The following is a 288,358-nucleotide window of genomic DNA, read 5'->3' as shown; positions in this document are numbered from 1 at the left end:
AAGGGCCGCAAACTGCCAGGAAATGATGTCAGTCTGCATCCTGTTCCATGGAGGAGTACTGTACACTTTTGCTTTCTCTTTCAACCAAACTATTAGTGTCTTTTGTGAGTTGTGGAGGTGTTAGAAGGTGTCTGCTGGTTTTTGGGTTTTGAAGAGAGTTCTGTGTGTAGTGTACTACCCAAACTGTCCTTGTTGAGTCCTGTGTCTCTGTCCCTTTTAGTCTTTTGTGTCTGTCTGATTGTTTTGTCGGTATGCATCTCAGGGGTATCTTTGTAATTTTCCATAGTTATTAGGGGTTATTTGTGGATATTTTTTGGTTTGCCTGGGCTCAACAGTGTATTTGGAGATGTTGGGTCAGGGTAGGGAGGGTAAGAAGTCAGAGGGGGCATTGGGAGGATTCCCCTGGCTGGTAAAATGTTACTTGACCAAGATGTTGGAGGCTTGGGAATGTATCCTACAGGGATACAAAGTCTAAGTACCAAAAGTGAGTTGGGAGCACATCCGGGAGAAAATGCTCACATTTTTTGATGTGGACTGGACTGTCCAGCAGTGGACACACCAGTGGCAGGATTGCGTGGGCCATTAGGGGGACCTCATGGATCACCTTAGACTCAACATTGGAAGACAATGTGGTAAGTACATGACCAACTTTGTATCACATCAGAGGATGAATTCACAGGACACTAATTAGGCTGAGCACAACATACTGGAACCCCTCATGGAATTTACCATATGGCAAAAATACATGCCTGTCATGATATACTGTGTCACCCTTACATGTTTTGATATTGGTACACTTCACATGATCAACTCGCTGTCTATCTCAGTGAGATACACAATATGGGTCACCAACATGTCAAAGGTCGTGATACACCTATGTGTAGTGGAAAATCAGATTTGACCTACAAACGTCACGTCTATTGAGGTTTGAGATAAAAATCAATAATCATGAAGCTGTGGAACAAGTTATAGTATGTTACGTTACTCAGAGTGTGGCAGGGATGTCCATGAGGCCACCAGGGTGAAATTGGTATGTGTTGTGGGCAAGACAGGCTAAGCAGATTGTAACAAGTATTTAACGTGGCACCACACCTGACTATTGCTGTGAATGAAATTGTATCATGAAGCCAGCAATAATGTTTGTGAGCCTTGTAAAATGTGATGTCAATTACATTTATCGTACTTTCCATGCATTTTCCATGGCTGGAAGACACTTGATCACATAAGACGTGGATGCATGGACCCACACGCCACTGGTGAGTGCGTTGCCCCTGCCTTTGGATTGTATGTTTTGACATATTCAAGTCATGTCACAGGCCCTGTATGTCATTGTACACAGTCTGGATGTGCATCACATGAATCTCACTTATGGTGTGATGATGCTGCATCAAGTCAAGAGTTATGCACATCAGCATTATGTGATGCTGGAGGACAGTATTGCCCTTCCTGACTTGATGTGACAACTCCTCATATGATTCACAACTCACTAGCTATGTACAAGCAATTGCCATGTCACAGAGCTGATCACGCAGCATCACAAACATCTATGCGACCTGACATGATTGTGCAAGGGTGCCAGATATGCTGCTGTCAATTTCAATTGTAGACTGTACACAATGATACGTTGGGGCCACTGAATATGTCACATCTGTTGTTGATTATCATTTGCAAAGTTATGTGGCATTCTGACATGAACTAGTGACAAAAACAAACATACAAACTTATTGTAAACTAAATAAAATGTACTACCATCACCAAATTATGTTCGTCCCCATGGTATCAACTCTGTCATCAAAAATCAATGATTTTACGCAAGCTGTGTCTGTGGGTACTCACAACACGTTCAATTTGATATGTCATTTAGGACAATGGACAGACACATATGTGATGTATTCTGCATGACCTGATTTCAAAACTCAAAATGATCATGGCTCCTTGACATGGTATATTGTGTACAGGTCAGCTTGTGGACATGTTGCATTTCCACTGCAACATCAAGTTAAATATGCTTCCTGAGCATGGAATAATTTGTCACATGAATATAGTACAGTTTGAGCTACTGAATTATGAAAAAACAAATGATGGACGGAATGCTGACAATGCATACATTCTCCCCCAGTCAAGAGATCTGGGTTAAATCCATCGTTCTTTTGCCCACTACACCACCCCAGTTTAGACATGGCCATATGCAAATCAGTCTTGACCCTGTGCCTCATGGGAACAGTCCAGCCCGAACTGCCAAGCCATGTCTTCCCTGGACCGGAATCAAGCATCCTAGGACCGGTTTCTGGCTATCAGCCGTCATCAGCCAGGATAGCTTGACTCCAGTGGCGTAGTGAGCACGGGTCCCACGTCTGGGAATACCCATCCCACTTAGGGCCAAAAGCGTTACAAAAAACAAATGATGGACGGAATGCTGACAATGCATACATTCTCCCCCAGTCAAGAGATCTGGGTTAAATCCATCGTTCTTTTGCCCACTACACCACCCCAGTTTAGACATGGCCATATGCAAATCAGTCTTGACTCTGTGCCTCATGGGAACAGTCCAGCCCGAACTGCCAAGCCATGTCTTCCCTGGACCGGAATCAAGCATCCTAGGACCGGTTTCTGGCTATCAGCCGTCATCAGCCAGGATAGCTTGACTCCAGTGGCGTAGTGAGCACGGGTCCCACGTCTGGGAATACCCATCCCACTTAGGGCCAAAAGCGTTACAAAAAACAAATGATGGACGGAATGCTGACAATGCATACATTCTTCCCCAGTCAAGAGATCTGGGTTAAATCCATCGTTCTTTTGCCCACTACACCACCCCAGTTTAGACATGGCCATATGCAAATCAGTCTTGACCCTGTGCCTCATGGGAACAGTCCAGCCCGAACTGCCAAGCCATGTCTTCCCTGGACCGGAATCAAGCATCCTAGGACCGGTTTCTGGCTATCAGCCGTCATCAGCCAGGATAGCTTGACTCCAGTGGCGTAGTGAGCACGGGTCCCACGTCTGGGAATACCCATCCCACTTAGGGCCAAAAGCGTTACAAAAAACAAATGATGGACGGAATGCTGACAATGCATACATTCTCCCCCAGTCAAGAGATCTGGGTTAAATCCATCGTTCTTTTGCCCACTACACCACCCCAGTTTAGACATGGCCATATGCAAATCAGTCTTGACCCTGTGCCTCATGGGAACAGTCCAGCCCGAACTGCCAAGCCATGTCTTCCCTGGACCGGAATCAAGCATCCTAGGACCGGTTTCTGGCTATCAGCCGTCATCAGCCAGGATAGCTTGACTCCAGTGGCGTAGTGAGCACGGGTCCCACGTCTGGGAATACCCATCCCACTTAGGGCCAAAAGCGTTACAAAAAACAAATGATGGACGGAATGCTGACAATGCATACATTCTCCCCCAGTCAAGAGATCTGGGTTAAATCCATCGTTCTTTTGCCCACTACACCACCCTAGTTTAGACATGGCCATATGCAAATCAGTCTTGACCCTGTGCCTCATGGGAACAGTCCAGCCCGAACTGCCAAGCCATGTCTTCCCTGGACCGGAATCAAGCATCCTAGGACCGGTTTCTGGCTATCAGCCGTCATCAGCCAGGATAGCTTGACTCCAGTGGCGTAGTGAGCACGGGTCCCACGTCTGGGAATACCCATCCCACTTAGGGCCAAAAGCGTTACAAAAAACAAATGATGGACGGAATGCTGACAATGCATACATTCTCCCCCAGTCAAGAGATCTGGGTTAAATCCATCGTTCTTTTGCCCACTACACCACCCCAGTTTAGACATGGCCATATGCAAATCAGTCTTGACCCTGTGCCTCATGGGAACAGTCCAGCCCGAACTGCCAAGCCATGTCTTCCCTGGACCGGAATCAAGCATCCTAGGACCGGTTTCTGGCTATCAGCCGTCATCAGCCAGGATAGCTTGACTCCAGTGGCGTAGTGAGCACGGGTCCCACGTCTGGGAATACCCATCCCACATAGGGCCAAAAGCGTTACAAAAAACAAATGATGGACGGAATGCTGACAATGCATACATTCTCCCCCAGTCAAGAGATCTGGGTTAAATCCGTCGTTCTTTTGCCCACTACACCACCCCAGTTTAGACATGGCCATATGCAAATCAGTCTTGACCCTGTGCCTCATGGGAACAGTCTAGCCCGAACTGCCAAGCCATGTCTTCCCTGGACCGGAATCAAGCATCCTAGGACCGGTTTCTGGCTATCAGCCGTCATCAGCCAGGATAGCTTGACTCCAGTGGCGTAGTGAGCACAGGTCCCACGTCTGGGAATACCCATTCCACTTAGGGCCAAAAGCGTTACAAAAAAAACAAATGATGGACGGAATGCTGACAATGCATACATTCTCCCCCAGTCAAGAGATCTGGGTTAAATCCATCGTTCTTTTGCCCACTTCACCACCCCAGTTTAGACATGGCCATATGCAAATCAGTCTTGACCCTGTGCCTCATGGGAACAGTCCAGCCCGAACTGCCAAGCCATGTCTTCCCTGGACCGGAATCAAGCATCCTAGGACCGGTTTCTGGCTATCAGCCGTCATCAGCCAGGATAGCTTGACTCCAGTGGCGTAGTGAGCACGGGTCCCACGTCTGGGAAAACCCATCCCACTTAGGGCCAAAAGCGTTACAAAAAACAAATGATGGACGGAATGCTGACAATGCATACATTCTCCCCCAGTCAAGAGATCTGGGTTAAATCCATCGTTCTTTTGCCCACTACACCACCCCAGTTTAGACATGGCCATATGCAAATCAGTCTTGACCCTGTGCCTCATGGGAACAGTCCAGCCCGAACTGCCAAGCCATGTCTTCCCTGGACCGGAATCAAGCATCCTAGGACCGGTTTCTGGCTATCAGCCGTCATCAGCCAGGATAGCTTGACTCCAGTGGCGTAGTGAGCACGGGTCCCACGTCTGGGAATACCCATCCCACTTAGGGCCAAAAGCGTTACAAAAAACAAATGATGGACGGAATGCTGACAATGCATACATTCTCCCCCAGTCAAGAGATCTGGGTTAAATCCATCGTTCTTTTGCCCACTACACCACCCCAGTTTAGACATGGCCATATGCAAATCAGTCTTGACCCTGTGCCTCATGGGAACAGTCCAGCCCGAACTGCCAAGCCATGTCTTCCCTGGACCGGAATCAAGCATCCTAGGACCGGTTTCTGGCTATCAGCCGTCATCAGCCAGGATAGCTTGACTCCAGTGGCGTAGTGAGCACGGGTCCCACGTCTGGGAATACCCATCCCACTTAGGGCCAAAAGCGTTACAAAAAACAAATGATGGACGGAATGCTGACAATGCATACATTCTCCCCCAGTCAAGAGATCTGGGTTAAATCCATCGTTCTTTTGCCCACTACACCACCCCAGTTTAGACATGCCCATATGCAAATCAGTCTTGACCCTGTGCCTCATGGGAACAGTCCAGCCCGAACTGCCAAGCCATGTCTTCCCTGGACCGGAATCAAGCATCCTAGGACCGGTTTCTGGCTATCAGCCGTCATCAGCCAGGATAGCTTGACTCCAGTGGCGTAGTGAGCACGGGTCCCACGTCTGGGAATACCCATCCCACTTAGGGCCAAAAGCGTTACAAAAAACAAATGATGGACGGAATGCTGACAATGCATACATTCTCCCCCAGTCAAGAGATCTGGGTTAAATCCATCGTTCTTTTGCCCACTACACCACCCCAGTTTAGACATGGCCATATGCAAATCAGTCTTGACCCTGTGCCTCATGGGAACAGTCCAGCCCGAACTGCCAAGCCATGTCTTCCCTGGACCGGAATCAAGCATCCTAGGACCGGTTTCTGGCTATTAGCCGTCATCAGCCAGGATAGCTTGACTCCAGTGGCGTAGTGAGCACGGGTCCCACGTCTGGGAATACCCATCCCACTTAGGGCCAAAAGCGTTACAAAAAACAAATGATGGACGGAATGCTGACAATGCATACATTCTCCCCCAGTCAAGAAATCTGGGTTAAATCCATCGTTCTTTTGCCCACTACACCACCCCAGTTTAGACATGGCCATATGCAAATCAGTCTTGACCCTGTGCCTCATGGGAACAGTCCAGCCCGAACTGCCAAGCCATGTCTTCCCTGGACCGGAATCAAGCATCCTAGGACCGGTTTCTGGCTATCAGCCGTCATCAGCCAGGATAGCTTGACTCCAGTGGCGTAGTGAGCACGGGTCCCACGTCTGGGAATACCCATCCCACTTAGGGCCAAAAGCGTTACAAAAAACAAATGATGGACGGAATGCTGACAATGCATACATTCTCCCCCAGTCAAGAGATCTGGGTTAAATCCATCGTTCTTTTGCCCACTACACCACCCCAGTTTAGTCATGGCCATATGCAAATCAGTCTTGACCCTGTGCCTCATGGGAACAGTCCAGCCCGAACTGCCAAGCCATGTCTTCCCTGGACCGGAATCAAGCATCCTAGGACCGGTTTCTGGCTATCAGCCGTCATCAGCCAGGATAGCTTGACTCCAGTGGCGTAGTGAGCACGGGTCCCACGTCTGGGAATACCCATCCCACTTAGGGCCAAAAGCGTTACAAAAAACGAATGATGGACGGAATGCTGACAATGCATACATTCTCCCCCAGTCAAGAGATCTGGGTTAAATCCATCGTTCTTTTGCCCACTACACCACCCCAGTTTAGACATGGCCATATGCAAATCAGTCTTGACCCTGTGCCTCATGGGAACAGTCCAGCCCGAACTGCCAAGCCATGTCTTCCCTGGACCGGAATCAAGCATCCTAGGACCGGTTTCTGGCTATCAGCCGTCATCAGCCAGGATAGCTTGACTCCAGTGGCGTAGTGAGCACGGGTCCCACGTCTGGGAATACCCATCCCACTTAGGGCCAAAAGCGTTACAAAAAACAAATGATGGACGGAATGCTGACAATGCATACATTCTCCCCCAGTCAAGAGATCTGGGTTAAATCCATCGTTCTTTTGCCCACTACACCACCCCAGTTTAGACATGGCCATATGCAAATCAGTCTTGACCCTGTGCCTCATGGGAACAGTCCAGCCCGAACTACCAAGCCATGTCTTCCCTGGACCGGAATCAAGCATCCTAGGACCGGTTTCTGGCTATCAGCCGTCATCAGCCAGGATAGCTTGACTCCAGTGGCGTAGTGAGCACGGGTCCCACGTCTGGGAATACCCATCCCACTTAGGGCCAAAAGCGTTACAAAAAACAAATGATGGACGGAATGCTGACAATGCATACATTCTCCCCCAGTCAAGAGATCTGGGTTAAATCCATCGTTCTTTTGCCCACTACACCACCCCAGTTTAGACATGGCCATATGCAAATCAGTCTTGACCCTGTGCCTCATGGGAACAGTCCAGCCCGAACTGCCAAGCCATGTCTTCCCTGGACCGGAATCAAGCATCCTAGGACCGGTTTCTGGCTATCAGCCGTCATCAGCCAGGATAGCTTGACTCCAGTGGCGTAGTGAGCACGGGTCCCACGTCTGGGAATACCCATCCCACATAGGGCCAAAAGCGTTACAAAAAACAAATGATGGACGGAATGCTGACAATGCATACATTCTCCCCCAGTCAAGAGATCTGGGTTAAATCCATCGTTCTTTTGCCCACTACACCACCCCAGTTTAGACATGGCCATATGCAAATCAGTCTTGACCCTGTGCCTCATGGGAACAGTCCAGCCCGAACTGCCAAGCCATGTCTTCCCTGGACCGGAATCAAGCATCCTAGGACCGGTTTCTGGCTATCAGCCGTCATCAGCCAGGATAGCTTGACTCCAGTGGCGTAGTGAGCACGGGTCCCACGTCTGGGAATACCCATTCCACTTAGGGCCAAAAGCGTTACAAAAAAAACAAATGATGGACGGAATGCTGACAATGCATACATTCTCCCCCAGTCAAGAGATCTGGGTTAAATCCATCGTTCTTTTGCCCACTACACCACCCCAGTTTAGACATGGCCATATGCAAATCAGTCTTGACCCTGTGCCTCATGGGAACAGTCCAGCCCGAACTGCCAAGCCATGTCTTCCCTGGACCGGAATCAAGCATCCTAGGACCGGTTTCTGGCTATCAGCCGTCATCAGCCAGGATAGCTTGACTCCAGTGGCGTAGTGAGCACGGGTCCCACGTCTGGGAATACCCATCCCACAAGGGGCCAAAAGCGTTACAAAAAACAAATGATGGACGGAATGCTGACAATGCATACATTCTCCCCCAGTCAAGAGATCTGGGTTAAATCCATCGTTCTTTTGCCCACTACACCACCCCAGTTTAGACATGGCCATATGCAAATCAGTCTTGACCCTGTGCCTCATGGGAACAGTCCAGCCCGAACTGCCAAGCCATGTCTTCCCTGGACCGGAATCAAGCATCCTAGGACCGGTTTCTGGCTATCAGCCGTCATCAGCCAGGATAGCTTGACTCCAGTGGCGTAGTGAGCACGGGTCCCACGTCTGGGAATACCCATCCCACTTAGGGCCAAAAGCGTTACAAAAAACAAATGATGGACGGAATGCTGACAATGCATACATTCTCCCCCAGTCAAGAGATCTGGGTTAAATCCATCGTTCTTTTGCCCACTACACCACCCCAGTTTAGACATGGCCATATGCAAATCAGTCTTGACCCTGTGCCTCATGGGAACAGTCCAGCCCGAACTGCCAAGCCATGTCTTCCCTGGACCGGAATCAAGCATCCTAGGACCGGTTTCTGGCTATCAGCCGTCATCAGCCAGGATAGCTTGACTCCAGTGGCGTAGTGAGCACGGGTCCCACGTCTGGGAATACCCATCCCACTTAGGGCCAAAAGCGTTACAAAAAACAAATGATGGACGGAATGCTGACCATGCATTCATTCTCCCCCAGTCAAGAGATCTGGGTTAAATCCATCGTTCTTTTGCCCACTACACCACCCCAGTTTAGACATGCCCATATGCAAATCAGTCTTGACCCTGTGCCTCATGGGAACAGTCCAGCCCGAACTGCCAAGCCATGTCTTCCCTGGACCGGAATCAAGCATCCTAGGACCGGTTTCTGGCTATCAGCCGTCATCAGCCAGGATAGCTTGACTCCAGTGGCGTAGTGAGCACGGGTCCCACGTCTGGGAATACCCATCCCACTTAGGGCCAAAAGCGTTACAAAAAACAAATGATGGACGGAATGCTGACAATGCATACATTCTCCCCCAGTCAAGAGATCTGGGTTAAATCCATCGTTCTTTTGCCCACTACACCACCCCAGTTTAGACATGGCCATATGCAAATCAGTCTTGACCCTGTGCCTCATGGGAACAGTCCAGCCCGAACTGCCAAGCCATGTCTTCCCTGGACCCGAATCAAGCATCCTAGGACCGGTTTCTGGCTATCAGCCGTCATCAGCCAGGATAGCTTGACTCCAGTGGCGTAGTGAGCACGGGTCCCACGTCTGGGAATACCCATCCCACTTAGGGCCAAAAGCGTTACAAAAAACAAATGATGGACGGAATGCTGACAATGCATACATTCTCCCCCAGTCAAGAGATCTGGGTTAAATCCATCGTTCTTTTGCCCACTACACCACCCCAGTTTAGACATGGCCATATGCAAATCAGTCTTGACCCTGTGCCTCATGGGAACAGTCCAGCCCGAACTGCCAAGCCATGTCTTCCCTGGACCGGAATCAAGCATCCTAGGACCGGTTTCTGGCTATCAGCCGTCATCAGCCAGGATAGCTTGACTCCAGTGGCGTAGTGAGCACGGGTCCCACGTCTGGGAATACCCATCCCACTTAGGGCCAAAAGCGTTACAAAAAACAAATGATGGACGGAATGCTGACAATGCATACATTCTCCCCCAGTCAAGAGATCTGGGTTAAATCCATCGTTCTTTTGCCCACTACACCACCCCAGTTTAGACATGGCCATATGCAAATCAGTCTTGACCCTGTGCCTCATGGGAACAGTCCAGCCCGAACTGCCAAGCCATGTCTTCCCTGGACCGGAATCAAGCATCCTAGGACCGGTTTCTGGCTATCAGCCGTCATCAGCCAGGATAGCTTGACTCCAGTGGCGTAGTGAGCACGGGTCCCACGTCTGGGAATACCCATCCCACTTAGGGCCAAAAGCGTTACAAAAAACAAATGATGGACGGAATGCTGACAATGCATACATTCTCCCCCAGTCAAGAGATCTGGGTTAAATCCATCGTTCTTTTGCCCACTACACCACCCTAGTTTAGACATGGCCATATGCAAATCAGTCTTGACCCTGTGCCTCATGGGAACAGTCCAGCCCGAACTGCCAAGCCATGTCTTCCCTGGACCGGAATCAAGCATCCTAGGACCGGTTTCTGGCTATCAGCCGTCATCAGCCAGGATAGCTTGACTCCAGTGGAGTAGTGAGCACGGGTCCCACGTCTGGGAATACCCATCCCACTTAGGGCCAAAAGCGTTACAAAAAACAAATGATGGACGGAATGCTGACAATGCATACATTCTCCCCCAGTCAAGAGATCTGGGTTAAATCCATCGTTCTTTTGCCCACTACACCACCCCAGTTTAGACATGGCCATATGCAAATCAGTCTTGACCCTGTGCCTCATGGGAACAGTCCAGCCCGAACTGCCAAGCCATGTCTTCCCTGGACCGGAATCAAGCATCCTAGGACCGGTTTCTGGCTATCAGCCGTCATCAGCCAGGATAGCTTGACTCCAGTGGCGTAGTGAGCACGGGTCCCACGTCTGGGAATACCCATCCCACATAGGGCCAAAAGCGTTACAAAAAACAAATGATGGACGGAATGCTGACAATGCATACATTCTCCCCCAGTCAAGAGATCTGGGTTAAATCCATCGTTCTTTTGCCCACTACACCACCCCAGTTTAGACATGGCCATATGCAAATCAGTCTTGACCCTGTGCCTCATGGGAACAGTCCAGCCCGAACTGCCAAGCCATGTCTTCCCTGGACCGGAATCAAGCATCCTAGGACCGGTTTCTGGCTATCAGCCGTCATCAGCCAGGATAGCTTGACTCCAGTGGCGTAGTGAGCACGGGTCCCACGTCTGGGAATACCCATTCCACTTAGGGCCAAAAGCGTTACAAAAAAAACAAATGATGGACGGAATGCTGACAATGCATACATTCTCCCCCAGTCAAGAGATCTGGGTTAAATCCATCGTTCTTTTGCCCACTACACCACCCCAGTTTAGACATGGCCATATGCAAATCAGTCTTGACCCTGTGCCTCATGGGAACAGTCCAGCCCGAACTGCCAAGCCATGTCTTCCCTGGACCGGAATCAAGCATCCTAGGACCGGTTTCTGGCTATCAGCCGTCATCAGCCAGGATAGCTTGACTCCAGTGGCGTAGTGAGCACGGGTCCCACATCTGGGAATACCCATCCCACTTAGGGCCAAAAGCGTTACAAAAAACAAATGATGGACGGAATGCTGACAATGCATACATTCTCCCCCAGTCAAGAGATCTGGGTTAAATCCATCGTTCTTTTGCCCACTACACCACCCCAGTTTAGACATGGCCATATGCAAATCAGTCTTGACCCTGTGCCTCATGGGAACAGTCCAGCCCGAACTGCCAAGCCATGTCTTCCCTGGACCGGAATCAAGCATCCTAGGACCGGTTTCTGGCTATCAGCCGTCATCAGCCAGGATAGCTTGACTCCAGTGGCGTAGTGAGCACGAGTCCCACGTCTGGGAATACCCATCCCACTTAGGGCCAAAAGCGTTACAAAAAACAAATGATGGACGGAATGCTGACAATGCATACATTCTCCCCCAGTCAAGAGATCTGGGTTAAATCCATCGTTCTTTTGCCCACTACACCACCCCAGTTTAGACATGGCCATATGCAAATCAGTCTTGACCCTGTGCCTCATGGGAACAGTCCAGCCCGAACTGCCAAGCCATGTCTTCCCTGGACCGGAATCAAGCATCCTAGGACCGGTTTCTGGCTATCAGCCGTCATCAGCCAGGATAGCTTGACTCCAGTGGCGTAGTGAGCACGGGTCCCACGTCTGGGAATACCCATCCCACTTAGGGCCAAAAGCGTTACAAAAAACAAATGATGGACGGAATGCTGACAATGCATACATTCTCCCCCAGTCAAGAGATCTGGGTTAAATCCATCGTTCTTTTGCCCACTACACCACCCCAGTTTAGACATGCCCATATGCAAATCAGTCTTGACCCTGTGCCTCATGGGAACAGTCCAGCCCGAACTGCCAAGCCATGTCTTCCCTGGACCGGAATCAAGCATCCTAGGACCGGTTTCTGGCTATCAGCCGTCATCAGCCAGGATAGCTTGACTCCAGTGGCGTAGTGAGCACGGGTCCCACGTCTGGGAATACCCATCCCACTTAGGGCCAAAAGCGTTACAAAAAACAAATGATGGACGGAATGCTGACAATGCATACATTCTCCCCCAGTCAAGAGATCTGGGTTAAATCCATCGTTCTTTTGCCCACTACACCACCCCAGTTTAGACATGGCCATATGCAAATCAGTCTTGACCCTGTGCCTCATGGGAACAGTCCAGCCCGAACTGCCAAGCCATGTCTTCCCTGGACCGGAATCAAGCATCCTAGGACCGGTTTCTGGCTATCAGCCGTCATCAGCCAGGATAGCTTGACTCCAGTGGCGTAGTGAGCACGGGTCCCACGTCTGGGAATACCCATCCCACTTAGGGCCAAAAGCGTTACAAAAAACAAATGATGGACGGAATGCTGACAATGCATACATTCTCCCCCAGTCAAGAGATCTGGGTTAAATCCATCGTTCTTTTGCCCACTACACCACCCCAGTTTAGACATGGCCATATGCAAATCAGTCTTGACCCTGTGCCTCATGGGAACAGTCCAGCCCGAACTGCCAAGCCATGTCTTCCCTGGACCGGAATCAAGCATCCTAGGACCGGTTTCTGGCTATCAGCCGTCATCAGCCAGGATAGCTTGACTCCAGTGGCGTAGTGAGCACGGGTCCCACGTCTGGGAATACCCATCCCACTTAGGGCCAAAAGCGTTACAAAAAACAAATGATGGACGGAATGCTGACAATGCATACATTCTCCCCCAGTCAAGAGATCTGGGTTAAATCCATCGTTCTTTTGCCCACTACACCACCCCAGTTTAGACATGGCCATATGCAAATCAGTCTTGACCCTGTGCCTCATGGGAACAGTCCAGCCCGAACTGCCAAGCCATGTCTTCCCTGGACCGGAATCAAGCATCCTAGGACTGGTTTCTGGCTATCAGCCGTCATCAGCCAGGATAGCTTGACTCCAGTGGCGTAGTGAGCACGGGTCCCACGTCTGGGAATACCCATCCCACTTAGGGCCAAAAGCGTTACAAAAAACGAATGATGGACGGAATGCTGACAATGCATACATTCTCCCCCAGTCAAGAGATCTGGGTTAAATCCATCGTTCTTTTGCCCACTACACCACCCCAGTTTAGACATGGCCATATGCAAATCAGTCTTGACCCTGTGCCTCATGGGAACAGTCCAGCCCGAACTGCCAAGCCATGTCTTCCCTGGACCGGAATCAAGCATCCTAGGACCGGTTTCTGGCTATCAGCCGTCATCAGCCAGGATAGCTTGACTCCAGTGGCGTAGTGAGCACGGGTCCCACGTCTGGGAATACCCATCCCACTTAGGGCCAAAAGCGTTACAAAAAACAAATGATGGACGGAATGCTGACAATGCATACATTCTCCCCCAGTCAAGAGATCTGGGTTAAATCCATCGTTCTTTTGCCCACTACACCACCCCAGTTTAGACATGGCCATATGCAAATCAGTCTTGACCCTGTGCCTCATGGGAACAGTCCAGCCCGAACTACCAAGCCATGTCTTCCCTGGACCGGAATCAAGCATCCTAGGACCGGTTTCTGGCTATCAGCCGTCATCAGCCAGGATAGCTTGACTCCAGTGGCGTAGTGAGCACGGGTCCCACGTCTGGGAATACCCATCCCACTTAGGGCCAAAAGCGTTACAAAAAACAAATGATGGACGGAATGCTGACAATGCATACATTCTCCCCCAGTCAAGAGATCTGGGTTAAATCCATCGTTCTTTTGCCCACTACACCACCCCAGTTTAGACATGGCCATATGCAAATCAGTCTTGACCCTGTGCCTCATGGGAACAGTCCAGCCCGAACTACCAAGCCATGTCTTCCCTGGACCGGAATCAAGCATCCTAGGACCGGTTTCTGGCTATCAGCCGTCATCAGCCAGGATAGCTTGACTCCAGTGGCGTAGTGAGCACGGGTCCCACGTCTGGGAATACCCATCCCACTTAGGGCCAAAAGCGTTACAAAAAACAAATGATGGACGGAATGCTGACAATGCATACATTCTCCCCCAGTCAAGAGATCTGGGTTAAATCCATCGTTCTTTTGCCCACTACACCACCCCAGTTTAGACATGGCCATATGCAAATCAGTCTTGACCCTGTGCCTCATGGGAACAGTCCAGCCCGAACTGCCAAGCCATGTCTTCCCTGGACCGGAATCAAGCATCCTAGGACCGGTTTCTGGCTATCAGCCGTCATCAGCCAGGATAGCTTGACTCCAGTGGCGTAGTGAGCACGGGTCCCACGTCTGGGAATACCCATCCCACATAGGGCCAAAAGCGTTACAAAAAACAAATGATGGACGGAATGCTGACAATGCATACATTCTCCCCCAGTCAAGAGATTTGGCATACTGGTAAACTGTAAAAAAAAAATTACAACTCAAATCTCACATCAGTGATGTAGTACGAGGATTTACTATCCTACATGTAATAGGCGTAGTTGTCTTAAAATAGTTATTGGACATCGTCTACCTGTAGAAAGCCAATTTGGGCTCCTCACCCACCTGTCATATCCTCTTAAATGTCCCCGTTCCACCAAGCTGTCTTTTCCTGGCCTGCCAACCTGTTGCTTACCAGCCATTTTCTGGCACTTGTCAATCTAGACTATGCCACATGTCATAAGCAGGGCTGGGTAATCCTCTGTTGCGATCAGATTCAGGCCTTGGCAGCTTTTAACAGCAACGATCCAATATGTTAGACAGGAAACACAGACTATATTACACATCAAAACCTATAATGAACAAACTGATGACTAAATCCCTTCTCCCCTCTCCTTCAAAATAAGTCACAGTTAAAAAACACACAAATGCGATAGGAGAGCAAGGGAGAACATAAAAGTATAAATGTTACTGATGCTTATTTACCAATATGCGCAAACATTGATATGTGTTTTCTTAAGATAACAGTGAGTTTACGCAAGCGAATAGGTGTTTTTTGGGATTTGAAAATAATTGGTGGCGCCTTCCTCTTAAAACATGTTTGAATGAGCCTGAATGAAAAGCTTATATGCACTCCTGAGGAATAGTGCAAGGTTATTTTGAACAAAGAACAGGTATTTTGTCTCTCTACTACATATTTGCATTGCATTTTTATTTAAGACTAATGCTTCTAAGTATAGCATATGAAGGTTACTTAGTGTAACGTTCATACTTTTTTTTTATATTCGTTTTTGAAAATATCTTTGCACATCACTGAACTATATTAGCACTTTTAAAAATGGGACTATGAATGTTTATTATGCCTATTCTGTAACATGGTGTCTCACGAACTCATTGGAATTGAGGGGCAACAATTTGTAGGTCTTTTTTATCACTCATGTTTATGGATGTGTCTATAGAAATAATAAAAATAAATAAATGCTTCTCCTCAATAATTTATGCTTTTTTTTGTCTGCCAAGGCTATGTGTGGATGCTGTTAAAATAATACATTTTATTCAAATAAAGCTTCTTTGCCGTTTAGATTGTTCACTAACAAACATTACTGAGCATAAAACTTCAAATTTAGCACCATTAGGCAAATCATATGAACTTGATTTCATTGAGGCTATTTTTCTCCTAAATCTGTTATTTGGTAGATATATAATTAACGTGTGAGTTGATAGGTTTTACAACTGTTTTATCTTTGTTGGCAGAGATAGTATCATCGCAGTTTCAGTTGGAGGAAAAACCCATTTCAACTAGTTTGTGCACAGAGCTGTATATTTCTCAGAGCACTTGACAAATGTGCTAAATACTTGTCCCAGAGTTGTAAACATGAGTTTAATTTTGATTTTGATTGGTAAAGTTGTTAATGTGTAAAAAGATCAGAAAAGTGGTGTTTTTCGAGGGTTATACAAGCAGCAATCATGCATGAATGGAGCATGTCTGAATTTTAGGATTAAGGGCTAGCATTGGGGTTTTGAGACACCTATCTCTTGGGGTTATTTAGTCTGTGGCTGACTACAGCAGTAAAATCAGCGATTCTCTCATTCAGCCAAACTTCCCCGACCCATTTATATATCGGGAATCTCAGGGTTTCCACCTCTGAGCCTCTTCTATGCATGGCAGCAAAAACATGTGATCTGATGGCAAATCCTCTACCGGGCAATCTGGCTAAAGTGACAGTCACCCTGACCTACTTAGAGCAGGATGGCTCTGACTGGCTGTGGTGCAGAACAAACAGCTCCTTGAATGCTGAGTTACCTTTGTGGGACTATTTTAGATAAAAAAGCATACTGAGCAGAGTCAAAAAACAAACATGCTTCTTCACTTGTTTATTTGCCTGCAGTTCACCTACCATATCTGGTATATAAGATGGAGCTTGCCATCAATCAGAGGTGAATATTCAGTTGCTGAGAGGGGGAAAAGCATAATGAGATTGGTGCCCTCTATGTGTTCCTGACCGGAGTGCTAAATATGATTCCAGAAACACCTGAAGCCAAACAAAATGTAAAGTATAATGTTATACACTTGTTAAGTATGCTTACTTTTCAATGATAAGTTTTTTTTGTTAAATATTTTTCATTGAAGAATGAGAAAAAAGACTAACAATAGTACTACACAATAAAATCTAACAATATTTAAAATTACACAATAATAGGATTATTAAGAATACAAAAATACTAAAATGAGTCTAACAATATAAATCAGATGTATCTTTTTATATAAAAAGACATAAGAAAGAAGTGGAGAGAATGGATAAGAGGGAGAAAGAGATAGAAAAGAAGAAAGAGAGGAAAAAATAATAAAGAAGAAAATTGAAAAAATGAAACACCAAAGGGTATAAAGAGAATATGAAATAAAAAGAATATACTAGTTAAGATAAAGGTGCGTGAGATGAGTGATATGTAGTGAAAGGTAACCAATATAAATCAGATTTAATTTTCTGATGTATAGATAATGAAATAGCTATTAAATGCTCATCACAAAGAAAATTACATCAGGTTGATATAGACAATTCAGAAGTATCTTTCCAAGGATAACCTTAAAAACAAAAAGAGCAATAAAAATATAAAATAACAGGGGGTTAGGAGAAAGTCAATTGATATAATCCCAAACAAAACATTTTGAATTGTTAATTGAGTGTTATATTGAAAACTTTGTGAACATTTTGACCAAATTGTTTCCCAAAATTAAACATGTGAGAACACTACTAGAATAAATGAATTAAAGTATTGGTAGATGCAGAACAAGACCAGCATAATGGTGATTAAGTTGGAGCAAATTTAGAAATACCTTCAGGTGTGAGAACAGCTCTATTGCGTGCAGAATATAGAGATTGTATGATAAGTGCAGCTTTTGATGTTTTGAATATTTTAAGCCATATTTGGTACCAAGCGTGAATCGGGAATGAGAGGTTAGAGTCCCTTAGTAATTCAGTAGACTCATTGGACCTTATAAGTAAAGTAAATACTTTATTGTATAGTTAATAAAAACCATTACAAAGTATAAATACGACAATATGTTAAAACACAAAAAGTTTACACTACTGTGAAGGTTAAAACAGATGTCATTCTGCTGTAAGGAATAACATGTTCCAAATTCAACAATTTGCTAATGTTTTTTGCTTTTTCTCAAAATGTTCAATGAATTTAATTGTCCTGCAAATAAATTGTGGGTCTACTGTACATAAGATTTGTATGACAGCGGACCAACATGTACGTATTCCATGCTCCTTGAACTTGGTTTTCAACCAATTCCGACGTTCCTGTGCTAGAGCCGGGCAAATACAAATTAGGTGGATAAAGTCTTGTCTTGCTGCGCCACATAACCCGCACCCTTCACTTTCTTGGGACTTCCACTTTAGATGCTCGGCATTAGTTGGCAAATTACCCAACCTTATATTAAGGTATTTGCGCTTAATAAAAGGCAAAAATGCAAGGTCCAAAAAGAGCGCCGGCACTAGTTTTATGTAAGAATGAATTGTCATCCAGGCATGTGACCGGTGGCTAAAAGCTATTTTGTCGTCCAACAATGAGTGTCTAATGGCTGCCTTCCTAACCAACTGTTTGAATGAAGGTACTGGGAGCTTAGTTTCCCAGAGGCCAGCCAAATTTGTTGACTCTATTGACGTTTTAAGATACTTGGCGTGATTTGAGTTTGGATTTTTGGTGATTGTTTCCCACATGGCTCGATAGAGCATGATCTCTTGGTTCATCCAGACATCGTACCAGAATTTTATGGTCTCGTACTTTCTCAACAGCACTTGAGATTTCAGGCCGAATTCCAGTCTTACTTGGGCCGGTGATGCGTTATTTGGTAGCGCGAAGACATACTTATAGATTTTCATTTGCACTTTATCCAAAAGTTGTGCACTCTTGCCATGATGCAGTATGCTCCCGTAAGCTATCGTTGGGATTAATTTAGCTTTCATTATTGTTAGCAGAGGCGAAACCAAGGGACAGTTCAGTTCAGTTGCTAGGCTCATAAAGGCATGCATTATGGCCATGCCCTTCTTTTCCATGCAGGTGAATTGTGCCTGGAAATTAAGACGCTTGTCCAACAGTATCCCAAGATACTTGTAGCTTCCAACCGCTTCCAGTTTTATGTTTTCTATTAAAAAGGTTGGTGGTAATTTATGGCGTCGGGTTATGACCATGGTTTTTGTTTTGGTGCTATTTATTTCTAGCAAGTTCTGCTTTGTGTAGCGTGTCAACTCCTGTAGAAGGTGTTGCAGGCCTATTCTTGTCTGGCTTAGCAGGACCACATCGTCGACATAGGATAGGTGTGTTACACGAAGCATGCCCAGCCGGGGAGGATGTGCGTTGATCAGGTCAAGGCTTACTGTTAGGTCGGCCATGAGTAGGTTGAAGAGAAGGGGAGCCAACAAACAGCCTTGCTTTAATCCGTCAAAGGTGTGGATCTTCCTAGTTAGCCTTTGCCCATTGTTGATTTTTACCCGCATCCAGGTGTTACTATACAGGTCGATAATCGGCATTAGGATTGACTCTGGTAGACCCTGCTGCTTCAATTTGGCCCATAGTAAATTCCTATTAACACGGTCGAAGGCCGCCTTAAAATCGACGAAACAGGTATATAGTTCCCGATGGTTATGTAAACTATTCTCGCCCATCAGGCACAGCGCCATTGCATTAGCCATTGTACCTGTTCCGCGACGAAACCCTGTCTGGTTTAGCGGGATCTTACAGTTCGTGTCCGACCATTGTGCTAAATCAGCTAGTACCAGGGAAGCAAAATATTTTGCCTCTGCATCGATCAGGGCAATTAAGCAATAGTTTGTTGGATTTTTGCGGCCTCCGCCTTTATAGATTGGGTTTATGATGGCACCCCTCCAACTTTCCGGGGCCCGACCTGAGTTGCTGATTGTCCGGAACAGGAAGTTGAATTTGACTGCCCAGAACTCGGGGTCCTCTTTATAGATCGCCTGCGGGATGCCATTTGGCCCTGGTGCGCTCTCTTGTTTGCCTTTCTTAATTATAGATGATATTCGTCGATCGTCAACTGACCACATCGATTGATCCAGGCTCTCCTGGCTGTTGGACATGCCATTAGGGCTGAGAGCAGGCTTGCTTTCCTGTACCACATCTTTTGAGAATTCGGATACCGTTGTAGCCATCGTGACCTGATACTCCACTGGCTTTACCGAGAATGTGTCGACTATGTGCTGAGCCCAAACATTTTCAGGGATGCATGTCATGCTTAAGGGTTGTGCTGCTCTATTGATGGAGTTGACTTGCATCCAGAACGCCCTGGAGTCTGCTTTTTTTGTGTTATACACCAGTTTAGCCCAAAAGTCATTGGTTTTGTTCCTTTTTTCCATCCATACTAGCTTTTTATATTGTTTCCTTATCAACTGAACTTCTTGCCAGATGCCTTGGTTCGTCCTTGAGCCCTGTATCTGTCTTGTGAGCTTTTGAAGATGTTTCTTCATAGCTAGTGTGGTTATTGAGAGTTTGGTTTTGGTCGTAGGACTGCTCTGCCTCTTTGTCTTACTGCTGGATCTTGGTAATGTTTCCAGGAAATTAGCACAGGTTTTTGGACATAAATCCTTCTCTGCCATGACTGTTTGTAGTAAGTTCTTAGCATCCAATGCTATTTGAGGTAATGTGATGCTTGTCCACTGTAACCGCTTCAGATTAATTGTTGCCTTTTGTGAATAAAGAAAGTTGTAAAATTATGATTTTGTCTCAGTTTAGGAGTAGTAAAGTTAAGAATCCTAATCATGTCACAAGGAGTTACCGATATGTCAGTATTTCTGACGCATCTGTGGGCGCAAAAGTGACGCATTGCTGGGTGTGTCTGAAAACAGATGCGACTCCACCAATGTGTCCCATGTGAAAGGGCTTGAGTCAGTCTTACGCCTGCTGTGAGGCAGACGTAAGATATTGATGCAGTAGTGTCCTAGAAGTGATGCACTGAACTCTTATAGAATTCAATGCACCACTTCTACAAGGCTTTTGAGGGGTAACGCACAGGTATAATGTGGTGCAGGGGTTTTCAAAGTGATGCATCTACCTAGATGGTTCACTTTTTAAATAGGGCACAACATGGCACAATTATTTTGCCAGTATGTCACAGAAAATGACGCAATGGATGCACAAAAGCGTCTCAAGCCTCATAAGTAAGGACCAAAGTTTATGACCAGAGATATTAGAATATAATTAGATTTTTTGTAAAAAAAAGGAGTAAAGAGGAGAGAGGGTTAGGCATATTTATTAAAATATCATCAGTATAGGCTGATACCTTGGTTTCAAGAGAGTTATGTTTGAAACCTGATATGTGTGATACAACAAATACACTCAAGAAAAGGTTCTAGACAAAGATGAAAAAGCAAGGGGGAGAGGGTATAGCCTTGTCTCGTGCCTCTATGTAAATTAAAGTAAAGGGAAAAATGTCCATTAATAAAAATGCTGTCACAAGGATCCGAGTACAATTTTTTTTATAAGTGAAATAAAATTAGGGCCAAAGCCAAAGCAACAGAGAGTGATAAACATAAATTGCCAATTGATGCGGTCAAAAGCTTTTTCAGCATCAAGAGACAATGTCGCAAGGGGAGAATTATATTTCTTACCAATTGCAAGAATGTTTGAGAACATTCCAGCATTGTCTGCAGCAAGTCCACCCTTCATAAAACCAGGTTGATCAGATTTGACATGTAAGGAAACAATATGTTCAAGGTGGGATGCTAACATTTTGACAGATATTTTGCAATCATAATTAATTAATACAGTAGGTCGATAGTTTTAGTAAGGGTATGATTTTTATCAGGTTAGGAAATAAGTATTAGGTCACACAGATTTCCTTTCTGTCAAGAAATTTGCCAATGATGATAGAATGGGCAAACTGGTGAGTGCCAACCAGCAGCTCCATGGACGGTGCTTACGTGTAGGCACTTTTTACTTTTTTCACACTTTTTTTGTTTTTTTCCCCTTGGTGGGGTAAGATTAGTTGGGGATTGTTGATAATTTTTAAATGAGGAACCCTTAGAGGTAGGCATGATTAGATAATTTAGCATAGCCATAACTTGGAGTATATAAATGCACCTTATATATAACTTATAAAGTCTATGATGTGTTCTGCAAAACCAGGTTATTTGTGTATGAATTGGGAATAATGACAATCAATGCTTCTAAAAAATATCCAGTATGATAGAAGTGGTCCCAGCATACACAATCATTCAAAGCAAAACATTACAAAACAATTAACCAAAAAATTCAAAGAAGTTCAAATGCCATTTTAATCACATTGAACAATTACGATTATTTTCCGAAGTCCATAGTTAAAGTAACAATTTGAAAGTCATAAAAGTGCCCAGAAAAGGAGGAGTAGGAGGGTAAGTGATTGAGTGTGGGATTTAAGAAGGAAGTGACCACAATATTCAGAACACAATCAAATTGATCGGCATCATTAAATCTCTGCCGCGTATTTCATCCAATTCAAATCATGATTAGAATATCAACAGTTCTGAGAAAAACCATATATATAGAAGATCACAGTGCATCATGTACTAGTGATAATATTGGCAATGGTGTTGTGTCGACGTTTCGACCCCTTGTGTGATGTAGGTATTCTTTGCGACCTTACGAGGTGGGGTCTTCATCAGGACTGGGGTGCGTGTGGAAGGGGGGTGTGTGGGCACCTAAAAAAACACAAAATTAAACACGTGTAAGGCTAATCCGTCTCAAATCGAGGGAAAAATGAATTGAATTTTTATAAAAAAGTTACCCTATCTGTCAAAGGACAGAACTCCAAGACGTCACAAAATCGTCAAAGGAAGAAGGTGTCAACCTCCTGGTTGGTAACAAAAGGGGGCGAGAGGAGTGGTAGCCACCTAAAATCAAAGGGGTGAATTAGTGGACAAAATCGAATTAAATTGACAAAAGAACAGCGCTCCCATTATAAGCGCATGACTTACTCAACCGCAGAAGGACTTTACTGTCGAGTTAGGTCCAGAGGCTCTCATTAATCAGCACTACCGGAGCCGTGATCAAATCCTGAAGGATAGACGGTATGGGATTAATCGCCACTAATTCACCGTCATGGAATCAATCTGAAATAAGGGGAGAGGGAGGGGGAGAGGAGAATAAATAACCGGGAGTCAGGGAGGAATACCTGCATTATTATGAGTCAGAGTTCTTGAATGAACGTAAAAAGGTGTCCCAGGTATTACCCAACTAGGTTGCGCTAGGAGAAAAGGTCTACGAGGTAAACCGAGAATCCAGAGCTAAGCCTGTCAAATAAATGTGTCCATTAGGATCACGAAAGCATTAGACTGCGGAGAATTGAATAATGGATGCGTGTCCGAGGGCAACGCAGCAAACCGGGGAACGGGTCAGTGTAGTCACTTAAAGCATTTAATTTAACGAAGGGCCACACGGAGCAATGCAAGAACTCACGGACAATTAGTTAGAAGTTCTAAGGATGTGCTTACCCTAGGTCTCAGGTCCATCTTGAGAAGTGAATGGGGATGCGCGCCGTTTGTCCGTAGTATAAATCAGAAAACGCGAGATCATCACGTGATCTCCGTTACCGTGCTGGCGCTAGATGCCGGTTGTCAAACGTAATGGAGAAAAGACTATGGTGGGATCCTTAACGGGGGTAAAAAATGTTCAGTGATTTGATATGCCCTATATGTGATAAAGAAGCATTAGCCGACTGCAACTAAAAAGGCCACTCAGGCGCTTGCTAAGTGTATGTATGTGTGAATTTGTATATCACAACCCAGCACACGGCAGCGATACCGTACATTTTATCATACCACATTGCAAAACAATTAAATGCAGGAAAATACATGAGAAGAGATCCGCATGTCGTTGATGTTGTGTCGGTTTAAATGAGTTTCCACATGGAAAGAAATATTGCAATTGTCTGCACATATACCGCATTAAGGTTAGAGGGAGGGGTAAGTGCACATCCTAGCATGGAATTTATTAAAATGAGGCATAATGTTACACTAAAAATAACTGCACAATAGTGTATATCGACAAACACTGATTTGAGAGGAAAACATCCTGTAACTAGAGAGAAATGTACCATATAGGGAAGGAGTACATAGAAGTTAAATTCGAAGGACCGCTAACTGTGCGTTGCTGCCATCGAGTTCGTTCAATCCATTAGCTACAGTGTCCATCCGTGTCATCCATTTGGATTCTCTCACATTAAGAATTGCTGACAAATTGCCTCCTCTAGGGCCCAATTTCACCTTTTCCAGTACTACCCATTTGAGATCATCCGGTTTGTGATTTTTTAAAACACAGTGTTCAACGAGGGGAGCACCAGCCACATTGCACCGGATTCGACTGTGGTGTTGCAGAATTCTTGACTTGACCTTCTGTTGTGTCTGCCCGATATAAAGTAGGCCACACGGGCAGCTAATACCATAGATTACATTTACAGAATTGCAATTAGTGAATGAACTAAGGGTGATCAAATGTTCTCTGTAGGAGAAAGTTTTAGTCGTGTCAGTTGTTTCACAGGCCTTACAATGACCACACTTAAAATGTCCAATCACTGGAGGCAGACTCCATAGTTCTTGGATGGTCGGTGCCGTAGCTGTTTCCAGGAAAGACTGGACGACAAAGTCCTTCACACTTCTGGCTTTCTTGAAGGAGTGCATCGGCGGGTTGGGTTGGTCTATGTCATCAGCCACCAGTTTCCAATGCTGGTTGATCACTTTTTTAATTGCGTTGCTCCGTGTTGAGAAAGTAGTGACACAGATCATTCTCTGCAAAGGCGCATCTTGTTTATCCTTGGGTGTCAGAAGAGTTTCTCTCGGATTGAACCATGCCCTCTTGCGTGCTTTCTTGACCAACCTCCTCGGGTAGCCCCTTGCTAGTAGTCGGTTACTGAGATCATCAGATTCTTTAAGGTAGTCATCTTTTTTCGTGCAGTATCTGCGGATCCTCAAAAACTGGCCAAAAGGTAAATTATCCCTTAAGCCACGTGGATGGTGGCTATTGTATCTGAGTAAGGAGTTGCGTTCAGCAGGTTTCCGATACAATGTTGTATGCAATTTGTTATCTTCACTGTAGATCTTGATATCCAGGAAAGCCAGTTCTTTGGCATCAGAGTGTATTGTGAACTGAATGTTATTATTGCATTGATTGAGCCATTCATGAAAGACCGTCAACTCCGCAGCGTCACCATTCCAAATCATGAGAATATCGTCGATGTAGCGTCTCCACAAATTGATCTTGCCAGAGAATGGATTATTGTTGAAGATGAATAGCCGTTCAAAATGGTCCATGTAGATTATTGCTAGATCAGGAGCAAAGGCTGCTCCCATGGCTACACCTTTGGTCTGGACATAGTAATCTCCTTGGAAGACAAAGAAGTTCTTCTTCATGGCAATCGTCAGAAGAGAAATTATGAACTCAGTCGGAACTCTCATAGGTGATGGTCGGGTATCCAGAACTTCACTCATCACAGACAGGGCAGGTATCTGGGGAATGCTGGTATATAAGGACACGATGTCACAGGTACGTGGCTTAAGGGATAATTTACCTTTTGGCCAGTTTTTGAGGATCCGCAGAAACTGCACGAAAAAAGATGACTACCTTAAAGAATCTGATGATCTCAGTAACCGACTACTAGCAAGGGGCTACCCGAGGAGGTTGGTCAAGAAAGCACGCAAGAGGGCATGGTTCAATCCGAGAGAAACTCTTCTGACACCCAAGGATAAACAAGATGCGCCTTTGCAGAGAATGATCTGTGTCACTACTTTCTCAACACGGAGCAACGCAATTAAAAAAGTGATCAACCAGCATTGGAAACTGGTGGCTGATGACATAGACCAACCCAACCCGCCGATGCACTCCTTCAAGAAAGCCAGAAGTGTGAAGGACTTTGTCGTCCAGTCTTTCCTGGAAACAGCTACGGCACCGACCATCCAAGAACTATGGAGTCTGCCTCCAGTGATTGGACATTTTAAGTGTGGTCATTGTAAGGCCTGTGAAACAACTGACACGACTAAAACTTTCTCCTACAGAGAACATTTGATCACCCTTAGTTCATTCACTAATTGCAATTCTGTAAATGTAATCTATGGTATTAGCTGCCCGTGTGGCCTACTTTATATCGGGCAGACACAACAGAAGGTCAAGTCAAGAATTCTGCAACACCACAGTCGAATCCGGTGCAATGTGGCTGGTGCTCCCCTCGTTGAACACTGTGTTTTAAAAAATCACAAACCGGATGATCTCAAATGGGTAGTACTGGAAAAGGTGAAATTGGGCCCTAGAGGAGGCAATTTGTCAGCAATTCTTAATGTGAGAGAATCCAAATGGATGACACGGATGGACACTGTAGCTAATGGATTGAACGAACTCGATGGCAGCAACGCACAGTTAGCGGTCCTTCGAATTTAACTTCTATGTACTCCTTCCCTATATGGTACATTTCTCTCTAGTTACAGGATGTTTTCCTCTCAAATCAGTGTTTGTCGATATACACTATTGTGCAGTTATTTTTAGTGTAACATTATGCCTCATTTTAATAAATTCCATGCTAGGATGTGCACTTACCCCTCCCTCTAACCTTAATGCGGTATATGTGCAGACAATTGCAATATTTCTTTCCATGTGGAAACTCATTTAAACCGACACAACATCAACGACATGCGGATCTCTTCTCATGTATTTTCCTGCATTTAATTGTTTTGCAATGTGGTATGATAAAATGTACGGTATCGCTGCCGTGTGCTGGGTTGTGATATACAAATTCACACATACATACACTTAGCAAGCGCCTGAGTGGCCTTTTTAGTTGCAGTCGGCTAATGCTTCTTTATCACATATAGGGCATATCAAATCACTGAACATTTTTTACCCCCGTTAAGGATCCCACCATAGTCTTTTCTCCATTACGTTTGACAACCGGCATCTAGCGCCAGCACGGTAACGGAGATCACGTGATGATCTCGCGTTTTCTGATTTATACTACGGACAAACGGCGCGCATCCCCATTCACTTCTCAAGATGGACCTGAGACCTAGGGTAAGCACATCCTTAGAACTTCTAACTAATTGTCCGTGAGTTCTTGCATTGCTCCGTGTGGCCCTTCGTTAAATTAAATGCTTTAAGTGACTACACTGACCCGTTCCCCGGTTTGCTGCGTTGCCCTCGGACACGCATCCATTATTCAATTCTCCGCAGTCTAATGCTTTCGTGATCCTAATGGACACATTTATTTGACAGGCTTAGCTCTGGATTCTCGGTTTACCTCGTAGACCTTTTCTCCTAGCGCAACCTAGTTGGGTAATACCTGGGACACCTTTTTACGTTCATTCAAGAACTCTGACTCATAATAATGCAGGTATTCCTCCCTGACTCCCGGTTATTTATTCTCCTCTCCCCCTCCCTCTCCCCTTATTTCAGATTGATTCCATGACGGTGAATTAGTGGCGATTAATCCCATACCGTCTATCCTTCAGGATTTGATCACGGCTCCGGTAGTGCTGATTAATGAGAGCCTCTGGACCTAACTCGACAGTAAAGTCCTTCTGCGGTTGAGTAAGTCATGCGCTTATAATGGGAGCGCTGTTCTTTTGTCAATTTAATTCGATTTTGTCCACTAATTCACCCCTTTGATTTTAGGTGGCTACCACTCCTCTCGCCCCCTTTTGTTACCAACCAGGAGGTTGACACCTTCTTCCTTTGACGATTTTGTGACGTCTTGGAGTTCTGTCCTTTGACAGATAGGGTAACTTTTTTATAAAAATTCAATTCATTTTTCCCTCGATTTGAGACGGATTAGCCTTACACGTGTTTAATTTTGTGTTTTTTTAGGTGCCCACACACCCCCCTTCCACACGCACCCCAGTCCTGATGAAGACCCCACCTCGTAAGGTCGCAAAGAATACCTACATCACACAAGGGGTCGAAACGTCGACACAACACCATTGCCAATATTATCACTAGTACATGATGCACTGTGATCTTCTATATATATGGTTTTTCTCAGAACTGTTGATATTCTAATCATGATTTGATTTGGATGAAATACGCGGCAGAGATTTAATGATGCCGATCAATTTGATTGTGTTCTGAATATTGTGGTCACTTCCTTCCTAAATCCCACACTCAATCACTTACCCTCCTACTCCTCCTTTTCTGGGCACTTTTATGACTTTCAAATTGTTACTTTAACTATGGACTTCGGAAAATAATCGTAATTGTTCAATGTGATTAAAATGGCATTTGAACTTCTTTGAATTTTTTGGTTAATTGTTTTGTAATGTTTTGCTTTGAATGATTGTGTATGCTGGGACCACTTCTATCATACTGCTCAATACCCAGGTCCCAGTGACTTTGTATGGGTTTACCCTTTCTTTAACCTCTAAAAAATATCCAGCGGATTTGAATCCAAAATACATTTTATTTAAAGTTCAAGTAATTTAGGGGGACAAATAGAAGGAAAATAAGACAATAATTTGTAGTGAATAAATGATGGTCCAATTCCATGTAGTTTCTCCAAGTAGATTTATTCAAGATAAGATGGTAAGATGTTAAGCAGAGCCCCACGAGGAGCAGCCTTCCTGCTGCTCAGCCCAACCACCAACTGACTCACACACTCAACAATATTCCATTCACCAACATTCTGTCACCACAGTCACACTGGCTGAGCAGCAGGTATAACACATCTCCTTTCTTTATATTAAATACAAAAGAACTCTAAATGGAATGACAATGAAGTCTGATGTAAACAAAGGATGACAATGGAACAATAGCATTCAACGGAATGATATCAGAGCCATTGTCACAAATAAGCAACGTAGCAACGATCTGAAATGTCAGCATGAAGAGAAAAGGTGGAAAATTTCATGCACATGAAATAAATGAGAGAGGAAAAAGAAACACAATTACTATAAGAAGAATACACTGACGCACCATCTCCATTTCTACCACAACAAAACCCATGCACTACCATACCACAGACCACAAACAAACCCCAATACCTAAAACATGCCAGCTGGCCAGGCAAACATGAGAAAAGCAAATAGGGTGCCAACCACAAGGTGTAGAAGAGAACCATCTGATAACAACAACTAAAAAAAACAATAAGAAAATGTGAAAGACCTCCCCACATGGAACAAACGACATCACAGCTGCCTTTCACCCAAGCCTGAAATATGGGTGGAAAGTGTGGAATAAAAAATCCACACAAACATAAACGGGAACAACAAAGTTCCACAGCCAACCTCGTAGTAAAATGAACAATAATCACTAGAGAACAAGGGACATAAAAGCTACCCTTCACCCAAGCCCAAAGTATGGGTGGAAAGTGTGGAATAAAAGTCGACACAAACCCAGAAAAAAACACCAATCACTAGCACAAAGCTACATCCAAACAAGTAGTGATGGAAAACAGCCCACACTAGCAAAAACACACACTCTCTGCAAATCTGCCCTCAACACAACCCTTCACCCAAACCCGAAGTTGGGGTGGTATGTGTGGAAAAACTCTCCACACAAAACATTAAAAAAAAAGAATCTTCAAGCAAACATCAGGGGCTAGCACAACCTATAACCCTAAAGAAAATAAGGGAGACACAACTCCTCACCAACATCATTTGGCTTCAACCTTGCCCTGAATTACCTCTCTGAAAAGTACAACCTGGCGCTCACACATCGCAAAACACACAAGATGATGGACGGAATGCTGCACATTGGCAAAACATTCACCCCCAGTCACAGATCTGGGTTTAATTCATCGTTATTTTGCTCACTAGGCCACCCCAGTTCAGACATGGCCATATGCAAATCAGTCTTGACCCTGTGCCTCATGGAAACAGTCCAGCCCGAACTGCCAAGCCATGTCGTCCCTGGACCGGAATCAAGCATCCTAGGATCGGTTTTGAGGTTTCACCCCTCTTCAGCCAGGATACACATCGCAAACATTGACATGTCAGGGAAGAAAGTGTAAAGCACACAAACATTACAAGCGTTGGAACAAGAAAATGAAGTAAGTGCCACCACATAGTAATATACACCATATGTCACAACAAACACATGCAGGCCACAGAAAATTCAAAAAATGCATCTCATAAGTGAGAAAATAGTCTAACAACACAATACACCACTGTAAGGGTGAAATAATAATTAAAACTCAAATGTCAATTAAAGTAGAAAGTACAGCACAGGAACACACTTCCGCCGGTGAGCAATAACTCACTCGAGACCATGCTTGAAAAACGAAAAATTTCTGTTTTAAGAAAACAAAACAAATGACAGACTGTAGCAATAAGGAACCTACAATGCCATGAGAACATCTGCTGCCGTTAGAATAAAAACCCCACATCAATTTTGAACAATATTTCCTCCAAACATAAATGGTAGTCATCAGGACTGAGAGTGTCTAAAGTCTTGAATGTAGTGACAACAGGAAACATCTCACCAGCTTCACCACAAGGTATGGGTGTGTGAACAATTCTTGGACACTGATCCAGAAATACGATGTGTAACAAGCACCGGAAACTGAGAATCGAAAACATTACTGGTCCTGAGACTCCCCGCCGCATCTCAACAAAAGGTGACATCGATGACCTGGATGGATGTCCTCTCAGAACAGGACTACCGCTCTCCACGGCAACAAAAGTTACAAAGAAAATGGCGGCACGCAGATTAAAGTAGGGCTGGGTGGTTACACACATGTCCGTGCAGGACTGCTTGAAAGCTGCAGGACGCTGTGTGAAGTGAAGAGAGGCTCGCGCTGGCACCAACGAACTAGAAGTGGCCATTGCAGGTAGGTGACGGTTGCCAATTGTCATTTTTTTTAAAAAGTAAGGAGCAGCGATTAAGGGTCCAGCCAAAGAAAAAGGCACACGTGAAAGTCACAAAGAAGCACTAAACACTGCTCTCTTTGCACTACAAAGTCAGCACTGCGAAAACAAATGGCAGGTTAACCTTCCAATGCCCTAGATGCAGATCATACACAGAGAGAGGTAACTCCACTACCATGCCGTCTAACTCCTCCCTTTTGATGCAGCTCCGAGTGGCTCAACCTTACACGAGCTTTAAGGACTCCATTTCTCAGATGACTTTTACCTCCCACAGGTTGCTCCTCACCAGGTCACCAAACAGGTAGTGCAGGTCTCGCAGTGAAAGACTACTTCACGAAACAACATCAACTCCTTAGTAATCGGTAATGGGTCTTACCAGCACAATGTAGTTCAATGCCAAAAGTTGAGCCTTCTTAATCCTTTATTCCCCTTCTAAGAGACAGCGTGCGTGTAGACACCCAATACAAATATCTTTGCTCACCACTACTTCTGAGTATGTAACTGACCATCTAGCAAATTTAGTTGCTCACATTTCCTCGGTAGCTCACATTTCCTCAGCTTCTGAAGCATTACATTTGGTGCATCTTCTATCACATTGGCATGAAAAGACATTGCTGATGAAAGTGTTTTGAATTCCAGCATGCCCTGAGAGTTAGGCTGTCAATAGGTCCACTCCAACAAGTCCATGAAGAAACACAGCTAGATCTGGCACACCCGAGTTGGGGCCAACCGGTCTCTTGGTCACTGGTGGACAGAGCCGGCTTTAGAACTGGTGACGCCCTGTGCTAAAATGCTAGCTGGTGCCCCCCTCCTCCCAATGACCACCTCGCCACGGATTCCCTCACTACCACCATTTGACATGCCTCCCAAGTCTCCATAACCGCTTTCTCTTAGATTCATTAAGTTTTATGGGGCCACTCATAACAGTTTAAGGTGTCAGAACAGTTTATGTCCCACATACGTTGCACGGTGACAATCATACATGTATAAATCAGTGTATAGGATATGTTGCATATCCTATACACTGATGCATACATTGATTGCATACAAGGTGTAGAAGTCACATGGCATCCACACTGGTAGGTGCTATAGTTTAAGAGTCCTTGGTCTGAAAAAGCACAAATTCAGAATTTCAAATGTAACACCATTGTTAGGGGTTTTCTTTAATAATAAGAATTGATTTCTACCCAAATGAACCCTTTTTGGATAAGGAAAGACTGGGCAAATAAATGTAGCTGTAATATATTCCTTGCAGTTGACAGTTAATAGCTCATTGATCTATATTAAGATTTTAACTTTTAAACTGCAAGTAACATAAGGATCTCTCTGACGAAAGCGATAACCCATTGACCTATTTATATTGTATGCACTTTGTGATGTGAATGGGCCACATTCTTTGCAGCAGGCATATTAACCTTCTGAGCTATGATGAGTCAAAACTTCCACTACCAGACAAAGCTCTGGGCTGTCTCCACCACGAAGAACATTAATCACCAGAGCTATGGTGTCAATTTTATTGATGCTTGAAAACTGCTGGGACAAGGAACGTGACATCCCGTGTTTTTAAAACAATAAACATGATGCCCCACCCCATGTCAGCGCCCAGTATGGGGGCACTGATTACACCGCACTAGAGCCGGCCATGCTGGTGGGGCTCAGGAATGCCAGACTCACAGTTTCAGTTTCAGTTCGTAGTATTAAAGAAGGTCCTTCTTACTGTGGTGCCTTTAGATTTTGATTTCTTGAAGATCTTCTTTGTATAAAGTTGTCAGACAAGCAGTTCCAACACGCAGGTTATTTATTTTTCCAATTGTCACCAAAATATGTAGTGACTAAATGATGGTCCAATTCCATGTAGTTTCTCCAAGTAGATTTATTCAGGATAAGATGGTAAGATGTTAAGCAGAGCCCCACCAGGAGCAGCCTTCCTGTTGCTCAGCCCATCCACCAACTGACTCACACACTCACCAACATTCCACTCACCAACATTCTGTCACCACAGTCACACTGGCCGAGCAGCAGGTGTAATAAGTTTAATAAAATTCCATCCGGGTCAGGAAACTTAGCTTTTTTATAGATTTAATGGCTTATATAATCTCCTGAAGAGTTATGCCAACTTCTAATAATTTAAATTCATCATGTATGGAAGGAGGCTTAGGAAGACCATTAAAAAAAGAATGTACCTTGTTGTTGAGGATTAGTATCGTCTGAACATAATGATTTGTAATGTTCTTGGAAAGTGTTAGAAATATCAACATCTGAGGATGCAATTTTTTGGATAAATTAATTCCAAATGGGTGCAATATTTTTAAGTTCAGATTTATTTTTAAATAATTACCCAACATCTTGTCTGCTTTATTTTGACCTCGATTTATCTTTTAGGAGGACATTACAAGCATCAATGGTGGTAAGTTTATTAAAGGCAAACTTGAATTTAATAAATTCAAGTAAGATATAAGAAGATTTAGAGATAAAATAAGTGTGTTCTAATGTTTTAATTTGCTTTAGAATTATAGTATATTGGGCATCTGTTGCTTTTTTTATTTAACCCGAGTAAGCTGTAGTGAAGGTTTGGAAAGAGACTTTAAAAGCATCCCAATTTTAGGAATAGATGTTTCAAGGGGTTAGTTGAATTTAAAGAATTAATTATTGAAAGCAATAGCTTCTATGAGGAAATTATTGCCCAATAACATAAAACATGAGCATGAACTGAGATAACAATGGAGCCAATTTCTGAGGACTGAGTGGTGGGAAGTAGGGGCTTAGAAACCAAAATATATTCAATTGTGGAACTTGTGTGATGCATATTAGAGAAAAATGCAAATTAATAGGTATCAGGATTACGTTTTCCAAACATCAGATATTGGACTGGTGGCAATGGTGGATTGAAATGCTTTATGGGATTTATCAGGATTAAATGTACTTTTAGATTTCCTATCAGTGAAAGGATCTAACCATTAATTGAAGTCTCCTGCTACAATAATATTAGGATTATCAATGGAAGCCAATTTTATTTTAATGCTGTTCCCAAAATCAGGATCAGGTTTAACCCCTTCAGCGCTGGGCGAATTCCGCCGCGGTGCTGAAGGGTTCGAGCGCGGGCGGGCTCATGACGGAACGGTTCCGTCATGAGCACAGCTCAACCGTGGCTCATGACGGAACCGTTCCGTCATGAGCATGGAAGGGGTTAACAGGACCATAAATAAACAGATCCATATATTATGAATTACAACGGTAATCAATACCCATCATCCATTAGTGTTACACTGAGTCAATATAATGACTCAGTGTGCAAAAGTGTTTACGTGAGTGAAGTAAAGAGCAGTAATCTCCAAGGTATAAATATATGATGAAAGTATTTAGTTCAGTGTATAAGTGTAGCACCAAGAGCCCAGAAGACACTTAGTAACTTTAATGCAGTATGTAGAAGTGGTTAAAATGCAGGTGAAAAGGTTAAAAATAAACCACATTTGAAAAAAATGCTTTGAGGACATCACAACATGTTGACTTATTAGCTGGCATTAGTTAAAGAAGATTGAGTTAATAAAATGGTAAAGTAAATATAGGAAAAATCCCTGTAATACTTTTTTAGAACAAGGGCATCTGTAGCACTACTTCAGAGCTTTAGAAGGGCAATATTATAGCATATGTTAAGTAGTACGCAGGTGTGAGCCAGCAAGGAGCCAGAGAATGCAAGCATCACATTGATAAGATGGCAGCCACTTACTTTGGAGGAATACTCATCCCTACTGCTCCGGAATGCAAGGGATTCACTGTAAATCAGCATAAATTGCCTCATGGAATTGTGAGGCATTCTGAAGAGTTTCTGTGAGGCCAGGCCCCCTTCAATTATAAGCTATGACATGAGATCTGTAACTAGGCTGAGTTTGAAAACATTGCTGCAAGGACGCACGGGTAAAAGTGATTATATTTCAACATAAATGATTTAAGGGTGTTGTGAAATATGAATCTCAGAAAAGCTGCTCTTAAAAGAACTCAAATCTAGCTTAAGAGTATGTGTCTCATAGGCTTAGGAGAAATATGTTTTAAAATAGAGGGCATAATTAGACTCTTTTTGAAAAGAGGAAAAAGAATCATTCAAAGATTGATGTGTTCATCAATTTCCAGCATCTACCAGGCATCTGCTTTTAACACAATAGTAACACCACAAGTCTCAGAATGTCAATCACTGTCTCTAGACCTTAGGTCCCAGGACTATTCATATTAAAAGACACTTGCCCATTTCTTTGGTTGGGTGACTTCAGCCCACCTTTTTTTCTTGTTGCCAACTGTCCCAGAGTAGACAACTGTTACACTCTCAATGATGCTATTTGCTCTATCTATGAGATAGTCTATGTCTATGATAGTTCACATTGTCAATTTTTAGAGGCTGGTAGGGCTGTTATCAAGAACAAGTTGAATAATGTATACAAATGAGGAGATGAATGTGAGAAAAGAAAGAGTAAAGAAGTAATTTCAAAATCTTTCACCTGATTATGACTTAGGCGGTGTTGCTGCCATATCCTGCCACCAAGCTGGTGACATTCCGACTGGCATAATACGAGTTTCCTGTGGGGCTGGTGGTTTGTGGGCGGTGGAGTGATTGCGACGGTATGCATTGATTCTGGAAAGGAGCCAGAAGCCAATGCCGGCCATACTGCGGTACCTCTAGCTAGTCAGGTGCACTGTTTCCTTTAATTCATTTGCACAAGTCAAACATTGCATGTACCAGACCTGGAGGCTTAGGAAGGCACTACATGAGCACCAGCTACATAACACTTGGGCACTTTTGCCCTCAAGCCATTACTTCGGCTCATTGCCTGCCTTTCTTAAGACTCTCGCATGGCGGTGTCCCTCCAGGAATTGGTCGGCGGAAAGACAGGTCATAATGTGACTGGCAAGGAGCTGCATGGGACTGCCTCCATGGGCTGCCTCTGTCACCGTGGTAGCAGAAATGGCCCCAGAGTCAACAGTCTTGAGGCAGTGTTCCTTCTCCCCTACTGATCAGGCGGTTACACCACTAAGTGGGTGGGAGTACTGCCTAAACGCAACGGCACTTCCCAGACAGCCGTCATCGTAATCAGGCCCTTTGTCTTCTGAGGTGGACTTTAGTAACTTTTGGAACACGCTACCAATGTTTATATCAGTGGCTGGGCATTTGGTGTGGATCTGAGCCATTCAGTAGTTTTACTACAACAAAACATTGGTGGTGACAATGATGTTATGAGGTTTTTCTCCACCAATACACCACATCATAAGAGAAGTCCCATTGGCTATTCCATGTTGGGTATTAACCACTATCATTTAGTCAGAAGATCAAGTTAGTGAGTGATCCTGACTGCATTGTAATTTGGTTTACTTACCTTATCAGTGAAATTATGTACCTTTTGCAGGGCTTGAAGAGTGAATTTGTTAAATTCTTTAGAGGGTCTGTTGACAGGAACTTCTTATTTGCTATTCATGCCTTACCACTGCTTTTCAAATTTGAACCTTCGTGAATTACCCATAATCCTCCGAAAGGGTATCTCAGCTTACTACCTTCTTTAAGCATGTTGACAGCACATAGTAGGGCTAATTTCTTATCTATGCTAAGCTCAATACTAGGACTGGACGGTAAATTCTGTTCCGCTCGCGGAATTTGGGTAATTTTTTTCGTTCCACGGAGAACGCGGAATTGCCAAAAATTCTGCGATTCGCGGCTTTGCGGAATTTTTTATTTGTTTGCGCTTTCAAAATGCGTATTCATGAGATATTTCCCCCCAAGCATGCAAACAGCGTTCACAAACAAGAAAAAAGCATCGCGAACGGGCCGAACAAGCAAGTGCGCGTGTTCGCGGAACTCTGCGTTCTCGCAGAGATTTTTTACCGTTTCGCAGAGCTTTCCGTAGTGTGACTACACAAATTCCACCCACCCCGACCCAATACATTAAGGGAAACAAATAATGTTGCACAAAGGAGCTGAGTAAATCTGTGTTTAGAACTGTAGACTGACTAAACATTAATTCTGAGTATGAGCAAAGCAAAGGATACAAATGAGATATGCAAACTCAGGGCCCAAGCAGAAAGAAAATTAAAAGCGTATAAAGTATAGTTTTCCCACAGAAATTGGGAGAACCTTTTGACATCACTGGAAAAATAAGATTCACTTTGTTTCTGAATCATTGTTTCATGCAACAGACCCTCTGCTCGCATGTCAGATATGTTAACCTTGGTTGCAGTGTGATATTAACACAGGCTTTTATAAAACAATTAACCACGAGATGTGTGTACCCTGACAACAACTGATCTATTTACAATTGCTTGTGATTGCTCTTGCTCAGAATATATCATAATGAACCAGTCTTGTGGATTTTCTCTATTGTGACAGCAAGAGTTGTTGTTGTGTTAACTGGGCAGGTCCCACCTTTGTGGCGTTTAGACTTTATTTTTCATTTTATAAGAAATGGTCTAAAGATGAATTAATGGAACTGTTGTCCAATTTTAATCTTAGATACAATTAGGATGGTATTTTCCATTCTTATTCTAACCATGTTTGAAAGATTGGCTTACTAGGTAAGGGAAAGTGGTTTGCAAACAGGGTTACTATAGACAGAAGGCACAACAGATCAAGCATTTGTACTATAAAGCACATTTGCGAAATATGTCAATTTAAACAGACTTCCAATATATCTGACATCCGTGTTCTGATGAATTCATCCAATTGAGTGGATAGGGCTTAGATTTGAAATGTGTTATTTACTGACAAAGTTATTACAAACTACAGATTGGAACAGGTTTTTCAATTGGTCTTGCCCCTACCCTATTGAAAATGTTAATTAATGTCCATACTTCAAAATTAGTTACCCTTTCAATTAGAGGTTTTCCAACTGCATTATTATTTTATACTAATGATGCAGTCATTTGCAAACAGACAAGGAATAGTTGCTCTGCAAGCTGGAAGATTTGAGACTTTATGCATTGAAACTAAAATAATGTTCTTCTATCCGAATGTTATTCCTTTGAAGCAAGGTAGCACTTCTGATTATTTGACTTTGTGTTTTTCATGAGGGAGGCTCAGATGTCACCAAATTTAAAAAAAGCCCAACTTGACCTGATATTCTTTTGTGCTATTCAGAAATAGTACTCTACATCGGTCACAGTTGTAGAGTTTTCAATACTAAAAATCTAAAAATAATAAGTAAATGCTTCACTTCATAAATCCACCCACCCCAGCTGCTCTTCTGTTTGAGATGTCAGGTTTCCAGAGGATTACCAGTCGAGCAAAGATTGCTGAGCTCTGGTCAAAATGAGGATGGTTTTTTATATCCCCTTGACATGGACAGATTAATCACCCTAGTTTGTGTTAGCTATGTAAAGAAAATGCTATAAGCAGTAGGCCTTCTTTTCTTATGGTACACACTGGCTAAACCAGTATTTAGTAATACAATATCTCAGAAAGAGTGGGGGTCTTAGGGATAAGTTTAAAGACATAAACAGTTTCTAATCCCCAAATCAACGTATAATATATATATAAAATAAACTGTAAGTCTAGTATTCTGTGTGACCTTTGAGCTACCACAAAATATGAACTAAATGGTCAGTAGAGTCTGACTAAATACGTATATATATCTATATATATACATATACGTGTATGAAAAAAGATCCCATCACCCACTGAAAGTGGCTCGCTTCATCATCTGGGAACCAGGAACTAACAGAGAACCATCTTCTTCTAAAGTTATGTAGATATTGGTTCAGTGTATGTCCCAGATATATATAACAGTGTATTTCTCAGTGAAGGAGGCAATTTATGTTGTAGTTTGGGGTGATGGTTGCAGTGCAAATGATGAAGAAGAAAGGGTGCTGTTTAAAATTGACTAACCAGGCACAGAATCAATTTAATAAGGCGCTGCCCTGATGCCAATGAAATAAAAACAGTGCTTTTACAGCTTTAACAAATAACTGTATGGAAAAACTGGTCTACATGTTTCAACCTGCGGATATTTGAATCCAGGCTTTCGTCAGGACCAAAGAAAAGCTACTGCAAAAAACTAGTGTTATTGTGCAAACACAACGAGAAAAAATTGGTAACAATACAACCTGAACCCTTCTGTGAGTCCAAAATGATTTACAGATAGTGGTTCTGGAAAGTTTACCTAGAAAAATCAAAAACAAGACAGACTCACCGAGAAAGTAATGTAGATTTTGTAGCGTCTGAAATAGGTCAAGCACGCATATAGATAAAGTGTATCATTTATGCAAATACTTTATATGTATCTTGACATCTTAAAGTCTGTCATATCATACTGAAAAAGGTTTAGGCACTTACCTGATTTGTTATGGGTGTATACCTCGCCTCACCTGGCAACCGCTCAGGCTGTGAGGCACCGCTCTAAAATATAAAACAAGTGTAAAACATTTCACACACCTCGAGTTGGTTTGTATAATATTATACACTTGACTCATGAAGTTATTTAAGCACACATTTAAAAAACCACGGCAGAACAATCACAGGAGCCCCTGTATTGATCAGTTTTTTTTTTAAACTGTGTAAACAGCATGTGTATTTGTGTCAGAATTCAGAAGGAAATTCTTGAATACCTCAATGACAAAAGAAACCCCTTAGAAAGACCTCTTGTTGTTGCACAGGGTCAAATCAAAATAGTCATACCGATAAACAAAAGCTAGATCTTGAAACGCGGTCCATTAAACCATAGTCAGGGTATGCATTTACAAAATACAGAGTCTGTGCCTGTAAGCGCCTAGAGAAGGATAAGTTCTACATAGGGCGATTACCAAGACCACCTTGAATATCAAGTAATGTACGCATTGTTGCAAATCCGGTTATCGATATGGAGCCACACTCACCTCTCCGTCGGTACCCCTCTCTAGTGCTGAGCTGGAAGGGGAGGTAACCGGCATCAGTGAGGATCCATTTTTTAATAGACGGCTGAGACGTCTCAATCACAGCGTCCCTTGCGTGGTGTGCGTCAGTGCACTGGACGCAAAAAGATGACGTCATCGCGTCTAACGTAAAAAACCCGCTTTTTCTGGGAATTGTAGTATTTATCAAACACGCATTGTTTATGAAAGCGTGAAGTTGCAAAAAGTACCATTTAGAAGCACACCTATGTTGTAAGCTACCCAGTATCGGGACCATGAGTATGGATGAGACGAATGATCTAATACCTTTGTGCTTGCTCTAAAAATAGAGGAGTTGTGTAAACTAACTCCTACACAATGTATTAAAGATGAGTGATTGCTGAGGCACTGAAAATGTTTCAAAACACAAGGCACACCCAAAAGATAAAGCACTTCAGTGGAAGCCCTTGTGGTGTAAGTATTAGCGTGAGTAATTGAATAATGAGCTCGCACTGAAAAATTCTCTTTACATAAGCCACACCTCAGAGATAGTATTATGAGGTAAAAGCCCTTTTAGTATGTACACTCTCATTATTAATTAACAAAATTACGCAATAAGCTTGCTGAGGCTAGTTAGAAACAATGGCAAGATACCCCTAAAATCCAGGTTCATCCGTCATAGTGATGTCCATGGTATTTCGTCATTCAACCCACGGCAGTCACTTTGAAGTTTACATACCCATTTCTGTTCCTTCACAAACAGAAATTTTGTAATGTCTGTGATGTGCGGTGCAATGAAAGGTTGTTCCAAAATGAGCCATCTGAGATCTTCTGGTTTGTGTTTAGATGTCAAAAAATGGTTAGTCAATCTAGTAGCTTGTTTATTTCGCCTGATAGTGCTTTTGTGTTCACTGATACGTACTTTGATCTTACGTGTTGTCATTCCTACGTATCTGAGTGAACAGGGACACGTAATCAGGTAGATGACTTTCTCTGAATTACAATTTGTATGTTTGCGTAAAATCCATGGTTTATCAGACCCGATGTCTACTGTTTCAGTTGGTTGGGTTTGGGGACGCACGGAGCACGAACCACATGGGTAGTGGCCTTGTATGGGTGGTAAATCCCTTAATGTCGATGCTTTCATGCCTGATTTGGCTCTAGGTCTCGTATGTACGAGATTGTCTCGCAAACTGGTCCCTCTTTTAAAAGAAAAAAGCGGGATTGGGATGTTCTCATTGCCCACATTGAGAATGCGCCAATGTTTGCGGACAGATTTCTGCACACTATTAGATAATGTGCTGAAGGTATTCACAAAGGTTATTCTTGTGAGGGGTGATTTAGGTACAGGAGGCTCCAAAAGAGCGTCCCGGTTGTTGTTGGATGCTCTTTTACAGGCCTGTCTGACCAGATGTTTCGGGTATTTTCTGTGCTTTAGTTGTCTCAAAAGCTCTTCAGCATGAAAATCAAAACTGTCCTTGGTGGAATAGTTCCTCCGAATACGTAGGAACTGTCCGACAGGTAAGTTTTCTCGAAGAGACTTCGGATGATGACTCTGAAAACTGAGTAATGAATTCCTGGATTGGGGTTTTTTATACAATTCACTCCCAAGTGTGCCTAATGTGGGGTAGATCGAAATGTCCAGAAAAGGTAATTTGATTTTATCATATGTTACTGTAAATCTCAAGAACCTGTTTTGAGAGTTCAGCCAGGAATGAAATTCTAACAGTGTAGCAACAGTCCCATGCCAGACCACAAAGATATCATCTATATATCTCTTCCAAATTGCAATTTGTTCTAGAAATGGGTTGGAACAATTAAGCACACTATTTTGTTCAAAAAGATGGACATACAGGTTGGCCAGGCTGGGCGCAAAAATACTGCCCATTGATGTACCTGAGGTTTGGAGATATATGGTTTCTTCAAATTTGAAGAAATTCTCCATCATAGCCAGCCTGGTAGTGTTTCTTCTTGAGGAATGCATGTATAGTGACTCGACATCGAAACTGACCAAAAGGTCAGTATCGGTGTTAAAGGCAATCTCTGGTAGTAATCTCAGGACATCTTTTGTGTCCTGCAGAAATGTGGGCATTTCTTTAACCAAAGGTCGTAGAAAAAAATCAACAAATGTAGTTAAAGGTTCCAAAAGAGAACCAATGCCTGATATGATAGGGCGACCAGGCGGGGGCCTGGTTATTTTTGGTATTTTTGGAAGAATATAGAAATAAGGCATAACAGGATGTTTGGTAATTAGAAAATCAGATTCTTGCGATGTAATCCAACCTGCTTCTTTGCACACTTTGCACACTTTGCACAAAGGGGCGTGGCCTCGGACCACCTTTCTGCAACGCAGCCCTATGGCCCCTACTGGAGGTACCTGGTGGGCTAGTTGGCCCCCAAGGACCCTCAGGATTCAAGGGGAATTAATCCCCCAACTTGAAACCTGCCAGGGGGCGCATTTGCACATTGGTGAAGGGAGGGGGCGGGACTGATGTGACATGTGTGTACTTATCCAATCACTCCGACAAAACCCAAGCACTGAGGAAATAAAAATTATGAGACCCATGTGTCCCCTATGTGCCCCCCAACGCTTTATGTACACATGCATGTATCCCATGCATTTCCCCTCCATGGCCTGTCTATCATGATGCTTATGCTATAACGTGGCCTGCCATCATCCAGTCTCCCATGAGAGAAACGACAACTCTGCATTGAGGCCTACACGTTTTGCATCATATTTTCCTGCACTCGTGTCATTTCATGAAAGCCCATTATTGTGGCTCAGCCAGAGCCGAAAAGAGGTTTCAGGCCTCAGACGCTCTGAGAGCTGCAGCTGCGTATCCTTGGCCTCGCACACTTGGGCCTCAGCCAAAGGGGCCCAGTCCGGGGTGCCGAGACAGTATTGAGCACGGTTATCTGCTTACTCCTACTGAACCACATTCCTGCCTGGAGAAGGAGGAATAAACACCACCCGTCTGCAAAGGAGAGAGCCTAGCCTTTCTGTCTCTTTTTGTGTGATTGCAAACTCACGTCAGTGAAAAACCCATAGCCCACATGTAAGGCCTACGCAGTGAATGAAGAAATAGGTGCCACATCGGCTCTTGGTGATGGGCAACCTATGTCACAGACCAGTCCCTGCTCCGGACTTCAGATATCAGATAATACAAGATGTGCTTGTCGTCCTAACACTGAAGGCCTCTCTTCCAGACTCCCCGACTGCACAAGCAGCCTTCCCCCAGTCACACGTCAATTACACGTCATGCTTGAGTTGAGCACAAGTAAGGCAAAGTTCCAGTAAAGTTCCAGCTGATCACGCAACCCCCTCCAGGTATCCACCCACCTATGACATTCACCAATGATCATCACGTGGACGCCCACATGGACGCCCACCTTCACGCCTACTTACACGCCCACATGCTCTTATCTCATTCTCTCTTGCTCTGCCTGAAGCACTCCTGCTTACGTATAATATTGAATGTATATATACTGTACTCTGTGAATAAAGTTTGAGAATATTTTGAGAATATTTCAGGAGAATATTCTGAGCAGAAGACCCTTCCTGATCCCTTGTGGTGATGGAACCATTCTCCCTATAACTCGAGTTATTGGAATAAAAGCCCTTTTGAACCTGATACCACGGACTCAGCCTCTTGCTTTATGCATGATCATATTGATACATATAGAAATTCTGAGTGCGTAATACTTTATTTACGACATTTAATGGCGCCTGAATAGGGACAAATCTCTTTCCCCACGCGCCGGAGATGAAGGTCCAGTTTTGCCCCCTTCCACAACCGTGACGGACTTCAAGTGCGCACGTCGCGGGTTTTCCTGCCAACTCCCTCAGGCCAACGAAGGAGACGGACTGCGACCAGGCATCCATACGAGGCGGTGAGGATTGCGGATCGTCCCGACCCAGAGCCCACCCTGCGAGAGAGCTGTGTCCGAGGTTTCTAGAGATCCACCAAAGATACGCCATTCCCTGCGCAGCGTCAAGTGTCCGAGGCCTTCAAGTTCTGCTTCCCGGTGAGTTTTTCATGGGGGTTGCATAAAGACGGGTTCATTTAATGAACACGGTAAAGACGTGTCTCACTTCTGAGACCGGTATGTTTTCAAGTATTCAAGAGCATGCATCAAGTATTCAAGTCAAGTATTCAGGTGCACCGATTTAACTGTATGAATGTTATTGTCTTAGTCAGGTTCAGTTAGGTTTGAATGTGTCAGGTTTTTATGTAAGTTTGTTTCATTGTGATTTTTGTTTTTGGGTCATTGTGATTTTTGTTTTCGGTTACATTCCAACATGCCGTTGTTTTCGAAACTGCGTAAGATATGTACCAGAAAAGGTGTACTAGAGGAACCAGTTAACATTCCGCCTAGAGACACACCTGGACATTTCATGTACAGTAAGCATGGTTTAGATGTCGTGTTGTTTTTAGAACTATGGGTGGATTACACGAAGGATTTAGAGACAAAGTATAGATGGCCTATCACGGGAACGTGGGATGCGGAATGCATCATGAAGGTAGAGGAAGAGCTATGGAAGAGAAAATGTAGACCTGCTCAGAAGGATGCCATTGAATTATGGCGCAAGGAGTCACATAGAAGAACAGAGAAAGAGTTCCACAAAGCAGAGAGAAGTAGACAAGAGTCTGAAAAAGCCAAAGAAAAGAAGTTACAGGAGGAAGGGGAACGGGTAAAAAGAGAGCAGACTGAAAGAGAAAGAAATACTGTCGTTGCTGGTATTTATCCCGTCCTTTCAGAGGAACTAGCAAAAGTGGCCCCAGTAGAAAGACCCATTAGAGTGCCACCGCAAGTACCCCGAAAAATAAAACCAACAGCATCCGAAACGTTTATTAACACCTACCTAGAGGAATCCCCACCAGCATACGTGGACGGATCTTTCCCTGCACCCCCAACACAAGCCCAGCTTCAGGAGCTCGAGGATGACGGGGAGGGATCCGGGACAGCATCAGGAGGGGGGCCGACAGTAAAAGTAGACATCTCCGAATGTATATATGATCCAGATCCAGGAAAGGGCAGAATGCTCGTGTTTTCACTAAGGCTTAGACGAGCAGTCACAGATTTGGAAAAATTACCAGATATGGATAAACACCTAAAGAAAATGTACACATTCATAAGAACAGGGGAAGGTCCTGAGTGCATAGCAGAAGCCATACAAAATAGAAAAGTAATTATTAAGAACTATATCCTTCGCTTCCTAATTAACTGTCTGATCAGGGAAAAAGACGAAGGTGACGGGGACATAGACCGTTGTTATATTGGTTGGAGTGATCGCATAGATGCTGGTCAGCATGATAAATCAGGACAGACAGACAACATGTTGACCAAAATCCAAAAGGCAATAATAGCCTCACACAAAGCAGGACCGGACGAAAAGGCTGAGTCATCCTCTGATGACGAAGCAGGGGACAAAGACAGAGTACTATACGTGGGCCATGCCCGACGGTTCGAGAGGCCTAAGGGCCTCAATCACCGTAAACAGGGAACGGCTATAAAAGAAAGATATTCCCTTGAAAGTTTATTCCAAATTACCGAAAAAGCGGTGAATAAATGGTTAGGTAACGATCAGCCCCTCACCCCGACCGAAAATGAATTAGCACGGTCAGCCACCCTGTGGGTATCCCAATATGATACATATAATAATGATATCGTAGCACAAACGGTCTTGAGCCTCCCACCAAACGAACAGCGCATAGCTAAACCTATAGTGCTGGGCCACCCCCTGACAGTACAAGTACCACACGCAGTGGAGGTTCTCTTGAACTGAACACAAACCCAACACCTGACTGTAGCGAGACTGACAGGTTATGAGCTGAAGTTATTTCAACCACACATAGAGATCAGATGATGCAACAGATTGAATCCTGCTACTCTTTTGCCCTCCAATACAGAAAACGTTTCCCCACATGACTATGTTGAAGTAATACATACCGTGACTAAGCCAAGACAAGACTTGACAGACGTTGCACTCCCAGACCCTGACCTAACACTCTATGTTGACGGCTCATGCATGAGGACGGGGGCGGGAGAATTAGTGGCAGCATATGCAGTGACCACTGCTACTGAAATCATAGAGACTAAAAGAATAGACATACTGTCAGCACAAGCAGCAGAGCTCATCGCCCTGACACAAGCGTGCATAAGAGCTAAGCACTTGAGGGTAAACATTTACACCGATTCACAATACGCATTCGGGGTAGTTCATGATTTCGGAGTACTGTGGAGAGAAAGAGGTTTCTTGACCTCTCACGGGGCCAAGATACAGCATGGCCCCCTTATACAAGCCCTTCTGGAAGCGATACATTTGCCGACAGCCATAGCTATCCTGAAATGCAAAGCACATACTAAAGCCACAGATACCATTTCTCAAGGCAATGATCTGGCAGACCGAACTGCTAAACAGACAGCTCAGACTCCACTAGACATGACGAACTCACAGATACCATCAATGACCAAAGCCATGACAGTCAGGGATCCTTCCAGGGATGTACAAGACATACAGACACATGCTACTCTAGACGAATTAAAGAAATGGTCGGAACAAGGAGGGGTACTGACTGATCAGGGTTGGATGACTAAGGGCAAAGCAACATGGTTTCTTCCTGATTCGATGGTACAAGTGATCATAAATACCGCACATAGTCCTGCACACTTAGGAGAGAAAGCAATGCTAGACAGCTTGCAGAATATATGGTTCAACAAGCACCTGCGTGCAGCAACGAAACAAAAGGTCAGAACATGTATGATCTGTTGCCAATTCAATCCAGGTAAAGGCATTCCGATGGAACAAGGTGGATTCCATCCACCTGACCACCCTTTTGAAGTCCTCCAGATGGATTATATCCAAATGGACAGATGTAGAGGTTACAAATATGTCCTGGTAGTAGTATGTTCACTGACAAGGTGGACAGAAGCTTATCCAGTCCCTGATTATACTGCTGTAACTACCGCCAGACAATTAGTGCGAGAGTTTTTCCCACGTTATGGATTACCGCGTGTCGTATATTCCGACAACGGTCAGCCTTTCTCCTCTGAACTCATGAAACAGGTGTCCCTTCTGTTAGGGTATACCTGGAAGTTCCACTGCGTACGACATCCTGAGGCAGCAGGCCTTGTAGAAAGACACAATCAGACCTTAAAGATAAAACTAGCAAAGATTTGCGCAGACAAAGGTGTAGATTGGATGGTAGCCCTGCCGGTTGCCCTCTTTTACATGCGAATGGTAGCCCATTCTAGAACAGGCTTATCTCCCTATGAAGTGGTCTTTGGTAGACCACCGAATATGTGGGGCACTCCGATGCCTAAAAAGATTACTGATGTTAATAGTAACATGCTGACAGATTACCTGGCTTCCTTGATGTCTGCACTACTCTCTTGTCGTTCGCAGGTTGCTGCCGTCTTCCCTGACAACACCCAGGTCAAGGAACACTCCATCGCTCCTGGGGATTATGTCCTAATAAGGAACTTTGATAGATCGAGCCCTCTTGAGCCGAGGTGGAAGGCGCCGAAGTTAGTGTTATTAACAACGAGGACAGCCGTTAAAGTCGAAGGACGGAAAGGATGGGTTCATCTTCATCATTGTAAACGCTACTTCGGGGATAACGATTCTTTTAAAAAGGACACAAACTTTTCAGACTTTGAGCCCCCTTTACTAGAGGAGACTCCCCAGCAGGAGTACAAAGCTAAACTTAGATATAAAAAGTCAGAACCCGTTTGATCAATTAAGTCCACTAGGTGGTGAAGCGGTTGAACATGTATTCTGGTTTGCATAAGATCTTGGACAAAGATAATGATAAAAAGAGCAAAATGAAAAGAAAATACTGTAAAATATTACGTAGTAGATGTATAGTGACCTTGATTTTTCTATCTCTTCTATGCATCACGATAATATGTATCAGCTTAATACTACATGCTATTTTTCCTCCTATTGCCTCACTCTTACACTCCTCCACTAATGATACCATAAAGCACACATTTAGTGATCTGCCATCCTATAAGCTATCATATCGACTTGCCTTACGCAACAATACCTTTATTCAGATGCTGCACCATTCACATCAGACTAGCAATGCTACAGACTGCTGGGTCTGTGGCCGACTTCCCCCGTATCAGAAGGTGAAGGGAGTGTTGCCTCTTTTCCCTTTTCCGTTCTCCCATAATGGTTCTTGCGGAGCATGGTTTGCCTTAATGACATCCATCAACGGTGATGCCAAAGAATGTCAAGACAAGGAGTGTAGGGGTGACTGGGTATGGGGTAACTTGAATAAAGTCATGAATGAAGCATGTTTCCCAGATGAAGAAGGTCTTCCCCAAAGGAAAGGTACAGATCTAGAAAATGAAGAGTATCTGCAAGGAAATGCGACCCTCGACTTTATAGTGTTGAATGTTAAGCCCATACACAATTTAGGTCCATCCTCAATTACAGTCCTGCCAGTAAAAGGGAACTTGTGTGTCAGAAAAGAAGGCTCAGTACATTTGGGGCACAGCGAGTGTAATACTATAATAGTGTTTAAAGACATAGGAAAGTCCTATTTCAGAGCATCACGACACACCTACTTTATTTGTGGCCAGACAGCCTATGTGCAACTGCCCTTAGACTGGGGTGGGACGTGCTACATATCATTTCTTTTACCACCCGTTTTCTTGGCCCCATCGAACTATCATCAAGATCTCCAACTAGCACTTATCAGACACAGACGAGGGCTCGATGCCTCCGGCATTGACCAGACTGAGACAGCTTGGGAGCAATATACAGATTTCAACAAAGGATTCTTTTTCTTCATAGGTCCCGTCCAGAATAGTAAACTTATCCGCAGGTTAACAAGGATTCTAGAAACAGTTGCAAATGAGACTGCATCAGCCCTGGGGAACTTGACCCAGGAACAGTCTGCTATGAGAATGGTCGTTCTTCAGAATCGTCTTGTTCTTGACGTCATCCTGGCGGATAGGGGCGGGGCTTGTAGGATCATCGGCTCCAGCTGTTGCGTTTTCATCCCTAATAACGCACCGTCTGTATACAAAGCAATAACAAGGCTCCACAAGATTGCCCAAAGCATACACCAAGACCCAGGCACGTGGACTTGGTCAGGTTGGCTCTGGGGAATAATATCGGCATGGGGATGGAAAGTGTTGACCGTCTGTGGGTTAATACTACTGATGATATTCAGTTGTTGTCTATGTCTGCAGTGTGGCCCGGCCGTTTGCGGCCTGTGTGCTACTGCATGTGTTCCACATCCCCATTTACAGAGCATTGAAAATGGAAAAATAATGCTGCAAGAACAGATCGACTGTCTCATGAGAATAGATGTGACATGAAGGGTCCACTAAGGGACAAGGAGGGAATGAGGAAATAAAAATTATGAGACCCATGTGTCCCCTATGTGCCCCCCAACGCTTTATGTACACATGCATGTATCCCATGCATTTCCCCTCCATGGCCTGTCTATCATGATGCTTATGCTATAACGTGGCCTGCCATCATCCAGTCTCCCATGAGAGAAACGACAACTCTGCATTGAGGCCTACACGTTTTGCATCATATTTTCCTGCACTTGTGTCATTTCATGAAAGCCCATTATTGTGGCTCAGCCAGAGCCGAAAAGAGGTTTCAGGCCTCAGACGCTCTGAGAGCTGCAGCTGCGTATCCTTGGCCTCGCACACTTGGGCCTCAGCCAAAGGGGCCCAGTCCGGGGTGCCGAGACAGTATTGAGCACGGTTATCTGCTTACTCCTACTGAACCACATTCCTGCCTGGAGAAGGAGGAATAAACACCACACGTCTGCAAAGGAGAGAGCCTAGCCTTTCTGTCTCTTTTTGTGTGATTGCAAAGCTCACGTCAGTGAAAAACCCATAGCCCCCATGTAAGGCCTACGCAGTGAATGAAGAAATAGGTGCCACATCGGCTCTTGGTGATGGGCAACCTATGTCACAGACCAGTCCCTGCTCCGGACTTCAGATATCAGATAATACAAGATGTGCTGGTCGTCCTGACACTGAAGGCCTCTCTTCCAGACTCCCCGACTGCACAAGCAGCCTTCCCCCAGTCACACGTCAATTACACGTCATGCTCGAGTTGAGCACAAGTAAGGCAAAGTTCCAGTAAAGTTCCAGCTGATCACGCAACCCCCTCCAGGTATCCACCCACCTATGACATTCACCAATGATCATCACGTGGACGCCCACATGGACGCCCACCTTCACGCCTACTTACACGCCCACATGCTCTTATCTCATTCTCTCTTGCTCTGCCTGAAGCACTCCTGCTTACGTATAATATTGAATGTATATATACTGTACTCTGTGAATAAAGTTTGAGAATATTTTGAGAATATTTCAGGAGAATATTCTGAGCAGAACACCCTTCCTGATCCCTGGTGGTGATGGAACCATTCTCCCTATAACTCGAGTTATTGGAATAAAAGCCCTTTTGAACCTGATACCACGGACTCAGCCTCTTGCTTTATGCATGATCATATTGATACATATAGAAATTCTGAGTGCGTAATACTTTATTTACGACAGCACTTCTACATTCACCATGTACTCTCCTTGCAGTACTCTAAACATCCAGTCAGTACCCATGCACTCATGCAATGACCCATGCACTAATACATGCACTGCTACAATACCCTGAGCACTACCCATGCAGTCCAGCCATCGCGCTGCCAATCACTCCGCCAATGTGCAAACGCGCCCCCTGGCAGGTTTCAAGTTGGGGGATTAATTTCCCTTGAATCCTGAGGGTCATTTGAGATGTCATCAGTGATGTCACTGACCATGTCATGAATGATGTGATGTCATCAGCAGTGCATTGTGGGCGCGCGAGTTCTATGGTTTTTAATGAGTGAAATGTCCAGCTAACTATAATGTCTCTGAAACCTATGGTTTTTTCAGTGAATTTCAAAAGTTTTTTAAATGCTAACTTTTAAGTGTAATAGTAGTTATACTTTTTTTTGTACTGATATTCTACAGTTTTGTAACTATTTATTTATAAATATTTTATTCATTAAATAACATTATAAATTTTTCTGAAAATTGCAAAAAAAATGATAAAAAAATTACAACTGAAATATTGTTTACATTTTTTGTTTTATTTTTATATTTTAATATATTGATATTATTTTCTTTTTTAATTTTTGTTTTCCAATTTTTTTCGGAGTCGTGCACTCAAAGCGTACACATCACGGTGGGTGCACGGATTCTAGCCGCCATTTTAGAAACGTCATGAAGGATCCGCATACGGTGTGCGACGTCTGCGTTTTTTTCAGTTACATCATAGAAATTTAATATTACGTGATGTGCGCGATTGGTATGCGACCAGTCCATAACTCCTGCTCCCGTGCATTCGCGACACATGCACATTACGGTACGCGACACTTGCGCGGTGGTGGGCCCAGCGTGACGTCATATATGTGCAGGGCGCGCTGACTGCGCGACTCCCGCAAAAAAAATGTATGTTCTAAACTGAGATGTATGTGTGTTTAATATACATATTAGGGCAAGAGACTATCTAAGATATTCATAAAAATAATATATTTGTACTTATAATAAACTTATATTATTTTTAAATATATTTTCGCGAAGTCGCATCAGGTGCGTGCTTCGTGAGCGCAGAGTGCGCGGATCCCATGTGACCTAAAAAAAAAAGATTTAATTGGTTCATAACATTTCCCAGTGTAACTAATGAAGGACCCCACCCATTTTAATCATTTTTCTTGGAGCACCTTTAGAGAGACATCTCTTTTCCTACAAGAACCCTTTTTTTTTTTTGGTGTTTTTTTAAAAAAAATCAAACAAAATGGCATCTGGACAGCAGCAGCAGGAGCAAGTATCTGCGTGAAGTGTAAGAAACTTGTATGCTTCGATGAGCAGTCGGTGGATGCTGTTTGTGCTGCGCAACGCAACCATCATTGTTAATTATTTTGTTTTTTTGATTTTTGAATGATAAGTAATTCCAAATGTTTCCTGTTTTATTCGTTCTTTTTTTGTTCATTTTTTGAAAAAACACCAAAAAAAATACAAAATTGTTCCAAAAAAAAATACAAAGGAAAAAAGAAGAAAATAAAAGTTCTTATAAGAACTACCTTATCTGGTTAAAGAAAGAACTATAATTGCAAGGTAATGTGTGAAAGTTTGTTTGAATATATGCATACAGCATGATTGACTGAATGAATGCATTAGTGTTGTAAGGTGAATTTGTAGGTGAAGATTTATGAGGAAGTACTGCAGCGTGACACTGCAAGCTCTTTAGCTGCATTGCACTGTGGCACTTCTGAAGCACAGAGATGTGACATATGTACATGAATATGTTGCAACTCTGTGCTTCCCTCTGCACTGCTGCACAAACTGCAGCCATGCGGTGACACAGACACCCTTGCACCATGGTGCAAGGATGTCTTTGTCGTGCGGAGATTGTTTTTGTGCAGGAAGGGGCACCTTCCTGCACAAAATCAATCGGTAAAGGCATTTTCCTCTTTCAATGTATGCTGTGGAATGCAGCATGCATGGAAAGAGGAAAAAATGAGGAGAAATGAAAACAATTCTCCTCGTTGCGACTAGCTACACCAAGTCTAGGATTGCTCAGCATTCACACACATCTCCACATTTACGATTTCTCATAAATCTGGAGATGTGTCTTGTTCTATGGGTGTTGCGTGGGAACACCCACAGCAACACCTATGGGACGCCCCTTCAACGCAAAGTTCTTTGTATGAAGGGGTCGTATTTACAAGGAGAAGAAAAAACACGCAGGGTGGCTTTTCCTCTCCTCATACGTTACAAAAAGTGACGTACTGGTGGCACAGGGTGCTTGTAAATCTGCCCCATAAGTGCTTAGGTATTGGCAGATTGATACAATAAGAACATAGTGCTGGATGGGTGATTGAAGAATTACATGAGACTGACAGGAGGTATCCTACGCTGCATGGGTACTACTTCAGTATTTAATGGAGTTGACCAATAGTATGTATCTGCTTAGAGATGTGTAGGGATTATGCACAGAATATTTTATGTGTACTTGTGTTGGTGCCTAGGTCATTTTATAAGACTACCACTAGTAACTGGAATGATGACAGTGCTGCAAACAGAGTGAACACTTTATAAGTGCTTACGTATTGGTGGAGTGATAGGATATGTAGATAGTGGTAGATAAGTGATTAAAGAAGTGCATGGGACAGACTGGACGATTCCTACACTGCATGAGTACTCACTGGGTATTTAGAAGAGTTTATCAATAGTATATAGCTAGTTAGAGGTCTGCTTGGATAGTGCACAAATTATGGATGCACTTGTGTTAGTAGCTAGGCCATTCCTTAAGTTCATGACTAGTAACTAGAATAATTACAGTATTACAAACAGAGTGTATAGTAAATTTATTAGTGCTTAGGTATTGGTGGAGTAATAGGATAAGTAGATAGTGCTGGATGGTGATTGGAGAAATGCATGGGACAGACAGGAGGATTCCAACACTGCATAGGTACTAACTGGGTATTTAGAAGTGCGTATCAATAGTTTGTAGCTGGTTAGATGTGTGCATGCATAGTGTACAAAATATTGTACCTGCACTTGTGTTTTTGACTACGCCATTCCTTAAGTATATGACTAATAACTGGAGTAATTTCAGTGTTGCAAAGAAAGTGTGTGCTGAATTTATAAGTGCTTAGGTATTAGTGGAGTGATAGGATACGTAGATAGTGCTGGATGGGTGAATGGAGAAGTGCATGGGACACACAGATGGATTCCTAGACTACATAGGTACTAACTGGGTATTTAGATGAGCGTATCAATAGAATGTAGCTGGTTAGAGGTCTGCACGTATAGTGTACAAAATATTGTACCTGCACTTGTGTTAGTGGCTAGGCCATTCCTTAAGTATATGACTAATAACTGGAGTAATTTCAGTGCTGCAAAGAGAGTGCATGCTAAATGTATTAGTGCTTAGGTATTGGCAGAGTGATAGGATAAGTAGATAGTGCTGGATAGTTGAATGGAGAAGTGCATGGGACAGACAGAAGGATTCCTAGACTACATAGTCTGTCCATTATGGTCAGCTAGCTACCATTGCCTCTTCCCCTCTGCTCTCTGTTGTCCATGTGCATGGTCCTGTCCCTTCCCTATTGCTTTCTATGGATTGTTGTGCTGCACTCCCGTCCCGCATGCCCTGTGTGGTGTATTGTGCTGCTGCAAACCCTGATGCCTGCCCTGTAGGGTCAGTTTGGTGCACCTCTCCATGTCCCTCCTGTCCTCTGTTATCCGAGTTCATGTCCCTACCCCAATTCCTCCTGCCTTCCATGATCCAATGTACCACAATTGCTAACATTTTGAACTTGGTAAGAGGGAGATTTTGAGAAAAAACTGGGGTATTGATTTTCCCCTTTGACTTACACGGAAAAAGAGGAGATTGTAGACAGGAGACGGATCAAATAAAGCCCATTTGGGCTTAAAAACATTGGACGTTTCCTGGCTGAATTGGGTCTGTTGGTATGTATGGTTGTACTACCACTGCCTCTTCCTTCTGCCCACAATGGTCTATTATATTGCCACAGCCTCTCTTGCCAGTCCTGTATTGTTCGTTTGTTGCCCCTGCCCCCCTTTCCACTGCCCTCCATAGTCTGTTGTGCTGCCACTGCCCTTCCTGCCTGCCCAGTGTGGACAAATTGTTGCCTCTGCACTCTCCTACCTGCCTTCAATTTACTGAGTCCTTGCCCCTGGCCTCTGCCTCTCAACAGTATACTAATGAACAACTAGATTTTTAACATTCTATATTTGTTACAAAAGTGTAAAACGCCTGACGTCATCTTCATGTAATCAAAACTGTAATACCTAGAGCATTTCCTTTAGAAATTACATATATCGCCAAAGAACAATGTGGTTTTATCAAAGGACGTCATCTATCTGATAATACCCGTCTTTTCTTTAATGTCTTAAGTAAATCTCTTTCTCACAAGACGTCATTGGCAGCTATTGCATTGGACGCTGAGAAAGCTTTTGACAGAGTCAACTGGCAATTTATTTTTTCTTCCCTTTCTTGGTTCAGTTTTGGCCCTAAGTTTCTTTCATATGTCTCAATGCTCTACTCTTCTCCTAGGGCCTTTATTTTGGCCAATGGCCTTGTCTCTTCCTCTTTTCCTCTTCTTCATGGTGTCCGGCAGGGTTGTCCGCTTTCTCCGCTCCTATTTATTTTAGCATTAGAACCTTTCTTAACTAAGATTCGTACGAACGTTGAAATTTCTGGTTTCCCTTATGGTTCTACACAGTTAAAGATCTCTGCGTACGCGGATGATATTCTTTTATTTATCTCGAACCCTCATACATCTCTCCCATCATTTTTATTAGAGGCTTCGAACTATGCATCAGTGTCTGGCTATAAGCTTAATGTAGACAAATGCGAAATCCTTCCTCTCAATAAATTTTGTTTTCATGCTGATTTCTTAGCTTCTTCCTTCCACTGGAGCCCAAATAAAATCAAATATCTTGGTCTTTGCTTTACACCTTCTATTAAGGATACTGTGGCTTTGAACCTTAAAAATTTACTATCAGCTCTTACTGCCTCTACGAAACAATGGCATCCCTTGTTTTTATCTTGGTGGGGTAGATTAGATTCTATCAAAATGATGGTGGTTCCGGTAATCTTATTTCTCTTGTCGAATCTTCCAGTTAACATCCCAAAATTTTATTACAAGAATATTTATTCCATATTATCTAAATTTTTATGGCAAAACAAAACTGCCAGAATGTCTTTTTCTAAACTTAAATCTCCTAAACATCTAGGTGGTGTTAATTTTCCTGACTTTTCCTCATATCATACTTCCTTTTTTCTCACTCACTCTACCTCTTTCCTTTCTGATCATACTCCTGATCCCTTTTCCCGCCCTTTGTGGGTAGAGGTTGAAACTTCCTTTTTTCATCCCTTTGCGTTTGAAGAGTTTGTCTCATTGTCGCAAGCTCCAAAGAAATTCTCTCTTCCCATCCTTCAACATGTTCGCAAGACCTTTCAACCTATTATTTTGCACAACTTGGATGATCGTGCTCGTTTTTTACAATCTCCTATTTGGTATAATTTTCTCATCAAAATTAAAAATAGATCTATTTTTTGGAGTGACTGGTTTTCTCTTGGTCTTAAATGGATTCATCAGCTTTTTCAGGATGGTTCTTTTATCCCCTTTTCTGTTCTTCAAGACCGTTTCTCTCTCCCTCTCTCTTCTTATCCCAAATATACTCTATTAAGAACGGCGGCTCAAGCTACTTTTGATGCTCTTACGGGTACTTCCATTCAATACAATTCTTCTCTCATTTCCTTACCATTTTTACATTCTTCCCCATCTGCTTCTCAAATTTACAAAAAATTGCGAGATTCGTCTGCTCATCGAGTGAAATCTGCTGTGGAATGTGCTTGGGAATCAGATTTAGCTGACTGTTTTCCTCTTTCTACCTGGGATAACATTTGGATCAAAATAAGGAAATCATCTAGAGCGGCAAATACAACCCAAACTCTATTTTTTATATACAATAGACTTTTAATTACTCCATGCAAACTACATCACATTGACTATTCTATCCCGTCTATCTGTTGGTCCTGTTCGGCTTTGATGGCTGATCTTAAACATATGTTGTTTACTTGTCCTGCTGTTCACCTTTTCTGGTGCAAAGTATGGCAACAAATTAATTCAATTTTCTCCACCAATTTCCCCTTTTCTCTTTCTCATATTTTTCTTGGTAGTCTTTCACAAATATGGTCCTCCTCCAGTGCTCATACCTCCATTGTTGAGCATTCCAACAGATCACAAAAAACTGGAAGGATACCTCCCTTATTTCTTATCAAGCCTGGTGGAATGGGGTTTGTTATAATCATAGACTAGATAGAGCTTATGTTCACCCTATTTCCCTTGCGATTAAAAGGGACTTATTATGGTTACCCATTACCTCCTTTCTGAACTTGTCTACCCAACCCCTTCCTTTGCATAATCCTCGCAGGGAGGAAGTATCTAAACCTCCTTGATCTTTTTGTTATTATTAATGAATCTGATATTATCCATGTACAAAGTTTACCAATTTTGTTCTATCTCTTGTTGAATTATTAATTCCTGTATTATGAAGTTGTATTTTTTCTTTATTCTGCCATTTATTTATTATTATATATTGTTGTAATATGTTTTTGATGATATCCCTTTTTCTTTTCTTCCTTTTTCTTCTCTCTTTTTTTCTCTCTATCCCTTTTTATTTCTCTGAAATGTCTTGCAATTTATTCTTTCCTACAAAATGTATATTATTACTGTACTGGACCTTTTTTGTTCTTCAATAAAATCTTCTTTAAACTTAAAAAAAGAAATTACATATATGAGAGGGTCTTATTTGCATCAAAATTATGGTTAGTGCTCTAAAAAACTAAAATGAGGACATATTTTCTGAGTTTTCAAATAGCGACAATGCACTTTTAAATTATTTGTTATCCTTATGCTTTTTTATCCAGTTGACCACTTGATTAAATGTTGCACTTAGGGGAGAGGATGTGGTGTTACTTCCAGAGCTGCAGACTTTGCAACTGGGGAACCAGGTTGGCGTTTCTGCTTCAGCTCGACATTCTGTGATTCTGGTCAAATCACTTAATCTCCCCATGCCTACAACCAAAATGAATTTGTTCTTGTGTGATGTAACCAATGCTCATGTAAAGCACTCCAATACCTGACAAGTCTGCACTATATAAAACTGCAAAAAACACAAAAAATAAAAAGTGTTTTGCACACTTCTGTCATTGGGCTACATGTGGGCTACATCTGGGTGATATGTGTGCTACATTTGGGCTCTTTTGTCTCTGGTGGCCATCTTGGGAGATTTATTTGTTATGAAGTTTCCTAATTTCCTCATTTACTGCAGTCTCCTCAGAAGGAAATGCTTTCAGTTTTTTACTTTGATTCCGTCAAAAAGGTATTCAGATATGTCACACATTTGCCATAAATTCTGAATGTTAGCACTCTAGTTGCTCATTAGATCACTGTAGTAAAGCTACTGCTCACCAGGGAAGTGTGCTGCTGGTATTGAAAGTGCATGTTTCAGTCTGCATGTCCGAATTTTTTTATGAAATAGAAGAGGATTTGAGAAGTCACTCAAAATGTTCCCAACATTTTCTTTCTGCAGCACTAATCATACTTTCTATGGCAAAATGAGCTCCCTCATGTTGTTCCTTTTTAAATTAAATGTTACCACTTTATTCCAATCAAGATGGCTTCAGGTGTGCAATACGTTTGTCATAAGGACTGTTAGCGCTCTAGTTGTTCTTTAGAACACTCTGGGAAGCTGCAGAAGAATACAAAGGAATCAACTGACAGTCTCTGCCCTTGTTGGATGTACATGTTTTACTGAGAATGTCAGACTTCATTCTCACATGACTGAGAAAGATAATGTGAATTTACAGAAAATATGCTCTCAGTTTAGCTTATAGATCACCTTCCAAACCTCTGTGGGAAAAGCATGAGAAAATAGCTTTCTCTCAAACATGATTCATGATATCCCAGCAGAAGGCTTTTTCACATGGTAAAATCACCTTAGAACACACCACAGTTCCTAAAATGAGTATGGTACCATCAACAAATGATTTATAATGTAACTAAAGTCTTAAAACCTTCTATTAACTGCAATGCTTTTTAATGAGGTGCTATCATGTATATTGGTCCCAAGATGGCTGCCAACACTTCTTGGATGAAGTGCTGACAGCCAATCAGATCTCACGATGAGATGTGTGGTTAGGCTCTGCCCAGATATATATATTTATTTATTTACATTAATATTTTAAAAACTAGTCAATGGATTTACACCATTTAACCAAACGGCACAACTCTGAACCAAGGACTACCTTTTTGCCAAATTTGGTGTAATTCCGTTCCGCAGTTCGAGCTGTAGCTACGACTAAATGTTCCTATGGAGAATTGCATGGGGAAAACATGTTTTGGGATCCCCTTTTTTCTCAGCCCCTGCTTGACGTATCACCCCAAGACTTTTAGGAGAGGAGCGGACCGGAGCTGGCCAAAAGTTTTAAAAATGTTGCGAAGATTTGTCAACCGGCGCCAAAGTTATTGAGAATAGAATGTTGCGGATTTCCTATGGAAAATAGGTCCTGACTATAACTACCTCCTGGCGACTATATATATATATATATATATATATATATATATATATATATATATATATATTCACTTAAAAAACCATAGGTTTCACACATGTGATAGTTAGGTGGATATTTCACTCGTAAAAAACCAATGAAATTCCCCCGTTATAGTTAGTTCAGATAACTATAACTCGCGCGCCCGCAATCCACTGCCCATGACGTCACATATTACATCACTCATGACATGGTCAGTGGCATCACTCATGACATCACTCATGACATCATCCTTGTGATAGAGTGGCGGTCGCGCGAGTTATAGTTATCTGAACTAACTATAACAGGGGAATTTCATTGTTTTTTTACGAGTGAAATATCCACCTAACTATCACATGTGTGAAACCTATGGTTTTTTAAGTGAATTTGCAAGGTTTTTTTAAATGCTAATTCCTAACTAGAACGTGTGTGAAACCTATGGTTTTTTCAGTGAATTTGTACGGTTTTTTAAATGCTAATTTATTTATGTATTTTACAATAAACTACAATAAACCGCGATTTAAAAAAAAAAAAAAAAAAATTTGGGGGGAGTTTTTCAGGGTGCGTGCACCCCCGCGATTTAAAAAAAAAAAATTTTGGGGCCTTCGGGGTCCTTCAGGGACCCCCTGACCAAGGCTAGGGGGTCAGGTACTCTCTATCCTGCCTCCTTTTCACGTTCGCCACCTTCCTTTTTCACTCTCGCACTGAAAACAAACAAAATGGCGGCCGACACTTCCTGATTTCGACCGATTCGAACGTTGACTAACATGTAACCACCAATCAGAATTACGCTCGCGCACGTTAGGGTGCTCGCACGGTGCTAGCACGGTGCGCGCACCCTGCGCGCGTACAGATATATGTATTGATTTAAATGCTATTTTCTTTGGAAATACTGAACAGATTTACACCAAACCTGCAAAAGGCACTTCATGGACCTTATGGCTACCTCTCTGCCAAATTTCACATAATTCTGTTTAGCCGTTCGGGCTGTAGCTGCGACTAAAGTCCCTATGGAAAAATCCATGGGGAAAACGTGTTTTGGGACCCCCCTTTTTCTCAGCCCCCACTTGACGAATCACCCTGAGACTTTCAGGGTAGGAGCTGAACGGAGCGCCCCATTAATTTTGAAAATTTCGCGAGGATTCGCCAATCGGCGCCAAAGTTATTCAAAATAGAATTTTGAGATTTCCTATGGAAACACGATCCTAACTATAACTATCTACTGGCGACCGCCAGTAGATAATATATATATATATATTTATATATATATATATATATATATATTCACTGAAAAAACCATAGGTTTCAGGCACGTTATAGTTAGAAATTAGCATTTAAAAAAGCTGTGAAATTCACAGAAAAACCAAAGGTTTCAGGGATGTTATAGTTAGTTGAACATTTCACTCATAGAAAACCATAGAAATTTCCCTGTTATAGTTAGTTGAGCTAACTATAACTCGCGCCCCCACAATGCACTGCTGATGACGTCACATATTACATCATTCATGACATGGTCAGTGACATTACTGATGACATCACTGATGACATCTCAAATGACATCACTGATGACATCACTGATGACATCATCCAGTGAATGTGTGTTTCTATAAAATGTAAATATGTTTTATATATATATACCAAGGTGTATTAAAAAATGAATGGGTGTGTAAGAGTCAGGGTGGATGTTTAAGTAGGTGCTTAATTCATGTGTTAGCGACTGATACAGACATTCACACAGTTTAGGTTGTCAGTTGGTGTGTAAGCAGTTCCATGGTTTGGTTAGCAACTAAATGAGGATCTATATGAGCTATTGATTGCTTGTCTGACTACCTGTATGGGTGTCTGAGTGTCTGTGTAGGTGGCTGGGGGTATTACTCTGTGCATAAATGTGTGAGTGGATAATTCACTGGGTATATGTGTTCAAGTCTATATCTGTGAAGGGCTGTATGGCTTGGTGAGTGTGTGTATGAGTGTCTTGGTGAGTAAATGGATGCCTCAGTGGTACTTGTGTGAGTAACTCCATATGTGAAAGGAAGTATATATGAGTGTTGGACTGTATAAATGACTATATGTGAGAGTGAGTGATTGTGAGAGTGCCTGTATGCATCAGTGTGTGCTTGTATTAGTTATTGTATTAGAGTGTAAGTATGTGTTAGTATATGTTTAAACAAGTGACGTGGTATGTCTATAACTGTACAGGTGAGTAAATGAAAGTATGATTGATTATTTCCATTACTGAATGGGTGTGTGAATAACTCTATGAATGAGAGGCGGTGTGTGATGGTCTGTATAGATATGTGACTAGATATGATAATGTTGTATTGATGGCTGGCTGTATGTATGAGTGACTGTATGGGTGAATGAAGGGATGTGTGTAGACCTAGGCATTAGTGAGTGGATATGTACTAACTGGTATTGGTGTGTTCATGGTTTCGAATATTATAGTCTGTATTTTAGAGTGGGTGTATCAAAGGTTATATTCAGGTGTGAGGAGGTGCATCAGATATTCACATGGATGATGTCATCAGTGATGTCATTAGTGGTGTCATCAGCGATGTCACTGACCATGTCATGAATGACGTAATATGTAACGTCATCAGCAGTGCATTGCGGGGGCACGAGTTATAGTTAGCTCAACTAACTATAACAGGGGAATTTCTATGGTTTTCTATGAGTGAAATGTACAACTAACTATTACATCCCTGAAACCTATGTTTTTTTCACTGAAATTCAAAGGGTTTTTAAATGCTAATTTCTAACTATAACGTGCCTGAAACCTATGGTTTTGTCAGTGAATTTCAAAGGTTTTTTTAAATGCTAATTTCTAACTATAACGTGCCTGAAACCTATGTTTTTTTCTGTGAATTTCTAAGGGTTTTTAAATGCTAATTTCTAATTATAATGTTCATTAAACCTATCTTTTTTTCTGTGTTTTTTAATCATCAACCCATTTTCAACTTGGTGAAGATGTACCAGATTCCCTAGGTTCGACCCGGAGGAGGGGCTAGCGGAGTGCGGTCCATTGCGATTTTTTCTAAAAATTGGCTCCCTCGAGCTTTGAGCTGACGAGCGCCTGGACGACGCACCTGCGTGCCTGTGCGGGCACTGAGGCCTTTGACAGTTGCTTGGCGGCCCTCTCTTCCACCCCTAACTTTTTTCTCTACTGATGAGGGAAGTTATCCCGAAACCCGAGCCATGTCTTGGGCGATATTCTAAAACCTTGGACATGTATCGGGTCTAGAGATCATCAGTTTAGCAAGTACTTACTTGCACCCACTGGGGAGAACCACTCAAGAACTCCATGTACCAGATTCCCTAGGGGCGACCCGGAGGAGGGGCTAGCGGAGTGCGGTCCATTGCGATTGTTTCTAAAAATTGGCTCCCTCGAGCTTTGAGCTGACGAGCTCCTGGATGACGCACCTGCGTGCCTGTGCGGGCACTGAGGCCTTTGACGGTTGCTTGGCGGCCCTCTCTTCCACCCCTAACTATTTTCTCTACTGATGAGGGAAGTTATCCCGAAACCCGAGCCATGTCTCGGGCGATATTCTAAAACCTGGGACATGTATCGGGTCTAGAGATCATCAGTTTAACAAGTACTTACTTGCACCCACTGGGGTGAACCACTCAAGAACTCCATGTACCAGATTCCCTAGGGGCGACCCGGAGGAGGGGCTAGCGGAGTGCGGTCCATTGCGATTGTTTCTAAAAATTGGCTCCCTCGAGCTTTGAGCTGACGAGCTCCTGGACGACGCACCTGCGTGCCTGTGCGGGCACTGAGGCCTTTGACGGTTGCTTGGCGGCCCTCTCTTCCACCCCTAACTATTTTCTCTACTGATGAGGGAAGTTATCCCGAAACCCGAGCCATGTCTCGGGCGAAATTCTAAAACCTGGGACATGTATCGGGTCTAGAGTTCTTCAGTTTAACAAGTACTTACTTGCATCCACTGGGGTGAACCACTCAAGAACTCCATGTACCAGATTCCCTAGGGGCGACCCGGAGGAGGGGCTAGCGGAGTGCGGTCCATTGCGATTGTTTCTAAAAATTGGCTCCCTCGAGCTTTGAGCTGATGAGCTCCTGGACGACGCACCTGCGTGCCTGTGCGGGCACTGAGGCCTTTGACGGTTGCTTGGCGGCCCTCTCTTCCACCCCTAACTATTTTCTCTACTGATGAGGGAAGTTATCCCGAAACCCGAGCCATGTCTCGGGCGATATTCTAAAACCTGGGACATGTATCGGGTCTAGAGATCATCAGTTTAACAAGTACTTACTTGCACCCACTGGGGTGAACCACTCAAGAACTCCATGTACCAGATTCCCTAGGGGCGACCCGGAGGAGGGGCTAGCGGAGTGCGGTCCATTGCGATTGTTTCTAAAAATTGGCTCCCTCGAGCTTTGAGCTGATGAGCTCCTGGACGACGCACCTGCGTGCCTGTGCGGGCACTGAGGCCTTTGACAGTTGCTTGGCGGCCCTCTCTTCCACCCCTAACTTTTTTCTCTACTGATGAGGGAAGTTATCCCGAAACCCGAGCCATGTCTCGGGCGATATTCTAAAACCTGGGACATGTATCGGGTCTAGAGATCATCAGTTTAACAAGTACTTACTTGCACCCACTGGGGTGAACCACTCAAGAACTCCATGTACCAGATTCCCTAGGGGCGACCCGGAGGAGGGGCTAGCGGAGTGCGGTCCATTGCGATTGTTTCTAAAAATTGGCTCCCTCGAGCTTTGAGCTGATGAGCTCCTGGACGACGCACCTGCGTGCCTGTGCGGGCACTGAGGCCTTTGACAGTTGCTTGGCGGCCCTCTCTTCCACCCCTAACTTTTTTCTCTACTGATGAGGGAAGTTATCCCGAAACCCGAGCCATGTCTCGGGCGATATTCTAAAACCTGGGACATGTATCGGGTCTAGAGATCATCAGTTTAACAAGTACTTACTTGCACCCACTGGGGTGAACCACTCAAGAACTCCATGTACCAGATTCCCTAGGGGCGACCCGGAGGAGGGGCTAGCGGAGTGCAGTCCATTGCGATTGTTTCTAAAAATTGGCTCCCTCGAGCTTTGAGCTGACGAGCTCCTGGACGACGCACCTGCATGCCTGTGCGGGCACTGAGGCCTTTGACGATTGCTTGGCGGCCCTCTCTTCCACCCCTAACTTTTTTCTCTACTGATGAGGGAAGTTATCCCGAAACCCGAGCCATGTCTTGGGCGATATTCTAAAACCTTGGACATGTATCGGGTCTAGAGATCATCAGTTTAGCAAGTACTTACTTGCACCCACTGGGGAGAACCACTCAAGAACTCCATGTACCAGATTCCCTAGGGGCGACCCGGAGGAGGGGCTAGCGGAGTGCGGTCCATTGCGATTTTTTCTAAAAATTGGCTCCCTCGAGCTTTGAGCTGACGAGCTCCTGGACGACGCACCTGCGTGCCTGTGCGGGCACTGAGGCCTTTGACGGTTGCTTGGCGGCCCTCTCTTCCACCCCTAACTATTTTCTCTACTGATGAGGGAAGTTATCCCGAAACCCGAGCCATGTCTCGGGCGATATTCTAAAACCTGGGACATGTATCGGGTCTAGAGATCATCAGTTTAACAAGTACTTACTTGCACCCACTGGGGTGCACCACTCAAGAACTCCACGTACCAGATTACCTAGGGGTGACCCGGAGGAGGGGCTAGCGGAGTGCGGTCCATTGCGATTGTTTCTATAACGTGCCTGAAACCTATGGTTTTGTCAGTGAATTTCAAAGGTTTTTTTAAATGCTAATTTCTAACTATAACGTGCCTGAAACCTAAGTTTTTTTCTGTGAATTTCTAAGTGTTTTTAAATGCTAATTTCTAATTATAATTTTCATTAAACCTATCTTTTTTTCTGTGTTATTTAATCATCAACCCATTTTCAACTTGGTGAAAACTGCAAATCTCACCACTCTTCCATCGATACCTTACGTCAACAAAATCGCCACAAACGAGAGCCACAACTCACGCTAATGAAATGCAAAGTAGGCATTCCCGTGCAAAAAAAACCCAAAAACACCACTTCCCCATATTTTCAACGACCAGCCAAATCTGTAATGCGATCCAAAAAGCAGGCAATAAGCCGAGTTAGCAGTAACAAATTAACATCAACCTTTAACTGGTGTAAGGAGGTCGACTATCTACTCCGTGAATTGGACCCAACTTGCAGCCACATCTAAAGACCAACACGTGATAGAGCTACTGATCATGCAGGTCCGACATGCAAAAAGACCAAAACACCCACCCCACCACCACCAGAACCTCCCCCCGCACCACCCCCCCTACTACCACCAAGGCAGCGCAAAACAGGACAATGGACCTTCCCAAAACACCATGCCCCTCAGCCACACAATAGCTGAATGTTGGGAGATGTGGCAACCAACTATATATGAAAGAGGCAAGTCACCCTACCCTTCAACAATAAAGCACACAATGCCAAGTGTAATGCAGATGTGCTGCACAGACCTCACTATGCAAAGCACAAACCTCTCCATGTGGAGATATACTGTTGATACTTGTAGTGTAGTACCTCAGGCAGTGGGGAAGATCTTGGTTATGTAGCTGTGTTTTCCCCCCCTGCAAGCGGAAGCGGAGTGGGCTGCTCCAACGTTCGCCACTCCAGCGTAGCACTATGAATAAATAGGCCAGGCCCTAGGCGTGGTTCACTTGAGGGAAGACCAACGAGTCTGTCACAGCGGCAGCCCTCACCCTGGCACGTGGCTGTCGCCATAACCGTGGTCCTCATCGACACAGGCCCCCTGTGAACCCAGCGGCACAGCACCGCAGACTTATGTCTGTACCGACTACTGCCTTCGATCTACACTGCGGACAGCAGCGCTCACAATTCAGATGCAGTGGCGATTGCAGATGTCGCAGTCCAGTTTGCAAGACACTTTGCTTCCAGTGCGGCCCGCCCAGACCACGCATCATCGCACGGTGCGCACAAGCTGTGTGCTTCAGGTACTACTAACTCACTGCACCATAAATCATCGCCACGTAGCTGTGCGCCCATCCTGACCGCTGCCTCCGCCCTACACTGGGGTTACACGGTTCACAATTCGAGACGACGCAAATTGTGTAAGACACAATAATGGGTTAAGAAGACCACATGCTCCCAATCTGTGCAACTCAAGTCAATGCCACCTGCCTGTGGGCCTTTGCTAACCGCTGCCTCCGGCCTACACTGTGGAAGACCGACGACATGTGGTGCCAACTAACCCTGTTCAACACAAGCCGATCCCTCATGTGTAAGTGTGTCCTGAGTCCTGAATTGCAGCGACCACAGCACCAGACTCCCTTAGATCAGTGAGGGGTATTTCAATATGGAAGGCCGGCGACACGTGGTGCCACCGACCCTGCACTACGCAGGCTGGTGGGGGCCACCAACGTATGCATGTGGCTGTGGGTCCTTGCTCACCGCTACCTCTGGCCTACACTGTGGAAGACCGGTGACAAATTGTGCCACTAACCGTCTTCAACACAAGCCAATCCCATATGTAGAACTGTGTCCTAAGTCCTGAATGGTAGTGACCCTAACTCCATGAGACAACCACAGCACCAGACTCCCTTCGATCAGTGAGGCATATTTCCATATGCAACGGCGGCGACACGTGGTGCCAATAACTCTGTTCAACACAAGCCGAACAAGTCTCTGTTGTATGGAAATTCTTCACATATGCACCAGGACAGAAGAAAGTGAATGCAACCAAGGTCACATGCAAAATTTGTGACCGAGTCCTGTCTAGAGGCAGTGACAAGAATAATTCTTGTAAAAACAACAATTGATGGACAGAATGTAGAACAATGTCATACATTCACCCCAGTACAGAGATCTGGGCCTAAATCCATCGTTTTTTTTGCTCACCATGCCGTTCCAGTTTGAACCCAGCCATATGCAAATCAGTCTTGACCCTGTGCCTCATGGGAACAGTCCAGACCGAACTGCCAAGCCAGGTCCTCCCTGGACTGGAAACAAGCATCCTAGACCGGTTTTTGGCATTTCAGCCGTCTTCAGCCAGGCTTGCTTGATTTTCAGTGGCATGGAGAGCAAGGGACCCACGTCTGGGCATACCCTTTCCACTCGGGGTGACAAATGCAAAAACAACAATTGATGGACAGAATGTAGAACAATGTCATACATTGACCCCAGTACAGAGATCTGGGCCTAAATCCATCGTTTTTTTTGCTCACCATGCCGTTCCAGTTTGAACCCAGCCATATGCAAATCAGTCTTGACCCTGTGCCTCATGGGAACAGTCCAGACCGAACTGCCAAGCCAGGTCCTCCCTGGACTGGAAACAAGCATCCTAGACCGGTTTCTGGCATTTCAGCTGTCTTCAGCCAGGCTTGCTTTATTTTCAGTGGCATGGAGAGCAAGGGACCCACGTCTGGGCATACCCTTTCCACTCGGGGTGACAAATGCAAAAACAGCAATTGATGGACAGAATGTAGAACAATGTCATACATTCACCCCAGTACAGAGATCTGGGCCTAAATCCATCGTTCTTTTTGCTCACCATGCCGTTCCAGTTTGAACCCAGCCATATGCAAATCAGTCTTGACCCTGTGCCTCATGGGAACAGTCCAGACCGAACTGCCAAGCCAGGTCCTCCCTGGACTGGAAACAAGCATCCTAGACCGGTTTCTGGCATTTCAGCCGTCTTCAGCCAGGCTTGCTTGATTTTCAGTGGCATGGAGAGCAAGGGACCCACGTCTGGGCATTCCCTTTCCACTCGGGGTGACAAATGCAAAAACAACAATTGATGGACAGAATGTAGAACAATGTCATACATTCACCCCAGTACAGAGATCTGGGCCTAAATCCATCGGTTTTTTTGCTCACCATGCCGTTCCAGTTTGAACCCAGCCATATGCAAATCAGTCTTGACCCTGTGCCTCATGTGAACAGTCCAGACCGAACTGCCAAGCCAGGTCCTCCCTGGACTGGAAACAAGCATCCTAGACCGGTATCTGGCATTTCAGCCGTCTTCAGCCAGGCTTGCTTGATTTTCAGTGGCATGGAGAGCAAGGGACCCACGTCTGGGCATACCCTTTCCACTCGGGGTGACAAATGCAAAAACAACAAGTGATGGACAGAATGTAGAACAATGTCATACATTCACCCCAGTACAGAGATCTGGGCCTAAAGCCATCGTTTTCTTTTGCTCACCATGCCGTTCCAGTTTGAACCCAGCCATATGCAAATCAGTCTTGACCCTGTGCCTCATGGGAACAGTCCAGACCGAACTGCCAAGCCAGGTCCTCCCTGGACTGGAAACAAGCATCCTAGACCGGTTTCTGGCATTTCAGCCGTCTTCAGCCAGGCTTGCTTGATTTTCAGTGGCATGGAGAGCAAGGGACCCACGTCTGGGCATACCCTTTCCACTCGGGGTGACAAATGCAAAAACAACAATTGATGGACAGAATGTAGAACAATGTCATACATTCACCCCAGTACAGAGATCTGGGCCTAAATCCATCGTTTTTTTTGCTCACCATGCCGTTCCAGTTTGAACCCAGCCATATGCAAATCAGTCTTGACCCTGTGCCTCGTGGGAACAGTCCAGACCGAACTGCCAAGCCAGGTCCTCCCTGGACTGGAAACAAGCATCCTAGACCGGTTTCTGGCTGATGACGGCTGATAGCCAGAAACCGGTCCTAGGATGCTTGATTCCGGTCCAGGGAAGACATGGCTTGGCCATAATTTGTTGGTTGTAACGCTTTTCGCCCTAAGTGGGATGGGTATTCCCAGACGTGGGACCCGTGCTCACTACGCCACTGGAGTCAAGCTATCCTGGCTGATGACGGCTGATAGCCAGAAACCGGTCCTAGGATGCTTGATTCCGGTCCAGGGAAGACATGGCTTGGCAGTTCGGGCTGGACTGTTCCCATGAGGCACAGGGTCAAGACTGATTTGCATATGGCCATGTCTGAACTGGGGTGGCGTAGTGGGCAAAAGAACGATGGATTTTACCCAGATCTCTTGACTGGGGGAGAATGTCTGCATTGTCAGCATTCCGTCCATCATTTGTTGGTTGTAACGCTTTTCGCCCTAAGTGGGATGGGTATTCCCAGACGTGGGACCCGTGCTCACTACGCCACTGGAGTCAAGCTATCCTGGCTAATGACGGCTGATAGCCAGAAACCGGTCCTAGGATGCTTGATTCCGGTCCAGGGAAGACATGGCTTGGCAGTTCGGGCTGGACTGTTCCCATGAGGCACAGGGTCAAGACTGATTTGCATATGGCCATGTCTGAACTGGGGTGGCGTAGTGGGCAAAAGAACGATGGATTTTACCCAGATCTCTTGACTGGGGGAGAATGTCTGCATTGTCAGCATTCCGTCCATCATTTGTTGGTTGTAAAGAATAATTCTTGTGGCACTGCCTCAATGTATAAACATCTAAGGACCATACATCCTCTGAACCTGGCTCGGGAGGAATCGAGGCGAGCAGCTATGAACCCCTCATCTGCTGCAGCATCTACATCTGGAGCGTCCTCAGCAACACCTGCACCGGACATTAGGCCAGAATTCGCGTTTCTTGAACAACATTGTGTGAAGTGCAAGAAAGTAATATTCTTCTGTGAGCAGTCAGTAAATGCAGTTTGTGCTGCGCAATGGAATCATCATTGTTATGTTTTATTTTTTATTGAAATGATACATAATTCCAAAAGTTTCCTGTTTTATTTGTTCTTTTTTTTGTTCATTTTTTGACAAAAGCACCAAAACTAATACAAAACTATTCAAAAAAATAAAAATAAAATATAAAAGAAAAAAAAGTTCTTATCAGAACTACCTTATCTGGTTAACCCCTTCGCTGTGGCGCGAATTCCGCCGCAGCGCTGGGGGGGTTTGGAGGGGTTGACGGCGCCGCTGTGCTCATGACGGAACCACGCCGTCATGAGTCACGGGTGAGCTGTGCTCATGACGGCGTGGTTCCGTCATGACTCCACCCACTGCGCTAATCGCCCGCACAGGCGGGGAATTAGCGCCGCGTGGAAGGAGCGGCCGCCAACGGCCGCAGCATGACGGAACCCCTCCGTCATGAGCACAGCGCACCCATGGCTCATGACGGAGTGGTTCCGTCATGAGCGGGGAAGGGGTTAAAGAAAGAACTATAATTGCATGGTAATGTGTGAAAGTTTAGTTGAATATATGTGCAGAGTATAATTGAGTGAACAAATGCATTAGTAGTGTATGGTGAATGTATGAGTGCAGATCTATAAGGAAGTACTGCAGCATGACACTGCAAGCTCTTTAGCACCGCGCTGCTGCATTTCCGAAGCACAGGGATGTGACATATGTACATAAATATGTCGCAACTCTGTGCTTCTTCCTGCACTGGCTCACAAACAGCTGCCAAGTGCTACTGCAGGCACCCTTACATCATGGTGCAAGGATGTTTGTGTCGTGGAGAGATTGTTTTTGTGTAGGAAGGGTCACCTTCCTGCACAAAAATAATCACTAAAGGCATTTTTGTCTTTCACTGTGTGCTGTGGAATGCAGCATGCATTGAAAGACAAAAAACGAGGTGTACTTGTATTAGTAGCTAAGCCACTCTATAAATACATAACTAGTAACTGGAATGAATACAGTGCTGCAAGTACAATAAATAGTCAAATTATGAATGCTGAGGTATTTGCGGAGTGATAGAATAAGAAGATACTGTTGGTATTGACAGAGTAAATGGATATGTATAGTGGTGGATACGTGATGGAGAAGTATATGGAATAGACATGAGGATACCTAGACTGTATAATTAGAGTGCTGGTAGTTAACAGTAGGGTAAGTTTATAAGTTGTTGTATTTTGGCACAGAGATTAAAGAAAGATATGGTTCTGTCAGGATAATTGCAGGAGTGGACAGAGACTGATAGTCTGATTGGGGCAGTACTTGAATACTACCTGGCTTATAGCAAGGGTGAATCAGTACTCTGCTGGGGGTTAGAAGCCTGCATAGATTGTGCACATTTGATTGTAGCACTGCGTGTATTAATACCTGAGTCATTTTACAAATGAATGTATAGTGCCTGGATACTTACACTGCTGGTAGTTGACTGCAGGGAGACTTTATAAGTGCTTCTTTATTGGCACAGAGATTAGATAAGGACATCCTTCTGACAGTATGATTGCAGGACTGGACTGAGACTGACAATCTAATTGGGGCACTGCATGAATACTACCTGGCTTATAGCAAGGGTGAATCAGTACTCTGCTGGGGATTAGGGGCCTGCATACATTGCGCACATTTCACTGTAGCACTATGTGTCTTAATGCATGAGGCATTCTACAGGTGTATGGATACTGAGTAGATAATGAGAGTGCTGGTAGTTGACAGGAATGTGAGTTTTTAAGTGTTTCTGTGTTGGCACAGAGATGAGATAAAGACATGATTCTGTGAGCATTATTGCAGGAGTGGACAGAGAATAACAGTCTGAAAGGGGCACTACATGAATACTACTTGGCTTATTGGAAGGCTGAATCAGCAGTCTGCTGAGAGTTACAGGCCTGCATAGATTGCACACATTTCACTGTAGCAGTAAGTGTCTTAATGCCTGAGGCATTCTACAGGTGTATGCAGTGACTAGATAGTGAGAGTGCTGGTAGTTGATAGGAAGGTAAGTTTTTAAGTGCTTGTGTGTTGGCACAGAGATTAGATAAGGACATGATTCTGTCAGGATGATTGCAGGAGTGGACAGAGTCTGATAGGCTGATTGGGACACTGAATGAATACTACTTTGCTTATAGCAAGGGTCACTCAGTACTTTGCTGGGGGTTAAAGGCCTGCATAGATTGTGCACATTTGATTGTAGCACTGCGTGTCTTAATACCTGAGTCATTCTACAAATGCATGCATAGTGGCTGGATACTTGCACTGCTGGTAGTTGATTGCGCAGAGACTTTATAAGTGCTTCTGTGTTGGCACAGAGATTAGATAAGGACATCCTTCTGACAGTATGATTGCAGGAGTGGACAGAGACTGTAAATCTAATTGGGACACTGCATGAATACTACCTGGCTTATAGCAAGGTTGAATTAGTACTCCGCTGGGGCTTAGAGGCCTTCATAGATTGTGCACATTTGATTGTAGCAGTGTGTGTCTTAATACCTGAGTCATTCTACAAATGCATGCATGGTGGCAGGATACTTACACTGCTTGTAGGTGACTGCAGGGACAGTTTATAAATGCTTCTGTATTGGCACAGAGATTAGATAAGGACATCCTTCTGAAAGTATGATTGCAGGAGTAGACAGAGACTGACAATCTAATTGGGGCACTGCATGAATACTACCTGGCTTATAGCAAGGGTGAATCAGTACTCTGCTGGGGGTTAGAGGCCTGCATAGATTTTGCACATTTGATTGTAGCAATAATTTGATTGTGTCTTAATACCTGAGTCATTCTACAAGTGCATGCATAGTGTCTTGACACTTACACTGCTGGTAGTTGACTGCAGGGAGGCTTTTTAAGTGTTTGGTTGTAGCAGTGTTTGTCTTAATACCTGAGTCATTCTACAAATGCATGCATAGTGGCAGGATACTCACACTGCTGGTAGGTGACTGCAGGGACAGTTTATAAATGCTTCTGTTTGGCACAGAGATTAGATAAGGACATCCTTCTGACAGTATGAATGCAGGAGTGGACAGAGACTGACAATCTAATTGAGGCACTGCATGAATACTACCTGGCTTATAGCAAGGGTGAATCAGTACACCGCTAGGGGTTAGAGGCCTGCATAGATTGTGCACATTTGACTGGACCACTTCGTATCTTAATAACTGAGTCATTGTGTGTATTGAGAATTAGGATCTGTAAAAGAGAAGAAAAAATAAAGTTATAATACATAATCTTATAATTTTTACAAAACAGCATAATTTTACCATTATATAAATTATTTAGTTCGTCTTTTTTGCTGTTCTCAGAATATATTGAATTTCACTATTAATAGTGATTTCAATGTTACTCATCACATAACAGTGGGCAAAAAGATTGTTTAAAAAAAAAAAAATCTGTGTCAAAAATATTTTAAACGTAGTCAACTATCTCTCCACATTGCATATAAATAACATCCTGAATAACATAGTATATATTGCAACTCTCATATATATAAAATGCTTCTTTCTAACAGAATTTTCTCAATATAATATCAAAGAAGATAAACAATAACTCAATCAACAATTCTTTATAATTTCCATATACTCTAAATAATGTCATTTAAAATATTTGCTGACAGAATATCTAAAAAAAAAACTGCTTAATTTGTATTAATATCTTTCCTGTAGGCCAAATGATATTGCTAAAATCCTTCATACTGACATTGTCAAAAGTATTGGTATTATTACATATTAACATATTCCCAATAGGACGAATTCTGTTGTTAGAACTTTGGCTTTAAAAATATTAGGTATGAATTTGGAAATTCCTTAGGCAAACAATATTTATAAACCAAATGAGCATCATTACAATATGTCCATCCTTTATTGCATTTTAAATAGACTGTGTAATGTCCAGATGTTGTTGAAGGTCCATCATGGAAAATAATTGCTACTGCTACAAAAGTTCTTCCTGATATTGATAGTTGACTTGCAACAAAAATTTTAATTAAAGTTTCCAATTTTCTTCCATCAGCGGTACAACGTTGTATCATTAGAATTATATATTGTCCAAATCTTTCTATAAATAATGTTGATAACATTTCTAATTTGCATTGGCTACACTCCATGTTTTGATTTGCTGCTTTAACTCATTTGTTGAAAGATACTGCTTTACAGTCCGGTATTGTTAAATATATGAATCTCTCAGTGTGTATGTTAGTGGTAGAAGTAAATATACAATTTTCACATTGATGTTTCCATTCATAACGGTATATTTCACATTGATGTTTCCATTTATAACGAAGTCCAAATAGATTATCAATTTTTATTCCTTCATCTTCCAATACTGCAAGCATATACATTAGAAATTCCTGAGCATCTTGTTGCACATTCTATGTAAATTGCGTACAACCACTACATATATCCAGAAGATTCCGAATATCAGAAACACTTTGGATTTTTCGTTTTATCCGTTTTCAATTTTTCAAAAATAGAATGCAACAAAGAACAAAACTGTTTTTCTTGATGCTCTATAATTTGCTGTTGCAGATATTCTAAAGAAAATACAACATTTACCACTACATTTGCATAGCAGTTGATACCTGAACTATTTTCTAATTGATATCCAACAATCTCTTCAATAGTCTCTGTTAGACGGACCGGGAGGGTCGGCCGAGGTCAGGGGGAGAGGTCTCCGGGGAGAGCCGTCTCCAGCGATCGTACAGACAAGTAACTTCCCCCCCACAGACAGACACCACACAAGGATACGATTTAGCGTTCTTTATATGCACTTCTTAAGGTACGATGAAATAGTACAAGGAGGTCTGGACTCAGGGGTCCCCTCGATTTAGGTCTCTTAGGATAGGGAAGGGGTAGCGGGACAGTCTGTTTACCAGTCAGGTAGTTCGGATGAGATGATGGTTAGCGATACACGGTCCGCGGCAGCGCCAGCAGGTCCCGGTGAGGATGGTCGATGTACGGTCCGCGGCAGCGCCAGCAGGTCCCGGTGAGGATGGTCGTTACAACGGGCCGCGGCAGCGCAAGCAGGTCCCGACGAGGATGGATGTTGCAGAAGGCCGCGGCAGCGCCAGCAGGCAGGACGATAGTTCGCAAGATAGGGCTACGGCAGCGCCAGTAGTCCGTCAAGGCTGAGTTCTCTCGGTGTCTCTCGACTCCAGGATACAACTGCCATCCTGCTCCGGAGCTGCTCCAGTTATAGGGCAGGCGCCCTTTGATGTCCGGGCCCTCGCACTTGGAGGTCGGAGGGTCCGGGATGAAGGTGTCCAGACACCCAGCAGGGGGTGGAGCCAGCGCTTGGGGGAGCTGGAGGCGATCGGCACCTGGCGGGGGAAGAGCTCTTGACGCTTCGTTCTCCCATTGACCTGCCAAGTGGTCCGCTCACCTCCTGGGTGGATGGTGGTGCCGGGATGTCGGGGCCGGCCAGGCCCAGGGTTAGGGTCGGGGGGAGGCCACGCGGCCTCGTGGTGCAGGGCCCAAGATGGCGGCTTGACCCGGCCGGGGAAGCCGGTGGGGCTGGGGCCCGTGATGCATGGAGGTCCGAGGGCAGAAGTTCCGTCGGGAGACGGGGTGCAGGTGCTTTTCGTGGGTCACGCCTGGCGGGCCGGAGCTTGGGCCCTGTCGTGCGGGGAGGGAGCAAGCCCTTCGTGTGGCCTGTCCAACATGCGTCCCCCCCAGCTGAAGGCGGGGAGAGTCACCCATCTTCTTGGGGACTCTCCTCGTCGAGGCGGAAAAATCGTGACAGGCCATCCGCGTTGGCGTGGTCTTGGCCCGGTCGGTGCTCCACGGTGAAGTCCATTCCCTGCAGGGAGATGGACCAGCGCAATAGTTTTGGGTTCTCCCCCCGCATCTGCATCAGCCACTGCAGGGGTCGATGGTCGGTTTGTACCCGGAAGTGGGTACCGAAGAGATAGGGCCGGAGCTTTTTGAGGGCCCACACCACTGCGAAGGCCTCCCTCTCGATGGTGCTCCAGCGCTGTTCTCGGGCCAGGAGACGTCGACTGATGAAGGCCACCGGCTGGTCATGACCCTCGGGGTTTAATTGAGAAAGAACGGCCCCGATGCCGTGGTCGGAGGCGTCTGTCTGTACCACGAATTCCCGACTGTAATCGGGGGCCTGGAGCACAGGGGCGGTGCACAGGGAGGCCTTCAGCTTCTCGAAGGCCGCTTGACAATCGGGGGTCCAGTTAATCCTCTTTGGTTGGTTCTTGGACGTGAGACCCGTGAGGGGCCACACGATGCTGCCGTAGTCCTTCACGAACCGCCGGTAGTAGCCGGTGAGCCCCAAGAAGGCTCGGACCTCGGTCTGGGTGACGGGGGGCTGCCAGGACTGGATGGCAGCAATCTTAAGTTGCAGCGGGGCCACCAGCCCGCTTCCCACTTGGTGCCCAAGGTAGGTCACGGACCCTTGGCCAATTTGGCATTTGCCGGCCTTAATTGTGAGGCCGGCCCGCTGGAGGGCCTGTAGGACCTCTTGGAGGTGGAGGAGGTGGTCGGACCAGTGGCGGCTGTATACAGCGATATCGTCCAGGTAGGCAGCGCTGAACTCTTCGAGCCCCGCCAAGACCTGGTTCACAAGGCGTTGAAACGTGGCGGGGGCATTCTTCATGCCGAAGGGCATGACCTTGAATTGGTAGTGGCCATCGGGGGTAGAGAAGGCTGACCGTTCCTGAGCCCGGGGTGTGAGACCGATCTGCCAGTAGCCCGCTGTTAGGTCGAAGATACTGAGTTAGCGGGCGGCCCCCAGCCGGTCGATCAGTTCGTCCGCTCGGGGGATCGGATGAGCGTCGGTCCGGGTGACAGCGTTCAAGCCCCGGTAGTCGACGCAGAATCTCAGTTCAGGTGTGGTGCCGGGGGCAGCGGCTTTGGGAACCAATACAACCGGGCTGGCCCAGGGACTGTCCGAGGGCTCGATGACCCCGATCGTGAGCATTTTGGCCACTTCCTCCTGTATGCAGGCCCATACCCGATCTGGTACGCGGTAGGCCCGGTGTCGAATAGGGGGACTGTCCCCGGTGTCCACGTCGTGCAAACACCAAGGGGTGACCCCGGGGGTGAGGGAGAACAGTGTAGCGAACCGCAGCAGGAGGTTTCGGCAGCCCTGGCGTTGCTCCGAGGTGAGGGCGTCAGAGAGCCGGACCCCGTCCACGGAGCCGTCATTCTCCTGAGTCTTCAGGAGATCCGGGAGGGGTTCGGAGTCTTCCTCTGCCCCACTGTCCGTAGCCATCAGGAGGCTGAGTTCTGAGCGCACAAAGTGTGGTTTGAGTCGGTTGGTGTGGAGGACCCGAAGGGGGTTTCGGGAGGTCCCCATGTCGATGAGGTAAGTGACGGGGCTTTTGCGCTCGACCACTTTGAAGGGCCCCGTCCACTTATCTTGCAAGGCACATGGTTCGGTGGGGGACATCACCCACACTTGTTGACCAGGCTCGAACTCAACGGAGGAGGCATTGTGATCATACCATCTCTTCATGTCCTCCTGGCTGGCCTCGAGGTTCGCCTTGGCCATCTCTCTGAAGCGCCGGGTCTGATTGCGTAGGGCCAGGAGGTATTTGAAGACGTCTGGAGGGGTCTTTAGGGGGGCCATCTCCCAACCTTCCTTGACTAGGCTGAGGGGCCCTCGCACAGGGTGCCCGTACAGGAGTTCGAAAGGGCAAAAGCCGAGGGACTTCTGGGGGACTTCTCGGTAGGCGAAGAGGAGGCACGGGAGTAGTACATCCCACTGGCGACGGAGGGGCTCTTCCAATCCCCCAATCATCCCCTTGAGAGTGCGGTTAAAACGCTCCACTAGTCCGTTGCCTTGGGGGTGATAGGGGGTCGTGAATCTGTAGGTGACCCCGCATTGTTGCCAGAGGGACTTCATGTATTTGGAGATAAAGTTCGTGCCTCGGTCGCTGACGACTTCTCGGGGGAAGCCCACCCGGGAGAAGATCCCCATTAGGGCCCGGCCAACCACCGGAGCTGTCACGGTCCGTAGGGGCACCGCCTCGGGGTAGCGGGTGGCATGGTCCACCAGTACTAGGATGAACCTGTGTCCTTGTGCCGTGCGGGGGTCCAGAGGCCCCACAATGTCTATTCCTACCCTTTCGAACGGGGTGGTGACCACAGGGAAGGGTTGCAGAGGGGCTTTCAGCTTCCGACCACTCTTCCCGCTGGCTTGGCATGTGGGGCAGGACCGGCAGTGGTTCAGGACGTCGTTCCTCATTTTCGGCCAGAAAAAGTGGGTCACTAGGCGACTGTAAGTTTTGTCCTGGCCCAGGTGTCCAGCCAGGGGGACATCGTGGGCCAGGTTGAGTAGGAAGTCTCTGAAGCGGAGAGGTACCACCAGCACTCGACCGGCCCCTAGCTCTGCGATTCTTTGTTCGCTGTATAGCAGGTCGTTATCCCAGTAGACCCAGTGAGATACGATGGAGTCCCCTGCGTTCTGGGCGCTGGCTTGTTGGCGGAGTCCCTCGAGGGAGGGGCAGGTCTTTTGTTCCTGGCGGAACTGTTCTTGGGTGGGCCCCCCTTCTTGACGCCACTGAGCCAGGCCGGGAAAGTCCTGGGGTTGCGCGTCCCCTTCGGTCGTTGGTTCTGGGGGGCTGGCCTCGTCGTTGTCTTCTACTGGGGCGACCGGGGGCGGAGGTGCTGGCCATTCCGGTTCTTCTGATCGGGGGACGGCATGGGCGGCCACGGACCGGGTGGTTATGCAGGCCCAGTCTGGGAGGCCCAGCATCCCCAGGTGCTCTCTTCTCTCGACGGTGGCCCACGGAGAACTTTCGAGGTCATTCCCCAGGAGGCAGTCCACGGGGGCATCGTCCCGGACCGTCACCTTCAACAGGCCGGAGACCCCTCCCCATTCGAATGGGACGCAGGCCATTTGACACATACTTTCAGAATTGTCGGCTGAGCGGACGGGGCAGAGAATGTTCGGCAGGATCTGCTCGGGCTTCACCAGGTGACAGCGGACGGCCGTCACACTGGCGCCTGTGTCACGCAAGGCCTCGGCCCGATGTCCATTAATGGTCACCCACTGACCGTATTTCCTGGTGTTGGCGGGTAGGGGAGCCCGCGGGACCATGTCTCTTCCCCCTAGGCACGCCAGGACCATGGCGGCCGGTTCCCACTCTTGCTGGGCCGGCTCATACTCTTCCTGTTCCTCCGATAATCGCTCTTCCCCCAGGGCGGCGGCAGCTACCTGGCGGGGCTTGGGTGTTTGGTTCTGCGGGCAGCTCGGGTCATTGGCGTAGTGGCCGACTCGCTGGCATCGGTGGCACGTGACGTTGGCTCGGAACCCAGGACGCATCGGGGGGTTGCCCCGGCCGGCCGGAGGCGGGGTGCTGGCCACGGGTGTTGCCGGCAAGGCGTCTCTCCCTCGCCCCTGGCCTCCTCCTCCTCCCCGAGGACGGTGCTGGCCTTGGTTGCTTCGGTTCTGCTCGTGTGGCCCTCTCCGGCCCACTCGGGTGCTTTCCCATCGGTCAGCTTCGGCGGCGAGCTGCCGGGGGTCAGTCAGCTTGCTGTCGAGGAGGTGCTGCCTGAGCTTGACGAAACAGTTGTTCGACAGGTGCTCCCATACCATAAGGTTAAAGAGTTGCTCGTAGGTCGTGACATGGCTCCCCTTGATCCAACCCTCGAAGGCACGGCTGAAATAGTTAACGTACTCCACCCAAGTTGTGCCCGGGATCCGGGTGCAATCTCTGAACCTCTGGCGGTACATCTCGGGTGTGAGGCCGTAGCGGGTGAGGAGGGCAGCCTTCATGTGGTCGTAGGACGACATTTGGTGATCTGGGAGCTGTAGCAGGGCATCGCGACCTTCGTTGACGAACCTCCCCCATAGTCCGGCTCCCCAATCACTCCGGTCGATCCGGTGGGAGGTCATGGCGATCTCGTAGGCTTTGAACCACTGTTGTATGTCGTCTTCTCGGACATACTCGCGGACAACATCCTTGGGGATGTGTACTTTTTTCTCGGTTGGCCCGGGGTGTGCGGTCGCTCAGGCACCCCCGGTTCTTTATTCTGTTTCCAAAGTTCTATTTCCGCCAGTTTGCGTTCGTGTTCGAGTGTTATTCTTTTTTCCTCAAGCTCTCTCTGTCTCTGCTTTTCTTCTCGTTCTTCTCGGAGCCGCATATGCTCTAGATTTAGTTTCTGCTCGGCTAACTTGAGTTCACCGTCCATCTTGAGCCGTGCCATTTCCAACTCGTGTAATCTGGTTCTTTCTCTTTCCTGGATCTCCTCCTGCGAGAGGCCCGTTCCCCGCTCCTCGGGAGCCGTGGCGTTCCCCTCTGGTGCGACACTGTTTCGGTCGGAGGGCCCGGCGATCCCAGTTTCTGTCCACGACTCAAGGGCGTGCTTCAAATCATCTTTGGTACTCAGGCCGGTGGTAGCAATGCCTAGTTCCATGCAGAATTGTTTCAGTTCGCGGTGGCTGTATTCTTCTAACTTATCCATTTGGAATTTTTCAGTGGAACCGCTATCTTTGGCTGACATCGTGGTTTTGTCGTGGGGTGAGCTACTCTCTGTACGATTACGCGTTGATTCGGATCGCGCCGCTGGCCACCAATGTTAGACGGACCGGGAGGGTCGGCCGAGGTCAGGGGGAGAGGTCTCCGGGGAGAGCCGTCTCCAGCGATCGTACAGACAAGTAACTTCCCCCCCACAGACAGACACCACACAAGGATACGATTTAGCGTTCTTTATATGCACTTCTTAAGGTACGATGAAATAGTACAAGGAGGTCTGGACTCAGGGGTCCCCTCGATTTAGGTCTCTTAGGATAGGGAAGGGGTAGCGGGACAGTCTGTTTACCAGTCAGGTAGTTCGGATGAGATGATGGTTAGCTCACAATCCTCGAGCTTGGTGGTGTAGCTGGTATGGGCCGCGGCAGCGCCAGCAGGTCCCGGTAGAGATGGTCGATACACGGTCCGCGGCAGCGCCAGCAGGTCCCGGTGAGGATGGTCGATGTACGGTCCGCGGCAGCGCCAGCAGGTCCCGGTGAGGATGGTCGTTACAACGGGCCGCGGCAGCGCCAGCAGGTCCCGACGAGGATGGATGTTGCAGAAGGCCGCGGCAGCGCCAGCAGGCAGGACGATAGTTCGCAAGATAGGGCTACGGCAGCGCCAGTAGTCCGTCAAGGCTGAGTTCTCTCGGTGTCTCTCGACTCCAGGATACAACTGCCATCCTGCTCCGGAGCTGCTCCAGTTATAGGGCAGGCGCCCTTTGATGTCCGGGCCCTCGCACTTGGAGGTCGGAGGGTCCGGGATGAAGGTGTCCAGACACCCAGCAGGGGGTGGAGCCAGCGCTTGGGGAAGCTGGAGGCGATCGGCACCTGGCGGGGGAAGAGCTCTTGACGCTTCGTTCTCCCATTGACCTGCCAAGTGGTCCGCTCACCTCCTGGGTGGATGGTGGTGCCGGGATGTCGGGGCCGGCCAGGCCCAGGGTTAGGGTCGGGGGGAGGCCACGCGGCCTCGTGGTGCAGGGCCCAAGATGGCGGCTTGACCCGGCCGGGGAAGCCGGTGGGGCTGGGGCCCGTGATGCATGGAGGTCCGAGGGCAGAAGTTCCGTCGGGAGACGGGGTGCAGGTGCTTTTCGTGGGTCACGCCTGGCGGGCCGGAGCTTGGGCCCTGTCGTGCGGGGAGGGAGCAAGCCCTTCGTGTGGCCTGTCCAACAGTCTCCTTGTGCTTTTTGCTTGGAATCTCAACATTATATTGATTTTTATTCTTCTCTTTAACTTCACTACAGCAATTCTCATATCTCCGTTTTCAATGAACTGCACGCTTTTCATATACAGGATATTCACCTTAATTTGGAGCATATAGTCCTCTTAACCGATTATACTCTCTTACACAATTGGAAACTGCACAATTCTTTCTCTCATCAAAATCAATCAAATACAATCCAGATAAAGTTCTGACTCGTGACAAAGCAACATATGCCATACCCTCTTTAAATACTGTACTCCCAATGTTTACCAAAGCACTGTCTACACTTAAACCTTGAGACTTATGAATAGTCACTGCATATGCCAAGGAAGGAGGAAACTGTTTCCCACAAACATACAAATCTTTAACTAGCAAAAAACGAGCAGAACAACGACCAATTTGCTTTACTTATTCAATCTGATCAAATTTGATTTTTAAAGATTCAATACCATCTCTTTTTGATAATTGACAAATTCAACCACTTTTCCCATTGCTCCATTTACTAAACCTTTTTCCACATTCAAATTACGCCACAAAATGACCCGACAATTTACACATACATATATATTTTTTTCTAAACCAGCAGTTTTAGATATAGATTTTTCTAAAGAATCCAATTTTGTGTGTAATTTTACTGTTAAAATAATGGTAACTCCTTCATGCTCTATTTTGTCAATGGCTTCCATTTTTATTATTTGTTCATTTTCAAAGTTTAAAATGTCGTCATTGAATGTAGAACACTCACGTAGTGTTGGCGTTAGACAGATTACAGATTTTTTTTCTGCAATTTTCTTCTACATTTTTTTCAGGAACTATATTTTTATTTGCAAACAAGGTAGTAAGTAGCCGACTTTCCAAAGCTTGTTTGCCATGTTCTTTCAATACTCACATTCTTATATCTTGAAGAATAGTTCCATAATCTATATCATTTGCCTGTCTCATATTTTTAGTAAGTTCTTTGTAATCAAAATATGACCAAATGTTAACGTTTCCAATGCTTCCCAAAGACTTTCTGGTGTCTTCATGCTGAAGTGTTTTAAATACCGGTTTTCCTTTTACAGTGAGTTGAAGTAAATCACCAAAAACTATGACATGTTTTCCTCCAAGTAACACATCGTATTCTGTTTTTCAAAGTCAAAAGAAACTTTATTTTGGTTATAGAAATGATAAAAGCAGATTGAATATACAATTCATAGGATAAAAATATATGATAAAACACACAAACAGTATTTCATGATTCGATATTACAATCATCTATAGTTGACAAGGTTATGAAAAAGTGAGTTCAAATTAAGACACTAACTATCAATACAGATCTTTCCAAGCCCTCAAAGTTTAACACAAATGTAGTTCCAGATCACGTACAAGTGAATTTCTAGACCTTTTTAAAAGCAAACATGAATTGTTTTCATAAAAAGATAAATTAAAAGAAAAACATTAAAAAATTAGTTTACCAGGTTAAAATATTTGGGACAATTATCTAAAAAGGCTATAAGAATCAGATGTGTTTAAAAACCGGAAAGTAACATCTAGTTACAAGCCAACACATTCCCCTTAAGGGTACTCCTGCGTATACACCACATTGCATGTAGAATTTTCGAGGTGACAACTGCAAATAACGGAAGCGTTTCATATTTAAGTAACCTAAACACCTCAACATAATTTCTGAGCGCCATGTTCCTACAGAGTTGAAGAACCCACCTCGATCTAGGCCTAGTGTAAGCAGGACAAAACAACATTACGTGGAGTTCTGTTTCTTCAGAAGCAGAGCAGCCAGGACAATCAGCTTTGTTTACACCCTTCCATTTGTTCGTAAATGCAAGGAGCGGTAACATACCGTGCCTAAATTGTAAATACAAGTATTCTCTGTAACCGATAGTGTATGAGCCACACAGTGACCCCAGAGTTCTGCTCCATATAGACAGGCTCCCCTTGCTTGAGTTTTATATAAATTTCTGCCGGGGGGGCCGACCACTTTTTGTGTGCAGTTTTTATAAACTTTCAAAATACCACCCACTGATTGTGTTAGTTTCAGATTGGCCTTCTTGGTTTGTGCCCCCCAATCCATCTTGTCATTGAGGTTAATGCCTAAATAGTCGAAAATGGGCACTCTTTCGAGAGACCTACCCTCCAGTTGGGGGTACGGGCAGTTAGTGGTTTTAGCATTGAAGACCATGTATTTCGTTTCCTCAACATTTATTTCCAGGTTCCTGTTCCTACAGATTGTGCTGAACTTGTCCAATACTCGCTGCATTCCCATTGATGATTTAAAAAGGAGCAGCGTATCATCGGCGAACATTAAAGCCGGTATTTTGCTGTTCGCTAGCCTTGGGGAATCCAAGTCCTTAGCTGCCAGGAGAGTTTCAATAAGGCCATTTAAAAAGAGGGAAAAAAGTGTTGCCACTAACACGCAGCCCTGCCTCACCCCTCTCTCAACAGGGAAAGGAGCAGTCAGTTCTCCTTTTTTGCCATATCTTACCTTAGCATAAGTACCTTCGTGTAGGCATTTCATTAGTTGCCAAAGGTAAGCCAGTGCTCCCATGTCAAAAGGTAGACCCCATAACTGGTCACGCTGTACCATATCAAAAGCGGACTTAAGGTCCACAAAAGTTGGGTAAAGGCTACCTCTAGTATAACCGTTTTCCAGTTAATTAATTGCAGTCTAAAAATCTGATCAATGGTCGAGATCTTGGACCTAAAACCTGCTTGTAAGGGAGTTAAAACATTCATCTCGGCCATCCAAGATTGCAATCGCCCCAACAAAACATTTTGTTTTTAAAATTTGCTGCATTCTTAAATGCACAAAGGCAAGCATTAAGTTTGAGACCATGCTCACCTCATCAATAATTAGAAGTTTCATTTTCTTTAGCACTCTTGAAACTTCATAACAAGCTTCTCCAGATAGCTGGTGATATTCCAATTTATTTTCATGCTCTACAGGTAGCATAAGTAAATGATGCGATGCAATTCCTTTAATGTTGTGTGCTGCCAACCCAGTTGGAGCAGTTACAACACAAGAAAAATCTGAGTCTGTTGTTTTCTGTAGATAACTGGTCAAAACGTTAATTAAGAAACGTTTTCCTGTACCAGCTTGACCACTGACATACATTTGGATAGGTTGAAATGATGTGCATGTACATTCTTTCTTTTCATGAAGAAAACCATGGTCGATCTGTTCTTTCACTTGCTGGTATATTTCTTTCTGTTCAACATTTAGGTGCCAATTACGATCCTGTAAAAACCGGTTACGAACCGTCGGACGGAGGCTTTTTTCCGTCCGACTCGTACCCGGTTGTAAAACATTACAAACATGCAAGTACGATTCGCACGGAAACACCATATCCGTACGAGTCGCACAAAACACCGACCGACGAAAAGATACATACAAATGTGATCCGGGGAAAGCGCCGATGTGACGTCGGGACGCTCTCAGGCAGCGTTTCACGAACCAGGAAGTACGATTCGAACCGACAGCGGTCCGGACGGCAATATTTTTACGGTACCCGAAAAGTGCCACAAAAGCGAAGTACGCCGCGATGCGAGTGGAATTGGGGGCCCGGTACGCGCCGTACCCCCCCCCAGCCCCCGTGAGTACGCGCCGACCCCCCCAGCCCCCGTGAGTATGCGCCGACCCCTCCCAGCCCCCATGAGTACACGCCGCCCCCCCCGCCCCCGTGAGTATGCGCCGACCCCCCCGTGTATGTACGGTGCGTACCCCCGTGTATGTACGGTGCGTACCCCCCGTGTATGTACGGTGCGTACACGGGGGCTACGCACCATACATACACGGGGGGGTTCACACCGTACATACACGGGGGTACGCACCGTACATACACAGGGGGGTTCGCACCGTACATACACGGGGGGGTTCGCACCGTACATACACGGGGGGTTCGCACCGTACATACACGGGGGGGTTCGCACCGTACATACACGGGGGGGTCGGCGCGTACTCACGGGGGCTGGGGGGGGTACGGCGCGTATGCGGGCACATGTCTCCATGGTTGCAATGGGAGTTCGGTGCGGACGGTGTTTTTTCCATACGGTTGTGACATCGGACGTACGGGATGGTTCGTAATTGCGCGGTCGGACTTCACTGTTCACGTTTGTACGGTAAATCAACCGGGACGTGTCGGACACATTTTCCGACCCGAGGACGTGTGGGGAATAATTCCCAATGTGACTCGTATGGGCTTTTTACCATGCGAATCGTGATTGCCAGTTTGTACGGCACTTGTACGATTCGTACGGTAAAAAGACCGGATACGAGTCGGACGGGCAATTTTTTTACCGGATCGTGATCGGCACCTTAGTTGTTCCTCCAAGATTCCCAAGTCCATCATATCTTCTTGAGCTTGATGCATTGCTGTTTCCACTTCACTCATGGCTGCTTCATTTTCAAGAATTGGTTGTCCTAGAGGATCCTCACTCAGTGGAGCAGAACTTTGACTATCTTGAGAACTGTCTCTAGCAATCTCAGCTGCAATAGTAGCTTCTTGATCAATTTCTTCATTCAACATTTTGAGATAATTTGCAAAAACTGTGCATTCAATGCTATCTTTACATGCATTGAAATAATCTTCATAGCACTCAAAATCTCCAAGTAATTCCAGTTCCGTACGAGAAGGTTTGAAGAGTTGTAAAAGTGCCAAATAGTATCACAGGTCAGTTTCCTATGATTAATCAAATTCCCTTTAGTATGTTTCACCAAACATCCTTCTGAACCAATCACTGCATATTTTCTTTCATTTATATTCTCTGTAGTATTTCTCTTAAAACTGTAATATTCCAGTACTTCATAGAGACATATGTTCTCAAGATGAGGACTTCTATTTGGATAGCATGTATCGAACATGTTTGTTTTAACTATATCTGTGTTTTCCGGTTCATTTAATGCTAAATATCAATTTCCTGGATAGGTTTAGGTACTTGATTTCACGTTGCAGCAAGACCTAGACTAACCCAAATAATTCCTCTTGACTTTGAATAGAAAATTGCAGACGATAACCGATCCGAACATTCGTACGATCCAATTTCTCGATGTGACAGCATCTTCAAACTAAAGCTTTACAATTTCTTCCTGAGACTCTTTTCATGGGAAATTTCTTCCCACTTTTCTTTCAACTCCGTCTTTTCTGATTTTGTTATGTATGATGTTACATACCGAGCCACAGCAATGGAATTATCCAAAACATACTGAATATCCATATTAGCATTCCACATTGACAGAATAACTGGATTATAATCATTTATATACTTCGATTCTTCACTTCTTCTCATATTGTACGTATTTTTTGGAGATTTTCTAGTGATGGAATGTCTCACCGCTGACATGAAACTGTTCACTCTTCCTTTGGATATTACTGGACGTGGAAATTCAAAACGACATTTGGTATAAAACTTTTCCTTTGACCTGTATTTCCGTCTACAGTATTTCCCACATTGATTACTTTGGAATCGTAACACTTGTTGCCTTAAGGTGTTTTCTTCTGTTTTTTTAGGTATAGCACAAGTAACATAATCTTCAATAAAAGATAAAACAGTGTCATCCAAATCAGTTCCAAATTTGGGTGCATCCTTGATCCATAGAAGCATATGTATATGAGGAGCACCTCTAGCTTGATACTCTTTTCTCCCAAAAAAATCAATAACTTCTCCAAGAGGAGGATTCTTTTTGTTGCAGATAAAAGACATCACAGCTTCAAACCTATGATTGAAATATCTGCATACATTACCAGGATCCAAAGAACACAATTCTCCAGGAGTCTTGAATTCAATGTTTTGAATGTATTCAGCACAGCTTAGGGTAAGAAACCACGTTGCAGTTCCTAAATTCCTTAGCATGCATTTAAGTTCTCCATGACGACAATACCAATGCTCGTTAGTACCACGCTGACATGCCATCAAATTAATCAGTTGAGATTCAAAATGATCATCTTTCTGATGTACTTTTTCCATAAATTCCTTTGCAGAAATATTTTGAAGATGTACTCCTGTTTTTAATATATGGTTGACTGCATATGAAAGTCCAGACAAGTCACTCTCAAACAAAAGATGAAATATATATGGGATACATTGTCGAAATCTTGGATCTTCTGCATACAATCTTGTTGTCCGATATAATTATGCAGGAATCTATGTTGATCGTTCGTCATATCGTCCACCTTTTCCTGTTGGAAACTGCTGGGGAAAACAACGAGGTTCCAAAGTCTTTTCCCAAACACTTAAGGGATTCCCCTTTGCTTTCTTCATTTCGAATAATTCAATAGTATTCCCCAACACTTCTTTAGAATGTAAAAGATGTACACTATAATGTTCATAAATTTCTTCAATTTTCGACATGTCCACTTTCTCAATCTGACCACTTGACGTTTCGCTATCATCTCCTAAAAGTATTTCTTCTTCTTTAACATACACATTCTTGTACAAATCATTGTTTTTTATAAGATACAATGTTGCCTTTTGCACTTTCCTGACTTCCACTAATTCCTGCCAGATTTTCTTACTCTTAGTAGGAACACCATTCACTAGAATAATTAATGGTTCACTTTCTTCTTTCTCAACACCAATAGTTTCAATATTTTTCTTTAAATCTAGAGGTAAATATACAACTCTTCCTTTTAATCCTCTCTGTAAATCTGTGGGAGGCAATTTACCTGTTTTAGGCTGCATACGAACAATAGCACAGATTGAATCAGAATACACTCATATGTGTTTAAATCCATCAGTTCTTGAGGAATATCTACCAACTCCAGATCATTATGCAAAGCTCTTCCTGGCATTTTATTATCCTCTCATTTGTTACACCAACAAATAAATTGCATAATTCCTTCCACTTCTCATTATTTTCTTTTTCACTTTTTAAATACAGATCAACAGTCCTAGTCTGATCCTTATAGTGAGTTCATCGACAACAAATACATGTATAATCTTGCTTTTCATACGAAATTACCTTAAACTTTGAAATTTCTTCTTCAAATTTCTCTGTAGTAATCTTTTCCACGTTTTCTTCAATGCCTACTTCTATAAATGTCTCACTTTGTCTACTTTCTTCTTCAAGACCAAAGTAACAAAACTCTATTTCATCACAAACTTTTTTTACATCTGATACTGACCCATGCACAAGTGCACTGTTTAATTCATTTAAAAATATTGCTGGACTTTTTGGGTAATACAATCTTCTGATTATCTTCCGCATTTGAGAATGATGCACTGCTAACATTCTAAAATTATGAAAAACTCTTTGACATACTTTTATAGAAAGACGAGCCAGAAAATGACGTTGCAAACCAGTATTTTTTCTCACTCTGCAAGGATCCAGACCTTGCAACATCTTGCAACATCTTAATCTTTTGTTTAAGACTTTTTTTACTATAAACTCATAAGAAATTCCCAAAAATATCAATAGATTCCTAACGTATACTGCATATCCTACTACAATCCCAAGTATACACTGGGGCTTTAGTAAGTCTCCCTAGAATGTCATCAGCTACCAGTTCCTCCACATTTCTAGGAACCATTTTTTCTTTTACAATTGGACAAGCGTTTTTAACCTCATAAGCACGACCACTGGTATCAACTGCATGCAACAATGTATTAGTTTGAAAATAACTCTCTTCATTAAAAAAAGGCTCGGAACTTGAACTGTGTTTCCATTCACGCCAAAAAAATCACAAAAGTGACCATTAATCTCTTCCTTTTACTTTTGCCCTTCATAAAAGATATTGGCTTATCTAATGATCGAATTCTATTTATTACTAAAATTAATAAATTCCTTTTCAGTTATGTTATGTTATGTTATGTTATGTTAATTGCACTTGTAGCGCGCTCGGCTACTCGAAAGTGTCCCGGCGCGAAAAGTTCAAAAGCCTTTTCAACAATAGTTTCAATCTGTTTTTTCTTTTTTATAAAATGCTGATCTTCTTTTATATTTCCTCACATCTTTTCACATCTTTCAACAAATTAAAGATAACTCTATTATAAAACATTCTTTTTCTTATTTCAGTAAATTGATTCTTTCTCCTTTTACCATACATGTTTTCTTGAAAACTTAATGTCCCATTAATTTCTCCTTTTTTCTTGTTATTGTTCTTTCTTCTTGAGGCATTGTTTCTACTTTCCACATTTACTTAATTTATTGTATTATTAAGCAAATATCTTCTACAAAAAAAATTATTAAATGCTTTGTTTAGAAATCACAACCCATTTTCTGGAATACAGAGGTAGTAGTTTGAAAAATGAAGGACAAAATAAGTAGTGTTTATGTGTGAGAACTGTATGAATACTGGATAGGTGTTTGTAATATTGATGTATTACTACCAGGGTCATTGCATAAGTACATAAATACTGACTGAATGAGTACTGCAACAAAAGAGAATGCTGAATTTATAAATCCCTAGGATTTGGTACAGTGATTACATAAAGACATAGTTCTGTTAAGATGATTGCAGGAGTGGACAGAGAATGACAGGCTGATTGCGGCACTACATGAATACTACCTGTCTTATTGCAAGGGTGATTTAGTAGTCTGCTAGTGGTTAGAGGCCTACCTAGATTGTGTACATTTCATGTAGCACTGCTTATCTTAATGCCTGAGTCACTCTACAAGTGCCTGGATGGTGACTGGACATTTACACTGCTGGTAGTTGACTGCAGGGAGAGTTTATAAGTGCTTGTGTGTTGGCACAGAGAATCGATAAGGACATGGTTCTGTCAGGATGACTCCAGGAGTGGACAGAGAGTGACAGTCTGATTGGGGCACTGCATGAATAATGCCTGGCCTATTGCAATGGTGAATCTGTACTCTGCTGGGGGTTAAGGACCTGCATACATTGCACACATTTCACTGTACCACTATGTGTCTTAATGCCCGAGTAATTCTACAGGTATATAGACACTGACTAGATAGTAAGAGTGCTGGTAGTTGACAGAAGAGTGAGTTTTTAAGTGCTTCTGTGTTGGCACAGCGATTAGATATGGACATGCTTCTGTCAGGATAATTGCAGGAATGGACAGAGACTGATAGGCTGATTGTAGCACTGCATGAATACTACCTAGTTATTGCATTGGTGAATCAGAAGTCTACTGGGGATTGCAGGCCTGCATACATTGCATACATTTCACTGTACCACTATGTGTCTTAATGCCTGTGACATTCTATAAGTGCATGGATATTGAGTGGATAGTTTAAATGGTGGTAGTTGACAGCAGGGAGCGTTTATAAATGCCTCTGTGTTGTCACAGCGATTACAAAAGGACATGTTTCTATCAGGAAAATTGCAGGAGTGGACAGAGACTAATAGGCTGATTGGGGCACTGCATAAATACTACTGAGCTTATTGCAAGGGTGAACCAGTAGTATGTTGGGGGTTACAGGCCTACATACATTGTGCACATTTCACTGTACCACTATGTGTCTTAGTGCCTGAGACATTCTACCAGTGTATGCACAGTGACTAGATACTGAGAGTGCTGGTAGTTGACAGGAGGGTGAGTTTTTAACTGCTTCTGTGTTGGCACAGACATTAGATAAGGACATGATTCTGTTAGGATGATTGCAGGAGTGGACAGAAACTGATACTCTGATTGGACACTGCATGAATACTACGTGGCTTATTACAAGGGTGAATCAATAGTCTGCTGGGGATTACAGGCCTGCATACATTGCCCACATTTCAATGTAGCACCATGTGTCTTAATGCCTGAGACAATCAAAAAGGTGTATGGACACTGACTAGATAGTGAGAGTGCTATGAGTCGACAGAAGAGTGAGTCTTTAAGTGCTTGTGATGGCACAGACTGTAAATAAGGACATGGTTCTGTCAGGATGATTGCAGGAATGGATAGAGAGTGACAGTGCAATTGGGGCACTTATTGAATACTACCTGGTTTATAGCAAGGGTGAATCAGTACTCTGTTGGGGGTTAGGGGCCTGCATACAATGCGCACATTTCACTGTAGCACTATGTGGCTCAATGCCTGAGGCATTCTACAGGTGTATGGAGACTGACTAGATAGTGAGAGTGCTGGTAGTTGACAGGAGAGTGAGTTTGTAAGTGCTTGTGTGTTGGCACAGCGATTAGATAAGGACATGCTTCTGTCAGGATAATTGCAGGAGTGGAGAGAGACTGATAGGCTGATTGGGGCACTGCATAAATAGTACCTGGTTATTGAAAGGGTGAATAAGAAGTCTGCTGGGGGTTACAGGCCTGCATAAATTGTGCACATTTCACTGTAGCACTATGTGTCTTAATGCCTGAGGCATTCTACAGCTGTATGGACAGTCACTAGAAAGTGACAGTGCTGGTAGTTGACAGGAGAGTGGGCTTTCAAGTGCTTGTGTTTCAGCACAGAGAGTAGATACATAGTGCTGGCAGGATGATAGGAGCAGTGGACAGGGACTGACAGTGTGATTGCTTATCAACATGGCTACTGTATGGATTTTTACAGGAGCGAATCACTAGTGTGCTGGAGGTAAACGTACTGCATAGATTGTGCACATTTACTTATATACTAACTATGAAATTAGACATTATAGAACCACAAAATCACTTGTCATACACTTATAAAATCACATTTTCACCACATGTGCAATCCTCTAATGTATCAGATTCCTCTTATTAACTCATATAAATATAAATATAATGTAAACAAATACCTGACTCATGACATACCAACTACTACATACCAGAAAGAAGAAAATGTACTGACTTTCTTTGCAGCTACATATTGTCCTTTAAATCTACAAATATGCAACTTCATCAAACTGTACCTCTCAACAGACTTAATGAAGAAGAGTAATAAAGAACACTTTTTATAAGGATTTTTTAAACTGCACAAACCGTACCAACTAATAACAGATTCATAATTATTAACAGCTTATATGATCATTTTACAAACAGCACAATTGTACCACATTTTACCACACTAGCTATAATAATGCAATATTTTTAAACTATTCCTTTTTACACAGAAGAAATAATCATGCCTAATAAACTACACCTTATATGAATATTTTAGGAAATACACCTTCTTAGTACATTTTTAACCAATTAATAGTAAATAAGAGCCTTCATTCCACTATATCTTCCAACATACTCAAATAAATATATTACTGTACATACTGTTTTTTAAACAAACTCCAAGTACGAAAAAAAGAATCCCAATATACATCTCTGCATTTAATAATATATTTCAAGCAACACAGTTTCATAAAAATGTCAAATCTTCTTTAAATTAACCTCAAAAATATGTAACTCACCTATTTAAAAAAATCTGTTGAATGCAAAATATCACACACTCAGTCAGGATTTTCATTTTCACACAGAGAATGTAGATCAACAGACTATGCAAGGTTGAACCAGTATTGGCAAACTATCCCTCAATTTTTCAACACATATAGACATAAGCAACAAATGGCATTGCGTCCCAGTGTTTTTTAAATTGAAAAACGATTTTCCATTGGTCACAGAGAATAATACTTCTCAACTGACATCTTCACCCCTTGTCCTTAATGTCAGTTTCCATAGCAACAGGTCATGCAACATTCAACTTAGCTGCCAGATCACAATCTTGCAAATGACAATAGCAGGTGTGGTTGGCTTTGCAATGCTTGACCTTATCCTTCATGCTGTACCTTTCCAGCATATGTTAATAACCAATAAGAAACATGCTTTGTAAACAAAGTAAAACACACCCTATATTTGAATGTAGAGTGTTCTTAAACAGCCAATGAAATCTCTACTTTCTTAAAAACAGCCATTTTAGATAGATTTTATTCTTCCACCTGCCTACCTCAGCTGCAGACATCATCTGATTACCTACAGAAATCCCTTCAAGATGCTTTCTGTGTGGATCATTGGACATTGCTATATTTTCTGGTGCTAAAGGTATGCTGAAAGCAGAGGTATTGACAAAGACCTAGCTTTGCAAAATGTAGACATTAAATGGATTGGACAGAGAGGTTTAAAGTGGCACCAATTGATGCCATTGGTCAAATCCTTTTTGCATCTCCAACCACCTGACCTCATGATTGTGCACTGTGGTGGCAATGACCTAGGCACATTGACTGGGTTAGCTCTGGAAATGCTAATGAAGGACACCTTTGCAGAATTGATGTTGCTTTTTCCCCAAATTGCCTTTGTGTACTCTAACATATGCCAAAGACAGAAATGGAACAGGTCCAATCAATTTTGTCCACAGATTGAGAAAGCAAGAACAAAATGTCAATAAAGCTGTTTCTGCTTATCTCAGAGACCATAGTATGGGGTCCATATACAACAACAATCTGCGTTTTAATATGGATGGCATATACAGAAGCGATGGTGTACATTTCACAGATGAGGGAAACAGAGTCTTTGTCAACAACTTAAAACTCTGCATTGGCACTTACAAGTAGCTACAACAATCTCCCAATAAACACAAGGGCTCTTTTTAGAGCTACCCAATATCCTAACATGTAACCTAGGTTTTTATAAAAAAAAATAATATATTTTTCCTTGGAGTCGCGCACCCAGCGCGAATTGGAGTCGCGTACCTCTCGCGTGCACACCAGGGCCACGCTGAGCAGCGCACTAGGTACGCGACTCCGTATTTTCATGTAAAAAAAAACATGGCTCTTACCATTAATTTCTATTCGCCCTGAGAAGCCCATCCCCCAGAGCCCATATAATACTTTGGGGACCGCAGGGGGACAACAATGCCCCCACGGTCCTGCCCACAGTCCTGCCGTCTCCCCGCGACCTTTGGGAGCCGGCATAGCTTTTCGCGCTATTAGTTGCGTACCCCTCGCGGGCACAGTACAGGCTGTGCTGAGCACCGCGCTTGGTACGCGACTCGTATTTTCCAGTCAAAAAAACATGGCTCTTTCCATTAATTTCTATTCGCCCCGGGGACCTCATCCCCCGGGGCCCATATAACATGTTGGAGACCATGGGGGGAGCCCCAATGGCCCCACGGTCCCGCCGGCTCCCGGCCCGGCATAGCTTTTCGTGCTAGGAGTCACGTAAACTTCGTGTGCACACTAGGGGCCACGCTGAGCCCTAATGCCCCCACGGCCCCGCCGGCTCCCTGCGAACTTCGGGAGCCAGCATAGCTTTTTGCACTAGGAGTCTCGCACCCCTCGCGTGCACACTAGGGGCCGCACTGAGCGCCGCACTAGGTACGCGACTCTGTATTTTCCCGTGAAAACAACATGGCTCTTACCATTAATTTCTATTCGCCCCGGGGACCCCATGCCCCGGGGCCCATATAACACGTTCGGGACCGTGAGGGGAGCCCCAATGCCCCCATGGTCCCGCCGGCTCCCCGTGACCTTCGAGAGCCGGCATAGCTTTTCGCGCTAGGAGTTGCGTACCCTTCGTGTGCTCATTAGGGGCCGTGCTGAGAACCACTCTAGGTACGCGACTCCGTATTTTCCCATAAAAAAAACATGGCTCTTACCATTAATTTCTATTCGCCCCGGGGACCTCATCCCCCGCAATCTGCTTTGCTTCATTGAAGCGAGAGCAGCTTTTCCTGGGCACCCCAGGACACTGCAGGAGCCGGACCTTGGGGTGGCAGTCCCCAGGGCCACCACACCCTCCAAATCTGTAGAAAGCACCGGGGAGGTGGTGGTCCCCGGGGCGTGTTGGGGGCTCGAGCCCCCCCACATTTTTTTTTTTAACAAAAATGAAGCCCCGGGGGTGGCGGTCCCCGGGGCTGCAGGGGCCCAGGGAGACCTATTTACGCATGCCCCCGGGACTTGCCCATCTGGGGCTAATTAATAAAGAAGCACAGACTCCGGAGTCCGCGCTTAGTTTTTTTCATTTTCACGGCTGGATCCGCGCACCCAGCACGTATTCGGACGATTTTTCTCCCCCAAAAATCTTTTTTTTGCCCTGGGGTCCTTGTGGGACCCCATAAGCACACCTAGGGGGTCAGGGTGTTTCTACCCTGCCCCCTTTTCCTGATTTTCACATTTGTTTTTCAGTTTTCTTCTGCCTCTGTTCTACCGAGGCCCAAAATGGCTGCCACCACTTCCTGGTTTGGAGTGTTGACAGCCAATTAACATGAAGCTCATGATCGGGAGGGTGCGCGCAGGGTGCGTGCAGGGTGCGCGCAGGGTGCGGGGATCCTCCGTGCCTCTAGATATCACTATCTTTATTTCTTAATTCCTCAAAAAACTACTTAACGGATTTACACCATTTTTAAAAAGGTTGCTTTCTGAGCCAAGCAGTTCCTTTTTGCCAAATTTGGTGTTATTCCGTTCAGCAGTTTTGGCTATAACAGTGTCTAAAGTTTCCTATGGAAAAATAATTTTTTCACCACTATTTTTTGAATTTCTCAGGAACTACTGAACGGATTTACACCATTTAAAAACCAAGGGCTACCTTTTTGCCAAATTTGGAGTAATTCCATTCAGCAGTTCGGGCTGTAGCCGTGTTTAAAAGTTCCTATGGGAAATAACATGGGTAAAATGCGTTTGGAACCCCCTTTTTCTCGGCCCCCGCTTGACGAATCACCCCCAAACTTTCAGGATAGGAGCTGACCGGAACGGGCCAATAGCTTTGAAAATTTTGCGAAGATTCGTCAAACGGCACCCTGCCGATCACGAGCTGCATTTTAATTGGCTGTCAACACTTCAAACCAGGAAGTGTTGGCAACCATCTTGCGTCTCTTTAGAACCGAGGCACAAGAAAAGAGAAAAATAAACGCATGAAACAAGAAAAGGGGGCAGGGTAGAAACACCCTGACACCCTAGGCCTGCTCAGGGGGTCCCACAAGGACCCCCAGGGACTGAAAATGCATTTTCTTTTTTAAATCAGCCGAATTCGCACTGGGTGTGCGAATCTGGCCAAGAAAAAAAAAATGAACCGCGGGCTCCCACACTTAATTTAATTGAAGCCCCTGGGTGGGCCAGGTCCCGGGGGCAGTTAAAAAAGGAGTGGGAGGGCCCCAATCCCCCCCCACTGCCCATAGGGGATCCCCACCCCCTGGGGCTTTGCAGAAATATTTGCGGGGGGCACATAGCCACCCCCGCAGCCCCAGGGACTGCCAACCCCGGGGCTTGTTTTTTTAAAGTTTGGGGGACCTCTAAGGCCCCCCAAGCCCCAGGGACCGCCACTCATCGGGGCTGTCATTAATTATAATAGCGGAGGGGCACACTGCCCCCCAGCAGCCTCAGGGACCGCCACCCCGGGGATTCATTCTTAAAAAAATATACCTGTGTGGGGGGGCTAGAGCCCCCCACATGCCCCAGGGACTGCAACCTCCCCAGTGCTTTGCAATTGTTGGGAGGGGGCCACGTGGCCCTCCTCCTGGATCCCTACATGGCCCTGAGTACCGCCACCCCCCAGGGCTGGCTTCTGCAGTGTCCCAGAGAGCCCACCCCGGGACACTGCTGTTTGCAATGACAGGGCGGGAGCCGCGTGGCTCCCGCCCTGTCATTGCAAACTGCTTTGCTGCATTGAAGCTCGAGCAGGGAAACCTGCTCTCGCTTCAATGAAGCAAAGCAGATTGCTTTTCCATAAGGGGAGCTGCATGTCAGCAGCTCCCCTTGTGGAAAAGCAATGCCAGTCGGCGGGACCGTGGGGGAATTGGGGTCCCCAACGGATAGGGCCGGCCCCGGGGGATGGGGTCCCAGGGGCCAGAAGTGGCCCAGGAGGGGAGCCACGCAGCCCCCTCCCCAACAAAAATATTTTAAAAAGGCAGGCAGGCCCCGGGGGATGGGGTCCCCAGGGCCATATTAGGCCTGAGGAGGGGGGCAACGCGGTCCCTCTCCAAAAAAAAAAGCAATGGCCAGGCCCCGGGGGATGGGGTCCCCAGGGCCAGAAGTGGCCTGGGAGGGGGGCCATGTGGCAACCCTCCCACAGAAAAAATAATAAAAAAAATAATAATAAAGGCCGGCCCTGGGGGATGGGGTCCCTGGGGCCAATAGAGGCCTCAGGAGGGAGGCTACGCAGCCCCCCTCCATAATAATACAAAAAATTGGCCTTGCCCCGGTGAATGGGATCCCCAGGGCCTGAATTGGCCATGGGAGGGGGACCCACGCAGCCCCCTTCCCGTTAAGATATATATATATATTTTTTTTAAGGGTGTCAGGCCCTGGGGGATGGGGTCCCCAGGGCCCAAAAATGTAAAAAGAAGGAGGGCCACACAGCCCCCCTTCCCCCCCAAAAAATAGAAAACACATCCCAGCAACACTCTGCAAACGCGCACTATGGCACGTTCTAAGTTGGGGAATTAATTCCCCTTCAATACTGGGGGTCAACTAGCCCACCAGGTACCTCCAGTAAGCCCCACAGGGCTGCGTTGCAGAGATGTGGTCCAGGCCACGCCCCTTTTTACACCTCTCTGCAACGCAGCACTGTGGCGCTTACTGGAGGTACCTAGGGGCTAATTGGACACCAGGGCCCCTCAGGATTCAAGGGGACTTTATCCCCCAACTTAAAACGCACCACGGGGCGTTTGCACAGTGGTGAAGGGAGGGGGCAGGGCCAAAGGAGACATGCGTGCAAACACACCCTATGGGGAGTTTTAAGTTGGGGAATTAATTCCCCTTGAATCCTGGGGGCCCCTGGGGGACAACTAGTCCACCAGGTAACTCCAGTAAGCGCCACAGGCCTGCATTGCTGAGAGGTGGTCCACTCCACGCACCTTTTTACACCTCTCTGCAACGCAGCTCTGTGGCACTTACTGGAGGTACCTTGTGGGCTAATTGGACCCCTGGGACCCTCAGGATTCAAGGGGACTTTATCAACCAACTTAAAACGTGCCACGGGTCGTGTTTGCACAGTAGTGAAGGGAGGGGGCGGGGCCTGAGATGACAGGTGTGGAAACACGCCCTGTGGTGCGTTTTAAGTTGGGTAATTATCTCCCCTTCAAGCCTTAGTGCTCCTGGGTGCCAACTAGGCCACCAGGTACCTCCAGTAAGCGCCACAGGCCTGCGTTGCAGAGAGGTGGTCCAGGCCACACCCCTTTTTACACCTCTCTACAACGCAGCTCTGTGGTGCTTCCTGGAGGTAACTGGTGTTTTAGCTGGACCACAGAGACCCTCATTATTCAAGGGAACTTTTTCCCCCAACTTAAATCACACCACAGGGTGAGTTTGCACAGGGGTGAAGGGAGGGGGCGGGACCAAAAGGAACATGTGTGCAAACACGCCCTGTGGCGAGTTTTAAGTAGGGGAATTAATTCCCCTTCAAGCCTGAGGGCCCCTGGGGGCCAACTAGCCCACCAGGTATCTCCAGTAAGCGCCACAGGTCTGTGTTGCAAAGAGGTGGTCCAGGCCATGCCCCTTTTTACACCTCTCTGCAGCGCAACTCTGTGGTGCTTACTGGAGGTACCTGCTGGACTAGTTGGACCCCAGGGACCCTCAGGATTCAAGGGGAATTTATCACCTAACTTAAAACGTGCTACGGGGTGCGTTTGTACAGTGGTGAAGGGAGGGGGCGGGTCCTGAGGTGACAAGTGTGGAAACACGCCCAGTGGGGCATTTTAAGTTGGGGAATTAATTCCCCTTCAATACTGAGTGCCCCTGGTGGCCAACTAGGCAACCAGGTACCTTTTTTTAAGCACCACAGGCCTGTGTTGCAGAGAGGTCTAGGCCACACCTCTTTTTACACCTCTCTGCAACGCAGCTCTGTGGCACTTCCTGAAGGTACCTGGTGGGCTATTTGGACCACACGGACCCTCATTATTCAAGGAGACTTAATCTCCAAACTTAAAACGTGACACGGGGCGCATTTGCACAGTGGTGAAGAGAGGGGGCGGGGCCTGAGGTGACATGTGTGCAAACACGCCCTGTGGTGCGTTTAAAGTTGGGGAATTAATTCCCTTTCAATCTTGAGGGCCCCTGGGGGCCAACTAGCCCATCAGGTGCTTCCAGTAAGCGCCACTGTGCTGCGTTGCAGAGCGGTGGTACAGGTCATGCCCCTTTTTACACCTCTCTGTAATGCAGCTTTGTGGTGCTTACTGGAGGTACCTGGTTGGCTAGTTGGACCCCAGGGACCATCAGGATTCAAGGGGACTTAATCTCCCAAATTAAAACGGCCACAGGATATGTTTGCACACGTCACCTCAGGCCCCACTCCCTTCACCACTGTGCAAATGCGCCCCGTAGCGCGTTTAAAGAGGTCGTTTTAATACTCCTGCCCTATTATGTACTAGGGCCTTATAGAGGAGGTCATGATAATCACAGGGGTACCCCAAAGCATAGTGTTCCCTAGTGTATGTAGGTGTTTTCACTGTATTCTAAGTGACTTTTAGCATAGCTCTGGCTCTAGGCCTGGTTAGTCAGAGTCAGTTAACACCAGTACCCGTCTGAACAGTTGTGGTCACAGAATGATTTTGCAACAAGGCCTCTTTCTGCTCCTCTGTTGGTTCTTTCTGCACATGTCTTGCTTCTTCCTGCACTTTTCTTCATCTTTGTGGACTTCTGCTGCTTCTTTCTGCATTTCTTTTGCTTCTTTCTGTGCGTTTTTTCTTCTTTCTTCACATGTCCTACCTATGTAGGCATAGTTAGAAACTATCATTTGAAAAACCTTTGAAATTCACTGAAAAAACCATAGGTTTCAGGCACGTTATCGTTAGAAATTAGCATTTAAAAAACCGTTGAAATTTACTGAAAAAAACATAGATTTCAGGCACGTTATAGTTAGAAATTAGTATTTAACCCCTTCCATGCGGGGCGGATTCCCCCGCGGTGCTGACCGTTACCTGCGCGGGCGTGGTCATGACGGAACGGTTCCGTCATGAGCACAGCTCAACCGACGCTCATGACGGAACCGTTCCGTCATGAGCGTCGAAGGGGTTAAAAAACCTTAGAAATTCACTGAAAAAAACATAGGTTTTAGGGAAAGTTATAGTTAGTTGGACATTTCACTCGTACAAAACCATAGAAATTCCCCCGTTATAGTTAGTTCAACTAACTATAACTCGCACCCTCGCAATGCACTGCTGATGACGTCACATATTACATCACTCATGACATGGTCAGTGACATCACTGATGACATCACTGATGATATCACCAGGGCTTTTCATGTAAAGTACCGAAAGCAGTGCAGTGATCACTGCAGAACATGTGCAATGACTAAAGCTTACAACATATCATCGTCTCACAACAACATGCATTGTTTTCATCTGCCCATATAAAATCTGAAGTATTTGAGAGAGGGTAAACACAGGGCACTACACAGTGCACAAAAGCCACGAGTGTTTGAGAAGGAGGCAAAACCCATAGCAGCTCTTGTGTTACAACCTGACTTGTGATTTTAAGTCTCTTGCTCTACTTAGAATGGAAAAGAAATGATCGAAGCACTTTAGGCAGGTGCCTATACGAGCGTTATGGGTATAATTCATATTGCTCGTAAGAAATGGTATCTGCCTTTGCATTGTAAAGCTTCATTATCAAGAGTGTCCTAATAGAAATTGTTTTATGCACACAAAACTCTATAAAATTGTCTGTTAAACAGTAACTCTGCCCATGGAAATAAAAGTTAATTTAGCCTCAATCGGCAAATTTATCTTAATTATTCCATAAGAGGGGGCAACCATGTATGGCGACAATATACATCCTTTGGGAATAAAAAGCAGTAAGTATATCTTACACAGAAAATGTATTCATTAGTAGTAGAATATATTAAACTCTTTACAAATCATCAGCTTTTGATGGAATGTGTTTTTGGACTGTGTTGCATAAAACTAGGAGCGAAATCAACAGTGCATTTTCTTGCTCAGCCCATAGAGTTTGTTTTACTCACAAAGTATTAGAGTCAATTCGCAAATATTTTTGTCTATCTAACTATAACTTCAAAGTTAAAAAAAAAACAATTTGCAAATCTAAATTCACCATCTTTATCTTTTACGGGGGACGTTATGCCAGTAGGAAGGTTATAGTATATTTTAAGTAAAGGGTTTAGGGTGAGAACGTAGGTGTTTCCAAGGAGTTACAGAGAAGAGGTCATTCAAGATATAATAAACACCAACAACATTGTGATTTTGTCTGTTGTCATAAACATTTCACATTGAGTTTTACATTCCACCTAGTCTGCTAAGAAGGCTGTAGTAACTGTTTGAATGGGTTTCAAAGTGCATTAATTTAATGAAAGGACAGAAACATGGCCATGGTGTTGGGGTGTAGTTGAGAGGGGAAAGACACTGTCAGGGGTGGGCTTCTAGCATAATGGCTTCTTGTTGAAAAATTGCCCTTTCTGAAGGGTCACCTCAAACTTGTTGCCTTCCTCCTCCTCTTTTTTCTGTCCATGTTTTTGTTGGCTTTAGGACTTTGCACACTTTACACTGCTAACCAATGCTAAAGTTCATATGCTCTCCCCCTAAAACATTGTAAGATGGGCTCATATCAAAATGTTATATTTACTTTACTTATAAGTCCCTAGAAGAATGCAGTGCATGTGCTCAGGGCCTGTAAGCCAAATACTACTAGTGGGTCTGCAGCATGGATTTTGCCTCCCATAAGTAGCCCCTTAACCATGTCTCAGCTCAGGCCAGCCATTGCTGGACCTGTGTGTGCAGATTACTGCCACTGTGACTTGGCATTTAAAACTACTTTGCTAAGCCCTAATCTCTCCTTTTCTTACATATAAGCTACCCCTATAGAAAGTCCCAGGGGTAACCCAAAGGACGGGGCACCCTGTAAGTAAAAGGTATGGCAAGTACTTTTATGTTTTACATGTACTGTGAGGCCTACTCCTCTCATTTGCTAGCATTGGACATTTCTTAATACACTTGTAAGCTGTAATTCCTGATCACAGAGTAGTGCTCTTTCATGTTTTATATGTTTGAAATAGTCTTGAGAAATCCTCTTTACTGGTGAGGTTGAATTTAACATTACTGTATTTGAAATGCCACTTTTAATAAGTGGATATTTTTCTGCTCCCAGCTCGTCTGTGCCTTACAGCCTGTTTCCAATACACGTCTGAGTTGGGTGACAGCTACACTGTGTGCAGTCCCTCTAGACAGCCGGAAACAAAGCTCATCTGCATTTTGAACACTCATTGCATTCATCTGCATTCTGATGGATCTTCCTGGGCAGGGATGAGTGGGAGGGGCTGACACTTACACTTCAATAGGTAATGTACTGTCCACACACAAAGCACTGATTTTCCCTGAGGGTTAGCCTGGCAGACAGGAATGGGCTGAAAGGGATTGTGTGCACTTCAGAGGCCAGCCTTTGATTTCACCTCCACTTCAAAGGCACATCTGGGCATAATTACTGGGTGTCTGACCCCATCAAATCAGATACTTCTGGATCTTAAACTGAACCTCTGTCAGAGGGACTGCTGTGCTGCAGCAAGGACTCAACTTGCCTGCTTTTCTGAAAGGACTGCTTTTCTTCCTGTTGACCTGTTGCCTTTTGCTCTCTAACTCTGCTAAAGGAGAGTTGCACTCTGCCTTCCCTCCAAGTGACCTCCAAGGGCTTGCTGGTTTGTTTTCTGTTTTTTTAAGTCTCAAGGACACAAAAGACTGGTGTTGCTGGACCCTTTGCCAATCAGAACCAATGCAGTGCTCTTCGACTCTGATGCAGTGTCAATTCGGAGACATCCCTGCTCAGTTTGATGATGATGTATTGCCGACCCAAGGTCCAAACCTTGAGGCTTGACTCCAACTGCGTGAACTGAAACCAACACACAATTCATTACCTCTTGACTCTAGTAGCCGTCTTCGGAGCTGACACATTGTCCTCACTGCGTTGCTTGTGACCAGGAATGGTACTTTGTTTCAGGGGTCTGCATGGGTCCTGTAGCTGGCCGGTGCTTCATTGTCGTCAGGCTGAATTTTGACTTTGCCCTGTTTCAGCAAAACCTCAGTAACCCTTTTAGCCGTACTTGTTTCTAAGCACTTTTCTGCATTTATTCCTTTAAAGTTCAATATCTCAACTTCAATTGGACTTTTGTCATTTGAGTCTTGTTTTGTTTGGAATATAATAATCAATATTTCCAACATGGTATGGTGTCATTTTGTGGCACATTTACGGTGTTGTTGTCTGAGTTATTGTACAAATACTTTACACATTGCCTTCTAAGTTAATCCTGCCTGCTTTGTGCCAAGCTAAGGGTAAACACAGAATCATTTAGATTCAGCTGTGAGTTACCCAGATGAGGATTGTGTTTTTACTTGGAGAGGGTGCATACCTCTGCAAACTAGTGACTGCGGTCCATATTATCAAGGAGCGGCGATAACATTAAAGCAGTGATGTTGGGCTTGATAATATGCCCTTGTGAATTCCCATAGAAGCCCAGGTTCTGGTGTGAACCTGGGCTTCTATGGGAATTCACAAGGGCATATTATCAAGCACATTATTGCTGCTTTAGCGGCAGTTTCCTGCTGCTAAAGCGGCAATAATGTTATCGCCGCTCCTTGATAATATGGCCCTTAATTTTTAACACTTATCATGATGACTTGTTTGCTTTAATGCTTTCATGGGGAACACTGGTCACACTATGGAGCTCCACTACTGAAATGACATTGGTACATCATCATCTCCTTGGTTGAGTTAATGTTTTCGCTAAGGGGATACATTTCTAAACCAATATCCTATGATTTCAGGGTTTAGATAAGTTACAGAAGAAGTGCATGCACTCATAAGTTCTTGCAATGCAGAGTATTTAGAGACAAACTGGCACTTTTCAAAATAACAAAAACAACGCAAAATGTGATCTTACAATATGCATAAACCATCTTGTTTCTTGAGTACAACAGCAACTTGCACAATATGTTTATGTGATCTAGAATTTGCACAGGAAGCTATGTCAGTGATTGGGGAGATTGAATCATTAGCTAGAGCTTTTGGAGCTACATCTGGGTATAGACTAAACTCTGCAAAAACCCAAGTCCTGTGCACAAAAAGCATACAGTTTATTGATTCTCGAGTAACAGAGGAGGTTACGTATTTAGGTATTAAAATTAAAACTCAAATGCTAGAGATAGTTGATAGTAATTGGAAAGGGATTATACATCAAATTAAGCAATCATTAGATAGATGGAGTAGACTTCAATTATCAATAATAGGAAGAGGGAATATCATCAAGATGAGTGTTCTTGCTAAGATTTTATATTTATTTCGAAGCATTCCACTCGAATTTTCACTTAAACAGATACAGCAAATACAAATTATTGGCGGGAAAGTTTTCTGGGCTCCGGGTAAAGTTCGAAGAGCTATGAAGTGGTTGACATTGCCAGAAGAAAGAGGAGGACGAAGTTTGCCTGACTTCCTAAGTTATTATTATGTTTGTTTTTTGCAAAAGATGAGTTATATTTTGACAGGCGACCCGCCGAAAAATGAAGCGGATGCCCCGTCTATTTTTTTTTTATTGCTGGGAGAACATGCAAAAGGCTGCTTATTAAAGGAACTGGAGGGTCATTATTACAAGCACACTCGTTTTAAGGTACTGGTTTCAGCGTTTAGAATATGGAGAAATGTTAAGAAACTGATCAAATTTGGTAAAATTACATACTATACTCCTTTTGACGCTGATAAAGTACTTCCCTCTGTTTTTTGGGATAATAACGCAAAGCAATGGGTTAGAAAAGGGATCTCCAAAATTGGGGATTTATATGATAATAAAGCAATATTAGTGACATATGCTGAATTGGTAGATAAATATCAGCTACCACAGTCCTCATTTTTTAAGTATCTTCAAGTCTGAAATTTTTGTTTGAAAAATCAGATTGCGGCGTCTCCTAATAACTTATTAGAAGGGATCCGCCTTCAAAAAAGGATTGCTCCACTCTACTTGGCTTTGACGGAATATAGACATGATGATATCCAAAAATATATTCAGTATTGGATAAATCAGTTGGGAGATCCCCAAATTGATATTTCAGAATCTTTAACTCTATCAAAAGAGATTTGCTTGGCCGCTAACTTAAAAGCCCAAGTCTACAAGACGGTTTTCAGGCTATACTATACTCCTAAACGTATGGAAATTTGGGGAAATAAATTTGATGGGAAATGTTTTCGCTGTGGGGATCCAGAAGCTGATATGGCGCATATTTTTTTTTTTTATTGCACAAAATTATCTCACTTTTTGAATGGTGTTGAATTATTTTTGTCGCAGGTATTATCATGTCCTCTTAAGATTTCTTCTACACTTATGCTATTGGGAATAGGCCAAAAAACAGATAGATACTTAGTATTAAAAGATCATAAGCATTTTTTATTTCTGGCAATGACTGTGGCACGGTTGTGTATTACTACAGAATGGTTATCACCTGAAGCTCCGACTTTTGAATTTTTGAGAGCTAAGCTGTATCGTATTTATGAAATTGAGTGGAATTGTATGCATAGAGGGGGGGTCGGAAGAAACGTATTGAAATGTTAATTTGGGGAGCGTTAACAGATTTCCTAGAGACAGGATGAACATTGAAATATCGGAGACATTTTGTAACTGATTTATGTATTGCTATCAATCAATTTTACTTTTCATTGAAAAGACATGTATGTGTTGAATATTTTAAAGGAACTGTCATGGACAATAAAAAATATTTTTTTAAAAAAGGAAGCTATGTCAGACTGAAATCTAGCATTAACAACTGTGGCTCTAATGGACAAACCACTTTAACAGTCACAAATGCTCCAGTACATAAAATCAGAGTAGTTGCGACCAGAAATTGCATTTTTGTATTCATAAATTTCAAATTGCAATTCGGTAACATGTAACTGAATCACAACTTGAGTTTTTGAATACATACTAAATTAGAATTTGGAAGGGGAGTGTTAAGTGCATCCCTTCCAGATAATGATTCCTTAAAGTATGTATTAATATTTTGCAATCAAAATCTGGTTGCCAAACATTAATATTTGTGGAAAGACAACAAACATGCCTGCTCTTAAAACATATTTGTAAATTGTTTCATTTTATTTTAAATGCATCCTGTTCCCTTTAGGAAAAGGGGCTGTATTTTTAAAACAACTTCCTTCATTTAAAAGCAATTACAAACATGGTTATTTACTGATTCCAGCATGACACCATGCCTGTGGTTTAGCCAATTATAGTGTGTCTCAATTTGCGACCTATCTTATACATAATGAGGTATAGCTTGTGGCCAACTATGATTCAGTACTTTGTGAACTAACTTATTAATACATAGGTTGGGTCACAAAATACCAGTGTATTTGGTAGAAGTTGGTGTTCAAAATGTGGCCACTTAAACTGAATACATTACAATGTATCGGTTTCATTCACAATTTACAATTTCTTATTTGTTACTTTCATACATGAGGAGCTGTTTTCCTTAGTTTACTTTTCATTTGAAAATCTGTACTCCCACCTAGAATTACAAAGAATGTTACTTTGAGTTGAATGAGGGGTCACTTAAAAGTGCTAAGGATCCTGGGGCAAAAGAGTGTTGTGTGTGCACACTGTTATTTTGTAGACCTGAGGGTTTGCAAAATGCAAAAAAACATGTTCAAATGTACTACGCCGATTTAGCTATTAGGAAAAGGTTTACCAAATCACTACATGGGTTAAAGAACCCAGAGGGGATCAGTCTTTGAAACAGTGTGCTTAGAGCATCCCTTCCAAATACTCGTTCTTTAAGGTATGTGTTAATGTTTTGCAACTAAAATCTGTCCATAAAATAATAATATTTTATTGAAACCACATAGGAGGTGGTAACCCATATGCAAACAAGGTGAGGTTCCCAAAAGCACCTTTGTGAATGTTGGAAAAAAATGTAGGGATAGGTAATGATCCACTACTTACTCATAAAAAAGTTTGTTACACTTAGCATTTCTTTACACACAACCTGTTTTCCTCTAAAGAAAATTAGCTGCATTTAACAAACATATATGGCTTTATTTCAAACCAGGCCCAAACATGGTGGTCTGTTGAACCCTGCAAGCCACCATCCATGCGAATTGCAGTGGGTCGCAAGTTGAATCCTACCTCATTAATATTCATGAGGTAGGTTGAATTGTAAACCAAAGTGATTCGGTATTTTGAGCTATTAGTACACAGGTCGGTTTGCAAAATACCAATGCTTTTAGTAAAAGTCGGAGTGAAAATTGTGACCACTTTTACCAAATGCATAGTTAGTACATCTGGCCATGGAGTTATGTTAGCTAATTTTGGGCGAATATGGAACCATATCAGGAAGAGGTGTACTGGCTCATTACAAAGGACAGTATATGGCTCCGCTGATTCAGTGTAGAGCCAAATGTCTGTTTTAATGCGCCTTCAGTGCGTAAAGTCAAATAATTTAATTCAATATTTATCAAAGCTAGAGCTTCATTTTCAGACAACACAGCTCAGAAACAGGGCTAGCAAGGTTGGCCTCTTTCTATTTCTGAGAAGTGCTATCTAAAATAATGTGCTTACTCAGTGAAATTTCAGGTTAAATTAGTTTTAGACAGCTGAAGTTGACAACAGAGAAAGAGAACACTTGCTCACTGTTTCAGGCTTGTGCTGTCAGCAGTTCATGCATTAACTCAGTGAAACAATGAGAAATATATATTAACTTTAAACATCAAAAGAATAAGTGCTTGGTTCTGCTCCCGGCCCTCACAGCTCTTCATGATATGGGCTGCTATCTATAAGCATACAAGCATCTGATTGATGGATGCGGTAATCCCAACAATATATTGCTCTCATTGCTTCCAAATAGATGCTAGATATGCTACATTCTAGGCATATATCTTGAATTAAAAAGCTCAAAAATTCAAAATATTATATGTTTCTTTTTTTAAAGGAGAGTTTAGTAAAAGGAAAAATCTCTATAGTGAGAGCATCTTGACCTTAACTACCTTCACTACATGGCCAGAGTATCTCTTATCCATTGTATCATATAATGTTCTCATACCTCTCCATAAGCAATAGCTCATATAATTTTATAAATTGCATATGATACAGTTGAATTATCTGAGTTGCAAAATGTTGCAAAATAAGTACACTGCTTTACTCTATCTACTGGGAAACCCATTTTATTTCAAATAAACTGAACATTTTTATTGACCATGAATAATATATCACCTTAACATATTTATCCAACATATTAAACCCATCTCTGATCCAATAAGTACCAAATCAAATATGATTGCAATATCATCATAAAGTAGCATATCCATTGTTCTATATAGTGTTGGGTGATATATTCTGCTCCGGGGGTGGAGTTGACATAGTTTTGGCCACCCTGTGTTTCACTTGTAATGCAGAGTTCCGGACAAATATCACAAACCGCCAAGTGGCAGAGTTTTTTCTCATGTGTGGCTCACTCTCTGTAAGTTGGCCAGCAAGATTTGCCATCCCCAGTGCAATTTTCAGTTGTTAGGAGGCCACCCAGCGAGATTTCTCCAATGTAAGAGATCGTGACTATTCACAGTCAAAAAGCTGCAACTCACATAGGAAATCTACTCAAGTTGCAGCAAAATCAACTTGAGAAGCTGCACCCTCGGGCATGCCCCGTGATGCCATCTGTGCTGATTTTTGAGAGCGAACGACATCCCGACAATAATTCACAGCGTGAGCTGCACAACTTGCCTATTTCTGCCAATTTGCAGAATTCCGCAGAATCGCACTGATTTTTTTGAAAGTTCATGGAGTTTAGCCGAGTGAAGCTTAGCAGGTTCCCCCAGACCTAGTTTTATTCCCCAAAATAGGCAGAAATGTATTCACCATCATGAAAATATCATGAATTTCATAAAAACAAAAGAAAAAAGCACCAATTCCTCTAGGTATCCATGTTTTAATCCACTTCAACTGGGAATTTGACCAATTTAACTGTTACTAGAAACCACGAGGACCCTTGCACAAGTGTCTTTATTTTAGGGTAATCGGGAGGTTTAATAGACCAACAGGCTAGGCACAAATTGGCTACATTCTGCCAAAGTGTAACTCGACCTATGGAGTCAAATGCCATTGAAAAATAAATAAAGACAATAAAGACAGAATGATGCCTAAACCTAGTGTAATTGTCAATTAGTGTACAAAATCCAGAATATTTTAGATTATATTCCGAAAAAACCACTAATGTCCACCAGAAGGTCCATGCAAGCTTTTCATTTTCAAAATTCTTAAAATCGTACATGAAGATCCACAGCCAAAGCCAACATGTGTTTAGCAATGAAATCGCTTCATCAGGGCTGTCACTCAAACCATGGAAAAGCATTCACTCAGCAAACAAGGAATTAATTACACAATATTTGCTTCAGTTCCAGCACTAAAACTTGTATAGGAACGTATTATATAAAGAATTTTTATATAAGAAAACATACGAAATGTAATGCTCACAGAAAGAGTGTTCCTACTATACATGCACATTAATGACATGAGAGGAAGAAAAATTCTAAGTGACATAAAAAATTCATGGTCTCCTCATATACACTCCTAAAGGTACTGTGTATATCATTCTCAAGACACTTTCATTTTTGTCAACCAAAAACCCCATTGCAGTTTAGCCCCAACATTGTATTGTCAACATGGATATGGTCATTGATGAATGACACAGACTTAATTCAAATGCTACATTTTACTATTATCTAAAATATATATTAGGAACATACAGGCACATGCATCAAAAGAAAAAACGGTTGCAAACGGGCAGATTCTGAGAATCTGCCCCTTTGCGACCGGTATTTTTGTATTTGGGATGCATCATCCTAAATGCAAAAATTGCAATTTAAGTAATCTCTAAATTGCGATTAATTAAATTGTGATTGCATTTAAGGAATCCCAAATTGAGATTCCTTAAATGCAATGCATTAAAGTAAAAAAAATAGCGATTTCGCTGATAGGGGGCGTAAATTGCCATGAAGTTGAACTTCATGGTAATTTGCAACACCTTTGAAAAAAGCACTTTTGTGCATTTTCCAAAGTTTCATGTTGCGCACACACATGCCCTTAGGGCATCTGTGTGTGCAACATATGTGCACAGGTCAATTCCATGGGTGCAACAGGGTGTCCTTTTGAAAACCCTTGCACCCTGAAATTGCATGCACAATTAGCAAGTACCTATTGGTACTCGCAAATTGCGCTTGCAATTTCCCATTCATTCCTATGGGCTTGTAGGCCCATAGGAATTAATGGGAAGCTATTCCTTATTTAAATAAGGAATGTGTAGGAATCCCTATTATTATAGAGATTCCTACATGCATAGGATTTTGCGAATCCTTAATATTCTCAATTAAGGACCCGCTAAATCCTAGCTTGATGCATGTGCCAGATAGCTAATTATTTCAATCCATTTTCGCAGTGTGAGATCTGAGAAATAGCGCCGGGCAATTTTTCTATTTCCCTGAGGGATTATATTTTAATCCACAATGTTGCTGAATACCGAATGATGCTCTGTATATTCTGATTATTCTACAAGGAGGATCAACTTCTCTGTTGCCACTCCTCTATATGTTCTTTAAGGATTTTCAGAAATTATTATCACTGCCGCGAAGTAGGCCAATCTGCCCTTACATCTTGTGGAGATTTTTCAATCCTTTTTATGGATATGCTGCATGTCCATCTTGTGGAGATTTTTCAATCCTTTTTATGGTATCTCCTACCTTCACTATGATTTAATTTTGTAGAGGCTAGAATCTCCACAGTGGCATGCCGGATTGATTAGCTGTCACAATGAAAGTAGACCCAGATAGCTGGGCATATATGTTGGGGACTTTATGAAAAGTATAACATGAAACATGCATGATTTAGGAATCATGGAGAGGTAGTATCTCTCGTTAAGGTGAATGAATATACAGCTGGCTGGTTGGGGGAAAGGAAAAAAAAAGAACACATATAATAACTAAAACCGAGTAAGACACAATACAATATACTCTCTCTTGAAGGCGTGGCGACTATCTCCGTTCAACTGTGCCTCTGGTCTGAGTGTTGCAGGGAGTCAGGTCATTCTGAGACCTAATTATCTCCTCTATACTCTTAGAGAGTATTATGACAAGATTATGGTGAAGGGGGGCATGGCTGTGATAAAAGTGAAATTGTAATTGATTGGGCTTTTGGGCTTTTGGTGGTCGGCGTGAGCAGGGTTGTCGGAGTGACTCTAATCCTAGGAGATCCATCTTGAGTTGGAGTGAATTCGGGCAAAAATATAAATAAAAAATAAATAAATAAATAAGGAGCCACACTAAGAGACATTGGGCGTAAAAACATAATACAAGATCAAGAGGATTGCAAAAAGTTAAGAAAAGGTAAGGAAAAGCTAAGAAAAATAGGTAAACCTGCAAAACATGCCGGCGCCAAATCCAATTCAGCAGCTCTTCTAAAGACTAAAACACGCTTAGCGCATGCAAAAGAAGCCACATGTCTGGCCAATAAGGAAAATACCACTAATCCCTCTAGCCTTGACAGTACTCTTGAGACCTCAGAAGAAGAACTGCCCTCCACCACCCCTTCGGAGTGTGAGGAATTAGGGGTAGACTAAGATAATGTTGTATTGGATGGCCTAAAGGAAAAATTAATTGGGACTAAACAATTTCCATTGTTCTTTAAAAAAGCTATCCTTCAACCCCCCTTGCTAACCTCAAAAACATCCAAAGATCACTCAGTAGAACCTGTGTCGCCTTCAGTATCAATAAATTTAACATCTTTAGATCCGGAGAGACGCCAATGTATTCACAATTCTGATTATCCGATAGTCCTGGAGTCAGTTAAGTGTTTTGATCGGGGTCAAGCTTGGGGTCAATATCCAGAACTAGGGGCCCCTTCAGCACCATCAAGCCCTACAGTATCGTTGCCGGAGAATTCAATCCTACCTGAAGGTTTACAGATACAGGAGGATACTATGTCAGAAAAAACGTCCAGCAATATAGCTGACTCTCAGGATAATTTTATCCAAAGCACAGAAACACCGGGTGCATGCCAACTGGACATTAGGGATATGCTCAGTCTCATACTGGATGAGGTTCGTGAGATAAAAAGGACCCAGAGATTGGAAATTGCTGCGCTGCATTTGCGACTAGGGAAGATTGAAGAGGCAATGACAGGTTTTCCTGCCAAACTCCAGGAGGCAGAAACTAGAATTTCAGCTTTGGAAGATCAAATGAATACAGTTATTGTAAAAGAGGTTCCAAAAAAAAGAACTATTTGGAGAATAAGCTTGAAGATTTAGAAAACCATTCTAGGAGGTCAAACCTCAGGATTGTAGGAGTTCCGGAAGGTATTGAAGGCTCACAAACGTTATAATGGGTCAACTCCTTTATCAAACAGACAGTTCTCCCAGAGTTCGAAGGAGATTTGACAGTCACGAGGGCACATAGTGTCCCAACTCATCCCTTCCCCAACTCCACGATGCCGCGAACAATACTGTTGAACCTTGTGGACTTCAGAATTAAGGAAAGGATTTTGTCAAAAGCTATTCAGCAGAGACAGTTTCTTGTAAATGAAACCACTAAATGTCGAATATTTTCAGATATGACTGCCGCTGCTGCTCGCAGAAGAAGAGAATTTGTCAAGCTTCTTCATTTGTTTAAAGCCCATGGTGCCCAAGCCTCTATTGCCCAGAAGTCGAAATTGAGGGTTTTAGTTAAAGGCAAGTTTTTTATGTTTTCAGATTTAGAAGAAGCTCAGGCACTATTAAAAGAGATTTCAAGAGTAGTATAGAGTTAGTAAATGTTAAGATCTGCAATATTTTATAAGAAATAGTGCCGTCAAGGGTCCTTATTGTATAGGGGTTTAACGCCACTTCCCCTTAATTGTGGGGGGGGGAAGAGAGTTCTGTATCTTGGTTTGTTTTGGGGGATGGGGGGCTAGTGGGATCACCGGGGGTGTAATTCCAAGACACCCAGAAGACAAAGAAAAGGGGGTGAAAGGTGGTTAGCGTGGTTAAAGGGGGTTTTTACACATTTCGAGGGGGGGTTCGGGAGGAAAGGGGGGGAGTTTATCGCAGAGAAAAGAGCAGAGCAAAAAGGAACAAATAATAAATTACTATGAAAAACCTAATAGAAACCTGTAAATATAAGATCTTATCGGTCAATGCCAACGGAATTTTAAATAAGCAAAATTATGGTGCTCTCATAAAATGGTTGGCATCCTTGGATCCTCAAGTTTTGTTCCTACAGGAGACACATTTGAAAAATAATTTCCCCAAATTATTTTTACCTAGGATTTTTTCTAATTCTTTTTTTGCATCTGCTGGCATTGCCCAGAGAGGGGTTGCTATTTATTTTTCTAGAAAAATGCCATGGGAACCTTTTCAAGTTTATTGGGACCCACACAGGAGATGGATATGGGTGGCAACAAAATAAAACTGAAGGATTTTAAATTTTATATCTTACTATGGTCCGGTTTCGGATGATCCCTCCAGTCTGGTTAAAATTAATGAGCTTTTGAGAGGAGCCACCGGACAGTTTATCATAGGAGGCGATTTTAATTATATACAGGATTTAACAAAGGACACTTCAAATACAAATAAAAAACAATTAAAACCTAATACAAGAAAATTGGTGGTGGCCATCAAGTTAGAGTACCAACTAATAGACCCCTGGCGAAATAATAAATTCAGATAAACTTTTTTTACCTGCTATTCACATCGTTTCAGAACTGAATCTCAAATTGACTATTTTTTCATATCCAGATCCCTTCAGATTATTGATATAGACATTGGGTGTAATCCCATCTCTGATCATGCTTATATAGGGCTCAAACTTAGGTTTGAAGGGGAGAGTAGAGAATGGCCCAGGTGGCAGCTGGACCATCTCCTCCTCCAAGATCAGGATTGGGTAATACGTTTTGAAGCATGGATCATGGAATTTTTCGAGATTAATGAAAATACGGCAGACCCATTTTCGGTGTGGGGCGGGTTTAAGGCAGCAGCTCGTGGGCAAATAATCGCCAACACGACTGACTGCTCGATCAAATGCTCGGAGGCTCAAAATAGTTGAGTTGCAAACTGCAGCTGAAATAGAATACGCTCTTCAGCTCCAGCAATGCGCCAACCAACTCGAACTGACAAGATCAGCTCTGAGGGACTTTTTCACATTAGAAGAGATTTCCAGCTCTAAAATGTATCAACAAAAGGTTTATGAAGATAGCCAGTTAGTAGGCAAACTTCTGGCTAACTCTACCAGGAAAAAACATGAAGCAGCTATTAAAACCAAGGTGCTCGACCCCCGGACTGGTCTCGAAGTGGTTAATGGTGATTTGATCCCACAGGTTTTTCTGGAACATTTTTATCAACTGTACGCGACAGAATATTTGGTAGGGGAAGAGCTGATCCAGGATTATTTTTTTAACGTGAGTTGTCCTAAACTCTCAGAAAATTGGATCAGTCAATTACGATCTGAGGTAGAATCTGTTGAGATATCAACAGCTATTACAACATCTGCTGGAGCTAAAGCATGCGAACAGGATGGTTTTCCTATAGAATTTTATAAAGTTTTTTCAAAGGTGTTAATTCCATCTTTGAAAAAACTATTCAATTTTATTAAAAATGGAGGTTTGGTTCCCCCATCCTTTAAAGATGTGATACTAGTGTCCTTTGTGAAAAAAGATAAAAATCCAGCGGACGTTAATTCTTACAGGCCCATTAGTCTCTTGAATTCAGACTATAAGATTAATGAAAGTTTGGGCCAAACGTTTTTCATTTGCCGCCCAAGAAACTGTTCATATAGACCAAACCGGTTTCATATCAGGTAGATTAATGGCAGCTAATACTGAGTTTTTAATACATGTTTTGGATTATTTTAACTCTAACTCTACTCCAGCGTGTATAGTAATGGTGGATGCGGAGAAAGCATTTGACCGAGTAAATTGGAGAACTTTGTTTTTTGCCCTCGGTCATTTTGGCTTTCCCCCAGAGGTTATATGTATGCTACGTAATATTTACCAAGGGGCTTCGGCTCAGGTATTTATAAATTCAAAACTAGTTGGGAATATAAAAATAAACCAGGTGACAAGACAGGGTTGCCCGCTTTCACCATTACTTTTTGCTTTTTTTATTGAGCCTTTGGCAATCAAAATCAGGAATAATGCTGCTATTCAACCCCCCATCTCGGGTATGTCAAGGCTGAAACTGTTTGCAGACAACATAATTCTATATTTGATGCCTGACAAAGAAACTGTATTGAGGGAATTTAGAAACTTTGAATTAATTGGTGGTTACAAAATAAACTCTAACAAAACCGAGGTCCTAGCCCTCAATGCTGATCTTAATCTTCTACCACAATGTTTGAGAGCTCAAGCTATTAAACAAGACCCAATCAGATACCTTGGGATATATGTTTCTAGCCATTATCAACAGTTATTTCAACTTAATTATATAAGAATGAAAGATAAAATCAAAACTTTTGGATCAATGGCTTTTACTTCCTTTATCATTAATCGGTAGAGTTTAAAATGTCTATACTTCTGTTGCTTATATTTCTTTTTAGCAATGCCCCTATAAAAGTAAATATGTCCTTTTTTAAAGAAATGGAAACACTGATAAGAGAATTTTTTTGGGGAAAGAAAACAGCTAGGGGGAAGTTGACTGTAGTGCAATTACCAATCAAACAAGGGGGGCTAGCTTTGCCTCATCTAAAACATATTATGAGGCCGCATTTATGGATATAGTGGCAGGCCTGATAGGATCGAAATGTAATCGAGATAGCTTCTTTCTGGACAAAATGTTACAAGAAATTCATTGTCAAAGTCAAGTGTTTTTAAAAACCTCCAAACTTCCTAAAAAAACTAGATACAAGACTTTAAAGGAATATTCTTTTAGACTTCAGTCCTTTTTTTAAAAAACTGGCTCCTCGGGTCTGCAGTATTTGAGATTAACAGAATGTACTAGCCTTGGTCTCCAATTTCGAGAAAATCATTTAAAAAATTGGGAAGACTGTGGGCTACAGGAGCTAAGACATTTCGGCATCCAGAAAAGGATGATCACTTGGGAAGAGGTAATGGCTAGGGTAGAAAACCCCACGAAACCTGCCTTTTTCAAATATTTGCAAATTGTTCATTTTCTAAAAAATATTAATGGCATTTTTGATATTCCCAATGATCTTGTGGTGGCAATCTACGGGGCCAAAGTAAAAGGGGCAGGGAACTGGTACCGATTGCTACATCACCAGGGTCAAGTACCTCTGATAGAGGCTCATTTGGCTAAAATAGGTCGTGAGACACAATGTATTTTATCTCGTAAGGGTTGGGCAGTTATATCCTATTTAGGAAGCAAATCCTTGTGCGCTGCCAATTTTAAAAGGATGGCCTTTTTATCACGCTGGCTCTCCCATTTGACCCCAGAAGCTTTGCAAAAAAGTTATTCAGAAGTTGAAAACAAATGCGTCCGCTGTCAGGCCAATGGAGCAGGTGGGTGGCACCACATTTTCTATAACTGCCCACGGTTAGAGCCCTTTTGGGTAGCTATATTTGCCGACATAGAATTAACAATAGGGAAGATAGTTCAGCCCGAGGTCGAGGCAGTTTTGTTTGGACTATATAAGGGTAGAACAATGTTAATGAAGACGGAAGAAGTTTTCCTATTTATCTCTTGTACTGTAGCCCGATCCCTAATCCTGCAGAATTGGAAATCTAGTGATGTTCCCTCTCATTTAAAATGGTTTAGTAAAATGAAAAGGACTCGGAATTTTGAAGAAGCTTATGCTAGACGGGTGGGAGCTATACATTTTTTTGGTAAGAATTGGAAGTTTTTTGATAATCTTGAAAAACGGAAGGAGGGAAATTAACACTCTATATGGATGATATGAGTTATGTGACTTTCGTGGTTAGGTAGACCAGCACTTACTGTTGTTTTATTTTAGTAGCACTAGCACTTTTCTCTGTTGCACTTTAGATGCATTAGCACTTTTATTATTGCATTTTATTGCAGGTCTTTGCACATTGTCACTTTGATGGAATTATTGTTGATGCTACAAGCTGCTATAGTCACATATTCTTTAAAAAAAAAACTGTCATGAAATGAACATGTTAATGGATTAATGGTTTTAAAGAATAATTTTTATGTATATTATGTACTAAATGCTCTGCTCATTAAAAAGAATCTAGAAAAAAAAATCAAATGTAGAGAAGGAATGGTCCATGTCAGCTAAGATTTGCAAGTTATCTAGAGACTTAATTATAGAAAGGTCATGATTTATGAGCTTTGTCTAAAAAAAGACAGTAATTAGAAGCATTTACTAGGACTTCACCACTATCCAAATTCCAATTCTCCGTGTGATGCTTAATTTTGCATCGCAAATAATTACTTTACCATCATTATGACATTTCATACCACTATTTTGATTTTTCAGGAGGAGTGCCATCAACATGCCCAACTTCCTGCAGCACTGACTCTGTGCAGTGAATAACAGAAGTACAGAGGGGTCAGGCGAGGGATGGGGGTTTTAGGGTGCATACTGCATGGAAAGAGAACTAGAGCAAGAGTAACAGAAAAGGAAAAATGTATAATTAATAATCAAAATTTATACTAAGTAGCTCAATAATTGTGATTTTACCTGACTTGAATCAAGAAGGGTCCAAACTATTCTGCCCAAAAGTCTCGATTGAATATTGACTGCAATAGAAAAAGCAATAATTAAACTTGACCTTTAGTACTGTGTTTTCCTTCATTAACTATTCTCTTGATTTACTGTATAAATATTCATGTGTTGTTACTTCAAAACATTTCAATGTAGGTGCACCAACATTGTTTCTCTATAACTCTTAAGGGCCTGATTACAAGTGCAGTGGTCATAAGACTGCTACATTTGGGGTAGCGGTGGTCCTTCCATCGTATTAAGACTACATGTAGTTGTAATGCCGGAGGACCACCCGCTGCACCAGTGAACAGCCATTCGCTGGTGGTTGTACCCCAGAGGCGCAATGCAATATGCTGAGCAGGACTGGCACAGTCCTGCTCAGCATATTACGAGTTCCACTACCACCAGCAATTTCATGATGGGCGCCCCTTCATGAAAAGGCTGGCGGTGGAGGAACAAAGGGGACACGTAGGGCCCACATGCCTGCCCCAACATGGGGATGCATTCATAGGAGCACAACATGTGTCCCCCTGTCTGTAATCCCCCCACAGTTCCAGCATAGCATGTACATCACTGTCCATGCCATGCTGGAACATTTTTGCCATTCCCATTGCGGTGCCCTTTTTCAGGGCACTGCCATGGGGATGGCAAATGGACTGTCCACCTGTAGAAAAACTCTGAATCAGGCTGGCGGGCACCCTTGCACGGCTTTGGTGGTGCTGTGTCGGTGGAGAGCCGGCGAAGCACTGCCAAAGTAGCAATTTGGCCCTAGGTTTTTCTTATTATATCTCACTCTATTTCTTTCTCCAGATAATAATGCAGATGAAATATGCAACGGAAACATCGGGACAGTATTCTTTTCGGAGTGAAATTACTAAACAGTTGTCAGAATCTTCACAATGTCCAAAAACAATTCCTTGCTGTGTTTTACATAAATGTATACCTATTTTTAGGATTCAAATATTGTAGCAATATTCAATTCTCAGAATAAAAATCCAAGATGGAAAAAGCCCCAAACTATGACCAAGATGTCTCTATGCTGTCCAAAATCCATGGCTAAATACTTCCGACCATCTATGGTGTAAATCTAGGACACCCTCAGATTTTCAGTTGCCAGACCAGATCCCCTTATTCTCAGAAAATCATTAGGAGTCATGGAGCTCAGAAAAAGCCCAACTGTTTGTTATTGGGCACTGAATAATAAGCAATACAGTTTACAATGCGGCACATCATGGCGCAAGGAAATGCAGATGCATGTCGCATCTGCTGCCGTAAGGTTGCCGCAGTGCTGGAGTTGTGTCACGGACGAGACGCAACTCCAGCACTGTGCCAACCCTGCCTATGTCTAACATAGTGTGTCAAGCCTTACGCCTGCTTCAAGCAGGCGCAAGGTTTTGACGCAGGGGGGTCGGAGAAGTGACTGAGTGAAATCTTGTAGATTTTATTCAGCGACTTTTCCAAGGCGTTTATGCGCCAGAATGCCCCCACGTGCCAAAACACCCACATGAAACCTGACGCAGGTTTCATGTGGCGCAGGGCTTTACAACGTGACGTTGTAAATACCCCGCAGCATGGCGCTGGCTTTACGCTGCCGCTGCGTTACTTAAGTGACGCAACGGCGGCGCAAAAGTGACGTATGGGGGAGAGCAGGCAGCGTGCAGTATCCTATGTCCGGGGGGGAAGGGTGTGAGCCACATTCATTGGAAGGGGGCGAGGTAACAGAAATGCAATTTGTACATTGTTTAATCACGAGATGCTAAGTACTCCCTCCACACCTGGAATGTAAGGGGCATGGGGTCACTCAGTAAGCACCATAAGATTTTAGCATATATGAAGCAATGGAGCATAGGCATAGCCTTCCTCCAAGAGACCCAATTGGTAGGTAACCATGTTAATGCATTGCAAAAGAGATGAAGGGTCCAAATCCATGGAGTCATGGGTAAGGCCTGGAATACCTCTAGAGGTCAACAGGTCATGCAGAGACAAGGAGTGATGATAGACTATACTGATCGGTAACTTAGACGGTCTGCGGATAGTCATGGGTAGTATTAGTGATACAAACAAAGGACAGACACAATTCCTGACAATGGTGGCCCTCATTCTCACCCTGGAGACCACTGCCCCAAGGACATTGGGGAACCCTATCATTGTATAGCAAACAAACATTTGTATACATCAGTACCACCTTGCAGACCTGCCATCAGTATGGGTGGCACACAATTTTTGAGAGTGGATGAACAACCGTGGCTTTGTGTGACACTTGGTGGCAGCATGATGAGGAGAGCAAAGAGTACGTGTTTTATTCCCCAATGCATGATTGGCATTTGTGCCTTGATAGAGTGCTGTGTTCTGCAGGGTCATCTGGGTTGGTGGAGCACACAGAATATTTGGGACCCACATAGCCAGACAACAACCTACTGATGCTTTGAGTGAACTGGGGCAGACATATTTCACCTATCCTATATAGAGGCTCTAAACAGTGCACCTAGCTGAACCTACATCCACTGACAGGAAAGATAGGGAACTATTTTCAAGACAAACACCACACAGCATTGCACAGTAATATCGAATGTGATGATTTTAAAGTGGGGATATGGGCCATTGCTTTCCACAATCAATTATCCCGATTGCCTACTGCCAAGGGATAAAGGGTGAGTGGGGGCAGCTTTCCTACCTTGCCTGAAGCCTTCAGGAGCGTGTTGCCGGGACTGCGGCTCATCTCGCCCCTGCCCGTGACAGAAGAGTGCCCAGCGGAGCTTCTGAGAGAGGAGCCACGAGGCTCGCAGCAAAATGGCAGCTGGCGGGAGCCCAGTGCACTGCAATATTGGAGGTGGCGCCTGGCGTTCTGACGTGCTTGAAACACTCGCATAGCGGCTGATGATTGGGAGCCCTCTCCGTATCCCTGCAGCAGCCTGAGAGCCCGGCCCCGCTGCCCGCGAACCACGATCGGCTGCCCCAGCGTATCGGTCAATAGGACTGTGATCCTTGTGTGGACCCCAGGTGAGGAGCGGGGTTCCATGCTGTACGGAGGTGAGCACTGGTAGATGCGACTTTTGCCCTCTGAGTGGGAGGGTACTGGGTGACACGTCCTGCAACTGCTCTAGCAAAGCCCCCAGGAATGCGGTGCCTGACATTAAAATGGGACCGGTCAGGTATCTGCTCCAGTGACTGCAGCCTCGGGACAAGGCCACCGGCCGGTGGCCCCATGCTGTTCATTTAAAGTACTTTACCCACGTGCTGGTCCTCTAAAGCAGGCACAGTCTGGGCAGTGGGAGCTCTGACTGTTTCACGCACCGAACAATGAAATCCCTGACGCAATCCTCCAGATCAGGTCTGCGGTGCCCCCATGGTGGGGCCCAACAAAACCCACAGTAATTTCTGCCATAGGAGGGGCCCTAGGCTGAAGTCGCACCTTGATCCTTATGCCACCAAAAAAGGCACAGTCCACAAAAGTCTCCAGCTCCTACACCCCAGCGATCACTGGGGCAGACAAAGAGGGGACAGCCCAGTCCATTGGTAGCATGGCATTCACGAGGGAAGACCTGCTGATCTCACCGAGAGAGCTTAAGAAGAGCTGTGTGATGACATATTTGATTGGATCCAAAGATGGCTAGGGATTGCCTTTTGGCTCTTATCCCCTGGAATCTACCCCCTCCTCAGACCTTTTTACTCACCTGGGGTTACTTGGATTACAGTCCTTCGACTCTCTAACTCCCGCAATAGAGTTTCGAAATCATCAGTTGAACTGTCAATAGTGTGCCTACCGCGGAGCCCGAGCAGCATGGCCGATGCACGGTGGAGCTACCAGATAGCTATAGAGGAGATTGGCTCTGGTTTACACCCTCGTCTGTCACCTACCCAGCCGGACATTGGGCACAGTTTTCCTCATCTCTCCATTGGGTCTCCTTCCTCCTCCGCCCTCCTGACGAATATCCGAAGATCTGCCGAGGGCGGAGCCAATTTCAGCACGGTCGATGCCCGGTGGAGTTACTGCATGACCCTATTCTGCGTTCCTTTCCCCCTTCTACTTTTCCCCCTCTACCTTCTTTGCCCCATTGGACGTGTGTCGTTGTTATGCTATGCTCTAGTTACTCATGTCCCCGTAACACACTCTTTATTATGTTGTACTTGTTATGCAATACTTTTTGTTACTAAGCTCCTGTAACTGATGTAATTTTGTAATTGTAACTCACTGATCCTCATGTAAAGAGCTCTAATACCTATGGGTCTAGCCAGCGCTATATAAATCTTTGCAAATAAATAAATAAATAAATTAGAGTGAAGCGAACAATCATAAGAGACATTATGACAGTTGAAGATGTTATTCGACAGTTGGAGGTAGAGAAATGGGGAAACCCAGGAGGGGGGTATAGACTCAGAGAAGAATGGAAAAGCACTCCCACCTTTCAGTACAAAATATGAGGACTTATCTTACACACACTTAGAGGGCAGAAGTGTGGGGAGGCTCCTAGTGTGGCTCATAAGATCGGAAAACAGAATGATACCAGTCACGTGTATAAGGGACCTAGGGGGAGTGTTGGTCCATACCCAATTTGATATGCACGCGGTTTTCAATCAGCACTACCGGACACTCTACAAGGCAAGCAACCCACCTTCGATGGACGTGGTGGTGGCTTTTCTCGCTAGAGCACCGCTTCTCAGACTGGTAGCGCAGGACAGGGAAGTCAGGCTTTCGGTCCTTTTACAGCACCGAATTGGCATTGGTAGAAGTGTCTGAGGCTATTCGAGAGTGCCTTCATGCCGGCGGGAGAGCAGCCCTAGTGCTGCTCGACCTGTCGGCTGCATTTGATATGGTTCCTCATTCCTTGTTGCTTGACCGACTCACGGAGATTGGTGTTTCAGGGTCGGCTTGGGACTGGATTAAGTCCTTTTTGGAGGGTCGGGTACAACAAGTCTGGCTTCCACCAGCAGCGTCTTCCTCTCAGCCGGTTACCACTGGGGTCCCACAGGGGTCGTCGATTAGCCCCCTCTTGTTTAACATCTATCTCACTCCTCTAGTCATATTGGCTGAGGATTTGGGGGCTAAGGTGCTCGCCTATGCTGACGATACCCAGGTACTTTTCACCTGGAATAAAGATGAGGAATCCATGGTGTCTGTTCAATTCTGCCTTTCTTCGGTATTTAAGTGGCTTGCGGGCACCCAATTAAAATGCAATGAAGATAAGTCAGAGATACTCTTGTATGGTAACTTTTCCCCTGGTTTTAGAGATCTGATATGGCCGTTCGAGTTCTTGCCACCATCTTCTAGCAGTAGTACTGCTAAGAACTTGGGAGTTTGGTTTGAGGACAATCTATCTTTTGCAAATCAAGAAAAGAGACTCTCAGGGTGCTGCTTTTGCCTCCTTAAAATCTTGAGAAGATTTCTTCCACTTCTCCCACAGGCGGTGAAAGAGACAGTAGTCCGCGTGCTCATTCTCTCCCGCCTGGATTACGCTAATGCGCTGTATGTGGGGATTCCGGCATACTCCCTTAACAAACTTCAAATGGTGCAAAATGCGGTGGCTCAGCTTTTGGGAGAGATTCCCTTAAGAAGTAGCGTGCAAGGTTATCTCCGCACTCTTCATTGGCTTCCGATGGCGGCCCTGGTGAAATTTAAATCTATCACCATTGCCCATCGTGGTCTGCATGGCCTTGGGCCAACTTATCTGCAGAAACGGTTCTCTTTTTATGTTCCAGGGAGACTGCCACGCTTCTCTGCTCTTCGCCTGGAAAAGGTTCCCCGTTTTCATCGGCATAGGCTGGGTGGCTGTTCCCTCGCCATTTTGGCGGCCCAGGCCTGGAACACTCTGCCACTTGCGCTTCGCAATATTGAAGATCCTGTGGCTTTTAAAAAATTGCTAAAAACTCATCTCTTTGATTAGTATAGTTATGCTCTCCGTTCCTCTGTGCTCTCGCCGGGACACACCTCGGAGTAGCTGCGTGCGTTAGAAAACTAATTAACATAACATAACATAACAGTATTCAAAACACGCGATCAGAGGTGGATTAAAGGACTTGGCTTGGGGCAGGACTCCTGTGACAGACTGTCTCTCTGTGGAGTTTAACCAGACATTCACAAAGCTTTTGGTGTCGAGACTGATGGAATTGGATCCCCTTGGTGTGCTCCCTGATACTACCAGAGAGGCACTGATAGTATAAGGCCTCAAACCCTGCAGTGAAGAATATGAGGTGGCATCCTATCACCTGCACTCCATGTTAAATCTGGACTATAAGATCCTTAGTAAGATATTCACCAATCGTCTCCATACCTACCTGCATACACTAGTGCACAATGACAAAACATATCTATATCCCAGCTAATACCTCCTACAGCATTAGATGGCTATACCGTGTCCTAAGCGAAGTGCCGCAATTTGACATCCCTGAAGCGGTAGTGCTCTCCACAGACACAAGGAAGGTATTTGACACCCTATACTGGGATCACCTGAGAGTGGTCATGCGCCTGATAGCACTTGGTTACAGGTGAGATGAATGGGTTTCCCTGCTTTACACAAACACACAGGTGCACATGGGATGCTGTATATTAGACTTTATTCATAGGAGTATGTGACTGGTCCGCCCACTTTCATCGATGCTCTTCTCACTAGCTTTTGAACCATTCGCTAGTATATTGAGGACTGAGGGACTGGGCAAGGGTATTCATCTGTGGTACAGATAGCATGTTGAATTGCTGTATCCAGATCATATGCTACAGTATTTAAGCAATACCAGAGTGGGGATACAGTGGCAACCTTAACGGAGTTGAGTGAGGTGTCTGGACACCAACTAAATTGAAATAAAACCTGTGCATTCCCTGTAAGGATCTCCATACAGGATACTCCAGCACCTGGGAATGAAATGGGAGCACAAGGTTCTGTCTAATTGGGTGTCAGAGTATACCATGCCGATGCTAAACCTAGTAAGAGTAACCTAGATCGTGCCCTGAGGGCATAGAAGGGAATTGTAGCATACTGGTATTCGCTGTGGTTGCCCATCATGGTCAGGATTGCGCTGACAAAGATGGTCATGTTGCCTTGGGTCCAATCTACCAATCTGGATCCCATTGCACTGGCTCCGCTCCCTGAATGAACTGCTCAGTGAACTGATATGGGATAGAGGGCACAGCAGGGTGGTCTTGAGTATGCTGCAAAGACCTCCTCGAGAAGGGGGCCTTGGTGTACCAAACTGGAAATTCTACCACTATGCCACACAACTCCAGCGGCTGGCCAGGTGGGTGGCTGGCACTGCTCTGGGGAACTAGGAGAGTTTGGTGAGAATAGTAGACTGGGGCTCTTCTGCCCATGCTCCTTGGAGTAATAATACAGCCACTCAAGAAACCAAAGTTGCTAGCCATAACCCTCTGGTGATGAAGAAATGTACTCCAACGCGTGGGCAGACAAATATTATTTGGACTAGCACTACCACTACTGGGGCTTCCTACTGCCAGGGGTGGGTACTTCATGGCGAGGTGGATGGAGGATTGGATGCAGCATACATGTTGATGTTAGGGGACTGTTATGCGGAGGGGACCTTTCTGATGCTGGAGAACCTGATCATTGACTCCCGTCATCCGGACATACAATTCCAGATGTATGGGGCTTTGGCAGCCCGCCAGCTTCTCAGGATATTGGAACCAAAGCATCCCACAAATGTTCTACTCCAGATGACCCTGACTTTTGGGGGCGGCAGACAATTAATCTCCTAGGTATATAAGACAATATTTGCCATGGCAGTAGATAGAATATCAAAGAAGCATGGTTGGAAAGCATGATAGGCTGGCAATTCACAGGGAAGGAGTGGGATAGGGCACAGGAATAAACAAACTCATACCATGTCCATATTTTAAATATGCTCAATTCAGTAACCTACACAATATATTTCTCACACCACGTTGCTTGCACAATATGCTGCATGTTGCTGACATTGATTACCCCAGATGTCACATGGTGGATGCAGACTTTGCCCACATGGTCTGGACATGTCCAGTGATCACCTAATTCTGGAAGTGAGTCAAATTAAAACTGAAGCAAACTCTAAGCAGACAGGCATTGTATAGCATAGAACTCTGCCTGCTGGGACTACACGGTCGGCAGGGAACCAAGAAGGCTGGCAACAGATTTCTCAATCTAGATCTGGACGTAGCTCATAGGGACATAGTCAAACACTGGATGTCATTTGAGAGCCCCTACATACAGTAGGTGGGAGTTAGAAGTAGAAAAATGGGCACTGGTGTAGGGTGCTGCCATATGCCTATGGGAATACAAGGGGATACGTAGGAGGCTGCTAGCAGAAAATTGCAACAAGTAGTAGACAGCTTCCTAATTTTGGAGACTTTAGAATGAGTAAACAAAGTCTATACTTGGCGCTGCACATGCAGAGGACACCACCTCCATCAGGGCACTCAGGGAAAAGGCACCTGAGTGCTGAACAATACTGACCTCGTCCCCGCATTGCCCCCCCACCCCTGTTGAGATGTATTTGACTCTGCATAGAATATGTTAGAGGACTACACTCAGTACACATGCACTACTTACATACTCACTTGGATCAGTTGAAAAAGTTGACTGAAAGTTTAATATCTTGTTTTCTTGTTGTAAAAGTCTTGTCGTTGCCCAGAATTTTCACATGTATGGTAATGCTAACTTTGCTGAAAATGTAGCGGACGCTAGACCTGCCTATCTGATACATGTAATACTGTTTAATAAAACATGTTTAAAAGTAAAAAAACTGCCTCTCTGTAGTGTTGTTTTTTTGTGTCATTGCATCAACACAGGAAACCAAACAAAGGAGTAGCACCAGCTATTGATGGAGAGATCTACCCCATGTCCATAGTTGCTGAAAAACAAACAGACCTTCTTGTACAATACACAGAATTTCAAGTCCGGAGGGTTCAGATAGATTTCTCCTGCACAGACAATGTGGTAACCAAATATACTGTTTTCCCTTTGCTGATATCCCCTGCACCAAATACATTTTCTCAACGGAATGTTTAATTCCAAGAACACAATTAATCACTTATGTAACGATGAAGCATGATTTTGCTAAATGAAAATCCTGCTTGATTATATCTACTCAAGTCTTAAACTTTTAAAATTTTAAAAACCTAAAAAGGATTAAGATAAAAACATCCATTGTGTCAATAATAAATACAAGAGTCAGTTTTTAAAATAACGCAGAAATACATTTTATAAAGTGCAGAGTGCTAAAGACCAAGTGTAAGGGCAAAATATCAAAAGATGCATATGCAGACATAGTGTAGGCCATTGGCCCAGCAAGCTATTATAAAAACAACTTTTTTCTATGTCTGGTGGCTCCTGTTAATAAACTCGCAACCCCGAGACAGTCCATTGGAGAGGATAACATTTAAAGATACACTAAGGTAGGTCTAACTTGAGTAAAATGGCAACCTCTGAGCAGCGGGAGTATGAACCTTTTATGAAGAGAGTGATAAAAATTACAAAAGAATATAAAGTGTAAGGTATCTTGCTCTGAGAAGTTGTCACAGGGGCAGGGATTTAGGGTACCAGGTTTTGCAAAACCTTGGGGAACCACCAAAAACTAAGGGACCAAAAGCAGTCGAAATCTAGTGAATACAAAGCGATGAAAGGCATTGTTAACGATAAATAGATATGGTTGGATTTAATTGCTCAGGGAGAGTGTAACATACCTTCTCACAGTGAGTTTTGAAAACTTGATTTCTTCACAGAGGCCTTGGCATTTAACCAGGAACTGTTGTTTAATAAGTCTAACTCTGGGCTTACCCAAGGGTTTGGGGCTTAGGTACAAGTCAGGGCAGCCGAGCCACTTTGTCAGATCCATTAAATATTTTAGCCTGGTGATGTGCTTTGCACCCTCCAATGCTACACAATCAGTAATTATAAGCTGGTTTAAGTTAGTGATGGGACAAGCCCATATTCTCAGCCAGCGCAGCAAAGGGGCTACCGCTAGCAGGTCTGAAATTAAGCCCACACCTAGTTCGTCGTGTAATATAAAAAACCGGGATAGTGGGCGGGACTGCCAGAAGCTTACGCAAGAACTTGTTCTCTGCCCCCTGAATATCCTTTCCGTCCTTGTAGCCCCAGACATTGTATCACTAGGTTGCCATGGGGATGCACTTTTCTTTATAAATCTTAAGCAGGGCAGGAAAGGGTTTTGACCCTAGTCTTTTAGCAAAGTTCAAGGTGGCCTCGCTGCTCTGGTTAGGGTGTTCATTTTTTGGGTTGTTTGGGCACGCCAAGCTCCATGCTCATCAAAAAGTACCCCTAAATAAGGGAAGGTCAGGACTTTGGTTAATTCAACCCCCTTACATTAAAATGTGGCCTTTGAAGCCTTTCATGGGCCTATGGACATAGTGTGTGATTTTATAACATAAGTGGTCAGATCTAGGTAATCCAAAAAAGCCATAAAACCATTTAAGAGTAATTAGAGGCCCACAGCAGTTCTAGCAAGCAAAACGTATTGTCTTTGTTAAGGAGTGCAGGTATCATCTTGGCACCAACCCTGGGGATGTCTATCCGACTTGAGATTAAAAAATCCCCTAACTTATTAATATACAGCATGAACAACAGGGGACCTAAGATGCAACCCTGTCGGACCCCTCTCTTCACATCACAGGTATCCCTCAGACCACCATCCCTATTGTATGTAACTGCAGCAAGGTGTTTTCATGGGCAGTATGTGAAAAAGCTACCAGCTCTGCGTCCAGGCCCATATTACTTAAAATCAACCTTAACTTGGACCTGTTTCACCATCAAAGACTTGAGTCAGATCCATAAAAGCCAGGTGTAAAGCCCCCCTCTTATCAAGGGTATATTTTCCGATCACTAAGTGTAAATTAAGACATTGATCCAAGGTCCCTTTTCCCTTCCTGAAACCGTTCTGTAGATCAGAAATAATGTTGGAATGATTGAGCCATGCCATTAAAGGTTCCAGTATCACTTTGCCCATAATTTTAGCAGCAGAATCTAAAAACGAAATTGGTCTGTAGCATGCCGGATCATCCCTTGCTCCTTTTTTGAAAATTGGGATAATGACTGCCATTGCCCATGAAGGTGGGAAACCACACGAGCACGTTGCATTAAAAACATGAGTTAAAATCATGGCACAAACCTCGGGATCAGCTTTGTAAAGATCTTCCAGAACTCCATTGGGCCGGGAACCTTACTCCCTGATGTAGAGGTGATTGCCTTATGAACCTCATCTATACTGAAGTGGAGGGGAACACTGGGTGACGAGCCGTCCGTATGAGCCCCAGATTCGTCTGTGTTAGTGCTGCTAAAAATATGTCCAAAGTGCTGTACCCACTGGTTAGCCAGGATTATGCAATCTACGTTGGAATTGGGCATATCAGAAATAAAAGGGCTGTTAACCACCAACCAAAATTTGGAGCGATTTGCATAACACTTGCTTGGCCTAGAGCCTCCAAGGCCTGCTCTCGTATTTTCTTCTTCCTCTCCTGTACAGCAAGTTTATGTGCCTTTCTCCTGCTCCTGACCAGCACCTCATCCCTTGGGTTAAGTTTAAGGGCCTGCAAAAGTTCCCTATGGGTCGCGGAGCAGGTCCCATCAAACCATATCTTAGCCTTGGGGCCACTTGCTCTGCTCACGGCAGTTAGGTTGGATGATATCTGCTTAGTGTTTTTTTCAAAGGCCTCTAAGGTGACTCTGCTATGCGTGGTGGGGTCCATGCATGCTTGAACCTCTGTGGCACAAACAGCATATAGATTTTCCAGAAAACTTTCCGGGAAAATCCTTTCCCACTTTAGCGTGCTTGCTTGATCTTTAGTGCCAATGCTTTTATGTGTAACGCAGGTGGTCATCTCCCCTGTTAAGATGGCAGGGAGGGATAACACGAGTGTGAGGGTATTATGATCACTGAGGCCAGACCAGGAACTACCAAAGTGCTCTACGGCCACGACTAGTGCTACTGACAGCAATATGTAGTCAATAGTACTGGGCCTTCCGTTGCCTGCATAGGTGGGGACCATAGCCAGTGGGTTTATTTGCTGTAGGCAGTGTAGATTATACGTTGAAAGTAAACCTTCTAAGAGTGTGCCTAATGGTGTGTGCTCAAAATGGTTTAATGATTGCGGAGAGTCCCCCTACTCCTAAATTAGGACACAGTTAGAAAAGCACTGATGGATGTCAAAATCCCCTAGAATTATCAGGGCATAATGACCTGGATTAGCTTCCTCATAACGTTCCAGAAGTTCTTCTAGGGCTAGGAGGTGTTCTAGCTCGTGGCTTTTGATGAAGGAGTTGTGGAAATTAACCACTAATATGGTTCGGTGGTTATTAAAAGACAGCTCTACTGTTAGCACGTGGGATGGTCGGCATTCAATCAGTTTGGATTTACAGGAAGGTTTTAGTGAGAAAATTAAAAGCAGGCCTACTCTAGCTCTTCCCATATTTGAAGGAGTAGCGTGTTTGCAGAATGAAATGAAACCATCTAAATTAAAACAATCTTTAGCCTCCCACGTTTCTTGTATGGCAATAATATTCTGTGTTAAAAGGATATTTTCCCAAAGTATATTGCCCCTTTTTGATCTAAGTCCTGCTAAATCTACTCATATTTGTCTTACTTATAAAACAATGACTAATAGTGTGAAAACTATTAACATGGGTGGCCAATTTTTATTGAATAAATGCAATACAACACACAGGTTAGAAGTATTAGTAAAAAAGTGCAAAATGAAGCACAACACGTGTAGAAAATGAAAGTAGCATTAAACATGTGGAAAGAATGTATAAGTAAACTAAGACATTTACGAGAGAGAGAGAAATGGAAATAATAAATAGAAAATGACTATGGAAAAGGTTACACAAAAAGGCTTATTTTTCATTACTTATTATGTAAAAGAGACAAATAATTAATAATGGAAGTAATTAGAATAACACTTGTGGATATAATTGAAAATAATGATTCTTTGGCCGTAATGATCTTTTATGGAATTATCGGCGTAACTAAAATGTGTTTTATTTTCTTAAACAGAGATGCATTACCAAATCCCATGACGGCCTCAAAACCTTGTTTGAATGATATTTTTCTTTTCTTAAAATGTAGGCCTTGGAAGAAAATGTATATTGTCCTTCACTAGTTTTAAATTGCTGTATTAGTTTGTTTAGCTGTGCACAAATTAATGTCAAGGAATTTGTTCTTGATTATTTACTGTGAATGTACTCATTTTGCCCACCAACTCTCTGACTATGCGCCCTTGTTTTTGTAACACTGACAATGTCTGGAATAAATACATCAACTCTTTAAAACCTTAATATTCCACAGATGGGAATGAGAAATAGCTAATACCATAGGGTTGGCTGTGGTAATCTTGAAATATAACCATGTTCTACTCAGTAGTACTGTTTCTTGATTATGAATGCAAATTGACCTCCAGCGAATAAGATTGTTTGGTATTACTAATAAAAAGGATAACATAATTTTAAACGTCATCATCATATATAGGTATCCTCTTTCTTTCATCCTAAATTAAATACTGAATGAGCCAATCAGCCAGGCATGGAAATGTCAATACAAAATCTTTACAATCTGTCACCATCTGCTTGATTGAAGAGAATACATTAAAATATATGCAATGCAACAACAACTGTTTGGTTCTTGTTTGATGATGGTCTCTGTTAGTACTTTTTTGGTGTGTGGTAATGTACATTGAGGAGATACCCTTGTATTCAGATTCTAATGATGTCTATATTGAAAACTGAATTATTGTGTAATGTAATTGCATCGTTGTGACCTGCCCATCTCCCTGCTCCTTAGTCTGGCCACTCTTTTCTTTCTTTCTTTCTTTCTTTCTTTCTTTCTTTCTTTCTTTCTTTCTTTCTTTCTTTCTTCCTTTCTTTCTTTCTTTCTTTCTTTTTTTTTCTTTCCTTCTTTCTTTCTTTCTTTCTTCATTTAAAATGCATCATACCTTTGAAAAGGTACCAAAGTGCTTTACAGAGATAAACTACTTTGAACATCAGTGATTGAAGGGTGTGGACTCATGCAGTAGAAGGCAGTTTTGGTACTGTGTGTGAAGAGCAGAATAGTGCTCTTGACTCTGTACCCTGAGGTATAGTGGAGTACAAAAATGAATGAAACATAGGACGCTTAAGAATACAAAGTATTGGTAAATTTTGTAGGAAGGTGGTATGGTCTATGTGGGAGAGGTATATTTTTTCTGTGCACTGTTATATCAGGCTGTCCGTATTTCACAGAGAAAATACAGTTGGGCACATGCAAAGAGTTGAGAAAAAAGGAGAATGAGAGGTAGTTGGGCATGTGCTCATGGCCACCATCCTGGAGAGTTATAAGTCACCCCTGAGTTTGGCTTATCAATTTGTTTGTGGTGCTGTCAAAACTGAGTTCGTACATTGTATCCAAAATCACAAGGGATTCTTGTTAGCAGATCTATGTTAGGGCTCTGAACAATGATACACAACTGAAGACTACCATCCTTCAAAAAGTCACAGTAGGTGCATAAAGCCCTTTCCTACAGCCAGTTCAAACCCAGCCACCACTGCTATTAGCAAGCCACCATTACTTTTACACAAACATGTTGCAAATGTAATCAATCAAGAATGAACTGCCATTTTGAAATTAGTCAATGGTCTTGAGCAAATAAAGATCCACATTAATAAATATAATTTGAAACCCTTGGAAACTTTGTTTTATTCTAGCCGTGAGCAAGACATAAATGATGACGTCCCCTAAATTAATTAGATAGAATATGATGCCTAAGGTTTGGGGTTTCGTAATATAAGTGTCATTATGTGAACTCAGGGGGTCAAAACCATAGTAAAAATTATTATTCAGATGTTCATCTTGGATCCTGATTTAGAAACAAATTAGTATTGCTATCTCTCCTGATAAAATTCTCATTGCACTCCTACAAATATTATAGAGTGCTCCTGCTGGAGTGGAGTTTTCTTTTAAAATCGTATACCCTCTCCATTTTGTATGTTTAGATTAATAAGATTAATAGTAATTATACTAATGGTTTGCTGCGTGAATTGATCAACATTACTAATATAAGAAATACATTTGGGAATTGCAGTGGCATGGCCTAACTAATGACGTAAACTAAATGTATATGCATATTAATAATATATATTCAGAAATTGCATGATTATATGTTGCTTTCGTGATGTATCTGTGATTTGTGCTTTATTAATGTGAATATAACCCGCATTAAGTGTTGCTTCTGCTAGATAAATACATACACATATGGGTATTTGTAAGGGGATAACAGATTATTAGTCATTTCTATGTATTAATTACATTTTTTGTGTTTCTTTGCTTAAGTTGACCATTTGGTGGCCACAAAATGGCCGACGTCCCTGTTAGACGAGAACAACTCCATTATGAGCATCTCTGGGTGAAGTGCGCATGTGTCGCCATCAGCTGCCGCGGCCTTTACACAACCCCGACTCAACTGTGACAACCAAGGCTATTTCCCGGGCTTTCGGCCAGCTGCTCTGAAAGAAACAATGAAAAGATACTATTGCGTGGATTGGAACTATATCTAAAGACACATTATATGTATGGGAAAGAAGTCGAACTTTTCCCAACGGACCAATCAAATTTGTTCAAAATATCAATCGTTACACTTTGGAATGTAAATTTACTATAAAAATGGTAGACTAGAGAGGTTGTGGGAGAGTTCTTTCCGGTCGAGACCCTTCAGATGATTTGCGATTTCCTGACGTTATGCTGACTGAGAGGACGGTGACACTGCTGGACAGCTGTTTCCAAAGACTCTGACAGTATGAACTGATGACCAAGATTCTGACTTAGAGGGCGACTTTTAGCCAGAATAGGTAACTATGATGATCTATTTTTGCTTGATTAAAACCCAGAAACTCGAATTTCAATTATTTAGATAAAATTTAATATTCATTACAAGAACTGTGTTGGGTCGTTATTATTTGAGGAAATGTATTTATGTAAATAATGTTATAGAATTTGTTATCACTTCAACCAGCAGCTAGTAGATCCTTGGCCTATTCATGGGAGGAGTACTAAAGGTGAAAGTTTTAGATCTTTATGAATAGGGTTATGTGAGTACTCTCTTCTATTACAACGAGTGGAACAATCACCTCTTTGAAACAGGTTATTAGATGGGTGTATGTTGGTGTTATGGGCCCCACCAGCGAATGTAGTGATTGAGTGTGATCTATGATCTGTGACGAAGGGAGGGATTTTGCATTCCGCGCTGCAACAGTTTTACTTGGTAGCAGAGATATGGTTTACTACTGTTTTGGTTTAGTGGTCATTGCTTGTAAATAGCTTATTGATTATTGATTGGTATTGATTTATGTACTAACACTATATGTTGAGTTACGTTGAGTTATATGTTGTTAGCACAGCTTCTGGGATGTAGGAAGTCGGAAGTTTGTAACAGTTTCGTAGCAGAGCAGAGGTAAGCGTTGCTCTCGGGAAAGACGGAATTGTTGTTGCCCTGTAGGTACACAGGGGAAACGTGTGACAAGTGAAGTTGCACGGCGCATTGTCTGGGTTCGATTTGGCGGCATCGTCGTGTGTTGCCATTAGAAATATTCTCGGTGTGAGAGAAGTGTGTATGAAAGCGAAGGTTACCTGTGAAATTTTGGTCTTTAAGTACCAGGAAACCAATTGGCATACCAATAACGCTTATCACTGAAAAGGTAGCAGGTGTTCTCTGAGCTTGTTAGAAGGACAAAGTAGAGGGAAGCGCTGCTTTGTTAACGTATTTCATAATTCTGTAGTAGGACAGACTGTTCGCTGTTCTCGGGAAAAACAGGATTCTGTGCGTATGTACTATATTTTTCTTGTGTGAATGTAAAGGCATTCGGGTTGATTGTAAAACTCTAGGTTTATTTCTAAAATGCCAGAGAAACAATTAGTTAATGCTTGCTAGAAGGGTGGAGTAGAGGGATGTGCTACTTTATCAACGGAAGTAACGATTCCGTAGTAGGGCAGAGATAAGCGCTGCTCTCGGGAAAGATGGAATTCTCGTGAGAAAGGTCTAGTGCTATTCTTTAGTTAGCGAAGCAGACGATGGAGATGTTTCAGTGTTGTTACTAACAGAATTGTAAAAGTTGCAGTAAGAGTTCACGGAGCGGTCTTGTAAAGGAGGGGTAGACAGGAGCAGAGCTGCCGCAGTGGATGCTGACGTCGATCGACCGCGCTGGGATTCGACAGTGGGTCAGAAGTGTAGAACGCTCCGGATTGGTGCATTAGTGTAAAGCCGCGCTGGGATTGGAGAAGTACAGGGTGACGTAAACGCTCTTCATTGGTGCGTTAGTGTGAGTCGCGCAGGGATTAGAGGACTGTGAAAGTGACGTAGACGCTCTTGATTGGTGTGTTAGTGTGGAGTCGCGCTGTGAGTGGACAGAGTAGTGGTACAGTCATAAGAGACTAGCGATACACAGAAACTAAGAAAATGTATTACCAGCCACCAGATAGGGAAAAGAAATCCTGGTTTGGTAAAGTTAAAAGGTGGTTCAAGAAGGATAAGCAGGTCAAAACTAGGGAAGGACAGTTAATTCCTCCACCGAAAACCCCCGCAGCTTTAATGATTGCGAAGATGATGTACTTAGAACCAAGACCTAGACCGACGCAGTTTGAGGCATTGACAGAATGGGAAGACGAAGCACATGAGCGAGAAAAGCAAAGAAATTGTAGAAGTTACAGATATTTATTTGGCAGGTCATATGGACATGAAACGCATGATGATCGAATGAAAAGTTGGAGGAATGCAAGTATGACTGAGGGTTTGTTTCCTGTAAGAGCGGTAGAAGAGAATGAAGGTAGAAAATGTGTGGAAAAAAGGAATAATGTGGAATCAAGAGGTTACGGAGAAAATGATTCGATTGATGATGTATTGGATGATGTGTTTTATAAAAATCCACCACCGTACCGACCATAACCAGAAATGTTGACACCAAATGCCCCAATGAGAGAAACATTACGAATTATCAAGACAGAGACTATGTCACCAGATTTAGAAAAAAGAAACTCCACCAGAGAGGTAGAAAAGAGATCGGAGAATAAAATAGATAACGAAAATTCAGCAGAATTGGCCAAAACAACTCTAGAATTAACAGAGAAAATAAGAGAATTAACCAAGAATCTAGAAGCTGTAAGAGTCCATGTGACTATAGGTCCAGTAATGCCCATTGAGAAGCAAAAGGATAGCGAACATTGTTTAACAGTATCATACCGGAACAATAATGTGATTGAGAATCCAGAAAGAAGTCAAATTGAGAATCCATGGGGACCGACAGTAAATATGTTTGAACCACATGTTTCAAATAATCCCTTTATAAATCAGAATTATGCTGAAAGGAGTAGAATGACAGTAGAAACTTTGTTAGAACCCCAGAGAAATCCAGAACAGAGTAGTGTAGGACCATCTGTGGAAGAACTGAGTGAATGGTTAAAGGGGTTGCAGAGACCAGAAAAAGATTCCCAGTCAATAGATGTGGCTAAATTACGGATGGTATTGGAAGAATTGATTGTAGGGACTATTCCAGTAGAAAAGTTTTATCAGGATGAGGAGCTGTTATTCCTGTGTAAAAGTGTGACATGGAGAGCGAGGAATCTGCATGAAAGACTAGGAGAAGTTTCGAATAAAATGGGTATCGACATTGATAGGGTAAAAGCCTTACAGAAACCCTATCGAGTTGATTTTACAAAAAAAAAAATTGAAAATCTGAACACCACAGGACAGATTGGTCAGATTAAGGACATCATCATTGTATTGAGAAAATGGGGAGCTGTGAATAAATGGAGAAGTAAATGGTATAGAAAACGTAATGATGCCTCGGACAGGACAGTTTCGGCATTCCCTGTTAGAGAAAAAGAAAAGGTAGTGACTGAATACCCCATGAGAGAGATCCCAGGAGGAGGATATGTACATGTCCCATGGACAAGACAGGACATTTTGTCATTTACGAATGATTTTCCTCGACTACGCGAAAAGCCCGTCGAGTGCTGCAGACAGGTAGACAGATTTGTAAAATTATCAAAAGAACTGTGGATAGATTTGAATAGTCTGTTCGACATAATAGCACCAGCAGATTTGTGGTCTGAGAGCAAGTTGATGATCAACTGGCCAACTCAGAGTACCCTAGGGATCCTAAGACAGGAGCCCCAGACCCTGAAGTAATGAAAAAGTATGAACAGGTTATGGTATTTTTGAAAAACAAAGTGCCCCCTAAAGAGACAGATTGGGTAAAGATTGATCAAACGCATCAGGAAGCAAAGGAATCAGTACATGCATTCTATGAGAGACTAATTCAAGCCTTTAAACAGTTCAGTGGAGATGAGAACCTGAGTGATAAGGATTTGAGTCATTTCGTATACAGATTTGTATATGGTTTACGCCCAGAAATTGGTGATATGATAAAGCAGCATACAGTTGATTGGCAGAATAAGAAAATAGATGAAGTACTGAGACATGCTAAATATTTCAGTGACGAGATTGAGGCTAAACAGCGAAAATTAAAGGAAAAGGCAATGTGGGCACAAGTAAAGGTAGCTGAAAGGCAGGAAGCTCAGTTGGTTGAACAAGCAAATAACCCAGGAACTAAACCGAGATTTGGCCCATGAAAAGGGAAAGGTAATATAGAAGAAGCTAAAAAGAAGTTCCCATGCCATAATTGCGGAAGGTTAGGGCATTGGAAATCCGAGTGTAAATACCCTCCAAATACTAATAATGAAAATGCATCATTGAATCCGCAGGTGCAGAATGAGGTGAGTGGTCAACTGCAGCAACAGCAGCAGGTGATTACTTCACAGAATCAGGTGCCAACACCACCTTTGCTGCAGAGCAGAAACACCCAGAAGGATAGTAGTGAATTGGGATTCTACAATGAAGAACAGGTAAATATACCGCCGCGCGCTCGTGCCGTGTCACAGTATTGGCTGCAACGTGATGAGAGTGACGCAGAGGAAAGATATTGACGGTGCCGAAAGGAGGAAGAAGAGTGCGTACTTGGCGCAACTCTAGAAGTAGACCAGACAGGACCATTTGTAGATGGGAAGGTTAATGATGAAAATATTACTTTCCTAGTAGACACTGGTGCTACTCGATCAACTGTTAGATCAGCTGATGTTAAGAATCTTCCTCTTTCGGATGAGACAATCCAAGTGGTTGGTGTGTCCAACAGACAGTTAAAAAACATTTTTGACAGAACCAGTGAAAGTTAGTATAGGGAAATTCACAGAAATGCACCGCTTTGTTGTGTGTGACACCAGTCCGGTTAATTTATTAGGTAGGGATCTGTTGTGTAAAATGAATTGCACTATATTCTGTACTCCAGATGGAATAGCATTTGAAACACCAGATGAGGATGTGCTATATAAAATGACTATAGCTAACAGAGAAAATGAGGTAACTGAGACTTATGCAATATTCAACCCTGATGAATTACCAAATGAACTAAGACAGTCAGTGAAGGCAGAAGTGTGGGATTTTACTGGAGAAGATGTAGGGTTAATGAGAAACGTAGATCCAGTCAGAATAACTGTGAAGGAAGGAATAAGTTATCCAAATGTCCCTCAGTACAGATTGACACCGGAGATAATTGAAAGGGTTACTCCAATAATTGAGAAAATGATCAAGCAGGGAATTTTGAGAGAGATTATGAGTAGTCCATGTAATTCACCGATAATGGGACTGAAAAAGCCTAATGGGAAATTCAGGATAGTGCAAGATTTGAGAAAGGTAAACAAAATTGTGGTATCATGCTGTCCTATTGTGCCAAACCCATCAGTAATTCTGTACCAAATTCCCCATGATGCGGAAATGTATACAGTAATTGATCTATGTCATGCATTCTTCTCTATCCCATTGCACCACGACAGTCAGCCAATTTTTGCATTTCATTTTGGAGAGCGGATTTTGGCATGGTGCCGAATCCCACAGGGGTATACAGAGAGCCCCTCAATATTCAATCAATTATTGAAGAAATCTTTGGAAAGTCTGCAAATGCCTGAAGTTCAGTACTAGTGCAGTATATCGACGACCTTTTGGGGGCGTCAAAAACCCGTGAAGCTTGCGAGGTAGACACAATAGCACTACTGAATCATTTGGCAGACGGAGGATTGAAAGTGTCACCAGCAAAATTACAGTATTGCAAGAAAGAAGTGCAATTTTTGGGACATAAAATTGAGAAAGGACTGAGAAAAATAACAATAGACAGAATCAATATTATAAAAGGAATGAGAGCCCCCATGACCCAAAGAGAGGTGAGAATGTTTCTGGGAATGGTGGGGTATTGCCGTCAGTGGATTAGTAACTTTTTCCTGATTGCAAAGCCCTTGGTGCGATTAACAAGGAGTGATGTAAAAGATCCCCTTGAATTGAACAAGGAAGAATTGGCAGCATTCAAAAGATTAAAAGAGGGTTTGTGTGAAGCACCAGCACTGGGCATGCCTGACTATGAGAAAGAGTTTGAGTTGTACTGCAGTGAGAGAAATGGATGTGCACTCTCTGTGTTGATCCAGAAGCATGGAAGATTGAGGAGACCAATTGCATATTTTTCCTCAATTCTTGACCCAGTACCTGCAGCTTTACCTGGGTGATTGAAAGCAGTGGCTGCAACATGTCGCAGTTTGGAGCAGAGTGAAGGTATTGTGATGGGGTATCCATTGAAAGTGTTTGTGCCTCATGATGTGGCGATTCTTTTAACAAGGAGTCGTACTCAGTATATGACACATAGTCGGCTGACTAAGTATGAGAAGGTCATATTAGGTGCAACGAATGTGAGCCTTGCGAGATGTGTGAATGTGAATCCTGCAACGTTGTTACCTGATGCTGAGAATGTGGAAGTGAGAGATGAAGAGGATCATGATTGTTTGGATGTGCTTGAGTACTGCACAAAGCCACGACCGGATATAAAGGATGTACCTCTGCCAGAAAGTGATTTTGTGTTGTTTGTTGATGGGTCATGTTTGAGAACAGATGAAGGAGTGCTAAGCGCAGCATATGCAGTATGCACGGTTGCAGCAGTGATGGAAGCATCCTATTTAAAAGGAGTGAGGTCAGCTCAAGTAGCTGAACTCGTTGCTTTGACCAAAGCATGTAAAATTGGGAAAAGTGTGAGAGTGACTGTGATAACTGACAATCAGTATGGCTTCGGGGTCGTCCATGATTTCGGCCAGCTTTGGCTGCAAAGAGGTTTCCTGACCTCAAGTGGAACCCCTATAAAGAATGCTGAAGTGGTTGGGAAATTGATTGAGGCGATACAGCTGCCTAAACAATTGGCTGTGGTAAAATGTGCTGCCCATAGTCAAGGAAGTGATTACATCACTACTGGGAATAGGTATGCTAATGATATGGCACAGTATTGTGCACGGAACCAGAATTCAGTCAATCGGGCCAAGGAGAGAGAAATGTCTTCTTGCTCAGTAATGTTTACTAACACAGTAGGAACCTGGGAAGAAGTGAGACAATTGCAGGAAGAGTCAGGAGATGAGGAAATGAAACAATGGATAAAAGCAGGGTGTGCACCAAGAGAGAAGGACCATGTAGGGGTCTATCGAGATGGAAGACCAGTAATGCCTGATAGCATGATGTCTACAATGGCATGTATGTATCATGGCCAGGGACACATAGGGAGAGACGCCATGATAAGGTCTTTTAAGCAGATCTGGTACAATCCAAAATTCAGACTTGTAGCAGAAAGCCTGTGTCAGAGATGCCTGATATGTCAGCAATACAATCCTGGGAGAAAGACAGTGGTGAGTCTAGGGACCATAGGCCAGGAAGGTGGACCTTTTACCAGAATGCAGGTTGACTTCATAGAAATGCCTCCGTGTAACAGACTGAGGTATGTTCTGGTTGTGGTTTGTCTGTTCTCCAGGTGGGTGGAAGCATTCCCAACAAGAAGAAATGATGGGATGACAGTGGCAAAGCTACTTTTGAGAGAATTCATCCCTAGGTTTGGGTTCCCAGTGACTCTTGAATCAGACAGAGAAGGACATTTTCATAACGAGATTGTAAAATTGATTTGTGAAGCATTGAATGTACAACAGAAACTACATTGTGCCTACCGACCAGAGGCTTCTGGTGTGGTTGAACAGATGAATGGTACAATCAAAAACAGAATTGGGAAAATGTGTTTAGCCACTGGTATGAAATGGCCTGATGTCTTGCCTCTTGTTTTAATGACTATTAGAGCAACACCAGACAGAACCACAGGGCTAAGTCCTCATGAAATAGTCATGGGACGAGAGTTGAGGCATGTTTACATCCCAGTCAACAAGCTGATGACAATAACTGATGACATGGTGTTGGAGTACTGTAAAGGCCTGGCTGACGCAGTTCATTCTGTGTTTCATCAGGTTGGAGCGGATGCCACCACCCTTGAAAGGAAGCCAGCCCATGATCTGAGCCCAGGAGACTGGGTAAGAATAAAAGTCCACAGAAGAAGAAATTGTTTGGTTCCAAGGTGGGGAAAACCAAGACAAGTCATTCTGACCACAACAACAGCTGTTAAGTGTGCTGGAGTGAAACACCGGATCCATGCCAGCCATACCTTGAGGATACCAAATCCAGTTGACAGCAAAGGAAAAGAGTACTATGACGAATCAGAGTCAGGTACTGAATCAGATAACGAAGAGCCAAGAACACAAGAAAATCATGAAAGGGGGGAAAAAAAACCTGATCAAATATTAGTCCCCAGAAGTATCTCTCTGAGAAGACGATTGCAGATTTCTGATATCAGTTCAGATTCTGAAGACGAACAGGGAAGACAAGGTCCCAGAAAAGAACACAGAAAGGAAAAAGGAAAAGACAACCAAAAAGCAGTGAAAGAAATTCGAGAAAAGGAAGTTCCAGATGAAAGACCAAGAGAAATTCCACCCGAAATAGTAGATCAAAGCGGGACAGGTACAGAGAGAGAGGGACAGATTGCGGAAGACCCCCGAGGAGGTGTGGGGAACTGCAACATCCAGTTAGGTGAAGGGACAAGTAGCCAGCAGGAAGATTGCGTGTCGGAGACCCGAGGAGGGACAGAAGTAGGGAAAACAGTGGTGGAAAAAGAAGTTGTCGAAAAGAAAAAGCAAGTTGAGACAGAATCTGAAGAGAGTGAAAATGAGATACCAGAGGGACGAGTTCTAAGAAAAAGAGCTTGGAGAGAGGAAAAGAACAATAAAGAAAGTAAACAGAAAAGAGTCAAAAAGGACGAAGTGTGGCCAAACAAAATAAAGAGATTGAGATATCGGCTGATACGAGTGAAATCACCAAGAGCAGATCAGGTAAATGAAGTGACAAGCCAAGACAAATCAAAAGAAGAAGAGACCAATCAAGAAGATGGAAAAAGAACAAGGAAACCCAACCAGAAGTATAAGTCACCAGAATGGACGTACGTGGCACTGCCTGAAACAGAGGAAGAGGCAGATAGTCAAGGAAATCCAGAGGAGGCTGTACTGAAAGTGGTTGAAGAAGAGGAAGAAGCAGGAATCCTGAGAGTTATCTTATCCGACATCGGAGAAGAAGAAACGGAAGATCAGGAAATTCTGTATTTGGATGCACTGAAAGAAGTGAAAAACGATGAATTGCCAAACTGAGAAAATCTAGAAAACTATTGACGAAGAAGTAATAATTGAATCAAACGATAGATACTGGTAGAATTAAGTAGGGCCTTAGAGGCCTAATATTGGAGAACTAGTTACGAAAGGAAAGAGGCTAAGTAAAAAGACACAGTCCAAATTAACAAGATGGCTAACATAGATAGTAGCAAAAGGAGATGTACATTCATGAAGAGATGGTGTAAAATGTGTTGTTGTTGTACAGGATTATTAATGCTTCTATGGAGTATACTTGCTCTGCTGATTTCTTTTAAGGTCACTATAGATACAGTAGAAGGACACACTGTGAACATTACTAACATAGAGAAGATTCCAAAAGCAGTTCCGACTAGAATAGATGATAACTATTTACATAAGGATAGGTCTATTAATGATTTTTCAAATAATGTGTTTTCAAAGTTATTGTATGAATATGTAAAGACCATGGACGTAAGGGATTGCTACGTATGTATGCAGTTACCTGCTTCTGTGTCAGAGGGAGTGACATATCATCCCCTTCCAACAACGTATGGAATAGCATGTAGTGTGATAGCAAGCTTCTTTTATGAGACAGGAAAATTAGAATATTATTTTTCAGATGTAGATAACATTTGTTCGCAAGTACCTGCTAATAATAAACTAAACAAAGTGAGACCTGCTAAGGTATTAGGTGAATTTTTCTTAGTAGCTAAGGAACTAACTTTAGAATATATATTTAAAAATAATTTGACATGCAGTTTGAAGAATGACGAAAAGACATTCCTCGACATGGTCGAGGAAAGGAGATTGAAAATGAGAAGAAAGGGATCTGAAGGAAAAAGGGAGAAAACAGTCTGGGATGTAGAAATGGAAAACCAAATGAAGGGAAAGTCCAATCCAACTTTGGCTCTAGATTGGCCTCAGAAAGGGAAACTGTGTATAAGAAGGAATCAAACGGCGTACGATAATCATTTCGTAGGGAATAGTGAGTGCCATGATACATATCGAATCATAGGTGGATGGGGATTTAAAGGTGGAAGAGATCCAGTCTTTCCTGGACTTTATTTTATCTGTGGGAACAGGGCATATTATCGTTTGCCAGATCATTGGTATGGCACATGTTACGTAGGCCTGGTCTTTCCAAAAATCTTTCACATGGACAGAGATAAAGATGGTATACATAGGTTAGGTAATCAATTAACACGTAGTAAAAGAGAATCTTGGGCAGAAATTGTAGGTGACATTTTTGGAGCATTGATACCAGCAGTGGGAATATCTCTGAATGCGAACAATATTAGAAGATTATCAACGTAGTAGATCGCTTGTCAACAAGCACCGCTGGAGGATTTTTATTGGTTAATACTGAAATGGTTGCCATGCGTGCTATGGTAATGCAAAATCGACTTGCCCTTGATATCTTATTGGCAAAAGAGGGTGGAGTCTGTGGAATGCTGAAAGTTCAACATTGTTGCACTTACATTCCAGACGAAAGCAAAGATCTGAAAGTTTACATAAAAAATATTACTGAATTGCATGACGAAATTGACGAAATTGTACCACTGGAGCTTGAAGGTGTTTGGGAAAAGATTGGGAAGAAAATTGCTGCTATTAAATTTTTTTTAGTGAAAATAGGTAGTACAGTTATAGGTAAAATATTATTCCCATTAACTTGTGTGATTTTCGTGTTACAAATATTAAGATTAGGATGTATTGTGTTGTGTTGTAAAAACAAGAAAACCAAGAATAAAATAAAAAGTGAAAAACTAAAAAGAAAGAAGGATCCAGATGGAGGCTTAACAGAGATAACTTTAGAAGAGTGGAAAGAAAGTTTGTATAAAAAAGGCAAAAAGAGATGAAGAAGAAACTGACCTATAATTAAGAACAAGAATACATTTCAATTTCCCATAAAAGGGTGAATCAATTTAGTGTTGTGTGGTGATAAAATCACCAAAGGGGGGATTGCTGGAGTGGGGTTTTCTTTTAAAATCGTATACCCTCTCCATTTTATATGTTTGGATAATAAGATTAATTAATTAATAGTAATTATACTAATGGTTTGCTGTGTGAATTGATCAACATTACTAATATAAGAAATACATGTGGGAATTGCAGTGGCATGGCCTAACTAATGATGTAAACTAAATTTGTATGCATATTAATATTATATATTCAGAAATTGCATGATTATATGTTGCTTTCGTGATGTATCTGTGATTTGTGCTTTATTAATGTGAATATAACCCGCATTAAGTGTTGCTTCTGCTAGATAAATACATACACATATGGGTTTTACTAAGGGGATAACAGATTATTAGTCATTTCTATGGATTAATTACATTTGTTTGTGTTTCTTTGCTTAAGTTGACCATTTGGTGGCCACAAAATGGCCGACATCCCTGTTAGACGAGAACAACTCCGTTATGAGCATCTCTGGGTGAAGTGCGCATGCGTCGCCATCAGCTGCCGCGGCCTTTACACGACCCCGACTCAACTGTGACAACCAAGGCTATTTCCCAGGCTTTCGGCCAGCTGCTCTGAAAGAAACAATGAAAATATACTATTGCGTGGACTGGAACTATATCTAAAGACACATTATATGTATGGGAAAGAAGTTGAACTTTTCCCAACGGACCAATCAAATTTGTTCAAAATATCAATCGTTACACTTTGGAATGTAAATTTACTATAAAAATGGTAGACTAGAGAGGTTTTGGGAGAGTTCTTTCCGGTCAAGACCCTTCAGATGATTTGTGATTTCCTGACGTTATGCTTACGGAGAGGACGGTGACACTGCAGGACAGCTGTTTCCAAAGACTCTGACAGTATGAACTGATGACCAAGATTCTGACTTAGAGGGCGACTTTTAGCCAGAATAGGTAACTATGATGATCTATTTTTGCTTGATTAAAACCCAGAAACTCGAATTTCAATTATTTAGATAAAATTTAATATTCATTACAAGAACTGTGTTGGGTCGTTATTATTTGAGGAAATGTATTTCTGTAAATAATGTTATAGAATTTGTTATCACTTCAACCAGCAGCTAGTAGATCCTTGGCCTATTCATGGGAGGAGTACTAAAGGTGAAAGTTTTAGATCTTTATGAATAGGGTTATGTGAGTACTCTCTTCCATTACAGCGAGTGGAACAATCACCTCTTTGAAACAGGTTATTAGATGGGTGTATGTTGAAGTTATGGGCCCCACCAGCGAATGTAGTGATTGAGTGTGATCTATGATCTGTGACGAAGGGAGGGATTTTGCATTCCGCGCTGCAACACTCCCACATAGTGTGTTGAACAGCTTCCGGTGTTTCTAGTTGCTTATCTCCTGTTTGGAGTATGGATTGTCCTTACTACAGGATTGGTAATAAGGACAATCTGTAGGACAATTCAGGCTGCACTACAGAGAATTCAGTCCTTCCTGAAAACCCTTCCCTGTACATTGTTTAGAATTAACATTTCTAAAGACAATAAGGTTCTAATTACTAGTGGTTGAATATCACTCGTAGTGGAATCACCACAGTTACTGAGATCTCCCAGTCTAGAATTATCAGGTCTGCCAACTCGATGTGCCATTATTCTTGGCCCTGAAACAGGGGACCCCACTGCGCACAGCATGAATTGCAAAACGGCTCGGGCCCAGCCCCATACCCACTCCTGTAGCCACATGGGTGAGCAGACAATTTTCTTCCGGGACAGGCTCAAGCCTGCCCTATCAACCCTCGATAGCATCCAGCAATTATGCTGACCCTTTATGCCTACACAGGGCAGTTGAAATTTAAGTGGTTTTCTCCCCAGAATTGTGGAAAACCACATAGAATGGTACCCAGTATTTCTGGATCTCTGCAGGTATTTCCCATTTTGGGGCGAAAAATCAGAATTACCATTTTCTGGTGCAGAGATACTGACAAGAATCGGTGATTCTGAACCTCCTATATCCTGAACCACAAACAAGTGACCTTGTTATCAGGGCCACAGTTCAAAGTTATCATTACCTTTCTTCAGTATACTATATTGTACTAAATTTTCATACAGATTTATGCATCTGAAATAATCCAATGCTTTTTCATATAGTTATCTTGCTAAGAGTTCATTGTTGTGTTGTTTAAACAGACTCATTGCCAAATGTTCCAACACCTTGGCAAGAAACAATGAGGGAAATCTAAGCCATTACAGTGGAGCTATAAATGAAAAGCAGTTGAAAATACAATAATGCTATCTTCATTTGCTCCATGGAAGTGAGAAAAAGACAGCGAATCTGTACTTCAGCTTTTAGGAAAGGAAAATGTAACTCTAAGATACAAAAGGCCTTTTCTAATCTGGGTATACAAGCAGGAGGTTAATAGTACTGCTCATCCTTCAACTTTACAGAAGAACCATTTTACAATCCCTGTGACTAAGACTTTAGATGAAACTGATTAAGTCAAAAGGAGAGAAGAAAGAACCAGAAACCATTTGCAAAATGTAAAGCTAGAAACTATGGTCATTGTTGTTGAATCCTTACTATATTTCCTCTTCTTCTGCAGCATGCTCTTTCCATCAGAGATAAAATAAAGAATGGCCATGCTAGACGATATGAGACAAACAATGGATATCATTGGTGAATTTAAATCATGGTCAACTACTAACCAAGATGATCCTGAAGATGTCTCGGAGTTTATCATGTAAATGGATAGCTCATATCAGTAGATAATGAAAAGAAACTGTATTGGAAATTAAGCTCTGTAGAAGACGTTTCCTTAACAAAATAGCATTTGTCAATGTTTTTTCAGAAGTTTAAGATGGTAAGGGTTTTCACAATTCCATCTCGTCCTAAAATATGTGCAGAATATTACTAGATTCATTTACACTCGCTGCATTTGGTTTGGGTGGATGCTAGCGGAGTCAGGCCTGGGTGTACTGAGCACATGACTGTTCCCACCACCAGTGACTGCTACTGGCCTGTGCAACAGGGAGACTTAAGCCAATGGCAACAAGCACTAATCAGAATCTAATGGCAAAATACCCAATTTAGCTAGAATTAGGAACTCTTTTGTAATCAACATCACTCTTCTAGACATTTGCCAAGATTAGCTGATATGATTTACTCATTGAGACCTCTTGCATCATTTTATCCTTATGGTGCATTCATCTCCTCTGGCATATCTAGTTTCAGCATTACTCTTGTAAATCTATGCTCATAAACATTGTGTGAGATTGTGATGCATTTTGAGAATTCTGCTGCTCTGTGGAGTGCAAGGATGTGTGTTTCCTTGCGTTCTCTTTCATCTGACTCATGGTGCACTTATAGAACAGGTTGTGTGTGTCTAACCATGTTTCTCTGTGATATTATAGTTTATATTTTCTTCCCTGAAATACCTCACCACCATCATTTTTAAATCACTCCTATATGGCAGCCCACCCAGTAACATCGGCTTATACTTTTCTTTCAGTACCACCAAGAGAAGTATTGGTAGTGTTAGTATCTTAATCATATCCAGTCCCAGCCCAAGCCAGGATCATTACTGTATTAGAAAATGTAAAGCTTTGTCATGTTCTTCATATAGGACAGGCTGGCATCCAATATATGTCTACCTTATCTTCCATTCTCCCTCATGCAACCTGCCTACAGTGATGTTTTCTGTGACATTTTACTGTATCGCAACCTCAAGTGATTTTCTGTGGCAACTCTTTTGATTATATTTGCAAAAGGAATACTTGTTCGTTGACTTATGTCACTCAAACTCCCTGTACATGTTTAGCTGTCAAGGGTCTCACAAATGAACACTCTCATCTAGGATTAGTGGGACACTGGGTCATGTTTTCATCTTCAATGTGTGATTACTTGAATTGACCATAATGTGTGCACACAATTTGATGACATTACATGAGGACCCTATTAGGAATGCATGGTATACCAAGGTTCTTGATCGGTGATATAGTCTTGTACTCAGATAAACATGATGTTTCCTCCTATAGCTTCAGTATGGGTGGAAACAGTGGGCACTGATCTATTCCCACATTGATTAAGTCTGCCTGTAAGAATAAAGCAACAGTGTGCGAGTCTGTGTGATATTTATGTTTTGATATAGGCTCATTCAGAACATCTACCACTTGAATTCATCAGATGAGCCCCTGAGGACCACCTGAGAGATGCTACAGAATGACATTATGATAATATAAATGCATTTTTGCTATTGTAGTCAAAATTTTGTCAAAAGGTCCACCACGCCCGGTGACCTAATTGTCCCACTCCATGCAACTGATAAATGTTTGACTACAAAGGACACCACCTCCTCTCTGAACAGATTATCGGTATCCCCTAAAGTCTAGGGTTGATTTATCAAGAAGGTTCAAATAACTCAGGTAGGACTCACCTGGGTGGTTGCATCACTGATGTTGTAGCATTACCTTGTAGGATAGATTGAGCTTACTGTCTAGATTTGGTGATCCTAGAGCCCTGACGAATGCCCCAGACCAGATAGGCTAGTTACTCTGGGCTGAAACATGTTGGCCTATGCAAGATGGGTTTGACTCATTGTTCTCTACTTACCTTCCCGATATACTGTTTTTAGATATACCTAAAGTCCTCCCTAATAAACGTGATAACCGAGGCACTCAAAAGTATTTTTTGATTATTTGGATCTGCCCCCTGTCCAGCAGTTTCTTTCGAGAACTCCCTCCTACCACCAAGTCCTTGAGGAGGTTGAGTCAGCCCTGGTGGTTCTATCTTACCAGGGTGGGAAGAGGATGCCAAAGATCAAGCATGACAGTATTATGTGTGTGAAGCATCCTCATCCTTAAAGGATGGTTTTCCCCTTAAAACAGAATCCTGCAAAATACAACTCTAAAAAGATTGACCATTTTCCTAAAAATCTAGGTATCTGCTTTCATAATGAGATTTTAGTCCATCTCATTTGCATCGTATCTTATTGTAATATCTTAATGTGATGCCCACCCCTCTCTCAGACAGCCATCACTTTTTAGCGCCTAAAGTTTTTTTTGGGGTCAGATCCTAATAACACTTTTTAGCAGTTCTTTAATATCAAATGCTGCTATCTTAAACAGCATCAATCAGAAATATTTAATTTCTTAACCTCTTCTATGCCCATGACGAGATAGTCTCGTCATGGAGCGCGGTTGCGCTGTGCCCATGACGAGACTATCCCATCATGGACCCCGCCCACTAATACAATGCCCGGCACAGGAGGGGGAAAGGGCGGGCACTGAAGGGGTTAATTAACAATGCCCTCAATGCTGTATTCCTGACTGAAACTTGGCTTAGTGATGCCTGTACTCCCAACATCATTGCCTCGATACCCTCAGACTATCATATAATTAGACTGCATTGCTTGGATCGGAAAGATGGCGGGATTGCAATTATTTTTAAATCTCAGTACCAATGCAAAATGCAAAATCCTTCCATTCAGACTGTGATTCCATTCTGTTCTCTTTGTGCCTATCCAACAATTTCACACTGTCAGGAGCTTTGATTTATTGTCCTCCTGGAGCTCTTGGTAGTTTGGGCGCTCGGGTACCAGAGTCCCTCCCCCCGTTTGTCTTGAAATGTGCCAATTTAATTGTTTTAGGTGATTTTAGTATGCACTTTGATAATCCTACCTGCAAAATAACCTCCTCCTTGGTGGAGGATTTCAGAGCCTTCTATGGTCATTTTAAAAACAATGCCCCTACGCATGTAGGTGGGCATCTGCTTTAGCCTATGTTTTACAATCTGAAGGGCTAACGGACAGACTGCCCAATTACTTTATTCTGGTCAGACCATTTGGCCGTATTTTTTCTATTTTAATTTTGTCTACTTTTGTAGCCCAGGCAAACAGCCTAGTTTCATACTCAAGGAACCGGTCAAAACTCAATTGTTCTGCTCTTAGTTCCACTCTGCTGTGAAATATACATGCTTGGAGTCATTTAGTGGAGCCTGACTCCACCACGAATGATAGCTGGTTTTGGATTTCTCTTGACTCCACACTTACCATTAAACAATACTCATCACAGATCCCTTCCTCCAGCTACGTGGTTAAATGATGCATTGTGCGAATGCAAAAAAAAGGACTGCAAGCGCCTTGAAAGAGTCTGGCCCCAAACATTACAGTGAAGTCGATAAGCAGAAGTATAAACTGGCCTTAAAAAATTATCATAGAAATTGCAGCTGTACTAGAGCTACTTGTTACTCAGAGAAAAGTAATATGGCACAAAACTGTCCCCAAAATCTATTTCAAATGGTTAAAGTTTGAATCTGATCCCACTATCACTTCCTACCTCCACTTCTTTCACAGTTGCAGTGTTATGAAATATCCTGCGCCTTTTGCAAGAGAGTGGCCAATATTCATGCTTCTTTATATTCCACTTCTTTCACTGGCTGCTACCAGTCACACAGAGAAATGGACTACTTGTACTGCACCAGCTTGCCCCCAAATACAAGCAGGATAAGGGATCCCGTCCTGTCCTGCTTCACCCTGCTCTTTAAGCTTTATTTTGTCCATGGACCTTCAGACATTTGTTAATCTACTTAATTCTATGGTAAATCAAAACATACTTCTCCAAAGACTGGAGCAGAAGGGCATTCAAGGCAGGGCCTTGACTTGACTACGTTCATTTATTCAAGATCAGTCTATTCAGGTCTACACCAAAACTTACAGTTCTAATCCTCTACCATTATCATCTGGCATGCCACAGGGCTTGGCTCCCAGTCTCACTCTTTTCATTATCTGAGTATGGCCATTGGCTAATATAGTGGAAAGCTGCAGCCTTACACTTTTTTTCTTATGCAGATTACACTCAGATCATCCAAGGAAAATTCAATTTCTGACACTTTATATATCTGCATTCTGAAAGTGGCCACTTAGATGAATACCAACTCCATTAAATTGAATGAGGAGAAGACTGAGGTTCTGGGCAATCAACTTCATCTCTGGGGACCTCATCTGTGGCAGGAGGTTCTCAGTACCTAGCTAACCCCAGTTTCCATACTCAAGAATCTAGGCTTTTGGCTTCATGAAAGGCTTTCTGTGAACCATCATATCACTAAAATAGCTTCTACATGCTTTAGTGTTCTGAGATGGATAAAGAAAATCCTCTGATGTCTCCCCGTTTCCACCCAAAGAACAGTAATACAGGCACTGCTTATTCCCAAGTTGGAATACAGCAACATTCTTTATTAGGGTCCTTAAGACCTCTCTTAGGCAACTTTAGATAGTCCAGAATGTGGCCGCAAGACAATTATTTCATTTTCCTAAGCATTCCTCCACCTTCCTCTCTTTCAAGATCTTCATTGGTTGCCAGTCGAAAAGCGAATACACTTTAAAGCTCTATGCTATATCCATATAATCTTGACAAATTCAGGCCCTCTGATTTTGCGATCACTGGAGATGCCTTACCAGCCTAATCGCCTTCTTCGATCATGCAATACCAATCTCTTCATAGTTCTCAGAGTAAGGAGACCCTGAGAAGGAGGTCACTCTTTCTCCTACCTGGGCCCTAAACTGTGGAATGCTACCTGTCTCAATGAGATCATGTCTATCTTTCTCAGTTTTCAGTAAACACTTAAAGACCTGGCTCTTCTGAACTGTGCTTGCTGTGTGATCTTGATAGAATACCACTAAGTTCCCAGCACTGGCAAACCCAAATAGGGTAGCTAAGTGCTTTACCAAGTTCCATAATAATAACAAAATAAGTAGTGGTAAATCATGAGATGTGCAAAATAAAATGTCACTATTCAAGATTTTCGAAAGGTTTACTTAGACCTTTCTGAAGGTTGAAAAAATGTCTTAATTTGGAATTTTGCATACCCATTTATTAGAAATGGGGGTCCCTAACTTGTCCAAGTAGGGACCCTTGCTTCTAGTCAGGGTAAGGGAGTTACACACTTTAGATAACCTCTGTTCACTCCCTTGGTAGCTAAGCATGAGCAGGCATGTTTATCCCAAATGCAAAGTGTAAAGTATTTGTACTTGGAACACACAGGAACACATTGAAAACATCATAGATGGACACCCCTCCAGTTTAGATAAATAAAGTATCTTTATCCTAACTAAACAAGACCAAAATGACAAAAATCCAACATACATGTATCAAGATATCACTTTTAAAATGGTTACTTGCAAAAATCAAACTGTAGAAACAAAATAGCTCAACCTGGAGCTATTACAACATCGTGACAGGCATAAATCCAAAGTACCGTGCCGACAGTGAGGTACACAGGCCAGGCACAGAGTCAGACTGACCGCCAAACAACAGTACATTGGAAAATGAAGTTAACAGGTGATGCAAGTCATTGTGAAGATGAGGAGTTGGTGGCGATGCAGAGCCGGTTCCCTTCTGCCAGGGGGGAGGTGAGGCATTGCGTCTAATAGGAGGTGAGGCATCAAGACCAGGACAGGTAAGTTTAGTGACTTTGGTAGTGAGGCGTTGGTTCCAGTGAGGGAATGTGTCTTTGGAGAGTTCGTGAACGCAACCTCGTTGGTTATCAGCTCCACAATAACGTGATGCTGGTGCTGGTAGTGATGACATTGTGCGAGTGCTGGTGTCGGGAAGGCCGATAACTGCAGGCATCAGCAGGCGTCAGAGCTGCGGTGCAGGTGGGGTGGTGAGTCGTGCACTTCACGAGCGGTGCCCCCAGCCTAAGCGCAGGTCGCAGCGTCACTGGCAATGTCGCTGACAGCGTCGGAGTTGTTCTTCTTGCTTTGCAGCAACAACCACTCTATTCTCAGAGCTCTCTAGATTTGGCGCCCTGACGAATACAGGAGTCCACAGAGTAGTCCAGGTGCTGGTTAGTGGGTGCAAGCCAAGTCTTTGTGGCCCTGAGACTTCAGAACAGGAGAAAAGCACACACAAGCTCTTGAAGATTCTTCTTCAAGAAGGTTCACAACAATGTTCCAGTCTTTGTCCTCTCTTTGGCAGAAGCAGCACCTACAGGCCAACACAGCAAAGCAACACAGCAACTGGACAGAACTCCTACTTACAGCTATCCAACTCTTCTCCTTGGCAGAAGCTCCTCTTGAGTCCAGAATAGGTCTAATTCTCTGGGGTTTAAGGTCTAATACTTATACCCCATTTTCTCTTTGTTCTTTTTGTGGCAAGGGTCTTTCGAGCCCAGTCTAAACCAGTTATGCCCTCTCCAGCTCAGCTTCACTACAGGAGGAGGAGACAACATTGTGCAGAGTAGACACTGCCTAATCAGGTGCTAGTGAAAACTCCTCCCACCACTCTAAATACAGTCAAGGTCTATTCAGCCTGGCTATGAATCACCAAGGAAAGGCAGGACACACTTCCACCCACCCTTGTCTACAGTTAATGGACATCCTCAGCCCCTGTCACTCCAAAACCAGACAATATACAAACAGGAGAGGTATACAGAATGCTTGGAAAAAAAATAGCTACTTTCTAAACATGGCATTTTGAAACCCAATTGAAAAATTATCTTGTCTAAAAGATGTGTTATTACATTCTGAGTTCAGAGAGCCTAAACTCAATTTCTCTATCTTGTCCCAATGAAAAGTTATACTTGTAAGATGTTACAAACCAACTCCCATATTAGCCTATGGGAAAGATAGCCTTTCAATAGTAAAAAACGAAATACACTGTATTTCACTATCAGGACATGTCACACACAATAGTACAAGTCCTACCTTTCACATACACTGCACCCTGCCCATTGGGGTACCTTGAGCCTACCTTAAGGGTGCCCTACATGTAAGAAAAGGGAAGGTTATGGCCTGGCAAGTGGGTGCACTTGCCAGGTTTACATGGCAGTTGAGAACTGCGCGTGCGGACTCTACAGTGGTAGGTCTGAGACACATTTACATGGCTACTCAGGTGGGTGGCACAACCAGTGCTGCACGCCTACTTGTAGCATTTGATTTCCATGCCCTGGCACACTCAGTGCACTTTACTATGGACTTACCAGTAAATCAAATATGCCAGTCATGGATGACCAATCATAGTTACAATTCGCACAGAGAGCATTTGCACTTTAGCACTGATTAGTAGTGTTGTTAATGTGCCCAGAGTCTTAAAGAAGCCAACAAAAACCGGTCAAGAAATAGGAGGAAGCAGCAAAAGGTTTGGAGATAACCCTGCAAAAAGGGCCATTTCCAGCACTCTTGAAAAGTATTCTGTCTGGAAAACATAGAAGATAGAATTTCATGTGAGGAAAAAAATTAAATGAAGATTTTGGAAGATTTTTGGATAATGATGGAAGCTTTGGCATTGATTCTTGAATGAATAATTGGAATATACAATGTATTTTACGTGCATTAAGTGGCGAGTATACTGAAAAACTTATTAGAGGAAATTGGTTGCAGTAGCATGTTTTACACTGTGCGATATATCTGACGGAACTAAAAATTAGGAGTGAAGAGTGGTAATTTTTCTGATAAGTCCTATAAAGTAAAAATACATTTAGAGAACGTTGCAATTTTAATTGCACAACGTAAAGAGCATTTTATTTTAGTGGGACAACTCCTTGGCATCTCTTCCCTTGATTTTAAAAAATTCCCTAAAAATCACATTTAATTGTGTTGCAGCAAACTCTAATTAAAGCCTGGCTAGCGCGAGAATGTAATAGCGCAGAGGAAGTAAATCAAGAAAATGATAATTTAATGAGAGAAGAGGGCATGCTTGGCATGGAGGCTGTAATTTCCCCCATGCAGGCATGCCATGTCTGTTAAAACATAATTGAAACTGTGAATGCTATGCCACATCAATACTGTTGCGCCGAGTGTTGACAGCATAGCTACATTAATGTTATGACGGTTCCCTCAAGAGGAACCCAACATTTTACAATTCTCTTTGGCTCAAATGTAATCCATCGCCTCGTAAGCATTTTTTAGGCGAAAAGAATATTATTACAGCCTTGACAGGAAAGGATAGTATTAAAATGTCTCTTTATTAATGTGTCACGGACTTGCGTAAAAAACAAGAAACAGTTTCTATTCCCATGAGGAGCGCGCTGATTGCAATGTGAAGCCAATCCAGGCAGGGAGGGAAGCCTGGAAACGCGCGCGCTTTTTGCCAAGTGACAACTTTGCAATTGATTATTATATAGGTAGCCCAGAAAATAAAGAAAGCAGACTTACTCCAGCTGAATTATGGATCGCCATTCCCCAAGGCTCGAGGATGACATGATGATCCAATCAACACTGCCAGCCCCTCAGCGAGGCAGGAGTTTAATAGGAGGGGGCGGTGGAGAGAAATATTGGCCTTCATGGGAGATTTTATGCTGCAATCTGTGATTAGGTAGAGAGAGGCTGCGCTGGCAATTCATTTATGACCCGTTTGTTGCATAATGTGCAGGTAAGTTACAGCTCCCAAACAGGTACCGGCGATTAAATTTAAAGCCCTAATTCCAAGAAACTGTTGTTCGTAATACAGATTTTTATCACCTACCTGCTCATAAAAACATAATAAAAATAGCACAAAAAGGTTTTATTGAGTCAATATTTTACAGAAACATGGATTATTTAATTTTGTGCCTACCTGGCGTGAACCTTTAAAGATCTTTACTAAATTGCTGTCAGTTCAGCAAACATACACCTGTTTGAAAGGGGGGAAAACACTCGATCCCCCATTATAACAAATCCATGGAAAGGAGCGAAAGTGTTTTATTTATTTATTTATTGCATTTTTATATAGCACGAACTCGGCCCAAGGACTTTGAAGTTCTTCACAAGAGCCTCAAATTACATTACAAAAGGTCAGATTTATATTTTGTGGGCACGGAAAGATTATGCGATTTGCCTAGAGTCACAGGCTTTCGAGTCGTCGCTGGGACTCGAACCTCTCAGCAGATCTGACTCACAGGCCACGTCTCCACGATATGAAGCATTGCAAGTATCCTGTGCATCCTAAGATTCTGCTTGTTGCAAAATAGCATTTCATTTATAAGGGTGCAGGTTTGAAAGTCACATCCCCGATACTTTGTGCTTGTACAGACACACCTAATGCAGCACCGAATTTTGCTGCAGTTAATATTATAGGCGGATCGCTGAGTTAAGAAGAAAACATCAACAAATGGAGTGTTTAAAACCTATTGTTTAGCCATTGCTAGTAATTGCGGTTTTAACAAGGTATTTCTAATCCATAAAATAAAATTTTTATGAAAAAGTCGAGACATCTAAATTTGCACTATTTTTTGCTCTTCTTTCAATAGAAAAAGAAAACAATATAGGGGCATATTCTCAAGGATCTATCGCCGAGTTATCGGCACTTTAGCACAGCCAAAGTCGCACTAAATTTATCGCCTCATTCACAAGCCGGTGCAAACAGCCGATATCACCAGTTTTCCGGCGATAGCATCCTCAAAAAATATCGCCACGGATGACCCCGGCAACAATCGCTAATGAGATGCAGAGTAGGCATTCCTGAGCAAAAAGCTACGACAACACCACACCTCAACATTCTAAATGACCAGCTAGATCGGCGATAAGATCACAAAACATGCGATAAGCCGCGTTAGCGGCAGGAAATTAACACCTGCTCTGACCGGGTGCAAAGTCGGACGACAACCGGCACCAGACAAGGGAGCACAGACCACGATGCCATGGACCATGCAGCACGGAGCCCCAACAGGGCCAAAACACCCACTGCCCCCACACCCAGGACCGCCACCCCCTGCACCCCTCACCGCCCACCCCCCCAGACCACCACAGAGGCAGCGCAGACGAAGACAGCGTACCTCCAGAAAACGCACCAACCTCACAGACCCACCACCAGAGAATGTCATCGCCCACTACAGGCTCAAAAAGACAACCATCCTATGCATCCTGACCACCATTGCCCACAAGCGGATGGTACCAACACAGCGGACAACCAACATCCCTCCGCAGACAAAGCTGCTGGCTGCGCTGCACATGTTGGCCTCTGGGACCTTCCAAATAACAACCACCAGAGTTGGAGGAGTGTCATAGCCAGCCCTATCAAAGTTCCTAACAACTGTCTTGGATGACATCATCAGCCTGGTACCCCAGTACCCATACTCCCCCCACACTGCGCATAAACAGCTGGAGACCAAGCAAGGCATCTATGCCATAGCTGGCTTCCCGCACGTGTCAGGGGGAAGTTGAGTGCACACATGTCCTACTTGTGCCCGCTGGTGACTCTGCACACAATTACCTCAAACGAAAGCACACCCATTCCATCAATGTGCAGGCAACAGTGGACCACCTGGGAATCACCACCAACGTTGTTGCCAACTACCCAGGCAGCGTGCTTGACTCCTGCTTCTACCCACAGTCCATCATCAACCAGCGCCAACAGGATGGCACCCATGGAAATGCACTGCTCGTTGGCAAGTACCAAATAAACACACCACACCCCCCTACTCCACAATCATGTAAATTACAACTCTGGGAATGCACACGTCACAGACTCACATTCAACATGCCAAACAACATGCCCACACACCAGACACAACAGCATAACTTACTGCGGCAACCTGGGCTAGCCATGTACATGAGTCATCAACGACATGGCACATCAGCCACACAATGGCGGAATGTGGGGAGAGGTGGGAACCAGGCATGTGCGACGGAGGCAAGTGACCCATGAATGAGAAGGTACACAATGCCAAGTGTGGTGGAGATGTGCTGGACAGACTCCAGTATGCAGACCACAGACAAATCCATGTCCACATACACCGCTGGTGTATGGAGTGTAGTGGACAGTGGAACCAACCATGTCACCCCAGTCAGTGGGGAAGATCCCAGAAATGTACCTTGTGACGTCCCCCCTGTAAGCGTGTGTGGAGTGGGCTGGCCCGGCGTACGCCAGGCCAGCATAGGGGTGTGAATAAAAAGCACGTCGCTCTGGGCATGTTTCTCTTTCGGAATGCCCAACGTGTCTGCCAGGGTGGCGCCTCCTAGCCCGCCACAAGGCCGACGCCGTCGCTGTCGCCGTGAGAAGTGTTGCCTGCGAACATGTGCACCTGCTGCACCCTGGGCCGCTGGTCCCTGATCCATCATGCCCACCCCCGCTCAGCCAGGCCTCGCTGTTTACCTGCCGACACCGGCGTGTGTCAAGGAGGGTCCACCACATGCCGGTGCAAGACCCAAGCCCGAGTACCGCAAGCCTAGCAGCCTCCTCCGACCATCATGGCCTCCACGACACAGGCCCGCAGTACTTCTTTCTCGTTTACATACTCCACCGGCCTACACAGCTGCCAGGTCAGTCACACATTTGGAACTGAGTCTTGAGTACACACTTTATGGCTGCGTTTATGTCACTATACTCCCTTCGATGTGGTGCCACCAACTCTGTGCATTGCATTCGCACGACACCTGTCTGTGGTCCCTTTCTGACTACTGCCTTCAGCCTACACTGCGGTCGAGTAGGTCACACAGTTTGAACTGAGTCTTGATTCGTGCATGGCAGAGTTCATATCATTGAACACATTGAGAGGAGTAAGAGGAAGACGTGGTGCAGTCCGGAGAAAAAAGGATCCTCGTTACGGAGGTGATATTACACTGTCAGCAACTGCTCTGGTGACACTAACTCTGTGCATTGCGAGCCAACGACACGTGGCTGTGGGCCCCTGCTGACCACAGCCTCAGGCCTACACTGCGCTTGAGTAGGTCACACATTGGGAACTGAGTCTTGATTTATTTATGGCAGTTTTTATATCATCGTACTGGCCTTATCGCAGACTGCATACCCCTACAGCTACGGTGCCACTATGTCTGTTCCCCGACAGCCATGGACACTTTCTGTTTGAACTTTGGTGGCGACTGAGTCTATGGACTGGGGTTGTCTTAATCATCATGTCGGTGATACTGATTTTTTGGTGAAAACGAGTCTCTAGCATTCCACTCCTCAATTTGCTGCTTCTGGATGCCTTATACCCTCTGCATCATGCCCTGGAGGACACCTTCCACTGTCAACCGCAACCTTCTGCCACATTCACCTCGGACATCGATGAGGACCAGCTCAGCTTGCGTGGCCCATCTCACTGCACTGCAAGTCACCGACCCGTGGTGGGGTGCCTGTGCTGGCCGCAGTGCATCCAGGGCCACTAACTCTGTGTTCAAGTCAGTCACCCTGTCTGGTGAGATATTGGATGGCCACTGAGATGATGGCCTTGGGGTCCTCAACGCCATGTGTCTCTGGCTCTGCGCTGCCCGCTGCCTCTGGACTCAAATGCAGTCCACCAGGGCTCACACATCAAATCTAGTTCTGACCGGCCCGGATGTCGCATCACCGCAGGAGGCACACGCCACCACCTCCAAACGCCAACTGCCAGAGTCGAACCAGCCATACTGGCAGACTAACAGAGTTGCTCACATCTGTTGTTGATGCAATCATCTGCCTGATACCCTGCTCAGCACTCCAGGTGCCACTAACTCAGTGCACCACGACTCCTGGACCATTTCTGAATGAGTTGTGTGCTGTGGTGAGCTCACGCAGCAATGTCACCTCAGGCAGTGTGGGAGACACTGGATGATGATGAGGAAGATGATGCATGTGTAACACACCCCACTGCAGCTGCATCAGGAATAACCCGAAGGGACACAATCCTCGACATCTTTTTCACATGAGCATGCTCATCTCCAGTGCCCCAACCTCGGTGCACTGCAACTCATGGACACTTCTGTTTGCATTTTGGGTGACCCCTGTACTTGCTCCGAATACCACCATGATGCTCCGCAGTTGCTGAGGTTTTCTGTTTCCGTTTTAATTGTGTTCACTGTTCAAGTTGTTGTCAGCCCCAACCACTCCGTGCGGGCTGGCATACACTCACCGTACATGTGACCCTGCTAATAAAGGGGCCGGGCGCAGGTGCCCGTAGCCAGTTTCACCAAATATCTGCATGCGTCCGTGTGGTCATAATGTATGCATGAGGGCGCCGGGGCCTCCAACATCACATTGTGCTGTGTACAGTGGATGCAATCATGTCACCGCTGGAAGCGGGTAAGACCTTGGACATGTAGCTTTGTCGTCAGCCACTCAATGCGTAAGATGAGTGGACTGGGCCATCGTCTGGAGGTCCAGTGTGGGGGTGTGAATGATGATTTTGTGGCTCTGGGTGTGGGTCATTGCAGGAAATGTGCACATGCATGTGTATCTGTCGCGGTGTGGGTCTCCTTTGTGCAGTGTAGGTGGTCCATGATGGGACTTGAACACCCACATATGTGATCTACTTTGGCTTCCATGAGCTCTGACACCACCCGCACCTGTTCAGCCACCTCCTTTTGGCAGTCTGACACCTGGCATTGGAATGCTATGTGTGCTTAGGTGTAGTGTTGGGAGCCAGCCGTGGTGGCGGGTGCTTCCTGCTGTGTGATTTGTGCAGGGGCTGGGGTCTCCTCTGTGTGGCTTGGCTGCCCTGCTCTTGGGGGTGGGTTGCCTAAGATGTCAAAGGGCTGTTGTAGGGCGTCGGTGTCGAAGGTGTAGTGGTCCTCTCCAGCATCACTGATGGGTGGTCTGGTCTGCTGGAGGTGTTGTTTGTCCATCTGCAATGTGAAGGGGAGATGCATGTTGACATTGTGTTGACATGTATGTTGGTGCATTATTGTAGTTTACAAGTAGACTGTATGACTATGTACATTGTGACTGTTTGGGAGGTGCTGTATATTTGATTTGGGACAGTGGACATTTGGACTACATGACGGATGTGTGGTTGTACACGTGCATTTCCATCTCACAGTTTCCTGCTAAGTTAGAGGTGATTGGCCTGTTTCTGCGCATGAGCAGACCCAGTTGTGTCCTCTGTTCTGCAGTGGTTTGTTGCACTTTGTGCCACCTTGTCATCGGATGTCCTGTTATTGCTATGTGTGTGTGCTGCAGTGTGCCACAGGGATCAGGGACATAATCCAGGGTCATTGTGGGTGTGCAGTGTGCTACACATCTTTATGCATGTGTGCCATTGTGCCCATCTCCCCATCCCCCCAGGGCCTGTTTGTTACTCACGCTGTTGATGTTGTGTCAGTTCCTATTGAGCTGTGTCCGGACTCCCAACTCCTTGTGCCTTCTCCACCCTGATGACTGTGTCCTCCGTTTCCTCCAGCTCCTCTTGTGGCGCAGGACTCCCACCTCCTGTTGCCGTTGCTGCCTTCCCGTTTGCAGTGGGTGTGTGCTTAGTTTGGCTTTTCACATCATGCCAGCGCCTCTTGTCCTCCTCCATAGACCTCCGACTGCATTCATGTTTGGCATATTGACGTTCAGTGGATGGTAGTGTTCTGTCACCTCCATGACACTGATCTGGTTTTCCTGTGGACTGCACCCTGTCTGCCTCTTCCTCTTCTCCTTGGCCTTCTCCGACTATGAGGTTCCTTGTTGATGGTCTGTGGGGCTTGTGGGGTTCGCATTGGCCTCTGCACTCGGTCTGGGTGCATCCATGGTGCTACGCAGTTTCTTTTTTTCTACCTTTTTTTTGTTGCTTTTATAGTGCATTTTCCCGCATGGGAATTGCAGGCCTGTGGCTGGTTTTCTCAGATTTTTGTATGGCGATTGGCCTAATCGCAGCTTTTTTTGTGTTGGTGTTGCGTATTTTTGCAGCGTCGTGTTGACTTTATCGCGGACTTTTGATGCGTTATCGTGAGCCTATCGCATGGTACCACCGGCTTGAGAATACCACGTTACCATGGTGTTAATTTCCAGCGATAGACTGCGATGTGAAGAGTTGTGTTAAGCTAATTTTGCGATGAATATCACACGTTCTTGAGAATATCCCCCATATTATGCCAACGTACCACCATAATTCCAATTACATGTTAATTGATATAGTGATGTGTGTAATGCTGCTTGACAAAATAAGTATTCACTCAGCACTTCCATGCATAATTGGTTTATTTTTTGCAATTTTCTCAAGGTTTTGCGAAATAATACGTAATGCACGAGAATGCAAGTATTCCATTTATGCTGCTTTACCAAAACTCGTATGGATGTAATTGAGGGGAGCATGATTGCACACGAGTTCCCATAACCAATAATATCACTGAAGACAATTATATTTCTGATGGCAATGTGTGGTGCTGTTGAGTTGGTTGGCGGAACTCTTGTCTGGAGTTGGATGAGGAAATGCTCGCCGTTCATTGGCTTTTGCAGGGATGGTGTGTCATTATTTGATCACAGGCAGCCGCCCAGAGTGAAACCCCCTAGAAGGATCCGCGCTGCGAACTATCAGGGAAATGCCCAGGGATTTTTGCTGCCTGAGCTGGGTCACACGCTCGTGATATGCTAATTTCAAGCATTGCACCTATGCATCTGTTGATCCAAGAGTACAGGTTGAGCTTGCATATACTATGGATCTTTTGGTGCAACTGCATTGTTTGACTCCTGGAAATAGGAATTGCACTAAAGATGAGGAGGAACCACCTGAAACCCCCACACCAGTCATGTTTCTGATTTGCACTCTTTGGTAAACAGTGATTGAACCCTCCATGCACCACGGCCCAGGAAAACCCATTTAAATGCTATTGGAAGGTTTCCAATGCCATATTCAGTGGGAGAAGTAATGAATGCGGGTGCTATCTGTGTTCTTATGTATGTTGTAGCTCTCATTGGTTTCTTAGAGTTTCCAAAATATAGCCACAGACAAAGCAGGATGGTGCAATTAGTCTAGTTTGTTATAAACTCTTTGTGTGTCCTGAGGGAGCTCTTAAAACAATCGAATATGAGCCAAAGTTGGCACCTTGTTCCCTGTCCCAGAACGCTAAGAGGAGTCAGTAAGGCTCAGCAGTAGCATCTTTCTTACACCTGCAACATGTCTGACCCATAGGAACAGGGGCTGAACATCTCCAAATATAGCAAATGCATATAGATAGCACGGCTTATTAGCATATCGAGTTTTGGTGTGGTACTGCATTCTAGTAACAGTTGTTTTCCATTCCTCATTTTACAGCAGTTATAGTAACCTTTGAAATGCAGATCAAGGACTGAAAAAGACCCTAACAATGGGCTTGGGACAACCTGAGAGCTCTGTGAAGGGGGTGTCAGGAGGGAGGGTGGGCCTGAGGGCTAGTGTCATGAGGTTCATCCAAACCATGGAAAATTTCAAAGAATGACATGAACCAAATGTTAAAGTGTAAATGAAAGCCCACGCGTACATCTCAAGTTGAACTTTGAAAGTATATTGAGAGCTTCCCTTGAGGGAAGTCCATAAACACAAAACTCTGAACAGGGTTGCAGAGTGGGGAAGCAACAGACAGACAGAAGAACACTTTTTCTGGATTTATATTCTCCCGTTCTTCACTCTCCGTATGGAAAAATTGACACCCCATTTAATTCTGCTAAAATCTGTTTCATTTCTACTGAAATCCTAAAAGATTTGGATTAAGACTGATTTGTTTGAGAAAGGGATCCATATCTCTGGTACCTAGAAGGAGAATACCTGCTACAAGCATCTTGATATTTGAGGACCTCCATTAGGAGGCTCGCTTTGCCTCTTATATCTCTATCGCATCCTGGGTTGCACATTTTTTATTCATTTATGTTAGAAATTGTGGTATCTGGTTGGCAGATTATACACCCTGTCCAAGCAGGAGCCACAATCCTAGTCAGGGTAAGTCTGATACACAACCTAAATTAACCTGTGCTCACCCTCTGGTAGCTTGGCCCAGATCAATAAGGTTTAACTTAAGAGGCAATGTGTAAAGTATTTGTGCACATTTTAATTACAGTAACACAGTGAGGACACCACAAAAAGACTCTACAATAGTTTAGAAAAATAGAGAGTATTTATCTGAGTAAAACAAGACCGAAATGACAAAACTCCAAAAAGTAGAATTTGATATATATTATTTTTTAAATATTAAATGTGAAAACAGTGCATAGAAGTCACTAGCAGTCAAAAGGTTACTTGAGGTCTTGAGTGACTGGTGCACACCCAAAGTTCAGGGCAACCAAGATGGAGGGCAGGCAAGCTACAGAACCCACGCGGGGCCTGCTAAGAAAGTACCTTGGATGGAGCAAAGCGTCGGTGTCAAGCACACGATGCATCAGAATTTTCCCTGCATTCAGGTCACTGCATTAGAGATGAGCATCTCAGATGGCAATGAAGATTTGGTGCTGCTTCACTTTCAAGCCTCTCAGAGGGTGTCATAGAATCAATGCTACATTATCGAGCCTCACAGATGGGACCTGCGTCTGAATCAATTCGGCCCTGCGTCAGCATTGGGGATCAATCCATCATTTTTTCTTCTCACGCAGATGGATCGATGAACCTGTTTTGCAGGAAAACAGCTGCCAAACCCAATTCTAAGGCACAGGACTGCAGAGGTACCTCAGGCATTAGTAGGATTAATGGATGGCAGAATCCAGCAGCACCAATCGATTTGCAAGAAGTCTTTTGTGTCCCAGAGACTTCAGAAAACAGGAGGCAAGCCACCAAGTCCTTGGAGAATCTTGTGTTCAAGGATGTGGAGAGCACGTCTTGTCCCTCTCACTCCTAGGCAAGAAGCAGCAGGAGCAGACCAGCATAGCAAAGCAAGTTGCAAAGTGGCAATCCTTCCTTTAGCACAGCAATCAGCAGACCAACACTGCAATGCAGGTTGCAAAGTGGCAGGCCCTCCTAGAGCACAGCATCTCTTCATCCATGCAGAATGTCCATGGTTCCACCAAACTTCTGATTTTGAGGTGTCAGGTTTCCAGAACTTTTACCCACTTGTGGATTATTAGTAGTGATAATTAGTGACTTACCACTAGTAATAAGACCACAAACACAATAAAATGGTCAGCCAAGGTTTCAATATATCATTCCCTTGCTCAACCCTTTGTAGCTGGCAATAAGCAGGCAGGTGTAACTTAGGAGACAGGTGTGTAAAGCATTTAGAAATACCATACATTAATTAAGTAAGGCATAACACAAAATAACAATCCAACTCCAATTTATAAAAAGAAATTATATTTATGAACAAACACCAAAATAAAATAATTCTAATGTAGGGAACCATAGATATGAGGGCACTTCTTAACTAGGCCCGGGCAGAGTTCAAAGGAGTCATGTTTCGCGGAATGTTACGAAGTGGCCCAAAAACTCTGCTGCACTATGCGGAGTTACACAGGCGTGTTGAGTTTTCTGGCGGTCGCATTGTGAAACGCAATGCAGAGTACTTCTTTGCATTCCAAATCGCGTGCAAACCATGTTTATGGTGCTGGGCCTATTTAGCAATCCCTCTGTTATCTTTGTAATCCTATGCCCTCCTAATAATTCTACCCCTCATTTTTGATTATTGTATTAGTATGTATTTTTGTGTCTGTGTATCTGACGTTTAAAAAAAATGAATGTGTTTTTCATGATTATTTGTATATCATTTATTTTTCCCCTTACTTCCTTATTTTTCCTTTCCTTTCCTTCCTTTTTCTGTTTCTTCTATAATCTTTACACCACCCCGCGCCATGGCAGAGCAGGGTTGTCTACCTTTTCGGGTGGCACCGCTGCCCAGGCGTGCAGGCTCGGGCCTTTTTTAGCAAGGACAAGGTGGCCACACTCGTTTTTATTGTGCAGAGCCACCCCCACTCCATGCTGTCAGCTGGCCCGGCAGTGAATACCCCCTGCGGGAGAGTCAGGTGCATTGGGGGAGGGTGCGCTAGTGTGTGCAGTGCACCAGCCAGGTTCGGCGCACTGTCCAGCATCTGAAGCACCACCAGGCAGATATGCTTGACAGGGAGCAGGACTTGCTTGACCTGCTTGGTGTCGAGATTCTGGGTTTGAGTGAGCATTAATTATTTGTTGTGTTTCTACAATGCTAACATTTGTTTTCCGAATAGCAGCTCACACTCAGAGGTAGGTTATGCTTAGTTTACTTTAATAATATTATTAATATGTGATCTAGTTTCTGCTAGGCAGGTGCTCAGCACTACCTAATCGCACTCATCATTGGTGCTCACTTTGACTGATTATTTAAGAAGCCATTGCAGACTCTTCTGAACTCCTGTCACCAGTGAGTTAGTGTTCTCTGTGAGTTTGATTTTGTAGCTCATTCAGTTTCAAGCTATTTCACAAAGATGTGTAGTATGCCTATAGGCTGAGTTGATCCATCAAGGGGGTTGAGAAATGGGAATAGAATTAAAGATCATTCACTGCAATGCATAAGTTTCAAATGTAGTTTTTGTTAAGGAAATTTGGACTCAGGATTTTAGGATCAGTATTTTTGGAGATTTACAATGTGACTGTGTTTGCTTGTCATAATAATTTTGTGGAGATTAACTGATTCACTAGTCTATTTTTTTGTCTTCTTCATTTCTTACATCAGTACCCAATGGCAAGAAGAGGGACATTGCGGAGATGGGCCTGGGAGTAGTTAGTCAGCAGGAGAGGGTTCTGCTAAACCCAGTAAGTCCTAATATTTATTATTATCATTTACCTAGTGTTGGGTTTAATTATTGTTGTGGGCTTAGGGAAAAATCTTGAGGTATTGAAGTGTTGGTACTTGGTGCTGGGTTCCAGGACGGCAGTTGCTGGGGAGAAATAAAGTTGCTCTGACACCCTCGCCTGCTGTCTTTCTTACATGTTGAAACGAGGAAGGGATACAAACCCACTTCTGAAAAGCACAATGGATTAGCTTGTGTTACTGCCCATTATGCTACTTTTGAATTGTGCCTTATTTTCTTTTATACTGTTTTCTTTTTTTTCAACTCCCCTATTCAATTTTTGTTTCATTCCCGTTATCCCTGCATTATCTTTTCTTTCTTTATTACATGTTTTTTTTGGTAGCTGACTTTTTCTGGTCCTTTCTAGTCTCTAGTTCCCTTATCATCAGCTCTGTTGGTAATAATATTGTCCCCTCTATTAGATATCTTCTGGTCCTGTAAGATTAAGAACACATTTGTGTTAGTCTACTGTCTACTGTGAACATTGCAGGCCCAAGTAAACTGGTAATATAAATAATATTCACCATAAATGTTTGTTGAGAAGGCTTTCTTTTTCCTGCTCATGCTCTAACAGTTGAATTAACAAGACAGTGGCAATAGACATGGACCACCCCCACACTGCTGTGTGCTGTGTAATTCATTTATACACTATGGGCCCGATTCACAGAACTAACTTGAGACAAAATCCTAAACTTACTACCATTTTGGTATTCACAGAAGGCACTTACTCATTTTGGTATTCACAGAAGGCACTTACTCATTTCGGTATTCACAGAAGTTAGGAGTCCTAACTTTAGGACTCCTAAATGCCTTCTGTGAATACCGAAAGTCTTAAAATTAGGATTTTTCTCAGTTTAGTAGTAGTATAGTTAGGACTCCTAACTTTAGGACTCCTAAATGCCTTCTGTGAATACCGAAAGTCTTAAAATTAGGATTTTTCTCAATTTAGTAGTCCTAAGTTTAGGACTCCTAACTTTAGGACTCCTAAATGCCTTCTGTGAATACCGAAAGTCTTAAAATTAGGATTTTTCTCAGTTTAGTAGTAGTATAGTTAGGACTCCTAACTTTAGGACTCCTAAATGCCTTCTGTGAATACCGAAAGTCTTAAAATTAGGATTTTTCTCAATTTAGTAGTCCTACTTAGGACTACTAAATTGAGAAAAATCCTAATTTTAAGACTTTCGGTATTCACAGAATGCATTTAGGAGTCCTAAAGTTAGGAGTCCTAACTATACTACTACTAAACTGAGAAAAATCCTAATTTTAAGACTTTCGGTATTCACAGAAGGCATTTAGGAGTCCTAAAGTTAGGACTCCTAACTTCTGTGAATACCGAAATGAGTAAGTGCCTTCTGTGAATACCAAAATGAGTAAGTGCCTTCTGTGAATACCAAAATGGTAGTAGGTTTAGGATTTTGTCTTAAGTTAGTTCTGTGAATCGGGCCCAATACCAGCAGTTTCCGTGACAGTGCAGCATGGCTGGAAAAAGTATGAGGTCCCTTTGCATTTGCCAACCAATACCATATGTCTATTATTGATCATTATTACACCCCTTCACTGTGCTTCAATGACTTAGTCATCATGATCATGATAGGTTAATGACCTGCCCCTCTATTAAGAACAGATTTGGTTAGCTTCAATACCTTGCATGTCTAACATTGTTAACCACCCAAATGCCCAAAAGTGATATTATTGTTAAAAGATACTGCAGTGCTAACCAAACTGTAGTGATGCAGAGCGGTTGTATTTTTTGATATGTATAGTGTTTTTGGATTGCTTGGATGAATGAGCTAGGCAGCTCTTCTCATGGAGAAGGGCATGCTGCTCACCTACTTCACTTACTTTGTTTATGTAGGATTGGCAAAGTTATGGTTTAAAGTGTATTTATTAAGTAAGCCAGATGTATCCCACCTATCCTCAATCATCACCCCCTTCCCACCCATGATATTTTGCCACTCATAACAGAGGTGCAGCGTGGTTTAATATGCGACTGGAGTGTTGGTTGTGCAATGTGCATCTGCTTCAGTTAATGCAGCATTTACAATGTTTTTAATGCATTGCAAACTAACCACTTAGTCTCCTCTTAGTACTTCACTCCTTAGTTTTTTTTCTAAATTCGTCTGTCCCAGCCTCTCCAAAAATTTTTGAAATTAACTCTTGGCATGTGCCACATTTGATGTTTTGGCCATGTGAAGTGATTCCAAAATATATTTCATAGTTTCCCATATGCCTGCTCAGATTCAGTTCCCTTTTGACGTCCGTTGATTAGTACAATGACTAAATAAGCCAAAGATGACAAATTGATGTGCAGTGTAGTGACAGAGACCCCTATGTTCTAAATCAAAGGCTCTATCCTACATGCCTAATCCTTCTACCTACCCTGCAACAGAGTAAGTCAAGTTTCCATTCCTTACTGTCCAGTGAATTAATTTGTTGGAAATAATATGTGGTGGTGGACGAGACCAGCGATTAAAGTGAAAGTAAGTTCATGATTTGATGTCAAGTTTGGGTTAGGGATACGCTGTGGGCAACATGCCTAATGCAATCCATATAGTCCGTTGCTTTCCATGTAGTGCAGTGCACCATTTTCCGCAATGTCTACTTACAGCAGACAGTATAATTAATATCTGCATTTCATATGTGAGGTCTGTGACGTAGTATTTTATTTATCAATCATATGCCTCTTTGGAGTTAGGGCAGAAAGAGAAAAGGCATTTGGAGAGGAGCAGGGCCATTGGAATTAATAATAATTAAATGTCATTTACAGCTGCCGCAGCTGCAGCCAGTAGCAAAATACCCGAACGCACTGGCTGGCAATGAGCATGGCTCCATTAATTTAGCACAACAAACAACGTGTACTCCATAGTGCATAATGCCTTACTCATTAATGAGAGGTAATTTATTTTTCCACTCTAAGTGTCTGTTTAGTTACTTGGAAAGCTTTTAGAAGAAAAGAAAATCACATCACTGTTTTTTATCCAGTATTATTCTTATTCTGCCTTAATAATTTGCTGCCACACAGTCAGTGTTTTTTATGCAAGGCATGTATGGTAAAACATACAATTGGCCTTGTGACTCTCCTAATCATAATCACATCAAGTTCCAATGGCCCTGGGGGACCAACAATGTACTGCTAATAAGCCACCCACTAATTCCAAATAATTGTTTGGACAGAGCATTATTTACAATTTGTCTTTTTCATTTTCTCAATATAGCTACTCCTGCTGGTCCACCCGTAGCACCCAACATAACACCTCATCTGTGGCAGCAGAGGCTGGACCATATCAAGCAGGAATACCAGCAGCTGGTGGTCCTGGAAGAAGATGCAAAAATAGCTGCCACAGTGCAGCCGGTCCTCATCAGCCTCCAGCCTCCCGGCCATCCCAATGCCAGCATATCCGCCATCTGACAACAACTGTTGCTGCCCCTCCCGCTCTGACATGACATTGCTGCAGCGCATCCTGCAGTGGCTGGAAGCAATGGAGAACTGGCTTGTCAGAATAGAGCAGAGTAGAAACCAGCTTTAGACCCAAAAGGACAATGCTCTCTTTTAGTCTTTTTTTCATTTCTTGTTTTGGTGGTAGGAATTTGTTGTGGGTGTAGAGTGTGGGAAGGGAGTTGGAACCGGGTGTTTTTATTGATTGGACATTTCATATTTTTGGACATTAGTGGTTGGGTCAAATTGTTTTGGGAGAGGGGTGGGCCTGTTGTGGGTAGAGAAGGCGGGTTTGTTTGTAAAAAAAGGGGGTACATTATTATATTTCATTGAAATGTATGCCTCATGTAGCTTTTTGTGTGTTATTTTTGCTTTACACTGCTGCCATTAGTTTTTACGCAGCCTGTTTATCTGCTTTTAAGAGTGTGTTATACCGCTTTATTATACAGGTATGCTACCTCTCTAACTATCTTGACCATTAAGGGGGATGCTGCCATGACCTATATTGTCAACAATAACCAAGATATATGATTACTTGCAGTAGCAGTTAGTTACTTGCTTACTAACTTAACTAGTTCACTTCAGTCCATAGTTGTCCGACCTGAATGTAGATGATGCATAAGTAGGCACCTAAATAGAAATAAAAATACTGTGTTAGTGGGTCATATCGAAGCTTTGCAAATAATTGAGACCAGACTACTACATGACGGCACAACAATTAATTCCTGCCAGTGATAAAATAACAAAAAATAGCAATACTAGTAACTTGAGTAATGGGGAGCTACAATTTAATTAAAACTAAAGTTACAGAATCTTTGAATCACAAAAAAAGGACTCACAGTCTGGAATGGGCAAGCTTAGGTTAGGTATTTACAGTTACGCAAAACAAGGACTAAATGATGATGTTGCCGACTGACGTTCTTTGTTCTATATCTAAAATATGGATCACTTTTATGCGTGGGTGGGTATATGGTGCTAGTGTGGGCTATTGCTTAAAAGATCTTGCAGTGAGTTGGTGTTGCTTTCACCACATCTGTCCCACCAAGTGTGTGATCCATTGATGGTGTAAATTAAGCCACACCTCAACAAATATCATAGCCCAGGAAAGAGGGTTAGAGGTTTGATGAATAGATGGGAAAGGGGATTTGGGGAAAGGTTTGACAAAGACAAACACTACACAAGGACAACATTCATCTGGGCAATGAGCAGCACATCATCTTTATCAATCTGTTTTGGAAGGAAACAAAGGAACGAGTATGACACAATATAGTTAAATGCATTGCAAACAGTCCTTCTGCCCCTGAGATCCAAGTTGTCAGAAATCTAAATGTTCTATCTTCTAGGTTGGAAAAAATAAAATTATGAAGGAGTGAACCCATTCACCTAGTTCTCTAAATATGACTGTTAAAAGAAAAACTATAGTTTATTGCAAAGTTAATTGGTGCTTCTGCATTCTCCTCGGGATTGTCCATCACTCTTCGGTGCCTATCTGTACTGGTCAAGTAGGTAAGCAGGAGTTTTGAGCTAAGCTTTAACCTCTCATTCATGCAGGTGACTAGAAGTCTTGCAGATTGTAAAGCAGCAACTGTATTTTAAAGGCAAGTAGAAAAGCAGATGGAAGGTAAGCTTCATGAAGAGGGTACCAAGGAGACTCAGAAGCAGAGTAGAAAAACAAGAAGGGGACTCTAAGTTTTACTTTTGCCACCAGTGTAGCATACACACACATACACACACACACAACAGCTGTATTTCCCAAATAAACACACCTCTCTCCATTCCACAGCTGAGTAATAGGCCCCAGAGTCATGGTTTCCTTTGAAGTTGATGACTTTGTGCTTCTAGCTGTTGATGAAGTAGTCCCACCCTGAGTTCTTCCATCTTCTTCCTGACTCTGAGTAACTCAGTCCAAGTAATGACCCAAGCAAGATAGACATGTACTGCACTGCTGTTAATTAACAAGTAGAGAAACAGAATTGCAGTATTTTGTATAGGCTTTTGTTTGTTAACTAAAGGGTCTGATCTGGTCTCTGAAGCATCAGAAAAAAGGAGAGGACCCTGCAAGTAAATCTAGCTAAGTGGGAAAGAGCGAATTACCTCCAGGAAAAAAATGATCACCTTCAGATCATTTATTGCCAGTTTGCTGACCTCTGGCCATTGGTGCATCTTCCTATACCAAAATACCAATAGATTTTGAGCCACAAAGACCTTTTTTAGAGCATCTAGATACTCCGGGAACATCCTGTGGATAGTCTTTGGTGCTGCCACTTGCTCAGCCTCTTTTGACACCCCCTCTGCACTGGACTTAAGCCCTGCTGATTGAAACAAATACACTGCAGAGGTTGGGCCAGGTCCTTCTGTCGCTGTTGTTGCCAGTGTTTTAGTTGATGGTGTTGTTTGGTGCTGTGGGACAAGTTTTCCCTCTCTGGAAGTTGCAGGCGGCACCCCTGAACTGTGAGGTGGTACTCTGAGTTCCAACCATTCTTCTTGCTCAGCAATCGACTTCTTATGTTTTTATACATCCCCTTCAGAAAAAGTAATGAAAGTGAGCCGAATTTCTTTGTACCCTGGATCAAGCAGTGTGGCACAGATGTAATGTTTGGACAAGATGATGCGCTTTTGCAGCCTTGTATAACAAGTCAAGTGAAGGATCAATCAATGCATGTGCTTCACTGTTTTCATTCACACCTGCAGTAGTGGACCTTTCAGACACCTTCCTTACCTGGTCCTGTAGCAGATGCAACAACGGGATAGTGTGGTTTTGTCATTCATGATGTGTATTCTCCCCTTGGTGTTATGTTTCCAGCTTCTCAACCAGAGTGACTGTGATCTAATTAGAATGCTGGTGTGTGCATGGTTTGAGAAAGTGTCAGTTGAGTGTGAGGGCTGAGCAGCGAGGATGTTGCACCCACTGGGGCTTCCTTCATAACTGCTTTACCTGAGAATTGAATCAACCTTATCCTGTTTCAACTTACTTTTGGCTATCCTACATCTTAGTTTACCACAGATAGCGTGGCCCGTCATACGGTCCTCCATACTAACTTCCCATGTGAAAACCTCAAAAGGGAGTAGCATCTGTGTCAGGCATTTGACAAGGCCCCATTTGTCCGCATCCATGGTCATAGCTTTCCTCTCCCATTTGAATGACATAGTCATTAATCTGTTTGTACTGCTCAAACAGATGTTGCAGCATGTCATAGGTCGAGTTCCAATGTGTTGGCACCTCCTGCATCAGGGCTTTAACTGGTGCTCTATTTTTATGCTGAATAATTCACAATGCTTCTGGGCTTAAAGAATGGCTAATAGTATGTTGCTGACAATGTCTTCTTTTTTGAGAAAATCTTGCACCCCCAGGTTTATACAATGGGCCAAATGCAGGACCCTGAAAAAGCCGTCGGCTGATATTGCTTTGTATATATTACTGCCATTGTCTGTGGAAAAAAATTCGATTCTGAGACCTCTAAGTTGCAGCAATTCATACACCTTGCCGTTAAATTCATCCAAGATGTTGACAGCTGTATGTGATTTCTCCATGGTGAACATGGCCACTGTTGCATGCCGTTGAACTCTCTTAAAACTTTCGTCAGGGCAAAGGCTGGCAGATATCTTTTGCTTTACCCCCACAAAAGAGATCTAGTGTGCAGTGATGCACATGTAATCAGTCACCTCACAATTGGTCCACATGTCTGTCATTAGGTGGATAGTGTGAACAACACTTTGCTGCGAAGCTTTTCCATCCACCAGCAGCACATCGTGATGCAGTGCTGGAACAGCAACTTTGGCAAAATAGATCCGACTTGAAACCTTCCAATTTGGGCGGATGGCTGCCACAAATTCTAAGAATCCCACTCCTTCCAAAAAAGAACATGGGAGTAGGTCAGTGCTTACATTCTTTCCAGCTGCCCATTGCACAAACGTGTAGTTGGGTGGTTGCGCTCATAGGGCCCCTCCTGCCTAAACATGATCATAATAGTAGTCTGGATTTCTTTGTTTTCTGAGGCCACCGACCAGGCGACTTTTGAGAAGTAGGTGGTGGTAGACTCAATGTGTGTCACAGTGGGGTAATCACTGTATGCTGTGGTGTCTCAACCTCACTCTGAATCTTCTTGTGCCATTGTGAAGTTGATGAGGTGGGAGATTCTGCTGGTGTACTGCTGGGGTCAGGGCTGCGTTGTGTGAGGATGCTACCCTCTTCTTCCTCCTCATCACCTCCCACAGTGATTTGACTTGTAGCTGATGTTCCCCGGCTCTCTTGACCACCGCAACCTTGTTCAGCAATTGTTTTAGGTGCTCCTTTCACTTGATTGTGTTGTGTTATTTCATATAGATCATTTGGCCCCCAGTACCATAATTTGTATCATAACTACCTCATTGAGCATTCTTGTGGCAAATGCTGCGGACTGCAATGTGCTCCACCTCATTGCTAACCGTAAAAAATTCCGAACCTGAGGCAAAGTACCTTTTTACTGTGCCACTGCCAATGCCTAAAGAAGAACTGGAGGTAGGTAGGTGTGCCGTCAACTGCCTCTCTGCAGTTAATACGTCTTCTGAGGTAGGGGTTGGTGCAGGTCTCAGCTGGGGCTGTATAAATATGGGAGCTGGTGGTGCTACCTGTGCCACATCCCTCGGAGCAGGTTGAATAGCAATGCCGTACTCCTCTGCGTCACTTTCCACAATGACTGCCTCATCATCATCAACCTCCTCATCATCCACTCCATAAAGCTAAGGTTGTCAGGAACTTTTCTTTTTGCTTGCCTCTCCTGTTGTCTCCTGGACTCTGCCGGGGTCAACTCTTTGTCCCCATCATCATCATCAGAAGTGGTGCTTGGAGAAGATTCTGGATTAGTACCCTTCCTTTTCCTTGTTGGAGATCTGGTAGCCAATGACTCTAGAAGAGGAGGTTCTTACTTGGAAGGAAGCTCAACCTCCTGTACTGCTCCAACATCGGGAAGATGTACTAATGTTGGCTTGGGCTGCTGTCCACTTTGCTCTGTTTCCTGAAATGATTGGGTACTACTTTGGGAAAGGGACAAAACAAATTTAGTGTCACTGCTCATCGACGTCGCCAGGATTGCAGTGGCTGCCTCACTGACTGACATTGCCTTGGGCTTAGTTTGGGATACAGCTATTGATGCAGAAGTGCTGCTCTCAGCTTGCTCCCCAGAGGCTGGTCTGGCAGGTTGACGATGTGGTGGTCCAAAAAAGTTTTGTGATGACATTCCACTAGTGGGAAGCTGCTTCTTCTCACTGACCACTTTCTTGGAAGCAACTTTCTATGGGGCCATCTTGCTCACGGTTGGCAGTTGCACTAAGCTGCACAAGCAGAAGTGATTAAAAGACTGACATGTGATTGCACAGGCCTTTAGTGTGAAACGTGGTACTGTTTGCTGTTTGAGTTATTACAATAAAAGGCAATATAAGTGCAATTGTTTCCTTAGGTAATAATAACCATTTTAAAGTCAAACTACACCACCATACTGTAAAATGCATTTCCCCACAATAACACACTATATACAGAATGAAAGAGCTCTTTACTTTATGTCCATATATTCTAACCGACATACCTGTGGCACTCAGGGAACTGCATGGGAAAATGGAATAGTAATCTTTTGAAAAATGGAAGTTAGTAATCATCTATGGCAGGCAATGTGGTCCAGAAAGAAATGAAATATTCATCATTACACAAATTAATGATGCTGATGTGTCTAAACTGCACAGCAGCAAGGTTGTCCAGGATGAAATGGTGTAATATACCTATAAAACTGAATGCTGTTGTGCATTGGTGCACCTATGGTGGAAGGATGAATGGATGCTGGATCTACCGAGGCAAGATTGAAAAAGAAATGCAAATAAAAACAAAACTGTAAAAGAAATTGAAATTTAAAAAAGATAAAATATAAAAAAATAACATTAAAAGCTATTTAAAAATAATTGAAAGAAATAAAAAAATAAGTTTTTTTTAAATATAGAATAAAATAATACAGAATTAAAAATGTAATCAAAAAATGTAGAAGATAAAATAAAAATCAATAAATGCTGAGTTTTATATGGTAGGATGAGAAGAATCCTATTGGAGGTGCAAAACATAAAAAAGAAATGCATGGAATATATAAAAGCACTGTTCATCAAATTCATATTAGCAATATTCATACTACAATGATCCTCAAGCATATTATTAAAGTGACATCTCATCCATCTATGCAAGCCTATGGTAAAAGGACACTGGCTGGATGCACAAAATTGCTGCCAGCCAGTGCCACATGGACAAACAACAACATTGAGCAAGGAGGCATGGGGAACAAAGAAGACATGCAGGCCGGTGGCAAAAGCACACTGGTTGGCTATACAAAATGGCAGCCAGCCATATGGTCACAACAACAAACAGCAAGGAGGCATGGCCACAGCAAAAAAGACATGCATGCCTATGCACAAGCACACTGGCTGGCTATACAAAATGGCTGCCGGCCACATGGTCACAACAACAACCAGCAATGAGGCATGGCTACACAAAGAAGACATTCAGGCCTATGCAAAAGCACACTGGCTGGCTACACAAAATGGCCTCCAGCCACATGGTCACAACAACAACCAGCAATGAGGCATGGCTACACAAAGAAGACATGTAAGCCTATGGCAAAAGCACACTGGCTGGGTACACAAAATGGCCACCAGCCACATGGTCAAACAACAATAGCAACCAGCAATGAGGCACGGCTACACAAAGAACACATGCAGGCCTATGAAAAAAGCACACTGGCTGCCTACCCGAAATGGTCACCAGGACTATGGACAGTGACTATACAAAAACAAAGATTAATGGTGGCCTCTGGCAAACACACACACACACTGGCCAGACAAAGGAGGAATGGTAGCACAGAAGAAAACATCATTAATTCAGAAATGCACGAAACGAAAATGAACTGGCCCACATTTTATTTTACAGCAACACATATCCTCCAAGGACATCAAATATTTTACCCAACATATACACTTTTTGCACGCAAAAACGTGAAATACCCCATTATAAATACATTTTATAATTCAATCCAATGCCATTGATGGCCTTTAAGTCAACAGACACCACAGAAACAGTTGTTTCATGCAACCATTGCTAGTACTGGGCCTACTAGCCTCAAGACCCATAGTGAATAAAATAAATTAAATAAATATTGCAACATGGAGAAAATGAACTAAACTGTGCCACATTTTTCCTTCTCAAAAGAAGAAAAGTTACATGCAAAAAAATAACTTGGCTCCCTACTGACACTCTAGGCCACCGCCCACAATAAATTAAAAAAATTGAACAAAAACACAAACAAAACCTGGTTCATGAACCCAATCAAACAAACAACACCCTTATACAACAGATTTTAAATGTACTTGTGAAATCTCAAATACAAGGTCCTTTAATTCAATGGTATATATGCAGGAGACAAGAAGAGTGATCTTTCTAGGTCCAAATCCAAATAAAATGTGGCCAGGAGATGGACCAAGCACCAGGAGGAGCCCGCTGGACAGGAACAGGAAGTTGGAGTCTCTGGGGCATTTCTTTCCAGTTGAAAAAAAAGGTTTCTCACACACAAAAAAACAGCTCTAACGGCCCTTTAGAGACGGAAATCCATTCTAAAAGCATCTCATCTACTTATCGAGTACAAAAACTGCTCAAGCTGTGAGTTCAAACTCATGATCGTCACTGTATTGGTGCTGTCGACGCATAGTAAGCATGTGCATAGTGTTGTGGTAGCTTACTATCGGCCCAAAATTATAATGAAGGTCGCAGGTGAGTGCCAAAACAAATCTTGAGAGCCTGAACAGAAATAAAATCTGCTTCTTGCTGGGGAAGGCAGAACTCAGCACTCCTCCGTGGAGTGCAAAGTGCCCGAATTCCGCAAACTTCGTGAGCAGAGCAGAGTTTACTGCCCGGGCCTATTTATAACAGCAGTAAAATCTGGAATCTCTTATTTGTATACTCTCCTAACTTGTAGACAAATTGTGCGAGGGATTGGACACATCCTGCAACCTCTGTTGCAGTTTTTCAACTTATTCTATTTACCTGGACTTTATAAGATACAGTCCTAACCAAAAGATACTAACAATGTTCTCAAAGCTTTGAAGGACCTTAAATGTGATCCAGGGAATTATATCTTTATAAACATAGATCTATAATCCCCTTACAGTAACATTCCACAGGAAGCTACATTTAGAGTAGTGATGAATATTATGCTCTAATTTCCCCGGTAATGGCTCTGTCAGACACCACACCCACTAAAGTATTCTTTACATTTGACCATGATATATAACACTAGTTGGGCTAGCCTCTATTATAAGTATCTTTGCCTGGGTTTGGCATGTATGTGTGTGCACATCTTTAAAATTGAGAAAATGTATAGCACTGCTAACCCATACTGCAGATCAATAAATTATAGGAACACTATAATGAGCTAATCAGTTTGTAAACTGGATACACACAACCTAACTTTAACATTAAATCAAGTAAACATCTAACATATTTTTTTTAAAATCATAAAAAAACAACACAGTATTACCTTTCTTTAGAGAGAATTGCTTTTTAAAGAACTATTAAAAGTGAATGATTACTATGCATATTTTCCAGAATCCATTGCTGATAGTCCTCTCTTGTTCTCTTGTTCTTTCAATATTCAGATAGAGTTTCATGGCTGCAGAGGAGTGAATCAAAGTCAAATAATTGTACCCCGGATCTTCTTGGGTTGAGGCAGATGAATGAATCCACAGAACATCATGCATATTTGATATTTCCAGTCAGAGTTTTGTCAGAGGGCCAATCTGTTCTGCGTGCAGCAGTTATATTGCTATTATGATAACTGACAGAGATCAATAACACTTTGCTCATTTAACTTTCCGCTAATATTTTCAGAGAGTTAACATCTTTTCCACTAGAAGAAGGGAAATTGTTTAGTCAACATGTTCTTTAGTCAACATTATTGATTAATTCCATCTCATAAATAATTGAGATGTACTTCACAATGTTGCCATAGATTATTTTATTGTGTGACAGAAACTATATGTGATCTCCTTCATCTTTTAAAGAACCGTCATTCCTGGATTAGCCTGTGTGAGCTTAACATTTTCAGACCTGCTCTTCAAACGAAGACAGGGATCTTCTATGAAGAGAAAAAGACAATCTATAGTAGTGTTCGCTTAACAAGCTGTAAAATGAAACAAACGCATGTGCCTGTATTAATGTGTCACACAAAATACAAGTCATCAAACCAGCAAAAATATTAGGGGTGTGCAAAATTTGCATAATTTCCTTTTGCTGAATTATGTGAAAATTTTGAAACCTGGCATTTAGCACTTTATTTGAGTGCAAAGTGCGTTCTTGCATCTATTTTGGATGTGAGGACTCATTCCATGCTAAAAGAGTACAAACACCACAAGTGCTGCACACAATAGCCACTGCATTCTGACTGTTCGCATTGTTGCTGTGCCCCTGCGATAGGATTGCTGCTCATATGGTGTAATTTATGGAATTTTGTGTTGCAAGCATAATGTGAAATACCGGTAATTACACTAGTGCAACTCAATTTACACTCAACCCTAGAAACTAGTTTAATATTATAGGCAGAGAGTTTCTTTTCTGCATAAGCACATTTTTATGTTTGTTTCCTGTATGCCAACATTTATGGTAGGGCCTAGAAAGCTACTCCAGGTGCAAGATTACAGGCATACCACCTGGGGATGGACTGATCACATATTAACACCAGAAACACCCATCTTTGTCTGGGAGAGGGAGAGAGAACATTTTTTCTGAAAGGAAACTGCCTAGCTAATCAGCAACCATAACATAATCTTGTAAACCTAATGTCAATCTTCAAAATTGGAGCAACAATAGAACCCACCAAAAAACAATTTTTAGTTGTTTTGTAGACACCACCCTCTCTAATGTTAGTATGCTTGGCATAAAATTACCTCCAGGACACCCAGGTTTCCCTTTAATATTGGTCCTCCTAGGTGTAGTTAATGCCTAAAGACAGCGGTGTTTATGGGTTTTACTTTTAGTGTCCATACACCTTCTTAAAAACCATAAACACACTTCAGCCTATTTATTGTGGCCACTAAGGGTCCAAGACTTTCATTGCAACTGATCCTAAACCCCGTTCGAAGGAATATTAGATAGTTCTTGTTCTGTCCCTATTGTTCTGAGACTATTACCTAAACATACATTAAACACAAATACAGGCTTTACTTGCCACGTATCAAAAGGACTCATTAGCGCCGTGGTAATTTTGTGGATGCTGCTTCATAGGGAAGTGTGAGACACATGCTCCTGTAGTCAAATGTTCGTCAAGGGTACAATGTCGCCTGGCATCTGTTTATGCCTGAACTAAGTCCTTGCAGCTAAAAATTTGGTGGGGAATGTTGCCCATGGTTTGAACCTGTAGAATTTTGTCCCGGGATCGACCACTATAAAAGGAACCCTTCCAATCACAGGCACGTCTCAATATTGGAGACACAAAGATTTCTTGCCTACAATGCGCTGTAATGTCAAAGTATGGGTAAAAAAACATCTTCCTCATATTTGGCCAATCAAAAATGCCAGACCTTCTGGCCAATAGAAAAAAATCTGTCATGCTGTGTTCACATACATTTGCTAATAAAAAGGCACCCTACATGTGCAGGTGGTTCTAACAAGCCGGACAAGAATTGGCAAAGATTTGGCTGTGTGAAGTCAATTGATTGTCATTTTTATCTGGAGAATTGTCAGAATGCAGGTCAGTATTTCTGTTTGACTGGTCTTCTGACAGCTAATAGTACCAATTCTCTTTTTTTACATCCCTGTTGTGTAGTCATACTTTCTGCCTCATGGTATGGACATATTGGGAATAAATCATTAATTTGCCCACCCCATGGAGAAAACGGCTGGTACTGCCATAGGTGGTGGGGGTTTGAGGGCACTCAGTAGGAGCCTCTCATCATTCATGAAGCTTACCTTTGTTTTTATATACCATGGGTCTTTTGTCTCCCATGTGGGCTAATTGATGGTAAGCACCCCAATATGCCTGATTAGGGGGCTGAAAGGTCTTTCAACTAATAATGGAGCTGCAGCCCTTGGCGGGAGGGGTGAGCCCCCATGCCATAATCTTCCATGGCTGCTCTATTACATTAACAATAACTCGCCACTATGTCATGCACTGTGTTGTCACAAAAGATATGATTTGTAATGTCATAACTATTATTGTAAATACTATCAACTTAAATGGTACAAGTGATATAATATTAAAGGGTATAAGAAGTGCATGGAGATGGTGCAAGATATAGTTAATGTAGTGTGGCTACCAAGTTTAATACACTGTGCATGATGTGCAAAAGTTACAATAATTTGAAGCTTTGCATAAATTATAAATCAATGGCTAAGTATAAGCTTACAATTTTAAATTTTAACATAGTTTACATTTGGTTTGGAGATTGTAGAATAAATAAAATTATATTAATTTAAATGTGATGCGTAATTTTTATGTTTAAGGTGTAACTATAACTTTAGAATTTGTAATGCTTGTGTATTTTAAGTTTGGCATGTATAAAAAAAATAAGTAAAGGGTTCCTAACTATAATAAAGGTTTAACCTTTGGTTTTTGTCATTGAATTTCAATTTAAAAAAATAAATAAAAATGTGTTCCAAATCATAGAGCTTACTATTGTCGAGTGAAGTGTCATCTGTGTTGTGTAGTGTACTGTTGTACAGTGTAGTCATAGAGTAGAGTAGAGTGGAGTATAGTAGAGTGTGGAGTTACATCCAGTGGAATCGAGAGGAATGAAGTAGGGTGGAGTGTCCTAGAGCAGAGTGGAGTGGAGTAGAGTTCGGTGCTGTAGCGTACAGTGGAGTACATTGATAATAGTGCAATGGTTTGTGGTATAATACAGTGGCATGGAGTGCACTAGAGTGGACAGGTATAGTGTAGAGTGGAATAAAGTGTTATATATTGGAGTGACATCTTATACAGTACAGTGAAGTGGTGTGTAGTAAAGTATTGGAAAGTGTCATAGAGCGGAGTGCAATGTTGTACACTGGGGTGTAGGGGCACTGAGAGGAGTAGAGGATTGTACTGTGTAGTGTAAGGGTATAGAATGGAGTAGAGTGTTGTATAGTGGCACAGGAGGATGTAGTAGAGTCTTGTAGTCTAGGGGAAAATCAGTTCAGCTGTTGTTGCATTATGTGAGATACAAAAGTGCGTGGAAAATGAATTGTGTGCAAAATTCGTTTTGGGCCCCCCACTTTATCTTTGCACCCCCTTGACCAAAAACTGCAGAACTTTGCATCCTCTGTAAATGCAGAAATATCTATAGGTCTCGAAAGTTTATTTGAGGCTCATCAAATGGTGGCAAAGTTATTAGCACTCAAATTTCCGAGTAATTTTAATACCTGGGAATCCTAACCATAAACATGGATTGGCTATTGCCAGTGAGATATATGTGCTGCTGTCCTCTGAAAAATGCTTTGCTTTCTGAAATGAGCCTCATCTGTTTGGACTTTCGTTTGGTGGGCTGCTCCGTGCCCATTGTTAATGAGGCCACCCTGAAGGGTCGGGGGCCCCTTTGCTTGGAGATTTGTCGTGTGTGTGTATATATATATATATATATATATATATTTATATATCTATATCTATCTATATATATCTATATATATATATGTATATATATATATATACAATCAGACAAAGGAGGTAATATTGAGCTATGGCCCCTGTCGATGTGCAAAGCCGAAGCATACTTACACATCAATGATAGAATCTGTTACAGCAAAATGTCCAAAACACAAATGAGGAAGGGTCCAAGGGAATGTTTAAAGACCTGGACAGACTCAATCCCCTATTCAATAATAAATAATACAAAAAAGGGTCTGACGGTCTATGTGTTGAGCAAGGTCAACAGAGAGATAGATGTAGATGTAGAGCATGAGAGAGAAAAACCTTAGAGTGCTAATTGGTTGTAGAGGATTTCCATCAAAAACCAGTGATTGGTAGGTGTCATCATCTGGATATCCGACCTTCCCACCACTATAAACCACTCCAACCAGGAGTATTATGTGTGGTATCGGTGTTAACCAGAGCACTTGGATAAAGCCCGGGAAGGGGGAAGAAAAGAAGACAGCGAAGTCACTGGCTTAGGCAGGATGTGCAGGTATATACCGAAAAGTGATATATGAACAGTGCAGTGCAATAAAGTGAAAATGTTAAAAAAGGATTTAGAGGAAGAAGGTAGTTTAATACAAAATATTCCTACTAATCCTTGGTTAAAAAATGGTGCAGAAACAGCTTTTAACAAATAGGCTGTATGACAATATGGTCAACATGTTTCAGCCTGCTTGACCCCATGGTCAAATGGCTTTCGTCAGGACCTTGTAATCTATTAATTGCTACTGCAACAATAAAGTGTGAAAAAGGAACAATAAGTGTTTAAAATACAACCTTTTGTGGTGTATAACTTCTTCGAGCACTCAGTCTATATAAGTTTATCTGTGCAAACACAAAAAACCAAAAAGAACACAATGTAAGGTTTAGGCATTAAACATACTCTCTCACGATGAAATAGTAAGTCGTAGGCCAGGCCTATAACCATATCTCAAAGTGCTTACCTGGTTAGCACGAGAAGTAGGCCTCACCTCACCCGGAATAGACTCAGGTTTAAAGGAGGCCCCGCCCTATAGAAAATATGGGGGGAAGTGGAGAGACTGTTAAACCCCAGCGGTGGTGAGCTCTCAATTATTAGCAAAAAATAGGACCTTCTAGCATAGTCCTTTTACATGCTCTGTTAAAACCTCTGTTGTGATTTCCCCAAGCTAGCAGAAGGCAGTGTCGAATGTATGTCTAAAAGTCTATTGAAATCAATATGAAGCCGTAAGCGCTCAAGCTCTGCAGCTATCAGATATAAAGATGTGACATACGATATGCGGTTTGTTAGTAGACCATTTGTAGTCTGGCATTTAAACGGAATGAAAGAAAAGAAAAGAAAAGATCCGTTACCCTACCTCTCCGTCGGTGCCTCGGAGTAGGTCTGAGCCGTATGGGAGGTAACAGGTAAACCGGATCTTCGATGTTAAAAACCATTGAGATGCGTGGAATCGCATTCCCATTGGCCGACCGGTGGCCAATCAATGTCGTTGTTATTATTTTCGTTACTCACGGAACCTCCAATCTGTGTCCCGTTACGCTTAAAACTACAAAATGACGTCAACGCACCAGGGAATTGTAGTTCCACAGGCCGAGAATATTAACTTCCATCATGGCCCCGCCCGCGCACGAACCCTTCAGCACAGCGCGGTAATCCACGCCGCGCTGAAGGGGTTAAGGGCCTGTTAATGGCAGCTGCGCTATGTTATCAAGGTGGCTGTGTCCACCAAAACGTGTCGTCCAGAGTTCATCTCTGTCTTAAATAAAAACCTCACTGTTTCCTGGTTGCCGATGCTTGCTTTCATTCTTCGGAAGAGCAGGACGTGTTGCTGAACAAAAATATATTTCCACTACAACGTTTCAGCTTCCACCTTCCTCAGGTGGTACAAGATGTAAAACCCCTGTGCACAGTAGTGACGGAATTAAAACCCCTGCAAGACACCTCGTGTTGGGGGTAAATCTTGTGCAACACACCCTGTGTAGGGAAACAAACAAGAAACAACGACCTTAAGTCAAGTCAAGGTCTGTTGTTGTGCACTGTAAGATATGTAAGATATGGGCGAAGAACCCATAAAACACACCCTAGACACCCTATGTAGGGTAAAATGTCAACGTAACATGTAGACCATTGTGCACTGTAGCTAATGAGCAAAAAACCCATAAAACACACCCTAAGTAGGGTAAACAAACAAGAAATGAGCACCTTGTGAAAAGAAATTCAGCTGTGTCATCTGTGCAGCCACAGAGCAAACCATCTTGTACTACCTGCGGAAGGCAGAAGCTGAAAAGTTTTAGTGGAAATATATTTTTGTTCTTTGGTGAATCTATCTGTTTGAGTCACTTCTTTCTTCTTCTTCTTCGATATTTTATTTCTTTTGTGACTCATGGAATACTTTGGGATCCAGATTTTTGCCCTGGCTGGCTGTTGTTTTCTTGTGATCCTTCATCTTCAAGTATATATATATATGTATATTCTTTTTTTTTTATTTATTTTTTATTTATGCAGTTTGGACATACTGTTACAACAAATCAAAAAAAAATAAGAATAAAAAAAAATAACAGCATTACAAATTTTCTTTGTATTGACAAACTTAACATTCAAAGAAAAAGCCGAAAGGGCCAAAATAAATAAACAATTCATGATACTGTATTCTCTCCCTCTTTCATCCTAGCCTCCCTCCAGTTTGAGATGGGGGATCAAATAGAAATACCGAAATCAGCGGTTTTCTTCCCCTTCTGGGCGTACAAGGATATCTCGATATTATGCATACCCAATAATCTAGACAGCCACATTTGAAATGAAGGAGCATTCATGTCCTTCCAACCTGAGGAAATTAAGATCCGGAGTACAGCAACAGAGATAAAAACCAAAGCTTCCTCGACTTTCCCAAGATTTAACCTATTATCTATACCCAATATCATCAGGGAAGGAGATAGATCGATCTTTCGTCCTAAAACTACCTCCCAGAATTTCCCTATCTCTCCCTGAATTACTGCTAAAGAGCCACAATTAAAAAACATATGTAACAGATCTGCGTGCCCCATATTACATATGGGGCATCTATCATCTTCCCTAACCCTCCATGAATAAAGCTTTGCGGGGGTATAATAAAGATCAAACAAAGTTTTGTAATGCTGAGCCCGCAGATTCGTAGAACAAAATAATTTTTTGTTCAGATGCAGGGCCAAATCTAGATCGACATCAGGGTTCCCTAATGTTACTGCCAGAGCATGTTCCGTTTTCTCCAAATCATCTTGAATTTCATCCAGTAGAGACATATAGAAGGCTTTTATTTTCTGACCCCCTTTTACCAACATATCAATCTTAGAAGATTCTACCGTAAGTGACATCCTTGGTCCTAATGCCTTAAGTATACATACTACTTGAACATAAGAGAGCCAATGATTTGATGGGATACCAGCGCTACGCTGGAGGACATTGAACCCGCATATACCATCTTCCCCGGATATATCCCCCAGTGTCTTCATTCCCAGATCCTTCCAGACCCGAAGATTTCTATCTAAGCCCATCCACCGGAATAGACTCGAATTGCAAAGATGGAGGTATGAATTGATCTTGGGGATTTTACAAAATTTTAAGGTCGCCCTCCAAACACCCCACACCCCTTCCAGAATCTTAAAACGGGCCCTTTTATAATACCTTCGATCAATTTCACACATTAGAAGCCCTGGTTCTTTTCTCCCGACTAACAACTCAAAAATAGAAGGTGGCATCTGAATATCGTTATTTACTTGGCTGTGACATGGCTGTAAGTGAAATAGAATATACATCTGAATTAACAGACATGACCAATGATAGAGCCGCAGGTTTGGTAGAGCCAAACCACCCCTTTCCCTAGGAAGTGACATTAGATTAGTAGAACGTCTAATTTTCCCGTACTGCCATATGAACCTAATAAAAATCGATTCCAAATTTTTGATTATCTTCTCCTCAACTAAAAGGGGAATGGCAAGAAATATATATAATATTTTAGGGAGCATTGACATTTTGAGCACATTAACCCTCCCGATCAATGATAGGTGTAGAACATCGATTCTTTTCAGAGCGGCTTCTATAGATTTACTAAGTGGAACAAAATTCTCTGCTACTATATTTTCTATTGAAGCATTAATTCTAATCCCCAAATAACTAGCTGACTCCACAAATCTAGAGTCGGATTTAACAATATTTTTCGTACATATAATTTGCGTTTTAGATTAATTTAACAAATACCCAGATTGGCTACCATACGTTTTAGCCAATCACTCAAAAAACCAACTAATAACCTATATAGACACTCATCTAGCTACTCACCAACCCATGCAGCCACTTATACACAAAGTGAGAGACTGATACAGATATTTACATATTTAAACATTACTCACTAAGCCATGTATTCACTAAGATACACTTAATCAGTCAGTTATACAATCAATTTTTCAAAAACAAATCATCCATTTAGACACTTATATACCCATTTACTCTTCCATCGACCTTGAGATATACATTATAAAACATATGTCATTTTCAGAAAAACACACGTTCACTGGATGATGTCATCTGTGTAAACACAACCTGTGGCCGTTTTTTAAGTTGGGAGATTAAGTCGCCTTGAATCCTGAGGATCCCTAGGGGCAAAATAGCCCACTAGGTACGTCCAGTAAGCGCCATTGCATAGAGGTGTAAAAAGGGGCACGGCCTGCACCACCTCTCTGCAACACAGAGCAGTGGCGCTTACTGGAAGCACCTGGTGAGCTAGTTGGCCCCCAGGGTCCCTCAGGATTGAAAGGGAATTATTTCCCCAACTTAAAACGCGCCACAGGGCGTGTTTGCACACGTCACCTCAGGCCCCGTCCTCTCCCTTCTCCACTGTGTAAACGCGCCCTGTGGCCGTTCTATGTTGAGAGATGAAGTCCCCTTGAATCCTAAGGGTCCCTAGGGTCAAACTAGCCCACTAGGTACCTCCAGTAAGCTCCACAGAGCTGTGTTGCATAGAGGTGTAAAAGGGGCGTGGCCTCAGAACACCTGTCTGCAACACAGCTCCCTGGCACATACTGGAGATACCTGCTGGGCTAGTTGGCCCTCAGGGACCCTCAGTATTGAAGGGGAATTAATTCCCCAACTTAAAACTGGCCAGGGGGCGTGTTTGCAGAGTGCTGCAAGGAGGGGGCGTGGCCTCCAGCGCGATGTCGGTCTTTTTTTTTTTTAATTTTTTTAAGGAGGGCTGTGTGGCCCCCCTTCTTTTTCTAATTTACTGGCTCTGGGGACCCCATCCCCCAGGGCCTGCAATTAATTAACTTTTTTTGTTGAAAAAAAATAATTTGGCCCTCCCAAGGCCTTAATTGGCCCCGGGGACCCCAAACCCTGGGTCATGGTCTTTTTTAAGAAAAATTCTTTAGGAGGGGGCTTCGTTGCTCCCTCCTCAGGCCACTTATGGCCCCGGGGACCCCCTCCCCCGGGGCCAGCCTTTGTTTTTTATTTTATTTTTTAAAAATATATTTATAGAAACACCTAGGACATGCTTGACAAACCGTATGTACCTATCACCATGACGATTTGCGTGATATTCATTAAAAGGCGACTATGCATAGAATTAATCCACATTGAATGTATTTACACCGCTAGTGAAGCTCTTACGTGTCTGACGCCCTACCGTGCCTAATCCCGGTGCCCCCGCTGGTGGGTACTCTCCAAGTAGACACCCTCGTCGTTTATTTATACAAACATGGGTAGCTATTGACGGACACATTTAATATACACGCACACCAAGCCATTCAAAGGGGATTCGACAAAAATTCCACTATGCAAGAAACCCCCCTCACGGTTAATAAAACACACATCCACCGCCGGATGTGTAATACTTTTTATTTTACTCTCTGGAAAGGAGACAAACCTCACTTGAGAGTCACAGCGTGCTTCTGGCTGAGCCCAATGCTGTGTTACACCCACCAGTGCCCGCCGATTACCTCACACCTCTGTGTTGTATTCCACCAGCTAGTGCGTATGCTATGACACTCTCTAGCCCATGTGCACTGTAACACCACCCCATGAATATGTCATGCCACACTTGCCTTCGCACGGGTTATATTGCCCCATCTAACGTGCCTTCCTCGATGCCTATGTTATAACGCACAGTGCTATGCCATACATATTACAATCTGGGATCCATATCTTTGTCACAGTGTATATGCAACGTTACACTCCCCAGCACATATTTTATATTACAACTTTAGAGACTAGTTAGGTTACACAACACTGCCCTGTGCATATTACACTCCAAGGCGCATATCGCATAGCACGCGCTAGTGCCTGTGCTATCTCGCGCTCTCCAATGAATCTGTCATTGCGCACAATGTATTGCATATTATATTTCACGCCCCGGTTCATCTTATATCACACTTTTTGGTGCATAGTTTATACCATATACTATATATAGTTTTCATTTTCAATCGTGCTCTCAGGACTATGTTCTATATAACACTGCGTCCACCTACCCTTTTCACGGGCATTACATTTTGCGATGGGGGGTGGAGGGTCAGGGGGTGTTTCTGCCAAGTGAGCCTGGAGTCAAAGTCACAAACGTCCTCTTCTTCCTGAATAAAAGTGAGATTATGCTGCATACTTGTTCATATTTTAAGTAGTTCACACAGACACACATTTTAAAAACAATAAAGTTCCTAATACCCACCTTCTCTGAACAGTTAGCTTGCCGCCCCATCCACCTCCTCCCTATTCTCTGTTGTCTGAATCCATGGACCAGCCTCCTCCCTCCTGCCATGCATGGTCTGATGTGCTGCCACTGCCCTCCATTTAGCATGATGTACCAGTCCACTCCTCCTGCCCTCCATTGCCCAATTCTATGGCCCATCATTGACCTCCTGCTTAGCCTCTGTGCATAGCTTGCTGCCCCTATTCTCCTTCCCCCTGCCCTCCGATGTCTTTGTGCATGCCCCTGCTCCATCCTTTTTTCCCACCATGTTCCATGGACCTGCCACTCCTATATACTCTGAGTGTTCTGTTGAGCTGCCACTCGCCTCCCACCTGCTTAGCATTGTCAGATGACTGTAACCTGTCCCTGCCACCTCCACCCTGCCTGTCCGCATGCCATGCCCCCATCCCCTTCCTCCTGTCCTCCATGGTCCATTTTACTGTCACACCCTTCTGCCCTCCCTGGTCTGTTGTGCTGCAACTGCTCCTCCTGCCTGCCCCGCGCGGTCTGTTGTGAGGCCCCTTCCCCTGAACTCTCTTGTCTGTGCCCAGGTCCTGACCCTCCCTTCTATCCTCCATGGTCCTTTGTGCATGCCCCTGCACCCTCCTTCTTGCCCATCATAGCCATTGTGCTGCCACTAACCCTCCCACTTGCCATGCATGGTCTTCTGTGCTGCAATGGCCCCTCCCATCTTCCCTGTGTGGTCAGCAAGCTGCCCCTGACCCCTCCCACCTTCCCTCCATGGTCTGTGTGTATGCCATCATAGTCTCATTGTTGCTCTCCATGGTGTGTCTTGTTTCTAGTGCCCATCCTGCCTGACCTCCATGGTCATCTTGCTGCTCCTGCCCTGCCCCCTTACCCCCAGCCCTCTGTTTCCATGTGCAGACCCCTATTCCCTCCCTCCTGGCTTGTCTGTTCCATTGTAAAGCCCCTGATCCGTCCCTCCTGCCCTTTATGGTCTGTTATGCTGCAGCTTTCTCTCCTGTCTGTCCATTATGGTCAGCTAGCTACCATTGCCTCTTTCCCCTCTGTTCTCTGTTGTCCATGTGCATGGTCCTGTCCCCTCCCTATTGCTTTCTATGGATTGTTGTGCTGCACTCCCATCCCGCATGCGCTGTGTGGTGTATTGTGCTGCTGCAAACCCTGATGCCTGCCCTGTAGGGTCAGTTTGGTGCACCTCTCCATGTCCCTCCTGTCCTCTGTTATCCGAGTCCATGTCCCGACCCCAATTCCTCCTGCCTGCCATGATCCAATGTACCATACTTGCGAACATTTTGAACTTGGTAAGAGGGAGATTTTGAAAAAAAAGATTTTGAAAAAAAACTGGGGTATTGATTTTCCCCTTTGAGTTACATTGAAAAAGAGGAGATTGTAGACAGGAGACTGATCAAATAAAGCCCATTTGAGCTTAAAAACATTGGACGTTTCCTGGCTGAAACGGGACTGTTGGCATGTATCGTTGTACTACCACTGCCTCTACCTTCTGCCCACTATGGTCTATTATATTGCCACAGCCTCTCTTGCCAGTCCTGTATTGTTGGTTTGTTGCCCCTGCCCCCCTTTCCACTGCCCTCCATAGTCTGTTGTGCTGCCACTGCCCTTCCTGTCTGCCCAGTGTGGTCAAATTGTTGCCTCTGCACTCTCCTACCTGCCTTCAATTTTCAGATTCCGTGCCCCTGGCCTCTGCCTCTCAACAGTATCCCAATGAACAACGAGATTGCTAACATTCTATATTTATTACAAAAGTGTGGAACGCCTGACGTCATTCTTTTAGAAATTAGATATATGAGAGGGTCTTATTTGCATCAAAATTATGGTTAGTGCTCTAAAAAACTAAAATGAGGACATATTTTCTGAGTTTTCAAATATCGACAATGAACTTTTAAATTATTTGTAATCTTTATGTTTTTTTATCCATCAGTGATGTCGTCAGTGATTTCATTTGAGATGTCATCAGTGATGTCATCAGTGATGTCACTGACCATGTCATGAGTGATGTAATATGTGACGTCATCAGCAGTGCATTGCGGGGGCGCGAGTTATAGTTAGCTGAACTAACTATAACAGGGGAATTTCTAGGGTTTTGTACGAGGGAAATGTCCAGCTAACTATAACGCACCTAAAACCTATGGTTTTTTCAGTGAATTATATATATATACATGTCTGCAATGGGGGCCAGCAGCGGCAACCGGATTGAGGACGAGTCCACTTGCAGGGTCCATACAGGACAGGATTTGTGTGCTATCCGGACCACATTTCCCAAATGCACAGTCTCATTTGAGCTTCCCATTGGTGGGTGTGCAATATGAAAATGGCGAAGTGGGTTCTGCGTTTGCACACACCGTCTCCGTTCAAGTCTCTGAAGAGAAGCATATGGAGCTTCAAAACACGTCAGGCAATTCCATTACGGAGCAGCTTCTACAAGGGATCCTCATCCCTGCCTATCATAAATAAATCTGCCGATCGAGTGCTTCTCACATGGTGGACAACCTTTGGAGCAGAATGTAATACGCGGCCGTCCTGCCGCGGAGTGTGCACTACCCCGTAATATTATGGGGGCCACCCAACATGGTAACTATCATGTCTGCAATGTGGGCCAGCAGCGGCAAACGGGATTGAGGACGAGTCCACTTGCAGGGTCCACACAGGACTAGATTTGTGTTCTATCCGGACCACATTTCCCACAATGCACAGTCTCATTTGAGATTCCCATTGGTGGGTGTGCAATATGAAAATGGCAAAATGGGTTTAGCATTTGCACACACCGTCTCCATTCAAGCCTCTGAAGAGAAGCATATGAAGCTTCGAAACGTGCCAGGCAATACCTTTATGGAGCTGCTTCTACAAGCGGATCCTCGTCCCGGCCTATCATAAATAAAGATGCTGATCGATTGCTACTCACCTGGTGAACAACCTTTGGAGCAGAATATATATATATATATATATTACCTACTGGCGGTCGCCAGTAGGTAGTTATAGTTAGGACCACGTTTCCATAGGAAAACCTCAACATTCTATTTTGAATAACTTTGGCGCCGGTCGACGAATCCTCGCGAATTTCTCAAAATAGGTGGGGTGCTACGCTCCGCTCCTACCCTGAAAGTCTCGGGGGGATCCGTCAAGCGGGGGCTGAGATAAAAGGGGGGTCCCAAAACGCGTTTTTCCCATGCATTTTTCCATAGGACCTTTACAACGAGCTACAGCCCGAACGGCTGAACAGAATTACTCAAAATTTGGCAGAGAGGTAGTCCCTAGGTCAAGGAAGTGCCTTTTGTAGGTTTGGTGTAAATCTGTTCAGTAGATTCTGAGAAAATAGCCTTTAAATCAATATATATATCTGAGCCCGCTTACGGTACGCTTACCGTACGCTTACGGTAAGCGTACGGCGGCGTGCGCGAGCGCGATTCTGATTGGCTGTTAGATCTTAGTAAACATTCGAATCGGCCGAAACCAGGAAGCGGCGGCCGCCATTTTGTGTATTTCACTCTGAAAAAAAAGAGTGAAAACAAAGAAAGGGGGCAATGAGGAGAGTTACAGACCCCCTAACATTTGTAAGGGGGTCAAAGAAGGACAGAAAAGTACAAAAAAAACATTTATTGATTTTAAAAAAAATCACGGGGTACGCGTACGGTAAGCTTACGGTAAGCGTACGGTAGAAAAAAAAAAAAAAAAAAAATGAAAATCAGATTTAAGTGTTTAGATATTAGGGGGCTCTAAAAAGAGCCGTTGTGTTTATGAAATGATTTTTTAGTGGTACCTACAAGTAAGTACCGATGCAGAGTCTAAGGTTCAAGAGGAAGACTCTGTTCCCTTCATCATTGAAGTGCACACCATCTCCTCTATAAATGTCTTGCATGTCATAACGCAAGTTGTTGTGGTAAATGGCACCCATACCATAGTCACGGAGGAAAGCAGAAACAGATTTGTTGACGTGCTTTCTTGCTTTGTCATCGCACCGCGTGCCCACCGTGCGTGCACGGCACTAACTGCGTAAAGTGGGCACGCGGTGCGCGAACAAATTCACTGAAAAAACCATAGGTTTCACACACGTTATAGTTAGGAATTAGCATTTAAAAAACCTTGCAAATTCACTGAAAAAACCATAGGTTTCACACATGTTATAGTTAGCGGAAATTTTACTGATAAAAAACCAATGAAATTCCCCCGTTATAGTTAGTGCAGGCAACTATAACTCACGCGACCGCAATCTTCTGCTGATGACATATGTGTCTTTATGAAAAAAAAATATTTGTAATATATGTATAGCTAAAAATGTATGGAAGAAGACATGGGCAAATAAGTGTCTAAATACAGTATTAGCATCAGCAGAGGATTGCGGTCGCGTGAGTTATAGTTGCCTGCACTAACTATAACGGGGGAATTTCATTGGTTTTTTATCAGTAAAATTTCCGCTAACTATAACATGTGTGAAACCTATGGTTTTTTCAGTGAATATATATATATATATATATATATATATATATATATATATATATTATCTATTGGCGGTCGCCAGCAGATAGTTATAGTTAGGACCGAGTTCCCATAGGAAATCTGAATATTCTATTTTGAATAACTTTGGCGCCGGTTGACGAATCCTTGCGAAATTTTCAAAACTAATGGGGCGCTCCGCTCAGCTCCTACCCTGAAAGTCTCGGGGTGATTTGTCAAGCGGGGGCTGAGAAAAAAGGGGGGTCCCAAAACGCGTTTCCCCATGCATTTTCCCATAGGACCTTTAGTCGAAGGTACAGCCCGAACGGCTGAACAGAATTACTTGAAATTTGGCAAAGATGTAGTCCTCAGGTCAGGCATGTGCCTTTTGTATGTATGGTGTCAATCTGTTCAGTAGTTCCTGAGAAAATTGCAGTTAAAAGTACATAAGTATCTATATGCGCGCACCGTGCGCGCACCGTGCTCGCACCGTGCGCGCACCAAATGTCCGCGAGCGTAATTCTGATTGGTGGTTAGATGTCAGTCAACATTCGAATCGGTCAAAATCAGGAAGTGTCGGACGCCATTTTGTGTGTGACAGGGAAAAAGAAAGGTGGAGAACGTGAAAAGGGGGTAGGGTAGAGAGTTCCTGACCCCCTAGCCTTTGTCAGGGGGTCCCTGAAGGACCCCGAAGGGTGAAAAAAACACCCGTGGGGTGCGCGTACTGTGAAAAACCCTTAAAAGAAAAAAAAAGCATTTTAAACTGTTTATAAGTTTATAGAAGATATTAACTATGCTGTTCAACTTTATCCAAATTCAAAATAAAAGAGCTGAGCCATTCCATATTCAAGGATACAGTCAATCTATAACTATATACATAGGTAGTTTATTGTAAAATAAATATATAAAAAATATAATAATTCATACATAAATTAGCATTTAAAAAACCTTACAAATTCACTAAAAAAAAATAGGTTTCACACACGTTATAGTTAGGAATTAGTATTTAAAAAACCTTGCAAATTCACTGAAAAAACCATAGGTTTCACACATATTATAGTTAGCTGGACCTTTCACTCGTAAAAAACCATTGAAATTCCCCCGTTATAGTTAGTTCAGCTAACTATAACTCGCGCGACCGCAATCCACTGCTGATGACGTCACATATTACATCACTCATGACATGGTCAGTGACATCACTCATGACATCACTGATGACATCTCAAATGATATAACTGATGACATCACTGATGACATCATCCACTGAATATGTGTCTTTCTGAAAAATAAATATTTTTTATATATGTATATCTAAAGTTTAATGGAAGAATAAATGGGTAAATAAGTGTCTAAATGGATGGGTTTTTTTGTAAAATTAATTGTATAACTGACTTATTAACAGAATCTTAGTGAATACAGTGATGTAATATGTGATGTCATCAGCAGTGGATTGCGGTTGCGCGAGTTATGGTTAGCTGAACTAACTATAACGGGGGAATTTCAATGTTTTTTTACGAGTTAAATGTCCAGCTAACTATAACATGTGTGAAACCTATGGTTTTTTCAGTGAATATATATATATATATATATGCACAAACAGAAGTCTTTCACCATAGAACCGCCAGGCAGGCAGCAACGAGGAAAAACCACGCAAGTCCCAGTCTTCTTTCGGCAAGTTTATTAAAAAGGCAAGTTCACCAAATCTGACGCGTTTCGGGCGTCCGCCCTTGGTCACAGATCGTCAGGCAAATGATATATACACATATATCACCACTGGGTAGTTATAGTAAGGTCAGCTACCCTACAAGAAAGGCATTTTGTGTTGCCAGTAACGTTGGCCTCATTAGACGAATTGCTACAAACCTTTCCAAAAAATTTGCTAGTTACTAGTTTGTGCACAGAAAGATTCAGGGTGATCCGTCAAGTGAGGGCCATGAAAAAAGAGGGGTCCCAAAACACAAAAAACCCATGCATGTTCCATAGACTCCTTTAGGCAGAGCTACATCAAAAACTGCTAAACAGAATTACCCCTAATTCGGCGGGAAGCCAGGGGGCATTTGTATTATAGGTTTTGCATCGCAGGGTGGCACAAAACCTACAATGAGATTTAGCAAGCCATGCAAGGCCACCCTGCATGGCTTGGTACATCTTGTGTAACGCAAAGCTGCTCAAGTCGCTGCCTTGTGTTACACTGCGTGGTAAGGGTGTTACATGGGTGGAGTGTGGGTGTTCCCACGCATCAAACCATTCTGACGAATTCCCAAATTTACCAAGAGTGGTAATCATAGGAATGCATCAGTATTGTACGCCTCCCCACAAGAGGTACAACTTGGCAAAATATCATTATTTCTCCATGTTGTTTCCTCTTTATATGTGCGCTGCATCCTGAAGCATACATAGAAATATGAAAATGCCTCTTAGGATTGTTTTTTGTTTTTGCTCAGGAAGGTGTCCCTTCCTGCACAAAAACAACCGTGCGTACAATGCAGGCACCCATGCATCATGGTACAAGGGTGTGTGCACTAGCACTACGCAGCACATTGTTTGCCAGTGAAGGGAAAAAACAGGAATGCACCAAACAATGTTAACTACAGCACATTCCTGCTCTTTTCTTATCAAACATAGCAATTCAGCAAGGTGACTTGCTGTGCTGCATGATTTCTTAATAAATTTGCCCCTTTATCTTGGTCCGCAGATTGTGCTTTTTGAGATTTGATGTGAATCCCTTCAGTAGTTTTTTAGAAATTAAGGGTCAAAATTTTGTATTTCTGGACGGTTGGGTCCATGAGAGGCTTGAGAGACTTTTTTGGGAGTGCCAATTTAAAAATAGAGAATTCTGATTGGCCCAAAGAGCTCTATTCCCTATGGACCAATTTCGCTTCTGTGGGAGCCAAACTCCTGATCAAGCAAGTGGTCTAATTGGCTGCAAACAACATCAGAAAAATGTTGTGGCAGCCATCACAGAACTCTGGGATACCCCGCTCCCTAGGCCCCAAGAGGGAGACTAAGAGGGACCCCCCTTGGGCTAAAGATGAAAAACACAGCAATTTCTAGCCTCAGTCGCCAGGACTCTGGCAGGAGCAATAAAAAAAATGGTGGCCCAGGGCCGCATTGATAAATTAAGGCAAGAGAGCCACGCAGGAAAAACCAAAGGTTAAACTAATGTTATAGTAAGGTGTGATAAAAAGATCTGTTTTTGTTTAAAGAAATAACTTAGATATTCACTATAGTTAGGTGAATATGTCAGTGACAACATTAACATTTTGAACTAAAATAAAACAGAAATGTACCAGTTATAGTAAGCAGAACTAAATATACTTTGCACCCCCACACAGCTCTGCTTCAGACCTCATATATTACATAATTTATGACATGTTCTATGACATCATTTATGTGATCACATATGATATAATCCAAGCTTCTTAGATACTCATTACTTTATATACTAATAAAGCATTAGATGCCTGAAAATAAAGACAAAATAGCTCAAAGTATTATAAAGCATCATTAATGCCATCACAGATACAACTCCCTTAAGTTCAGCACTCATGTGTTATGTGCAACATTGACCCTATACCATAAGCTTCATGGGTAGCTGCGTTCACATCAACAATCAAACACAGATATATGGAAAACCCTCCTTAACACAGTGTTCAATATTTAGACATCTGATCAGACAAAGCCAAGTCCTCAAGATAGTCAATGTCTGTTTCACAATGAATGGCCTGCAAAGGAAAGCTCTTATCTGTATCAAATCCCTCACATCACCAAACCTACATTGAGAAATGAAGATATGCATAGACAAGTGAGTAGCATAAACAGTGCTTACTCTATGGAGAGAGGTTACTATATACCTCACTGTTAGCAGACAGTGAAACTCTCATGAGAAATGCTCCATAGAGTGTTAAAACGTATCTACTGATAACAGTGTACACTCTATGCAAAACTTGTGAAAAAAACAATATTCACTTAAATTATTCAAGGTCTGAAGGTGAGGTGGATGATACCTTCAACCTTCATATTGTGGTGAAAACTTTATAGATAGCCCATCTTCTAAAGCAAAAGAAGCCCATGTACATAGGTTAGTACCTGGTGCACACAGTCTTCTATGCTATGTAGAAATTGTTATGCTGAGACGATTCTGTCTAATAGTTCAAGGCAGTTGACAATGCTTAGTTTCTTTTAGGTAGAATCTTTTCCTTGTTGGAAACTTTTTCTACAAAACCCAAAAACTTGTGTGGAACATGCTGAACACAAGTCATCAGCTATCACCTGCCATAGAGTTACTCTTCAATACAAAGACAATCACTCCACACATCTATGGTGCATTAGGAGCACACATGGTGTGCAAACACAACCATTAACTGGACACTTGCTGTACAACATTAGGGTAGAAAAGTACTATAGTAGCTACCCGCCACAAGGTAAACTAGAAAAAAAAAAATAGCAACCTCATTGGATGATGTCATCAGTGATGTCATCAATTATGTCATTTGAGATGTCATCATGATATCAATAATGATGTGATAGAACATTACATGAGTGATGTAATATCTGAGGTCATAAGCAGTGCATGAAGGGAGTGCAAGTTATAGTGAGCTATGCTAACAATAACTTGTGAATTTCAGTTTTTTTTGTTCAAACCTTTAATTCTGCCAGTAATATATTCACCTAACTATAATATTGCTTTAATATATGACCCAGTGACAGTCACCACTGGGTAGTTATAGTTATGATTGTTTTTTCCACAGACAAGGCATTTTTTGGTTTGCTAATAACTTTGGTGCTGTTTGAAGAACTTCATGAAACTTTCCAAAAAAAGCTAATTCACCTAAGCTCCTTCCTGTAAAGTTTTGGGGTGATCTGTCAAGTAGGGGCCAAGAAACAATGAGGGCCCCAAAAAGCAAAATCCCAATGCATTTTCCATTGACTTCTTTAAGAAGCACTACAGTAAAAACTGCTGGACTGCATTACACCAAATTTGGCCGGAAGCTAGATTTGATATGAGCAGATTGTGCTTTTTGTGATTTTGCGTAAACATGTTCAGTAGTTTTTGAGAAATTAAGGTTGGAAAACACTTGTATATGTGGATGGGTGGGTCTGAGGGACTCCATCTAACCATTTTTTAAAGATGGAGTGTTGTGATTGGCCCAGGGAGCTTTTTTTCTCTTTTGTCAAGTTACTCCCCTGAGAGTCAGACTACCACAGGAGCAAGTGCTGTGAGAAATATTTTGCTAGCAGCCATTACAGAACTCAAAGATTTAGTACCCTGCCTTCAGAACACATATTACCACCACCAGGAAGGAGCAATCAAAAAACAGCTACTCCCTCCAGGCAGGAGCAATGCTGGCTACCGTACCATGTGGGGTCCTGGGTGGGCGCATATGGGGCCTGGAGCTCCCCGAAGCCCCCAATGTGGTGATTAGTGGGTGCCACTGATGGGCACCGGGGCACCCATTTTCAATTGCTACAGGCTTTGGGGGAAGGGTCCCTGGGGCACAAAATAGGCTTGGGGAAGGGGCCATATTTTTCTTTTGTATTTGGCACCTGGGGATGGGTTCATTAAGGGCCTATTAAGGCTTGTGAAGAAGAGCTATATAAGAGCTCTTTGATTTTGGCCTCAGGGCATAGGGTCACCGGGGGCAAAGAACGCCTGGTGGGGTGGATTGTACATCCTCCCCCCTGTTTAATTGTGTTTAGCTATGGGGGTGGGGTTGCTGGGGCCTTTCAATGGCTGGAGAAAGGTGACCACTAACCCTTATCTCCTTGTTTTTGGAATTTGGCCTTGGGGATGGGTTCCCCTGTACCAATTTAGGCTTGAGGAGGGGGGCCTGCCTCCCCCCTTAATATATATTTTTTAGCTCCATTGATTGGGTCCTCAGGACCCAAAGGCCAATCATATGCCACACATGCCAAAGGCTGTGCACTGCATGGGGTTGGCAGGCTGTTGGGGGTTTGAGCACAGTGCCTTATGGCAGGCCCAGTCCTGTAGCCACCCCCACAGGCCCTGCAGCAAACCCCAACCCACGCATGACCAACGGCAATGCTCAGTGTAGGGTGGCTGCCTCAGGATCGCTGCCTATAGGGAGTTGGATGCAGGGTCTGGCTGCAAGCGAGGTCCAGCTGCCAACACAATTCAGCACTCTATGAAAGGCCAAGCGTAGTGTGGCGTGAGTTGCATGCAGGGGTTGGCTGCCTTCCTGGTGTGTTGGCCATAGGGGCTGGCCAAGGACTTGCCTTAGATTTTGATTATCCATTTCTTCACCTATGTGGACTGCTAGCTCCTCAACCTTCCTTATTCAGTCCTTTTGGGTGTTCCGTTCCTAACTCAAGTATAAAGTGTGACTACAATCTTCTCAACAATTTTATTCTATCACCCTCACATTTTCGAGGCTTGACCCTATTAATTGCAAAACATTTTATAAATCAAGATTGCCGCCATGCAATTCATTAAATTTATAGACAATAGAATAGGTTGTATTATTGTATTTATTGCTCTGCGATGTTCCAATTCTATGATTTGAAGCAGGAAAATGGTACTCTTTAAATACTTGAGGTACTCACAAAATCTGATCCATAAGTAAGGTGCTTTTTTATCTTTTCCAGCCTCTCTAAGCATGACTGATATTCTTTTGCATCCTTGCTTTTCAAGTATGCTTTGCAGTGTCCACAAATGCTGAAACACCTCAGTTCACCTGGCCTTGTAGTTCTAGTTCTAATATTCAGGTCATTGCAAACAACCATATCTTTTAAGGATTTGTCTTTCTGTTTGTTGCCACTAAGTGGGGTGTAACTTGCTTACCTATGATGCTATCATTAGTGATGAGGTGCCAGTGTTTGGCCATAATATTATGGATTTCCCTTAGATCTTATATCATAAAGTATTATGGGCCTAATCAAGGGTGAGGATTCTCTCTTCTTTTTTCTCATACATCAGGTTATGTTGGCTTCTTTCTTCAACTTCAAGGGTTGCATGTGATATAACCAGTGACTCATTTCAGCCTCCTCAACCTTGTATGATTCTTTCGTTTTTCAATTTCTATTGGCTCTAATCAATTCACCAAAAGGTTTACTATTTTTCAGTTCTGGTGGATGTGATCTCTTTGTGTGCAGCTACCAGCTGTGACCTTCTAGTATAGAAAGGTTTGTAAGGTATCCACTGTTCCTGAATATGAATGTCAAGAAAACTGATGTCCCATTCATGAAAGCACGTAGTGATAGCTAATTATGAACATTCTCAAGTGGTTTCCCGATGAACTGCTCTACTGGACTCCTCTACCCATTTCAGATCAGGAATAGATCACCTGTGTACAGCGTCTGTAATAGGACAGATGCCATATATTCCTCATTCTCTGCTGACTAGGCCACCTGTTCCATTCCCTAGCCCCTGAATTAAATTAGCACTGTTTAGGGCAAAGCAGGTGCCCATTGCCAGGCCCAACGTTTGCTTGTAGTGTATGTACTCAAATAGAAAAATGTTGCTATTCAGCGCAAAATCCATTATATTTAATAGCATGTTGGCATGGTCATAAAATCTCACTGGTCTACTGGCAGAAAACACCTTGTGCCTTCCGACTATATTTGCATCGGATGCATGCATATAGGGCATCTAAATTTAATTAAAAAAATAAGAAGCTTTGCTTCCCATGTACATCTTGAAGCTTTCTATACAAATAGTACAAAGTACACCGTGACATAGAATATAAGGACAATACATGGTCACATCATCACCTTTCCCACAAACCACTTAAATCCCTGGTGAATAACTTTCATATGAAAGAGAAAGCATGTATGCAAACATGAAGACTACAATGGAATGTCTAGTGCATAGTTAACAAATCAAACAAAATGGGTAGATATTGGTTGCAAAAAGATATTAGAATAAGCTTAATGCAAATCAGTTTTTTAAAGAGCACAGTGGCTTCGAATGTTTAGAACTATGTAAATATTCTAACTTTTCTATATTTACCTAAGAAGTGCTAAAAGTAAACATGCTGCCACATGTATCTCTTTTCTGTTTGTCATTATACAGCTAGAAAAGGAGCAGAAGAGAGAAAAGTAATGTTTTGTTTTGTTACTTTCATTCTGCTTCATTACCTGACCTGCCTTTCTCCTCAGTTGCTGGCTCTGGCAGCAGGCATTTTTATGCCAGAACTCAGCTGTCATTTCTCACATTATTTCATTATACTTGGTGCCTGGGTGTGTCACAAGTTGCCTACTTTAAGGAAATTAGAGACAACTTGTTATATATTTTAAAATCTAAGTAACTATACCTCACACTCCTGCCATGTACAGTGTTGCTATCAATGATGTCATTTCAGATGTTGAAGTGATGTTATCAATGATGTACTAGAACATTTCATGAGTGGTATAATATGGGAGGTAATTAGCAGTGCATAGTGAGGGTGTGACTGATATTTACTTTAGGTCATGAGTTATAGTTACTTGATATAATTATACCTGGTGAATTTCAGTGGTTTTGTTTGTTTAAATGGTATGTTTTAACTCATATTTTCACCTACCTATAATATAATTGCCTTTTACCTTGTAGAAGATCTTCTGAATCAGAAACTCATAGTTCTACTGAGGTAATGCGATTTTCAATTTGCACAAATGTATTATTGATCTGAATATTCTTAGCACTTATTAAAGATGTGGTCTCAGTTTGTGCTAATTTATTGTCCTTTACTTTTTTAGGATCAGATTTAATATCTTAAAAAGAGTGTCTTGCCTATACTTGATTTATGTCGCTCTCTTTGTTTTAAAAATTTGTCATTTGTTGTGTTTTTAACGAACACTTGCACCCTCTGAGCACCCATTGACCTGGTAGTTGCTGGGAAGTCGGGAAGCTTAGCTCAGCTGTTCCTAGCGCTGCTGCAGGGAGGGAAACGCGCTGACGCCTTCACGCGCCCGATCCTACAGACACGCCTACTCGTGAGGCCACGCCTACTTTGAGGCCACGCCCTCTTCTCCCCGGCCATATAGTCGCGCTGACTGACAAGCGCGCCATAACTTTTGTAACACTCCTGAGGCGGAAGCCGGGAGGTCTGTTCTCTCTTTGTTTTAAAAATGTGTCATTTGTTGTGTTTTTAACGAGCACTTGCACCCTCTGAGCACCCACTGACCTGGTAGTTGCTGGGAAGTCGGGAAGCTTAGCTCAGCTGTTCCTAGCGCTGCTGCAGGGAGGGAAACGCGCTGACGCCTTCGCGTGCCCGATCCTACAGACACGCCTACTCGTGAGGCCACGCCTACTTTGAGGCCACGCCACCTTCTCCCCGGCCATATAGTCGCGCTGACTGACAAGCGCACCATAACTTTTGTAACACTCCTGAGGCGGAAGCCGGGAGGTCTGTTCTCTCTTTGTTTTAAAAATTTGCCATTTGTTGTGTTTTTAACGAGCACTTGCACCCTCTGAGCACCCACTGACCTGGTAGTTGCTGGGAAGTCGGGAAGCTTAGCTCAGCTGTTCCTAGCGCTGCTGCAGGGAGGGAAACGCGCTGACGCCTTCGCGCGCCCGATCCTACAGACACGCCTACTCGTGAGGCCACGCCTACTTTGAGGCCACGCCCTCTTCTCCCCGGCCATTTAGTCGCGCTGACTGACAAGCGCGCCATAACTTTTGTAACACTCCTGAGGCGGAAGCCGGGAGGTCTGTTCTCTCTTTGTTTTAAAAATTTGTCATTTGTTGTGTTTTTAACGAGCACTTGCACCCTCTGAGCACCCACTGACCTGGTAGTTGCTGGGAAGTCGGGAAGCTTAGCTCAGCTGTTCCTAGCGCTGCTGCAGGGAGGGAAACGCGCTGACGCCTTCGCGCGCCCGATCCTACAGACACGCCTACTCGTGAGGCCACGCCTCTCGGCCCCCATATCAATGTGCCCTTTCCGGACGCGCAGCGGGCGAGCGCAGCGGGCGCGCCGTCATCGCGCCGAAGTCGCGCCTAAGTCAAGCCCGTCTGCGCCCGTCCGCGATCGTAGGCGGTCCAGGGCCATACCCCATGCCCCTCGGAATGACCACATACGGTGGAGTAAGGAGGCATTATATGCCTTACGCCGCAACGTCAACGTGTCATGCATGCACAAGCTACACGTAGAAAACATTACAGGCTGTGAACACTGCCAATTCTCCTATGACCTTGACAGGAACACGACCACCATGGACCACACTATACACTGTGGACTACTTAACGTGCGATCATTAAGGAAACATAAGTTGGACCTATATGATCTTCTCTCTGAGACTAAATGGGACCTTATGTTTCTTACAGAAACATGGCTAGATAGCGATTCTACAGTCGATGCCCTTGAGGCACTTCCAGTAGGATACACAATACATAGACAAGACAGACCCACTGGCAGGGGAGGGGGCATCGCAATTGTAGTCCGTGAAAGTTTGCAATGCCAATTTGAAAGCGCCCCTATCCTGGACAGCGAGGCTGGGAGCTTCACTATTAAAGTGAACAACAGCTACATGCTAAAGGGCATGCTAATCTACAGACCCCCTGGTCCTATTGCCAAGTTTGAGGAAAGTCTAGTTGAAGGTATCATGGAGACCGCTTTATGTAACAATAAATTTTTGGTACTTGGAGACCTTAACCCACATCTCAATAATCCATCAAACAGTACAAGCACGAACTTCAGTCAGGCATTAGATGCCCTCCAGTTGACTCAAATTGTGAGCGGTCCTACACATCAGTTGGGTCACCTTCTGGACCCCATATTTGCTAATTGGGGGGAAGTAGAAACCAAATCCCCTATTCCTATCCCCTGGTCAGATCATTACTTAGTTCCCTTCACCATTCGCATCCCTGGAAATAGACCTCCGCAGCCGGCTTTGCTGTATCATCTCAGACGAAACTGGGCTACCTTTTCCCAGCATAAATTCTGCGAGGCACTGATTAAAGGGGGGAGCCCGGGGGGGGTTGACGCCGACACAGCCAACACTAATCTGTGCAAACGTATTACTGAGGCACTTGACTGCACGGCTCCTCTTCAAAAAACCAAATCTGGGGGCCATGTTCAAAAAACAGCTCCATGGTTCAACGATGAACTTAGAGTCTTGAAAACCGCACTAAAGAAACTCGAAAGAGAATGGCGCAAGACGTTCTCTAAAGAATCTAGAGCCACCTACTTGACTGAGAGGCGACTCTACCATGGTCTAATTAGAAAGTGCAAAACAGCATACTACACGCTTAGAGTTAGTGAAGCCAGCAATTCTACAAAAGAGCTGTTTTCGCTCTACAAAACTCTCTCGAGTGGGAAATCATCCAGTGTCCCAGATGATTGTTCCCCTGACGCGTGTAATAAAATTGCTAACTTTTTTTCCGAGAAAATAGCAAAAATATACGCAGCGTTTCCAACACAGCCCATAACGGGTGCAGAATTCATCGAAAGCCCCAGGGAATGGGGTGACAGACTCAGACTGACCCACTTTGTTATCCCACCACCTAAAGACCTCGTAAAAATGTGTAAATCCGTGAAGTCGGGTTCTCCTCGAGACCCTACCACACCTAAACGTCTGACAGACAGTCTAGTGGTATTAGAACCCTATATCAGACACCTACTTAACACATCTTTTAGCAGTTCAATTGTACCAAAAGACTGGAAAAAGGCGGTGGTCCTACCCCTAAGGAAGAAACCGACCATCAGTTTCGAGAAGTTAGAGAACCTACGTCCTATTTCACTTCTTCCCTACTTGGCCAAAGTAGCCGAAAAATTGGTCAACTCTCAACTGATGGACTTCGTCGAAAAAGCGGCATTACTACATGACACTCAATTCGGCTTCCGTCCCCGTCATTCCACAGAGTCCGCACTCTTAACAGCAGTGGAGGCTCTTCGTCAGGGGGCGGATGAGGGTCACACCATGGCCCTCATCCTATTGGACCTGAGTGCAGCATTCGACACTGTAGCTCATGCCAACTTGCTACAGTGTTTGAATAATGGAGGGATATCTGAAGCTGCACTCCTATGGATCCAATCCTTCCTGACTGGGAGAAGCTTCCAAGTCCGCCTGGGCGACCACTACTCGAGAGACATGGGTTTGGGACAGGGCGTTCCCCAAGGATCGTCCCTGAGCCCAACCTTGTTCAATCTCTACATCTCCCCAGTGGCTTCGATTGCCGCGAGCCATGGTCTGGAAATCGTGTCATACGCAGACGACACGCAGTTGGTCATCTCCCTATCGCGAGAACCCGGACTTGCTTCGAACAGTTTCAAGGCCTGCATGCAAGATCTTGCTACATGGATGTCCACCAACTGCCTTAAACTAAATGGAAGCAAGACAGAGGTGCTCGTGGTGGGGGGGAGCCCTTCCGCATGGTCGTCGGCGTGGTGGCCCCCTTGTCTGGGGGAGGCTCCTTTGCCTCGTCAGGAGGTCAAGAACCTTGGCATATGGTTTGATGCTGATCTGTCTTTTGGACCCCAAATAAACCGTGTGGCGGGTGTTTGTTTCAGCGTCTTAAAAATCTTATGCAAGGTCCTTGTCCTCCTCCCTATGTCCGCCCGGAGAACACTGGTACATGCCCTTGTGACATCACGCCTGGACTATGGCAACCTACTGTATCTAGGTGCCACCTGTAAGGCAGTCAAACGCCTCCAGGTATTGCTGAATGCGGCAGCTCGCCTCATCTTAAAACTCCCCAAAAGATCAGACTCCAAAGCTGCTCTTCATAGCCTTCACTGGCTGCCAGTAAGAAGCAGAGTGGAATTCAAGGCCCTCTGTACATGTCATCGCATTCTTGCGCGGAAAGCGCGGCACCACTCCAGAACCTAGCCATCAAGTATGTACCCTCACGTGCTTTGCGTTCTTCTCACAGGGGTCTACTGGTGGTCCCTAGGATCAGAAAGGCCCGCATGGGTGGACGCTCTTTTCGCCATTTGGCAGCGAAATGCTAGAATGCCCTGCCTCTTAATCTCCGCCTAGACCCTTCGGAATCCAGTTTCCGGAAAAACCTAAAAACTCACCTTTTCTCAAGGTAACTGATCCCCTCCTTACTTCTGCTCTGAATTTGCAAATGTAGCGCGGGGACACGCTTCTTGCGTAACCAAGCGCTTTATAAACTTCCCTAATAATAATAATAATTTTGTCCATCTAGCTGAAAATGTTTTTTTACATTTTCTTGTACCAGTTCCTAATTCTAACATCTTTGCATTAGGCTCTTCTCTGTGACAGAAACTACCCTAATTTTGACCTTTGATCACTTGACTATTTCCCTGTAGGATCTCACCTTGAGACCCTTGTGCTTTATCCTCTAAACCCATTGGTTTTACAGGTTCTCCTATTGAAATAGAATAAGATTGCAAACTCTTTGAATGAAATTCACGCCTTAGGTGACCTTCCATAAAATGGTGCTCTGATGTTTCTGTTGGTTTGGCTTCTCCAATCTTCTTCTGCTCGGTTTCTAACAATTGCAGAAATCTTTTGCTGAGCTGCTTAATTCTGCTTTATTTCTGGCTTACTTTCCTTGGTCTTTAGCCTTACTTTGCATGTGAATCTCCTTAGTCCTCACTCCCAGCTCCGGTGGAAGACCGTGCCTCCAGTTGTGAAAAATAGGGTGAGATTCAGAAATTGTAGAGCGTTCGGGAGAACTGCACAAACTTGGTAAACCTGATGAAATATTCACTACTGTCATCTCCTCACTGCCCACTCCTGTTTTACTGTCAGGCATGGTATTACTTAAGGCTCTTGTTCAAAGTCTTTACTTAAGCTGATTGGATCCAAAACACTTAAGGGCTGATTACAATGCGGTTAGGAAATATTCCCAATCAAATTGGTTTGGAAATGTTTTCTGATCGACTCGCACGCGGACAGCCTGAGAAACTTAGTATGATTCATCCGGATGCTTTCAGATACGTTTTGGTTGGACTCCCATTGACTTCTATGGGAGCCTATGTTCCTAACCCCATCATAATCCCGATCTGATTCAGAAGGAGCAAATGCCATTAGTATCATAATCGGGTCCTAGGTGGTTATGCTTTCCTAACCGCATTGTAATCGGGTCCTTATTAGTGCACTTACTGAGAATGCTTTTTTTTCAATAAAATCTTGCTCCCCCACCTATCCCTCCATCCTCTGGTCATCCAACAGGATGCAGAACCATTTCCTTCCCTACTCCCATTAGATTGGGTGCAAGATGGTTTACAGATCTATTTGGATGATGCCCATCCACTGACAGGCTCCTCAGAGAAGGATGGCTGTAACTGTTGTCCCCCTTGAATGTGTGCCTGCCCTGGGTATGGGGTGGTCTTGCCTTCTCTGTTGCACCTTGAATTACAATCACTAAAGCTCTTAATGGGCCTTAATTGTATTTTGTATTTGCTATAATCCCCACAAGTTGTGCTTCCCTGTCATTGGAAGCTGTTGATTCAGAGGATTCAACAAGGATGTACACATTCATGCAGCAGTTTACTACTCCCTGCTTTCTATATTTGCCCTAAGAGTGCCTGATTTATTTCCTTTCCTTCACTTCCAACTCAGCTGCCAGACCAGGTAGAAAAAAACAGAATCATTGGAATTATGCGATCCCACAGCCGCTGCCTCTTTCTCATAACTATTGATTTGCTGCATTTGCCACATAATCCATAATCTGCTACATAATCTGCAGAACTAAACAACAAAATAGTTTCTCGCTCAAATGGATCAAAAGTTACTAAAAACGTGGTGATGAAGTTTCGTGCACAGTGGAAGACACTTTGGAAAGGTTACCAGTTCATATTTTGTTTGCTTTTTCCAGTATTTGTTTATAGAACAGGTGCTAACGATGCAGAAGAATTCCCTAGACAGTTTTAACATGTGTAAAAACTACATAATATTGAAGCAATAGTATCAAAATGTGTGTTGCATTATGCTGCATAATTTGCTTTCTCTTGCTGCATAATTTAGCAAACCTTGCACAATAATTTGGTTCTCCCCTGTCACATAATTCCAGTGGCCCTGGACTAAACTGAAGAAAAAAGCCCTTACCAAGAGGAGGAGTCTGTTTGCAGTTCCCTGCAGCTCAAATGCCCTCTACTGAGCAATGTATAGCATAACCTGTTATTCCTTTGGTGCGAGCACTCACTGAGGCTTTTCCTTTCCCTTTTAGAGAGAAAGCTACTTCTTTCTGTTGAACAGGCTTAGACACTTTATATATCATTATGGGTTGTAATTATATTGATCATTAATCCACTTGTGATAGTCTGCTAAACACAGTCACCTTGGTGGAGTAGCGCTCTCAATAGAAAATGGTTGCCACTGCTTCTTTGCTGCTGTTTACCTCAGAATAGCTCGTGTTCTTTTCCTCAAACGATTTTCAGATACTTATTGCTCAAATTATATAATGTTACTTGCATGTGTCCTTGTTTAAATCATCCAGAAGCCTGCCTATCCATTGCCTGAATAAACCAGCGCGTTTTGTATCTATAGTGCTCGCCACCCAAATCTCACCTGGACCTGGATATAGCGTTTCTTTTCTCTTCCCCTTCTCTTTGAAATGTTACTTTGTGGCCACTTTTAGCCTACTCCTGGCTGGCGTCTCAGAGTCTAGGAAGCTTCCTGCTTGCTTGACTTCCTTTAGGCAGTTCTGTCATCAATCTGTTTCAGAGAGACTCCATATCAGCTGAATGTCATTGTGGGCTCAGCATCTTCTCTACCCAGCTCTGATTTTCCAGCTAAAGCTCCAAATTGCACTCCACTGGCATGTTTACAATATTTTGGCATAGGGTAGTGCTGCAAGTCTTACAGCTGTGTTGCCCTACGTCAAAAGAAAAGGGCGGCAACGCACCATTTCTACAAGATATGGCACATTCCTGTCCTTTCTGCCAGTGCCAGCGCACATGCTGCAGCCTAGTGCCAATGCAGGCACCCTTGCACCACAAAAACAATCAAAAGAGACATTTTCCTCATTCTATGTGTGCTGGAAGGTAAACATCAATTACTACAAATGGTTTACAATGCATGCTTTTACTCTGCTTGCCATAACAAGGCATCATACATTACAACACATGATTTGAAAACCCATGCTATTACAATGCATTGACTATTACAACACATGCCTTTACTACGTATAAAGTAAATTTAAGTTTACTTTATTTATAATTTTATATTTATTCTTAAAGTGGAAGAATGTCTAAATATATGTATTTTAAAAAACTGAAGTACTTTATTAGTACTGGAGTATTATTTTTATTATTAGTAATAATTTTAAGTTAAGATTAATATTTTTATATTTATTCTTTTTGTTGTGAATGACTAACAAAATAAAACAATAATAATACAAATGAGATGCTTAATTTTTAAATTGATTTCTGTATTATGTTAAAAAATATGTACTAAATTAGTTATTCAGTATTATTTAAAATTATATTTATTGTAATATAAATTTATTTTGAATACATATTAATGATTTAAATATCCAATTCAATTTTTTTTTTATTAATCTAAAAGTATATATTTGTAATTGTAAAAAAAATTAATTTTTCTATAAAAGTATAAATAAATTGGAATACAAAAGAAAACAACTTTATGAGATTTAAAAAATTATTTACAAGATATGAGGCAGTCTAATATTCTTTTAATGTTTGAGTAATAGTTTATTTATGAAAAAAAGTCTTATTGGTAAAAAAAAATAAAAAAATGTTTTGAGAAATATAGCAATCATTTTACAATACTTGTATAGCAATAACTGTACAAAGATTAGCATTAAAAATAGGTGATATGGTTGTACATTTTAATTTAATTAAACTAATCATTTTTTAAATAATATAAAAGTTATTAAAAAAGGTAGGTTTGCTACATAGCAAGGTATTGAAGAACAATAATATATTAATAAAAACAGAGGGATTGAAATATTAATTTAATAAAAATAGAATGTTAAATTAAAAAAGTAGTGTAAAATGTGTATTATGTAATTGTCCGTCCGCCATCCTGGTGTAGACCAGGACCGTCCGCCATGTATGCGGCGGTTCGGCACACCGGATCAGGATGCGACCGACACGGTGGTGGTCGAATCCTGCATCTTAACATTGCGGTGGTTGCTGCTGACGACAGCAGCCACTGCAATTATAAATTGCCATGTTGTGCATTTCACAGCACTATGTGGCAGGCACCACATGGTGCTGCCATGTAGTGCTGTGAAATGTAGGGGGATACCATGGGTATCCCCTAAATGATCCCTCACCTCCCCCAACAAAAGGGGGGTCTGCAACAGCCCCCAAACCCAATCCCCCCCAGCCTTTCCATGGCGGTTCCACTGCCATCAAAAGACTGTCTCCAGCCATCATCGTAATTTGGCGGACGGAGCCTGCTAGGCACCGCCATCATTTTATTGGTGAAGACTGCTCTGCCAGGCAATCCTAAGGATTGCCTGTGGCGGTTCCATGGCGGACGGTTTTTGCGACCACCACGGTTGGGGTGAGATAATGATTCCCCCGCCATCCTAGTTTGGCGGTGGCAATTCGAGGTCAGCGTACAGATGGACCACCACTGCATGGCTGGCGGTGGCAGTCCGTCTGCCATCGTAATCAACCCCAATGTTTTGTCAAAATAGATTTTATTTGTAGCAACAAAAATCACTCCATGTCAATTTTTAAAAAATAATAGGAATACCAGAAAATAGATTTTCATTTTTATTGCAAAAAAACAAATACACTAAAAATAGAAAACAGTTAAAATTACATTAATTTTACACTTTCCTACAGTTTGGCATAGAGTACAAATGGAGAAATTGTCCTTTTTTAGTTTTTACAGATGTGAATGACGTTTGCGGTTGGGCGTATCTTCGTTAGTTAGTTAGAAGTGTTTTTAAATAGATTGGGTTCAGTAAGTCTATCCTTACAATAAAGGTATCCAGCGTGTTTTAGTAGTCTATTCCCTCTTGCTAATGTCAGATATTTTGCCACTCTGCTTGTTGCCATTGTTCAAATGTCTGAAAGAGAAGAGAGAGAACGCTTTTTAAAGAAAGAATTTTTGCTTAAAAATGTTTATCCTGTGGAGAAAATGTGGTTAGTTTTATTCTATTTTGCATTGCAAAGTATAATTTCATTTGACTTTTGGGTGCCGATTCCGATCCGTTAAAAAAAATTACCGTACGACTCGTATCCGTATTTTTTTTACGTACGAATCGTACAAGTCCCGTACAAATGGCAAAGTATGATTCGTACGTGAAAAATACATACGAATCACTGCAGGAAAAGTCTACGAGATGTCCCCGGACAGTTTTACATACAAATCATAAAACTGAAGTCCGAGCGCGCAAGTACGATCCGTACCGCCCGTCCGAAAACACAAGCGCATGGAAAAGGCCCCGTACGGAGCGAACGCTGTATCCACTCGTATCCGGGTAAACTTGTGCCCGGGATACGAGTCGTGCAGCCCCCCCCACCCCCCCCATATGTCAGCACCTTACCCCCCATGTCCGCACTCTACACTAGCCCCGTACATGTACGCACCGTACCCCACTACCGTACCCCAGCCCCGTACATGTACGCACCGTTCCCCACCACCGTACCCCAGCCCCTTACTTGTACGCACCGTACCCCACCACAGTACCCCAGGCCCAGACTTGGGCGCACCGTACCCCAGCGCCCTACACCAGTGCCCTACCTCAGCCCCGTACCCCAACACCGTACCCCATCACCGTACTTGTATGCACCGTACCCCACCACCGTACCCCAGGCCCGTACTTGGACGCACCGTACCCCAGCGCCGTACAACATGCCCCTACTTGGACGCACCGTACCCCAGCACCATACCCCAGCCCCGTACATGTACGCACCGTACCCCAACACCGTACCCCAGCCCCGTACTGGTACACATCGTACCCCACCACCGTACCCCAGCCCCGTACTTGGACGCACCGTACCCCAGCGCCGTACCCCATGCCCCTACTTGGACGCACCATACCGCAGTGCCATACCCCAGGCCCGGACTTGGACGCACTGTACCCCAGCACCCTACCCCAGCGCCCTACCCCAGCCCCATACCCCAACACCGTACTCCAACACCGTACTTGTACGCACCGTACCCCACCACCTTACCCCAGGCCCATACTTGGACGCACCGTACCCCAGCGCCGTATAACATGCCCCTACTTGGACGCACCGTACCCCAGCACCATACCCCAGCCCCGTACTTGGACGCACCATACCCCACCACCGTACCCCATCATCGCATATGTACGAACCGTACAACAACATTGCATATGTGAGCACTATACAACAACATCGCGTATGTACGCACCTTACATACGCTAAAACGACTCATAGAGAACCAGGGCACTGTAAAACAGCACAAGGAGGGTCAATTTGCCTCGCACAACACCACAAAACACGTCTACAGTACAAAAAACATCTAAAAGACTGACCTGGCACATCCAAACAGGCAAACAGAAGCCCAAACTCCCAACCACCTCTTATAACACACCCACCAAAATTTCAAACCCAGCCACACCCACAAATGGACCAATAAAAAGGGCCCACACTCACAAACCATGAGCCTTTGCAACAGACCCACTGCTGACAGACACCACACACAAACAACTGCACCCATACACCTTAACTTACACACCTTCACACAACCTCCTTCACACATACCCCTCTACACATTCACACACACACCTACACATTCACACCCACACACCCACAACCATCCACACCCACACCCCACACCATGCCCACAGACAAGAATCCAAAGTTCACAAGGGAGGTGCTGGACATCCTTGTCAACTAAGTCATCAGAGTTGAGCCATAGCTCTTTGGAACATTGGTCAGACAGACCAGCATAGCCGAAAAATCATGCCTGTAGCAGAGGATCGTCGATCGGGTGAATGCTGTTGCGCCCATCAGAAGGACCAGGAATGAATGCCAAGCCAGGTGGTACGATCTGCGGAGGGCAGTCAAGCGCAAAATGAACGAGACTATGCCCAGAGTAACATCACTGGAGGTGGGCTGCCCCGCAGACCGGTACATTACCATCCCTGGGCTTAGAAGGTGATGGCCCTGCTTCCGCCGGTGGGTGTACATGGAGTCGAAGGAGTTCCTGAGCCTGGTGAGTACACAAACAACTTACGTAACATGGGGTAATGGCATTCACACCCCAACTACAACAAATGCACTCACCTACCCCCAAGCCCTCACCGGACACAACCACACTCAAAAACAACGCTCATGCCACTAACATGTGTATGCCCCATTCACAAAGCAAGGCCATGCCATGTCTCAGCCTACACAAACCACAAACCCAACACTGGATGTCCGGGATGCTGGGAGGGTGGGGATCACTAAACGCATTGAACAACTCAAAAACAGACACCATTGCCCTCAGCCCATATGGCCCAGGTACATACCCATGCACCATTCGCAATGCACACGGACTGGCAAAGTACTGACAAGGTAGCTGACACTTGGCCCTGCTGTAGGTAGCACAAGGCCCTCCACAAACACAACAAGCTCAGATATCTAGGACAGGAACTCACACTCACTGACATGGCAGCATGCTCCATGGGGGGACAGATACATCACCTGGGAGACCCACTGCCAAATCACACTACACCCACCAGCAGGCACCGTCAGTCAAACAACAATCGATCAGGGTACTTGTAAGGCGCGCTACTTACCTGTGAGGGTCTCAAGGCGCTGAGGGGGGGGCACTGAGGGGGGGTTCCACTACTGCTCGAAGAGCCAGGTCTTGAGGAGTCTTCTGAAGGCGAGTAGGTCTTTGGTTAGTCGTAGGTGGGTTGGGAGGGTTTTCCAGGTCTTGGCGGCGAGGTAGAAGAAGGATCTCCCGCAGGCAGTCGTACGTTGAATGCAGGGGATAGCTGCGAGGGCGAGGCTGCCGGAGCGGAGCTGGCGGTTGGGGGTGTAGAAGCTGAGTCTGATGTTCAGGTAGGCTTGTCAGGCGTTGTGGAGTGCCTTGTGTGCGTAGGTGAGGAGCTTGAAGGTGATCCTCTTGTCGATGTGGAGCCCGTGCAGGTCACTCAAGAGGGGAGTGATGTGGTTGTGGCGGGGGGCATTGACGATCAGTCGTGCGGAGGCGTTTTGGAAGCGTTGTAGCTGCCGTTGGTGTTTGGATGGGAGTCCTGCGTAGAGTGCATTGCCGTAGTCCAGTCAGCTGCTGACGAGGGCCTGTGTCACTGTTCTACTTGTTTTGGTGGGATCCACCAGTAGATCCGGCGGAGCGTGCGTAGGGTGTCGTAGCAGGAGGAGGAGACGACGTTGACCTGCTTGGACCTGGAGAGGGAGGATGCGAGGATCAATCCTAGGTTGCGTGCGTGGTGGGTGGGTGTCGGTGCTGTCTCCAGAGCGATCGGCCACCAGGAGTCGTCCCAGGCTGAGGGTGTGGGTCCCAGGATGAGGACCTCCGTCTTGTCCGAGTTCTATTTCAGATGGCCGCTCCGCATCCAGTCGGCGATGGCCCTCAGCCCTTGTGGATGTTTGTTTTGGCGGTGTGAGGGTCCCTGGTGAGGGAGAGGATGAGCTGGGTGTCGTCGGCATAGGAGATGTTTTTGAGGTTGTGGTGGCGGGCCACTTGCGTGAGGGGGGCCATGTGGATGTTGAACAGCGTCGGGCTGAGGGATGATCACTCATCCCTTACACAAGCACACACCCCCGGGGCAGCCAATGGAGTTACCCACTCTCACAATGGACATGTGACACAACAAGATCAAGCCACAGCCAAAGAAGCATCCAAGCCCAAATTTGACATGTCAAACACCCTGGAGAACATTTCAATCAGTCCCCTGCAACATACCCATCCACAAGTGAACATTGATGTGAATGCTAGGCACATACAACTACCTGGAGGAACTGTGGCAAATAGAATATGTATGAAACATGGATGTCGCATTAAACAGCATTAACATTGTCTCTCTCTCACACACAGGGCAACGTCATGGATCTCCCCCAACAATGGGGGGAAGTACCACAGTCCCAGGCTCGGGAGGAACCTGATCCCACCGGCAGCGACACCTCACAACACTCTGTGGATGACCCCAACCCACCTGGCCCGTCTGGTGTCCAAGACCCTGCAGCACCTGCTTCAGGTACATCTGTGCCAACCACCACCCCCATTCCTGCCACATCCCAGGAGACACCCAGGAGCCCTGCCCACACTGAACAACTGAGCCAGTCTGACCTGGAGGGACAAGGTTCGCCGGGCACCCAGGAGGAGGCAGCCAACACCGACACTGCCATCCCTCAGGGGTCCTGTAGACCCGATGTGCCCACAACGGCAGGCCAGGATTGTGTGGGCAGGAGTGGTGGGAGTGGAGGCAGGCGGAGGCGAGAACCTGACCAGACAGCTGAAGGGACCGGTATGTCACACATACGCAACATCATGGAGGCATACCGGCATGACACCAAGGCCATCAGTCAGGTAGTGGCGACCCTCATAGGCATTAAGAATCAGCAGGCCAAGCAACACGCCAGTCAACAACAACACCAAGGACGGATGGAGGCAAGACTGGCTGAGCTCCTGGTGGTGCAAAGGAACATAAGCCATTCACTCCGTCGGATCGCCGACAACATGGGCAACCCTCCCTGTGACACCAGGCACAGACCAGCACCAGCCACAGGGAGGGAGGAGGAGGAGGAGGAGGATTCGTCCGATGGAGCGTCCCAAACATCGCCAAGGCCTGCATCTGAGGGTCCCCGGAGGAAGGTGGGTCGTCCACGGAAAAGACTGTGAGAGGCAGCGGACCATCCACATTTCCCAGGTCACCTGGCCTGGCACCTGGCCTTCATGCGCAACAGCAGCACATCATTCACTGACATTCTCTGCCACATGGACTTGCTGGTCACAGTCTGACCAATGATGACCAACACTGTGGTCTGGACTCTGATGACTTCAAATGCCAAGGATCCCGTCTCCCCCTGTGAACTTTGGATTCTAGGCTCCCGGTAGAACACCTTTTGTTTTCTACCAAAACCCGCACCCCACCGAGAATACAACTATTTTTTTGTCATGAGATGTTGCAGTCATTTTGCATTAGTCCACAACATACGTGTGGGTAAATGTCAAACTATGCCTGAGTGTTGAACTAACTCCAGCCTTCCATACCCTGGGATCTGAGACCGGTACAGGACACACATGGGTCACAATGTATCATCCGATACAGCCTGGGAGCCCAATACTCACCCGTGATGGCCTCAAGCTGCTGAGGGGGGGCTTGAAATACTGTGCGGACACACCAATCAGGAAGAGGATGATGAAGGCCTAGAGGTCGTGGCTCATGTGGAGGTTCCCGGGGAAGGAGTCCCAGATATGTTTGTCCAGGCGTGAGAACCATCTCCTTCATGCTGGAGTGTTGTGGATGTGAAGAATGTTGGCCAGGCCAAGTTCGGATGCATAGAGTTGGGCCAACGGGGTCTTGAATGACAGACGTACAAGGTTGATTTTGGGGTCTGGGGTTGTTGACTGCCTCCTGAGTGTGTGTGAGGAGTGTGAAGGTCATCCTGCAACACACATTGATCCCTTGCAGCTATCTCAGGTGGACGGTGATGTTGATGGTGTCAGGATGTTGAAGCTGAGTTGTGCAGATGCACCCTGGATGTGGACAAGTTTCCCGTGAGTTTGGATGTACTTGCTCCGTAGAGGGCGGGGCAGTAGTTGACACGGCTGGTGTCGTGGACCTGGGGGATGGTCTGTCTTTCCTTGGAGTGGATCTATCTGAGGATCATGTGCATCATGCAGAGGGTGTTGCAGCATGAGGTACAGACAGATGCTGGTGATTTGCATGGCAAATGTGAGTGACAAATCCATGATGCACAGCATCTTGTGTGCGTGGCCACTGGGTGCTTTTGTAGGGCCCCTGCGGGTGGGACACAAGGAGTTAAGCCAGCTGTAAGGGGACAATCCTCAGATGCTTACCTCCGTCCTGTACAAGTCCAGCCTCAGGTGCATGATGTTCAGCCATTCATCCACGGACCTCATGCCTTTCTTGAATGTTGGAACTGGCAATGGCTGCGTCTTTGGTGAGGGTGAGGAGCACCTGGGTGTCAATGGCATACGACATGATGATGAGGTTGTGTGCGCATGTGATGGTGGAGAGGGGGGTCCTCGACACATTGAAGATTGACACGCTGAGAGATGATCCCTGGGCCATGTGCCAGATGACGCCACTATACCACATGCTGAAGGCTTGAGTCCCACTCCCATGGCCTTGCTGGTGGACGGAGCCGGTGTGGAGCAGGAGGGACATGATCTGGTTGGTGTGACAGGTCCTGGAAGATGGGGCAGCGCTGTGTAGGCAGTTGGAGTTGCACACTCAGCATGCAAAGGTGTCGTGTGTGCGCTTAGGGTATGCCTGAGAGCAGGCGGTTTAGTTTCGGATAGACATTGCTTGGAGGGTGGCTACAACATCAGACTGTAGTGTGATGTGGGTCATGCAAGGACATGAGGGTCGTGCAATGTGCACATTGCATATGCTGACGGTCCTGCCTTTGGCACCGCGTGGACCCAACAGTGGCACAGACAAGATGATGACAGCCAAATGAATGGGTGGAGGGAGGCAGGGAGGAGCATCTTTGAGGCGTGTGTGTTGCCAAATCCCGCCACTTTGTGGGCCCTTGCTGCAGGGGCCGCAGCAGCAGGCGGCATGTCCTGGAAACGATGCCAAAAGTAGCACACAAAGAAAAGGATGTCAGAAAGGACAACTGCAACAGGCGTATGTAAAGGAAGGAGTGTCCGGTTACCCATGGCACACCCAGTGAAAATGGATGCACAATCACCAAAGATAACTGACACAGGATCAGGAAACAGAAGTCCGAGCCGTGCACAGGAGACACACCCTTAGCAGGTGTTGACGGCCCGTCGTGGGGACCAACATGCCCAAATACATACACAACCATGGACTTCATTCACAATCGAGATTCTAACCCATGAAGAACTGCATGCATGTTGCCAAACTACACATAGACTCATATGCACAATCTTTGACAACTATGCCAGAGATGCCGCATGCAAAGTGGCGAGAGACCTGCATTGACAGAGATGAGGCACCTTGGAGGGTGAGGAACCCCTTTATTACTCAGGCTCACACTAATCGAAATGCATCAATATGAACAGACACACAGATCATTTTGCTGAACATGTGGGACCTACACTGGACACCCCCTTCACAACACAGATGTAGTAAATCCAAATGGCCTGGCACACAAGTTAAGGGGATGAGCCAAACACCCCCTTCTGCACACGGAGAGGCTGCAATTCCCCATTGAGCCTGTTATGGGGATGTCCCACACCATATCCACCCGTAGCATCCGGTATGTTTCTGAGGGAAGTTATACACACATCGATGCCTTCATCAGAATCTACAAACCATTAGAGATGACTGTCATGAAGGTTGACTATCAATTCATGGGAGTCATGCTACATGTCATGTGCCCCATGGTGAGTCGACATGTATGCATGGTAACCCAACATGCACAGGGGCAGTCCCTACACATTCCAAACACGTAACACCCCCAAAATGCTGCAATCCTCACCCAAAATGACTTTTCCCCATGTCCGTGCATGGAACGCTGATTCAGCACACGTTGCAATACTCATGAGGGATAGGAGGAGGCCAACGATGACACGACCAGAGTAGACAACATGCGCAAGAACCTGTGTATGACAGACACACAAGAAGTCAGCTAAAAGATTGTTATCCGCATACATGGTCATTTACTCTAAAGGAATAATGTTGTCACCATGCGATTAGAAAAATTAGGGTCACAGCTAAAATGAGTGGAATGACATCATCACTCGAGTGACACATCAGAACACACATCTAAGTCACTTAGCATACAGTCAGCTGGACACACACATTGCAACACATGCCACACAAGGCTCCAAGCGTGCACACTCAGACCCAGTGACTCACCATTATGAGAAGAAGTTGCGTATGAGCTGACTCCGGATATCCTCCCCCTCCTCCTCCTCCTCCTCACTTGCCTCGTGACCAAGCCCTTCATCCTCCACGGGTGAATGTTCCTGCTCATGCTGCTCCAGGAGGAGTGGCACTGCCTTCTACACTGCCATGCTGTGCAGCATTCAGCACGCGAGGAAGATTTTGCAGACCTTCGCCGGTGCATATGGGAGGGACCCGCCTGTCTTGTGAAGGCACCGGAATTGGCTCTTCAGGAGGCCAAACGTTCTCTCAATCACTCGCCTGGTCTGCCCATGTGCATTGTTGTAACGGTGATCTGCAGCTGATCCTGGGTTGCGGAGAGGCGTCATCAGCCATGGCATGTTGGGTTAGCCAGAGTCCCCTACATGGAAACATCATGTAAGTAAGTGGGTCAGGAGATGCCGTAAGATACAAAGATACCGCAAAACACAGGACAAACAGAGTATACCCACCAACAAGACATGCTCGTTCGTTGTGCAGCCGCAGCATCATTTGTGGCACCCTGCTACGCCTCATGATGTAGGCATCGTGTGCTGACCCTGGAAAACGTGCACAGACATGGGAAATCAGCATGATAGCAAGACACACCACAAGGGCATTTATAGAGTGGTAATGTTTACGGTTGCGATAGGCGACCTCCTGTGCCTGTGGTGGTACCAAAGCCACATGTGTCCCATCAATGGACCCAATGACATGGGGCACCCCTCCCAGGGCATAGAAATTACCCTTGACACCTGTCAACTCCTCAGGAGTCAGAAAATGGATGACTTCATCCAGGTGCTCCAACATGGCTGCCAAAACATCATGCAGGACACGACTGAACATCGTCTGGGACATGCCACCAACATCAGCTATGATGAATTGAAACGTACCTGTGGCTAAAAAATGTAGGGCTGCCATCACCTTCATCTTGGGGGTCAGCGCAGTAGGATACCTGTGTCGCGGTTGGAGGTGTGGTGCCAGCCTGTTTGTCAGGTCCTCATTCAACTGTTGGGTGAATCTGTAATGGCGTATGCAGTCACGTTCCCTCATGGCACCCAAGTCTGGCATTGGTCTGGGGACAGGCGGTGCCCTGCAGAAAATTGGAATGAATAACAAAGAGTGAGAACATAACAACATCAATGTCAATGAACTGAGCACATGCTCAACTGCTAATACACATCTGCTAATTACAGAGTCTGGTCTGTGCAATACATCCAGGACATGTATGCCAGCCAGGTGATGGTCCTGCGAAAAGCCAGCTACACCCGTTGATTGTCAAGTCTACATGACATGCCCTGAAACGAGCTGTGGGCCAGTGTCAGTGAACAGCCAGATACATCACAAGAGTGCCATACATCCACATATCAGCATTTGAAGGATGTCATCTCATACAGACAGCTGACGGCAAGCTAGACGCACAGATCACATGGAATGTCAAATGTACAGATCACACACATTGCGATGAAGGGGTACACGTAAAAACAGAAAACATAGACATTGAGACGACACAGATATGTCCTCATGTCAAAATATCAAGTTCGATGCATACAGACACACGTTACATGGAAATCCACATGTGACATGGTGTGCGTAGATGTGTGCCATGCCCATCTAGACACAGACACATGTTGGATGCAGCAACAGCAGATGCAGTTGACAGAACACCAACAGCAAGCTCATGGGAACACATGACACACACATGACATAGTCACATTGGTGCACGCTGGTCGTTAAATGTCAGTTGTTATTGTCCCTGTCCCTGGCATCAGGGGACAGTTGCGGGTGGTGGTGACTGTGCCATACCAGTGATGCTGTGCTTGACACGTTTGTACTACATGCACACATGTGCAAAGTGTGAAGGGGAAGTGTGCCACATAGTGCCCCATCACACATGACATGTGTACACAGGTCATCACAAATCAATTGTGCAAATACATGAGGAGACATGTGTAATATCATTGCCTGACACACCAAGGCCCTGCACATGTAGGACAGCAATGACAATGACTTGATGTACATCCTTGTGAGAGTCTGAGACCTCCATTCCTTTCGGTTGTGCATCCTATCAACAGTGTAAGTGTGTGAAACGCACCGTACACATGCTCTTAGGACATGTGTACGGTCCGTATCACTAGAGTTGTTTGGCCGTAGGAGAATGCATGGTACGGACCGTACAAGTACAAAGTAGTGGTGCCGTAGGAGCACGCGTGGTATGGACCGTACACATGTACGTGTACTACCAGTGCCTACACGTACGTGTACTACCAGTGTGTACACGTACGTGTAGGCACTGGTAGTACACGTACCCGTACGTGTACTACCAGTGCGTATACGTACGTGTACGCACTGGTAGTACACGTACGGGTACGTGTACTACCAGTGCCTACACGTACGTGTACTACCAGTGCCTACACGTACGTGTACTACCAGTGCATACACTTGTACATGTAGGTACTGGTAGTACACATACCCGTACGTGTTCTACCAGTGCGTACACGTACGTGTAGGCACTGGTAGTACACGTACCCATACTTGTACTACCAGTACGTAAGTGTACGCACTGGTAGTACCTGTACGTGTAGGCACTGGTACCCGTACGTGTACTACCAGTGCCTACACATACGTGTACTACCAGTGCCTACACGTACGTGTACGCACTGGTAGTACACGTACGGGTACATGTACTACCAGTGCCTACACGTACGTGTACTACCAGTGCCTACACGTATGTGTACTACCAGTGCGTACACGTATGTGTAGGCACTGGTAGTACACATACCCATACGTGTACTACGTGTAGGCACTGGTAGTACACGTACGTGTAGGCATTGGTAGTACATGTACGGGTACATGTACTACCAGCGCGTACACGTACATGTCAAACGCACTGTGCAACTGGTGCCGTAGGGGTACGTGTGAAACGCACCATACCTGTGTGTGGATTTGAAAATTACATAGGGGACACATAAGGGACAAGTATTAGGCACTAAATGCATGCTGGTTGTCATGGATACAGAGTTTTCAGTTCAAATTTTTCCATCAGGTGGCCTGGAAAAGTCAGTTGGCCACAAAATACAATGTTGCAAAGTGGTTGTTGACTTGACATGATGCTCAAAATTTGAACGATGCAAATGCTGTCACTGGTGTATGTGGAAAGGGATTGTAGTAAACGTAAGATGCGAATGAATCTGACCAATCACTATGTACTCCTCCAAATTAATGCCCCTTAGCAAGACAGATATAAGTCAGCCAGGACCCATGAGAGGGCACTCGCCTGCACAACTTTCCTGTCGACAACACTGCTGCTGTCTGTTCTTCCTCTGGCACCATGTCAAGGTCTGTGGAGAGGGCCCAGCCATTCACCCAGGAGAAGAATGAGGCATTGCTGGATGTCATCCTCCCACAGTACACCAGCCTGTATGGGAGACCAGGGGAGCAGGTGAGTGCTGACTCCAATACCTTTGACTGTGCACCTTTTTTGTGACTGTCACTTCTGGCATTGTGTCCAGGTGTGACAGACATGCAATGTTGTTTAGAGTGGGTCCCAGGGGGTGGAATGGCTTATGTCTCCCATGCAGAGCATGATGTAGTTCATGTGTGCACTCCTCACTTGCATTGTGCTTACTGTGACATTCACTGCATAGTGCATGACACATTCAGCCTGGCTAATCCTTTGTGGCATTTTTTGGCTATAGTCCTGAGGTGATTCAGTGGTCCCCCCAGTGTGACAGGTGACTGTACCCACAGATGTGTGTGAGTTGAGTGGAGCTGTGGTGAGAGTGTCCAAGTGATATGTACGCCCCCTGGACATTGATGTGTGTGAATGTTCCTTGTCATGTGGGTGAGTGTCTCTGTGAAGTGTTGCACCACAGCTGCATGGAGGAGGCAACAGCTCTACCCATCTGATGTGAGAAGTAAGCCGTGCTGTGTGTCTGAATTGCTGAGCTAGCCCCACACCTGTGACACCCCACAGGCAAGTGGCACATGTGCAGAGTGAGGTTTGTATCTGCTGTTGCCAATGGCATGTGATTGATCTGTGCCTGTGTGTGTCTGTGTACTCTGCTGAGGTTGTGTCAGTGGCCTGGGGCATATAACTGCTTGGAGGTGCTGTCCATCAGCCTGGTGTTGCTTGTGATGCACAGTGTGTGCCATGTTCATGGAGTGTGTTGCACCCCTCATGCCACCTGTGTACTTTATATGCCATGTAGTGCATTGGGGCTTCCACAGAGGCCAATGTCCATATGACAAAGATGCTATTCCTTGGCAGCATCATATGCCCTGTTCAACATATCAAAGATGTTCAAATGTGTGTCTCTCTGACATGGAGCAGGTGTAGTGATGTTGTCTCACTTTGTCATCCTCACAGGTAACTGCCTACGCGAAGGGGGAGATCTGGAAGCGGGCCGTCAGGGCCGTGACATCGGTGGAGGGTCGCAGTCGGCGCCTAGCCCAAGTAAGAAAACGATGGCAGGACATCCGGTGCGGGACCCGGAGGATTGCCCGGGTCCTGCTGAAGGACTCACCTCCACGCCCCCATGGCGGGCGCCGATGCCTGACCCACCAGATGAGGCGTGTCCTGGCAGCGGTCTTTCCTGACATGGATAGGCGGTTACGGGAGATACAGCAGCAAGGAGGGGGTAGGTACATGTGTGTTTGTTGTGTGTCACCAGCTTTTGGAAGTGCTCAGTCGCCTGGATACACTGCCAGGGTTTATATGTGCAGTGCATATCCTGTTCCCCCAAGTCAACCGGTGCTGTTCTTCCTCCCTTCCCCTCCTTGACATGTGTTGCCTGGTCTGTGGGTAATCACTATTGCACATGGTCATCTAGGCTGCCAGTTAATCCAAGTGCACATTGCTTTCTGCATCATGTGTGTGGGTGGTCTGTGACATGTGTTGGTACCTTGCCTGTGCCCTGTCCTGTTCAGTCATTTGGGGGTCCATATTTGTTGGCACTGATGCTGAGTCTCAACATAGGAGTGTGAGGTTTCAAATTAACAGACTTGCAGCATGCATGACCGATGTTGTGGCCTCAGACATGATGTGCATGAGTGGGAGATATGCATAGTGCCGGGACGATTGCTCATGTTACAGTCAGTTCATTCCAGGACCATGGAGCAGTGTGCCCACTACAGTCCCCTGAGACACCCTTGCCTCAGAATCATGTGTGTCATCCAACACTGTGCCCATTCTCTGTGTGCTCAGCATAGGTTGGCCTCTGTGGCATTGTTCCCTGGCCTCATTTGTATTTATCTCAAGTGTGCTACATGTGTCCACTGGGCAGGGTGACCCCATTTGGCTTGTGCATCCTCACACTGGGCAGTGCCTGTGTGTCTATTTACAACTGTCTGTTGATGGTTGTTTGTCACAAATATGTGTTGGCAGCCTCACGAGGTGATGTGGAGTACATTTTGGAATTCTTGATGCACATTTTAGTAAACCCAGATTAAGAGGTGTAACTTCTTGATCTGTCTCAATCACATTGTCTCAGGTATGGAGGGTTTGTGCGGGCGAGGCCTACATGGCCAAACCTTATGTCTCCTTGCCAGGTCTGACCTGTGTGTGATAATTGTCTGGACAGACACTCAACATGCGGTGACCCAGTGATGTTGTGCAGGGTTTAATGTTTGTGCTTTGCAGCATGTGTCAAAAGTTTAAATACATGATTCCTGCTCATCCATTTTTGGCACCAGTGTGTGGTCCAGATGCTACGTAGTTTGGTCTTTGTGTGCTGACATCTGTGTGGACATTCTTGCTTGCCATGAGGGTTTCTCCTCATTGCAGGTGTGCCTTATTCCGACACAATTGCAGGCCCATTAGCTTATGCATTGTCCTGTGTTTGGACATGTGTGCCACTCCACATGACAGGCAGTGGGTCAGATGTGTTGCCAACTGTGTCATCATGGTACGGATGGCCATGTGACATGATTCAAGTTGTTAGTCAAGAAGTCTTGTACCTTGGCACTCACTACACTTGTCAACATGTCTTCATGTTTTCAATGCTTGACTTTGATGTTTTGTTGTGAAATACAATAATGTGCCTGCATGACAGATGTCTCCCAAGGAAGTGCACAAGAAACCACCTTTACACTTTCCGGGGACACGCTGGCACATTTTAAAGAAAGGCACAGTTTGATTACCACTTGTTTTCTGATTATACATATCCATGTTCCCACAGTGTGTTTGCATTTGGGTAAGTCCTTGGTTGTTGCTGATACCAACTTACGAGTGTCAAGTCATCCAGACCACCGTGGTGCCATGAATATGTACTTACTGATACCCCATTTCTTCTTTACAGTGGCTTATTTGAATTCGGCTGGCAGCTCATACAATGACTGTGTAAATGTAGTTTTGTGTGCACCTCCTTGTGTGACTTCTTTTATACAGGCACAGCACATGTGTGTTCTGTGCACAAAGTGGCAAATTCACCCATTCTAACCATGTAGATTGTGTAAAGTGGTGTCATTCCCAAGGGATCACAATGTATTTTGTTTGGGTTTCCAAAGTACTTACAGGTCTCTGAGTGTGGGGACACCTTCAGCATTGAGGTCTGTTATTTAGCCTTGGGTGCACCAATACTGTTTCGTTCACAGTAAACAAGAGGTAGCATGCCTTCATAGTATTGCTGTGCTCAACTGTTCCCAGACACTAGCTTCTCAGTATATTTCGATATCAAGTTATTTGCTGTTGTGTCCTATTTTTCCTTGTTTCCAAGTGGCATGGTGGGTCAACCAACTGGGGAGTGCAGGGCTTACATATGTGCGGAGCAATCTAGATGTTACTCATGATGCATTGCCTGATATGCACTGTGACCTATTTTGTTTGGACTCATGTGTCAGATGTATACAGGTGACTGATTATTTTCTGTATCTTCACCTTGCCCACAGCATCATCGGAGGACACCGAGGGAGACACCTGCACGGACCTGCAGGAGGGATCCAGCACCAGTGCCACCACTGCTGGCGAGTCTGCGGGAGCAAGTGGCACGGAGGGCGAGGGGAGTCAGGCGGAGGACCTGTCTGGTGGTGACACCGACTACAACGCTGACGGGTCCGAGGCTGAACTCCTCGAGGGGGCGGAGGCTGCTACAACACCTGGCAGCAGCACAACATCTGTCCGCGCCTCCTCCATTCCCATTACCGCCCTACCAGTTGCTCCTGTCCCTTCTGTCCGTGCAGGGCACCACCATGTCTCCTTCGTGCCAGGCACCGCACCCCCTGCCCCTGTCACCCCTGCTGCCCTCACTGCAGAGTCTGTGGACATTCAGCGGCAGTTGCAGGTTGGACAGACATCGATGCTGAATGTCCTCCATGGCCACACCAGACTGCTGACACAGATGGCGTCGTTCATGGAGGGCATGTCAGCAGCGATGTCTGACCAACGGGTGTTGCTGAAGTCCATGGACTCTTCACTGACGGCAGCAGTGAGTCTCCTGCAGCGCTTCGTCCCCCCCTACCCCAGCCCCATCCACACTTCCCACTCCCATGCCTGTCCCATGCACACCCAGACATTCCCAAGCACGCACCCCACCAGACACAGGCAGCCCATCAACACGTAAGGGCAAGCACACACCTCCTGGCACGCACACTCAGGTGGATAAAGGCACACCCACTGGGTCTGGGGCACACAGAAATACACGCAGCCACAGTCTGAGTCCGCATGCCTCACTACCCAGTCCCTCCAAAAGCACTCCCCTTGGCTCCCCTGCCACACAGTCAGACAAGGAGAGCTACATGTCTGTGCTGGGACTCAGCCCCACTGGGTCACCAGCACGCAAATGGGCAAGGCACTCCCCGGGTAGGGGGGTTGAGTCCCCCCATGTCCACCCCCTCCCCCAGTAGCGCTGCACCCCATCCCTCTGATCCCCCCCTCCTTTGTGCCTGTGGTTTCTTCCAGTGCAGGGGATACTCTGGACGACCTGGCAGAAGTGTGCAGTGCCGAGCTCACCTCCACCTTTGGCGCTGCCCCACCCCCTGTGGTGGAGGCGTCCGTCCCTGCACCCACCACACCTACCCTTACACCTCCTGTCCCTGCGGTGCCTGGTACTTCCCCACATGATGGCCCCCAGTCGACGAACCTGAGGGTTCAAAAGTGCAGGCAAGCTAGGGGAGACACGTGCCCATGTGTCCCCCCCAAGGACTTCTATTCTGGACTGGCCATTGGCATTTGTATATAGTGTTCTTGAAAAAAATATTATTTTATGCTGATTAAAGCATTTTCTTTTTACTTTGAACACTATTGCATTTCAGGTATTGATGTTGGTGCTGATGCTCCAGGAGTTGGGGTTGTGGTAATGTTTTATGTTTCGGGCAAAGGTTCGAGTCTGATGGTCATGAGTGGGACCATGGGATCTGGGTGCCATCACAAGGTCTCTGCAAAGGATGTTTGGTCGTGTGTGTTATTTGTTTTTTGAGACATTGTACCAAGAAGTGTCCCTTCCTCCGTGGCACCTGACATCTTCCCTGCAGAGAGTTGTACAATTGTTGTGCTGACCTGTGTATACATTCCCTTTGACGGATCCCTTCAACTATGTGTATAAATCAAGGAGAGGGAGAAAGAAGGAGTTGCGACCCACTCAGCTTCTTATTCAAATGCTTAAATATCACGTTGAGAGTGGATCACTGGTCCTGAAAGAACCAAAGTTAGCATCAGCAGTTCAGGGACTGTTAAGAAACCCTCAATCACGTTTATTGCAGGTGGTATTTCAGCGGTATGTTCGATTATCCGCTTGTGCTTAACAACGTGACAGCATGATCATCGGGTTACTGTGTGCTTCCTCCACCCGGAGGTTTTGCCTCTGGTTTTTTCAGTAGTGATCGTAGTAATGAAAAAAATAGCCGTGTGTGGTGAGGTGATCTGCGTGAGTGTAAGTTAAAAAACTCGTAAAACCAGTCAATAAGTTTTTTATAAAACTGGGTGCGAGTTTATTAAAAACGCTTTTCGTGCAGAAATAGATGCTTTAGGGTCTAGTGCACTATGTGAGAATGTCCAAAAAAAGAGGTTGACATGTTTCAGCCCTATTTCGTGCCCCTAAGGGTCAGGTGGGCTTTCATCAGGACCTAGTGTAAGTGTGGGGGACCCTAATATTCAAAGGACTCCTAGGTAAGAATGGAATGATTTGTCCAACCGGTACTAAAAAGTTCAAATTGAACCTATTTGGAAATATGAGAAAGGGGGGAGAAAAGAAAATGATACAGACCCATATTTAGTCAAGATGTATGCTGTTGTTGTGTTCACAATTTAGAGCATCAGCCGTTGTTGCAACTACAAAATGACAATACTTTAGTAGTAACAATGACAATTGACACACAGGCTCATATTGACATTGAGTAACGGCAAAAAAAGCCCTCTTTTTGTCTTTAAAAACAAGTTGCAAGAAGATAATGACACAAACCAATACCCATTTCTATCAGTAAACACAAAACAAAACACATTTTTGTCATTAACCCCTTCGACGCGCTTGACGGAACGGTTCCGTCATGCACATCGGTTGGGCTGTGCTTATGACGGAACCGTTCCGTCATGGCCCCGCCCGCGCACGGAATCTTCAGCGTGGCGCTGAAATCCGCGCCGCGCTGAAGGGGTTAAGATAATATCGAGGCCATTCGCGTTCAGCGTATGAAGCACGGTATGACGTGCTGTGATAAAGCTGTCATTTTTGGTTGTGATTTGCTCAGTTAAGGAAGAAAGATTGAAATGTGTCTAGATGAGACACAGTATACTGCATTGCCGGTGTTGCTGAATGAAAGCGCTCGCTTAGGGAACGCCTTTTTTACATTTCAGTTAACAGCGGAGTGTTGTCAAAGTAGTATAGGGTAATGGTACACACAAATGTGAAGCTCAAATCAATAAGCTAGCAGTTATATAAGTTTTATGGGACTTTGACTGCGCACAAACGTATTCAAGCATTTCAACATGCATTCTAAAGACATTATGGAAAATAATACCTTGTTTACTCAATTTGAGGAAACCCATCGGGTACAGTAGGCTAAATCCCGCTCTTGTGCAGGGAGGTTAGAGACTTGTTCTGCCGCCGCCTCTCTTTACCCGGTATGCAGCTCAGTAACGCCGGGTCAGATTTTAAGGAGGCAAAGCCATCACAATAATCGACAGGAAGGACAGACTGAGTTTCTCGTAAAAGACGCTAGGCTTAATAGAACTCATGTTTCATAAAGACCTTTCGCTGGAAATTAGAGATTCTTCTTGGTATGCATGGATTACAAGGTGATTGGACTCAAGTGACACAAGCGCATCATGTCACCATTAAAAACGGCGTGTTCATCTTGCCCCGTGATCGTCTCAATAAAGTTTTAGTGTAATCTGAATGCAGCATTCTGAACGAGTTCACGAAATGTCATTGAGCCGTGCAGATGTAAAGATTTTTACGTTTCTCTGCCTCTGATGTTGTTAAGATTGTAAACAGAGGGCTACCATATGTGTGACATGTAACGGATCTTGTGTAAAGTTCATATTCACAGACGACAGTCTCAATAAAAAGTTGACATAGTGTAGAGGATCATTCCGATTACATTTTTCTCAGAGCCCTGCATTGTAGGAATTTACGTCTTCTCGACTTATGATGTTGCCAAAGTCTTTAAAGGGAGCGCTTTTATGTAGGTGATACTTATGTCACTGGAGGTTATAGGTGGATAGTGAGAGATGGTAATAGGATATTCAAAAGTTATAATGAGACCCAACACAAGTACATCCATCGTCTACGGTGTTGATCCTGATCCACTTTTTTAAATATTCATATTACGGTTGTCATTTATTAATGCTTAACCATGGGATGTTATCGTTTAGTCCATGTACATGGGTACATAAACGATGGACCCATCTTTGTTCTTTTTCGAACAGGATTCTTTCTGCGTTTTGATTTTTGGCAGTAAGGGTTTCCAAAATGACCCACTGAAGGTGATTGATTGTGTGTCCTTTTTCCAGATAATGACTACTCATTTTAGTAGTACTCTTTTTACACTTGATATTGCTCCTATGTTCACAGAGTCGTTGTTTGACTCTGCGACATGTCATCCCAATATAGCGTAGTTTGCAAGGGCATGTAATCATATAGATCACGTGGGTGGTATTACAATTGGTATGTGATCAGATTGTCCATAGTAAATCTGGCAGTAGTTGTAAAGTTTTGGTTGCTGTAGTAAGATGACACACGGAGCATGTGCCACATGGGTAATGACCAGTTACTGGTATTCTACTCCAGAGACTCAGGGTCGTATCCAAACTTGGTTTTGGAGGGGGTCTTGTGTGTACCAGTATGTCTCTTAGATTCCGGGTCCTCTTGTTTGAGAACCTAGGTTTGGGCTATTTCAAGGCACCTGACGTAAGGATCCTCCAATTCTTGTTGATTATTTTCTTGACATCGTTGGATACCGGACTGTAAGTGCTGACACATGTGACCAGATCTTTTGTAGGTTCTTTCACAGTTATTTCCATTAGGGCTTCTCTCTGTTGGTTTCTAGCCCTCTTTTGACATTTCTTGATGGTGCGTAGAGGATAGTCTCTGTTCTTCAGTTTCTCACTAAGATCTTTCGCTTGTTCTTTGTAGTCCTGGATGTTGCTACAATTGCGTCTAAGACGGAGAAACTGACCATACGGAAGGTTCTCCCTCATTGGACGTGGATGGAAGCTTTTAAAGGAAAGTAAGCTGTTCTTAGCAGTGGGTTAAAAAAGGTTTTCGTCTGGATGGTATTATTGTCAATAAAGATGGTGACGTCCAGGAAGTCGAGTTTATTTGGACTTGCTGAGTAGATAAATTTTAGCCACTCATCTCTGGTATTTAACCAATGATGAAAATCAACGAGGGTTCCCATATCACCTTCCCAAATCAACAGGACATCATCGATGTACCGTTTCCAAAAGATAATCCGTTTGAGGAAAGGGTTAGTAGGGCTCTGTACGAAGTGTGCTTCGAAATCGCTCACGTATAGTCCCGCCACGCTCGGCGCGAAGGTACTCCCCATGGAAGTACCATGGCACTGTCGATACATGGTGTGGTTATACTCAAAATGGTTCTCAGTAAGCGCCAGTCTGCAGCACTCTAGAATGAAATGTCTAGGTGTCTTATGGTTCCACTGTTGACTGAACAGTAACTCTTCAAGGGTGTCCAGTGTTTTCTTCTGTGGGAGACTGGTGTACAGACTTTCGACGTCTAAGCCAACTAGTAACATTCTTCCTTCTGTGAATTGTTGGTCTCTTAGGAGGTTAAGGAGATCTTTAGTATCCTTAAGGTAGGTGGGCGTCTGTTGTACTAGTGGTTTTAGATAATGGTCCGCAAACTGTGACAGAGGTTCCAGGACAGATTCGATCCCAGAGACAATCGGTCTTCCCGGTGGTGGTCTTCGTTCCTTATGAATCTTGGGTGGTTAAAATTTACCTACTGAGCAAGTCCAAATAAACTCGACTTCCTGAGGGAGGGAGAACCTTCCGTATGGTCAGTTTCTCCGTCTTAGACGCAATTGTAGCAACATCCAGGACTACAAAGAACAAGCGAAAGATCTTAGTGAGAAACTGAAGAACAGAGACTATCCTCTACGCACCATCAAGAAATGTCAAAAGAGGGCTAGAAACCAACAGAGAGAAGCCCTAATGGAAATAACTGTGAAAGAACCTACAAAAGATCTGGTCACACGTGTCAGAACTTACAGTCCGGTATCCAACGACGTCAAGAAAATAATCAACAAGAATTGGAGGATCCTTACGTCAGGTGCCTTGAAATGGCCCAAACCTAGGTTCTCAAACAAGAGGACCCGGAATCTAAGAGACATACTGGTACACACAAGACCCCCTCCAAAGCCAAGTTTGGATACGACCTTGAGTCTCTGGAGTAGAACACCAGTAACTGGTCATTACCCATGTGGCACATGCTCCGTGTGTCATCTTACTACAGCAACCAAAACCTTACAACTACTGCCAGATTTACTATGGACAATCCGATCACATACCAATTGTAATACCACCCACGTGATCTATATGATTACATGCCCTTGCAAACTACGCTATATTGGGATGACATGTCGCAGAGTCAAACAACGACTCTGTGAACATAGGAGCAATATCAAGTGTAAAAAGACTACTAAAATGAGTAGTCATTATCTGGAAAAAGGACACACAATCAATCACCTTCAGTGGGTCATTTTGGAAACCCTTACTGCCAAAAATCAAAACGCAGAAAGAATCCTGTTCGAAAAAGAACAAAGATGGGTCCATCGTTTATGTACCCATGTACATGGACTAAACGATAACATCCCATGGTTAAGCATTAATAAATGACAACCGTAATATGAATAATTAAAAAAGTGGATCAGGATCAACACCGTAGACGATGGATGTACTTGTGTTGGGTCTCATTATAACTTTTGAATATCCTATTACCATCTCTCACTATTTACTATTTATGTAGGTGACATAAGTATCACCTACATAAAAGCGCTCCCTTTAAAGACTTTGGCAACATCATAAGTCGAGAAAACGTAAATTCCTACAATGCAGGGCTCTGAGAAAAATGTAATCGGAATGATCCTCTACACTATGTCAACTCTTTATTGAGACTGTCGTCTGTGAATATGAACTTTACACAAGATCCGTTACATGTCACACATATGGTAGGCCTCTGTTTACGATCTTAACAACATCAGAGGCAGAGAAACGTAAAAATCTTTACATCTGCACGGCTCAATGACATTTCGTGAACACGTTCAGAATGCTGCATTCAGATTACACTAAAACTTTATTGAGACGATCACGGGGCAAGATGAACACGCCGTTTTTTATGGTGATTTGATGCGCTTGTGTCACTTGAGTCCAATCACCTTGTAATCCATGCATACCAAGAAGAATCTCTAATTTCCAGCGAAAGGTCTTTATGAAACATGAGTTCTATTAAGCCTAGCGTCTTTTACGAGAAACTCAGTCTGTCCTTCCTGTCGATTATTGTGATGGCTTTGCCTCCTTAAAATCTGGCCCGGCGTTACTGAGCTGCATACCGGGTAAAGAGAGGAGGCGGCAGAACAAGTCTCTAACCTCCCTGCACAAGAGCGGGATTTAGCCTCCTGTACCCGATGGGTTTCCTCAAATTGAGTAAACAAGGTATTATTTTCCATAATGTCTTTAGAATGCATGTTGAAATGCTTGAATACGTTTGTGCGCAGTCAAAGTCCCATAAAACTTACATAACTGCTAGCTTATTGATTTGAGCTTCACATTTGTGCGTACCATTACCCTATACTACTTTGACAACACTCCGCTGTTAACTGAAATGTAAAAAAGGCGTTCCCTAAGCGAGCGCTTTCATTCAGCAACACCGGCAATGCAGTATACTGTGTCTCATCTAGACACATTTCAATCTTTCTTCCTTAATTGAGCAAATCACAACCAAAAACGACAGCTTTATCACAGCACGTCATACCGTGCTTCATACGCTGAACGCGAATGGCCTCGATATTATCTTAATGACGAAAATGTGTTTTGTTTTGTGTTTACTGATAGAAATGGGTATTGGTTTGTGTCATTATCTTCTTGCAACTTGTTTTTAAATACAAAAAGAGGGCTTTTTTTGCCGTTACTCAATGTCAATATGAGCCTGTGTGTCAATTGTCATTGTTACTACTAAAGTATTGTCATTTTGTAGTTGCAACAACGGCTGATGCTCTAAATTTTGAACACAACAACAGCATACATCTTGACTAAATATGGGTCTGTATCATTTTCTTTTCTCCCCCCTTTCTCATATTTCCAAATAGGTTCAATTTGAACTTTTTAGTGCCGGTTGGACAAATCATTCCATCCTTACCTAGGAGTCCTTTGAATATTAGGGTCCCCCACACTTACACTAGGTCCTGATGAAAGCCCACCTGACCCTTAGGGGCACGAAATAGGGCTGAAACATGTCGACCTCTTTTTTTGGACATTCTCACATAGTGCACTAGACCCTAAAGCGTCTATTTCTGCGCGAAAAGCGTTTTTAATAAACTCGCACCCAGTTTTATTAAAAATTATTGACTGGTTTTACGAGTTTTTTAACTTACACTCAAGCAGATCACCTCACCACACACGGCTATTTTTTTCATTACTACGATCACTACTGAAAAAACCAGAGGCAAAACCTCCGGGTGGAGGAAGCACACAGTAACCCGATGATGATGCTGTCACGTTGTTAAGCACAAGCGGATAATCGAACATACCGCTGAAATACCACCTGCAATAAACGTGATTGAGGGTTACTTAACAGTCCCTGAACTGCTGATGCTAACTTTGGTTCTTTCAGGACCAGTGATCCACTCTCAACCTGATATTTAAGCATTTGAATAAGAAGCTGAGTGGGTCGCAACTCCTTCTTTCTCCCTCTCCTTGATTTATACATATTCTCAGCAGCGTGCAGCTGTGGGAGTTTTTTGTAAGTATTCACATACAACCACACATACCCTTTTTTTCCCCCCTGGACATAAAAGTCCCCATTAAAAGGTTGTTTTGGAATCACCATGGCCGAGAATTTAGGCCTGAGCTATTCTACTGACGAAATCAATGCAATTTTGTCTCTTCCCTCGCTATTGCAAGATAAAGATTTAACACAAACCTTAGCCCAAACTACAGATTGGGAAGAACTATCTGAGTTGAAAAAAGAACAGGTACGCACTGCCATTCATGGAATGATAATGACTGAATACCTTCGTGCTAACGCAGCCCCAAGAGGACTCTGGGTGAACAATGCTCCTCGCATCTTCCTCCACGACTTGACTTTTCGTAGAGACTGGTCATCAATCTCGTGGAAGTGTACGAGAGACTATCTTGTCCTAATTATCAAAACAGCCACCAGATTGACTGACAAACTCACCATTAAGATCCAGGTGAGTGAAACCAAACTCAAGAACATGGTACATCTAACAGTATATAAAAAAAGACTTGAAGAGATTAACAAAGAGATGAATGAGACCAGAGACTATTGGCCTCATGTACGTAGCCCAATACCGGTCGGTAACGGCCGATTTTCGGTAATTAAACCGTTACCGACCGGTATTTAGGCTGTTGACATGTAGGGGGCTCATTTCTGTATTCGGTAATTTACCGAATCGGTAAAATTACCGAATCAGTAATTTTACCGATTCGGTAAATACCGAATACAGTAATGAGATTTAGGGGACTGTGTGGTGGGTGTGGGGATTCATTATTTACCACCAACTAATAGTTGGTGGTAAATGACGAATAGGTGTGAAAATGCATTTTTGTGCACTGTGAAGTGTGCAATGTAGCAGACATACATGCCCCTAGGGCATGTATGTGCGCCACATGTGCACACATGGAAGAATCAGGGGTGCAACAGGGTGTCAATGTGACACCCTGCCACCCTTGGATGTGCTCCCCCCATTACCGAATCGGTATTTACCGATTCGGTAATGAGGCATCCCTTCCCATTGATTCAATCAATGGGAAGGTATGCCTCATTACCGAATCGGTAAATACCGATTCGGTAATTACCGACTTACTCTGATTCGGTAACATTTACCGAATTTTTACCTACATACACTTTACCGATTCTTAAATACCGAATCGGTAAGATTCGGTATTTAAGAATCGGTAAAGTGTATGCCACCTACATATGGCCCTATATCACACAAAACAAAATTCAAAAACTTGGAAAAGCCTCAAGAAATTTTCCATGGAAAGAACGCACCCTTACAGTGCTGATGACTATAAAGTCCCAGAAGACAACTATGATAATATCTCGAGCAACTCGAGTATAGGCTCCTCTTCCAACCGCTCAGACTGGAGTGGTGATGAGACCTATACACCCAGGAGAAACAGAGGCCAATATAGGCGCCAGAACAGAAGAAGGCCCAACAATTGGTATAACCCATATTTCAGTGCCCCACCACATCCAGCCCCTTTCCAGGCATTCAATCCGAACTTTCAAGGCTGGGGCACCCCCTTCTACCCTGGCCCCCCACAGATGGGAATTCCACCACCACCGAACATGAGTCAGAATTACACACATAGACTGCCTTTTTTAGGGAGAGGCCAGACCAACAACAGAGGAAGAAGAAAAGGAGTAACCTGGGAAGATCAACAACGCCAAGTACACACCAGGAGCATGACCAATGCGAAACCAGGAACCAGCGCGACAACCTCGTCTTTAACTTAACTGACATTATCCTTACAACAGAACAAGAAAGTATTCTGAACAAAGGCTTGACCTATGTCCCCACTCCTCCCGTAGATATCTTTAAACTCCAATGCGAGATGGCGAAGTTTTGCAGGATAATCAAGCTCAAAGCCTTTTTCAAGGAACAAGAAGAACCAATGAGAGATGGCGATACGACCTTACGCCAAAAGTCTAGGTTTTGCCCACTCAACCATCAGGTCCCAGTGGAGATTGTGGCATTCGAACAAGCCATCATGAGAGAAGTAGAGAGTCTCAAAGACCATACAAAGAGACCATTTGTGAATGTATCTAGAGCTGAACAACTAGCTTTAGATACACTACGGAAAAATGGTGACCTGGTGATAAAACCTGCCGACAAAGGCGGATGCATTGTGCTGCTCAGTAGAGAAGGGTATGATCAACAATGTACAGACCTCTTATCTGACAGGAAATTCTATGAGAGAAAGAGAAAAAGCAAAAGAGACGGAAAAGGAAGAAAATACGGAAATAGAACAAACGAGTAATGAGAATCTTGACCTCTTGGCAAAGAAAAAAAAAAGATAAGAAACGATTAAGAATTTAAAAATTGCAGCCAAAACCTCCGGGTATATACCAGACTCTCAACCAAGAATTACAAACATATTTAGTCCAGCGATCAAAGTCAAATCTCAGACTTGCTCTCTCAATGATACAGTACCGACGCTAATGGATCAGCAAGGTGCAAACCATGTAATACAGACTCAAGACCATCCTGAGAGGGACGCTCTGAGAAAAGAATTAAGCCCAGGTCCCCACATGGATGCATATTCAACGAAAAAACTAATGAAGGAAGGACCTGTCACAAGAGAAATCTCCGATGGATCTGAATCTGAGATATATGAAACAGGAGTATCCATCTCAAGTGAATCAAGCGAGGAGAGCGATACGAGTGATGAGCTGAGTTTAGATGAACTAGTCGGAAAAAGATCCTCTACTACAGATCTCGAGAAAAGAGATATCACTATACATGACATTTCAACAATAAAAAAATCAGGGAAAAAAAGGAATAGACATAAAAGATATTCAAAATTAAACTATGATGAAACTACAGATCCTGGTAGTACTACCGAACAAATCATGGGTAGAACTAAATCAACACAAAAAAGCCTACACGGGAAAGTAAATCCTGAATCCAAAAGACTCGAGAACTCTATAGCTATACGGGAAGATTCGGAGAAGACGAAACAAAGAGAGCCCTTACTTAGCGAAGTTCTTAATTCAATAAAAACTTTTCATCACGATGTTAAAAAAGATAGTCAAAGGAACCATATTGCCATCAAAAAGCTGGAAGGTGCTATCAACAAAGTGGGCAGCACATGTTTGGAGATCTCTGACAGAATGTGCTCAGTTGAAACCCGGGCAGAAAATCTGGAATCAGACGTGGGTAAACTACAAAAACAGATTAAAGAACATGAAGGTTTAATTAAGGACCTAATGATAAAATCGGAAGATCAAGAAAATCGAGCTAGAAGGAATAATCTTCGATTTCTTGGGATACCAGAGGGCTCAGAGGGAAACGACCCAAGAGGCTTTATATGCAATTTGTTAAAATCAGTATTCCCGGAGCTTAGCTCTTGGGAAATAGACAGAGAAGTTTGTAGAGCACACCGCTTCCCTCTGTTTCTACCTAAACGCTCAGATAAACCATCGCAATATCCCAGGGCGTTCTTGGTTAATTTCTGAAATTATCTATTGCGTGATACTTTATTTGATCTGGCGAGACCCACGGCGACAAGAGAATATAAGGGCTTTAGGGGCCCGATTCACAGAACTAACTTAAGACAAAATCCTAAACTTACTACCATTTTGGTATTCCCAGAAGGCACTTACTCATTTTGGTATTCACAGAAGGCACTTACTCATTTCGGTATTCACAGAAGTTAGGAGTCCTAACTTTAGGACTCCTAAATGCCTTCTGTGAATACCGAAAGTCTTAAAATTAGGATTTGTCTCAGTTTAGTAGTAGTATAGTTAGGACTCCTAACTTTAGGACTCCTAAATGCCTTCTGTGAATACCGAAAGTCTTAAAATTAGGATTTTTCTCAATTTAGTAGTCCTAGGTTTAGGACTCCTAACTTTAGGACTCCTAAATGCCTTCTGTGAATACCGAAAGCCTTAAAATTAGGATTTTTCTCAGTTTAGGAGTCCTAAGGTTAGGACTCCTAACTTTACAACTACTAAACTGAGAAAAATCCTAATTTTAAGGCTTTCGGTATTCACAGAAGGCATTTAGGAGTCCTAAAGTTAGGAGTCCTAAATTTAGGACTACTAAATTGAGTAAAATCCTAATTTTAAGACTTTCGGTATTCACAGAAGGCATTTAGGAGTCCTAAAGTTAGGAGTCCTAACTATACTACTACTAAACTGAGAAAAATCCTAATTTTAAGACTTTCGGTATTAACAGAAGGCATTTAGGAGTCCTAAAGTTAGGACTCCTAACTTCTGTGAATACCAAAATGAGTAAGTGCCTTCTGTGAATACCAAAATGAGTAAGTGCCTTCTGTGAATACCAAAATGGTAGTAAGTTTAGGATTTTGTCTTAAGTTAGTTCTGTGAATCGGGCCCTAAGTTTTTTGCAAGGCCGGATTTCGCACATTCGACTGTGGAAAGACGATAGCTTATGCGCCAACTTTTCACTCCCTTGGAAAAACTGGGAGCTACCGTCTTCCTACAGAATCCGGCACGTCGAAAAAAGTAATCTACAAAGGCTCCATGAGAACTTTTGTAAGTGAAATCGAGGCGGAGGCATACCTCAAGGATCTGGGAGAGAGACTGAAGCAAAGCAATGATAACTGAAGTGACAAGGAAGATCATCATGCAATAGATAAGATACAATTATCTGTTGATACCTATAAACTCTTTATATAAATGACATGAACATAAAAATGACATAATATGATTCAAATATTCGGCAATGAATATTGAAATAACAAACTAAACGAATATGCTGATTATCTACTATTAGTTAATATAGGGACGACAACCTAGATATTGTTACAGAATCAGGCAGGGGCCAAGCTCAGGCGCACGGACCACACGGCCATCCACAACTGGGTGAGTCAAAACCCAGGCTGCCTCATAGGTGGGGAAGGAGTGGGGGGCTAGCGGGTGGGACCTTGAGTGGGGGGGGGAGGGGAGGGAGCTAAAAATTAAAAAAAAATTGGGTGGACACAGTTGCAAATAAGATAATAAAAATAGAAAAAGGGCTATTAAAATTAAAGATGTTAGGACTTTTCTTATTTTTGTGATAAGTAGACTTGGCTCGAAACTCAACTACAATGTAATATGGCGAAAATAAAACTGTGTTCATGGAATGTGGCGGGGTTAAATAACAGAAAAAAAAGGGATGAAATGTGGGGGTTAATAAGGTCCAACTCATTAGATATAATCTGTCTCCAGGAGACCCATATACCCTGGGCAGAGCGAGAAGCATTAAAGGCTCCGGGGTATAACCTATTAGTCTATACTAGTCAAACTACAAGGACAAGGGGGGGTCGCCATATTGGCAAGAACCTTTTTGGGAGAGGCAACACGCAAATTGGCAGATCCTCTAGGTAGATGGGCGATTATCGAACTCAAAAGTGGAATGACAATATGCTCTATCTATGCTTCTAATTACGACGATCCCACAATGTTTAATGACCTTGAGATTGAACTCTCAAGCTGGCCTCAGGAGCTGATTTTTTGTGGAGACTTTAACATTTCTTTCCCTGGAAATAATACATTATTGACACAAAGTCAATTAATATATGCTGGTTATAAGCCAAGGGTATTTAATGCCGCCGTCCAATTAAAAGAGAGCCTAGGCCTTGTTGATTTATGGGATTTGAAGCAAGGGTTAGACCCTGGATATACATATTTTTCTCATCCTCATCAGAAATATGTTCGCATTGATTATATTTGGATATCAAAAACCCATGCGAGTACTGCACAAATTAGTAAATTACCAAAAACTATTTCGGATCATAACCCTCTTATACTCACTGTATATATAAATAACATCTATAGACCCCACTCAACTTGGTCTTTTGACAGGAAGCTACTGGTAAACAACGATTATGTAGCTTATATGAAAAACTGGGCGCAGAGATTTATTGAAGATAATCGGTATAGCACATCTAGAGGAATGGTGTGGGACTGCTTCAAGGCTGCAATACGGGGAGAGACATTTAGTTATGTAGCCAGACAGAAAAAAGAGGAGGTCAGCTATAATGATTTACAGCTACGAAAATTAGCGGAAATAGAAGAGAAACATATTAAGATTATTGCTCAAGGTATGGATGGTGGTCCAACTGTAAGGGAAATGGCGATACTTAAAGCTGAGATTAATATCAAACTCACCCAAAGGCAGGCTGAGCTATACCAATCACACCGAAATAAGATCTATGAAACAGGGGAGAGGGTGGGTAAGCAGCTGGCACTTCGAACTCGCCAGAGTCAATCTATTAATTTTATCGCGTGTATCGAACAAGAAGGCCAAGAATACGCTACGCCAGAATCGATTCTAGAAGCTTTCCAAAATTATTATGATAAACTATATAAAAATGAGGATTCTTTGAATTTTCACACAATTAAAGAAATTTAATCTAGATGGGCAACTGAGCAGGAAATTGGACCAGCTATAGATAATATCACGAGGCTTGAATTAGACCAAGATATAACGCAAACTGAATTGGAAATTGCCCTAGCAGAACTCGCAACGGGAAAGGCAGCCGGGCCGGATAAAATACCCCTTGAGTTCTATAAAATTATGGGCAATAGTATAATGCCTCTATTACTCGATTTATTTATTGGGACTCAGGTAAGCGGAATTCCACCTAGATCTTGGCAAGAAACAAACATAGTAGTCTTCCCAAAGAAAGACAAACCGGCCCATCTTCCCTCCTCGTATCGACCTATCTCCCTTATAAATTCAGATTCGAAACTGTATTCTAAGATTCTGGCTAATCGGCTCAGGGGGGTCGTTGAACGCTTGGACTCCCCGTGGCAGCATGGCTTTATTCCAGACAAAGGTACTACAGATCACACCCGACGTGCTATTACGCTGTTCGATGCCGCGAATGCTACGGGAGATCAGGTATCGATGATCCTCCTAGACGCCGAAAAAGCCTTCGATAGGGTATCATGGGCTTTCTTGTGGGCTATATTAGAACAAACAAATATTGGACCATGCTTTATGAAAGCTATTAAGGCAATGTATGTTTTACCTAGAGCAAGGGGAGTGGCAATGGGGCAAGAATCAGGACTCTTTGAAATATCTCGCGGGACTAGGCAGGGGTGCCCATGCTCACCTATCCTTTTTGCCCTCTATATAAACCCTCTTATCTTGAAATTGCTAAAATCAGAAGCTATCAAACCGGTAATAATGGGTCAACATCATACAAAAATACTAGCTTATGCTGATGATGTTGCAGTATTGACACCACAACCAACTGAGGCTATACTTGCAATAGAACATATCACTCAAATATTTGGTAAGATACATGGCTACTCCTTAAATAGGGATAAAACGATGGTTATTTGTACCAATAATGTTAATTTTGCTGATTCCAGAAGGGTCGATTCCGCTGTTTATTTAGGAGTTCGAATAACCGCCAAAATAGAGGAGATAATTAAGATCAATTACGAACCATTGCTACAGAAAGTAAAGATAGATCTGAAAAGGATTGATGTACTACATTTATCGATCATAGGAAGGGGTAATTATCTTAAAATGAATATTCTGCCACGGATTCTTTATCTTTTTCGTGCGGTCCCTCTTTTAGTTGATGACATAATCTTAAGGGGCTTCGAATCCCATCTGGGTAAATTCATGAGGGGCTACGGGAAGATTAGGAGATCTACCAGGAAACTTTCCTTACCCGTTATTAGAGGAGGGTTAGCATTCCCGGATTTGAGCTTATACCTATGGGCTGCACATCTCCAACAGATGAAGCCACTATTTTTAGCGATTAGACCAACTGGAAATGAAGGAGTGACAAATTATATACCCTCAATATTTGAATTATCTATTGGAGAAAGGGCCAATGGCTTGTTAATTAAACAGACTGAACCGTCCTACTTTAAGAAAGTGAAATTTAAGGTTATAAAAAACGCCTGGTTTTTATGGAGAAAAATTATGAGATACATGAAAATATCAAAATATAATAGATATATTTCCTTATGGCATTTATCAATATTACCACCTCATATGTATGACACTATCTCTAGACTCTGGGAAAATTTAGGAGTATTAACGATAGGAGATTTTTTACTTACCCCCCATGGGCCTAGATTTCAACAATTGCAATCTAAATTTTCGATCCCAATGAATAGTGTATTTAAATTCATACAAATCAACTCAATTTTAAATCTCAAAGCCGCTGATATATCTTTGGATACTATCACTTTAATTGACTGCATGTTGAGATCTAAGTCAAAGATTGGCAACTTGTATGATATATTAATAGAAAACAGACAAGATGATCTGGAACCCACCGAAGTAGGCAGGTCTCAGAAATTAAATAATCCTAATGTTGATATTGATTCATCTCTGACCTTATCGACCCAGGTGTTTATGGCATCTAATTTGAAGGCTCAACTTTATAAAACCATCTTTGACTTATATTTTACTCCGGCCAAACTTCACTCCTGGGGGAAAAGGCCTACATCAGACTGTCCAAGGTGTGGTAGAACAGCAGCTAATTTAATACATATGTTATATGAATGTGATAAATTAACGACGTTGCGTACAATGATTGCTGACTTTTGGCAGGAATTGTTTGGGCACCCTGTAGCGGAATCACCTACATTATATATTTTGGGTAAAGATAACACACTCAACCATACTAAAGCAGAAGAAATTTCTCTTTTCCTCGGTACATCAGTCTATAGAATAATAATTACTGCCCGCTGGAAAGATATCGACCCTCCTAATTTTCAGATCTGGCTCTCTAGGCTTTTAGGGATGTGTAACCAGGAAATGGCGATCTTTGCCTGTAAAGGTATTAAAGCAAAAATACGTGGTACTGAAATTTGGAAACCAATTGAGGATTGGAAAAACGATAATATAAATTGTATATAAATAAGTCTAAATTGGATGTAGCTAAGTCTTAATGTGCTTTCTTTAAATACCAGTATTATATCGTATATTGTATGTACTGAATTTGTTTTTTTTTGGTTATTGTATTATGTTTCTGCAACTGTGATTCCCAAATAAAATACAATTAAAAAAAAAGGAAATTCTACGAGATTATCACAACAGATCCTACAGAACGTCTACAAAGAACCATCACACTGATGGTAGACGAAGCGGAAATTAACAACTGGATCTCCAAGAGCGAAGCAGAGTTCCTGGTAGCTCGAACACCAAGAATGCCGTATTTTTATTCCCTTCCCAAGATTCATAAGGAACGAAGACCACCACCGGGAAGACCGATTGTCTCTGGGATCGAATCTGTCCTGGAACCTCTTTCACAGTTTGCGGACCATTATCTAAAACCACTAGTACAACAGACGCCCACCTACCTTAAGGATACTAAAGATCTCCTTAACCTCCTAAGAGACCAACAATTCACAGAAGGAAGAATGTTACTAGTTGGCTTAGACGTCGAAAGTCTGTACACCAGTCTCCCACAGAAGAAAACACTGGACACCCTTGAAGAGTTACTGTTCAGTCAACAGTGGAACCATAAGACACCTAGACATTTCATTCTAGAGTGCTGCAGACTGGCGCTTACTGAGAACCATTTTGAGTATAATCACACCATGTATCGACAGTGCCATGGTACTTCCATGGGGAGTACCTTCGCGCCGAGCTTGGCGGGACTATACGTGAGCGATTTCGAAGCACACTTCGTACAGAGCCCTACTAACCCTTTCCTCAAACGGATTATCTTTTGGAAACGGTACATCGATGATGTCCTGTTGATTTGGGAAGGTGATATGGGAACCCTCGTCGATTTTCATCAGTGGTTAAATACCAGAGATGAGTGGCTAAAATTTACCTACTCAGCAAGTCCAAATAAACTCGACTTCCTGGACGTCACCATCTTTATTGACAATAATACCATCCAGACGAAAACCTTTTTTAAACCCACTGCTAAGAACTCCGTCTTAGACGCAATTGTAGCAACATCCAGGACTACAAAGAACAAGCGAAAGATCTTAGTGAGAAACTGAAGAACAGAGACTATCCTCTACGCACCATCAAGAAATGTCAAAAGAGGGCTAGAAACCAACAGAGAGAAGCCCTAATGGAAATAACTGTGAAAGAACCTACAAAAGATCTGGTCACATGTGTCAGCACTTACAGTCCGGTATCCAACGACGTCAAGAAAATAATCAACAAGAATTGGAGGATCCTTACGTCAGGTGCCTTGAAATGGCCCAAACCTAGGTTCTCAAACAAGAGGACCCAGAATCTAAGAGACATACTGGTACACACAAGACCCCCTCCAAAACCAAGTTTGGATACGACCCTGAGTCTCTGGAGTAGAACACCAGTAACTGGTCATTACCCATGTGGCACATGCTCCGTGTGTCATCTTACTACAGCAACCAAAACCTTACAACTACTGCCAGATTTACTATGGACAATCCGATCACATACCAATTGTAATACCACCCACGTGATCTATATGATTACATGCCCTTGCAAACTACGCTATATTGGGATGACATGTCGCAGAGTCAAACAACGACTCTGTGAACATAGGAGCAATATCAAGTGTAAAAAGACTACTAAAATGAGTAGTCATTATCTGGAAAAAGGACACACAATCAATCACCTTCAGTGGGTCATTTTGGAAACCCTTACTGCCAAAAATCAAAACGCAGAAAGAATCCTGTTCGAAAAAGAACAAAGATGGGTCCATCGTTTATGTACCCATGTACATGGACTAAACGATAACATCCCATGGTTAAGCATTAATAAAAGACAACCGTAATGTGAATAATTAAAAAAGTGGATCAGGATCAACACCGTAGACGATGGATGTACTTGTGTTGGGTCTCATTATAACTTTTGAATATCCTATTACCATCTCTCACTATCCACCTATAACCTCCAGTGACATAAGTATCACCTACATAAAAGCGCTCCCTTTAAAGACTTTGGCAACATCATAAGTCGAGAAAACGTAAATTCCTACAATGCAGGGCTCTGAGAAAAATGTAATCGGAATGATCCTCTACACTATGTCAACTCTTTATTGAGACTGTCGTCTGTGAATATGAACTTTACACAAGATCCGTTACATGTCACACATATGGTAGCCCTCTGTTTACGATCTTAACAACATCAGAGGCAGAGAAACATAAAAATCTTTACATCTGCACGGCTCAATGACATTTCGTGAACTCGTTCAGAATGCTGCATTCAGATTACACTAAAACTTTATTGAGACGATCACGGGGCAAGATGAACACGCCGTTTTTAATGGTGACATGATGCGCTTGTGTCACTTGAGTCCAATCACCTTGTAATCCATGCATACCAAGAAGAATCTCTAATTTCCAGCGAAAGGTCTTTATGAAACATGAGTTATATTAAGCCTAGCGTCTTTTACGAGAAACTCAGTCTGTCCTTCCTGTCGATTATTGTGATGGCTTTGCCTCCTTAAAATCTGACCCGGCGTTACTGAGCTGCATACCGGGTAAAGAGAGGCGGCGGCAGAACAAGTCTCTAACCTCCCTGCACAAGAGCGGGATTTAGCCTCCTGTACCCGATGGGTTTCCTCAAATTGAGTAAACAAGGTATTATTTTCCATAATGTCTTTAGAATGCATGTTGAAATGCTTGAATACGTTTGTGCGCAGTCAAAGTCCCATAAAACTTATATAACTGCTAGCTTATTGATTTGAGCTTCACATTTGTGCGTACCATTACCCTATACTACTTTGACAACACTCCGCTGTTAACTGAAATGTAAAAAAGGCGTTCCCCAAGCGAGCGCTTTCATTCAGCAACACCGGCAATGCAGTATACTGTGTCTCATCTAGACACATTTCAATCTTTCTTCCTTAACTGAGCAAATCACAACCAAAAACGACAGCTTTATCACAGCACGTCATACCGTGCTTCATACGCTGAACGCGAATGGCCTCGATATTATCTTAATGACAAAAATGTGTTTTGTTTTGTGTTTACTGATAGAAATGGGTATTGGTTTGTGTCATTATCTTCTTGCAACTTGTTTTTAAATACAAAAAGAGGGCTTTTTTTGCCGTTACTCAATGTCAATATGAGCCTGTGTGTAAATTGTCATTGTTACTACTAAAGTATTGTCATTTTGTAGTTGCAACAACGGCTGATGCTCTAAATTTTGAACACAACAACAGCATACATCTTGACTAAATATGGGTCTGTATCATTTTCTTTTCTCCCCCCTTTCTCATATTTCCAAATAGGTTCAATTTGAACTTTTTAGTACCGGTTGGACAAATCATTCCATCCTTACCTAGGAGTCCTTTGAATATTAGGGTCCCCCACACTTACACTAGGTCCTGATGAAAGCCCACCTGATCCTTAGGGGCACGAAATAGGGCTGAAACATGTCGACCTCTTTTTTTGGACATTCTCACATAGTGCACTAGACCCTAAAGCGTCTATTTCTGCACGAAAAGCGTTTTTAATAAACTCGCACCCAGTTTTATTAAAATTTATTGACTGGTTTTACGAGTTTTTTAACTTACACTCACGCAGATCACCTCACCACACACGGCTATTTTTTTCATTACTACGATCACTACTGAAAAAACCAGAGGCAAAACCTCCGGGTGGAGGAATCACACAGTAACCCGATGATGATGCTGTCACGTTGTTAAGCACAAGCGGATAATCGAACATACCGCTGAAATACCACCTGCAATAAACGTGATTGAGGGTTTCTTAACAGTCCCTGAACTGCTGATGCTAACGTTGGTTCTTTCAGGACCAGTGATCCACTCTCCCTTCAACTATGGCCATGCCTGCTCAGCAATGTCTCTGGCTGCATCGTCTGTGCCATCCTTGCTAGTCACTGTACTTGTGTATTGAGTATGTTGCCATGCCTTCATGGAGAAATTCTCCCTTTTCCGCACTATTCATGTGTGTAATCCCAGCCTAGCACACATATGGTACTTGTTCTGCAGGGTATTTGGGCACCTGACTCACAATTGTGGGCATTGTATCAGTGGGAACTCCACCCTATTCCTTCAATGAGAGACAACATCTTGGTGGCTGTCCCAGCACCTGTACATTCCTATCAGTCCTGGGATGTGCGTGACAGTGTGTGTTCCCTTTGGCTCTCTTAGTTTAGTAGGCATTGACACGACTATACAGTCTTGTGGCATGATCTCTCTGTGTGTATTGTGCTGCATCCGCCAGGGGTGGGTATGCATGTGTCATTTGTCCTCACACCCACATGTGGTGTGTCATGCAGTGGGGGAAAGACATCCATCCTCATGGGAGTGGGACACTGCTGTCAGCGATGTGTTGTTATGGCACTATCATCATAGTCGAAAATTAGGGATGCGTACATACACCCATGGAGTTGTGGTCATCTGATAATGATGTACACACCCCCATGTCTCTGTCCACTGCTGGGAGTGATAGGCACCCACCCCCATGTCTCTGTCCACTGCTGGGAGTGATAGGCACCAACCCCTCACATGTCTCTGTCCACTGCTGGGAGTGATAGGCACCCACCCCCATGTCTCTGTCCACTGCTGGGAGTGATAGGCGCCCACCCCCATATCTCCGTCCACTGCTGGGAGTGATAGGCACCCACCCCTCACATGTCTCTGTCTACTACTGGGAGTGATAGGCACCCACCCCTCACATGTCTCTGTCCACTGCTGGTATTCTTCTGCACCCACCCCTCACATGTCTCTGTCCACTGCTGGGAGTGATAGGCACCCACCCCTCCCATGTCTCTGTCCACTGCTGGGAGTGATAGGGACCCACCCCTCACATGTCTCTGTCCACTGCTGGTATTCCTCTGCACCCACCCCTCACATGTCTCTGTCCACTGCTGGGAGTGATAGGCACGCAACCCTCACATGTCTCTGTCCACTGCTGGGAGTGATAGGCAGCCACCCCTCACATTTCTCTGTCCACTGCTGGGAGTGATAGGCACCCACCCCCATGTCTCTGTCCACTGCTGGGAGTGATAGGCACCCACCCCCATGTCTCTGTCCACTGCTGGGAGTGATAGGCACCCACCCCTCACATGTCTCTGTCCACTGCTGGGAGTGATAGGCACCCACCCCCATGTCTCTGTCTATTGCTGGGAGTGATAGGCACCCACCCCTAACATGTCTCTGTCCACTGCTGGGAGTGATAGGCACCCACCCCCATGTCTCTGTCCACTGCTGGGAGTGATAGGCACCCACCGCTCACATGTCTCTGTCTTCTGCTGGGAGTGATAGGCACCCACCCCTCACAAGTCTCTGTCCACTGCTGGTATTCCTCTGCACCCACCCCTCACATGTCTCTGTCCACAGCTGGGAGTGATAGGCACCCACCCCTCACATGTCTCTGCCCACTGCTGGGAGTGCTAGGCACCCACCCCCATGTCTCTGTCCACTGCTGGGAGTGATAGGCACCCACCCCCATGTCTCTGCCCACTGCTGGGAGTGATAGGCACCCACCCCTCACATGTCTCTGTCTACTGCTGGGAGTGATAGGCACCCACCCCTCACATGTCTCTGTCCACTGCTGGGAGTGATAGGCACCCACCCCAATGTCTCTGTCCACTGCTGGGAGTGATAGACACCCATCCCTCACATGTCTCTGTCCACTGCTGGGAGTGATCGGCACCCACCCCATGTCTCTGTCCACTGCTGGGAGTAATAGGCGCCCACCTCTCACATGTCTCTTTCTACTGCTGGGAGTGATGGGCACCCACCTCTCACATGTCTCTGTCCACTGCTGGGAGTGATAGGCACCTACCCCCATGTCTCTGTCCACTGCTGGGAGCGATAGGCACACACCCCTCACATGTCTCTGTCTACTGCTGGGAGTGATAGGCACCCACCCCCCACATGTCTCTGTCCACTGCTGGCATTCCTCTGCACCCACCCCTCACATGTCTCTGTCCACAGCTGGGAGTGATAGGCACCCACCCCTCACATGTCTCTGTCCACTGCTGGGAGTGCTAGGCACCCACCCCCATGTCTCTGTCCACTGTTGGGAGTGATAGGCACCCCCCCCTCACATGTCTCTGTCCACTGCTGGGAGTGATAGGCACCAAACCCTCACATATCTCTGTCCACTGCTGGGAGTGATAGGCACCCCCCCTCACATGTCTCTGTCCACTGCTGGGAGTGATAGGCACCCACCCCTCACATGTCTCTGTCCACTGCTGGGAGTGATAGGCACCCACCCCTCACATGTGTCTGTCCACTGCTGGTATTCCTCTGCACCCACCCCTCACATGTGTCTGTCCACAGCTGGGAGTGATAGGCACCCACCCCTCACATGTCTCTGTCCACTGCTGGGAGTGATAGGCACCCACCCTCATGTCTCTGTCCACTGCTGGTATTCCTCTGCACCCACCCCTCACATGTCTCTGTCCACTGCTGGGAGTGATAGGCTCCCACCCCTCACATGTCTCTGTCCACTGCTGGGAGTGATAGGCACTCACCCCTCACATGTCTCTGTCCACTTCTGGGAGTGATGGGCACACACCCCCATGTCTCTGTCCACTGCTGGGAGTGATAGGCACCCACCCCTCACATGTCTCTGTCCACTGCTGGGACTGATAGGCACCCACCCCTCACATGTCTCTGTCCACTGCTGGTATTCCTCTGCACCCACCCATCACATGTCTCTGTCCACTGCTGGGAGTGATAGGCACCCACCCCTCACATGTCTCTGTCCACTGCTGGGAGTGATAGGCACCCACCCCTCCCATGTCTCTGTCCACTGCTGGTATTCCTCTGCACCCACACCTCACATGTCTTTGTCCCCTGCTGGGAATCCTAGGCAGCCACCCACCCACCCACCTGCATCCTCGGTGCAGTACACTTGACATTGACATTTGACATTGTAGAGAGAGACGTTTGGGGTGTGGAGAATTGAACTGGGAATTGTGTGTTTTATCTGTGCTTGATCTTAAAAATATACTTGTCCTGTTTTAAAATATACACTGCTGCTGCCCGCGCTTGATTTAAAAAATATACTAGTCCTGCTTTTAAAATTCACTCTGCTGCTGCCCTTGCTTTTTGCACAAAGTCTGTTGGATTTAATTCGCACACTTGAGCACGACCGAAACTAGCGCACTTCCGCTAGGAGGTCAGCACTCTAGTCATTCTCAGCCGGTGCCTACTTAACTTCATCCTGGAGCGAAGGCTCGCCAAAGGCAAGCCCGTCTGCGCCCGTCCGCTCCTCGGTCGTGCCTATAGTGCCTAATATTGCTGACCACATGTACTTGCCCTGTGTAAAGCCACCTACTGCGCGGCTTTGCTACACCCGGTCACAATTGCACCAGCTTAACAACTGTGCTCTGATTCTGGAAGTACCGGCAGTGGGGTATGCATCAGGGACTACTGGTTGCTCTCTTCACGAGGTTGGTCTGAAGTGTGGACTTTTAAACGTTAGGTCTCTCCCCAAGCATTCAACGGAAATTCAGCTGTTAATCGACGAACATATCTGTGATATATTGTTCATGATGGAAACCTGGCTTGCGCCTGGCCTTGATTTGGAACTTGGCGCTGTCTGCCCCTGTCGTACTTTAAAATTTGGGACCGCGTAGGAGGCAGGGCCCTACCCCTTTCTATCCCGGTATTAGCGAACCGCGAATGGTCAATGCGGTATGTACAAGTGCTTTGTGTAACGTTTTAGCTATGAATGCACTATGTATACGTTATTATACATTGACTCCGTGGGTTCCATCTTGGAGCGGTGGCCATCTTATAGTTGCCCTCACATAGGCTACACTTTACTTTGACTTCTCTGTGACCTGTGCAAACTGACTCCACTGCCCGAGGTCAGCCCTGTCCGGCCGGTTCCTTTTACTGCGGCCAAATGGGATTAGCATCAGGGCCCGAGGCATCATAAATTCCTTCTTCCCACACGAACCCTGACTAATCTCTTTCACACCTGACTCTTCCTGCTTTATGGCTTGTTTTACAAACAGGAGGTGCCCGTGTTTATTGGGGCCTGCTGATATCTGATGAGGGATCTGAGCCTTGCTGGGTAAATAATTGCGGGCTGGCTGAACTGAAATGTGGGATTGTAATCATGACTCTGCTTGTTCTTTTGAAGTAAAACATGTGAATGACCAACTGCAAGAGAAGGGCGGTGTTGCCCAGAGCGTAACATTCTCCATAAAAGAGGAGACTGGTTTCTGTTCTGGAGACTGCCTCATTCAGTTGCTAAGGCTTCTGTGCGACGTAGTCTCACTCATTTGAGTTTAATAAAGATGTCTTTTCATATTTCAGCTTCTGTTGCCAAGTTCTTTGTTATATTGTCAAGATATGCAGAATTTTATAATACCACATCAGGAAGTACTCGAAGTCATAGGGTGCTACCCCTAGCACCTCTGGGGTCTCAAAAATTGGAGTACTTCAGTTGGCGCCCACCAGCGCGGCCTCATCAGAGAAGTGACTTTCTGTGGGAGTGATCTTGTCAGGAGACTGAAATCTACTGAGGAGGACAGAACGGGATTCTACCAAGAAGGTACTCTGTGCACAGGGATTCTGGAGATTCTTTGATTATGTAGCCCGGTATATTTCTGCTCTTCCTGATTTTGATCCTCCACATGATGTCACTCAAAAGGTGAGAAAAAGAACCCTTTTGGCGTGAGTATTATAGAAGACGTTTGGTCATGTAGAACTTGACAATTAGAATTTGGATAACCTTTTGATTATTAAGAATAAGAATTAAGTATAAGTGGGTCGCTCCCAGTCCTTTGGTTCTTTGGGTCTTTAATTTGGTTATCGCAAATTACCAAAGCCGAGGGGTTGGTTTCTTGGTTTCTGATTTGGTCATTGCAATTACCAAAACCGAGGGTCTCGCATATTTGCGAGTGTATTGGTAGAGATAACCCCTTGAAGTTTGAAGCTAGATTAGTGAGCTATAAGATGCCTGATCTTAGCAAATTTGGAAATGTAGCTTTTGGTTTGTATAGGTTTGGATATGCGAATTGCAATTTGTGTAGGCAGGTAATGAGGAGATATTTCTCCATTTGGTTTTGATTATAATACTTGCGTTTTCCGCAGTATTTTTGGCATGCCTGTTTGTAAGCTCACATGGAAAAATGTGTTGCTTTTTGTTTTGAAAGGTACCATAGTGTGGGAAATATCTAAATAGGTTAAATTTAAAAACATATTTCTTCCTTGGTGATTTTGTATCCCCAGGGAATTAAAATATGACATAATACAAAACAAGGATCCTTCGTTCTGCGCAGTTTCATGAATGAAGATATGCAGAACGATTTTGTGTGTTGTTCTGCTAGGCAAAGCTAGTGAATTGAGCGCATTCACTACTTCTTGGACATGCATCTGTCTGTGGGGCTGTTTATGCAGCCTTTTGGAACACTATTGAAAAGCGTTGCTTGTAAATATGACCTACAACTAGTATTTGAAAATGGTTTGTTTCAAGTATAGTCTGTGAGCTGTTCTTTCTTTCTGTCATGCGTATTGATTTGTAAGTCAACTGTGTGTTTAAATGTCTGTGTTTTTTTTTTCATTAGTGCAACTTCAGTAAGTAAATTGCGACGGCGCTATTTATGAAAAATGGCTAAAGCGTGCTGTATTGTCTGTTGAACCCCTTTCTGTTTATGTCTGAAATGAGCTCAATATGTGTTTGTGGGTCTTCTGATGTTTTCAGTCTGTTAAGCAAATTGTTGGTTAATTAATATCAAGTAGAAACTTAAAAAAGAAATCCAGAAACGAACAATGTGAGGTGCTAAAATAGCTATATGGTGCTCTTTAATTTATAGAATGAGCAATTGTGCACATATACAAAACTGCCGTTAAATGCTTAAAGGATAAAATTAGAAACACATTCAATAGATATAAAACAGGCCCCAAAAACGAAATTATCTATTTTTGCAAAAGTAAATAAATTTACAGCATTTTCCTTAGATGCATTGTATTAGATGTTCACAGGCAAACTTTTCAGCTGCAGTATATTTGAGAGAAATGTTCATTCAGCCAGCACCTTCCCAGTTGAACACGGGTGGAATTTTGCAGAACCGTCCTTTTAAATGAAAGTGGCGCAAAAATGTGGCGCGTTTCAAGTTGGGCTTATGCGCTTAGGCGTGTGAGTTAATGTGTCCAAAATGATAGGCAAGAGATGCAGCTTGTTTTTTATACATGGAGTTATCACAAAAACGAATAATTGGGATTTTTTTAAAAAAAGAAAATTATTAATCATCGAAAAATTATTTTAAAAAAAATAAGTGCTTTCCAAAATCGTTTTTTGATATTTATAAAGCTTAATACTCATACTATGACCTCCTAGCATTAAAATTTGATTTAAGTTGTGTTGCATCACTAAAATGACAAGCATTCGCGTGTACAATTTTCCCTTGGCGCAGGCGCAAACAAGCTCATTTTTATAAAGTATAAGTTATTATTTCCAATGCCTGACTCATGGGTTATGTAATAAACATTCTGGTAATGCATATTATGCAAAAAAAAAAATTGTAGGATATTCATTTTTTAATGCCCAAAAAAATGAAAGTCGAATTTGGGTAGAAAACACTGTTTGAACTACATTTTCTTCCATTCAGAGTACTTTTTAAAGTGTCTCAGACTTCAGTAAATGCATACGTTTAGGTTTGATATATATTTACAGGTTGTGCCTTCTTATGATTCAATGAGTCAATGTGCCAGTACAAAGGCTTGTTTTAATATCAGGGTTGAAGGTTCTAACTTTAGCTGTGTCTGTCACGATACTACTGAACACGCTATGAAAAACAGGACCTTTTTTAAAACTTGGAGAAATTAAATAAAATATGGTGTCGCAACCCGCAACTATTTGATGTTAATAAAAAACGGCCTTAATGGAGTTAGCACCCACATAGAGAAAGAGAAATGGAGAATTTTTTTTTTGATGAAGGAAAAAGAGGATGTTTGTGAGCAGGTACGTGATGAAGTCAGTAATGATAGAGGGGTGGAGGAATGTAGAATTACGGTTATAGGAACTGGGTAATACGTAGAAAGGAGAAGAACAATTGGGAAAATAGAATGCCGTGGAGGGAAGAGAGATGATGAAGGGGAGTAATAAAGACATGAAGAGTAGCGTGAGGAAGGTTGTATTGACGAAGGGAATAAAAAGGAATGTGGTATCGGTATGAGTAAGTAGGAGGGGAAAGATGAGATTGCAGGTTCTAGCAGTAGGGGTGAAAATATTGTAATTACCTAACGGGAGGCACTGAGTTTCATATGCTAATATGAAAGCGAGGAACAGAGCTTGAATAAAGGCAAATGACTAAATGATGAAGAAAATATCAAAACTCATTGCAAATGCAATTCGCAGTGCCAGTGGACTGGGGCAGAAAGCGGTCCCAATTCCTGGAGTTCAGTCTAACTTTAGCTGGGCCTACTGAGACGTTCATTCATTTAAGGTTGTTGAAATGTGTACCATTACATAGGATTGTAACAAGGATTTATTCTAAAAAGTGGTATGTGTGTTATTAAGTTTCGTGAATTATTCACAGTAAATGTAGTTTAATAATCTGGGAATAGAGATCATTTTTTTTAGCGCCTAAAAAGGAGAAATTATTTTTCAAAATAGAGTGAATTATTGCAAGTTAGGAGGAATTAAGAAGGCCTTCTGGCTTTGACAAATTCAGAGTGGCAGAAGCTGGGGGTTGGAGAGCTGCAGAGGCTGGCTCAAGTTACGCTGTTGAGATGCTATCTTTAGTTCAATGGAGTAGGCTGCCACGTTGACATTTATAACCTTTTAAATTAGGGCCTTGCCTCTGTGGAATGCAGAATGACCTTGCTACACGGGCCTCTGAAGGTGGGGTTTCTGGTTTCTCCATAAGAACATCAATAAAACTAAAGAACTTAATTCCAAAGGGAAAATATAGCAAAGGGGTTTCTTTGGAAGCCCAAACATCATGTTAAATGCTTTGCAGAAACTGATACATTTGCGTCTGGCTCTAAAAAAAAATTAAAAAAAAGAATGATGCCTGCTATTAGCTCTTATTTAACAGAAAACGGAGTGTTGCATTAAGTCTTAGACAGACAAAAATATTCTAAATTTTTTTTTTAAGGCTACATGCCTAAATGTGAACGAATTGACAAATTAAAATTTATTTTTCACAGTGGAAATTGTAGGTGCCAAATTAATGTGGAGTGTCAGTGTAACGATTTTTTTAGAAAGGTAAAACTAAGGTGGCTGGATGTTGCAAGGACTGACAAGGGGGTACAGTTAAGTAATGGCAATTTATTTTTGTGTATTTGGTCCTATCATGAATTGTTCTTGCTGGTCCTGTATGTTAGAAGAGAGACAGTAACGTTATATTTGACAGCAGATTTCCATTGCCTGGTGATCTACTGTCAAAAAGGAGGGTAAGGATTTTAAACCTGACAAATTAAACAGGCCCAAATATTGGGTTTTGGGCTGCAGGTTTACAGTGCATAAAAGTACATGACATGGTGTTGTGTGTCACCGCTTATTTACATATGCTATTGTTTTGTCTATGCTTTTTGTGCTGGATATACAGCAAGTATATCTGATGGCTTGACGTTTTGTGCGTTTTTATTATTTTTTGCATGTTTTCGTTGTTTTTGTTGCTGCTTTTGATACTATTACAAGTTTACCTGTGTTGTGAGGGGATGGTCATGACGATGCCCATCGCTACGCAACAGTTAGTTGAACTTGTTCTGGTTACTAAATTCCACAGCTAATGATATTTCATGCTGTGAACATGAGAGACAACACTTCACCAGTGCATGTCTAAATTGGCTATAATGGTATTACAGAAAACTAAAAGAGATCTACAGGATCAAAGTGTGTCACCTGCAGTTAGTCACTTACTGACCTTTCCCTTAATGGAACAGGCAGCCTTACATTTATGTATCCTTGATTAGACCTAAGGATGAAATTATAGATCTGTGACTCAAGGTGGCCTAATTTCTATATTACATTAGTTAATGATGTTTTGCTTCCTAAGTAGCCTATGGCTTTTGTTCCTTAAAAGAAAACTAGGTTTTCATTTTTCCCTGAAGAAGGAACTGGAACATTACCTAAGATTACCGTATATGGTGTAGTCACCAGCGGTAGAGTTAAAATGTATGTAACTTTGGCCTTTTGTGTATCACCCGTACTCTTGGTGTAGTGTCACATGCCTGACTATCACCCAAGTAAATTCTTGTCCTTCCTATAGATTTTTATTTTTTATTGCTTTTGTTGCTTCTTCCCTGACCGAAGTCGCATCATGCTTAGTTATTGGGGATTTTAGTTGTGTCCAAGTTCCAATTCCCTTTTCCGTATTCCTTTCACCAGTCAGCCCATTTATTATTGTAGGTGTATTGTTCAGGTACACACTTCCAGACTGCAGTGATGCACCAGGAACCTCCATATTATGTATAATCCCCTCTTGTATGACCAGACTGGTTTTCAAGAATTGTCCCTAGGCCTGCTTCAATGTTTTCCAGCCTGACTGTCAAGTATATTATATTATAGTAAGACAAGTTTTCCATCCCGATAGGAGATAACTTACGCTTACCTTTTTTGAACATGACGAATTTTCAATGTCTATTTTTTAATGTGGTTTTTACCCTTTTTGTTCCTGCTGCTTTAATTTTCGGTGGGATCAGAAGTTTCTAATCATGCAAATATCAGGACCCTCTAGTTCTTGTCTTTTGTTTTCATATCTGACTATTAGCCTGTGTATTGCCTAGTGCACCTGATGTGAAAGGTTTCTACATGCCTATGATAATCTGTACCATGTGATTTCTCTATTGAGATGTCCTAGATAAGGAATTTAGAAACACTTATATGTAATCATTGAAAAAAAAAAATGTGTTTGCCCTATTAGACAATCCCACTATATGTGAAGACATCCATTTAGATAGAATTCTCGTGTAGTTATCTACCCTTAGATGATGGAGGCTCTCACACGGAAACCCAATTGAAAAGCTTAGAGGCACTGTTTTACCTACGCCTTTTTATTTGTATTGCTTCCTGAGAAAGACAGTGTATTCTAGACGAAAATTGTCCCATGGCGCGTGGCCACTCCTTTGAAAATCACAGGCCACCTGTTTACAGTCCCCTTGTTATACAACGAACTGTTTAAAGCATCACGCTTGCTTCATCAGAGGGCGTTCAACATCAGAAAAGAAGGAGGAGCTGGTTTTGCCACAGAACCAGAATTCCAGTGCAAAAGAGCGCCTGTCATGTGCTGGTAACCTCTGACAGTGTGCAGTCCCTTGAGCCCCTTGGCCTGAGTTTTTGGCCACACACCCCCCCTCTTTTCCTTTGCTTCAATGGAAGTGCAGTGCACCGGCGGATCCAAGATTGACAGAAGGCACTACATTCCAGTGCCCATGGAAGAGCAGCCTGAGCGTCCTCTGACACTGAATGACGAGTGTTGGAGTCTGAGAATGGTCCCGAATCTGCACGAGATGACCTGTGCCCTTGATCAATGGAGAGCACACTACCTGTAGTGCCTGCCGCAAAGGAAAAATACTGGCGCACTGCCTTGAGACATTGAAACTTTTTCGAGTGAGCTGTGGGTGTTTGCCAGGAGGGCACTCCAACTAAGCAGTACTTTTCTCATGAAAGGCTTGAATGAAGAGGCCCAGGCAAAAGAAAACAACAGAAAAAGATTTGATGGACAATAGAAGCCTGCCAGAGAGGCTTTTTTTGAACGGACTCTGGGCATAGGTGGTTTCACAAGAGGTTTCCGTGTGATTGTATAGACTAGGTGTTAGAAGACTGTTTGTTTTGCTGGCATTGTCTAGTATAAGCAGAATAAAATCCATTTTCTGTGGAAGAGTACCCCCTTTTCACCTCAGAGCATTGATGAGGGTCACCACTGTTTCACCTGAACATACAAAATGTATAGGAGCCCTAAAATGTTACTAAATAATTTTAGGATTTGCTTTTTGCTCAGGGTTGTAGACAATTATTATTTCATTTGTAATAGTGGTCGCTACTTTCTCCCGTTGTCTATATATTCTTAATAACGTGTTTTCTAGTGTTTTTTTAACATGACGTTGTCATTTATGGGTGGGATTGATTTTCTCTACTCAATTGACTTCTGCACCCTCTTCCCAACCTATGTCTTTCCCTACCACTGTTTCTTTGCACTCTTTTCACCCTTTTCCTGAACATGAGCAGGTTAAAAGATCAGAATTCGTAAGCAATTCTTTTGTACAGCTTCTGCATCGACACTAGTTAGTAGTAAACATCACTAATTGTTGGGGGTGTGATCTGATGCCACCTAGATAGAGGTATTCCTTATTTTGTCCTGCCATATGTGGCCTTTGTGCTACTACATGTGTAAGGAGACGTGTCCCGTGAGAGTCGCTAAGTAATAGGATGATGCTACAGCAACATCTCCATGACTTCATGTCTGTAGACATGGACTCGGATTGATGAGAGTATAGTTATTGCCTATGTAAGGCAAAAGGAGGGTCTGTCGTACATTAAAATTTGGGACCGCGTAGGAGGCAGGGCCCTACCCCTGTCTATCCCGGTGTTAGCGAACCGCGAATGGTCAATGCGGTATGTACAAGTGCTTTGTGTAATGTTTTAGCTATGAATGCACTATGTATACGTTATTATACATTGACTCCGTGGGTTCCATCTTGGAGCGGTGGCCATCTTATAGTTGCCCTCACATAGGCTACACTTTACTTTGACTTCTCTGTGACCTGTGCAAACTGACTCCACTGCCCGAGGTCAGCCCTGTCCGGCCGGTTCCTTTTACTGCGGCCAAATGGGATTAGCATCAGGGCCCGAGGCATCATAAATTCCTTCTTCCCACACGAACCCTGACTAATCTCTTTCACACCTGACTCTTCCTGCTTTATGGCTTGTTTTACAAACAGGAGGTGCCCGTGTTTATTGGGGCCTGCTGATATCTGATGAGGGATCTGAGCCTTGCTGGGTAAATAATTGCGGGCTGGCTGAACTGAAATGTGGGATTGTAATCATGACTCTGCTTGTTCTTTTGAAGTAAAATATGTGAATGACCAACTGCAAGAGAAGGGCGGTGTTGCCCAGAGCGTAACATTCTCCATAAAAGAGGAGACTGGTTTCTGTTCTGGAGACTGCCTCATTCAGTTGCTAAGGCTTCTGTGCGACGTAGTCTCACTCATTTGAGTTTAATAAAGATGTCTTTTCATATTTCAGCTTCTGTTGCCAAGTTCTTTGTTATATTGTCAAGATATGCAGAATTTTATAATACCACATCAGGAAGTACTCGAAGTCATAGGGTCCTACCCCTAGCACCTCTGGGGTCTCAAAAATTGGAGTACTTCACCCCGCTGGGTTTAAAGCCTTTCACAAACCTAGATCTAACGGCAGGGGTGGCGGAACTGGGATTATCTTCAGAGAAATATAGGATTTCTCGACATTGGATATTGACAAGATCTCGCAGTTTGAAACTCTGGGCTTCTCTCTGAAGGACAGGTCTGGCCATGTCCTGACTGCAATTCTATGTTATAGACCTCCGGGGACTGTGAGCGAACAGTCACTACAGCAGTTCTTGGATGTGATTGGCAATCTGGCACTTACTCATCATAGATTGATGCTTTTGGGAGACTTTAATCTTTGGCCTAACGCAATGATGAAAACAGCTTATAACAATATTGTTCAATCATGTGCTAATCTTAATCTATCACAACACGTGTTGGAGGCAACACATTCGGCAGGTCATGCTCTAGATCTGATATTTGCGGCAGAGAATGTAGTGACTCTGGATAATATCCTCCCAGTGGATTGGTCCGATCACCATCTGATTAGATTCAGAATTTTGTCGATCCCTAGGGGCAGACCCCCCCCGCCTAAAGATAGTAACAGCGTCCTGGGCAGGGACTGGAAAGCCTTGAGAAGGAAAGATCAGTGTGCTTCTTTGTTTAATGCGGCCCCTCTTCCTGTGTCAGGACAGTCGGTTGACTCTAATTTTAAGGAGCTCTGCAGCTACATTACGAACACTATTAATCGGTTTGCTCCACTGAAATGGCTTAGGAAAAGAGGTTCCCCTTCGGCCCCCTGGTTCTCTGAGGAACTAAGGGCTTTTAAAATTCAGTGCAAACACGCAGAGAGGCAGTGGCGTAGTCAGTATCTGATCAGTGACAAGATTATTTGGCGTGAATTGCTGATCAGATACAAGCAAGCTATTGCTTCCGCTAAAGCGTCGTATTTTGCGGACATTATTTTAAACTCCCCGAATAGTGCTAAATGTGTTTTTAATATTTTGAGAGGTATTACTAACCCAGAGTGTCTGGCCAATAAGATTACTCCCTCGCAGGATCTGTGTGATGGGCTGGCAACCTTTTTTCACAACAAAATAAAGGGAATCCTTGAGGGCTTGCAGCCTGATCCTGTAACTAGCAGCAAGACTGGAGCAGGGTTACCATCAGTGGATCCGCCTGACCGTACAGTATTTAGGCTAAACGAAGAGGTATCGGCAGGACCCTGTTTAGACCAATGGGCGTGTCCTTCTTTTGAGGACTTTTCCAATATGGCTAAGAAAGTTTGCTCTGAGTCCCCACTAGACCCTATTCCTCAGAAATTCTGGAAGGAATTAGGGTCGGAAACTTTCCCGCACCTTCATCTGATTACTAATCAGTCACTAATCAGTGGTGTGGTTCCGGCCTGTTGGAAGGATGCGTTGGTATCCCCCCTTTTGAAAAAGCCCTCGCTGGATCCCGCTTGTTATGGGAACTACCGCCCTATTTCCTTGTTGCCTTATCCAGCTAAAATAGTTGAACGCCTCGTCAGCCAGGAGCTTTCGGGGTTTTTAGAGAGAAACGGTAAACTGGAGGAGAATCAGTTTGGCTTTCGGCCGGAGCATGGTACCGAGACTGCACTGATCACTGCCTTGGACAATTTGCGAATGCGGGCGGATAAGGGTCACTCTGCAACCTTGATATTGCTTGACTTATCCGCCGCATTCGATACGGTCAGCCATAGTATTCTCCTACATCGGCTTGAGAAGGTAGGGGTTACAGGCTCGGCACTAAAATGGCTCGGCTCTTATCTGTCGGATAGACGGCAGGCGGTTTTTCTGCCTCCATATCAGTCAGTTTTTTTGCCGAACACACAGGGTGTCCCACAGGGTTCTTCTATTAGCCCGATTTTGTTTAATGTTTATATGCGACCTTTGGTGCAAATCATCAATTCTTGTAACATCATGGCAGTTAACTATGCCGATGATACGCAATTGATCATCTCCCTGGAAGGTGATCAGGTGGGTCCCTTATCTACCTTCCACAACTGTATGCTGGAAATGACGACTTGGCTGAAAAATAATGCCTTACAGTTCAATGGTGCCAAAACCGAGATCTTACATTGCTCAGTGGGCAGGGTGCCTCTAGCCCTGCCTTTCAATTTTTGGCCTCTTCCATTGGACACCCCCTTGGTTCCAGTAAAGACCGTTCGTAATCTGGGGGTTTGTTTTAATGAGAAGCTAAGTCTGGAGTCGCATGTCAACAAGGTGGCCTCAAATTGTTATATGATTATGAGAGGCTTACGTAGGATTTTACCCCTACTTCCCCTTCATGTGCGAGGTACAGTAGTCCGTTGCACTATCCTTAGTCGCCTTGACTATTGTAACGCCTTGCTGCTAGCTTCCCCAGCTTATTTCATCCGAAGACTTCAACGTATCCAGGCAGCTGCCGCAAAACTTGCCCTTCTGAGACCGCGTGTTTCCTCTAGCACTAGGGCTTTGTCCGAGCTCCACTGGCTGCCAGTGCAACAGAGAATTTTGTTTAAATCCCTGTGTGTAACCTTCAAAGCTCTTCATGGCCTTGGCCCTAAACCATTGCAAAATCTTTTTAGATGGTATATTCCCATGCGCACTTTGCGTTCTTCATCAGCTAGGCAGGCCATGATTCCCAAGACGAAGAGAGCTACCTTGGGTGGCCGAGCCTTTAGCAATGCGGCTGCGCGTCTATGGAATAGTCTCCCCTTGGAGCTACGACAGGTTCAGGATTTGACACTTTTCCGTGGGCAGCTTAAGACCTCGCTGTTCCCCAGAGTTTAACTCTTCGCCCCCCCCCTTTCTTACCCTTTCAGTATGTCATTAGCGCCAGGATGCCCGTAGGGTTGCAGTGCGCTCTACAAATATCTATACATACATACATACACTGCTGTCCTGGGCATACACACACCCCAATATACTGGTTATATGCTGCACCAGGCCCTAAGCCAACATTCGTGGCGTGTGTATGCCTTGTATCACAAATGTACTGGTGCCCTAGGGGTACGGGTGATGCGGTCCAAACCCCCGCATTCATAGGTTGGGTACGGTCTGTACCCACGCTCTGAGGGCATGGGTACGGTCCGTACCACGCGTACCCCTACATCACCACTACAATGGTGGCACGGACCGTACACACAGACTCAGAGCGTGGGTACGGTCTGTACCACCATTGTAGTTGTGATGTAGGGGTACACGTGGTACGGTCCGTACCACTATTGTAGTGGTGATGTAGCGGTACGCGTGGTACGGACCGTACCCACGCTCTGATGGCGTGGGTTTGGTCCGTACCACGCGTACCCCTACATCACCACTACAATGGTGGTACGGACCGTACCCACGCTCTGAGGGCGTGGGTACGGTCCATACCACGCGTACCCCTACATCACCACTACAACGGTGGAACGGACCGTACCCACGCCCTCAGAGCGTGGGTACGGTCTGTCCCACCATTGTAGTGGTGACGGGTACATGTACACGTCCACTTCCGTTTTTGCGGTACGCAGGGATTGGTGGACACGCCCCCCGAAATGACCAGACCCTGGAGGTAATGTATGTACAGAATCTAGGGCCCGATTCACAGAAGTAACTTAAGACAAAATCCTAAACTTACTACCATTTTGGTATTCACAGAATGCACTTACTCATTTTGGTATTCACAGAAGGCACTTACTCATTTCGGTATTCACAGAAGTTAGGAGTCCTAACTTTAGGACTCCTAAATGCCTTCTGTGAATACCGAAAGTCTTAAAATTAGGATTTTTCTCAGTTTAGTAGTAGTATAGTTAGGACTCCTAACTTTAGGACTCCTAAATGCCTTCTGTGAATACCGAAAGACTTAAAATTAGGATTTTTCTCAATTTAGTAGTCCTACATTTAGGACTCCTAACTTTAGGACTCCTAAATGCCTTCTGTGAATACCGAAAGCCTTAAAATTAGGATTTTTCTCAGTTTAGGAGTCCTTTACTAAACTGAGAAAAATCCTAATTTTAAGGCTTTCGGTATTCACAGAAGGCATTTAGGAGTCCTAAAGTTAGGAGTCCTAATTTTAGGACTACTAAATTGAGAAAAATCCTAATTTTAAGACTTTCGGTATTCACAGAAGGCATTTAGGAGTCCTAAAGTTAGGAGTCCTAAATATACTACTACTAAACTGAGAAAAATCCTAATTTTAAGACTTTCGGTATTCACAGAAGGCATTTAGGAGTCCTAAAGTTAGGACTCCTAACTTCTGTGAATACCGAGATGAGTAAGTGCCTTCTGTGAATACCAAAATGAGTAAGTGCCTTCTGTGAATACCAAAATGGTAGTAAGTTTAGGATTTTGTCTTAAGTTAGTTCTGTGAATCGGGCCCATAGATTTTTAAAATTGGGTAGGGGTTATGTTTCCTGCCCCTCGCCCCCGCTTTGCCCCTGGGTGTTGTTCTATCCTTCTGAGGCATGCACAGCGGTTTCGGTGCACCAGGTCGTAGGCTAGGAGGGCCGGGATGACACATAGGATGGGGTCCATGGCTGTCCGTCGCGTACCGGTGCTCCTTCTTCGCGTCGTCCTCAATTTCCCGGGAGTTTTTGGCTGCCGTAAAAAATGAGCCGGTCGGAGTGACGTAGGCACGAATCGTACTTGCTGGTCTGGAAAACGCTGCCTGACTCCGTCCGGACGTCACGTACGCAATGTCCCGGATCAGAATTATGGGTATTTTTTAGCCGCACGTAGTTTTTTACGAATCGTACGGAAATGGTATTTCTGTACGAATAGTACTTGCTGCTTTGTAAGGAGGATTTCCCAGGTACGAGTCGTACGGAGAATATGCTCCGTACGACCATTCGTACCCGGGTTTTACAGGATCGGAATCGGCACCTTAGTGTTAAATCGCTGAAATCTGACAAAAAATATGTAATTTGTTTCTTTGATTAAAAAAATTGCTGTTTGAATTACTCAACATGAGTTTCAAATTTGATTGTAATTTTTTAAGTTTCCTGTAAAATGAAAAATGCTGAGTTTTATACTTTATCTCATGTCTCAACTTTGTTATATTAATTAGCAATCTTGTTCTGCCTTTTGGAGGAAGTTTAGTTTATGGTACTGCAGGTTTTCAAGATTTAATTTTCAATCTTTTGAATTCTATTTTATTGATCTAAAAAGAAAAGTGAATTTAAAAAGGTTGTTTGGGTATTGTGTTTTCATTTTGTTTGGAATTTTTGTTTTTGTTATTTTCAGAGAAGGCATAGTATGTATTACTGGGAACTGACCTGGTTTGTAAATTTGGATTGACGTTCCTTTCTGGTTGATGAAGACAGGCTATGGCTTTTCTTGTTTTATAACAACAGATTTTATTGAATTTTCAGGGTACCAGATAGGGAGAATCCAACAAGAGAAATACAAAGGAAGAGCGTCAAATGATATCTCTGGATACATTAGACAACATCCCAATAGCCTGCTGATGATCAGACCAAGGAAACATGAAACCCCCACCCCTCGAAGCGCACCATACATATTCAAAAAACATTACAAGTAGATACCAAGAATTTCCCCACCACTTTTCATTAATACTATACACTAAACAGGTAGGTTGTTTACCACTAAGGGGCCGATTCCGATTCCGGCCGCAAAACGTACCGACCGACCAACATGGACCCGGAACGGAGACCGACCAACACGGACCGGCACCGTACGACCCATGCAGTATGACGCAACGCGTGTGAATTACAACCGACACGTACGGAATACAAGCCGTACGACCGAGCCGTAGGGAAAACAGTGAGTCGCCCAGAAAACCGACGCGAATCACACCGACTGACACGCACCAGGAATGAACCCGACCGACACGTACCCGCTATGTCCGATCCTCGCAGTACAATGCAATGCGTGCAAAATCAGACCGACTCGCATGGAGCCCAAGCCGCATGACCGACACGCACAGAAAATATGGACCTGAAGCAATAGAGATCTCCGCGACTGATGCATATTAAACACAGAAGAAATTCAGCGTGAAAGTCCCGGAGCAGCCCACACGAGCCAACATCAGCATCCGTCTCGGTCAGAAGAACGTCTCCTTCATGCCTAGAAAACCCAAAGGAAAAAATACAAAAAAAGGATCAAACGAGCAATGACAAAGTCAATAAATATTTTTTAAAAAAACTTGGAACAAAGACACACCCAAAACTCCACCTATATAAAGGACACCAATCACTGCCATGATCCTTTGCAAATTCAAGACAACAGCCAGCAGAGAACACCATCAGACAGCAACCACAGACACACTCACAACTCACCCATCACACAACTTTCACACCATTAGCACCTCACCAAAAGCACACACACATACACCTAGCAAAACTGACACACACCCACCCTCACTTGCACCCTCACAAACACATCGACCACCACCACCACCCATCACCATGCCCCCAAAGAAGAATCCAAAGTTCACAGATAGTGAGTTAGAAGTGCTGGTAGACGAGATCATCAGAGTAGAGCCACATTTGTTTGGTACATTGGACCCCCATGTCACAGAAAACAAAGATGTGGGCGAGGATCGAGGACAAGGTGAACGCACAAGCACCAATGTTGCGCACAAAGGATGATATCCAGAACAGGTAGTATGACGTGCGCAGGAGGGTCAAGAAACTCATTGAGAAAGATCACGCCTTGAGTCAGCACACTGGCGGTGGCCCTCCAGCCAAACCAGTATACTTCAGGTCATGGGAGGAGAAGGTGCGAGACATCCTACCACCAAAAAGCGTCCATGGTCTATCAGACATACCAGAGCCTGGTGAGTACACAACCAATATACTCAATATTGTGTAGCAAGGGGACAGGGAAACTATGCACCATTAGCAAAGCCACAGTAACCAATAGATAATCACCCAAGATGTGTATGCTAAGCAGACAAACACAATACCTGCCATCTCATAGTGACTTGTAACTGTGTCATGACTAAGGGTGGGCGGAATTTGCGGAGATGCCTTCTGCAAAATTCCACGAAACTGCAAGAAATCTCCGCGAACATGCGGAATTTCACGTGCTCGCGGAGATTTTGCTGCGCCCGTTGTAATTTATTCAGGGTCACTCTCAGGGAGTCAGGGGAAGATGAGCTCCCTTCTTTAACATCTGTTGCCATTTATTTATGTATGAACCAGAGTCATTGCGGAGGTTGCATGCATGGGTCTTGAACATAGCCCAACTTTTGAGTAAAATAAATGCCACTCTGGTGCAGCATCCCTCATACATCTCAAAATTAGAACGGAATGTATTTTGGCCATCAGTCGATGTCAGGGGTGTGGGTCTGGGACAAAGGCTTTGACAGGGTGACAATGAAAGTCATGACTGTGAAGGTGTTTGAATGCTCTACAATATCAACGCCAAATGTTTGTGGAACATTTATTGTGCACTAAAGTTGAGAAACAGAATGAGTATGTAAACGCAAGCAAGCATGTGCCATTAATTCACATTGATTTTTTTATTTTGGAAAAAAAACGATTTAATGTACTGCATAATACATAGCAAATCGAGGTTGCGCGTCACCAGGTCTGCCACCGCTAACAACGTGGCTGCCTGGCTGCAGTGCGCAACCATGACCCCATCCCGTATCCAACCCCCACCAAGAACCAGTCCCCCAGAGTAGTGGGGAAATGCCAGGAAGATGCCACCGTTTCTTTCCAAACGGACGGGGCTTCATTGCGAGTTCACATGCCTCTTGTTTATGAGAGTCAGAGGCCGATCAGAGGAGCAGATGAGGAGAAAGTAGCCTCCTGGTCACAGGAACTGCTTAGTTTATAATCTGTAAGTGATTCCTGGTGAGGTTTAAAATTACCTCATGCCCCGGAATTCAATTCAGCCACGGATCGCAGGACGTTCCGCGCGGAAAGCGAAAATGCCGAAATTTCACAAGTTCCGCGAGCGGAACGGAGTTTGCCACCCACCCCTAGTCATGACATGTACAAACCTACCAACAAATAGAGCAAGGCAGTGGCACAAAGCTAAATAAACACTGTCAGTTTGCCACCACAAACACACTACCTCACAGTGCAGCTGATTGACAGGAAGGAATAGTGGGTATGCAGGTGAAGTGAGTGTATCCAAAAGCATGATGGGGTTTGTAGTTACAGATAATGCTCCTCCTCCCAATTGGCCCATTAAGGCCTCTCTGAACCATGCCCACATCACAGGGAGTGGAAAATGACTGACAAGATGGCTGACACTGTGTCCTGCTGTGGGGAGCACAAGGCACTGGCAGGGGTTGTGCGCAAATCAGAAGCAGGACACCACTGCCTGACACCCTGAAAGCCAACTTGCACGCCCTCCAATGGAAGCACGTTTCATGGTGGGATGTCTGGCCAGGTGGGAAGGAGGACTGACAGCTCTGTCCATACTTACCAGCATGTGGAGACACACACGCCCCTCAACACAAACTCCACACAACTCACCGGGTATAATACATTGACTCACACTGTAGTGAAATATCATCCAAAGATACACTGCACTGGGTACTGCCGTGTGAAGCACGGGGTCTCTCTTTGGACTTGTAGCCACACAAACACCAGGACTTCACAGTCAGCCATCTTGCCATTGCTGTCACACTCCCTCACAGGGAAGCAGAGTCAAAAGGAAGGAAGTATAGGCATGCTGGGAAGGGGGGTGTAGCCAAAAGCATGATGGGAGTTGCAGTCACAGACATTCCCCACCCACCCACATGGCCCAGCAAGCTCACACTGAACCAAGCTCACCTCACAGGGAGTGGGAATGGACTGACAAGATGTCTGACACTGGGCTATGTTGTGGGAGCACAAGGCCCTGCTGGGAACTGGGCACCAACATACACCAGGACTGCACTGACTGACATCCTGAAAGTTAACCTGCACCCACTGCAATGGTGGCATGCTTCATGATGGGATAACTGGCCTGGGGGAGCAGGAGGTCCTGACTTGAAAACAAATAACACCGATGATGGCCATACACACACCTTCTATGCTAAAACACATTGCACACCTTGTACCAGTTACTCACAAAGATAATGCCTGGGCAAGATGTCTGACACATGAAGTACTGGGTATTTTAGACCCAGCGGTGCAGGGGCACACACCCTATGACTTCTGGGTTCACCCTGTTCCGGACCTACAGAAACACAGAGTCTTCTGGGTGAAGTCAAAGAATCGTTTATTGGCTGCAGACCAATGACAGGTATCCTAGAAGTACAACAGCGTGTATGTTCTCAGGAGACTGCTGAAAATCATAGGAACGGACTTCATCTTAAATACGCTTTTTCCTGCCTCAAGCATACATTCCTAGGTTTTATGATACGGCAATATGCAAGTGTACATTACAAAGAAAAGGCAGAGTCATGATGACCATCCCACATTCCAGTTCGGCCAGCCCACAATGATTTACACGGTAAGGTTCAGATCCCACATTTGAAGTAAATAGACCCCCCAATAAACATGAGCATCTCCTGTTTTGGGAAACAAGTCATAAAGCAGGAACAAGCAGGTGTGGAAGAGATTAGCCGGGGGCTTGTGTAGGATGAGAAGGGTTTTATGATGGGTCGAGCCCTGATGCTAATCACAGGTGGACGGAGGAAGGGGAGCTCGTGAGACCGGTTTGACCCGGGGCAGCAGAGCCAGCTGCCCAGGTCACAGAGAAGTCAGAGGGAAAGCCCATGTACTGTGAGGCCCGTATTAACTCCATCATAGCCTATGTGAGGGCAATGACAAGATGGCCACTGCTTCCAAAATGGAACCCGCGTAGTGAAGCCGAATGACGTGTAAACAGTGCGTTTATAGCTAGAACGATCTATAAAGCACTCGTATATGCCGCATTTACCATTTGCGGTTCGCTAATACCAAGATAGACAGGGGTAGGGCCTTGTCCCCTACGCGGTTCCGAATATTAAAGTACGACAGACCCTCCTTTTGCCCTTACATAGGCAATCATTATACTCATCTTAATCCGAGTCTAGGTCAATGTTCACGAAGTCATGGAGATGTTGCTGTAGCATCATCCTATTACTTAGCTCGTCCCTCGATACAGGTTTCCTTACACATAAGGTAGCACAGAGGCCACATATCGCGGGAGCACACTGTATACACAGACAGAACAGGAAAAGAATGGCTAAGATCATTCCAATGACCATCAGAACTTTCCAACCCCAGGCAGATATCAGTTCCCAGAACCATCCCATCAGTGACCAATCTCCCTTATCCACGTGTATGGCTTCAGATATTTTATGGAGTTTGGAGATGGCTTGATACACTGTTGGAGCATTATCTGGTATGAAAATGCAGCAACTGGATTGGATGACCTTGCATACCCCACCGCGGTCTGCAAGAATAACGTCTAGAACCATGCGGTTCTGCAGAGTCATAAGGCGATCCGCTTGGAGCTCAGCTGTCAAATTACTAAGGGCACCAGCCGTTACATTGACAGTGGATTCAACCACACGAGTCAGCTGTCTCAGGTTCCTACTATTGACCATAGGTCCCCAAAACGGCAGGAAACCCAAGAAGAAGTCTCCTGCTTCCTGACCGGCAGTGTCCTCCTTACTAATCACACCTCTCACGACTCTGGTCTTGTGATAATCAGAGGCAGCAGTAAATGTCGGCGGTAGCAAGTTCGCAATATAACATGTGCCCGAGAAATCAGGGGGCAACCACGTATATGCTCGGTCATGACAGATGAAATATGTGCCCTTAGCAGCCAAAAACGCAGGGGAAAACTGTGACGGGAAAGTGTACGTTTCAGTACAGTCACTTCTTCCCAGTTGAGCTCTAGGATTCTGACCATTACCCTGTAAGCAGAATCGACCCATGTGGGGTACGACCCAGATTGGAGATGAGATTTTTCGCTGTCTTTCACCCAGACTAATACTATACCCCGTCGCGTTCCATCCTACATAAGGTCTCAACTCTTCTTTGGGAATGGATGAGTATGCATCGATATCCCTACTCATATCGGCAACTCCTTTCATCAAAGCCTTATTATTGGTGATGGGTCTGATGGAACGCGGTTGGCGAGGGGAGTATGTATCTAGAGCATAGAGAAACATGGTTTGGAATGCCCATGACGATCCATTGTAACTGTATGGCAGCACCAGGTAGGGAATACCTTTGTTAATGGTATGTGGCATTAACCCACACACCCAGCAATTGGTCGTATTCATTACCAGTTGGTGCTGGTGCAGGAGCTGGATAAACGAATTATTTACGAACTCTGATCGTCTGGTCTGTTCGTGCTCAGGCAAAGGGTGAAAAGAGTGAGAGGAGGCAGTAGAAAGAGATATAGGCTGTTGAGTGGGTGCAATGGGCTTTTGAGCGGAGAAAAACACAAACCCTACAATAAACATCATGATACTACACAGTGTAAAAAAGCACAAAAAGACAAAACATTTACTTTTTACAATTCTACACATCCTGGCTTTAAAGTTCATTTCCTCAATCGGTCTCTCCATCTTACAAAACTCCATCCTCTACTCGGGCCGCTCGCGGTGGATGAGTTTCTTCTGCTAAGGAGTACGCCTGTCAGTCCAGGGAAACGCCCTAGACCAACCAGAACCGTCGACCTAGCGTCTTCGGCCTGTACCCCAAAGTCTTGGCACCGCGACCCTGCGGCAGAACCCGGATGGTGGTTCGAAAAACAAAAATCAAGAAAGTCCTTCAGATGGGAGAGCAAAAAATGTCAAAAGGGAAATAATGAGGAAATCTTTATTTGTCCATGGGCCTAGGTCTCAAATTATAGCGGAGACGGCCAGGTGCTGTTTGGTCTTGAAACAAAAGTTCAGGCTCAGTGGTGTCCAGTCGACTTGATGGTGGCACAGCTTCCTGCAGAATATTGTCACTCTCTTGGTCTGAAACTGTGCCTCTTAAGCGGGCGTCACTGAATGGTACAAAGCGAGGTACAATGTCTGTCTCTGAGTCGGCGATACCCTCCTTGACCCACTGGTCATATGGCAGAGGCAAGGGAACTACCTTGCAGTGAGTACCATGAATCCAGTGTTTCTTCCCTTTCACTCGCACTGCTGATCTTGTCGAAAGAAGAACAAGATGAGGGCCGATCCAGCGAGGCTCGTCGTTGCTCTTGCGCTGGAAATTTCGGACCAGGACCCACGTACCAGGGTTGATAGGGTGTCCAGGAGGTTCAGAGGCTTGGGGAAGGGTATCATGTACCTGTTGGTGCAAAACACGCAGTTTAACAGTCAAATCATACAGGTAATCGAGCAGTACTGGATGCTCTATTTCGCTAAATTTCGCCGGTCTTGGCACGCCCCATACATTAGCCGGGCGGCCAAAGACGACCTCATAAGGGCTAAGTCCCACTCGTGAGTGTATGGTCATTCTGGTGGACAGGAGTGCTAGGGGCAGAGCGTCAGGCCATTTAAGACCAGTGCTCGCCTGGATCTTGGCCAGCTTGAGCTTCAAGGCTCCATTGTAGCGTTCTACTAATCCAGCTGATTGGGGGTGATTTGCAGCGTGGAACTTCTGCTTTATCCCTAGCCCTTCACATACATTCTTCATCACTTTACCCACAAACTCACTTCCGTTATCACACCACACCATTCTTGGCATCCCAAACCTAGGGAAAAACTCTTTCACAAGGGCTTTGGCTGTGGACAGGGCAGTGTTATCTTTCAGAGGATAAGCCTCAATCCATTTTGAGAAAGCACAAACAACCACCAATACATATTTCAGGTTGTTGCATCTTTCCATGTGAATAAAGTCCAGCTGCAAAACTTCAAATGGACATGATGGGGGTGCAAAGTGACCAGCCGGAGTTGGGGTTCCCCTACCAGGGTTGTACTTCAAGCATACTATGCAATTCTTGACCACGTTCTCTGCACACTTGGGAATCCCAGCATTCTGCCATACTGGAGCCAACAACTTGCATATACCTTTCGTACTGATATGTGCCATTCCATGCGCCATAGTAACCACTGGAAGCACATATGCATCAGGCAACAACCATCGCCTATGTTCTGTCAGGTCAGTCCAGCAACCATTCTCATCCAACTTACCCATACTTTCTCTCCACTTGCTTAACTCTTCCTCTGTGGCTTCAGCTTGAAGCGACTTCACACTCTCTATTGTGTTCTCACACATTCCCACATCATTAACCCATCTTGCGGGACCGGCAACATACATTCTAGTCCTCACATTCTGTGCTGTTTCTCTCGCGGTCTCATCAGCAAACGCATTCCCACGTCCAACATCATCTTTGACTTTCCTGTGCGCACTACATTTCATGATCGCAACTTGCAACGGTAGGGTCAGTGACTCAAGGAGATCATTCACCAACTTGCCATTCTGAATTTTAGCTCCATGCGACGTCAGGAACCCACGCTCTTTCCACAAACGCCCAAAATTATGAGCCACGCCAAAGGCGTACTGGCTATCTGTGTATATGTTCACTCTCAGTCCTTCAGACAACACACATGCTCTCGTGAGGGCGATTAATTCTGCTGCTTGGGCCGAATTATGTGGCACTCGTGCAGTTTCCACGACCGTGTGCAAAGTCGTGATAGCATATGCAGCAGTCGTGTCACCATTAGGGAGCTTGAAACAGGACCCATCTACCCATAAAGTGCCATCACACTCAGTCAGGGGAGTATCTTTCAGATCTACTCTCCCTTTCGTCTCTTCTTCTGTTCTGAACAGACAGTCATGTTGCTCAATCTCATCTGAGTCTGCCGGAATTGGCAACAATGTAGCTGGATTCAGCGTATTGCATCTCTTTATGTGTATGTGATTAGCTAACAATGTAAGTTCGTAGCCCGATAATCGTGCACTAGTCAAGTGTTGTGTCTTGGTTCTATTTAATAATGTGTCTACAGCGTGTGGAACCATGACAATCAATGTGTTGTCCATTACCAAACCAGCAGATTGTCGGATAGACATCGCTGCAGCAGCTGTCGCTCTCAGACAGCTTGACAATGCCCTCGCTACAGGGTCCAAGGTAGATGAAAAATATGCGCATGGGCGCGGTCTGTCGCCAAAAGGCTGTGTTAACACTGACAACGCACATCCATCTTTCTCGTGCACATACAATGTAAAAGGTTTACTGTAGTCAGGAGTACCCAACACAGGTGCTGAACATAATGCATTACGCAATTCCACGAAACTTTTCTGGCACTCTTCAGACCATGGGATAGGATTCGGTGTGTCTTTACATGTTAAAGCTAACAAAGGTTTTGCCAATAAGGAAAAATTAGGGATCCAATGCCTACAGTATGAAGTAATGCCCAAGAAAGCACGTACTTCTCTCTGTGTTTTTGGCACCCTCAACTGTGCAATAGCTTGAATTCTCTCTGGGGTCAGTTTCCTTCCCTCCTTCGATAAGAGATGACCTAAGTAGGTCACTTCTTGTCGACAATATTGCAGCTTAGAGAGAGACACTTTGTGATGGAAAGCGGATAAATGACGCAATAGTGACAATGTGGCGTCTTTACAAATCTTCTCAGTATCCGCGGCGATCAGTAAATCGTCCACATATTGAATCAGGATAGCGCCACTAGGTAAAACAAGTGCATCAAGCTGCGCTTTCAGAGCCTGACTATATATGGATGGACTCTCACAGTAGCCCTGGGGAGCGCGTTTGAAGCGGAAGCTTCGGCCTCCCAGACTAAAACCAAAAATATCTCTGCTCTCTTCTGCAATTGGGATACTAAAGAAAGCGTTCTTTAAATCGATCACTGAAAACCATGCAGCAGAGGCTGGAATCATCGTTAACAAGGCAGTTATATCGGGGACAACCGGAAACTGTGGCACAACAATCTTATTAACCTCTCTAAGATCAATCACAAATCTGTAAACAGGTGGCTGTGAAGGGTCAGTTCGCTTTAAGACAGGTAAAATCGGACTATTGCAAACGTTGCCTCTTGTCTCTTCGATCACACCCTTATTAATCAAGTCGCTGACAATGTCTAACAATGCTTTCTGCCCTTCATTAGAGATCTTGTACTGGGGAATACGTGGCAGTCTGACATTAGCCTTTAGAGTCACCACATATGGCGGTATTTCCAAGAGGCCCACATCATTGGGACCAGTAGCCCAAAGGGCATCCGGAAGGGATAACAATTCAGGTGGCATCGTGTTTTTAGACAAATACATTGGGGAAACCACTTTCTTGCCTAATGTAAGTTGTACTCCTGAAGGAGAACAATACAGTGTAGCGTGCAATCTTTTCAACAAATCTAATCCCAGCAAATTCTCACCACAACCTGTTGTCAGGATCAGGGGCGCTTTCAGCTCGCAAGGTCCAACAGAAAGTGACATGGGACTGGAAATCGGGTTCCTAACTGGGGCGCCAGAAAAGCCTACTGAAACATTTATATCGCCAGACAAAGGTGCGCCAGGGAGTTTTGAATGCATGATTGAACTCTTTGCAGCACCAGTGTCTAGCAGAAAAGGCTCCGTTACATTTGCTGTAGTCACCTCAACATACGGTCCACTCTGATCCACTGGCACTGAAACAACTCCCTCTCTCTGTCTATGGCTGTCCTAGTAATCATTACTTTCTGCATCACCGTTTTCTGCATAATAATCATTATTATAATACTGAGCCGTATTGCTAATCACGTTAGCTTGCTGATCAAAGCTATTGATGGTACTTTGAGGCGGCAGAGGACGCGCGTTCTGGGGAACACTTCCACGCCCTCGGCCTCTAGGAGCTTGCTGACCACCCCTTCCTTTTGCGCCATACGCATTACCGTTCCGCTGCATTAACTTAGGGCAACTGTATTTAAAATGACCTTCCTCTTTACAGTATGAACATTGGTTGGGACCTACAGGGACACGTGGTTGGTAATACCCGTTCATTTGCTGATTGTTCTGAAATTGTTGGGGTTGGTGACAGACACCTTGGGGTTGTCTATAATTATTACCACCTCCACGTGGCGGATAGGCCTGCTGTAAAAGGACCTTTGTCTTTAGTTCCTTCGTTTTCTTCTCCGTTCTATCTTTCTCGTCTTTATCTCTATTTTCATAATACTGTGCAGTAGCCAGTATTTGCGCTGAAGAGGAAACGGCCCAAGAACTCTCTGAATCTTTCAACTTTTTACACAGGTCAGGAAGTAAATTCTGCACAAACTTATCCACAAACAACCGTTGTCCACCCTCAGTACTCATATCCTGCCCACTGTGGTCAATAAACGTTTCCTCAAACCTAGTAAAGAAGTCTGACACTGTCTCATCCTTCTTCTGCTTGCATGCAGATAACTTATCCCAATTTACGCGCATCGCAGGCATTATTGTCTTCATATACGTGATGATTCTACCAGGGAGTTCAGCTACTAAAGGTTCTGGTTTCGCGCCACCCGTTTGTCTAGCATCAGCAGCAACAATGTTAGCCCATGTATCCCCTAGTTCTGCATTGTGATCTACATTACGAATTGATCCCCATAGAGGCTGTGGAACAACATTACCAAACAACATGTCTATGTCGGCCAGATTCATAATGCATGACCCTGCCGTCTGTGACAACTCTTTATAATAACCTGCTGGGTTTTTACGGGGATCAGGCAAGGACTGCTTAAGCGCTAACACCTCAGAGCGCTTCCATGGAACATGCACCCAAACACGCTGGAAATGCGCTGCCACAGCGGGGTTACCACCGGCAGCTGCAACCGCTTCCTTCCATACCGGGGGAACTTCTCTCATAGGGTATTGTCGCGCTTTTGCCTTTTTCCCCACAAGGACCTCTTGTTCAAACAATGACTGTTGGCAATCGTCATTCCTTAAGGACAATACAACCGCAACTGCTTTATCTACTTCGCGGTCCACAATTATACCAGTTCCAAAATCGAACCTCACTCTACACAATTCCTGCGGATTTGGATTTCTACCACTATCCTCCAATTCTTCACAGAGAATTTCACACATTTTCTCAAACACATATCTCTGTTTCGGGGCATCCCATTGATGGAAAGTGTTGACAACTGATTCCACATCGTACAGTGAAGGAAAAACGATCCATCTACGCGCCATGTGGTCTATTACCTTTTTCTCATCGGGGTTAGGCAATTGGCTGCGCAACTGCTTACGCTGTACACCGGGGGTTGCACCAGATGACCCAAAGAGAGGAGACATTAATGTAGTAACCACATTAGCTAAGCGCTGTCGCGCTGAAGGAGAAGCTGAGGCGAGAACAGGGGGAAAAACAGAGGGAAGAAAAGAGGATGTAGAGACAGGTACTGGAGTGGTGGAAGGAAGAGTGTCAGGGGAGGCAGTTGCTGAAGTAGGCAAAGTCACAAGAAGTGCGGGGGCAGTTGGAAGCACAACTGGCGGCGCTTGAGAGGACTGCGCTACAGGAATAGGAACTGGCTGAAAAGCAACTGGCGGTTGCGGCAAGGCTTGCAGTATATGCACTGGAGGCGGCATATTTACAAGCTGAGGAGGCGTCGTGGCAGTTTGAGCATACGGGGGTGGCGAACTCAACAAATGTGACATCAGGGGATCTTTCTCCTTCTCTTCTGACTCATCCTGCTTAGAATGAGGCAAAGCTGGGTAACATTTGTCAATCCCTAACTTGCGCTGCCTATGCAATTGCTCACTCATTTGCTCCTCTTCATTGTCTTTAAATTGTACAGCTGCTTGCATTACTGACATACCTCTCTCTCTCTTATTCTTTTTCGCTAACTTAATTTCCTTCTGTTTGGCTTCCTTTCGCCATAAGCGGAAAGAGTCAAACATCGCCGGCCGGGCTTTCTTCTTGAACAATTTAATTTCCAGATTATCTAAAATATCAGTATCAAAACTACCATTTTGGGGCCATTTTAAAACACCATCTTTCCTGGTGTAGTGGATCCACACTTCGTTATATGCAATGGGGCCTACGCCATGTTTCACATAGAGCTCATAAGTTGGAGTTCCAACCGGAGGAACCGGACATGATTCCTCTAGCTGGAAATCTTTTCCACAACCCAAACAGAATAATCTACCAAATAGTCCAGAACCAGGCATCTTCGCTCACTAGTCTAGATCCAAACGTCAAAGGATTATCGATTACGATAGCCTCGTGAATACACGAATCCTCTGGCTTTGGGGTTTGCAAACACCAAATCACCAATTACCAAATCAAATCAAACGATCCCGAGGGATACCAAAACAAATGGGAGACGCTCCACTTATACTTAACTGAATATTGCTGATCGATGACGTCACCAGAAGACTCTCTCGATTGTTTCGCTCTCTCAAACTCGTCAAGGGTCCAAAACAGGTCGATTAATCAGGGCAGCAGTCCTTCGTAGCCGTCGGGACGCGGAGAACCTCGCAGAAAAGACTTTCGGACCACGTCGACATGCAGGGGTCGATGAAGTGGCGGCCTTCCTCCGGAATTTCCACACGAAGCTCCTCACGAACCTCTGGCTTGGACTGGTACCGCTGAAATCGTCCCGAGTTGGGCGCCAAACTGAAGTACTGGGTATTTTAGACCCAGCGGTGCAGGGGCACACACCCTATGACTTCTGGGTTCACCCTGTTCCGGACCTACAGAAACACAGAGTCTTCTGGGTGAAGTCAAAGAATCGTTTATTGGCTGCAGACCAATGACAGGTATCCTAGAAGTACAACAGCGTGTATGTTCTCAGGAGACTGCTGAAAATCATAGGAACGGACTTCATCTTAAATACGCTTTTTCCTGCCTCAAGCATACATTCCTAGGTTTTATGATACGGCAATATGCAAGTGTACATTACAAAGAAAAGGCAGAGTCATGATGACCATCCCACATTCCAGTTCGGCCAGCCCACAATGATTTACACGGTAAGGTTCAGATCCCACATTTGAAGTAAATAGACCCCCCAATAAACATGAGCATCTCCTGTTTTGGGAAACAAGTCATAAAGCAGGAACAAGCAGGTGTGGAAGAGATTAGCCGGGGGCTTGTGTAGGATGAGAAGGGTTTTATGATGGGTCGAGCCCTGATGCTAATCACAGGTGGACGGAGGAAGGGGAGCTCGTGAGACCGGTTTGACCCGGGGCAGCAGAGCCAGCTGCCCAGGTCACAGAGAAGTCAGAGGGAAAGCCCATGTACTGTGAGGCCCGTATTAACTCCATCATAGCCTATGTGAGGGCAATGACAAGATGGCCACTGCTTCCAAAATGGAACCCGCGTAGTGAAGCCGAATGACGTGTAAACAGTGCGTTTATAGCTAGAACGATCTATAAAGCACTCGTATATGCCGCATTTACCATTTGCGGTTCGCTAATACCAAGATAGACAGGGGTAGGGCCTTGTCCCCTACGCGGTTCCGAATATTAAAGTACGACACACATGGGCCTGATAAATGATGTGGATGAAAATCACACATATGCACTGGCCAACCCAAACACTGTCGCACACACAGCCGTTGCAACCATATGTCCAAACTCACTGTCTGGGGATGCAGTACCCAGGGGTGCACCCTGGCCTGGCTGTGGAGGTGTGTCTTACAGATGACAAGTGTGGAGATCCATATATATTACATTGCACAAAACACACAGGAACACACATATACATCATTGACAGGGGACATCTGACAGTGAATGAAATGGACACATCAATATAGCCGACACCATAGCATGGTCTCATTCACACTCGGTGCTGTTGTGATCTGCATTCCATTCCTAAATCGTGCTGCAACATGTGCATCCTTCAAACAACACACCACTCACTGACATAGACACTGTAGACACATGGTCTAACCTGGACTGCATTGGAGGAGACATGCTACTCACAGCAGCCAAACCGCAACACACACACCACCGGCTCTCACTGTCATGTGCAATGAAAAGCCAGAAAACAAAACTCAGCACCAGAATCATTAACAATGGTGACATCATCACTTGTATGAAATGAGATGGGAACTAGGAACACTGTAAAACAACACTTTCTCCCAAGATCACAGGCATACTGGACTGTGACCATGTAGAACCAATACACACAAAGACTAGCAAAATCTGCTACCACACATGCCCCAATCTTACAACATATCCTCAGTGGAATTGCACGTATGTCCTTGTTAAAGGTCAAATGTGTACAGGGATGACACACTTGAGTAGTAATGGCCATGTACAGCCAAATCTTTACATGAGCTGGGCATGCACACACTCCGACATGCACATTTGAAATGTTTCATGTTGTCTGGGCAATGTGCCACAACAATATCAATCTCTGTCCGTGACAACTTTGGACAAAGCAGTGTACAGGCATGCATCCTGACGTACAGTAGAAAATGTCATGTATGTGAACCATTGATGCCTGTTGAAACATAACTTACGTTGTGTGTCTCTTCCAAACACAGGTGGTGCTGGGGACACAGCAGCAAATGAAGAGGAGTACCTGTCCCAGACTCTGGTGGACCCTCAGTTCTCTGGTGTGGATCAGTCTCTGTCCTCTTCGGATGACGAAGAACAACCTGGCACCTCCGGTGTGAGTCATCATGCAGCACCAACAGTACAAAAATATGCACCCCCTGTACCCACGCTTCCAGCATCTGACAACAGACAGGGCACCCCCGCCAACAAGGACAGACCAAGGACACAGAACACCGACAGCACAGGGACACAGGACCCCCAGGAAGCTATGGACAACACTACCAGTAACAACACCCAAGGGGGCCCAGTGTCACCTGTGTGTGCCGCCGCAGATCCTGCCCGTGTGGCTAGGTGTGCTGGGAGGGGTGGTAGGCAGAGGGCGTGGGTTGCAGAGGGCTCTGGACTGCATGATGACCCCCAACTGGCACGCACCATAGATGCGTACCAGGATAGCACTGGAGGATTCGGCCAGGTAGTGGGGATCCTCAAGGACATACGACAGGAGCAGGTCTGCCCATCATGCCCACATGGAGGCAAAGTGGGATGCACTTACTGCGGTGCATCGGTTCATACTCCAATGCCTCCGCTAAGATAAGCACCAACATGTCCACACCTCCCTGTGTGGCCACAACATCTGTTGCCGCAAGATCTGCCAGTGCCACAGGGAGGGAGGATGATTCTGGTGGAGAGTCCTCTGCAACGCAGACGCCTGCACCTGAGGATCCCCCCCCCAAAGAAGAAGAGGGGTTGTCCGAAGAAGGACAAGTGAGACACAGATGTCCATGGAAAATGTTCTTTGTGCGCAAACCGTTCACCTTGACGTATCTAACACAACTCGCCTACATGACATGGAGGGTTCATGTTGGTCCAATGTAGCAGATGACTGTGGACTTTACTCTGGACATTTCAACTACCAACACTACCAACTCTACTGTGAACTTTGGATTCAAAACCCAATGTACAGCACCCACCATCCTGTGCACTGTCCTCACACATGTTTGTAAATAAACTCACCAGTACACTATACTTGCCTCAGTTGTGATTCCAACTTGTTATGTGTCATGGAGATGTTGATCTGCTAAACAACACAGTGCATGCCAAATACTACAGCAATGTGATCACCGTTATATGAGTCATGGTGATGTGACACATGTGAGGGGGACACACTACTATGGCACCACAACACATACTCACCATGGCCATGTATCTCATCCCACACAATGATGTTGACCTGAAATACATTGGAATGCACAGACACAACACCTATCCACAGTCAGTGGTAACAATCCCACAGGTGAGGTAAGCAAATGTCAGTCAGATATGGGAAGACAGACAAAGCACATAATAAAGCGTAGCACAGGTTCATTATACATCAGCAACATGTTTATTCCACAACAGTTGCAAGGTAATTCTACGTTACAGTGGATACACGGTCACAAGGTGTCAGAGAATTGAAGTCCAGGGGTGTGTGGTACATCTCTTGTTGGGAATTAACAACTTCCACCCTGGTGTTGGATTCCGGGTGTTGGGGGGCAGTGTTCACCAAACAACAGGCAAAGTACCCTGGGAAGGACAGACACAAGACACAGTCAAAAGCACAGCAGAACAGTAGAGAAATGCAATACACATGCACAAAACATGCCAAAATAAGCCTACACAGAAACAAGTTAGCAGTTCGATACTATTGTGGAGTACAGACCACCTGAAAGGACACATCACTGCACGCATCCAGTCAAGTAGCACATAGACACACTCAAACAGCAACAGAGCAGCCCCAACACATTTCAGGATAACTCAATACATTGACATAACAACCCTGTAAACTCACATTCAGGTGAAGAAGTTGTTGATGAGCTGTGTGCGGACGTCACCCTCATCATCATCACTGGCATCGTGGCCCAGGCCTGGATCCTCCACAGGTGGCGGAGGTAGGTCATCGTCATCCTGGATGAGAGGTAACTTCTTCTGCACTGCCATGTTGTGTAGCATGCAGCATACAAGGATAATTTTGCACACCTTTGGGGGGTCATATGGGAGGGCCCCTCCGGTCTTGTCCAGGCAGCGGAAGCGGCTTTTCAGGAGACCAAAGGTCCGCTCAATCACCCTCCTGGTCCGACCATGTGCCTCATTGTAGCGCACCTCGGCTGGTGTCACAGGGTTCCTGAGGGGTGTCAGCAACCACGGCATGTTGGGGTATCCAGAGTCACCTACATACAAACAATTGAACAATTAGCTGAGTTTTGAAAGTGGGTGGAATACAACATTGCCAAACAGACACAATGGTAAACAGTCAGTACACACCGACAAGCCAGGCACGCTGGTCTGGCATATGTGACATCAACGTTGCAATGCGACTACTCCTCATGATGTAGGGATCGTGCGCAGAACCCGGAAAATGTGCACACATGTGTGATACACATGTCTGCAAGACATACCACTAGAGCATTGATGGAGTGGAAATGTTTCCTGTTCTGGTATGCCTGCTCATGTGCCCGTGGTGGTACCAGGGCCACATGTGTACCATCAATAGATCCGATGACGTTCAGCATCCTCCCCAGTGTATAAAAAGCATCCTTTATGTCAGTGAGATGAGCTGGGGTAGGAAACTTGATGTACAGATCAAGGAAATGCAACATCCCCTCCAAGACATCGCGTAGCACACGACTGAACATAGTTTGCGACATACCACCAGCAGTAGCCACGGTGTACTGGAAGGTACTACTAGTAGCAAAGAAGTGCAGGGCTGCCATCACCTTCACCTCTGGGGTCAGTGCTGTAGGGTATGTCCGGCCAGGTAGCAGATGTGGCGCCAACTGCTCCGCCAACTCCTCAATCAGTGGCCTGGTGAAGCCGTACCGTCAGATGCAGTTGCGTTCCTGCATGGTTTCAAGGTCTGGGAATGGTCTATGGACAGCTGGTTCCCTGCAGTACAGAGATGAACAAAGGAAGATTGTCGATTCATCCACCCATGTGGCTATGACCAAGCAAAATATCACATGATACATCATGACAATACACAATGTACTGAGGTGTGTGCTGTTGGGTATGGACACATATGTCACCTACATGCACATCCCCTCACATCTCAAGTCCACATGTGTACATAAGTTCCATGTAGTGCAATGGCCAACCATTGGGCTGTGTCACAGTACCTATGTACTGCTGTCACGTTACAAACACACACCACAGTGACAAGTGAGGCCTGATGTCTCCCAGGCATCACAGCTCTTTGACATGCAGATACCCAGGGTCCCTGTATTAGCCACATGGACACTGGCATGACATGGCGTATCATGTACACGCCACAAAACAACCATGAGTCCGACAGGTAGTGGCCACTGTTGTCTCTGCAGGGCCTGCATGGACGTCTTGTAGACACAAAAACAACATCAATGTTGATGCACAAACCACATGGATGTGGAGACTGTCTCCTATTGGGCACAATTGATCAGCCACATCTGAGACACAACAGGCACACAGACTGTGGGTGTACATCAGAATTGTGGTTATAGGTCTCACTGTGACGTACATACCATCCCACCCAGGACTCAGGGTATATGTGACATGTCCTAAACATATCCAACCTGCAACTGTGTCCATGACTCATGCCCATAACTGTACAGTTGCACATCACAGTGGTAATGTGCACAACACACAAAGGATTCTGTCCCCATGAACACGTGCACGGCCTGGGAGTGGCTGCACAAAAGTGCCACACAACAAACCAAATGTTGCCCCCCCAAAACACACAAGTAACGCAGCCTTACATGCCATGGGACACAGTGTGGCACATGCTGTAGTGTGCTAGGTGTGCACCTGAGACCCTGGCAAGCAATTGTGTGTGTAAAATGTCAAAACGTCACACCAATGTCAACCGACGCAGGTGACTTCTACAGAGATGCATTGCACAGTTCAGGACCGAGCCGTGCGTACGCTTAGCCATTGACTGCAATGAGAACCGATGCGGGTGACTATCATGCATACGCGTCGTGCAGGCATGGACCTAGCCCTGTGCACGCCTTGGCCATTGAATCGTATCGAGACGGGTGCGTGTGGATTTTCAAAATACGCGTTGTACAGTCCGTTGACATGCGAACCCATTGACTCTGGACTGTCATGGAGACGGCTGCGGATTCAAAACTTGTACGAGTTGTGCGCTGGAAATTCAGTTGGATGCCTACAACAATATTGCAATTTCTAGCGTTTTATGAAGGTGAAGATTTGAACGATGCAGAAGACATGTGCGAGTCGTACAATTCTATGGATTGGCCAGATTCATAGAATGCAACCGTGTTGGACCTATCACTTGGACCACATGGCACAGATTCTGCCTCTGCAGCACAGATATAAGGCTGGCTGGCCCCCAGGGAGCTCACTTGCCTGCACTACATGCTACTGGACCACATCTCTGATACCAGTGCTGCTGTCTCTGCATCCTCTGGCTACTGCTATGGCACATACTCTGGAGAGGGCCCCAGCCTTCACTGAGGAGGAGAACCAGAACCTGCTGTACGGGCTCCTTCCACAGTACAGCAAGCTGTATGGGAAACCAGGGGAGCAGGTGAGTATGCAGTCCACTGCCTTCCTAATTGTGCATGTTGTCTGACTAGCAGTACTATCAGTGTGTACACTAGTGGCAAGCATACTCACTGAGTAATTTCATCCCCAAAGTGTGTAGGTACATGTAATGAACTGGTGTTCTGCAGCAAAAGTGCATTTGTGCTAGCTTCAACTTCCCAGGCAATGTTAACATGTCAGACATGCAGGGCATTTGTCCATTTCCATTGGTGTACTACTGTGTAACTCATTTTCCTTTGTGATGACGACATGTATATCCAACTGTGTGCAGCACAAATATGGGGCATGTGTGTTAATGGACTTTTAACTTTGTCATCCTCACAGGTTGATGCCCACCAGAAGCAGGAGATCTGGCTGACCATCGCCCGGGCAGTTCGATCAGAGGGAGTCTACAAGCGCTGGATCCGTAACTGCCAGAAGAGGTGGCAGGAACTTCGGGGCTGGACCCGGAGGATCGCATGGGTCCAGCTGAAGCTGTCGACTCCTTGCAGGAGGGGCGGACACCGGACCCTGACCCCCCACATGCTCAGGATTCTGGCAGTGGTCTTCTCGGACCTGGATGGACAGCTGAAGGCCACATCAGCAAGGAGGGGGTAAGTACATGTCTAATCTGTGTACTATGTCTGACATGCTATTTGCAGTCTTTTGTCCTGGTCACACTTCCACATTAAGTAGGTTTTGTAGTCCAGGACTCATGTCCCTCAATTGTGTGATGCACCCTCCTCATCTGATCCACAGGTGTGGCCCCTACAGTCGGTGGCTTGTGTCACTAGGGCACTGTGTCCCTGCAGTCAGCTATGCTTCAGGTTCCGGACAGCATCTGTTACCGTCACTCTGTTGTGTGTTTCATGGGTGGGTCAATTGTTTACACAATGCCTGAGATCTGACATGTGATCTGTGTGTGCCCTTGATATGTGTTCCAATTGGTGGTCTGACTCACCACATGCACCTGGGGTATTTCAAACACACCCATGCAGCAGGGGGCTCCAAATTGTGGGCCTCAGGAGTATGTATATCAAGTGTGTCACACTTGCTTAGCCACCTGACTACTATCCAGGGCTATACACTGTTTCACGTAGACCTGGGAAGTCATGCCTACTCAAGGGCATTTAGAAACACTCTGTAATCCCACTCCTGTGTATCAATTTACAGGTTGTGCTTAGTGACATGTGCCTCTGTGTCATTGTGGTATGGCTTCCTTTTCAGGACAACTGGGGTGTTCATGAGTTTGAGGGTCAGCAGGACATCTGAGATGTGACTATAAGAGACAAGACCTGTGTGACGTAGAGGTGTGTGATCACTTGACAGTGCACAATGGTGTATGTAACTGTGAACTTCAGGCAGCTGTGTTTCATGCACAGCAGACTGTGATATGCTCATGTACAGGGAGTTGTGTTCGCAGAGACTCATGTCTGTTTTGTATGATGTGTGGTCATCTGGGTCTGGGATATGTTGTTTGCAGGGGATGGACAAGTGCACTTGTCAGCTGCAGAGTTTGCTTTACCCATGACCTATGATTGTGACACAGTGCATACTTTTGTTGTCTGGATGCCATGCCCCTGTGACAGGAGAGAGTGATGACTGACTTTCCAGGCATGCCAGTGCCATGGCATTTAACTTGCTATGAGTGATCCTGCATTGGGCTCAGATGTGCTCCATGCACCCCATTGTGGCATTGACTATCAGGACATGAGAACATCATAGTGTGTGTTGCTGGTATGCATCACAAGCATTTGAAATGAGACTCTGGCCATCCCTTCATCCTGACACCTGTACTGAGTCTGTGGCAAGTGATGTGATGTGTGTATAGTGACATACTCCTACATGTTCACTTGCATGTCCAACAAATGTGTAGGTGGTGCATGTCTGCACATTGAGGTATTAGCATCCAACATGCAACAGACATATGGGTGCAAGTCCAGGAGGGATATGAGTACCATGGTTGATGGTGAGACTGACAATTGGCTTATTCTAAACAGTCTGAGCACTTTGAGCAGTGTTCAGCTGATGATGCCAGGGCTTGCCCTGTGATGAGCTATACTCACTGTGGTGTGTGCAGTCAGTGCAGGTGACAGATCTTGTTCTTTTTTCATAATTCTATCCAGATACATCCACGGCCACAGGAGGGGACAGCTCCACGGACCAGGAGGAGCCACAGAGCCTGACTGGGAGAGAAGGTGAGGAGTTGGAGGGACCCAGTGGCACAAAGGGCGAGTGGAGCCACATGAGGAGTCCTCAGCACCATCCTCCCCAGCTGAGGGCCACAGCAGCTCGGAGGATGACTCCCTTGTGGAGGCGGGTGTCAGCAGGCACCAAACCCCATCTAGTGAGGCTGTCCCCGCCACCACCACCACCATCACCACCCTCCCATCAGCTCCCATCCCAGAGGTCCTTTGTTCCAGGCACTGCTCCCCCTGCCCCTGTGTCCCCTGCTGCCCTGAGTGTGGAGTCTGTGGACTTGCTTCGACAGATCCATGTAGGGCAGACATCAATGCTGAGTGTCCTCCATGCAAACACCAGTCTGTTGACACAAGTGGTGTCATTCATGGAGGGCATTTCATCGGACATGTCTTTCCCTACAGAGGGCCAATCAGTCCGTGGCCTCCTCCCTGGAGGCGGCAGTGTCCCTCCTCCAACAGTCCCTCACCCCTCCTACCCCTGCCCTATCCATGATTCCTAGCACCCTACCTGTTCTAAGCACACACACACTAGCACATTCACCCAAACCCACAGACACGGGCAGCTCACAAACACCCAAGCCAAGGTCTACCACACTCACAGGGGATGGTTTGCAAACACAAACACAGGCATCCACAACCAATCCACATTCCTCCGATACCTCTCCCTCCAAGACCCCTTCCCTTGCCTCAACTGCAGCCCCATCTCCCCAGAAGCTAGAAGCTCTTTGTCTGTGACCTTGGCCTCTTCCTCACTGATCCAGCAGATTCAGCTTACAAGGGGAAGAGGAAGTCCCCACACACAGAGGGGAGTGCCCCTCACACCCAGACACCCTCCCCCAGGCACAGTCAGACTGAGGCCCCCACCCGCAAGTCCCCCCGGAAGAGCAAGACCCCACCCTCACCCCACAGCTCCACGACAGAGTCTCTGTCCTCCATCCCCCAGGCCACCACTCCAGAGGTTCCCCTGCCCCAGGTTCCCCCACCCACAGATATACCATCCCCAAAATGCTCCAACCCTCACCCCCTACCACTTGCTCTTTAACCCCCACCCCCGGTCAGACTGTTTGTGCTACTGATGTGGGGACTGTGGCCCCCCTCCGTCCTGCCGACCTCACCTGAACCCCATTCCTCTCCCATGGAGTTGGGCACTGCCGTGGAGTCCACGACCACACTGTCTGACTTTGGCACTACAGTGGGGACCCAGTCCACTCCGTCTGACCTGCCCACTGCAGTTGTGCCGGCACCCACCCAATCTGACTTGTGCCCCACAGTTGTGACTGCACCCACTATGTGAGACACCTCCACTGCAGTTGCCAGTGACTCTCCTGCATCCACCACCCCTTCACCGCCTCCTTCTGCTGAGCCCTGATCCTGTCCCTGCAGTGCCTGGCCTACCCCCATGTATGCCCCTCCGAGTGGATGTCCCCTGTCCTTACTATTGCAGGCAAGCAACGTGTGACAGTTGTCACTCAAATCACATTGTTGACCTTTGCATATGGACTGGCCAGTGGCCTTTGTTTTGAAAGGACTTTGAATTTGCATTGAAATTTGGCTGAATAAAGCATTTGTGTTTAT

Source organism: Triturus cristatus, chromosome 2_2 (genome assembly GCF_964204655.1).
Source record: "Triturus cristatus chromosome 2_2, aTriCri1.1, whole genome shotgun sequence".
NCBI lineage: Eukaryota > Metazoa > Chordata > Amphibia > Caudata > Salamandridae > Triturus > Triturus cristatus.
This window is presented reverse-complemented; position numbering follows the sequence as displayed.